Genomic DNA, 288,358 nt, shown 5'->3' with positions numbered 1-288,358 from the left:
TTATAGGTCTGATTTAAATAATTTATCTGATTTATCTGGTTTGTCTCATTTGCCTTATTTGTCTAATTTGTCCGATTTGGTTGATTTGTCGGATATGTCTAATTTTTCTGATTTATTCAAATTCGATCAATTTTTCTCATCTATCGATTGGTCTTATTGATCTAATTTAATTGAATTATCTGATTAGTCTGATGTGTCCAATGTGTCTGAATTGTCTGATTTATTCAAATTCAATCGATTTGTCTCATCTATCGATTGGTCTTATTGATCTAATTTAATTGATTTATCTGATTTGTCTGATGTGTTCAATATGTCTGATTTGTCTGATTTATTCAAATTCAATCGATTTGTCTCATCTATCGAAATTGTTTGATTTAATTGCTTTGCCTCATTTGTCTGATTTGTCTAATTTATCTGATTTGTCTGATTTATCTGATTTCTCGGAGTAGCTGATTGGTCTTATTGATCTGATTAAATTGATTTATCTGATTTGTCTGATGTATCCAATATGTCTAATTTGTCTGTTTTATTTTAAATTTAATTGATTTGTCTCATCTACCGATTGGTCTCATTGATCCAATTTGATTGATTTATCTGAATAGTCTGATGTGTCCAATATGTCTGATTTGTCTGATTTATTCAAATTCAATCGATCGATCGAAATTGTGTGATTTAATTGTTTTGCCTCATTTGTCTGATTTGTCTGATTTCTCTGATTTCTCTGAGTGTCCGATTGGTCTTATTAATCTGATTTAATTGATTTATCTGATTTGTCTGATGTGTCCAATAGTCTGATTTGTCTGATTGATTCAAATTCAATCGATTTGTCGCATCTATCGAAATTGTTTGATTTAATTGTTTTGCCTCATTTGTCTGATTTGTCTGATTTATCTAATTTGTCTGATTTATCTGATTTATCTGATTTGTCTGATTTGTCTGATACATCTGATTTCTCTGATTTCTCGGAGTGTCTCATTAGTCTTATGGATCTGATTTAACTGATTTATCCAATTTGCCTGATGTGTCCAATATGTCTGATGTGTCCAATAGTCTGATTTGTCTGATTTGTCTGATTTGTCTGATTTGTCTGATTTGTCTGATTTGTCCGATTTGTCTGATTTGTCTGATTTGTCTGATTTGTCTGATTTGTCTGATTTGTCTGATTTGTCTGATTTGTCTGATTTGTCTGATTTGTCTGATTTGTCTGATTTGTCTGATTTGTCTGATTTGTCTGATTTGTCTGATTTGTCTGATTTGTCTGATTTGTCTGATTTTGTCTGACTTGTCTGATTTCTCTGATTTCTCTGATTTCTCTGAGTGTCCGATTGGTCTTATTGATCTGATTTAATAGATTTATCTGATTTATCCGATCTGTTCAATAGTCTGATTTGCCTGATTTATTCAAATTCAATCGATTTGTCTCATCATTCGAAATTGTTTGATTTAATTGTTTTGCCTCATTTGTCTGATTTGTCTGATTTCTCTGAGTGTCCGATTGGTCTTATTAATGTGATTTAATTGATTTATCTGATTTGTCTGATGTGTCTAATAGTCTGATTTGTCTGATTAATTCCAATTCAATCGATTTGTCTCATCTATCGAAATTGTTGTTTTAAATGTTTTGCCTCATTTGTCTGATTTGTCTGATTTATCTAATTTGCCTGATGTGTCCAATATGTCTGATTTGTCTGATTTGTCTGATTTGTCTGATTTGTCTGATTTGTCTGATTTGTCTGATTTGTCTGATTTGTCTGATTTGTCTGATTTGTCTGATTTGTCTGATTTGTCGGATTTGTCTGATTTGCCTGATTTGTCTGATTTGTCTGATTTGTCTGATTTGTCTGATTTGTCTGATTTGTCTGATTTGTCTGATTTGTCTGATTTGTCTGATTTGTCTGATTTGTCTGATTTGTCTGATTTGTCTGATTTGTCTGATTTGTCTGATTTGTCTGATTTGTCTGATTTGTCTGATTTGTCTGATTTGTCTGATTTGTCTGATTTGTCTGATTTGTCTGATTTGTCTGATTTGTCTGATTCGTCTGATTTGCCTGATTTGTCTGATTTGTCTGATTTGTCTGATTTGTCTGATTTGTCTGATTTGTCTGATTTGTCTGATTTGTCTGATTTGTCTGATTTGTCTGATTTGTCTGATTTGTCTGATTTGTCTGATTTGTCTGATTTGTCTGATTTGTCTGATTTGTCTGATTTGTCTGATTTGTCTGATTTGTCTGATTTGTCTGATTTGTCTGATTTGTCTGATTTGTCTGATTTGTCTGATTTGTCGGATTTGTCTGATTTGTCTGATATGTCTGTTTTCTCTTATTTGTCGGAGTGTCTCCTTGGTCTTATTGATCTGATTTAATAGTCCAATATGTTCGATTTGTCTGATTTATTCAAATTCGATCGATTGGTCTGATGTGTCAAATTTACCTGTTTTCTAAGCTCTGCCCTATTTGCCTGATTTTTCTGAATCGTTTGAATTTCTGCATGGTCTAATTCAAATTATTTGCCTGATAGGTATGAATTATCTTTTTGTCTGATTTATTTGATTTTGCTGTTTAATCTGATTTGTCAGATTTATCTGGTTTGTCTCTTTTGTCTGATTTGTTTGATTTGTCTGATATGTCTGATTTATTCAAATTCTATCGATTTATCTGATTCGTCCAATTTGTCTGATTTTCTGCTTGGAATTAATGGGCTGATTTGAATGATTTGTCTAATTGATTTGATATGTCTAATTTGTCTGATTTGTCTAATTTGTCTGATTTGCTGATGTGCCTGATTTTTCTGATTTATTCAAATTCAATCGGTTGGGCTGATTTTTCTGATTTCTTTGCTTTGCCTAATTCGTCTGATTTGTCTGATTGGTCTGAATTTCTGCTTGGTCTTAATGGTCTGATATAAATGGTTTATCTGATATGTCTAATTTATTTGATTTGCCTGATTTGTAAAATTTGTCTGATTGATCTGGTTTGTCTCGTTTGTCTGATTTGCCTCATTCGTCTAATTTGCCTGATTTATCTGATTTGTATGATTTGTCCAATATGTGTGATTTGTCTGATTTATTCAATTTCGATACATCGGACTGATTTGTCAAATTTGTCTGATTTGTTAAATTTGTCTGATTTGTCAAATTTGTCTGATTGCTATGCTTTGCCTCATTTGTCTGATTTTTCTGAATGATCTTAAATTATACATGGTCTTAATGGTCTGATTTAAATTATTTACCTGATACGTCTGAATTATCTGATTCAACAGATTTATCTGATTGGCCCAATTTATCTGATTGGCCCAATTTATCTGATTTGGCGGATTTATCTGGTTTGTCTCGTTTGTCTGGTTTGTCTCATTAGTCTGATTTGATTGATCGGTCTGATATGTCTGATTTATTCATATTGGATCGATTTGTCTGATTTGTCTCAGTTGCCTGATTTTTCTGATTTGTCGTAAGTTCTGCTTGGTATTATTGGACTGATTTATCTGATTTGTCTTCATTGTCTTATTTGTCTGATTTGTCTGATTTGCCTGATTTGTCTGATTTGTCTGATTTGTCTGATTAGTCATATTTCTTTGAATGTCTGCTCAGTCTTATTGTCTGATTTATCTGATTTGTCTGATTTGTCCAATAGGTCTGATTTTTCTGATTTATTCAAATTTGATCGATTTGTCTGATTTGTCTCAGTTGCCTGATTTGTCTGATTTGTCTTCATTGTCTTATTTGTCTGATTTGTCTGATTTGTCTGATTTGTCTGATTTGTCTGATTTGTCTGATTAGTCATATTTCTTTGAATGTCTGCTCAGTCTTATTAGTCTGCTTTATCTGATTTGTCTGATTTGTCCAATAGGTCTGATTTTTCTGATTTATTCAAATGCGATCGATTGGTCTGATTTTTCAAATTTGTCTGATATCTCTGATTTGCGTCACTTGTCTGATTTTTCAGACTTGTCTGAATTTCCTCATAGTCTTATTGGTCTGATTTTAATTATTTATCTGATTTATCGGATTGGTTTGATTTATTTGAATGGTCTAATTTATCTGGTTAGTCTCGTTTATCTGGTATGTCTCATTTGTCTGATTTTTTCGTATTTGTCCGATTTGGTTGATTGGTCTGACATGTCTGATGTTTCTAATTTATTCAAATTCGTTCCATTTGTCGAGTTTATCGAAGTAGTTTGATTTCATTGCTTTGCCTCATTTGTTTAGGTTGACTGATGTGTCTGATTTCTCTGAATATATGCTTGGTATTATTGGTCTGACTTAACGGATTTATCTGATGTATTTGATTTGTCTGATTTGTCATATATGTCTGATTTTACTGATTTATTCATATTCGGTCAATTTGTCTGATTTGTCAAATTTGTCTGATTTCTATACTTTGCCTCATTTTTCTGATTTTCCAGATTTGTCTGAATTCCTGCTTGGTTTTATAAATCTGATTCAAATGATTTGTTTGATATGTCCGATTCATCTGGCTTGTCTAGTTTTTCTGGTTTGTCTCATCTAGACAAATGACCAGACAATTTGTGGCAATGTTTCATTTGTCTGATTTATTTGATTTGTCAAATTTGCGTCATTTTTCTGATTTATTCAAATTGATTGCATTACTTTGCCTCATTTATCTGATTTTTCTGATCTATTCAAATTCAATCGATTTGTCTGATTTCTATGCTTTACCTCATTTATCAGATTGTTCAGATTTGTCTGCATTTCTGCTTGGGCTTAATGGTCTGATTTTAATGATTTATTTGATATATCTGATTTATCTGATTTGTCTGATTTGTCTTATTCATCCGGTGTGTCTCGTTTGTCTGATTTTTCTGATGTGCCTGATGTGTCTGATTTGTCTGATTTTTTCAGATTTATCTTATTTGTCTGATTTATCCTTTTTAGTAGCGTGTCTGATTTGTCTGATTTGCTTTGTTTGATTTGTTTTATTCGTCTTAGTTCGCTTATTTGTCTTATGTCTAATTTACCTTGATTGTCTTATTTTTATCTTTCTCATATAAGACAATTCTTATTTGTCAGTTTTGTCCCATTTTTCCCTTTTGTCTGAATGAGCGATTTGTTTGATTTGATTAATATTATAATTCGTCATTAGAAAAAAAAAAAAAACATACCCAATGATTCCTTTATGATGTCACATTTTGTAACGCATACCTGAAAATAAAATAAAAGAGCAAGATTAAAATCTTTCCTAGCACAAATTCAACTTAACAAATTCCGTGATCGACCATAGGAAAACCAAACAATTCGGAAACCTCGCTCCACACAGACTTAGCTCAAACTCCAGATCCATCAGTACCATGTGAATTTTCCAGCGCGAACCGCGAACGATCCTAGCTGGAAATTTCTACACTGCTACCAAGCAGTAAACTTCCCAGAAGTGGCCACCGAACCGTGATGATAAACGAGTGTTGCCGGTGAACTTTTTACATCGACTGTTACACTTCCATCCCATCAATAGGATCGAAATCAATTTTGGTTTATCCCGCGCTGCCTTGAAGAATCACACCTCCTTTAAGCTCAAAGTTTCGAAAAGATCTCCGAATTGATTGATTGCACAGCCTTGATAACCTTAAACAACCAAACGAAGCGTGAATTCTTTTACCACGTCCCTCGAAGAGGGCTGACTGGCGCTGACGCTCTCAACTGGCTTATTTATAACCTCAATTTAATCCGGCTCCGGCACTCGAGTGTGACTGGCTAATTAAAACTATTTCATTACCACTTCACTCCTAGCGCACAGCTTCGTCAATAACGAAATTTTCCACTACCAAGCGGTTCCGGGAAAATCGCTTACAGCAATATGCTCTCTAATATCACTAGGGAAAGAGGAAACGACGGAGGTACCCCCCCCCCCCCAGCCACTAATAATCACAAAGTTTTTCTACCTCCCAGCATTAAATTGATGCTTACTGAACTGCAGTGGAGCAAATCCAGGCCAAATAGCACGAACAGGATTAAATTTCAGACTCGACCTTCTCCGATTTCCATGACACTTTGAATAAATGTTAGTTATGATCAATAACTCACATTTAATCTGAAATTTTAAATATTGCAATTAAATTCAAAATGGCGTATTACATATTTTTAAGATAATAACAGAAAACGACCCTCTTCAATATAGTTTGAATGTATTTCATTAGAAGGTTTATGAAAAAGCCAACTTCTGTGAAATTTACAAGTAGAACTCTTAAAAATTAAAAAATAAATCATAAAACAACAACTTTTGGTCAAATTTTTAAACTTTGAATTAAACTTTGCTCAGAAAACTATTTTTTAAACTTTCATAATAGTGTGTGCTAGTGATTTTACAAAAAAATGTAAAGCAAAAAGGTCAAACATTTGAACAAAACTTGTTGTTCTATGACTTTTTTAAAAGCTAAATGTTCAATGTGGAATAAGTTAAGATTTTTAATAAAAAATATGAAAAAGGGAATTTTTTCGTTATTTAATTTTTAGGCACAAAATTTTTACCGTGTCCATCTTTCTACAAAAGGAAATATTTGCTCCTCCATCTTCATCTCAGGCGTTATTTGATTGGAAATAACGTTTAAGTTTTGCTGAAAAATATGGAATACGCCATTTTAAATTTTTTTTGGCTAAATTCAAAAGGGCCAAATTTTAGCTCAAATGTGAATGATTGACCATTATGCAAAGTTTCTCGCAAATCGATAAAGGTCGCGTCAGATCGATTCCTTATTTGGCGTGGAACCAACCAGCAACGTCCCAGCCAGGCAATTTAGATGAGCGAAAATTTCAACGACTGATCCCAACCCGAAATCGTGCCATGACAGCGGGAAGTGGAACGCTTGCTTAATTATCCTCTTTAGTAGCGTGACGTTAAGTGTGAACATTAAGGCGACAGAAGTGGATTGAAGTACTCTCTAGCGGTAATGGTTCAAATCGTGCTAAAAAAATGAATTTTTCGGCGAAAAGGCTCAACCGAAGAAAAGTTCTTGTCAATCAAACAGTGCTTTTGTTCGATACAGATGCGGTAATTCAATCATCGGTCAAACAATAAGCGAAACATTATTTATAAACGACACACAACTGTTCACTCAATGATATTTTATGTTTCGGTGAAATGTCGATTCGGTGAAAAAAAACTCCTACTGGAGTCCGACAAATACTAAAACTTTGAAAGAGCAATTTACAAACTCTATTGGATTTTTTTTTTTTTAATTAGACAACCGCAATCGGTATGATACCAACGAATAAGATGTTTCGGTGAAATGACCCATTTGTCAAATACGGTACTGGAGTAACCATAAAGAAGTTCGAGGAAACATTTTAAGTGAAAATAACATGTCACCATAATTTATAAAAATATAAAACAGCAGGTACAGTAGCAGTTCTACAGAAAATTTATGTTCGATGCCGATGCCGTTTGCCAATGAAACGTCCTAATAATTTTAAAGATAGATTAAATTCTAAAGACGGCCATAGCTAGGGTAGCTTTGTATCTGCTAGCTAATACAAGAGGATAATAAATTATCCATTATGCAGTGAATTCCTATCCATAATGCATTTCCAGCTCAAAACGCAAAACTAAAATCAGTTTTGAACCGATTCTTTCCGATTTGAATTTGATATCACATGTGTTAACGCAAAATTTTTGATTCTACAAATCATCCCAGAGATATGATCTTGAAGTTCTACAGACTCAAAAAGGTATTCTACTATGATTCGAATATATGTATGTTAGAAACAGTAAACGTTCGTGGAGCCTCTCAATATCACGTGGGATTTATAATTGAAATGACAAAGTAGTTCAAGCTCTCCAAATTATCCTGGAATTGAGATCTTGATAGCATACAGACTGAACAAGATATTCTACGATGTCCGGACAAAACATTGAACCCGTAGAGCTTCTTGATGCTCCATAATATCATGTGGAATATATAATTATAATGAACATTTGTTTTGGACTCTCCAAAATACCCTTAAGTTCTGATCATGAAACTGAACAGGGTCAACAAAAACTTGCACAATTTCCTGATTTAGAATTCATGACATCATGTGAGATACAAAGTTGTGTTAAACAAATATGCTTCATTCTCTAAATCATCCGAAAGGTCAGATCTTGATGATCTACAAACATAACAAGATATTGAAAATTGCTCCGAATAATTATTTGAGTCCGCAGAGCTCCGTGATATCATGTGGAATATACAATTTTAATGGTAGCGTATTTCGGATTCTCTAAATTCTCCTGAAATTTAGATTGCATTAGATAGCTCAACAAAATCTTGTGCAATGCCTAGACTTATTGTAAGAATCCGTAGAGCTTCGTGAGACCTCATCACATCATTAGGATCATCAATTGTATCGGCAAAATATCGTTTCTCAATCTAAGTGTCACGTCCCACCGGTAGATCGTGGTCTGCCCTCAGTTGAGTCGCAGTAATTCAGTCAGCTTGAATAACAAATTATTTTGAATAAAATCGTAAAATAACAGAATGTTTCTTCTACTAATTTAAACTTTTAATGAAACCAGCCTCTCTTAGCTCAGTCGGTAAAGGCGCAGCTAGAAAGCAAGACCATGCTGGAGGTGGCTGGGTTCCATTCCCAGTCCGATCTAGGCATCGAAAGCTCTCAGTTAATAACTGTGGAAGTGCATCTATAACACTAAGTTGAGAGCACGCAATAAGCTTGAAATGCGAAGAGTGAAAAGAAGAAGAAGAAGAAATTATAATTTCTTAAATATGTTGGTCTTTCAAAATCATGTAGGAAGCAGAAATTCAATCTCATTTTGGCGTTTATAAAAATCATTTGGCGATTTCAGGGCTCTTCTATCATTTGATATCAAGACTGTTTTGGCGGCTTAAGGCCATTTATGTGATTTCAAGGCAATTTTGTCATTTTGGAAGCTCTTGACCTTTTTCACATTGCTTTGAAAATTTTAGGCGTTTTAAGGACTATTTGGACGTTTCAAAATTCTAGGGAGAATTGTCGTTTTCAGGATTATTATAGAAATTTCAGTGTCTTCAAAAATAATAGGCTGTGAGGCCATTTTTGGTGGGTTGATATGCCAAAGGTTATTTCGGCTATCTTTGGGAATTTTCAGACCGAAAATGAACGTGAGGTGACCACGCTTTTAAAAACTAATTCAGCGTTTGATTTAAGGTATTCTTTTTTTCTTTTCTAAGAAACCAAAGCCCAATTTGCAAATTGACCAATTTCAAATTGACCAATTCAAAATTGTCCAATTTAAAATTGAACAATTCACAATTGACCCATTCACAATTGACCTATTCAAAATTGACCAATTCAAAATTGAACAATTTAAAATTGACCAATTCACAATTGACCAATTCAAAATTGATCAATTCAAAATTGACCAATTCAAAATGGGCCAATTCAAAATTGACCAATTCAAAAATGACCAATTTAAAATTGACCAATTCAAAATTGACAAGTTCAAAATTGACCAATCCCAAATTGAACAAATCAAAATTCACCAATTCACAATTGACCTATTCAAATAGACCAATTCAAAATTGACCAATTCAAAATTGACCAAACGAAAATTGGCCTATTGAAAATTGACCAATTTAAAACTGAAGAGTTGAAAATGGACCAATAATAAATTGATCAATTTAAAATATTTCAACTAAAAACTGACCCATTTACTAATTGAACAATTGACCAATTGAACAATCGAACAATCGATCAAATGACCAACTGTCATTTACCAATTGAAGATGTACAGGAAGGCAGCTTCCACACGTGCGTAGGATATTGCATCCATTCAACACACATGGGCTGGAACCAACGGCTTTACTTCCCTTCCAAAGGAAGACGTAACCTCAGAAAAATCCCACCGACCTCGGCTGGGATTGCACTCAACCCATTGTGGTGAGAAAGTAGGCACGAAAATTTACCAATTGACAACTGATCAGTTTAAAAATTTACCTATTCAAAATTGACCAATTGAAAATTGATCCCTTAAATATTGACGAATTTAAAATTGCTCAATTGAAAAGTGACCAATCGAAAATTTACCAATCGAAAATTTACCAATTGAAAATTAACCAATGGAAAATTGACCAATCGAAAATTGACCAATTGAAAAGTGACCAATCGAAAATTAACCAATTGAAAATTAACCAATCGAAAATAGACCAATTGAAAATTGACCAATTGAAAATCAACCAAATGTAAATTCACCATTTGCAAATTGCCCAATTGCATATTGACGAATTCAAAATTGACCAATCAAAAAGTTACTATTTGAAAATTGACCAATGGATCAATGAAAATGCTGTGGTTTTGACAGAACTATGCTGTGGCTACCACAGTATTTTACATTTGATCGTCCATATATAGTAGCGCCAAAAGCATGCTGTCGTGGATCCAAAACTTGACCATCTAAAGTGACCAATTGAAAATTTAAAAATTGCAAAACAACCAATTTAAAAGTGACCAATTGACAATAAACCAATTCGAAATAAACCAATTGATAATTGACCAATTGAAAATATACCAATTGAAAAGTGATCAATTGAAAATTGACAAATTGAAAATTGACCAATTGAAAAATGACAAATGTAAAATCACCAATTACAAAATTACCTATAAATGACTAATCGAAAATTGACCAATTGTAAAATTTAAAAATTTAAAATTTACCAATTGAAAAGTGGCAAATTGAAAATAAAAAACTTGAAAATTGATCAACTATAAATTGATTAGTTCGAAAAAATTCAACCGAAAGTTGACAAGTTGACCAATTGCACAATAAATGAATCGACAAATTGACCAATTTTGCCTATCCTCGTTTATCGATTCTCTTCATCGACTTTCTCTTTGGTTTACCACAGCTAAATAAACGAATGTCTCGCTAAGCTCGCAGCACAGTTCGATAGAAGACTATAGTAGCTTCCACCTGAAACAACACACTCAATGGAAAGAAATTTTGCAGCCAGGTTATTCGCGAAAGAGAAAATCGATGAAGAGAATCGATCGACATTGATAGGCCTTTTTCTTGTGTAGTGCGAGAATTGACCAATTGTTGTCCATTTGATAAAATTGACCAACTGATGAATGTCCATTTTATAAAATGACCAAGTAAAAAATGAACATCAAAAATTTACCGATTGAAAACAGATCAATTCAATATTGACTGTTTAAAAAAAATCAATTTACGACGAATTTAAAGTGTAATAATTGCAAAAGGACCACATGAAAAGTGAACAATTAAAAATAAACCATTTGAGAAATGACCAATTGATAATTGCGCAATGGAGAATTTACCAATTGAAAAGTGATCAATTGATAATTGACTAATTGAAAATAGACAAATTGGAAATTTACTAATTGAAAATTCACCAATTTAAAATTAAGCAATTGAAAATCGACCAAATGTAAATTCACCATTTGCATATTGGCGAATTCAAAATTGACCAATCAAAAAGTAACAATTTGAAAATTGACCAATTGAAGAGTGACCAATTGAAAACTTAATACTTGCAAAACAACCAATTTAAAAGTGACCAATTAACAATAAACCAATTCGAAATAAACCAATTGATAATTGACCAATTGAAAAAAGATCAATTGAAAATAGACCAATTGAAAAGTGATTAATTAAAAATTGACCAATTGAAAACTGACACATGTAATATCAAAAATTACAAAATTACCAATCGAAAATTGACCAAAAACAATCGAAAATTGACCAATTAAAAAATTGAAAAATTTAAAATTTACCCATTGAAAAATGGCCAATTGAAAAAAAAAATGAAAATTGATCAATTATAAATTGGTTAATTCGAAAAAATTCAACCGCAAATTGACCAGTTGATCAATTGAACAATCAATTTGTCGACAAATTGACCAAATAATAAAACCAAATAATAAACTGTCATTCAACAATTGGACATTTAAAAATCGAAATTTAACCAATTGTTGTCCATTTGATAAAATTTAAACTGAAAACTGACCAAGCAAAATTGAACATCGTAAATTTACCGATTTAAAACATCAATTTAAAAGTGACCAATTGACAAATTAATAATTGCAAAATGACCACTTGAAAAGTGAACAATTGAAAATCAACCAATTGAAAATCGACCAATTGATAATTGACCAATGAAAAATTTACCAATTGAAAATTGACTATATGAAAAATTACCAATTGGAAATTGACTTATTGGAAATAGACTTATTGGAAAAAGACCAATGAAAATTGACCAATGGAAAATTTACCAATTAAAAATTGGCCATATGTAAAATTACCAACTGAAAAGTGATCAATTGGAAACTGACCAATTGGAAATTGACCAATTGGAAATTGACCAATTGGAAATTGACAAATGGAAAATTTACCAATTAAAAATTGACGATATTACAAATGACCAATGAGAGTGAGCAAGTGGAAATTGACTTATTTAAAATTCACCAATTTAAAATTAACCAATGGAAAATTTACCATATGAATATTGACCAATTGAAAATCGCCCGATTGACCAATGGAAAATTGATCAAATGAATATATACCAATATGAAAATGACCAATAAGAAATATGACCAATTGACCCACTGACATTGATTTACCAATAGAACGCAAAAAAAAATTGACCAATTAATGATTAACCAATTGTTGTCCGTTTGACACAATTAACCAATTGAAATCTAAACAATTCAAAAATAGCAATTGAAAATAAACCTATGGAAAACTGACTAATTGAAAATTAACCAACTGAAATTTGAACATTTGAAATTTGAGCCATTGAGAATTGACCAATTTGAATAGACAAATTTAAAAATGTTAAACTTAAATTAACCAACTGAAAATTGACCAATAAAAATTAGCCATTTAAAAATTGACCATTTAAATATTAACAATATCAAGACGAATTGAAATCGGCCAATAATAAATTGACCAATTGAGAATTAATCAAATGAAAATTAATCAATGGAAAACTTACCAATTGAAAATTTGCCAATTGACCAATCTACCAATCGACAAATCGACCAATCTACCAATCGACAAATTGACCAATTGAAAAATTTAAAAAAAAAGACCAGTCAATAACTGGCCAATTGTTGTTCATTTGACAAAACTGAGTTATTGAAAATTTGCCAATCAAAAATAGAACATTTGAAAATTAACAACTAAGAATTTACCAAATCAAAGTAGACCAATTAACCAACTGTTATTTCCCAATTGAAAAAAAAATGAAAATTAACCAATTAATAATTGGTTGACCATTCTAACATTGTCCAATTAACCAAGTGTCATGTAATCAAACGAAAATGAATCATTTGAAAAATGCCAAATTTGATCCAAAATTGACCACCCAAAAATCAATCAATCAATATTTGACCAAATAAAAAATGACCAATTAGGATGTTAACAACAAGTTGACCTCTGAAAGTGAATCAATTACATCAGTTTTTTTGAATTCACTTCTTTCGATAACGATAATCTTCAAACCTGAAAATATGAAGATCAAAACAGCAGAATAATGTTGACGTATTCGATTAACTTAAAAAAGCTTTCCGTAAATTTCTACAATTTCGAACTTTTGTTGCCAAATTCTAACAAAAAGAGTTCAAAGTTTGTTAAAGTTCGCCTAAGATTTTTTTTTACTTTATCATTGAGATTTTTAGCCAGTTGACTAGTTTATCTCATATTAATAAACATAAGAAAAAAAATGGGACTGAATCAGCTATCTAGTATCTAGTTCAAAGGCTTCGTTTTTTCCAAAATTTATAGAAACTTGCGCATATACAGTCTAAATCTGTTATCATTATATCAATTCTGCTACCTTAATGCGAATTCTTGAGCAAATTGGAAATATGCCTCCTTAATGTTCATTTTTCCACCGAGTGGCCATTTCAGACATCCAAATTGCCATTTCCTGAAAGTAGTCCTGAAAAAGTTCCAAAATGTTGAGAATCACTGTAGTATATATAAAATCCATCAAAACTTAAAACTGAAAACTGATTGTTCAAAATATAAGAGATGAACTAGCCAAAGAGCTGACAATCTCACTAAGAAAGTCTTTAAAACCAAAATTGCTCAAATTTTCAGTTGAACAATGGACACTTGAATTCCGGTAATGTAAAATTCAGCATTGGTAATGATAGAAACCGGCCGATAAGCTTGTGAATGAAACCCAAAACCGACAACAATGATGGACTCAAAAATCCAATAACAAAACCCCTCCCCCACGTCACGCAGTCTCAACCACATACAATCCCTGGCAGAAATCTCAGCACCCAGTAACTTGAGACGTCTACCTGTGGCAAGGCACATCACTGCAAAGTGAAATGTATACAATCCACTCCAAAGAGCACCAGGAGCAGTACGGGAAAACCTCTTTATTTGCCTTTTACTTTCGCACGTTGATTGAATCTAGGCTGCTTGTTTCAATGTTTTCCTAAGTATAGACCTTACCGGCTGTGGCAGTGACGACTCCGACAACGACAAGGATCCGCCTTCGTGAGAAGACGGCTAAAAGCAGAGCCTTCCCCCCCGTGAGTGTCTCCCTCAGCTCAGGTTCGTGACATCCATCGCACGCAAATATCTATTCCTTTGCTGGGAAGCCGTTTCTCGCCCCCGAAGGAGTTGCTGTTGATGGCGCATGCATTGAAGCTACGACCCCAGCTCACTCTGCCCTCCAGTCTCTAATGGATATTATTTGAAATTAGATTTATTGTTGCGATGCCGAGGAGCACTACCATCCCACATTCTGCTCCCTGGATCTATAAATACGCACGATCGAATCATTTCTGCTCTTCGTGTTGTTCAGGTGACAAGCGGTGGAAGTCGGACAAATCTTTGATCACAGTGTATAAGAGGACTATAATCAATTTGATTCAACAATTTATCGAACGTTCCCGAGGCTTGGAGTGGGGGAGAAGGTGGCACAAAGGTACCTCATTCGTTTGCTGACATTGCTACTGGGATTTGGATTCGGAGGAGATGCTTCCAGCAAAGAAGTATTTGAAACGTTCAAGAAACGGATACATTTTGAATGACAAGGCTTAATTGAGAGCGTCGTGATCCGCTCTGCTGGTACGTGACACATTTAATTTAACGTACGTTTCGGGCGACCTGAAGCCCAAGAAATCGCAAGCTCCGTAACATTCGCTAATGAGCCTTTGAATTTCGTTCGTGAAGGTGAACTGGAGATGTCAGAATTGGGACTTACTTGAATTGGTTTCCCGGGGAAAAGAGAAGATAAATTTGGAAATCTCTGGCTAAGTAAAAAGTAGAAGACGGAAATTGGCAATCGAAACATTAAAATTGGTCATTTGAAAAAAAACCAAAGGACAATTGCAAATCAATCAATTGAAAATTGACCAACTGAAAAATTACCAATTGAAAATTGACCAATTGAAAATTGACCAATTGAAAATTGACCAATTGAAAATTGACCAATTGAAAATTGACCAATTGAAAATTGACCAATTGAAAATTGACCAATTGAAAATTGACCAATTGAAAATTGACCAATTGAAAATTGACCAATTGAAAATTGACCAATTGAAAATTGACCAATTGAAAATTGACCAATTGAAAATTGACCAATTGAAAATTGACCACCTGAAAATTGACCAATTGAAAATTGACCAATTGAAAATTGACCAATTCAAAATTGACCAATTGAAAATTGACCAATTGAAAATTGACCAATTGAAAATTGACCAATTGACAATTGACCAATTGAAAATTGACCAATTGAAAATTGACCAATTGAAAATTGACCAATTGAAAATTTGAACAATTGAAAATTGACCAATTGAAAATTGACCAATTGAAAATTGACCAATTGAAAATTGACCAATTGAAAATTGACCAATTGAAAATTGACCAATCAAAAATTGACCATTTGAAAATTGACCAATTGTAGACCATTTGACAAAAATGACCAATTTTCAAAATTAGCCTATTGAACATTCCTCATTTTAAATTTAGCTTACCATGCTCGGCTGCTGCGTCAGTTCTCCGATTCCGGTTGACTGATATCGACGAGATGTACTTCGATTTCATTTGCTACCTACTCCTACCCCACATTTGGACGAGGGTGTGCTGCAGCGACATCCATTTTTGATTCCCTCTACCTATCTGTCGTGACAGATAGGAGTTGCACAGCGTAGTCACATGGAAAAGCAGCTTTTCCCATTCTGTACTGATGGTGGGATGGTACTTACGCTGGTAAAAAGGATTACATCGTTCGAAATTGGATGGTTAGAATAAAACTGTGACGGCAAAAGTCTGAGCCTGAGCCCGGGAAGTGCATGGTGGGATGGGTTGATAGTGCGGCAGAAACTCTTTCGAAAGCTCCATCCAGCGCGTTCGGGTGCAAAGAGGCTTTGTGTGTGCCATCACACGATGAAGCACACACAGACGCACACACACACATGCTCATACTGATAGAAATGGGAGGAGAGTTGCCATTGTTGTTGTTGTTGTTATCGTTGATGTTGCGATTTTTCTACGGAGTTGAAAAAAGTGTGTACGTGTTCCGGGCTTGAGTAGTTGGATTTATTTGTCACGCCCGAGTTCAGCCGTTCGTCCTGGGGCGCTCGGAAAGTGTGTAAACAATTGAGGTTTGACATTTTCCGTGCGTATGATGGGCTTAGAGATGTTATTCAATGGCTCAGCTGATACGATCGAAGGGTTGTTAGGAGGGAAAAAAGGTTATCCCATGCTGTTGGAACATGTATCGGATGAGGGATTAGTTAGATGACTTTTACATTGATCATTCAAATAGGATTGTGATGTTTTAGGTTTTGCTGTTTGGGAATTGGGATTTGATGAGCCTAGTGTTACTAATGTATTGATAAAAAAATTTGGTCACCGATCTGAGCTGGACGGCTTAGGTGAACTTAGAAAGCTGATTTGAGCTGATTAAAACAAAATTTAGGCTATAGTGTCCAAAACTTAAATTTAACAAACAAAGATTTGGTCATTCAAAGTGTTTTTTATGTTACTTCATACGCGAAGTTAACGATTTTCAGAGTTGGTTGGAAATGCTAACATGAAGCTTTAGTGCGGCTTTAGGTAGTGATGAAAACGTCGCTAGAACTATTCCACAGCCGCAGTCAGTTTATGAGCAACAAGAGGGACGCACATTTTTGCCTGTGGACTTGGAGACATACTTCAAGTCCCCGCGTACATCGTACGGGCTAGGCAAAAATGTGCGTCTATCTTGTAAACTGTCGCTTTAATGGCCCTTCGCTCATTTTCAACTTCTATTCAATTTTCATACTGCCGTACTCTAACGGAACTATCCACCTACACTCTTCTAAAAGATCATTCTCTGGCTAATAAATCATCGCACTAAAGCTTCATGTTAGCATTTCCAACCAACTCCGAAAGATTTGGTCCTTGTAACCAATGATTTTGGTTAAAGTTCTCGGAAGCATTGGCACATCAAACCAAAATTGATGGTAATACTCAGGGACGCCAGATTTAAAGACATGTCTTCATTTTGAAGACATTTGAAATTCTAACCTATTTTTCCGCAGTCATTTTGAAGACATTTCATGTTTTGTGAAGATTATTGAAGACATGTTGAGATTGAAGAAGACTTCCGTTTGAATTTTAAGCAGACATGTGAAGAGTTTTGCAATAGAAATGAATAATGTTGACTTCATATTTTAAGCTCCATCTTGAAGCTGTTGATTATGAATATCAGTTTTTTTAGAATAGTGCATGAGTGACCTTAAAGAACATTAATGATATCATTGACAAGCTGGAGATCTTTTGAAAACATACTGACCAACCTGCCATCTTCGGAGAATAAATATTTGAGAGACGCCATTTGAATTTTTAAACAGTTGAAGAAGCACAGATCTTCATCTTGATCAACGTAACGTTTGTAAAAATGATCCCGAGAGCCTTTTTGAAATTTATGATCAGGTTTTTCAGATAATTCACATGTTAATATCTATTCGACCAGCTATTTTTGGAGACTATCTGATGACATCAATTAACTGTTTTGAACAGTCATAGATCTGCAGAGCAATAATTGATCAACCTGAAGTATTGAAAACAAAATCAGAAGGTTTGATTGATATCATGAAAATCCATGTGAATATCAACGAAGATTCCTAAAATTCTACGAAGTTTTCTGACCTTCAACGAAGGTTCCTCTACTTCCAGAAAATCTTTTAACATAAACTCTTTTCTACTAACTCAAAAGAAGCTCTCTGAGCCTGAACTTCTTTAAAATTCATTGAGCATATCCGAAGTTTCCTCAGCCTTTTTAAACTTCCCTGAACTTCTAGGAAGTTCTGTCAACATCTGCGAAGTTACCTGAACTGAAGATTTTTCCATAGCTTAATCAAACTACAACTGAATTTCTAGCAAGTTTTCAGAAGCTGCACAAATTTCCTAAAACTCATACAATGTTCACTGAACAGATACAAAATTTCATTAACTAAAAAAAACTGTCCAAACTTCCTGGAACACCATAAAACAATTCATCGATCATTTGGGCGAAACGCAGCTCACAAAACTTCCATTTCATTTTTGAAATAAGTTCTCTGACGAACTGCTATGAAAATACCTAAGCTGATACGAAGATCCCTAAAATTCTAAGAAGTTTGCTGATCTTCTACGATCTACGATATTCCCTAAGCTTCTACTAAATTCGCTAAGTTTCTACGAAATTTGCTGAAATTCAACAAAGGTTGCTTTTACGAAGATCTCTTAACTTTTACAAAATTTCCTGTACTTCCTTCAGAAGTTTTACGAAGTTACCTGAATTTCTACATAAATTATTAGACTTCTACAAAGTTTGCTAAGCTATCATAAAGTTCACTGAACTTCTACGAAGTTCCCTGAATTTCTACATAAATTATTAGACTTCTACAAAGTTTGCTAAGCTATCATAAAGTTCGCTGAACTTCTACGAAGTTCCCTGAACTATTAAGAATTTCGATGCTTCTCTGAGAAGTTCCTTGAAGCTGTACCAAGTTTCCTGAACTTTTACGGAATTTCCTGAACCATCAAAAATACGTAAAACTTTAACGAAGTTCTAAAAACAAGCTTAAGAAAAGGTCCTTGATTTTTTTTTTTAAGATTCTTTAAATTAAACAAAGTTTCCTTAACTTCAACGAAGTTCCCCAAACAGAAAAAAAATCCCACTTCTACAAAGTTTTCCCGAATTTTCACAACGATCTCTCAACTTTGACGAAGTTCTCCGAATCGCTATTAAATTTCCTGAATTTCAACAATGTCCCGTGAACATCTACAGTAACCCTGAAATTTTACAAAGATATTCCGAATTTTTCGAAGTTCACTCAAATTCTACAAAGTACTTCGAATTTCTATGAAATTTCCTGAATTTCAACGATGTCCCATGAACATCTGACCCTGAAGTTTTAAGAAGCTATTTGAAGTTAAATAAAAATCCCTGAACTTAATCAAAATTCCCCAAAATTCTCTAAAGTTTGCTAAATTTGATGAAGATCTGCAAAGTTCTTTGGACTTCCACAAAATTTTCTGAAGTTCTATAAAATTCTCTGCACTTTTACGAAGTTCACTAACGTTCTATCAAGTCCGTTGAGCTGTTACAAATTGGCTTCACTTCTAGAAAAAATTCAGAACGTCTTCTAACTCCCTGAAGATCTATGAAGTTCCTTCAAGTTCTCTAACGCATCCTAACTTTTACGAAGTTCTCTGAAATTAAATGATGTTTATTTAATTTCTATGAATTGCCTTTAACAAAGTTCTCTTCAGTTCCCTGAGCTTCTGGGACTAAGTTTTATAAAACTGAAATAACACCTTCCCACACCCGCAAATTTTAATAGTTGCGACCCAAGTAACATTGCAAGTATTATTGAGGTTTTAAAGCATACTAAAAGTTTAAATCATGGTTCACAGAACCCTCATAAAACCAAATTGTTACTTGCGATGAAGGCATCTGAGGACATTTCATCGATGTCGCCTTAATATTGAAAATATAAGACTTTGTTCGGTGGGATAAAAAATTGGTCATGGCGGCCGTACATTGGTGGACCATTAGGGTAGGTCAACTTCATGTGATGGCGGGTCTCAACTCCCAGCTCCACATAGCTCTATCGATTCGTATTGAAGTCCCCAGCAACTGTGTAAAATTTGAAATTTTTTACCAAATCTGGATCTAAGACTGAAAAAACTATACAAAACAACTTCGACGAAGGTTGCAAATCGATTCGACTTCTTTGCAAAAAGTAATTATTTGTTTACTGCTGTCCTAGTGTTCTGCACATACCTACAAGCTTATATGCACGCCAGTAGGTATGCGCGGATCACATGGCCATAACAATAATGACTTTTTGCACAGGTCTTGGACGAAGTTTTTCTGTATTATTTTCTCAATCCTAGTCCCAGGTCTGGCACAAATTGAGGGATTTTTTGACGTAGAACTACGTCTGTGATTTCTATACGGAGGTACACTTTCTGAAAACCGAAAATGGAACATGTAACAACATTATGAAAGATATTGAACGTTAATAACTCAGCTGCCCCTGGACCAATTTTAATGTTTTTTCACCATTCGATTGGAAATATTTCTACGCATCTGTTAAACATAGGACTTTAACATTTTTCAAAATGTCAAAATTGAAAATAGCACGAATGTGGAACTGTTGCTATGATAATTAAAATTATCACCGATTGTATGCGAAAAGCGAATTCCCTAACACAGATTTCAAAGTTGAATTCCATCCGGTGTCACGGTTAATTCAATCACCGCGTGGAGAGTGGTAGTGTTCTCCAGTTAACACTAACAGGCTCCCCGCAAGCAGCTAGCGATCAAGGCTGGTCTCAACCACGGCCATGTCATGCGCGTCATACTAAAGAGTATAAACAGAGAGAAAGCCGCTTGAATTCCTATTCCTACACAAAACACAAGCTCCTGCTGCAGTTAACAATAAGATTTATTATATAAGACCACGTAGTCCTACGTCACCATTACGTACAACCCCATAGGGCGGTCCCATGTAGTTTTTTTTTTAATTTTTGACAAGCAATTGCACAATTTTCGTGAATTTCCCATACAAATTTTAAAGCTCTCCCGCAAATACAGCTCGTAACCGGAATCGATCAAATGGGCTTCAATACGAATCGAAAGAGCTATGAGAAGCAGGGAGTTGTTAAATTGACCCACCGTACAGTTCATCGAAGCGAACAATTATTTCAAGTACCAATTATATGCTCGAACAATTATTTCAACATTCATAATCGACAGTGTTCCCACAATGGCCAATTGGTTCATAACACGACATCGTCGCAGTTGGCAACATACCCTCTCGGTGAACAGCGGTAGTGCTTATTTGGCAACCCGATCCAATTCAATCCAACGCCATTTGAAGAAATCTGTTCAACTTTAAATTTGGTTTCGAGTTGTTCCGTGTGTAATTCGGCTAGAGCTAACTCGTCTGCAAAATGGCTTGATGTGTCTCAAGTGCTTTAAAATTTACTTAAAAATACAGATCTTCACTCGAATTTTGAAACTTCACAGAAGTTCTCGAAGCACACCTTAAGCAATTCACATTTCACTGAATCTTCGCTAAATTTTATTTAAACATCGCTTGAGGAACTTCTCTGGAATTTTTCAGAAATTTTTGAAACTTCTTTGAAGCTTTTCAAAATTTGCTGAAATTTTTGGAACTTTGCTGGTGTTCTTGAAATTTCGCTTAATTTCTTGGAGCATAAATCAAGTATTTGAACTTCTCATAAGCTCTCAAAATTTCTTCGATTTTATCTGAATTTCTCATAAGTTGTCAGAATTTCTCTTAATTCAACCGAAGGTCTCCCAATTTCTCCAAAGTTCTCATTCGCTTCTTAGTACTTCGTTGAAGTTATTGGACCTTCACTAAATTTCCTCGGAGCTCTGCACAAAATATTAGAACTTCGCTGAAGTTTTTGGAAATTGGAAGACATTTTTGGAACTTTACAGGTGCTCTTGAAACTTCGCTCAATTTCTTGGAGCTTATTTCAAGCACTCGAACGTCTCATAAGCTTTCAAAATGTCTTCGAAGTTTTTGGAATTTCTCATAAGTTCTCAAAGTTTCTCAGAACTTTTCGGAACTTCTCCGCTACATTTAAGTTTTTGAAACTTCATTAAAGTTTCTTGGAGCTTTGTACGAAATATTGGAACGTCGCTCAATGGTGCTCTTAAAACTTCGCCTTATTTCTTGAAGCTTATTTCAAGTACTTGAACTTCTCATTAGCTCTAAAAATTGCCTCGAAGTTCTAGGAATTTGTCAGAGGTCATCGGAATTTCTCGGAAATTCACGGAATTTCTCCGAATAGCTCTGAATTTCTCCAAAGTTCTCGGAGGCTTATCTCAAGTTCTTAGATCTTCACTTCTTAGAGCTTCGTTGAAGTTTTTGGAACTTCACTAAATATTCTTCGATTTTTTTTCCGTCGATCTTGTTTTCCGTGCTAAGCACCAATGCTTCCAACACCAGGGAGGCAGCTCTCACACCTGGACCTTACCTATCGACCCATCAACTCATGAACCGGGGACCAACGGCTTTACTTCCCTTGCGAAGGAAGGCGTGATCAGAGATGTTATGCCTCAGAACATCCCGGCAGCACCGACTGGGATTGAACCCAGGCCTGTTGGGGTAAGAGGTAATCACGCTTACCACTAGACCACCGGCGCCGCTGAGCTTTGAAGTTGCAAAACCTTCGGAAAAGAACTTGTAAGAACTTCTGAGAAGTTTCGAGAAGCTCATGAAAGTCGCAAGAATATCAGAAAAGTTCCAAGAACTGTAGAGAGTTTCGGGAAGTTCAAAAAATGGCCAAGAAGCTCGAAGTAGTACCGAGAAGTTCCAAGAAGATCCGAGAAATACGAAGAAGCACCGAGAACTACTGAGATGTGCCGAGAACTACTGAAAAGTGCAGGGAACTCGGCAGGAGTCCCAAAAATTTAAGTTAATCTCCAATATTGTCAGCAAAGTTCCGATATCTTCAGTAAAGCTCCAAAAAGTTCAGCTCCTCCAAGACCTTCAGCAAAGTTCCAAAAACATCAGCAAAGTTCCAAGAGCTTTAGCAAAGTTCCAAGAACTTTAGCAAAGTTCCAAGAGCTTCAGCAAAGCTCTAAGAGCTTCAGCGAAGTTTCAAAAATTAATTTCCAAAAACATTAACGAAATTTCAAAAACTTCACCAATGGTCACATATTTCTCAGCAAATTTAGAGAAGGTCCAAGAGCTTCAGCAAAGCTTGAATAACATGTGATGAACACCGAAAACTTCAGCAAAGCTTCAAGAATTTCAACATTTCAGCAAAGTTCAAAACACGTCAGCGAAGCTCAAAATAAATTCAGCGATGTTCCAAAAACTAAAGATAAGCACTGAGAACTCCGGAAAAATCGTTCGACAACTTTGGAGAGAAGTTCCAAGAACTTCTGAGAAGTTCGAAGAAGTTCCGAGCTGTTCGAAGAAGTTCTGAGAAGTTCGAAAAAGTTTCGAGAAGTTCGAAGAATTTCCCAGAAGTTCGAAGAAGTTCCGAGAAGTTTGAAAATGTTCCAAGAACTTTGGAGAAGTTCCGAGAAGATTGAAGATGTTCCGAGAAGTTCGAAGAAATTCCAATAAATTCGAAGAAGTTTTTATTTTTTGTATTATTAGAGAGACTTTGGTCTGGTTCGTCACTTAACAATTCAAATAAGTTCTTACTTCGGAAAAGAGCCACGAACTTCGGAGAATTGCCGAGAACTTCGGTGAAGTGCCTAGAACTTCAGAAAAGTGCCGAGAACTTCGGAGAACTGCCGAAAACTTCGGAGAAGTGCCGAGAACTTCGGAGAAGGGCCGAAATGTTAAAGTAGTGCCGAAAAAGTTTCGAGAAGTTCGAAGAATTTCCCAGAAGTTCGAAGAAGTTCCGAGAAGTTTGAAAATGTTCCGAGAACTTTGGAGAAGTTCAGAGAAGATCGAAGATGTTCCGAGAAGTTCGAAGAAGTTCCAATAAATTCGAAGAAGTTTTTTTTTTCTTTATTAGAGAGACTTTGGGCTGGTTCGTCTATTATCAATTCAAAGAAGTTCTGTCTTCGGAAAAGTGCCAAGAGCTTCGGAGAAGTGCCGAGAGCTTCGGAGAAGTGCCGAGAACTTGGGAGAAGTGTTGAGAACTTCGGAAAAGTGCCGAGAACTTCGAAGAAGTGCCAAGAACTTCGGAGAAGTGCCGAGAACTTTAGAGAAGTTCCGAGAACCTCGGAGAAGTGCCGAGAAATTTGGAGAACTGCCTAAAACTTCGAAGAACTGCTGAGAACTTCGGAGAAGTGCCGATAACTTTGGAGAAGTGCCAAGAACCTCGGAGAAGTGCCGAGAGCTTCGGAGAAGTGCCGAGAACTTCGGAGAAGTGCGAGAACTTCGGAGAAGTGCGAGACTTCAGAGAAGGGTCGATAACTTCGGAGAAGTGCCGAGAACTTCATAGAAGTGCCGAGAACTTCGAAGAAGTGCTGAGAACTTCTGAGAAGTGCCAATAACTTTGGAGAAGGGCCGATAACTTCGGAGAAGTGCCGAGAACTTTAGAGAAGTGCTGATAACTTCGGAGAAGTGCGAGAACTTCGGAGAAGTGCGAGAACTTCGGAGAAGTGCGAGAACTTTGGAGAAGTGCGAGAACTTTGGAGAAGTGCCAAGAACTTTGGAGAAGTACCGAGAACTTCGAAGAAGTGCCGAAAACTTTAGAAAAGTTCCAAGAACTTCGGAGATGTGCCGAGAACTTGGGAGAAGTGTTGAGAACTTCGGAAAAGTGCTGAGAACTTCGTAAAAGTGCCGAGAACTTCAGAGAAGTGCCAAGAACTTTGGAGAAGTTCCGAAAACTTCGAAGAAGTGCCGAGAACTTTAGAGAAGTTCCGAGAACTTCGATGAAGTGCCGAGAACTTCGGAGAAGTGCCGAGAACTTCGGAGAAGTGCCGAGAACTTCGGAGAAGTGCCAAGAACTTTGGAGAAGTGCCGAGAACTTCGAAGAAGTGCCGAAAACTTTAGAAAAGTTCCAAGAACTTCGGAGAAGTGCCGAGAACTTTGGAGAAGTGCCGAGAACTTTGGTGAAGTGCTGAGAACAGCTGGGAGCTTCGAAGGAGTTCCAAAAATGACAGGGGAGCTCCAAAATTGTAAGCGAAGTTAAAATAGCTTCAGCAAAATTCAACCATCTTCAGCAAAGTTAAAAAAAAAATCGCAAAATATATATATATCTTTAGCACAGCACGAAAAAGTTCAGCGATGTTCCAAGAACTTGGAAAAATATTCGTTTCAAAATCTACAGCAAAATTCCAAGATCTTCAGCAAAGTTCAAAGAGCTTCATCCAAGTTTCAAGAGCATAAGCGAAGTTTTAAAAATGTCAGGGAATTTCCGAAAACCTTCGTAAAGTTCAAATAGCAAATATGCTTTAGCTCCGAGAACTTTAACAAACTTCTGACAACTTAAGTGATGTTCCACCAAATTTCAGAAATGTTCCAAATACAAAATCAAATTTCCAGTGAACTCAGATACACAAACTTACGCTATTTCAGCAGCAGTTTTTACTACGATACGAAGAACCTATAATGACAACCGCTAGTGAGGAAACGAAGTCATATTTTGGCAGCCTTTGTATCAACAATCGGTGCGAAAGAGAGTGACTAAATTAACTGGGTAATTGTCCCAGTTATCCATACTCCATGATAGGAACGTATAACCATAACTGGTACATCTACCCTAGTAACATCTTAATAGACACTCATTTAGCAACAGTGAAAATAACCTAGCGAAAAGCTTATTGAGATATCAGCCAATCGGAATGTTAGTAAACGATAATCCAAATTTTGACCAAAGTGTCCAAAATTTGGTCAATTCATACAAAAATTTGGTCATACAGACACATCATGGTAACAATTTTTTTTTTAGAATGTATGTCAAAAGATCGAAGGACAAAAACTCGAAGGACAAAAAGTCGAAGGACAAAAAGTCGAAGGACAAAAAGTCGAAGGACAAAAAGTCGAAGGACAAAAAAGTCGAATTTCAAACATGACCTTCTCAAAATTCCATGAAAGAATCATTTACATAAGGGAAATGTTGACTTCGGCAATACCTTAACCTATTATCATCAGGGGGGGTAAACAACGTCCTTGAGAGCCAACATTGTAAAAAATTTAAAAACGAATTTTTGAGAATTTGAACTTGTTTTTATCAACAATTGCGCGTACTCCAAAAAATCGCATCGATTCAGCTAGGTTAATTCTACAAAATTGAATCATAATTGCAAGAGCAAATGTTGAGTCAAAAATTTTTTTTTTACTTTATGAAACGATACTAAAATGCAAGAACATGTATTTGAGTGGTGCGCTATGTGGCGAAAATGGTGAAAAAATCCGTTGCCTGCAGGTGGGAATCAAACCCACACCTCCCAGTACGCTAGACGGGTGCTCTACCACTATGCCACCGTAGATTTGATGCTATGGTATACCCTCATCAATCTTACGAAGCAGTAATGTGATACAGACGGGGTCTAACTCCTCTAGTAAGAGGGATGTGATTCATCATTCTTACATCACACTCAAGGTCGAAGGACAAAAAGTCGAAGGACAAAAAAGTCGAAGGACAAAAAGTCGAAGCACAGAAAGTCGAAGGACAAAATTCGAAGGACAAAAGGTAGAGGGACAAAAGGTCGAAGGACAAAAGGTCGAAGGACAAAAGGTCGAAGGACAAAAGGTCTGAGGACAAAAGATCGAAGAACAAAAGGTCGAAGGACAAATGTCAAAGGATAAAAGGTCAAAGGACAAAAATTCGAAGGTCAAAAAGTCGAAGGACAAAAAGTCGAAAGACAAAAAGTCGAAGGATAAAAAGTCGAAGGACAAAAAGGCGAAGGACAAAAAGGCGAAGGACAAAAAGGCGAAGGACAAAAAGTCGAAGAACAAAAAGGTCGAAGGACAAAAATTCGAAGGACAAAAAGTCGAAGGACAAAAAGTCGAAGGACAAAAATTCGAAGGACAAAAAGTCGAAGGACAAATATTCGAAGGACAAAAAGTCGAAGGATAAAAGGTCAAAGGACAAAAAGTCGAAGGATAAAAGGTCGAAGGACAAAAGGTCGAAGGATACATGTCAAAGGACAAAATGTCGAAGGACAAAAATTCGAAGGACAAAAATTCAAAGGACAAAAAGTCGAAGGACAAAAATTCGAAGGACAAAAAGTCGAAGGACAAAAAGTCGAAGGACAAAAAGTCGAAGGACAAAAAGTCGAAGGACAAAAAGTCGAAGGACAAAAAGTCGAAGGACAAAAAGTCAAAGGACAAAAAGTCGAAGGACAAAAAGTTGAAGGACAAAAAGTCGAAGGACAGAAGTCGAAGGACAAAAAGTCGAAGGACAAAAAGTCGAAGGACAAAAAGTCGAAGGACAAAAAGTCGAAGGACAAAAAGTCGAAGGACAAAAAGTCGAAGGACAAAAAGTCGAAGGACAAAAAGTCGAAGGACAAAAAGTCGAAGGACAAAAGGTTGAAGGACAAAGTCGAAGACAAAAAGTCAAAGTAAAAAACCCGAAGGACAAAGTCAAAGACAAAAAGTCGAAGGACAAAAGGTCTGAGGACAAAAGGTTGAAGGACAAAAGGTCTGAGGACAAAAGGTCTGAGGACAAATGGTCTGAGGACAAAAGGTTGAAGGACAAAAGGTCGAATGACAAAAGGTTGAAGGCCAAATGTAAAAGGACAAAAGGTTGAATCATGATAATATCAATAGGACAATACTTCGAAAGAACAAAAGAGCAAACCATGAATATACCAATAGGAAAAAACGCCTAAACGACAAAAGTTCGAAGGGACAAATGGTCGAAGGAATAAAAGGTCGAAAGGACAAAAGTTCGAATAATGGAAAACCGTTAGGATCGTTATCGATCATAGAACTGCTTGAAAGAAGGAGTCTACTCCTTAAAGGCTCACCGGATTTTGAGCATTATCAGTTGGATTGTTCATTTGATTTTATTTATCAAAGAATTGCTCATGTTTGACAGAAGGAGTCAACTCCAAGTGAGAAAAACATGTTTCAATGGATCAGAATGATTGCTCAGTGGCGTCGCCCTAACCGCAATGAACCACAACTCTCAAAACGTAAACAAATAAAACATTTAATACAAATCTGTGAAATTAACCATTAACCATTAACCAATTTGAGTTAATCTACAGCTTAATAAGCTTGTTTCTGCCTGAATAAGCTCTTATTCAACAATTAATATTTATTGGGCACTGAGCCTTTTGAAATTGATTTGAACGTAACCGAAAATAACGTTTTCCAAGTTGTTGACGCCAAGAATTGTTTTCCTTTTAATGATTAACAGTTTCAGTCTTTTTTTCCCTTTGACATTTTGTCAATTCGACCTTTTTTGCTTTCGACCTTTTGATCCTTCGACCTTTTGTCTTTTCGACCTTCTATCCCTTCGACTTTTCGTCCTACTGGTTTTTGATGGTGCGACCTTTTCTCCCTTCAACCTTTTGTCTTATTACTTTTTTGATGATTTGACCATTTTTCGTTTAGAACTTTTGTCCTTTCGACCTTTTGTCCTTTCGAGCTTTTGTCCCTTCGACCTTCTTTCCCTTTGACTTTTTGTCCCTTTGACCTTTTGTCCTGGTAGTTTTTTGATGATTTGACCTTTTTTCCCTTCGACCTGTTGTCATTTTGACCTTTTGTGCCTTCAAGCAATTTGTTCTATTTTTTTAAAGATTCGTCCTTTAGTCCCTTCGACCTTTTTTTCCCCATCAACCTTTTGTCCTACAATCTATTTTAGACACCAAAAATGTAAGCAAATTTGAAAAAATAATATATTTTCTGTATGTATTTCCTCTGACCAGAACCTATGGCCCAAGTGACCAGAACATATGGTCCATTTTTTTAAAAACCAAAAGTGTTGGCTCAGGTGGCCTATAATTGGCCATATTATCCAAAACTGACTTTTGCAGCGTCACCATTGAACGAGCTTCATTGCTTTAAAACAGGCTAAACATTTTAGAAACAACAGTGTTCAAATCTGTCCAAAATTAAATTTGATTATACACACTAAAGATAAGATTGTGAAACCACCTGAAAAAAAGCGTATGAACGATACAATCAGCTGTGAATAGTTTTATCATGTGATTGACAATTGTGTTTGGATAACTCACTCTCACACGCATATGATTGCATGCAATAATTGTTCTAAATATTTTAATTAGCCATTATTATACCAGAAGCAAAACTGTTATTCAATATCCCAGGGAAAAATTAAAACTTTGCACACAATCCTCTCAGCCGCACCGGGGTCTTCCCCATACCTGACAACCAACGTATGCATCAATTGTATTCGCTCTTTCCATTTTTACCCTCAACCCACCGCATCAGGTTAAACTATAATAGAAACCATGTGTTCCTTGCACACGTCCGTGAGTGGTTGTTGGCTCTTTCCTTTCCAGCAGCACAGGTAGAAAATTAATTAGAAAACTCCTGTCCACATCCTGTGTTGAATATTCCTGGATTTTCCCCCTCTCTCTCTCTCTCTCTAGGTTTTTTTTTTCTTTCTCCTCCCACTCGTTGCGTTGACTACACGCCAAGGCAAGCATGACGTGCAACATTTTCATTTGCAATCTGCTGTCATTTCCCATCAGAAAACCTTTTCAGTGTTGTGTGACCGTGGTCAGCTATGGGAATGGGATTAGGAATCGGTTGGGGTAGGGAAGTAAAGCTGTCTGTACGAGCTTGCTCAGAATGGCTGATGGTTTATGCAATTCATGAATGAACGTCTTCCGTTTGTTGATTTTCAATCGGGTTTTTTTCAAAATTGGTAAGTTTTAAATAGTTTGATTTTTAATTTTCAATTTGTTCTTCACTGATTATACTATTAACTGTTTTCGTTCTCGTCTCCAAAGCTTTTAATACTGGGCTCAGAACCCGGTAATCTTGTAAAATAGCTCTTAAAACTTTTCCCATCACCCCTAGGAGAAACACCCATCTAACTAAACCTTTCAGCACTACCATCTTCCCATCCAGTAGTGGGAAGCAGACCAGATCTTTGCAAACTGCTACCACCCTTAAAATCTCCAATCGATACTGTGAAACAGATAAGTTCCTCAACCCACTCACCCACCCCTCGTCCGCAGAGCTTTTCCCGACCTTTTCCCAAGAACCCAACGAGAAAGCAAAACAAATCTGGTTCGCTGTCTCTGATCATGATCCTAGACCGGTATAACGTTTGCCTTTCACTGAGATTAACATTCCCACCGCCCACCGACCCCCGGTAGAAAGAAGAAGTAGGAGACACTGCAAAGATTGAAACGTGATAGCGCTACACCGGGGGAAGCCATTTTCTTAATTGAGCCTTAATCCAGGTTCTGTGCCCAAAGATGCCGCATCGCATCGAACAACTATACCGACCACACCGCCCGAGGAGAGTGGGTTGGGTAGAGAGATTAGACTCGCAGCTTGATATGAACGGCCAATCGGCGCACCGGTTGCCAGGTTCATAGCACCGGAGAGGAGTGAGCTTCTCTTCGCAGAATTCAGGATCGCTCGTTTTCCTCCCATCGATTATGAAGTGACGAGGATTTCGAAGAATTAGCTTTTCTGGGGTTTACATATTTATTTGATTGGGACAATTTTTTATTGCTGTTGTTATACTCGAGCACGGTTCCGTCGTCGGTGCGGCTTAGATTTCGGGAAGTTTAATTATGTTTGTTTGAAGTTTTTAACGAGATCAGGCTGAAGCAAGTGAGCGAAAACCAAACTTTGGAAGTGGATTTTTGGGGAACGAAGCAATCATTTCCAAGCGGTTGATCGCCAAATTTTAGCCAATGGGAAACAGGGCGTCTATCGGTAAATAACTCGTAAGGTTGATGGAGACGACTACTTGGAAAAGATTTTTAATTGGGATGACCGTCCAATTTCAGTTCAATAACAGGATAATAACAACAACAGTATTAGACTCCCGAGGAGAATTGGAGGAACCACTTTAGGTTGGACTAGCAGATGGAATAAGACTTTCACTGGTGGCTCTGTTCTAATAATGGCTTGAGACAGCCGTCAAACATGTGTTCAAAAATAGAGATTCGGGAGCCCCCCCCCCCTTCCTATTTCCCCTATGTGCCAAATATCGGCCATTTAGAACATCGCAAAAATTTCAAAATGGCGTATTCGAAATTTTTAAATAAATCATAGCACAAAAATGTTATCTCTAATCGAAATGACGTCTGCGACAAAGTTGTAGAAGAACATAAAATATTTCTAGAAAAAATATACACGGTGACAAAACAGTGATATTACAAACAAACAAAAAACTACCAAGGACAGCCCTATGGGGTTGTACGCAATGGTGTCGTAAGACTACGTGGTCTTATATAATAAATCTGATTTGTTAACTGCAGCAGGAGCTTGTGTTTTGCGTACGAATAGGAATTTGAGCAGGGTTCTCTCTGTTTATACTCTTTAGTATGACGCGCTTGACATAGACGGCCCACAGCGACTCACCCAAAGCTACTGATTCCGATCAATAGCGGTGCGGCTTCTTCCTCCTTCTATGGATGCTCATGTGGACTGCAGCTCGCTACGTTGTGTTCTGGAGAACACCACCACTCACCACGCGGTGATTGAATAAACACCGTTTGGTGAGACCGGATGGAAATCAACTTTGATATCTGTGTTAGGGAAATCGCTTTTCACAGGCAATCGGTAATAATTTGAATTATCTTAGCAACAGCTGCACATTCGTGCAATTTTCAATAGTGACATTTTGAAAAATGATGAAGTCTTAAATTAAATAGATGTGTACGAATATTTCTGATCGATTGGTGATGAAATTATTGAAATTGGTCCAGGGGCAGCTGAGTTATTAACGTTCAAAATCTTTCATAATTTTGTTACATGTTCCATTTTTGGTTTTCACAAAGTGTATCCCCATATAGAAATCACAGACGTAGTCCTACGTCAAAATTAAAAATTCATGTTAAAAATTTTAATTTGAATAAATGGCTCGACTTTATGTTTTTCAAATTTTTCATTAAAAAGCTTATTGAAAATACTAATTTTTGAGCAATTATCAAACTGGGCACTTCGAAATTTAAATCACAATGCAGCAACTATTGGTAATTTTTTTAAAACGTTATTTAAGTCGCAAAATGTTTTACAGATTTATATTATTTTCTGAGCAAATGTATCAAGCATACTGAAAATAGTGAATTAGCAACCAAAAAGGGATCATTATGAGACATGAAATTATCATAAAAACTTCAGAAATTAAATCATGAAAACTGATTTGGTTTAATCATGATAGAGACTATAAGATTAAAAGGGTAGAACACCAACTTAGTACAGCAGCCGAATAAAAATGTCCATGGAAATACGAACTTTTGTGACTTTAAACTCGTTGTTCTCAACAATTCGCGTACCTAAAAAAATCTATTTTCACGCATCGAATCAGTCAGATTTATTCTACAAAACTGAATCATAATTGCAAGGGTAAATGACTAATGTTTAGTCAAACCATTTTTTTTTTAATTTTATGAAACGATACTAGAAGGCAAGAACATGTAATTGGGTGGTGAGATATGTGGCGAAAATGGTTAAAATAATATGGGCGCTCTACCACTATGCCACTTGATGCTACCCTCATCAATCTTACGAAGCTGTGATGTGATAAAGACGAGGTTCAACTCCCCTAGTAAGCGGGATGTAATTCATCATTCTCACATCACACTCAACCACCACATGCTCTATTGGGTGCCTATGAATTACATTTAAACCTCTACATCTTGACAACGGTGTCACTTAGTAACATTTTATGGAAGTGGTCAATTTTCAATTGGTCAATATTCAAGGTCGATTTTAAATTGGTCATCAATTTTGGTCTATTTTCAATTGGTCAATTTTCAATTGGTCAATTTTCAATTGGTCAATTTTCAATTGGTCAATTTTCAATTGGTCAATTTTCAATTGGTCAGTTTTCAATTGGTCAATTTCCAATTGGTCAATTTTCAATTGGTCTTTTTTCAATTGGTCAATTTTCAATTGGTCAATTTTTGACTGATCAATTTTCAATTGGTCAATTTTCAATTGATCAATTTTCAATTTGTCAATTTCCAATTGGTCAATTTTCAATTAGTCAATATTCAATTGGTCAATTTTAAATTGGTCAATTTTCAGTTGGTCAATTTTCAATTGGTCAATTTGCAATTGGTCAATTTTCAATTGGTCAATTTTCAATTGGTCAATTTTCAATTGGTCAATTTTCAACTGATCAATTTTCAATTGGTCAATTTTCAATTGGTGAATTTTCAATTGGTCAATTTTCAGTTGGTCAATTTTCAATTGGTCAATTTTCAATTGGTCAATTTTCAATTGGTCAATTTTCAATTGGTCAATTTTCAATTGGTCGATTTTCAATTGGTCAATTTTCAATTGGTCAATTTTCAATTGATTAATTTACATGTGGTCAATTTTCAATTGGTCAATTTTCAATTCATCAAATGTTCATTTAGTCAATTTACAAATGATCAGTTAGCCCATTAGTCAATATTCAATTAGTCAGTTTTCAATTGGTCAATTTTAAATCGGTCGCATTTTCAATTGGTCAATTATCATTTGGTCCATTTTCAACTAGTCAATTTTTAATTGATCAATTTTCATATGGTCAACTTTCAATTGACCACTTTGTCAAGCAGTTTTGGGGTGACTTTCTACCAGCGATTCCACAAAACTGGACCAACTAATTTCTATTTTTTTGTAAAACGCACAAATGTTGGCTACTTTTCTCGAGGTTCTGGAAGAAAAAATCTCTAAATAATGTTTCATTTCAGAGTTCGAGTGGTAGTAAACGTCATTTTATCTGCTCGAATGAAGTAGTTAATTGGTCAAATTTCAATTGGTCAATTTTCAATTGGTCAATTTTCAATTGGTCAATTTTCAATTGGTCAATTTTCAATTGGTCAATTTTCAATTGGTCCATTTTCAATTGGTGAATTTTCAAATGGTCAATTTTAAATTGGTCAATTTTCAAGCGGTCAATTTTCAATTGGTCTATTTTCAATTGGTCAATTTTCAACTCATCAAATTTTCAATTGGTCAATAATTAACAATTGCTCATAGTTCAGTTGTGAAATGGTCAATTTGTAGTTGGTCAATTTTCAGTTGGTCAATTTTTAATTGGTCAATTTTTAATTGGTAAATTTTCAATTCGATAGTTTGCAAACGATCCATTTTGAATTTGGAAATTTTAAATTTTTCAAATTTTATGCTGTCAATTTTCTATTGTTCAATTTTTAATAGGTCAATTTTCGTTTGGACAATTTTCAATTGGTCATTTTTAAATTGGTCCAATCGGATCCCTTGAACATGTGAGATATATAGTTGTTATAACAACATATTTCGAGTTCTCAGAAGTACTCTGACCTTAAAATCTTAATGTTCTAGGTTGAAAACTTAATCTTATATAATATACGAATTTGAATTATCTATATATCTTAGATTCATAAAGGTGTCTGAAGTTCAGATCTTGAAGATTTATCAAATCAACAAGTTATTGTTCGATGTCCAGGTGAATTGTGGAGCCGGTAGAGCTTCGTGTGGGATGTTAACTTGCAATGACAAAGTATGTCAGGATTATCCAAAGTGCTTTTAATTCAGATTTTGAAGAACTACAGTTTCAATTAAATCTTCCAGCTTCACATAATTAAGGACATTTGTATTAACAACATATCTTAGGATCTCCCAAAGATCCAGGATGTTCTACAAGCTCAACACAATCGTCTATGATGATCCGTAGATTGCACGAATCTGCAGAACTATAGAGCTTTTTTTTTAAGTTGAAATTGAATCTCGGATTTTGCATAGCTTTTTTTTAAACCATTCACATTTGAGCTACACTACGGCCATTTTGAATCTCGCAAGAAACTTTAAAATGACGTATTCGATATTTTTTAAACAAATCATAACTCGAAAACGTCACTTCCACTCGAAATTACGTCTGAGACAAAGTTGTAAGGCACAGGCACATTTTTTAAATATTTCACTCAAAATAACTACCTTTTTGCCTTGTCTATTTTTCCTAGAAAGGTTTTATATTTTCCTAAAACTTTGTCTCATTTCGATTAGACGTGACGGGTTCGTGCTATGGTTTATTGAAAAATATCGACTACTCCATTTTGAAAAATATTACTTCAAAGTGGTCGAAAAATCGGGGACGATCAATCGGTGTGGAACTGCTCTAGTGTGTTAAAGATCTTCAAACTTTAAGCAGTAGAATATTAAACCGTCCCTAAACACGGTTAATGGAGATATTAATTATCCATCGTACCCAAAAATCAACACTGGAATAATCCTCAAAGCCTTTATCCAGCCGGAAATCGGCTGCAGATAGTTTCAGGGCCTGCAGCTGAAAATCTAGAAACCGTTTCCTTGGAAAAGTTAGTTTCGTCACGTCATTGTCATTCCATTCATTGATTATAGACTTCGCCTACGTTGCTCCTGTCGTTGCCTTATACGTCGCTGTGGAAGATCGGGTTTCCCTTGGCGTAGTATTACGATGATTCGATGAGTTTGTAGCTTAAAGGCAAGAAACAGGCAAAAGAGAGAGAGAGACTGCTTGTTGGTTTTTGCCACTTCAAATTTATGTCAAAGAAGCGCTTAACTGGCAACTGAATGCAGATAATGGCAGTTCCACACCAACTGTCGAATCGATTTTAAGTTTACCTCTCCCAATTCCATGAAATTTCGCATGATTTTTCACGGGGGGGGGGGGGGGCAATGACGCCTTATTTTTACAAACTGAATCGCCTTTTCAGAAAAAGAAAAATAAACTTAAAAAACATCCTTGATTTTCCTCAAAAATTAAAACAGAAGCTGTTAATAATTTCAATAACAAATAAAGTACATTTATAAGATAACGTATGTTTATTTGAAAGCTTGTAAAATTACAAAATTTCTGAAAGGCGCACAACGGATTATTCTAAGATTTCTATGGTTTTGAAAACTTAGGACAAATTTCAAAATCCCGAACTAAAAAGATTTTTGGTCAAGACAATGTTAAGATCCAGAAGTTAGAATGCATTGTTAGTCCGGACTTTAAAAAAATCGTAGCTAGAAAAAATCTGCGAGTTAAGAAAACATGCAAATCGAGATCTAGAATCTTAAAAAAAAAGCTTTCTCAACTGCTGCTCTTTCTACAAGCGAGCGTTTCCCCCTGAAAATAAATTCTACCGAGACAACAAATCCCATTATCCGTTAACCCTCCGTCGATCATCCAACCTGAGACTCATCATACAAACTTTGTGTCCATTCAGAATGTAATTCGGAAAGCCCCCACCGTTGCCCCAGGGAAATAATCGCACCGCAAACACCAACGAACAAATCAAACAACAGAAGCATAAAAAACGGAAACTTTTCGTGTTTCCATGTAGATCTGGGTCACGCAACCTAGGGGACCGAGAGGCATTCAAATCACGCACCACAGGATAAATAACTCCTGTCGGAATCCTGTTGAATCAGTAACGCGAGACCGGGTGTCGTAAAAGAAATCATCAAGAACGAAGCCAGCGCCTCCCTCCCTGTGCAGTAACAACAGAAGATCGTGATTGTCCCAACCCCGGGTGCCACATTTTCGGCCACATCATCCAGACGGCGGCGCCCACCAGTCGAGCGCTTCAACATCAGGCTCAAATTAACAGCTCTCGTTTCCGCTCCAAATGGCCCCCGTTAAGATCGAACGGAAAGAGGGTTTTGCGTGTAATAAATTCATCGATGTTGGATTTGCAGCGGGCTGTAATTCAGTGACGAGCCTAACCCAATTTGAGCCAGTGGTTTCGGACTCAATCAGAGAAAAGTTCGGAACTGAATTCAACCCTGCTGGGCCGCAGGGAAAAATTGACAAAAGCGTAGCAGCCAAACCCACAGAAAGTAGCTCACATATCGTATCGTAAATAACCACGTTTCACTTCTATGTATTCTTCAACTGCCATCGGTTATCCTTTGCTTAACGCATGGTCATCAAAATGTATGACCCCTTTATTGCTACCACCGTTTCCACGGACACCATAGTCATCGTCTATTCTACTTTCCCTTAAACCTAACCAGGCGCCTCCTCCATTGCTGAAAAGACTTGCGAGAATTCCAGCAGTCACACGCACGCATGTGGCCGTAATCTCTTCATCCGTAAAAGGAGCGAAATCTCTCTATAGGGTGGCTGTCGAAAAACCCCTCTGGGAGACCTTCAAGCATCGAATGTTAAACATTGGTACACAGATTCCTCCCGATCTGGATGTATTTACATACGGGATACCATTTTCTCTATTAGACCCACCCCCTCCCACCACTTTTCTCGTCGATCAAACCGGCAAACGAATGATGAATACAGATGGGCTGTGGGACCACTAAACATGGGGAAATCTCGTCATTATCGGTCTGGTCGGTTGTTCATGTTGATTTTTCGGATCCGACCGTCACACGGACGATTTGGCATCGATTTCCTTCGGTGTGCTAGAAGGACATGGCAACAAACAAACAGCTCCAGCGTGACGATGACGAACGCTTTGTCACTCTTGGAATGGTCGGTCAAGTAGGGATTAGATGCGGAGGATTTTTTTTTCTTCTATTTGCTTCCTGTCTCGTTGAGACTGTCGTGTGACAGATGGGGCAAATTACGCTTCTTTTTTTACAGTGATTATGGGTGACGTTCCACTGAGAATTGGCTGTTTTTTATCAACCTCAATGACGCCCGGGTTGATGATGATAATAGTGTTAGTTTGTGGAAGTATAACGGAAAAACGTATTGGAGTGTATTTAAGCTTGCCTGGAAAGGGATTTGAAGGGTTTATTTTCGGATGATAACCTTTTTTCAAAGTTCAACGGACCGACTCGGTCGGAGATCCGGCTTCATCCATGCCATGAACAAGAACAGCCCGGATGGGATCAGTATTTGTTTTTTAGAAGGTAGCTCGTATTGATGTTGACGATAGTTTTCGATGTTGAATTATGTAGGGAAAACAGATGAATTTTTGACGTAGATTACGTCTTACGGAAAGGTACTGGGGGTAAATTGAAAATCTAAAATTGCGACCGTCACGAAAAAGTGTAAGGTTTTGAACGCTTATAACTTTGTCATTTATAGATGAAATTAAAATCCAAATAAACCAAACGATAGAAAATAACTCTCAAAATCTGCTACAATGAATGCTTTTCCATTTTTCCATAAAACTGTTGAAAAAATTTCTAATAAAAAGTTATAATGTTATCACTGTTTTCATGAACTAAACGTTCTCCCCAAACCCAGTGGTCATAATCGAGTACCATTTGATTGCACATCGTGCTGCTTGAACCTGAAAAGTTATAAAACAGCGCTGCTTTTGTGCCTCGACTCATCAGTGCTTGACCGTCAAGCAGTAAAGTTCGGCTTTGACTCGCTCTGTCGAGCTGTTCGATAAACCCATAGTTTGTTACGAACGTTTGCAGATATACTGCACGTCGCGTCGTCAAACGCCAGCGACATCGGTGATTTCGGCGACACCGTCGAAACCGAGAATTCTGCCGGCCCGAGTGCTACGATAGTCAAGCTTCCTCCACTGGTGGTGAAGGTAGTGCCACTCAAGACGCTCATTGGCGATTTCGGTGATGCTCCGGATGAAAGCGGAATACGAAATCGCCGTCAAATTCCTGAAGGATTCCAATGCGAAATACTTCACGCACGACATCCCCGATGAGTAGCCCTTCAAGGTAGTCATCAGGAGGGGTCTACCGACTACCCAAGGCGATCGAAGAAGAACTCAAGGACCGGTACAAGCTGGCCTCAATCGCTGTCTTTCAGATGACGAGGAGAGACGAAAACGTGAAGACGTACCCGGATTGTCTTTTCCAGGTGCACTTCCAGAAGGGAACGGTGACGCTGAATGCGCTGCTGGCTATCCGCTCAATCTACTCCATCATTCTACGATGGGAGCCATACCGTGGAGGCGATCACGATATGACCCAGTGCCAACGATGTCTGAACTTTGGACACGGCACTCGCAACTGCAACATTAAGCCACGCTGTAGCAACTGCGCTCAAGAACACGCCACTTCCAACTGCCCTGCGGATGGAGCCGTGGTGTTAAAATGCGCCAACTGTGGTGATGCTCATCTAGGTTCCGACAGACAGTGCTCAAAACGCGAGGACTTCAAATACATCCGAAAACGCATTTCGGACGGAGGATTTCCCGCTTCTTCATGCTCCTCAGCAAAGGCAAGCGAAATCGCGGGTGCATTCCACTCAAGCAACTTCTGGTGATTCTGCTGGCCAAAGCTCTACACCCCCCCCCCCCCTGAATTCTGGAGATTCTCTTTGATCTCGCAGACTAATCGTAAGTGTCTCTGCTTACAGGTTCGCCCTCCGTTTTTGGCCCTTCATACAATCAGGTGTTGTACTTAATCAAGTCGTACGAGGTGAACAGTCCACTGTCTAATGGTTGTGCCTGCAACAATGAGTGGTTTAATTTACATACATACATACATACATACATACATACATACATACATACATACATTAGGAAACTGAAGCCAAATAACAGACGGCGTCCAGTTTACTGGTGGAACGAGGCACTTAGCACCCTACGCGTTAGTTTTCTCAGAGCCAGAAGACGCGTTCAGAGAGCAAGAACGGAAGCAGACAGAGAGGAACGAAGAGGAGTGTTTCGAGCGGCCAGGGAGAGATAAAGCAGAGCAAGTCGAACTGTTTTAAGGAGCTGTGTCGAGACGCGGATGCCAACTCCTGGGGCGACGCATACCGAGTCGTGATGGCGAAGATCAGAGGTCCAACGATGCCCGCTGAAATGTGACCAGAGAAGCTGAAAGTCATCGTGGAAGGACTTTTCCCGAAACACGACCCAACGACCTGGTCACCTATACCGTACGGAGAAGGAGAGGGAGATAACATCGAAGTCACCAACGAGGAACTCGTAGCAGTGGTGAAAGGATTGAAGGTGAAGAAAGCTCCCGGTCCGGATGGAATCCCCAACGTAGCGTTGAAAGTGGCGATCCAGGCGTCCCCGGACCAGGGCTGGCAAATATCATTTTCAATGAAAGATCTCACGCGATATTTACAGAGATACTTCTGTCACTATCTTTGGATGAGAAAACGATGATATAGATTTTCTTCAAAATCTCATCGAATTTTTCCTCATGAAACAGAACGTGATCGTAATTACTAGCTCATTTAATGCTATTAAAGTTACTTGTACCGAGGAAATCTTAATAACATATTCACTCTACCGATTACATACAGTTGTTTGCTTTAATTCATCTAAATCAGTTAGAAATGTTGATACTTACCTGGCATAGGGGTTACCGTGATCAAGTTAGAAATGTTGATGTCAAAACCGCATAAGAATTATTCTCATAAGTGCTTGATCATTGAAAAACGACAAGAAAGCTAATGATAGGTAGTTTCGTCTCGTGATAGTGAGAGGACCTGTTTTCTCATCGTCACATGACGGCCGTGGTATTAACCAGCTCTGCCCGGACATGTTCAGGATGATGCTGCAGAAATGCCTGGACTAGGGTCACTTCCCTGACAGATGGAAGATAAAGAAGCTAGTGTTGCTGCCGAAATCAGGAAAACCACCGGGGGATCCAGCATCGTGTAGGCCTATATACCTGCTGGATACACTCGGAAAACTCTTGGAGAGGATCATCCTAAACAGGCTGACGAAATGCACGGAAAGTGAGCACGGATTGTCGGAGAGGCAGTTCAGATTTCGGAAGGGGAGATCGACGGTGGATGCAATTCGGACAGTGGTCGAGAGAGCCGAGAAAGCGTCCAAACAGAAACGGAGAGGAGATCGATAACGGTCGACGTGATAACGGTCGACGTGATAACGGTCGACGTGATAACGGTCGACGTCAAGAATGCGTTCAACAGCGCCAGCTGGGAGGCCATCACCGAAGCGCTGCATAGAATGAGGGTACCTGATTACCTGTGCAGGATCGTGAGGAGTTATTTCCAGAACCGGGTTCTGGTTTACGACAGAGATCGATTAAGATCACAGCGGGAGTTCCACAAGGCTCCATCCTTGGTCCAACGCTCTGGCACGGGATGTACAACAGCGTGCTAACGCTGAAGCTGCCCAAAGGAGTTGAGATCGTTGGCTTTACGGACGACGTCGTCTTGACGGTAACAGGCGAGACGCTGGCAGAGGTGAAAGTGTTGTCAACCGAGGCGATCGAAACGATTGGTAACTGGATGCAAGGAGCGAAGCTGCAGATAGCCCACCACAAAACGGAAGTGTTATTGGTAAAGCTGTAAAGCGGTACAGCGTTCAGAAAACACCGTCGGGGAGCACGCCATAGCCTCTAAGCGTGTGTTGAAATACCTGGGAGTGATGATCGATGTCCGGCTAAACTTCAACAGCCACGTCGAATATGCCTGCGAGAAGGCTTCGAAGGCCATCAACGCGATAGCTGGAATAATGCCGTACAACGCTGGTCCCAGCAGTAGCAAGAGGCGTCTTCTGGCCAGTGTGTCATCGTCGATACTGAGGTATGGAGGTCCAGCCTGGGTTGCAGCGCTGGAAACGAAGCAGAACCAAAGGAAACTGAGCAGTACGTTCCGGCTCATGGCCATGCGAGTCGTGAGTGCGGACCCTGGCGGAGGACAACGAGTGCTACAAGTGGAGAGAAGCCGGAAGAGAACGGAAAGTTGTGAGAGCGGAATCATTGGCTAAGTGGCAACAGGAGTGGAACACGGCGGAGAACGGTAGATGGACACATCGACTAATACCGATTCTTTCGACCTGGGTGAACAGAAAACACGGAGAAGTCAACTTCCACCTAACGCAGTTGCTGTCTGGCCACGGCTGCTTCAGGAAATACCTGCATCGGTTCGGACACGCAGCGTCACTCCTTTGTCCGGAGTGTGGCAACGTCGATGAAACGCCGGAGCATGTGGTCTTTGACTGTCCAAGGTTCGAGACAGTGCGAAGGGAGATCCCGTCCTTAACGTGGAGAATGTCGTCGATGAAATGTGTCGAGAGGAGGATACTTGGAATGCCGTCAACAGAGCAGTCACGCAGATTATTTCGGAGCTGCAGCGTAAACGGACAGAAGATCTGCGATCCAGCAACCCCCGCTAACGCTGAGAGTATCAGAAGTGCATGAGCACATCCCCCTCCCGAAGTAGTCGCTTCACAGTGGTCCCGGGGGGGGGGGGGTGATCCAGGCAAAGGAGAGAGTAAGTAATGGGTTTTAGAGGAGCTGCACTAGGCAACTAGTGGATACCACACCGTGCCAACTACACTATAGGCCAGGCTTCTTGAAGCTTTCCTAAACCTTACTATAAAAAAAAAACATACATACATACATACATGACATAAGCATGCACCAGTATGGCCATGGGACCGTTCTCCGACAGATCCGGAATATCCGTAAAGGTGGCCACTCAATGAAACTGCATCGAGCATTTTTTTTTTTCGAAGGCATTAGGAACTGTCATATAAACATGGACCTAGATGGCCAAGAGATCGTCCAATGGAAGATCTTGAACATCCGTAAAAATCGTCAATTCATGAAACTGATCCTAGAGCTACGCGTTTTTTTTTTTAAACACTAAAAACGGTGATATAAGAATGAATCGGAGGTGGACCTGGATGGCCATGGCATCGTCCTCCGAAAGATCCTATCTTTTAATTTTGTCGAACCTCTTAACGGAATCCCTTTATGAGGAGCTTTGATTGTATTAACACGCGTATTTCGTCTACTTCTTGTAGATTTCATTAGTGCCAAGTACTCAGTGGTGTTGAATACTTGGCACTGATGAAGTCTGCAAGTAGTAGACGAAATACGCGTATCTGTCAAAAGATAAGCAATTATCTTCTTCTTTCCTTTATTTAACGTTGGTCTCTGTTCCGCCATCTAGTGCCAATCACCGACGGACATCGATTGCAATTCATTGACGGCAATCAAATGTGCAGGAAGGTAGCTTCCACACCTGCGTACGATATTGCACCCAGTCAAACAGGCATGGGCCGGGACCAACAACTTCCCTTCCGAAGGAAGACGTAACCAGAAATTTTTATGCCTCAGAAAAATCCCACCAACCTCGGCTGGGATTGAACGCAGACCCATTGGGGTGAGAAAGAATTCACGCTTACCAATACACCACCGGTACCGGCTTTGAATAAGATAAGCAATTATAACGGAATAAAAAGGAAATAAATCAACACACTCAATGTTCTTCATAAAAATGACGATTTTTACACCTACACAGATATAAATTCTGAATTTTAATTGTGATGTAAACATTCATTCACTTAGACTTGCATTTCATTTCACGCAACCGAGCAACTTGCAAACAATTTTGTTTACGAAGATGGGCTTTTGTATACAATATTTGCTACATTGCATGAAATGAGTCAGAACTTTACATGCTATATAATGTAAACGTATACGATATGTGACGCTCCATTTATGTGCATCATACTGAACAGAAATTTACACTACTTTTTCGAACTGTGTAGTGTAAGAAAAATTTGGTAAATTTCTAGGCCAGAAACCAGTTCAAAGATGTTAACAAGTTAGAGACTTAGGTGTTGTTCTCGATTCTAAGTTGTCATGATGATCACTACAATGGCATTATCTATAAAGCAAAAAACATGCATCAAACGATTTAGTATGCACTTAAATTTTGCTTACATAATCAAAGCACTGTACGTAGCATATGTGAGGCCTCTTCTTGAGTACTGCAACGTAGTTTAGGACGTAGTTTAGGCTCCATATCATGAATCAGATGTGTTTTGGGTCTCGAGTTTTGCAGCAGATGGTTTTTGTCTTATCTATTCTATAGATATCAAGTAGCTCTACTACAAGTCCTTCCTTTACTGTTCTTAATACTTAAAAAATCATGAAACATTAAGATATATTAGAAGGCTTTATGTTCATTTGGAGAAAAGGAAGAGTGTTGTCAAGGACGGGATCTCATTGTATAACGATATTTTTGTAGGCGTTATGCTTTTGATTATCTGATTATTATTCTTCTTCTTCTTTTGCATTATTGTAGAGACTTTCAGTCCTTAGCTGGTTTGTCTCTTTATCTGATTGTTATATTACATATTACTAAATATAAAAAAATGGGATGATAAGGGACCATCCGGACACCCAATTGAAGCGATTTGGATAGGGAGAGTGAAAATGTCAACTCCCTGTTGCTAACATTTCGTGGATAAAGGGCGGGCTCTTCTCCTTATTCATTGGTACATCTTCCTGTTGGTCGGCTCGTTTTCTGACCAATTGGCTGATCAAATTGTTGGAAGGAGATTCTTAACTATTGGACTAGTTTTCGTGCTACAATGAGTGGTAGGCCACTATCATCATCATATCATATGTAAACCGTTTTGAGTCACAACGAAACGGTTCTTTTCTGCTATTTGCAGAAGATTCATTATAGAATATTCGCAGAATGTCGATCCTTGACGTGGTTCATAATTAATTGCTATTTATTGAAGTGTAATCGTAGTTTTATCCGAATGGATTTAATATTTTCTGCTGGGTTTTCGGATGGTTTGAGTGAGATCTCAACCATGCTGAACTCGCATGATTGTCCGGCATGATACCGCCTTTGTTTGAAAGCCTCCAGAGATGATCCACTCGATGTCATTCAATGTGAACAAATTCATCCGGAATCTGGTTTCTCTGTCCACGATGATCTGTTGCTGGAAATGTCCTTTGAACCGTCAGTGAACGATTCTTCGTCACCTCAGGGATCCATTTGTCAGGCTTGCTACTGCGAGCTTCAGAACGTCTATCGATTTCGCAGCCAATCCACGGATATGTACAAATTTGATAAGGTACTAGTTGAGGCCAAAATAGCCGGCAGTGAAGAACCATTAGTGGAGTTGATTGAGCGAAAAACTAGCGATAAATTAAGGTTCCATCTAGGTACCATCAGTACCGACAACCTTTTCATGAAATCTTATCCAGCTGAAACAGGATTTGTCGCAAGTGTAACCGAGCCAATAGGAGACATTTTTGAACCGTAGATAAGCTAGGTAAAACTAGAGAACGAAACTGAAACCGATGACTCGAATTCCCAGGACAATATTAAACCGCCTGCGAAGGTCAGTAGAAAACAAACAAGATAGGAACCAAAAGATCTTGATCGTTCAAGCGCATTCAGTCCAACCCTAGCAGCAAACTTGTCACTGAACAATTGTGGTTACTTGTGGGCAACTTTTTCAAGTCTCAATCAAGTTGCCACAACTTATTTCGATGGGAGTGTGCTACTCGGGAAAGGCAAAGCGTCCGGAAAATTTTACAGTTTATCCTAAACCAGACTGGACCAGCACTAGACTGATGCAAAATTTGAAATTTTCGCTCCACGGTTTTCAAACGGTTTCAAATCAGGTCCTGATTAGCCTCCAAAAGTTTAAACTGTTCTGTGGGCAACACTGTATTCTGCAGTGTGACATAGTAGCCATGATTTTTGTCCTCTATTCCTAAACAGTCCTAATAGTCCTAAACACCAATGTTGCCTGCTGAACAGTTGATTGAGCATAATCATAAGACATCAGTGAGTTGAATCATTAATAACTTTTGTTCCTTACATTTGATCGAAAAGTGGTCTTGAACAAAGTTGTAGCTGAGAAAATTTTCAACAAGTTCAGCTATCATTTTCTAAAGTAAAGTGATGAATTTTGAGATAGATATGCACCGAAATTATGGTTTCTCCATAGTAATTGCCACATAAACTTCAAATGGTTTGTGCCAAGTCAGTTTCTCACTAAATGTGTTCAAATTTTGCGAGGCTAATCAGGGCCCAATTTGAAACCATTTGAGCACTGTGGAGCGAAAATTTCAAATTTTGCATCAGTCTACCCAGCACGTTGTTGTTGTGCCCTGGACCGCCACATGGAGCAGAGTTCCGGTAATCCGAATCATAGGTAAAGGGCGAACACGAAATTATTGCGACACATTCAACAGGGCATAACTTTTTTACCATTGGGTAAAAATCAACCAAATTTTGCACACTTTCTCATTGATGTGTATTGTGTACATGCTGTCAAACTCGAAGTCGTGTTTTTCGATTCAACGAAAATGGAGGTGAACCAACGCGAGTTGAGAGAACAAATTCTTTCCAAACACCTGGAATTTCCTGACCTGTCGCACCGGCAGTTGGGAAAAATGTTGAACATTCACCATTCAACCGTCTCCACAGTGTTGAAGCGGTTCTAGGAACGGTTGACGTTGGACCACGGCAAAGGAGCTGGAAGAAAACCGGGACCGGAGAACAAAAAGACGGAAGGAAAGGTGAAGCGGATGATTAAAGCAAATCCCAACGTCTCAAGCCGTGATTTGGCTAAAAAGATCGGCATGTCGCAGAGCTACGTCCAGAATGCAAAGAAGAGAGCTGGACTACATACATACAAGGTACAGAACTTCCCAAACCGCGATGAGCGGCAACAATCGACGGCTAAAACTCGGGCACGGAAGCTCTACGAGAAGATGCTGACAAAATATGGCTGCTCTGTGATGGACGACGAAACGTATATAAAAGCCGATTTTAAGCAAATTCCGGGATTGGAGTTTTCACCGGCAAGAGCAAGTTCGATGTGGACGACAAATTTAAGAAGAAGAAAATGTCGAAGTTCGCCTCCAAATATCTCATTTGGCAGGCCATCTGTTCTTGCGGACTGAGGAGTGAGCCTTTCGTGACAAAGGGCACAGTAAATGACGAGATCTACAAATCTGAGTGCCTCGAGAAGCGCCTTTTGCCTTTCTTGCAGCAGCACGACGAAGCTCCGCTATTTTGGCCAGATTTGGCATCATGCCACTATTCTAAAAGTGTCCTGGAGTGGTATGAGGCCAATTCTGTCCATTTTGTTCCAAAGGACAGGAATCCGCCAAACTGTCCGGAGCTGCGCCCGGTGGAGCAGTACTGGGCAATAATGAAGCGGGAACTTCGGAAGAGCAAGAAGACAGTCAAAGACGAGAAGGACATGTTAAGAAAATGGAAAAAAACTGAGAAACTGGTACCGGATGACACTGTAAAGACTTTGATGGAGGGCATCAAGGGAAAATGCGTTCAATTTACACTCATGGATCCATCGATTATCTTTTCTTTTGATTTTTGAAGTAAATATATGTATAAAACTACCCTAAAATTTTGGTTTGATTCTAAACATTATAAGAAAATTTGCATGACATTTTCGGTGTCGCAATAATTTCGTGTTCGCCCTTTATATCAGACGAATCCTATGAAGTGTTGACGCTCAAGTCAATGATGATGTTCAGTTGTTTCGAGTGTGACAAACAGTTCACGTCAGAAGCGCACCGTTGACGCATATGGACAGTCACGTCTTCAAGATGCGACATATACCGGTCAGAACAAGGAGGAGCTAGATAAACTAGAATACAAATTTCAGTGCGACCAATGCACAGTGGTCCAGAATGCAGATTTAGGTGGAATGATATGTTTTGAGACTGAAATTGAAATTTTAGACTAAAAGTCTCTTCTACAAAGTTGTTCCTTATAGTTAGGCCCTCATTTTCATGACAATAAATTCGTGGGTGGTTCTTATTATCATTAAAATCAAAAATCTAACTTTTTTGTTTGAACAAATTTAGGTATACATTTGTGGGCAAAGTTATAGCTGAGCTAATTTCAAGCAACTTTGTTGGAAACAACTTTATTGCCCGATTTAGAGCTATTTTCTTGAATTGAGTTAGGGTGGCTCTAAAAAAAAGCAGTTATTTTGCTCTAGTTTTCTTATTTCAAATTTCTCAGCAAAGATGTCTTCAAATGACTTTTAGATCTTTAGAAGGCGCAAATTTTTGCTTCACAAAGTTTGTCAATATCTTTCGCCGATCAAGAGTTATTGACGTAAAACTCGTATAAAATCAATTCGAATTTATTCATATTTTTTTACATTATTTGGGTATATCTTTTTTATTAGAAGATATACAGCCAACAAATTTCGCTATAAAACCATCGTCTTAAAGAGTTTTAAAAGTTTCTAGGGGATGACTATCATGAGAAATGTGAAATAAAAATGTTAGTGGTAAAAAACTATTTTTTTCCAGGAAATCCCTAAGTCAACTCCGAAAAATTACTCTAAAATGAGAACGTTAAGAGATAGAAAAAAAATTCGGACAAAGTTGCTTGCAATCAACTTAAATTCAACTTTTTCAAACAACACATGTTTTTATTTTGTAAAACAAAACAGTTAGTTTTACAAATTCCCTAATTTGAGGACCACCCTGCCGTTTGCAAACACCAAAAGAAGGGAATTTTTAAGAACAACCACTTTTTAGAAGACACTAAATGTTCAAATATTGAAACATATGTTCCTATCAGAGACGTGTTGGCAACCCGTGATCTCTGCTATATGCAGTCCGTTTATGTTTTTCTTCAAATGTCTAGTATAAGAATTTAATTCCTTTTGTCTTTTGTCTCTCTTTATTAGTTTTTGTTTGTCTTGTCCCCCCGTCTCGATGAGTCTCATCGTCGCCCACTGGTCACCCACCATAGCCGGTCGAACTCCGGACGAAGCTAGAACAGCACTACCGTTCATACTGGCGACAACGCTCTGATGAGACAACGAAACCCTACCCCAAGCTCCTCCCCTGATCCTATCCTTCGAAAATGTACCCTTCTAACCTCGAGTAAGCCGCGAGTAATCGGCCCAACTCCTACTAGACATAGAATTAAGTGAATTTTGTTACACACAGTGAACAATGAATTATCGGCTCCGTAAAGCTAACGCGATTGAGCCTCCCAAATAAACGAACTAGATAAAAAAAAAAAACAAATATTGAAACAAATGTACTCGCACATTTTATTTAAATTTGTCATTAGAGTGGTCCTATGAAATCCATCTTCTGCCAATAACTTTTTTATTTGAAATTTCTCATGAAAGTCGTCTTGTGGAGACTTTTAAAACTCTTTAAAGCGAATTTTTTATAGCAAAATTTGTTGCCTGTATCACTTCTAATAAAAACTATATACTCAAATATAGTAAAATATATGAATAAATTCATCTTGATTGTATACGAGTTTAAAAATAACATACCTCCAATGTTTTTCATATTATTGAGAATAACATACGTCCTTTCAAATTCCGTAAAAAAAACTTTTTTGTTTTTGTTTGCCCCAACCAGAGATATTAACATTTGAAAAGTGCATATTTTAAGTATAAAAACGTCAATAACTCTTGATCGGCGAAAGATATTGACAAGCTTTCTTCAGCAAAAAGTTGTGCCTTCTAAAGATCTAAAAGTCATTTGAAGACACCTTTGCTGAGAAATTTTAAATAAGAAAACTAGACCAAAATAACTGTTTTTTTAGCGCCACCCTAACTCAATTCAAGAAAATAGCTCTAAATCGGCCAATTTAAGAAATACAAAAAAGTTGTTCCCAAAAAAGTTGCTTGAAATTAGCTCAGCTATAACTTTGCCCAAAAATGTATACCTAAATTTGTTCAAACAAAAAAGTTAGATTTTTTTATTTTAATGATAATAAGAACCACCCTAGAATTAATTGTCATAAAAGTGAGAGCCTAACGATAAGGAACAACTTTGTAGAAGAGACTTTTAGTCTTAAGTTTCAATTTCAGTCTCAAAACATATCATTCCATCTAAATCTGCATTCTGGACCACTGTGCAATGTGACGCCAAATATCGACTGCAAAGATCGCTGGACTCGAATCGAAGAAAGCACAAAGTGCCACCGGTGTTGGTTAACGATTCCTGTACAGCAGTATTTAAGAACAAAACTTACCTCAAGCATCATATTATTTACTAGCACACGAAAGATTTTCGTCATATTTGCGATTTCTGCAGAAAAGTTTTCGCCACCAGCTCGGATTTGCTGAGGCATCGGAGAATTCACAAGAAGCAGTGCCCGTATCAATGTAGCCAATGTGGGGACCGGTTCATAACAAATAATGCCTACAATAGGTATGTGTGGATCAACGCAGGTCTGGAAGTACACCGAAGTACCTATCCCCGAAGTACGATCAATCCACCAAGGGGTGAGGGCAGAGTTGCTAATGTCGAAATTGAACAGCTTGATACCTGATTTAAATAGGCATATCATGGAGGGATCTGATTCTGGTAGATTAATTCCAACGATTGACGGAAGAAGATCCATGCTATTTTCAGATAAGAATTTTAAACTGCCAAAATGACCAACAAACACCAAAAATACTGCACAAATGCTCCTCCTAGAAAATGCAAAACAAATCATGAAACCACATTAAAACAAACTAATTCAAAAGACTTCAAACATTCAGATTGCCTTGGCTCGACAGGCAATAAATAGTTTACGAACTCTCCCCCAGAAAACTTCATTTCATTTCACCGCACAACGAAAAGCCACATTCAAGGCCAGTGACGACCGCAAACCAATTCATCCTGGGGAATCGTGCCTCCCAAGAGCGCACCGAAGTTAACAGCATAAAGTACGTGCATTTCTCTGCGCCTTCTCCATCGCATCGGCAAATCGCGACCAAAATGCTAAATTCTACAATCCAACCCGACTCCCATCCTGTTAACTCAGCTCTAACCTCTAACCGTGACGCAAAACTGCAGCTTACCTACCCCCGGTTGTGCCACTCTTTCTCCGGGCTCTGCTGGCCTGGGGGATTCTCCCCGCACTTCTAAGTCAACTATTTTCCCACATTTGCTCAAAGGGTGGGAAAAAAGGCAACATGGTGTTAGGATGAACACTTTTCCATTTGCGTTCTTTGTTTTTGATTTTGTGTTCGTGTTCTTTTCTTTCATTGTATTTTTTTTATTCAGTGGGGCAGCAGGACCGTCACACCAAAGCGTTCTACAACAGTGTCTAGTGTGCTTCATTCTTCGTTTTTCACGCTTCCGGATGACGGTTCGACGCATCCAGAGTGGCTGCCCCGACAGAAATTGGCCTTCTGTTTGGACGTTCGGATTTAAGGTCAGTGTCGGTATAACGATGTGCACAATCGGTGGAAAATATTCATATGGTACAGCTTTTGCAATGCAGTCGTCGGAAGGCTTTGCAATTAGGCTGTGCATATTTTCCATCAAATGTGCCGGACAAGACAGGACTGGACAGTGCAGTCAACAAACCTAGCAATCCCTTTCACAGACTTCAAAATCGAGTACCTAACACTGCAAAACATACCCCGTGATGCTTCATATACAGATTTTTCTCAATATTTTGATACAGATATCTGTATATACAGATTGAAGATTTTTCATATAGGGGAAATTGATGTAATGTCGGCCTAAATGCCCCTAATTTGGGCCCATACATAAATTCAGCAATCGACTACATTTTCAATTGCGACCAAAAATATCCATTAGTACCGTCTCTATGCCGCGTTCATCTAGATAAAATTGATAAATAGCAAATTTTTAGCAATGGGCCCAATCTTAGATACATAGGCCAACTTTAGAGCCATTTCCCCTATTTCAAATAAACAGCCAAAAAGGCGAAATAACGTGCCTATGGCTACTTACACCCAATCGAAAATTATTGGGCAGTTATCAAGCGGAAGTTAAAGAAAACTGGAAAGACGACTCAGGACGCTGCACAGATGACTCGATGTTGGAAAAAAATGACCGCTGAGGCCCAGTGTGCGGCAGATGATGGCAGGAATTCCAAAGAAAGTCCGCGAGTTCATCCGAACGCCGTCAGAGTAATTTTGAAGTTTGTGACGTAGGATTACGTCTTTGGGCAACATATTGGGGGTACAATTTCAAAAATCCAAAATCGACAGCGTTACGAAAAGTGGTCAGGTTTTGACCACTTATAACTCTGACAATAGCGGATGGATTTTAATTCTTAACAAACCAATCGATTGGAAATTTTTCTACGAGTCTGCTGAAATGAACATCTTATCAATTTTCAATTAAACAAATTTTCAGCTGTTGCATTGGTGATCAAAATTATCACCGATTTCATGCAAAAAGGGTTTTCCCTAACAGAGATATAAAAATCGAATTCCATCCAGTCTCGCGTGGCTTTGAACATTGTTCTCCAGTACATAACGAAAGGCTGTGCGCCAGCAGCGAGCTGCAACCCACATGAGCGTCCATTCACCGAAGAAGGAGGAAGAAGCCGCACCGCTACTGATTGGATTCAGTAGCTCTTCGTGAGTCCCAGTGGGCCATCTATGCCAAGCTCGTCACTCTCGTTCCAAACAACAAACCAGTTGAACATTGTTCTCCAGTACACAGGGAAAGCTGGCCGCAAGCAGCGAGCTGCAGCTCACATGTGCGTCCATTCACCGAATAAGGAGGAAGAAGCCGCACCGCTACTAATCGGATTCAGTAGCTCTTCGTGACTCGCTGTGGGCAATCTATGCCAAGCTCGCCAACCTTGTTCCAAACAACATACAGCTCGCCAGCCTCATCTGTGTTGAACACCCTAATAGCTCAGCATTACTCAACCATCACGACAAAACGGTTCTTTTCACCATAAATTATTGTTTTTTAAGCGTTAATTTTCATTGAACGTTCGCTCACCTTGCCACCAGCCACATCACTCTTAAAGCTCTTTGATAATGTGCCAAGCAACCAAACGTTTGTGGTCAAATGGTCAGTATTGAAGTACGACTATCGAAACACAATCTTTTCAACTGTTTCGAAATAAGCCAAAAAAAACTTCCCGCGACATCTAATTCTTTTCATATGAACACTTTCCATTCGGGTTCGGTCTGTTCACTCCCCTAGCTCGTTTGCCCCAGCTTCTAGCGGCCTTACCAAGTAGTGAGGCATGTGATGGGAAAAAGGAAATGTGCATAATTTGCATTTCCTCAACTGGTAGAGTAGGCAGCTAGGCACAAGACTGACTGGCTAGCTTCGGCCGGGAAATGGCTCCCCCCCCCACCAACAGTCGACGTCGTCTTGGCACTCGGCAAAAATGAATAACACCAAGCAGTGAACTGTAACTAAGCTATAAATACACGTTCCTGATGGCTGGAGGAGCGACTTGATAAATGCGATTTGCTGACACTCGGTGTGCTGGTGGGGGAGAAGGGACAGTCGCCAGAATGGAAAACTACAAGAAACTCGGCGCTGGGATGGATGGACAGGAATAATTTAATATGGCAGGAGAAAATGCTTCGCATGACAGGATATGCAGTTTTATTATTCCGATGATCAGCGGTGGATTGTGCTCGGAAAGTTGGAATAAATTGGAAAGTCATGTTCCACTATGATGGAAGAAGTGAATACCTACGGTCTGAGCTTTGCAGAAGGGAAACTTTTCCTGTAAGTGGATTTCGAGCTTTTGGAAAAACTGGTTGCCCAGTCATGGGTTCAAATTTCGTAAGCACAATTTTGTTTTCGCCAGAAAATCAATTCTTCTTTTTAGAAAAAAAAAAACTCTATTAAACCCAACAAGAAGCAAACAAATCCTGCTGCTGGTGTCTTGTTGCTAACAAGCCAGGAAAAAAGCGAATAGCAGCACGGGTGGCAACCCACCAACGTGACAAATTACCGGAAATTTGCTTGAATTGAAAGCGAGAGGTTCACACCCGGACCCGACCGACGGACACGGTTTTTGTGGTCATCCCATCAGCGCTTCTGGGAAGGTACGCAAAAAGGAAGAAAGGTGGGTCTCAATCCGTGGTAGGGAAGCAACCTACCAACGACGACGGTGACAGCCAACTTGACAAATGAGCGAGGGGAGCAGAAGGAAGCGAATTGAAAATATAGAAACTAAAGTCGCTGTAAGGTTTGATTTGTTCATCGCATTAAAATTCGAATTTTCTATTTCACCGAAAAATTTGTTCTGCGAATCGAGATACAAGGTATCAGTGGAGAACACTCAAAAGTTGCGTAAATCGATATTTTGAGTAAATAATTCGTGCTTGGTGGTCTCACAACCAGCTTTCAAATGATGAGCTCAAAAACTTCGATGATTTTGTTTTCTCACGTAACGAAGAAGGTTTTTTAATTATTTTTTTCTCTATCTTGATCTTCTTAACACACTAACGTACGGCCCTCTAAGTAAAAAATCTCGTATTTTACACTTGTCAGATCACTTAAGAGGGGACACCTGTTAAGATCTCTATAAAAGGGTATTTTTATTTATTTAGTAAATCATCAGAATAAACGCAATCACCAAATTCAAAATAAATTACATTTCATTTAAACCTAGGTGCTCCAGTTACTACAGTAACTGACCAGCCTTAAATGTAATGATATATGTCTAAGTGTTTTTACATTGTTCCTGCCTTAAAAATTCAGTATTTTAAACAGGTTGTCTATACCTGCATGTTAGTAAAACAATTTAAATCTTAAAACTAAAAACTAAAACTAAATCTTATCTAAGTATAAAGGGAATTAATCATTGCAATTGAGGATTGCACCGATTTTTGCCTGAAATTATGAATTATTTTGTGGGACATTTGTTCTAAAGTCACAACATTTGAAATTCTATGTACCTCGGTAGTACTGTACCAGGGAGGCAACTTCAAAATCATCTTCAGAACTTTATTCTGAATCCTTTCATCCAAAGATCCTAATCCAAGATATTTTACTTGGTTTGACGAGGAAATTGGAACTCCCATCATAGTGACTATATGACTATTTACTACTAGGTTTCAAAAAGGAAGCTCTAGGCTTATGTGGAAATATTATAAGTTGAGTTTTGGAAGCGTTGGGAGAAATCTTCCATTTTTGTAAATAAGAAGAGAAAATATCTAAACTTTTCTGCAGTCTGCTGCAAATAACACGAAGACTTCTTCCTTTAGCGGAAATGCCTGTGTCATCAGCGAACAAAGATTTGTGGCAACCCTGAGGCAAATCAGGGAGGTCCGAAGTGAAAATGTTATACAATATAGGCCCAAGAATGCTACCCTGAGGAACTCCTGCTCTAACAGGTAGTCGATTAGATTTGGAATTTTGATAATTTACCTGCAGAGTTCTGTCAGTTAAATAATTTTGAACTAATTTCTTAATATTAAACTTTTTCAATTTAGCAATCAAACCTTCATGCCAAACACTGTCGAATGCTTTTTCTATGTCTAGAAGAGCAACTCCAGTTGAGTGGCCTTCAGATTTGTTTGAACGAATTAAATTGGTAACTCTCAAGAGTTGATGAGTAGTTGAATGCCCATGGCGAAATCCAAACTGCTCATCTGCAAAAATTGAGTTCGTATTGATGTGAAGCATCATTCTATTCAAAATTATTTTTTCAAAAAGTTTACTTATTGAAGTAAGCAAACTTATTGGACGGTAGCTAGAAGCTTCCGCTGGATTTTTATCCGGCTTCAAAATTGGAACAACTTTTGCATTTTTCCATTTATCAGGAAAGTTTGCCAAATGGAAACATCTGTTAAATAATTTTACCAAGACAAGGTACTCTCTGGGAGTTTTTTGATCAGGATATAGAAAATTCCATAATCACCTGCAGCTTTCATATTTTGAAACTTTTTAGTTATAGACCTTACTTCGCCCAAATCAGTCCCCCAGGAATCATCAAAAATATTTTCCCGAAAGAAAATATTCAGAAAATCCCGAACAACCTGATTCTCAATAGGACTAGTAAGACCCAAACTGAAATTATGGGAACTCTCGAATTGCTTAGCAAGTTTCTGAGCTTTTTTCCAAATTTGTGATCAAAATTTTACCACCTTCTTTATGCGCTGAAATAGGCTTTTGAGGTTTTTTTCAAAAAATTTGTGAGCTTCCAGAAGCGTTTGGAACTTGGTTCTAATTAAGAAACACTATTTTCAAAAGTTTTGTTCCTCAGGGCAGAGAATCGCTTTTTAATTTGTTTTTGCAAATCCCGCCAGATAACTTTCATGGCAGGATCGCGTGTTCTTTGATATTGTCTCCTACGGACATTTTTAAGACGGATCAAGAGCTGAAGATCGTCGTCTATTATAATTGAATCGAATTTAACCTCGCATTTTGGTACTGAGGCAGCTCTTGCTTCAACTATAGAAGTAGTAAGAGATTCAAGAGCATAATTAATTTCATCTTTGGTTAGCAAAGGAATGTTTGGATCAAAGCTATATTCCATAAATCTTCGATATTGCTCCCAATCAGCTCTATGATAATTGAAAGTAGGGCTGTTGGGACTACAAATTATTTCTTGGGATATTTCAAAAGTTACTGGGTAACCAATTGGCTACAAAGTTGACATGAATCAGTTAAGACCAAATCAATAGTTGAGTGAGTTTCAAAAACTTTGGTTTCGAATGAATTTATGTTTGATTCGTCTATGAACAATGATGGCAACGCCACCACAGGGTCCATCAAGACGATCATTTCTATAAATTAAATAATTTGAGTCCTTCTTAACCTTATGGCCAGGTTTAAGGAACGTTTCAGATATAACGGCAATATGCACCTTATGAACTCTCAAAAAGTTAAATAGCTCATCTTCATTATCTTTAAGGGATCGAGCATTCCAATTTATAATATTTAATGCTTTAAAATCCATTACTGAATTTCAGAGTCATGACAATATTGTTTGCAAATTTTACTCCAGTTTGAATAGCATCAAACATATAGTTAGATTTAAGCATACCAGTAATCATGTCAATTAATGATTTCTGTAAAAAATCCACTTTAGGAGCAGTAATGCTTCCTCAAAATTTTCATAATCTCCGTAAGAATTACGTTGGTTAGTATTTTGATTGCTACCCGCTGCAATAGCAGCATAGGTAGCTCCATTAACTCGCTGAACATTGTTAGCAGTGAGGGGAGTAGGTATAGATGAAAAATTTGAAACAGGGGTGATATTTGTACCTACGGGTACGAATGTAGAATTTATCCCTCGCTGACCGTTGTTAACTGCAGAGGAATTTCTAACTGGTTGAAAACGTACAGCGTTTCCTACCTGTCGCTTAGAACGAGACTGTAGGATCGCTTTGCGAGTGTTTCCTTTTACAAAAATTGGATTTTTGGTTTTCACCACAATTTGAACATTCAAATTTCTTAGGATCTTCCTTCACAGGACAGTTGCCTGAGAGGAATCATCACAATTCATGCATTTAGCTGGCATGTAGCAGTTTTTAGTTCATGACTCCATCCCTGGCACTTACGGCACTGGGTGAGGTTGTAACGATCAGGAATTTTGTATATAATATAATAGGTTTAAATTATTTGAATTAAATTCCTTAGGGTAGGCAGTTTGAATACACAAGCATTTTTTTGCTGAAATCTTTCCAAAGACGGTTCCATTTAATTTATGGATAAGGTAGGAAAGGGACAACGGCACTTCTATCGGCCAAGCTATCTTTCGTGTCTTTGGACTCACGAAAGTACACGATGGGTTTCAGGAAAAAATGGACTTCCGGTCCGTCCGAGTCTTACATTTCCTTAATCTGAGGATTCACAGGCTCGATCATTTCGTCTGTGACTTTCCACCAATTTGGAAGTGTGCGCGTTTGTTCGTGTCAGTTAGAATAGCGCGATACTTCTCCCCGTCGGACGGAATTTCCCGGCAATTGTCAACCGGCCGGAAGCGGACAGATCCGTAATCACATCGGTCCGAGGAGGCTCGAGGGACCTCCACGTGGACAGGATCCACACGCCGGCTCGTCATCAAAGCCGGCACAGCATAGTAACGCCGAACCGCCATTTGCCACCGTCATCAAAGGGGTGACGCTTTCTACGCGGTCATCGAACGCGACACCGAGTACGTTGAACCCGCCGACCGGTCATCGACTGTGACCGTTGGCAGAAACCCACGTAAGCTACTACAAGCCATCATCTGGTGAGTCAACCAAGCTTTTATCTTTTTTGTGGAGTGTGGCGTCCGGTGAGGGCACAACGGAGTAGTTATTTGCCAGTCCTAAGGCTGATGTAATTTGAGTCGAGTTTCGTGACGACCTGCCGAAACTCGTGCCTCGTCGATTCCGCTAAAAGCATGAGCGCGTAATTCGAAGCTGCAAATCATTGTCACCAGGAGCACATGCCTGAGCTACCGATTTGTGACGACACCCAACAACACATAACATCGAGCACATGAGCCCATGAGAAACAAAACGAGAATAAGAGTATGTTAGGGAGAGAGAGAGAAACCGCACACAGTAGGAGAGCGAATAAGAACAAACACATAGAAACAGAAATACACTGGAGTCGCTTTTTACGCGGGGAATACGTGCCGCGTAAAAAAATTGCCGAGATTTTGATTTTTCACATGCTTAAATATTTTTTATAAATTGGATTTTGATGCCATTCGTAATTATAGCATGCTAGGGTCCATATAGACATATTTTAAAAATTTCTGTATTTACACCAAGAATTGTGATTTTTTTAAAGTATGCCATTCGATTACCAATAGCTTGAAACGGATAATGTGATTGGAATGAAGTCGATAGGTTGTATCGTTGTCGAGAAATCGTTAAAAAGGTACCGCGTAAATTGCGACTCTGCGGCACTAACCGTGTAAAAAAAACCGCGTAAAAAATAAACCGCGTAAAAAAAGACTTTAGTGTAAAACGAATTTTGTACGAATGTAAATAAATAGTAAGAGGCACTCATTGTATCGTCGTTCATGTTATAAATAAATGTTGTTTTCCCGTTCCAAATCTCTCTAGCTTTAATTATTTGAATGTGTTTGACATCACTCCACGTTCGTGTTAGTTTTCGTTGCCCGTCCTCTTGTTGAGTTTGAATGGTGGGAAGTACATTCCACAACCAGGGCTACTTCCACTCACTTGCTATAAAAAAATGTTTTTCGGAATTATGTAATCATTAAATATTATAATGCTAATTAGTACTTGTAAGTTACAAGAAGAGGTCATGAAGTATATGTTTGACACATACAATCTGTCAATATTGCTTTCAGTGCGTCACAATCAGCGATTTTACGACTCGTGAGCACTCACTCTGAGTGAACGCTCACGAATCATAAAATTGCTGATTGTGACGCGCTCAAAGCGAAATTGGCAGGTTTTATGAGTCAAACACATACTTTACACCCTCTTCCTGTTACTTACAAGTGCAACACAGCATTATAACATCTAATGATTGCATAATTCCGAAAAATATTTTTTTATAGCAAGTGAGTGGAAGCAACCCTGTCCACAACCAGATTAGGGAGACGTCTAGCGGCAGGTGACGGGACTGGCCGATGATGAGAAGTTCTCTCTCGTAGAGTTTTAGGGTATGCGTGAGCTCTACCGTTTCTCTGAGTGACTTTCTTGAGTTTGAATTCATGGGGATAATAGGGAATTCCCATTTGGTCGTTTAGTTGGAACCTGTCTGAAACGATCTGTAAATCCTTTCTAGGAATTAATGGACTCATCCTTAGGAGAGTCTCATCCGGACAAATTAACCTTGGACGTGTGGTCTCCCTTGTGGAGTGGCGCTTAAGGCACGCGTATTTAAGCTGGATCGTCCGGGCTAGCTACACATTGTGAGATAGCCCTATCGTCTGTACCTTTTGCCAACTTCCTTTTTAATTCTCCAATTCTAGCTTTTTCTATGGCCTTAAGGTTGTTTAGTTCACTAGACTTGAAGTGAACTAAATAAAAATCATTAGAAATCCCGTTGCGCGAATCGCCAGGACGGGATATCATTTTCATTTTGATAACTTGGAGTGGCACAACTCCAAGTAATTTTGACAGTTCATCTTCGATCTGATCCAGGGATTCACCACTGGGCAGTCCTTTCATGACAAGCTTGAACACACGTTCAGTTTTAGTGTCGTAAGAAAAAAACTTGTGCTGCTTCTCAGTAAGATACTTGAGAAGACATTTAAATCCGTCCAAGGTTCCACCCCGATGTCCAATTTGTAGTGAAAACTTATTTCTCGTTGATTTTCAGCGAAGTTCCACGTATAGAACTTCTCGAACTTGTACGTAATTAAATTATGAGAAAAAGTATCCTGAAATTATATGAAGATCCATACATATTATATTAACTTTTCCAAAGCACCCTAAGTTTCTACGAATTTTTCTGAAGCTCTATCAAGTTCATAGTTTTCTTAGTTTCCACAATGTTCCCTGAACTTCTTCGAAGTCCTTGTAGTTTTACGAAGTTCCCTGAAGTTAAAGGAAATTCCCTTAACTCTTGGCCAATTGAGGCCAACAGACGTTTCAATATGCTAACGATTAAATGTCGATATAATATAAATTCTCGACATTGTTTCTTCTAGTCTTAAACATTTAGAAAAGAAGACATTCATAAAAATCAATAAAAATAAATAGTAACCTCGAAACTGCTTGACAAATAACGGTGTATAAAAAACTACAAGGGACAGCCCTGTGGGGTTGTACGCAATGGTGACGTAGGACTCATATAATAAATCTTATTTGTAAACAGTATGGAGGCGAACCAGCCTAAGGCTGAAAGCCTCCTAAATAAAGCTAAATTAATTAATTAATTATTTGTAAACTGCAGAAGGAGCTTGTGTTTTGTGTAGGAATAGGAATTTGAGCGGGGATCTCTCTATTTATACTCTTTAGTATGACGCGTTTGACAGAGATGACCCACAGAAACTCACGAAGAGCTACTGATTCCAATCAATAACGGTGTGGCTTCTTCCTTCGTCTATGGATACTCAAGTGGGCCTCAGCTCGCTACTTGCAGGCAGCCTTTCGTTGTGTACTGGAGAACAATGTTCAATACCACGTGCCGAAAACACTGCTGCTGATGCCGACGACCGGACACCACCACACACGGTGATCGGAAATGAATCCGATCAGTGGTTGAGGCCAGCCTTGCCTACTAGCTGATTGAATAAACACAGTTTGGTGAGACCGGATGGAATTCAACTTTGAAATCTGTGTTAGGGAAATCTCGCAGGCAATCGGTGATAATTTTATCTATTATCAGTTTTCAATAGTGACATTTTGAAAAATAATAATGTCTCAAGTTAAACAGATGCGTAGAAATATTTCTGATCGATTGGTGATACAATTATTGAAATTGGTCCAGGAGCAGCGGAGTTATTAACGTTCAAACTCTTTCATAATTTTGTTACATGTTCCATTTTCGGTTTTCACAAAGTGTTCCTCCATATATAAATCACAGACGTAGTCCTACGTCAAAAAAACAGCAAAAATTCCTAGGGGGGCATGGATAATTCTGGAGGGGGCCTGGCCCCCTTGGCACCTCAATTAACTACGCCAATGATGTTCTTGCTGATTATTCAGCTGATTTTGTGTGACACTTTTTGGAGTGATCTGAGGAGGTGAAGCGGTATTTTTCAAGAGTTCTGCTATTGTTCGCTTGGAGCGAGCTTGCAGAGACCGTTTAATGTTGTGTCCCTGCTGTTTATACCTCGGGCAGTCAGTCAGGGTATGCAGGCTCTCCTTGCAGTACACACATTTTGGAGGAGCACTGCAAGGACTCTCTTGATGATCGCAGCGTGGTTTGTTCGAGCCGTAGTCCGATGTTTGACCAAGTTGTTTACATTTCGAGCAGTTCATTACCCGAGGTACAAACAGACGTACAGGCAGCCGAACCTTGCCAATAGCTACGTAGTGAGGTGCCGCTGAACCCGTAAAGGTTAAACGAAACGAGTTTAACAAGGAATAAGATTTTTTGGAGCCTACAATGGTTACCGACTGCATTTGAAGGCAGTCCAATTTCTTCACCTTTGGGAGAGCACGGTTTTTAAAGATTCCGAAGGAATCGGGACCCAAGAAATCATCACTAGTCAAACTTGCTTTGGTGACCACTCCTTCTATTTCTACCTCACTACTGGGTATGTAAACTCGGTATTCCAATGAAAAAAAAGCTCGCACGCAACAATTTAATTAGCCTGCTTCCGGTTAGCAACGGTAACGGGCAGTTTTATTGGTGTCACCTTAAAATATCGGTAACGGGATTGTTAAATCTATATCCTTATCACTCGCTATTCATTATCGCTTAAGCATCCTTTCATTATATTAAAGTCCATGTCAATCTGATATTGCTACGATCAGATGCATTGTTCAACTGATCTTTTTCCAAATAAAACTAATTAATTACTTTCCCGAACCGAAACGTACCACTTCAACGGAAAATAAAACACAACCACCTTTCAAAAGGATATTGAACCGTCATCGAAATCGGACACAACCTGCCAAAACCAGCCACTCGTCGAGCACCTCACGGTTAACCAACAACGTTCCCTTTTGTCACCGCAACCGAGAGCCTCGTGCCAAGCAATTTGAAGCGCTCTGGATGGAGCAACTTTGCAAACCCCCATTGAAAACTTTTCCAAAGAAAAGCGGGTGAATCTTACCTTCTTTTGTTTCCTTTTCCAGCACCGCAAATGACACTCCTCTAGCTATAATTTTCCATAATATAGTCTGTAATGATGGCGGCACCAGTGCACATACCCACACACACACACTCACAAACAACCAAACTGACTGCCAAACTGCTGCTGTTTCTCTTCCTTACTTCACTGCGCACTTCTTCTTCTTCTTACTTCTCCTTTATCACTTCCTTTCTCCTACGCGGGCAGAAGCTTTTCGCCAACCATAAATAAACATTTTTTTCCTTTCTTCGTTATCCTCACAATCGCTCACTGTTATTATCTTCTTCACTGTCCCCGTCCGTTCACCGGATCAAACAATCTTCGTTTCCCGTTCCCCAGAATCCCTCTAACGAGCACTAGAGTAACTGCTTCTCCTTCTCCTCCTCCTTGCCACTGTCCTCTCTAGCAAATCTCAATATCGACGAAAATTGTTATGAATCAACTTTATTCGCCTCTACTTCTTCTTTGGCTTCTTCAAAGATAGTCGAACTATCGGACGCTTCTTTTGGTGGAGTCTTCTTCACACCAAAACACAAAATCCAATGCGAGCTCCGGAGTCTCGTTATAGGTTCCCCTGTAATTTGGTCAAACCACTCACTCACTGCCACTGGCTTTTTTCGCCGAACGAGTCAAGCTATCCGACATGAATCGACCACCTTTCTTGTTGTATTTTTATGTATGCTATATCTTCTTCTTCTTTTTCGTCTTTTTATTCTTCTTCCACGGTTCCTTATTCTCCTAGATACACACTAACAAACACTGCCAAGCAAACGACAAACACTTACAACATACGGAACATGTACAGATACGAACGACGAGGCTCAAGTGGGCGGGGGGGGGGGGGGGGGGTTTGCTCCTATGTAGGTTGGTGGGTGGTTGATTGGGTGGTTGAGATGAGCTTTTGCGGTAGGAAAATTTTCGCTTTTCACACTCTGGTGCTGATGCCCGCTTCTGATGGCACGTAGCTCCTCGGCCGATATGGTTGGTTGTGGGTCTTACAGTTCTGAAATGAACGGAAAAGAAGACTCATTTTAATGACTTTTATTCAGAATGGATCGCACTCAATGGCCAATAGTAGTACACGGTGAGGGGGGAGGGGGAAAGGGAGGGATTCGGGGTGGTAGAGAAAAGAAAAGTAAGCTCGTCACTGATTACGCATCGCTCACAACAAGGGGGCCGGTTTCACACGTGAGTGGCAGTTTTTAGACAGGGTTGCCAATAGTCCTTCAAAAACTCGGGACAAATGTGACCTTCGGCCTGGTAGCCCTTGTTTTATTACAACCATATCTTCAATATTTTCAAATAGTCCCTGTCTACTTCAAATACAAATCATGATATTTTGCAGCGAATTAATATAAAACAATAATTTTAGTACTTCAGGAAATAATCATTTTAGCACTTCAGGAAATAATGATTGAACTTCAGGAAAAAATGATTTTAGAACTTCAGGAAAGTTCCGGAGGAACTGCAGGAGAGTTCCAGAGGAACTGCAGGAAAGTTCCGGATGAACTGCAGGAAAGTTCCGGAGGAACTGCAGGAAAGTTCCAGAGGAACTGCAGGAAAGTTCCGGATGAACTGCAGGAAAGTTCCGGAGGAACTGCAGGAAAGTTCCGGAGGAACTGCAGGAAAGTTCCAGAGGAACTGCAGGAAAGTTCCGGAGGAACTGCAGGAAAGTTCCGGTGGAACTGCAGGAAAGTTCAAGAGGAACTTCAGGAATGTTTTGCAGGACCTTCAGGAAAGTTCCGGAGGAGCTTCAGGAAAGTTCCAGAGGAGCTTCAGAAAAGTTCCAGATGAACTTCAGGAAAGTTCCAAAAGAACTTCAGGAAATTTCCGGAGGAACTTCAGGAAAGTTCCGGAGGAACTTCAGGAAAGTTCCGGAGGAACTTCAGGAAAGTTCCAGAGGAACTTCAGAAAAGTTCCGGAGGAACTGCAGGAGAGTTCCAGAGGAACTGCAGGAAAGTTCCGGATGAACTGCAGGAAAGTTCCGGAGGAACTTCAGGAAAGTTCCGGAGGAACTTCAGGAAAGTTCCGGAGGAACTTCAGGAAAGTTCCGGAGGAACTTCAGGAAAGTTCCGGAGGAACTTCAGGAAAGTTCCGGAGGAACTTCAGGAAAGTTCCAGAGGAACTTCAGGAAAGTTCCAGAGGAATTTCAGGAAAGTTCCGGAGGAGCTTCAGGAAAATTCCAGAGGAACTTCAGGAAAGTTCCAGAGGAACTTCAGGAAACTTCCAGAGGAACTTCAGGAAACTTCCAGAGAAACTTCAGGAAACTTCCAGAGGAACTTCAGAAAGTTCAGGAGGAACTTCAGAAAGTTCTGGAGGAACTTCAGGAAAGTTCCGGAAAAACTTCAGAAAATTCCGGAGGAACTTCAGGAAAGTTCCGGAGAAACTTCAGAAAATTCCGGAAGAATTTCAGAAAAGTTTCGGAGGATTTTCAGGAAAGTTACCGAAACTACCAGATATCAAAAAAGTGGAATTAAATGGACGATAACCTTTTTTTTTTTTGCTGTTTTATTTAGGCATTCTGATAACAACCCAATTTCATTACTCCACTATTCTTCTATTCCTGAAAACTTTCCTGAATGTCTCTTTATACTTTTCTGAAGATTCGTCGAAATTTTCCTGTAGCTCGCTTGGAACTTTCCTGCAGATCCTTTAAAACATTTCTAAAGCTCGCTTGGAACTTCCCTGAAGTTCTGCCAAAATTTACTTATGGATCGTTCAGAACTTGCATGTAGCTTCCATAAAAGATTTTGTTTCCTAAAAACTGTTAAGAACTCATGTTAAATTTTTCGCGGAACTTTATTGTTTTTTATGCAGAAAATATTGTTTTTCGTCCAGAAAATCGTTTCCAATGCACAAATTACATAACTATCCCGATAAAAAAAAGTTCAAATATTTTAGTAAATGTTGATGTTCCACGATTTTGGTTTATTTTGAAGTGTTAAAAAGCTTCTGTTGTTCAGACATGCCAGATTTACAGACATGACTGTGAATTTACAGACATTTACAATACTTTAAATTTGTCGAACCTCTTAACGGAATCCCTTTATGAAGAGCTTTGAGTGGGTTGGTTTATTTCCTTTAAATTCCGTCATTATTGGTTATCTTTTGACAGATACGCGTATTTTGTCTACTGCTTGCAGGCTTCATCAGTGCCAAGTACTCAACACCACTTATGCAAGTAGTAGACGAAATACGCTTATCTGTCAATAGATAAGCAATTATAACGGAATTTAAAGGAGACATTTACAGACTTTTTTGATATTTTCACAGATATTTACAGACTTTTGTAATCAAGGGAAAATTTAAAAAAATTATTTGGTTACACTGTTTTTAAAAAAAAATGCGTGCGATGCATTTTGCAACACGCATTAGAAATTCACGCATTTTCAAATCCACCACACGCACGAGCTGTCACTGTTATAGACGGTTATAGTACACGCTATTTCAAAACTTCCCAAATTTGGGTAGAATCCACCCAGATCGGTCAAAACTGAAACTTCCCAAAAATGGGTAAACTAGATTGAGTTGCAAATTCACGATTTGACTGTTTTCAAATACATTCAAAGCTAGACACTTGTTCGTCTTTAATCGATTTATTAGAAATAAAATAAAATAATAAGCGTTATCTGTCTGGCTGATCACGTCAAAAACAAACATCCGCAGAATCCCGCAAAAGCTAGTATATTAGCAACCCTGAGTGATGTTTCTATAATTGATGGTTTCGATGGAGTGCAGCTACGTAGGTTTTCGACGTGATTTGTATTTCTTGTTTGCCTTCGGTGACGCAGCCGACGTATAGAAGACGAGATATGGTTGCCAAATGCGACGCGGTCTGAACAGCGTGGAACGAGAAATGATTAATTGTTGTTCCCGAACGGAAGTTGGGAAGCGTGAAATTTGGATGGCACCGGGAGTTGGTTGAATGCAAATTGCTTTTTCGATAGACACGAACCCAAATTATTAAATATGAGAATCGTAAAATAATGTTCGTTCATCGATGAACGCTATCATCATCCACCATTATGTATGGTTATCACAAATACAATAACATGATACTGCGCTAGGAAAGAGCGTTATCAACAATCATTTTGGAATTTAATTTACAATCTACGATAGATATCAGCTGAGCAGAATATCCAGACAAAATCATTGCCCCAACCAGAACTCTACGTCTGCTCTCAACTTTGTGGTTTTTCCGAGTACACCGTTCCCGGAACTGGAAAATCGATTCCGAAGCTATTTAACATATTTCACATCAGAGACATTAACCAACAATCCAAATATGTACTACCAATTTCTTTAAAGCAAATAAACATTCCAACGCCCAGCCCCGTCGTAATAATCAAACAACAAAGCATTGCACACACTCTGTCCAAACACAATCACCTATACATGCAACGGTCCATTTAAAAACCAACCCAGCGGGATAGTATCACATTCAACGGGAGCCACATTCCTTTGAACTGTGTGTACTCCAACCCTGTCAAGGAGCAACCATAACCGCAGGACGACGCACAACAATGACGACAAATTCAACGAGAGCGCCAAACAGCTCCCCTGAGGGATTGACACGTGAATGAACCTTGAATCCACATTTCCTTCACCAGCGATGGTTCCGATGCGTACATGACCTTCAACTGAATAATGTTCTCGCAGTACAATTGTTTTCCAGGAAGGAGAAGTTGGTTTTTGCCAACCAGAAGTACCAGTGTACAAATACGAGCCAGCGCTAATCGCACCTTTATCAGCAAATAATTTACTACTGCGTGTGCAAGGAAAGCAGGAAACGTTGACGGCTGACAAGTAACCACTTCAAAAACAGTGATATTCTCTTTGGCCGGTTTGATCGATCGTTGAGAAACTAATAATGGTGTTAGTCTGTGAGCGTGGTTGTTTAGTTGAAATCAAAGGTAGCCCAGGAACAGTTGAAAATGGTTAAAAGTCGAATTTTCATTGGTGGCTTAAATCAATCAAAACCGATCACTGCAAACTAGGCACGTTCCACAGTTTCCCATACCAAAAGTAACTAAGACAATTGAAATCGAAGGGTTTTGTCCCATGAACAAGTTTCACAAATTAGAGTTAATGTTAGTGCTTGCTGTGAAAAGTCAGCTATTGCAGTAATTAAATATCGTAGCTTTTTGTTGATACCTATTTAAACAATCGGGAAAATCAACCAGATCGTTATTGAAAAACCTGCACTGATCTTGATATATTCTCAATGATAAGAAAACATCGAGCGTCGAAATACGATTGTTATTACGAATGGAATGTTGGGTACTGCGCACAAGTAGTTTTTGAAAGCTCAATAGGTCGTGTTCTATAATAATTCTAGTTCACCTTTTCGCTGTTTTAAAAACCTTTTACAGTCTGGCGGGAGGTCAAAAACTGTCTTGTTTTAAAATTAAATTTAAAGTAGTTCTCAATCCCACCTTAAAATTGTTCTATAAATCAATCATAAACTTCATTAGCATTTTTTTTATTAATGTCTTGATAAAATACTCTATAAACATGTTCTATCAGTATACAAGCAATCATAAAACCATTAGGTTTTAAATGAGAGCAAAAGGCATATAATGTTGTCTTTTAGGCTTTTAAAAGTGTATCATAAAATCTCCTCTGTTTACAAATTGAATTTTAAGGACCAAATTTATGAAAAGGATATCTCGAAGGATAAACGAAGTTGGAGGAAAAATTCAAGCGTTGCTAACGACCGAAGGGAGGTCGATTTCAGTAAAATTTAGTTCTTTAGAATGACCAGCACGTCCGGCGAAACGGGTACCATCAACGACTGAGCATCTGGTGGAAAAGAGTGAAGTGAGCGTGGTCCTCAAATTCATAAAACATTGTCAAAACAGTCTGAAAACAGACCAGCCTACTCCAGACCTTGCGAATAGATGAAGATCGGAATAACTTGTGTCAGTACCGACAGCAAACCACTGAAACTGTCAGCTAGCGGACACTAGTTGGTTTCCGATCCATAGCTGCGATTTTATTCGGCGAAAGGGTCATCACTTGGAAAAAAATTCATTCAATAAAGGGTGATACGGTCAAAATTTGGTCAATATCAACTTGACGTATTTCTTTCAATTTTGCATTTAAAAAACCTGAACACCCCTCATTTTGAAGGTGTGTGTGTGTAGAATGTTGCTCCTATTTTGATTTTGGAATTCACTCTTCAGTTGTCAAAATGCCGTCCAAGCAAGAAGAGCAGCGTATCAAAATTTTGCTCGCGCATCGTGAAAATCCGAGCTACTCGCACGCAAAGTTGGCAAAATCGCTAAAAGTTGCCAAATCAACCGTTACAAATGTAATTAAAGTGTTTGGGGAACGTTTGTCGACAGCCAGGAAGTCTGGATCGGGGGAAAATCGAAAACCGGAAGCCGCTGAGACGACAAAGAGAGTTGCCGGTAGTTTCAAGCGAAACCCTAACCTCTCTCTCCGAGATGCCGCAAATAAGCTGGGTGTATCGTCTACAACCGTGCATCGAGCCAAAAAACGAGCCGGACTATCGACTTACAAGAAGGTAGTGACTCCAAATCGCGATGATAAACAAAATACGACGGCCAAAGCGCGATCCCGGAGGCTGTACACGACGATGCTGACGAAGTTTGACTGCGTGGTAATGGACGACGAAACCTACGTCAAAGCCGACTACAAGCAGCTTCCGGGACAGGAGTTTTATACGGCAAAAGGAAGGGGAAAGGTAGCAGATGTTTTCAAGCACATGAAACTGTCAAAGTTCGCAAAGAAATATCTGGTTTGGCAAGCCATCTGTACCTGTGGCTTGAAAAGCAGCATTTTCATAGCTTCCGGGACTGTCAACCAAGAAATTTACGTGAAAGAGTGTTTGAATAAACGTCTGCTGCCTTTCCTGAAGAAACACGGTTGTTCCGTACTGTTTTGGCCGGATTTGGCATCTTGCCATTACGGTAAAAAGGCCATGGAGTGGTACGCCGCCAACAACGTGCAGGTGGTTCCCAAGGACAAGAACCCTCCCAACACGCCAGAGCTCCGCCCAATTGAGAAATACTGGGCTATTGTCAAGCGGAACCTAAAGAAGACCAAAAAAACTGCTAAGGGCGAGCAGCAGTTCAAGGCAAACTGGCTTTCTGCGGCGAAGAAGGTGGACAAAGTGGCTGTACAAAATCTGATGGCAGGGGTCAAGCGTAAGGCCCGGCAATTCGGATTTGGAAAAGCGGAAGCCTAACTGAATATTTTTCCTGAATTTTATACTAATTGAACTTGAAAAAGAAATTTAATTTGATTTTTTAAATAAACGATTTCACCGATTTACACGCGTTTTCCCTTGACCAAATTTTGACCGTATCACCCTTTACTACATTCCTGCATCGTTTGATGGTGCACTTCCAGAACCATCCGGAAGAAGGGTATCTTTTCGGGAATGATCGAGGTAACAGCTGTGCAAAATGCGAAATGTTTTGAACACTTTTTGAGTAACTGCTTCCAAGCCATCGCACAGTGGGAAAAAATCGACATAAAAGGAGCAAAATTCATTATCTCTGATCAGCGCTGATTTAACCTTTGCAAATATAATCATTCTTATGGGAAAAATTCTCAGGAATCCAGTGGGAATAGTTTCGTCCTGTGCAGAATAGGGTAAGTTGTGGTTTTTGGAGCATTTCACTCGAACTTCTTAAAATTTTGTAAAAATGACTTAAAAATACCTTATTGTGGTTAAAATACGTAATGAAATATTGTCATTCTTGTAGAAAAACATCTGGGGAATCCATTAACAATGATTTTAAACATCACCAGTCTGTGCAGACTATGCATTTTAGTCAATTTTACCCCTAATGCCTTATTTTCGATATTTTTTAAAAGACAGTAGTCAGTGATAAGAAAATCTGTCCAATGATAGTCCTTCTTGAAGGAAAACACCTTAGGGATCAAAAAAATTACGTTTTAGATTACATCGAAAGCTGATGTATGGAGCCATTTTTTTCCTAATACTCCCCTAATTATGAAGTTAATCAGTAGTGTTACACGGTTATACGCGTTAGTGCCTGGCATACTATACCCCCGTGTACTGTATTTTTGTAAAAATGACTGAGGAATCGAATGGTGATGGTTCCATCTTGAGAAAATTTCAGTAAATTACCGATTTGGCCCAATTTCCCCCTTTTACTGAAGAAAACAAGTCAAGATATACTTGTATACGAATTAAGGCCTGTTATTTTGATCGTTCGGGCACTTTCCCTCTGTAAAAATGTGTGAGAAATTTAATGGTGATGGTCTCAATTTGTGATCATATCAGCTTCTTACCTATTTTTCCTGATATTTGCTTTCCTTTATTTAACGTCGGTCTCTGTTCCGCAATCTAGTGCCAATCACCGACGGACATCGATTGCCATCCATTGACGACAATCGAATGTGCAGGAAGGCAGCTTCCACACCTGCGTAGGATATCGCACCCATTCACAACACACATGGGCCGGGACCAACGGCTTTACTTCCCTTCCGAAGGAAGACGTGACCAGAGATTTTTATGCCTCAGAAAAATCCCACCGACCTCGGCTGGGATTGAACCCAGACCCATTGGGGTGTTAGAAAGCAGTCACGCTTACCACTACGCCACCGGCGCCGGCTATTTTTCCTGATTATCTCCTTTAATTTAATAAATCAAGTAGCATTCGAATTCACGCATGTAATATCGAATACTCGTTTATTATATCATTGTAAATATGTTTAATGCATAAAAAAATGCTTGTCTTATCTTGCGCAATACTTAGATCAGTAAACATTTTGCCCGATTCTCCCCTTTTATTGGAAAAAAAAGTAAAATCATACGATTATACGCAACATTCATATTAAACCCTCAATCACTGTCCTACTGAAAACATCTAATGGTGATAATCCCATCTTAAGCCGGCGCCAGTGGTGTAGTGGTAAGCGTGACTGCTTTCCAACACCCTAATGGGTCTGGGTTCAATCCCAGTCGAGGTCGGTGGGATTTTTCTGAGGCATAAAAATCTCTGGTCACGTCTTCCTTCGGAAGGGAAGTAAAGCCGTTAGTCCCGGCCCATGTGTGTTGAATGGGTGCGATATCCTACGCAGGTGTGGAAGCTGCCTTCCTGCTCATTCGATTGTCGTCAATGGATGGCAATCGATATGTCCGTCGGTGATTGGCACTAGATTGCGGAACAGAGACCGACGTTAAATAAAGGAAAGAAGAATCCCATCTTAAGTGAACCTCACATACCGTAACCGTAGAAATATCATTCAATAACTTTATGTATCACATAAAATAAATTATTCCAGAAGTTTCACAATCCGTGTTTCGTGTGTAAGGAAACAAACGACAATCAACAAACTTTCTAAATATCAGCTTCTTTCCAATTCAGTAATTCCTTACAGAGTATGTTTCTTACCGCTTATCTTTTCACCTATATCCCTCCAAACGATCATTTCTATGAACCATTAAATAGAAAATACAAAGATCTGTGCAGATAAAAATCATTTATTCTACACTCAAAATAGCTGAAATTGAAGACAACTTTAAAAAAAAGACCAACTACTTGCATGAATCTGAATTTTGAAACACTCAGAGGGAGAGATGGGCGGAGAAAACAAAATACAATTCGGCAGCAGGGATTTGTATCTAAATTATCTTGCAACCCTTGCTAAAACTTAGCATTTCACATGACTTTTACTTTTGATTCGATTTACGTGTAAATTAATAATTGATTGCATCGCAATATTTTGCACATTTTTTTGGTGCCAATAATTAACCAACTAAGATCAATTAATCAATAGGGCTAGAATATTGCTTTTGATTTCAAAAGCTAGTTGAATTTGAGAAGCACACGAAACATAAGGGTGATTGAATTTCTGTTCGATTGGAATACTCTCAAATTTAATCTAGTAAGAATTAGAAATTCTCGGAAAAAAATCTAATGGGAATGTTCGTTTGGCTCAGATTTTGACAGTTCATTTGGCTCAAAACATTTTCTCCGCTCATCTCTCTTTCTAGTATTTCTACTTCAGAGTATCGTAATCAACATTTGTTTTTCTTGGCTGGATGTTCATTATCGCCTCCGTTGATGTCAATATTATTATTCGTCTTCATCTTGGCCGGGATGATTTTGAGGATCAAATACATAATGATTATTTTCATTTTAAACAAATATAGCGCTGAAGGACGTGTCGTGCAAGTTTTTACACACAAACCGATGGCAAATTATAGCCTCATGCTGTATTGTTGTTAAAATCCTGGTTTTAGGCTCTGGAGTCAACAATATTCAAAATAATCACTTTGCCCAAAATGAATTTAATTAGTTTGCTTTTGAGGATCATTTCTGATTTTGACAATTTTGGGTTGGATAATCAAGCACTGGTGAATATCAACAAACGCGTATTCGTTGATGTATAATTAACTCATTTGTTCATTACGCTCGTACGTAACAGCGAAGATTTTTAAAACAAACGCATTTAATCTACACTGGGTTGAAGCGCTATTCCTTGCGTGTGATGTTAAACGATAAAAACAGACACTGACAAAATTTTTGGATTTGATGAAAAATAATGGAAAATATTAACCCTGCTGATCAAATCGATTCTGTTTACGATGCGTGTAACGACTTACTCAAGGTTAAGACGTGACGGTTTATCTTTTTTACAATGACAGGGCTAGGATGCAGGAAGTTGATATAAAACTCGATCTTGGGGTCTGAACGAGCCAATGCAGACTTTATCAAATCTGACAAATTGGCCTCTGGAGAAGTGTTGCGAGCAAGATGGGGACGAATATATTTATAATTTTTGTGGCAAGATTCACCATCTTATTTATCAACAAAATGCAATGGAAGTGGTTAAATAAAATAAACAAAATTAATTTGTTTATAATGCGTAGATTAGTAACCAATGATCTTACCAACTTATCTACGTATTCTGCTAAATGTTTGTATATAGGTAGATTTCTTATAAACAGAAACTCAGTGTATACCTGCTCTTCTAAAATGTGGTACAACTCTGCTAACTTGTCCATGTTCAAAAATTGGTTTGACTAGGCCAAACAGCTTATCAAACGCAGCATCCGCATTAAGAACTTTTGCAAACTTTTCTGGCTCAGAGAGTAGCCTTCTGGTCATGTTTCCATTATTGGAACTTCCACTACCTCCAATTTTCGGGCGGTTTACGTGCATCTTGAAACGCCCTTCGAATTTGTTCGCCATCTGTCTGGCTTTAGATTTCACGTCCGGATGTGTAAGAGCCGGGTGTCTTGGGACCGATTTTTTTTTTTTTTGCTGCTGTCCGAATCATCCACTCCACACAATTTAAGCGGGAGTTAAAATACGATGGTTCTAATTGTTCGTCCGCACGTAATAGGGGTAAAATTGTCTAAAATGCATAGTCTGGACAGACTGGTGATGTATAAAACCATTTTGAATGGATTCTCCAGATGTTTTTCTACAAGAGTGACAATATTTCAGAACGTATATCAACCACAATGAGGTATTTTTAAGTCATTTTTACAAAATTTTAAGAAGTTTGAGTGAAATGCTCCAAAAACCCCAACTTGCCCTATTCTGCACAGGACGAAACTATTCCCACTAGTTTTCTGAGAATTTTTCCCATAAGAATGATTATGTTTGCAAAGGTTAAATCAGCGCTGATCAGAGATAATGAATTTTGCTCCTTTTATGTCGATTTTTTCCCACTGTGCATCGGGAGAGAATCGCCTGCAAGAACGCTGAATCGCACAGCGCAACTATCGAAAGATAAACAAACTTTGACGTTTAACATTTTGTAGTCAACATTCCCTTATAAATGCTGCCATAAATCTGAACGGGTTAGGATCAAGCAAAATGGCTTAAGATAAATACAATTCAGTCTACAAGTTTTCTTCCTAAAAGCCATTTCAAAACCTTATGAATTTGTTTAGGATTTCTTGAAAGCAAAATAACTTTTTCACAAATTTTACAACTTTTATGACTCCACCATATTACAATTATTTTGTTTGTTTTTTACAATCTTTGATTTTCAATCTATATTTCCTTGCATATAACTTTATTTTTAAAAAAAATAGCAATGAGAAAATATTTAAAATGCAAAAATCATGAAGAACAAAAATCTCGGCTAGCTTAATGATCGAGCTGAAGAATATATTTTGTTTTCTTAAAATAAAATTATTAGTAAAATCGATGTTTTCCGTGGACTCAAGTTTTTCGATGTTTTCACGTACATTTCACATCAAATTTTATATGGCACATAAAACTAGGCCACTTCGTGAGAACTATTTTGTAATTTTGGAAATTCAGCAGGATTTTTATACGATCAGTTTTTATTTTAATTATTTTGATTATTTATGAATCCTTTTTTATCTTGATTGTTGTTTTTCTAGTGAACTTAGTAAGCAGCTAGGGTAAATGGCTCGGATAATGGTTTTAATTGTTGCCAAATAGCTTTTATGGTAGCTTAAATACGGTTTTAAAATGGACCTCAATGCGTATCGTACAACCATTTTGCAGTAAATCAATCTTGAAGAGCTTCGAAAATATACCCTTCAGAACCTTGTCCAGGGTGGGCCAACTAGACAGATTCTAGCATCAAAGAGGTTTTGCTGGATGCATCAATGGCAAAGCAGTCTTGACCAGGGTTTTATAGTACCTTTGTAGTATTTCATAAAACTTAAAATGTTACTTGGGCTCTTCCATCATATGAAGCACACTGCATGCTTATAAACATACAAATTTCAATGGTTTCATTTGTAAACGATATCGTTTCGCCGCACATTGAATCAACAGAACTTTAATCAACATTAAACTTCTATGCACCAACTCGGCAACTTCCAAATAGAAATTCGATTGCCATAAACCATCGCACTATGGGCAAAAATGGGTCCAAAATTACCCAAAATTCAATATCTCAACAGCACGCTGAATTCCAGCCATGACAAACAACTTTTCCGAAGGGAAATCGTCCGGGGAATCGATTGCACGTGGTCTCATAGACCGGAGAGCCTTGTAGGTATGTGTTTTGGACCATTTTACCCCATTTTCCCCTACTTTTTGGAGGAAATGTTTTTTCGCAGCTCTGTTTTTCGTAAAACATAAGAACTTTATGCATGGTTTTAGAATACTATGTCTTTAAACAACAGTTCATGAGATATTAGGGGAATACGGGGTACACTTTATAGGGTAGTAAGAGGTAAAAGTGAAAATACAATCAATGTTTTTTTTTAAACAAAATCCGTTTTTTTTTTAATATCCTATTTTTTTCTTAAAAATACTTTTAATTAACTTTCATTTGGTATTTTGAGTTCCATCATCGACCAAAAGTTCCATCATCGACAGTTCAAAAGTTATAAGTTTTTGAAAAAAATCGAAAAAAAAAATTTTTTTTACCGCTCTAATATATAAATAGTCACCCTCAAAATAAAAAATACGGGTCTAAAATGTTGCGATAAGGAACAAAACTACAAATTTTTACAAAATTCTGAGAACCACTATATCGTTTTGCTGTATGCAGACAAAAAAAGTGAAAACTCATTTTTTAAACAGATAGCAGTAAATTAAAACTTATTTATCCCCAATTAACCTTAAAATTTCGAAAAAAATCTCATTATTGCAGGCAACCTTTGGGGTCATTCAAACAATCGCAACATTCAACATTTTTATGAATTAAAATAAATTTAGCGAGGGTTCACTTTTACCCCTTACTCCCCTATAAAGTGTACCCCGTATTCCCCTAATATCTCATGAGCTGTTGTTTAAAGACATAGTATTCTAAAACCATGCATAAAGTGCTTATGTTTTACGAAAAATAGAGCTGTGAAAAAACATTTCCTCCAAAAAGTAGGGGAAAATGGGGTAAAATGGTCCAAAACACATACCTACAAGGTTCTCCGGTCTATGGAAACACGTGCAATCGATTTCCCGGACGATTTCCCTTCGGAACAGTCGCTTTTCATGGCCGGAATTCAGCGTGCTGTTGAGATATTGAATTTTGGGTAATTTTGGACCCATTTTTGCCCATAGTGCATCATAGTGCAATTGTTTAAATTTTTTTTAAAAATGCTACGAGCACGAGAAAGGAGTGATCTATGGCCCCGGTATCGCCGATTAACCGTAAGTTTCAGGAATAATGTTTTTACACAACCCAAAACTTTAAACGCGTTTTTCTCGAAATGGTGTTTTCCAAATTGGCGGGAAAGATAACTCAAAAAGTTCTCATCCAAATGATTAAATAACGACTAAATTTTTAAATCGTTTTTTTTTTTTTTGGTTTTAGAGGTTTACATAGAACAAAAATCTTTTCTGAATAAGGTCCAATTGATAAAAGTAAGTTTTGCCCATTTTTCAGGTCTCTAGAACGCCCGCCAATTAACAATCCCCACCGGAGGCGACCTCCTTCCGATGTGACCCCAAGGAGCCACAGAGGTCACACACCAATGAAAAAAATCTCAAATGCAGAGGAAGAGCAATTTAATGCAAAAAACCCCAAACGTTTGCATTGTTTCATTTACTCACAAAAAAAATCCGAAAATCGTCGAGTTTTCGACATGTTACTACTTGTATTTCCCCCCTTAAATCACATGATGGCCTCTTACAATCAATACTGTTAAACCATTGACTTTACACTCTATACGGAATTTAACTCATGAGAAGACATGATTGCAGACAAATTGCAGACACTACTTCATTTTTATTTAAGGCAAAATTGTACTTTTTACTTTTCCTTTCGAAGATTTTTTTTTATATTTAAGAAAAAAAATATATATATATTTGTACTAGTCTACGTTGGTTGACGAAACAAATAAATAAATAAATATAAACGAGGTACCGTAAAACGGGGTATCTTTGATAATGCGGGTAACTTTGATAGTACAATATAAGGAATAAATTTACTCGATGTGCTTTTTCCAAATATGAAACATTGGTTCTATATTGTAGCTTAGGGTATTTCCGTTGATATCGTAAATAGTTTTTATTTATTATGTGTTACATATTTTACAAAAATATCACAAAACCATTTTCGTGTTTTTTGCCTTTTTGAAAAAGAACTCAAACCATCACTTATGAAATGTTTTTCCGATACAGCCATCACAAATTTAATGTTATATTCTTATTGCTTATGAAGTTTTCTGATTATATACCCATTCAATGTTTCATATTTAAAGAACTAAATTGTTTGAGTTTCACTCATTTTTTTCTACATTCATCGAGCCTTATCAAAGTAACCCCAAATAAAAATACTGAAGTTCGGTCACAAAACTAAAAAAATAATGCAAATGCTTTAATTTTCGTTCAACATATTACTAACGAATTAACTCTTGGATCCTCAGTATTTGTTTTAAAAATATAAAATTTGAATAAACATTCATTTATGTAAAAAATAATTAGAATAAACTTTCGAAAACTATCAATGTTACCCCGTTTTACGGTACCTTAAAACGGGGTAACATTGATAGTTTTTAAAAGTATATTCAAAATATTATTTTACAGCAATGATGATGATTTTCAAATTTTATTTTATTTTTAAACAAGTACTGAGGATCGTAGAGTCAATTCGTTAGTAATATGTTTAATGGAAATTAAAGCATTTGCATTATTATTTTTTAGTTTTGTGACCGAACATCCGTTTTTTTTTTTTTTTTGGGGTTACTTTGATAATGCTCGATGAATGTAGAAAAAAAATGCGTGAAACTCAAACAATTTAGTTCAATAAATATAAAACTTTGATTCAGTATATAATCGGAAAACATTATAAGCAATAAGAATACAACATTAAATTTGCGATTAAAGCGATTGAGCCTTTCAAATAAACGAACTGGATAGAAAAATGTGATGGCTATATCGTAAAAACATTTCAAACAGACGAAAAACAAGAAAATTGTGTTTTAATATGTTTGTAAAATATGTAACACATGCTATGTAAAAACTATATACGATATTAACGGAAATACCCTAAGCTACAATATGAAACCAATTTTGATAAAGCGCAGAGAGTAAATTTAATCATTATATTCTACCATCAAAGTTACCAGCATTATCAATGATACCCCGTTTTACGGTACATAGAATTTTGAAAGATGCAACGATCAATTTACTTTTTTATTTGACAATATGTAGGGTGAATGACGGTCTCAGCATAACCTTTACCTATTATCGTACGGAGGGTCTTAAGTCTTCGAGCTCTCATTTTTTTTTTTTTGCATGACCATACTTCATGTTTCAAAGCATATTGGGGCCAGAATTGAGCTATCTAGAACTTTGACTATAATAGGTAAAGATATTCCCGAAGCCGTCAGTTACCCTTGGTAACATTCTTAGATTTAAATAAAAGTTTTTATTCTGGCACACCTATTTAAAAAAAAAACCGGATTGATTAAACACCACAAATGTCAACACTCTTAGTAGCAGGAGCACCTATAAATGTGAATGAATTTGGATTTGGAACAAATAAAGAGTTTTAAAAGAATGCTGACAATCAAAAGATAACGAGCACTGCCAATACACGTTCCAGAGATATTGCATCAACCACCAACCCATCGCGCATCCACTTACATGCGATCGAACGACGATGTTCCGCAAATTTCCGTCAAGAGTTCTGAAGAGTGCACTTCTGTCCAGCTCCTACCGTCGACGCACTCTCAAGCCTCCTATAATGGTATTGATCATCCACTCGAAGCAATCGGGATCAATCATTGTTGTTGTTCCATCTCCTCCTTTTGCCATTCGCCTATCGAACCTTTGTGTACGAACACCATTCGCACTCAATTCAATCAATTACGACACTGCTGCTGCTAGTTTTGGGCCACAAACCGCGCAATCCACTTTCATTCAAATCGTTCTTCTTTCTCCTTGGCTTTTCAGGGACAACACTCCCACGGTACCACTGGCACGCCACCGTCGACGGTCATCATTTTATCGAATCCGGACTATTTCCGGAAATGCTCAATTATCACTTTTCTGCCCGTCGCTCGTGGCTCACATGTGGGCGGCTGGGTTTATTTATTTATCGTTGGCTCCAAAAATAAATAGAGCACAACGACTTCCAGTGGCACGAACCAGCTAGAATTTTTTTTTTTTTCGTTTGTCCTCTCCTGCTCTTTGCAGCACCTATTCCAAACTAGGCCACCGACGCACGATGGCAACATCCTTGTGCCCAGCAGGATCCATTGCCTTGACCCACCGCCGGGTCGCAGGTGCAATCTTTCAGTCCCCCACCCGAAATATAGAAAAAACCAAAAACAACACGCTTTCGCACGCCACTTGTTGTACCTCAGCACAGAATGTTCAACTCTCGCTTCCTTTCCCGCTCTAGCACGCGAAGATTTTTGGATAGAACAAGTTCTGCACCCAGTTCCTGCAGCTTCCTTGCACTGTACCCACACACACTCACACTAACACAGTCCTCACTGCAGCATGGACCGGGACATGGGGGGGCTACGGGTTGTTCCTCCTCCCGTCGTCGTGACACACTGGCAGTCCAACATGTTTACTCTGCTAACGCTCGGCGGCTACTGAATTCTCGAGACGCTGCCCGATAGTACCTACTAGCGCACACGAGCACCGAAAGGTAAGTGTGCTACACTCCACAGTTGTAGGAGCATTATGCAATTAAGGGCCACAGGCACGCATGCGTTCGACCTTCGTTCGGAGGCCGGTGATGTTCGCGGGCGCGAGAGAATCTCCCGTTCCGATTTCCAGATTGGTCCCTAGCTCCAACCATGACCTCGGTCTTCCACCAAGCGGTCCCCATCGTACATCGCTCGCCCATGGAGACGCGTGGTACTTCAATCATCATCAACCGAGAGCGATCAACCCCATACGAACTGGACGAAACTGGACCGACACGAATGGAGACGTGCGATGTTCATTTGCCATTTGTACGACTTCGTTGGATGGTTCGCTCGGTTCGGGGTTCGCGTGATGTGCATGGCAAGGGTTTCGTTTCGTTTCCCCGGGTTAGTCTGGCGCGTAATTAAATGGACAATTATGTTTCGGTATCGATGGATACGGTGACGACGGCGACGGCGACGATGAAGACATGTCCAAGGATGATGTTATGGATGCGTGACGAGGAAGGAAATGGAGCTAAATCAGTAATCGTTTTGGGGAATGCCAAAAAAGTTGACTGTTAAGCAGCGGTTTCGAGCATTTTAAAACAGCGTAACTCTCGACATCGGTGTATGGAAACAATGGTGAGGAATTGAAATTTCTGGCGCAAGAGAAGAAAAAGAGTTAAGAATTGAGTCCAAACCACAACGGCGCCGGTGGTGTAGTGGTAAGCGTGATTACCTCTCACCCCAGCAGGCCTGGATTCAATCCCAGTCGGCGCCGCCGGGATGTTCTGAGGCATAACATCTCTGATCACGCCTTCCTTCGGATGGGAAGTAAAGCCGTTGGTCCCCGGTTCATGAGTTGATGGGTCGATAGGTAGGGTCCAGGTGTGGGAGCTGCCTTCCTGGCACGTCGGTAGCATTGGTGCTCAGCACGGAAAACAAGATCGACGGAAAAAAAAAACCGAAGGAAAAAAAAAGAGGCCAAACCATGACTGCATTGTTGACGTAGGACTAAGACGTTATTGTTGCTGCTCTATTCAATAATATATCAACACTCCGTACACGATGCCTCCGGTAAAATGTTTTTAAATCTATTGATAATGAATGATATAGATCTTTAAAGTATGCAGTTTCAAATGGTGCCAATAGATTTGAAATTTGTCAATAAATTGCTGAGCTATGATTTTTCAAACATTGCAAGATTGCCGTTATACATTTTACTGGAGGCATCGCGTTTGGAATTTTAATAACAAAATATTTTTTTTAGAAATTCAACTCCAAAATTAAAAATTGATCATTATTATTTTATCATTATTTATTTGAATAAAATTATGATACAGTTTTTGACGTAGGACTACGTCTGCGATTTCGATATGGGGGTCCACTTTGTGAAAACCAAAAATGTAACATGTAACAAAATTATGAAAGATTTTGAACGTTAATAACTCAGCTGCCCCAAGACCAATTTGAATAATTTTATCATCAATCGATCAGAAATATTTCTACGCATCTGCAAATTTAAGACTTTATCATTTTTCAAAATTTCACTGTTGAAAATTGCACGAATGTGCAATTGTTGCAATGTAATTAAAATTATCACCGATTGCCTGCGAAAACCGGTTTCCCTAACACAGATTTCAAAGTTGAATTTCATCCGGTCTCACCAAACGGTGTTTATTCGATCACCTCGTGGTGAGTGGTGGTGTTCTCCAGTACACAACGAAAGGCTGCCTGCAAGCAGTGAGCTGCAGCCCACATGGGCATCCATAGAAGGAGGAAGAAGCCACACCGCTATTGATCGGAATCAGTAGCTATTCGTGAGTCACTGTGGGCCATCTATGCCAAGCGCGTCACACTAAAGAGTACAAACAGAGAGAACTCCGCTCAAATTCCTATTCCTACACAAAACACAAGCTCCTGCTGCAGTTAATAAATAAGATTTATTATATAAGACCACGTAGTTCTACGTCACAATTTTGTACAACTCCAAAGGGCTGTTCCATGTAGTTTAAAATTTAGAAAATCAGTTCCTTTGTTATTCATATTTAGGTTCACTCAACTTTGGGAAACTTACCAATCTATGTCATGGCAAACAGCTTAAGAAATCAAAATGCACCGACATCACAAATCTTTATGTTGCAGAACTATGATCGACTACATATATACAACATATCCTTAAAGCTACAACCCTCCATTCCATCCTGAATGAGCTCAAAAAATCTGAAATCATCCTCGGGTATCTTCGATTTCGATAACACTTGGCACATATTTTCAGTATGTAGGCACACTAAGGCCGGAACAAATATCAAGTTTTTATTTTGCACCCCAACCCCTCTCAAAATTTAGGAATAACACAAAGGGGGAAATTAAAAAAAAAACTTTCAGTGTATATTTATTTTTTGAGTATCGCAAATTCATTTGGGTATGGATGCTTTTTTTAAACCATTTTCATTGGGTCGTTATCTGACAATGTTACGATGTGCCCAGCCCACCGTAGTCGCCAGATTTTTGCATTCGATCTAAATTTCTTAACTTGCAAACCTGCTGCAATGATACTTAATGATTCAATTCTTTTCTATAGTGATTCAACAATTTCCGAGCTGAATCCAATATTTTCAAAATTGGTTTAAAATTTTTAGAAGTGAGACCAAATCAGAAACGATTCAGGAAATTCATAATTGAGGTGACACTTTTTTCAAAGCAGATTCAAAACTGAGCCTGAACTTATTTGAAGTGAGTTAAAACTTTCGAATAAGTCATCAACATTTTTCTAACTGAGTCTAAACTTTTCTGTTATGTAAAAGGAAGGATTGATTTAAAGTTGTCAAAGCTTTCCTGAAGTGCTCCAACATATCCTGAATCCAAGCTTTAAAGAATTGGTTTCACATTTTCTGAAGTGATGCAACATTAGCTGATGTAATCCCTTTCCTAAATGAATCCAAGGTTTTCTGAATTGATTCAACTTTTCCGAACTGAAACCAAACTTGTCAGAGCGGATTTGACATTTTCCTAAGTGAGCCCAGATTTTTGTTAACTGCTTTGGCATTTGGCTGTTGTGATTTAACTAGCTTCTAACGTAGATTCCGCTCCCCTAGACCATTCCTCGTTTTTGTGAGAGTCACATCCTTTGAAAATTAGGCTGGGATTTTAAAGAATGCACCTTCGTGTGTTATATCTGATGATAGATGTTTTAAGCAAGCACAATTGTTGAGAAAACTGGGTTTAAATTCACAAAAGTACGTATTTTTATAGAAATTATGGTTTCTTGATGGTTTCAACTGCTGCAAGTTCGCCCCTGAACTGCAGCCAGCGATGTTGCAGTTCTTCTTCTAACGGTTCGTCCCAGGTCTTCTTACTTTCCCAGAGCTCTTGCATAAAGCATTTAGCGAGTACGATGACAGGGCCTACGAGTCCTAGGGGATCGTAGAGGCACGCAGAATCAGAGAGTGCGATACGTTTGGTGATGGCACCTTCTTCATTCCACTTCAGTACGTGGAAATCGAGTTTGTCGGAGGCTAGTGTCCACTTGAGTCCAAGAGTTTTAGCCGCTGAAGTGGAATCTAAGTCAAGAACGGAACGTTCGTCGCGGAGCTCAGCTGGGATGCTTTCCAGAATTTCTGGGGAATTTGACGACCATTTACGGAGACTAAAACCGGCGGATTGCAACAACTCAAGGAGCTGAGTGCATAGAGTTTTTCCTTCGTCCACGGCGTCAACTCCGCTAATCATATCATCCATGTAGAAATCGTTGGCGAGAACCCTTGCGGCAAGTGGATGAGACGACTGGCCTTGTTTGGCAAGCTCTTGAAGCCACTTAGTCGCTAGGTAGGGTGCAGTGAATGTTCCGTACGTGACAGTCTTGAGTATGAAGACCCGGATTGATCCACCAGATTTGTCTTGCCACAGAATTTGCTGGAGAAGTCGGTCTATGAAGTTCATCCAGATTTGACGATACATTTTCTTAACGTCAGAGATAATGGCATATTATGGAAATCGGAAACGTAAGGTAATGCAGACTAGGTCTTCCTGCACTACCGGACCCACCATCAATACATCATTCAGGGATATTCCTGAGTCCGTGGCGCACGAAGCATCAAAAACAACCCGTAGTTTGGTGGTAAGACTATCTGGACAAACCACGCAGTGGTGTGGAAGAAAGTATGTAAACGACGGACTTCCTCCATATGCCCAAGCTCGAGGTATTCTTCAATGAAAGCCGAATAAGCTGATTTGAGTGAAGAATTTGCTTCGAGACGACGACTCAGCAACAAAAACCGACGTTTGGCTACATCGTAAGATTTACCAAGTTGATGCAAAACCTCCAACTTCTTCGGCAATGTAACAACAAACCGACCATCCTCGTCCCTAGTGGTTGTTGCAGTGAAGTGAGCCTCACAGGTTGATTCTTTGACGGACAACGTGCTGGAAGACTCACACGATTGGATCTCCCAAAACTTCGCTAGCTGATTCTCCAAGGATTGTATGCTGCAAACGTGTGCTGCGACGCCTACTGAATTAGATGGTTGACGCAGACCAACTCTGCCGGAGACTACCCAGCCCAGCATTGTTTTCTGCAACACCGGCTTCCCTGGTCCAAGTTTCACGAAACCGTCTAGCTGCAGATCATAGTATACTTCCATTCCAATGATCATATCTACGGATGCCGGTTCGTGGAATTTTGGATCTGCAAGAACGATGCCGGACTAGATAGAAGGTTTCCGTCGTCAGCAAAGTTGTTCAGACGGAAAAGACCTATACTAAGTAAAAAAAAGTTCAGAATTCACTCACCAGGCAGCGCTAGTGTTACATTCATTTTAAATTGTTTGCCCTATCTTAACATCTTGACTAGATAGAAGGTTCCCGTCTTCGGCAAAGATGTTCAGATGAGCAAATCCTATTTTATGGTAAAGAATTCAGCTGTTAATTATCTCACCAGGCTGCACTAGCGTGACATTAGTTTTTCATTGTTTGCCCTAGCTTAACATATGGACTAGATAGAAGATTTTTGTCTTCGGTAAAGTTGTTCAGATGAGCACGGTAAAGAGTTCAGTTCAGAATTCACTCACAAGGTTGCACTAGTGTGAAATTCATTTTGAACTGATGTCCTAACTTAACATATGGACTAGATAAACAGTGATAATTTTAAATAGTGCAGGGTAGTAATACAAAATGACTGCGGTAATGCAAACTGCGGACTGCCGCATATGCGCTAAGACCGATGCGGACAGCATGGAATCTCTATACGAGTCTATGCTAGATGGGAAGACGCCTGCCCAAATTATTGAGGAGTGTTTTAATATAATGGTAAGACATACCTACTAAGGCTTGAAGAATTGTTTTCATAAACATAAAACTTTGATTTTTTAACCAATTTTAGATGATTTCTAGTGATGGACTGCCGAGCAAACTGTGTCAGAATTGTAGGGAAGATTTGAAATCTGTGTTTCGATTTCACTCCACATTACTAGCATCTGAACAAAAATTTAAAGCTATGGTTACTTTGAAATCACGTAAAGTATTTTTGTTGTTACTAATAGTACATTTTAGTATAAGCTTTTTTTTACAGTGAACCAGGTGATGGTAACACTTCGTCAGTATTCATCTCTGAAGTGTATATCAAATCAGAGGCAAACTCCGAATGTGAAGAGGTACCTCATGATAACTTTGATACTGATGAAGATGATGAGCCTATAGCGCGACGAAAAAGTCGCAATAAAAGGCGAAAGAAGGAAAAAGACACTCGACTCGACTCAGAATCGCATAATGAAGATCAGGAGTCGGACATAGCAGATGAATCAATAGATCAGAAACCAATTGTTGAGCAGGACGCCAAACCGGATTCGTCGAAGCCAGCAAAGAAAAGATGGATAGACATTACACTAGATATGAACTCCTCCGATGACGGTTCATCCAGCCACTATTTGACCGACTACGATAGTGTCAATATTTCTAGTGGCGATGCTGAAGATCGGAAGCCGAAGAAGAAACGCCTGTGCAAAGGATGAATTCAAATGCGAATACTGTGGTCGTGGATTCCGAACATAAAGTCTGCTCAAAGGACACCTTACGGTTCACTCGGAAGATCGTCCCTTCAAATGCCATCTGTGTCCGATCACGTTCACCCAGCAGCGTCTACTGGATTCCCATATCGAGTTCCACTAGGGAAACAAACCGATGAAATGCCAACAGTGTCCGGCATTGTACCGTTACTAGCGAGATTTGCGGGGCCATGTCCGTGAGAAGCACGAAGGAATTCTCAACTTCCAGTGTACGTTCTGTCCGAAGGCGTTCAACCGGAAGAAGCCACTGATGGTGCATCTTAAGACGCATGAAGCAATCTAATGTAGGTTCGTATCCCTGTGGATTGTCAATAAAGTAATATTAATATTAGTGATACGGAACATTTTGTGTTTGTTTTTTTTTTGTCACTAAACTTGAATTCAGTAGCTATGATGGTATTAGCATACGTTTCTCTTGGTAAGACCAATGCAATAATTATAGGAGAAGGTAGAGCGCTCAGTTTTACCCAAAACTATTCGAGTCTGAAGTTTTGGATGACAATCTTGGAAATAATTCTAGGTACCGTGTGGTGCCCGTTCACCGCTTCACCTCCATTTACAGCTCATTATTTCAAGAAAATGTTCACAAGCTTTAAACATACATTTTACCAACTAATTAACTCATTTTAGATGCCTGTTAATGTTTTGTAACGTTCTACACATTATTGATCTGATTATTGCCAAAAAAAAGATTGTTTACAAAATAAACATAAAATAGTAATTAAGCCTCAACAACTTACACACCAGTGATAAATTCTGCGAATTTTACATTTTAGGGGCCCCCACAAATTTTAGATTGTTTTTATCAAAACTTAGAGCAATGTTTCATTTGCATATCAGCATTTTATGTTTCTCAATCAACTGTAAACAATTCTTATTTGTAGTAAAACAAGCGTCCTCAGCATGAAATAGGGTCGGATGGGGAAAGAGTGTCACCTTAAAAATTGTACGTTCTATATCAGGCATAACATTTGATAACGGCCCAAAAGCATTTGTAAACAAATTTTCTAAGGTCCTTTACAAGCGAACCAAAGTACGCCCACGCAAACCAATGCCACTTTCGGAAAGGTGATAGTTGCTCCTATCCGATGATGTTGTTGGTTCGCGTGTATAGGGCCTTAGAAAGTTAGTTAGCAAATGCTTTTGTGCCGTTATCAAATGTTATGCCTGATATATGCTAAATAGTGGATCATACATCAACAATGTAATGTGAATTATATCTCGTCATAAGTTGTTTGCGTTTTTTTCAAAATGTCATCTCTAATCTTTTTTTTTAACTGCAACGGGGCAAGAGTGTCAACCTCTATGGGACAAAAGGGCCATGCGACTTAAATTGACTAAAATCGATTAATGCTTGTTTATAAACGTAGCCTTTTGATTATCAATCATGCTAGTAACAGCTGTTATTGTTTACTTAATTTAACTATTGAATTGTACAATATTATTCAATACATAACAAATGACAATGTCTACCAATGAAATCAAATGAAAACTATTGTTGTTGATATTTTATGTAGCTGGTTTTGTCAAATTTGGTGAAAACAATATTACCGAAGACATAAATGGGCAATGAACAAATTAATTTAACACTAGCAGAGTGCATAGGCGTAGCCAGGGGGGCAGGGGGGGCAACTGCCCCCCCCCTTATCGGTGGCATTTTTTTGGAATATATTTTTTCCCTTTTATTTATTTTTTAGGTTACCCTTGATCTCTGCTTCGATGAAAAATCTAAAGGACACTCATAAATGTGTTTATGTTTATGTTTATTTTTTAAATAGTTTAATGGTCAGCCTGAATTGGAATAATAGACCATGTATCAACTGCTCTTTTCTTACAGTCTTATTCTCTAAAGATTGAAATCAACCCTGATTTTCGTAAATGTTTTACTCAATTAGATCTGTAATTAACTATTTTCGTTCAAAAACAAAGCTTCGAAGCAATTCTTTTTTCCTGTTAGTTTCACATTCACGAATATGGGCACTGTTTTATGTTTCATAGCATTGATCCTGAATTGAAGGGTATTTGATGTTACTCATGCTGAGAAACAATAAAACCTAATAACATACTATTTATAAGTGTATTTTGAACTGTATGGCATGGTAATGGAATTTCGTGAGCATTTCGTTTCCATTTACGTCATAGAAAACTGTGCATTTATTTAATCTAATTTTCTGAAAATACATTCATTCATATTTTCCTATATTACCGTTTATACGAACCGGGTCACCAGATAGAAAGCACCTTGGATCACTCGCTGTATGAAAAGACGGTTCATTGACAGAAAATTCACCGATGAACTTTGCACCACTACATTGTCGGTATCATTCGGTTCCATTTAATTGACGAGCATGTTAGTGCTGGTAGTGAAAGAAGTGCTTGTTGTTTGGTCGAATTGACCAGTTTTAATCTGGATTAAAATAGTTGTGCAGTGTTGTGAAAGAAACCGTAAATGGATATTCGGAAGTTTTTCAGCCGTCAGTATCTGACTGTTATTTTCAGCGTAATAAGAAATTAAAAAAATATTTAATTTTATGCTACAGCTAGCTCGAAGCGAAAAAATGAAAGTATTCCCGAAATAGGAAATGAGTTCCATTCAGCAGTATCTTCTACATCGTCCACTGATAAGGTGCTTGATATAGTACCAGGATTGGTGGGAAGCTCGCATATGGCATCTGGATCCGACGATGTTGGTAAGCATTTTCTTTTGCTTGTTTTTTAATTCGTAAATGATCACAACGGACCTCGCATCTTTGATTAGAACCAAGATTTATAAGGTGTTTCTCTGAAAAAACCTCTTTCAAAAAATATATTTATTCAGTAATTTTTTGAGGTTGTTTTTGTAGTTTTTACATTTGCATATCCTAATTAAAATGTACAAACAGTGACCCTTTAAAGTGTAGTTGTATTTGTTTATTTTTTTATATACACATCGGCTTTCCATGTTCAAAACAATGCATTAATTAAACATATGCTATATCCTCTCTATCGATAATTCAATCCACATACCTTTCAAATCATCTTGCCTTAGGAGCGTATCTGCATTTAAATAGAGTTTTTTTTTATATATCGACATAATATATTCAACAGGACTGATTAACCAAATCCTACCTTCAGCGTATGACCCAAACTTAGCGCGCGAAATGCTATTCCTATTGGAGATGATTATGAAAAACTAACGCCTTGCTTAACAAGGCATGACATAGAACAACAACAAATCCATAGAGCGAAAATAAGCGTTAAACGCTTCTTGATAGAGCAAAGAGAATATGAAATAAAATCGGAGAGGCGGGAAACGCATTGTAATGAATAAAATTCATTCAGTATTTTAACTAACGGTTTGCTTTGATTTTCTGTTTGCAATGCAGTAAACCGGTTGCTTACGCTCCTGCGAACAAGAGCGGAAACTGTGTCAGTGTGAGAGAACTGAGAAGCAACCTTTTCCAGCACCTACCACCGAGTCATTTTGTTCATTCTCGTAGACTGATTATGTTTGTTATTTATTTTATTCGAAGTGGTTCTCGTTCATTAGTTAGGTTCATTTTTTTCTGAAAGATACGTACCCAAAGAACTGCCATTCGTTCGATAAGGATGACCATTCATGCGTTCACCTCGATTCTCAACTTGGAGGGTACGTGAACGAAAAGTACGTTAAAAAAGCGACTGATTGGTGAATTTGAAGAGCTAAGAATCTTAAATCAGGGGCCAATCGACCACCATCAAGTTTTTTTTTGTTAACATTTATAATTGCACGATTATTTGAAGGCTCGTTTTACAAAAATTACTAATAAAATCATTGATAAATCTACATTTTGAATTAATTTTTTGTTTGTTCCTGTGTAATTAACCGATAAATAAATAAATATTTCGCACACATATTAATGATATTGTTGTGTTATAATTAACAGGCTTTTAGCATATTTTCTCCACGCTTAAGCGAGATAACAATAATTTATTAGACATTGCCATGAAAATCAACAAAACGATAATTTAAACAGCTATATTTAGCGGTCATGTGCACCAGTTTGGATAAAACAGATTTTTTTTGAAGAATAGAAATTACTTCATGAGAAGTGATCATCCTGTTAAAATATGGCCAACATAAATCATTAGGACGTCATGCGACTATTTTGGAAGCTGTTCTTATATTATAATAAAATTTCAAAGTTTTCCCAGCTCTACATTAGAAAATTTTAAACTTTATCTTCATATGAAAACGTGATTATCCCGAACACAATTTCATTCCGAATTTAACATTTTTTTTAAGTTTGGGAACTTTTCAACAAACTTGTGCATAGTGTTGCACAATCAAGTTTAGATTCATGAGAGTAATGGAGTCGTAGTCCGCAATCGGGGACCCAAAATTTAGTAATTTTGTGTAGTCCGTGATAACCAATTTCCAAAGTTCGTGATCCAGAACATGGCCTCAAGCATAGCTTCAACATAATCCTATTGGCTTTGATTTTTTAGTTGAATAGTTATAATGAAATGCGGAACCAAATTGGATTGAAGGGTTTTTTTTTCGATACAAATGTTCGCCTTGATTTTGAAATTCTCCAATGAAACACCATCGAGATCTAATTTTCTGAAGATGCGTGGTTCGACCTTTACGGATTAAATGACTTAATCAAAATGTTTACTATGCAGTTGCCTCGAAACGAAAACGTGATAAAATTTCCGCAATCGAAGATGAGCCTCAATCGACATCGTCTTCGATGTCTTTCGAAGTTGGTAAGGAGCTTGATGTGATACCCGTGTCAGTGGGGAGTTCCCAACACCAATCAGCACCACGTGATGTGGGCATGTGGATGGGAAATGCTGCTACGATGACGATGACTGAAAAAATTGAGTTATTGAAACGCCATTGGGTACCTCCAGCAAGTTATAACTTCTCTGGGGATTCAATTGATCCCCAACGGAAGTTTTTGATTAGTTGGCTTAAAACGTTCGCTCCATGGCTGGTCTATTCAAAGGAAGTTAAAGGAGCTCTGTGTCTTTTCTGCGTGGTCTTCCCACCAACTGTGATCCAGGGTGTTTTGGGAGCCTTCATTGTTCGTCCATTCACAAAATACAAACATATGCATGAATCTTGCAAGAACCATATGCAGTCTCAATGGCACAAGTCAGCATCTATGGCTGCCAAAAATTTGATGGAAAATATTCCTGTTAACGTTCAACTGATCTCGGCTCACCAGAAATCCGTGGAGGAAAACAGGAAAATTATAAAATCTATTATTTCAACCGTTATATTTTGTGGGACTCACGATTTGCCATTCCGTGGTAAAGAAACCCATACCGGAATTTTTGAAGACCTGATTCAGTTCAGAGCAGAATCAGGAGACGCGGATCTGGATGATCATCTTTCTCATGCAAAGAAAAACGTTACTTATCTCTCGCCACACATCCAAAACCAGCTCATTTCCATCTGTGGTGACGTAGTCCGTGATGAGCTAATCGGAGATGTACAACAGGCTGCGGCATACAGCATTCTGGCTGACGAATCTTGCGATATTTCTGGGAAAGAGCAGTTGTCGGTTGGTGTTCGTTTTTTTGATATGAAAAAAAAATGAAATCCGTGAAGAATTTTTGGGATTCGTTGAGCTAGATGCAATGGACGCTCATACGATTGCTACCAGTATTGCCAAATTCCTCGAAAGCACTGGTCTGGACCCTGAGAAATGTGTGGGCCAGGGTTATGACGGGTGTTCAACGATGGCTGGGAAAGACAATGGCGTACAAAAACGTTTGAGAGAACAAGTTCCGAAAGCTATATTCGTGCACTGTGCCAGTCATAAGCTTAATCTTGTGGTCAATGACTTGAACCAAGTGTCGCAAGTTCGGAACACAGTAGGCACGGTGAAGGATATCATCAATTTTTTTAAGGAATCCACGATTCGCAGGAAATACATTCCGAACATTCCCAGCCTCTGTGAGACTCGCTGGTCTCAGAAATACAAAAGCATTTCAGCTTTTAACCTGCATATCGATGCCATAATTGAAGCTCTTGAAAAACTTTCACAGGAAGGCAACAGCGCTACTCGCAAAACCGCTTATCAGCTTTATAGCGCTGTTGCAAGACCAGAATTCGTGTTTTGTTTGAAGGTGATTGCAAAATACTCTGCATTGATTGAGCCAGTAGTAAAAAATATGCAGTCAAAATCAGTGGATATGCTGAAATGCAAAAGACACGTACAGAATATTATCTGCATTATTAGAAGCCATCGTGAAAAATCCGATAATGTGACCGAAAAACTTTTGGCAGAAGCGTGTCTTACAGCTGAGAAAGCAAATATTCAAATGACTCAACCAAGAACCACGCAGCGACAAAAACACAGGGCAAACCCACCTGCATCCTCAGATAAGGAATATTGGAACCGAGCATTGATGATTCCTTACCTCGATTCCCTTATTATGTCGTTGGAAACACGGTTCGGTGAAGATAATACTCCTGCTTATTCATTATCGCTGTTGCATCCTGCAAACATGTTGAAACTGACATTTGAGGACTTCGAGCGCGAAACCAAGTCTTTCGTAAATTTTTATGATATTGAACATTTTTCTGGAGAGGCGGAGTTGTGGTACCAGCATTACATCAGCATGAACTCAGAAGGCAAAAACATCGAAGAGCTTGATCTTATAGATCTTCTTGCTGAAGCCCATCCATTCTTCCCTGCCACTGCGAAAGCAATCAAAATTGCACTCGCCCAACCATGCACAACATGCACCATCGAACGTTCGTTCAGCACATTGCGTCGGGTGAAAACCTGGCTGAGGTCCACAATGGCTGAACAGCGTTTGAATGCTCTTTGCTTGCTGAGTGTTCATCGTCAGATGATAAAAAAAGATCGTCCAAATTTGAGGAACTAGCGCTGCAGAGATTCTCTGAAGATAAGAGAAGAATGATTCTGAAATAAGTATATTTTACGAAGCGTTATATTGTACTAATAATATAATATTTTATCACTATCAAATATACCAACAATTCCCTAAAATAGTAAAATGTTTCTTTTCAAGACCGCCAAAACTCGGAAATAAAAATATTTTTTTAGTTATTTCTAGTTTTAATTGTTCATTGTGGTGACAAATCTTATGAAATCCAAATTAAGGTAAATCAAGGTAAAAATAAGTGATGGTCATTTAAGTTGTTTCCAATATTTTAACTTCAGAAATTGCAATGTGAATTATGAATTTTCAACCTTCAAACTGGTCATTGGTTCAGTTCTGCAACAAAAAAGGTAGGTTTAATTCATAGTTGAGATGCTAATTTCAAATAACAGACTAAAGTGGTCATTTTTATACGATAGATGAGGAGATGAAAGTCTAGAATTGATAGTTCCGTTAGAGTACGGCAGTATGAAAATTGTATATAGAAAGAGAAAGCGAGCAAGGAACATTGAGAAGGTACGAATCGGTCGTCATCTATTTTTGCTAAGCTCCTACATTGAAGAGGGATGGTGATGGGTTATCGGCCCCACTACCACCGCTGGCAAAAATAGAACGAAACTGATTTGCTCATATACCTACGCCGTGGTGAAACAGTTCTATCGATTTGTACCCGCACTTAAGCTGCAAAAATAGAACGAATTTGTAAACCATGTTCTTCCAAATTCGAGATTTTTTTTTTAATTTTCCCACGATCCCCAATTAAAAAACGGAAAGAGTTACGGATTATCAATCAATTAAAAGAACTAAATGATCAACATATTTGTTCCGTCCACTAGCGGTCCTACGTCAAGCTTCCGTTCGTGCCCCTAGCAATAGACCCTTGTACTTTTTTAAAATAATTTTCACTTTCTGCTTGGGAAAATTCAGCTTCGATTAAATGATGATTGACTTAGTAGTCCGTCCGGTATAATAGTATTTGATATAATGGCGTTCAGCTAATCGGGGTCTGACATAATTCTCCAAATATAGTATTTTTTTTTGCCCCCCCCCCCTAATTTGAATCCTGGCTACGCCCATGGCTGAGTGTGCCCGGCCTAGCTCGGGATTCAATATTAGCTTGAGTTTATGCGCCAATTAAAAAAAAAAGCATGCTATATTGTACGTAGCCCCCGCCCCTCTTATCTAAGGGGCTACCCCCTATGAAATTTAGTTCCATTTGCTTGATTAGTTCTCGAGTTATGCAGAAATTTCTGTTTCATTTGTATGGGAGCCAACAGTATTTTTTTTTATAACTTTTTGTTAAACTTTCTTTTATGTAAATCATACTCAAAAAACAGAGACATTTTAAATAATTTTCTGTAAAAAAAAAAACTACAAGGGACAGCCCTATGGGGTTGTACCCAATGGACTAAAGGGTGATACGGTCAAAATTTGGTCAATATCAACTTGACGTATTTCTTTCAATTTTGCATTTAAAAAACCTGAACACCCCTCATTTTGAAGGTGTGTGTGTGTAGAATGTTGCTCCTATTTTGATTTTGGAATTCACTCTTCAGTTGTCAAAATGCCGTCCAAGCAAGAAGAGCAGCGTATCAAAATTTTGCTCGCGCATCGCGAAAATCCGAGCTACTCGCACGGAAAGTTGGCAAAATCGCTAAAAGTTGCCAAATCAACCGTTACAAATGTAATTAAAGTGTTTGGGGAACGTTTGTCGACAGCCAGGAAGTCTGGATCGGGGGGAAATCGAAAACCGGAAGCCGCTGAGACGACAAAGAGAGTTGCCGGTAGTTTCAAGCGAAACCCTAACCTCTCTCTCCGAAATGCCGCAAATAAGCTGGGTGTATCGTCTACAACCGTGCATCGAGCCAAAAAGCGAGCCGGACTATCGACTTACAAGAAGGTAGTGACTCCAAATCGCGATGATAAACAAAATACGACGGCCAAAGCGCGATCCCGGAGGCTGTACACGACGATGCTGACGAAGTTTGACTGCGTGGTAATGGACGACGAAACCTACGTCAAAGCCGACTACAAGCAGCTTCCGGGACAGGAGTTTTATACGGCAAAAGGAAGGGGAAAGGTAGCAGATGTTTTCAAGCACATGAAACTGTCAAAGTTCGCAAAGAAATATCTGGTTTGGCAAGCCATCTGTACCTGTGGCTTGAAAAGCAGCATTTTCATAGCTTCCGGGACTGTCAACCAAGAAATTTACGTGAAAGAGTGTTTGAATAAACGTCTGCTGCCTTTCCTGAAGAAACACGGTTGTTCCGTACTGTTTTGGCCGGATTTGGCATCTTGCCATTACGGTAAAAAGGCCATGGAGTGGTACGCCGCCAACAACGTGCAGGTGGTTCCCAAGGACAAGAACCCTCTCAACACGCCAGAGCTCCGCCCAATTGAGAAATACTGGGCTATTGTCAAGCGGAACCTAAAGAAGACCAAAAAAACTGCTAAGGGCGAGCAGCAGTTCAAGGCAAACTGGCTTTCTACGGCGAAGAAGGTGGACAAGGTGGCTGTACAAAATCTGATGGCAGGGGTCAAGCGTAAGGCCCGGCAATTCGGATTTGGAAAAGCGGAAGCCTAACTGAATATTTTTCCTGAATTTTATACTAATTGAACTTGAAAAAGAAATTTAATTTGATTTTTTAAATAAACGATTTCACCGATTTACACGCGTTTTCCCTTGACCAAATTTTGACCGTATCACCCTTTACGTGGTCTTATATAATATATCTTTTTTGTTAACTGCAGCAGGAGCTTGTGTTTTGTGTAGGAATAGAAATTTGAGCGGGGTTCTTTCTGTTTATGACGCGCTTGACATAGATGGCCCAATGCGACTCACGAAGAGCTACTGATTCCGATCAATAGCGGTGCGGCATCTTCCTCCTTCTATAGATGCTCATGTGGGCTGCAGCTCGCTGCTTGCAAGCAGCTTTTTGTTGTGTACCAGAGAACAATGTCCAACGCCACGTGCCGAAAGCACTGCTACTGCCGACGATCGCACACCACCACACACGGTAATTGGAACTGAATCCGATCAGCGGTTGAGGCCAGCCTTGATAGCCAGCTGCTTGCGGGGAGCCTTTTTTTGTGTACTGGAGAACACACTTCACCACGTGGTGATTGAAGAAACAACGTTTGGTGAGACTGGATGGAATTCAACTTTGAAATCTGTGTTAGGGAAATCGCTTTTCACAGGCAATCGGTGATAATTTTAATTATCATAGCAACAGTTGCACATTCGTGTTATTTTCAATAGTGGCATTTTGAAAAATGATAAAGTCTTTATTTTAACAGCTGCGTAGAAATATATCTGATCGATTGGTGATAAAATTATTGAAATTGGTCCAGGGGCAGCTGAGTTATTAACGTTCAAAATCTTTCATAATTTTGATACATGTTCCATTTTCATTTTTTTTACAAAATGTACCCCCATATAGAAATCACAGACGTAGTCCCACGTCAAAAAATTAACAGAAAAACCTACTAACAAAAAGATCAAAAATGTTACCAAAAGTTCTTGTTTTACGAATTATTGTCAGTTTTAAAGTGTCCATTGGTTTTGAGCATTCCCAAAGTTTGAATTTTTCATAGGCTTGTTTTTAAATTATTATTTTCTAAAAACGAGGCAAGGATATTTTGAGATATTCGAATTTTTCTCTCTGCAACTTGCTTAACTTGGAAATGCCGTTTCCGTGCTACAATTTATTGAAAATGGAAGAAGATCGATTCGAAACTTCATTTTATACCGCTATTGGGATGCTTGAAATATTTATTTTTTCCTTGGAAAATTGGAAATCAACTAGAGTTTCTTAAAAATAATTCTGAAATGGTCAGAAACATATTCATCCCAACCAGAAAGTTTCACTTCTGGCCATTCACTTATTTTTCGTGGCACTGCGATTTAGTAAGCACATTTCTGAAGCATTTGAAAACTTTTAATGGTTCCCTTTTGAACAAACCTGTTATTGCAAATGCTGTTTTACCAATGCCTTTTCTTATTTTTGTGGAGCATTTTCTAGATTTTTGAAGATGAAACAAATTACAATTAATTAGGATCTATCTTCAATTCCGTAAAAAAACGTCAACAGCTGATCAAACAAATTAAACAAATTAAAACATATATTAGTAATTGTATTTGGGTGCACATTAAAAAAGCGGTTTCGCTTTTCCAGAATAACCATAAATAGAGCTTCTGGTTGTTTTTGCTTTTCACGTGATGGAATTGGACGCATTTGACGACTAGGAGCTCTACGTTGTGAATGTTTGCATGATGCTTTGCTGTGAATGTTTGCCGTTGTTATTTCTGGTGTCGGATCAAACCTCCAGAGTCGCTGGGTAGGACGCGTCGCCAGCCGGTATGGAACATCAGATTATGTCATGCTGGATGTCGAATGGTGCACTCCTGGTTGTTTCGCTTGTTTGGGTTTGCTTAGCTGCAAGTTGCCCATCCATGCCCGCGGTTGAAAGTCCTGCATGGAGCAACAGGCATTTCGCCGTTTGTGTTTGTTGGGGTTTGCTGCGATGGAAAATAGAGGGGCAATTTTGTGCTGAGTGGTTTTAGTTTGGTTCTGCACTTGATTGATACGTAGAAGTCTAGTATGTGTTTTATCGTTGTTAGCATTGCTTGATGAAAATTTACAAATGTACTGCGGGCTTGACAATTTCATGCACTTGACATTTTTTATTAAAGTAATAACTCGATTTTGTGAGCCCCTCCATGCATCAGACTTTTTATCTTTCAATAATTTCACATTACCTTTGCTGCAATTTTTTCTCATTTTATCTTCAAGGTACACATTAGAAAAGAGATAAAAGAAAGGAGGCTGACAAATTCGGGTCATCACTGTATGATGACAAATCCTTGTTGTCGTACGACTTAGTTAATCTTCGTAAATTTTTGCATTGCGAAATTTGCAAAAGATCCAAATAAATGGCACGTGGGTTTGGCAATCTATTCTCAGTAAGCACATTCCTGGGGATCAATGTTAGCTACGACAGCCACACCCTTACGATCATCGGAAAAGGAAAGGATTACTACACGCAAAGTAAAAATATATGACATTGAATGCTAGTTGCATTTCCTATCACGGTCCGCAGTGAATATCGCAGCTAATTATATGAGTTTAACTCGTAGACGATGCAATGGTTTTTTGACTTTTTTATGTCGTATACGCTTTCGACTAAAGGGTGTCCCGCATCAAATTGCATCACGGAAAAAAAAACGCTGTACAAAATTACTAGTTGAGCGATCATTTTCAAACTTTCAGACAATAAAATATAACCCATTAGTTTATATTTTTGCTTATTTGGCATATTTATTTCATTCCACTTCAATACCATAACCATACCGTCGCACCTTACGCTTAACTCCACTCATTAGGTTCTGTACAACATCTGGCTGCAGCTTCTTCTGTACGGAATCCCATTTTTTCTTCATGTCTTCCTCAGATTTGCATTTGACCTCCTTGGGATGCTCCCGTAGTGCCTACTTCATAATAGTCCAGTATTTTTCGATGGGCCTTAGTTCCGATGCGTTGGGGGTTCATGTCCTTGGGTACGAAAGTGACACCGTTGGCTTCGTACCACTCCAGGACAACATTTGAATAGTGGCACGAAGCTAGATCCGTCCAGAAGATCGTAGGGCCCTCGTGTGGCTTCAACAGAGGAAGCAGACGCTTCTGTAGACACTCCTTGAGGTAGATCTCTCAGTTTACAGTCCCGGTAGTCACGAACGGCGCACTCCGTTTGCCACATGAGCAGATCGCTTGCCAAATCAGATCGCTTGGCAAACTTTGAAAGTTTCTGCTTCCTTACCTCCTCCGGAACATCAAACTTGTGCTGAGTGGTGAAGAACAGTAGCCCCGGAAGCTGCCCGAAGTCCGCCTTGACGTAAGTCTAATCATCCATGATGAGACAATGAGGCTTCGTTAGCATCTGGGTGTACAGTTTCCGGGCCCGTGACTCCCACCGTATAACACTAATAGAACATCCATTCTGACTGCATTCCTCCTTGCGTTCGATGCTCAGAGTACAAGCGTTTAATCACACGAATCACCGTTGACTGCACGATTCCGAGTTGTTTTCCGATGTCCCGATGAGAGAGTTGAGGGTTTTCCAGGTGCTTACCGCCATTTTTCCAACTTTCGAAAAACTGATAGGGATACAAATACATTGTAAACAATACACTCTAAACTACTTTTACCCAAATTTTTCAAGAAGAAATACCCAATGGGTAATTTTCTACAGCGTTTTTTCCGTGATGCAGTTTGATGTGGGACACTCTTTATAGCGGTAAGCTTTTAATTCATAACATTGCAGATCGACGAACACACTTGCCACGACTCTCTCCAATTCCCAGTCGGCAAACTTTTTCAATTTTTTTGGCATGATTTATTTCACTCACTAATACCAACCGTTGGAAACTAACGATTTTAAATTGACTCACTACTTGACTAGCCTATTGGGCCCAAGTAAATCGATTAACGTACCCCATTATAGTCAAAAATCTAGTACTACATAATGTTTGTTTTGATTCGCTATGAAAGTTTGACAGATACAATGAGGGATTCGTGGATTTTTCTATGTTTCGAGGGTTGCATCGATTCGCTTGGGACCGAAGATAGTACCAGAGCTGAGCCAAAAAGTTGAGCACGTTTCTTCGGAACCTACTAGTCTTAGAGTTATCTCTTTGCTGATACACTCCACATTTTTCTTTCACCATTTTCTTGCATTGGACCGCAGATCGGTATATCACATCCTCCGTTCATGCGATCTCTACTCAAATCCGGCGATGATGAATCCCTCACCATTGTAAGCAAATCCTACATCCTTCGGTTGGGTGTAGTATGACAGACGTTGCTACTGAGAGACAGAGAACATCTCTGCATATTCACATCCATCATGGGCATTAGACTGGTCCAAAAATATAATATTTGATATTTTCAACGGACCAATCCCCATATTTGAGCCTTTCGGACAGAAAACCACTGTCTGAAAGTTGCAGCTCATTTGGTTATAACAAGTGCTGGTTCGGCAGATGAGGGTTTGTAGTCCGTTCGGTGGTTAGTTGTTGTTCTGCAAGGTAAGTGATCGGTTGTTTGAGTCCTCCCGAGGTCGGTGGTCGACCCTGAGAAATTTGTAAATTATAAGGTGACATAGTGACAAAAGAGACATGTGTTGCCCACCCCAGAAGACCAGAGGTTAGGGAACCTTAGACGTGGTTCTTTTGGACCGTAACTTTCAATGTATACATTTAGACCAGTCTAATGGGCATGGAATTGATGTTATCAGAATGGTCAGAACTCAGCATGGTAAGTCAACCTTCTATTTTTTTTTTTTTTTCCTTTGGTTTTGTTTTTTCCGTCGATCTTGTTTTCCGTGCTGAGCACCAATGCTACCGACGTGCCAGGAAGGCAGCTCCCACACCTGGACCCTACCTATCGACCCATCAACTCATGAACCGGGGACCAACGGCTTTACTTCCCATCCGAAGGAAGGCGTGATCAGAGATGTTATGCCTCAGAACATACCGGCGGCGCCGACTGGGATTGAACCCAGGCCTGCTGGGGTGAGAGGTAATCACACTTACCACTACACCACCGGCGCCGTTAAGTCAACCTTCTAATCATTCGAACTTCTGTCCCGTTTTGAATCATTCGACCTCGACCTTTTGTACTTTAGACCTTTTGTACCTTAGACCGTTTGTCATTCGACGATTTGTCCATTAGACCTTTTCATGTTGTGCCGCTTTAAATCATTCAACCTTGTGTCCCTCTTTGAATCATTCGACCTTTCGTCCATTCAATCTTTCGTCCATTCTACTTTTTGTCACCCTTATCAACATTTGATCTTTTGTCCTTTCTACTTTTTGTTCCCCTTCTCTTAATTCAACCTTTTGTCCTTTCGACTTGTGTCCATGGTTTTAAATATTCCAAAAGATTTCATTTTTTAAGAGCTTCTTTTTATAAAAAAATTAAAAATTGAAGATATAGGGGAAATGGCTGTAATGTTGATCTAAGATTGGGCCCATCGCTAAAAATCTGCTATTTATCAATTTTATCCAAATTAGGGGCATTTAGACCGACATTACATCCATTTTCCCTACCTACTATTTGAGATATTTAGGCTTATCAACACTGTTTTTAAATTTATGCTAAAAATTACTAAAAATCATACCAATATTTTCCTAGAAAGACTTAGTTTTTCTATACAACTTTGTCTCATACGTCATTTCAATCAGAAGTGACGTTTTCGTGCTACAATTAATTGAAAAATGACAAAGATGCCATTTTGAAAAAAAATACAAGGCCGATTTTTTGTAAAAATGTAAATAATTGTCCATAGCACACAATGGTGTAAAATTTTATACAAATCGGTGAAGGTCGAGTGTGGGGCCTCCCTTAGCTCAGTCGTTAAATGCGCAGCTACAAAGCAAGACCATGCTGGAGGTGGCTGGGTTCGATTCCCGGTCCCGTCTAGGAATTTTTCGGGTTGGGAAATTGAAGTATGACTGAACTTGCCACACAATTATATCAATGCAAAAATGGTACAGGCATCGAAAGCTCTCAATTAATAACTGTGGAAGTGCATCTAGAACACTAAGTTGAGAGCACGCAATAAGCTAATATGCGATATGTAATAAGCTTGAAATGCGAAGAAGAAGAAGGAGAAGGTCGAGTTTTTCCGGTTCGTCATTTGGTGTGGAACTGCTCAGCTGTGACTTCGAATGCCTGACCTTTTCTCGGTTTTTCCCGATTTCTCACCCTGATTAAACCGGAAAGGTTCACATCAGGTTTCAGCTTTTTTAAGAAGATGCCCCGTGGAAGTGCTCTAAACTAAAATTTGATCCATATTTCTTTAAAGTTGAACCATAAATGTCATCAAATAGCCAATTTAAACTTAGCGATAAAACAATGCAAGATTTTTTTCAAATGATGTTACGTCTTTCGGCAACATATTGGGGGTCAATTTAAAAACAAACCAAAATCGACCGCGTTACGAAAAGTGGTCAGGAATATCGGATGGATTTAATACTAAACAAGCCAATCGATTGGAAATGTTTCTAAAAATCTTCTAAAATTAGCACTTTATCAATTTTCAATAGGTCACTATTAATAATTACACAAATTTGCAACTGTTGCAATGGTGATCAAAATTATCACCGATTGCCTGCAAAAAGCGCTTTCCCTAACACAGATTTCAAAATCGAATTCTATCCGGTCTCGCCGAACGTTGCTTGTTCCGGTTTGGTGTCCGGTCGGTCTTCATCATCAGCAGCAGCAGTAGCAGCAGTGCTTTCGGTGTGTGGCGTTGAACATTGGTCTACAGTAGGCTGCCCGCAAGCAGCGAGCTGCTGCTCCCATGAGCGTCTATTCACCGAAGAAGGAGGAAGAAGCCGCACCGCTACTGATCGGATTCAGTAGCTCTTCGTGAGTCGCTGTAGGTCATCTATGCCAAGCGCATCACCCTCGTTACAAACAACATACAGCTCGACAGCTTCATATGTGTTGAATACTCTAATACCTCAGAATTAATCAACCATCACGACAAAACGGTTCTTTTCTTAATGCTAGAAAAAGCAAAACAAAAATCTCGATTTTATATGATTGATCGCGAATATCTCGCGATTAGAGAATTTTAGAATTTTAGCGAGGCGTTTTCGTGATGGAAAAAAGTGGTTTCCCCAACACAGTCGCCGAATATTGATACCGATCACATAATCCTATGTTAAATCTATGGCTGTGTCTTAGATACAACCTCATACTTTTTTAGAATATCATCTGAGTTATAATTATTCATTGAAAGTGACTGTTTTTGTAGCAAAACGCAACAGATAACTTAAAGTTAGAATAGATGCCGAACATCTTTGAGCACGAGGAAATCCTGTTCCAAACATGGGGGGTAGTAAATACTTCAACATTCGTCTGCTAAGAGTAACTTTCGGCAAAAATCTCAATAAATACACCTGAGAAAAAAAAAACCCGTGCTTGGAATATTGTCTCCCTCCAGACGTTCGTCATCCTCTATTTAAACAACACAAAATTAAAAAATCTCATTCCCACCCGCCATGGAATGCTGGGAATTTTCTAATTGGCATATATTAGTCGTGTCAGGCGCCTAGCTTACCACCTACTGCACTCTTGTCTAGCTTGTTATCACGTGCAACAAATCGCTCGTTAAAGTTACCGGTTTTTCGATGACTATTAAACAATTGGAACGTGACTGAATTCGGTAAATGCCCTATGGGTAATGGATTTTTTTCCTACGACATTTTTTTTTATATATTAGCTATCGTTAGCTCGAGGTCAAACTGACACGTGCTGGAGAGAGCATACTGCAGCTGAACTTGGATTTTTCAGTAATCAAACGAACACATCTTAGTCCTCTTTACTATTTATTCCTCGGCTTGCCCACCGAGGATGATCTTCGAAAAAAATGAGCTAGTCTTCATCTATGTGATTCCAAATCTTCTATTCGCTGTTCCCTAGTATTTCGTCTACAATGTGCAGACTTCTTCAGTGTCTTGTAATAATACTCAACTGGAGGTCCGTCGAAAAAGAGCGTAAAGGGAAAGAAATATCGGGTGTATGATTGGAAACGATGAGTCCCGCTTCTCAATTTGTGTTCAATCATACACCCGATCTTTCTTTTCCTTTACGCTCTTTTTCGACGGACTTCGTCTTTTTCGTGAACCGAAAAGCAATCGTCCAGTTTTCAATTCGCTACCAGTGAAATACAGGGTGTAGCTGAATGTTATACACTGAGAAATTTACATGTTTCAATAATTTTAAGTTATTTATTTAACATGAGACGTATATCTACTACAAATATATAAACACAGCACAAATTCAAAAAAAAAATCAAAATATGTTACCAACACGTTTTCAAAAACATAATTTGATATCATTTTGCTAACATTTTGATATCCGACTTTGCCCTGGTAGACAAAGCTCAAACCCTAATCGTAAAACAGCCACAATCATTCCCACAAACAACGCATTGCCTGGATGGTGACGCTTTGTATATAACTTAGAAATCGATTTCCTTCCATTTCCTGGCACCATCAGAATCCCGGATATCAAGTGCATAAATCACACAGGGCTCATGCTAACGCTTCCGGCGAGTTTGCTGCATTCAACCTAACCTACGAGTCGATTTAAACCCATTCACTCTCGACCTCACCCCTCCCACCAACCGAACGAAACGGTCACTAATTTTAAACTCCAACTGCGTGGAATAATTCCAACTAATCCCTTGCCGACATTCACCTCACTGCACCTCCCAATTTGTAAATACTATAAAAAGATAAATGGCACCACCCTCGTCTTTCCAGGGGGGGAACATTTCCATTCACTTCCTACGAAAATATTCATACACCATAAAATGCTCCATAAGTTGGTGCGGTTTTTTTCCCCCGAAGCTTCACCACCGCAGAACCGCACTCCGATCCCGAGGCTATCGGGTTGCAGTAAATTTGACTTTTCATATTTTTCCCCGAGGAAAAACCGAGACCTAATTCCAACGGGCAAGGTTGCATATAGCGATGCATCCCATTCCTACTGACGACGAGTTTCGTTCTTTTGTTTGGTTTTTACTCAGCACAATAAGATCATTTCGAGAAGGAAAAAAGTTCTTCAGTCAAACTTTCCTATCTGCTACTGGCAATAGGTAGGTATTTTTGCTGTGGTCGCCGTCGATGGGAGTTGGTAGAACTTTCTGGTATGAATTCGTTTCCGGAGAATTGATTTTCCCAATGTTGGAAATGTCATCAAATATTTAAACCCGACCGTGGAGGGTCGTGAAGAAACACTGCAAACTAGCCCTAAACGGGTAGATATCATTGATCACGCAAATAAATGCGTTGCGTTTGAGAATTCGCTTTTGCATCGCTTTAAAAAAGAACAGGATTCGATGAACCGAAACATTACAAAAGACCAAGCGTATTTGCATTTTTATTTATTGATTTCGTGAAAAGTTATAAAATTGGTTTAGTTAGTTAAATGGTGACCAGCAAATACGATTAGAAATTTCCCGATTTTTTCCAAAATTTGGTCAATTTTCCCGATTTTGTGATAGAGAGGAAATGGATGTAATGTCGGTTTAAGCGCCTCTAATTTGGGCCCATACATAAATTCAGCAATCGACTAAATTTACAATAGCGACCAAAAATATCCATTAGTCCCGTTCCAATGACGCGTTCATCTAGATGAAATTGATAAATAGCAGATTTTTAGTGATGGGCCGAATCTTAGATCAATAGGCCAACATTAGAGCCATTTTCCCTACTTATAAATTAAGCATAAAATCAAATGTAAGTCAGCCATAAGGGCCAGGTTAAATGGATCATTACTACAACAGCATAGCGGACCTTAAATTTGTGTCGGGGTCCGAAATCTTAAAAAAAAAATCTTTTTTCGTTTTTTTTTTTTTTATGATTCTCTCAAAACTATTAGAAGGGATTTTTTTCCTTGTCGGGTATTTTCATAACTGCGACCATTTTTCTGATCTATTGTGATATATTCCCCATTTTTTTCTTTAGCTACATCAAGATGCCGTATCACTATTATTAGGAGTGATCTCCATCGTTTGACTAATAGCATTATCCCAGCACGGCATTATACTTCGAATAAAGTGCACTGCCGTACTGGGAGTTGTTCTCCAAATGTCAAAGGGTTCTATCAGCCCCTTGTCGAAGAACTTACGCCTTTTATTGAAAATTGCCGGACAGTGGCATAGCAAATGTTCCGAGTCTTCTTTTTCTATGCCACAGAAGCGACATACATCATCTTGAAGTTTTCCAATCAGCTGTTATAAGACCTGCATATATACTAAGATCTTTTGGGTCACAGAAATGTTTGGATTAATGAATCGCTTCGACTGCCTAGCAATAGAAGCGTTCTTCCAGCTTTCCTCCACTTTTGAAAATTCCCACGCTTTTAGCTCCATTCTAAGAGATGCAGCCGATAAGCCACAAAAGGGCTCTGGCCCGATGAATTTATGAGAAGATTCGAGTCTTGCTAGTGCATCAGCTCTTTCATTTCCCTCAATCCTGCAATGACCAGGAACCCAATATAAGTTGACTTGATTATGACAAGACAATTTTTGAAGTGATTGAACACACTCCCAGACAAGTTTTGATGTACATGTCGCCGACTTTAAAGCATTTAGAGCAGCTTGACTGTCGGACATGACGCATATATTTGAACTCTTATAGTTTCTACGCAAACATATAATGGAACACTCTAAAATTGCTTGGATTTCAGCTTGGAACGCAGTTGGCCATCTGCCCACAGGAACCGTTATTTCTATCCCTGGACCAGTTACTCCTGCTCCCACTTGATTGTTCAATCTTGAACCATCTGTATAAAAAACAATCGATCATGGACGAAGAACCGGGCCATCAAATTGCCATGAATTACGCCCAGGGTCAACTACTTTAAAAAGTCGACTGAAATTGTATCTTTTCTCCATCCAGTCTTCGTTGTTCCTTACTAGAGAGTTGTTACTAACAGTTTTTAGAATCCTAAGATGATGAGAGTTGATACTAACAGTTTTTAGAATCCTAAGATGTCCTCTAAGGTCTCCTTCAAAGAGTTTCACTGACCTTGTAATCCTTAGAGCACACTTTTCGGCTTCTAATTGTACAAACTCATGCAATGGTAGCATATAAAGCAAAGCATCCAATGCCTTCGATGGTGTACTTCTCATTGCACCTGTTATTGAGAGAGTTGCTAACCGTTGGAGTTTTTTTTAACTTTCTCTGAGCAACACTCTCTTTTGTTTTTGGCCACCAGACCAATGCACCATAAGTAATCCTGGGTTTCACAATTGCCGAGTAAATCCAATGCATCATTTTCGGTTTCAGTCCCCACTGTTTACCGAATGTTCTTTTGCATATCCATAGAGCATTAGTAGCTTTGTTTATTGCCTGCTCTAGGTGCATATTCCAATTAAGTTTACTATCGAGGATTACTCCAAGATATTTGACAGCATTAGAAAGTTCCAAAAGTGTGCCTTTCAATCTTATGTTGTCTAATGAAAATTTCTTCCTTCGGGTAGATAGTAGTTTTAGAAGGATTTATGTTTAATCCTTCCCTATCACACCACGATGAGACAAAATTTAAACCAATTTGCATTCTGTTAGCGATAATACAATCAAATTTTCCACGTATAATTATGACTATATCATCTGCGAAGCCAATTATTTCGAAGCCTTGGGCTATTAAATTTTTGAGAAGATCATCAACTATTAAAGACCACAATAGAGGTGATAACACGCCTCCTTCCGGGCATCCTTTGGTTGCTCTTACACTAATTAGAAGGGATTCTTTGATATATTTTCAAGAATTTTCATAGAATTAATCCCGACATGAAATAAAAATAGGTACAGGTCTGCTTTTATTTTAATACACATTTAAACTGAATAAACTAACACTCTATACGACTCCTCCAACCTGTTAATTTGTTAATAGAAGTGAGGATTTCCACATTTGGAAAAAACAATTTTTCACAAAGAAATTATGGTTTTATCACAGCCTTGTTGCGCATGATTCAGACTTATAGAATGCTTTAAAACCTTGATAAAACTACTACTTGGGTTTAGTCTATATGTCAAAAACTATTTTGAAAAACTCATCTTCTTCTGGTTTCAGTCATAGTGCTTAGGGAAAAAAAACACCGAGCGTGAACATTATAGGAAACAGTTATAGAGTGGTTCGTAATTCAAGAGCTGCAAGCAACGGATTACTAATGTAGTGTTGCAAAATGCTCCGCAGGTTTCTTTCCACCTGGTTATTCCATCTTACCCAACCTCAAAGTATCGCAAAAATTGTGGAAACGCATTAAAGGTATTTTTTAAATTAAGCCTGATTTTTGTAAATCATAGGTCTTCGATGTCTTGGGCAGCCTTTATGAATTCCACAAACTTACGCAAGAAACCCTCTCCCTAGGACGCTCTACTTAAAAAATTAAGTGCATTCAAGAGTCTAGAGTGATGCTCAGCACATGGCGGGCCACATTGCAAGTTTCTACGACCACACTCAGCACCGTAGTAAGGGGAGAGCGAAAACGCAGTCAAGGGAAAAAAAGCTTAAGCAATTCAAAGATTTTATATTTGGCGACTTTTCTCATAATTCATCAATAACAAGTATTTTTTTAGACCTTGAAAAAACATTTAGATCACGAATCTCTAAAAATATTTTTTCTATGAAACTGTAACAGATTTTATGAGCTCTAAAATTAAGTTCATATGTTGAAGCAGGATATCTCGAAAGATTTTCCAGGCTTCATTAAGACTTCATACAGTGACGTGTTGAGGACAATCAGAGGTTATTAAGCTTGATCAAATCAAACAGTGAGGAGCGCCCACTGCTATCGGACTTAGTTTCCGTGCTACAATGAGCGGTAGACAATTATCATACATATATACAATCCAAACGCTATTCTGAAGAGAACTCCTAGAGGATTATGGAAAGTATTCTTAAGGTATTCCGAGGAGACTAGAAATTAGTTCTGAACCGAAATTGTAAGGCTTTGTGAGGAAAGCTTCAGGAAAATTCCTGTGCAAATGTAGTTCTTCTAGCAAATGGCAATTTTGAAGTAAATTTCAAGGGCATTGTGAGGAAATGTGTAGAAGAATTTCAAAGAATATCTGTTCGCTAATTCAAAGAGAATTCAGATAATGATTTAAAAAAATATCCAAAAATCAATAACTTCAAATGAATTTCTACAAGAGTTCCAAAGCAATGCTGACAAGAAATTCTTAGCATATCTGACATTAATTTCAGCAGAATTTTGATAAGAATTTGAAAGGAATCTGTATCTGATGTTGATTCGGTTCCTAAAGAATCTTAAGGAAAATTTAATATTTTCGGCTGCGTCGAGGAGAGCTTATATAGCAGTAGTTTTGAGATAAATTCCAAGGAAGTTCAAACTCACAACAGCTGAGGATAGTGTTTAGATGTTTTGAACAGAATTAAAAATATATCTGTAACGTAATTTTAGGTAAGTTTTTGTTCATTCGGCCTTTCGAACTTTTATCAGATCAGAAATTAAAGAAATTTTAAGTCCGAGAGTCCGAGAATCAGATAAATCAGAAATCAGCGATCAGAGATCAAAAATAGCAGATATCAGAAATCAGAGGAATCAAGAATCGGAGAAAGCACAATATGTGAAATCAGACAAAGCTCAGGCACAAACATATACCTCAAATATGAAAAAAAGAGAAACCATAAACCCGAAAATGGAGAAATCAGAATTTAGAGAAACGAGAAACAGAGAAAACTGAAACCAGAATTCTTTGAAATCAGTTATCAATCAGCCAAATCATAGGAATTAGATAAATTTGAAATCCGTTAAATCAAATATTAGACAAATCATATTTATCATATTTAGTAGAGATTTGCAATCCGCTCCCGAGCTGTTCTAAAGAGTCGATTCACTAAAGTGAGCTGATAACCCCCGGTTTAACTTTTGGGAACCGCAGCTCATCAGCTCACTGATACAACAAGTCTAATCCATTCAATCCGTCACTTATAGAGGAACTTTTCAATGAGGGACTCCACACTCCTCTTACGCATTGAACAGCCACCACGTAAACCAAGATGCGCGCGTAATACAACATGTACACAGCAAAAAATAAATTTTAATCTAACATCGAAGAGGATGCACTTCAATCATGTCGAAAATCTCATGTAATTTTTATGGCCACAACAATAAACAAATGCAGTAAAAGCAGCCCCAGACAACCAGAATGCACGTATATTCAAAGTTGTTTTCGTGCTATACAAACATATATACAAACAAACAACTCGTATAGAATGCAAAGAAATGGCTTATACGTACAAAATTGGAGGCCATATAAGTGCATATTTTAATTTAATTTTGAACGAGTTGATTTAACATCATACGCGATTTAATCTGTAATAACAAATTCATTTTGATAAGTCTTACGATGTAATTCGATTTAATTTGTGATACAAAACGACGGAAAAATGAGTAATCCCATATAAGTCGGAAATCTGCATTCTATACGACTTAACTTGAACATAATGCGAGGTATGCCATTCTTATATGCGATTTTGACTTAAACTGTAGCAATTTACGATACTGTCTGTACATTGTTATACGACTTCTGGTTGTCTGGGGCGTAATGTCAGTTCATGCATTGTATTAATGATAATTTTGTCCTTTTTGGCAAGTAATATTACACCATATTTTTGACTTGATTGAAGTGCATCCATTTCGATGTGATATTAAAATTATTTTTTTGCTGTGTATTTACGTTCCCGGCTCTTATTGCTGATGCTATTGTTGCTCTCATGTGCTCTCATCTCTCTTCCCATCATTCTCTGCGGGAGCGGAAGATCCGCACAAAATCAGATAACCAAACAGCGAAATGCAGCTCTACACCTCACAGCTCAGCGAATGATTCACTGGGAGCTGTTCAGGATGACAGCTGTCGGATCCGTCCAGCTCTTTGGATCTTTTTTTTTCTCTCGATTCGTCACGATTTTGCTCCGGAACCGGATCTGAGACGAGAATGGTGAGAGCAATTTTGCTGGAGAAATAACTTCAGCATTAAGAAAAGGCGTCAATACTATCATCGCGTGTGATATAGGTATAGGGTATAGCTTTCTCACATACATTTTTTTTTGTTTTTACTGATATGGTGGTTGTTCAGTTGATGCGTTAGTGGTGTTTTAAATTGAAAAGTAGAGCAATATTGTAAGCTACGGATTTATTGGTTTAGATTACTTTTACCATTTAATGTAGTTTTAAGATATAACTCTATTGGTTTAGGGTCACCAAAACCATTTATTTATTTTACGATTTTGAATTTGTGTCAAAATATCTATAATTTCAATGTGAGCTGAAGAGCTGTTCAACAGAATCAGCTCCCCTTATTGAGCTGGACGGGTCTGATCCGCTCAGTCAGATGAGCTTTTTTGCCCACCTCTAATATTTAGGTCGATGAAATACGAAGATACCAAAACTTCAGTTGAGTTTAAGCGAAAACATCATTTCAAGAAGACTGGTAACTTTGCCAGAATCCAAGCGACAGATACGCATAGAAAAATGAGCAAATACACAAACCTTTCTTCTGAGGATGTAATCTTTGCCATCAAATTCTTTCGAAGCATTTACCTTTGAGCGGCAGATGACGCGATTGTACCTGTCTCATAGCGTTCGTATGGGAAAATGGAAGAGTAGCCAGTCTTCTTGATTTGTTGTCTTCGGTTTAAGGTGAAATTAACTTTGGTGCTTTTTAAAAACTTATCAAACCTGATTTTCGCCGTATCAAATCAGATTAAAAAAAAACCAGACGTTATTCCATTTCTCCAGCCATTTTACCTACGATAACGACAGCTGTATGCAAACTGAATTTAAAATATTCGAAAATGCACCAAAGTAAATTGCACTTTAAGATCTTAGGGAAAGTTTTTGAGATCATTCGGGAAATTCCAATAAATGCAGGATAACAGCTACTGAGCTACCTGACTTATATCGAATATACGTTCATATAATTTTACATAGCAAATGCTAAGCAAAATTAGACGAGTCAAACGTTGTATTCGGGGCACTCGTATACAACGTATATTTGTTATAAGTCAGGTAACACAGTAGAACCTTCGTGAAGTTCCGGAACTTAGAGATAGTCTAGAGAATATCAGGGGAGATTAGAGAAGCAGCAGTCCAGAGAACTTCACGAGGGTGGCAGTTCCATCAGCTCCAGGGAAACTACAGAAACTTTTAAGAAGTTCTAAAAACTTCAGGGAAATCCAGAGAACTTCATGGAGACTCATGATGAAGTTCACCGAACTTGAGGAAAATTTATTGAAGATCCATGAACCTCAAGGAAGCTAGTTCTAGAGATCTTTAGGGAAGCTCAGAGATCTTAACGGCAGCTCTAATAACTTACGGAAAGTTCAGACTTTCGGGGAAGTTTGAAGATCTGAAAGATTAGTTTCGATAAATTCAGAACAGTTCCATGAACTTTAGGAAAATGTTAAGAAACTTCCGGATGTTCCATAAATTTTAGGGATTGATTTCCTGAGCAATCCAGAGAAGTTTAAAGATTTTCAGGACAGTTCCATTTATTTCAGGGCAGTACCATGAACTTGCGAAAACTTAAAGGTAGCTTCAAGAACTTCACAAAAGATCAAAACACCTCAGGTTAGCTCAATTAACTTCTAAGAAATTACAGGAACTTTTCGGAGGGAATGTTTTGTAATGCTCAGGGAATTTTTGAACACTTTATCACAGTTCCTAGATCCTGGGGCCTCCCTTAACTCAGTCGGTAAAGGCACGGCTGCAAAGCAAGACCATGCTGAAGGTGGCTGGTTTCAATTCCCGGTCCGGTCTAGGAATTTTTCGGGTTGGAAAATTTCTCGACTTCCCTGGGCATAGAATTATGATTGGACTTGCCACACACTTATACCAATGCAAAAATGGCACAAGCATCGAAAGCTCTCAATTAATAACTGTGGAAGTGCATCTAGAACACTAAGTTGAGAGCACGCAAAAAGCTAATATGCGATATGCAATAAGCTTGAAATGCGAAGAAGAAGAAGATCCTATGGGAAGTCCAGAGTACTTTGGAGAAATTTGGAGATTTTCGGGCAGTTTCATTATTTTTAGGGATATTCCAAGTACTTAGAGGAAGATTAGAGAAATTCAGAGCAGTTCCATTAGTCAGTTACAGGAACTTTCAAGAACATTCGAGGTATTATGGAAAATTCCAAGAATATAAGGAATGTTCTAAAAATTTCAGGATATTAACAGGTTGATCAAGGAAATTCCATTGATATCAGTAAAATTTATGGAATGTTAGGGAAGTTCTGAAAACTTAATGAAAAATTAATGAACTTCATGCAGGGACGGAAATTTTTATAAGTTCAGGATTGTTCAGGGAAGTTTACTTATTTTAAGGTAAATTCCATGAGCTTCAAGAAAATTTCGAAAACTTCTGGAGAATGGCGGACAAGATCAAAGAACTTTACGACAGTTCAATCAACTTCTGGAAAATTGCGAGAGTTCTGATAAATTCAGGAATGTAGAAGTCTAGACTATGTTGCTGTACCTTTAACCATGAGATCAATTTTTATTCTTTATCAGTCGAAAGCACAGTTTGAGGACCGGTTTTCAGTTTTTGTGAATACTTTTCACACAACCGATATCGAATCGTAGATTCCGGAATACCGTACAATATGGATGCCTTGTAAACAGATTTTCTCCCAACTTTCACTGATTTGAAGCCTGGTTTCTTCACTCTCATTGTTTTTTTTTTTTCGAGGTAATTTAACTGTTTTATCAGAATCCATCCTGATTTTTTATGAATATGTGCCAGTTCAGGTTCAGCTATGTAAATATACAAGATTGTCTTAATTGAATGGGTGGTTAAATTGCTTATCAGTGTTCACTCGGCATCGACAGAAGCAGGCCACTCTCGATGTGTGTCACACGATTGTCTGTTTACTCGGCAACATCCATTGTGTGGTCCTCCTCATTGTTCTTCATCAGCAGTACTTTCGGTCGATGCGTTGTCGACTTTGGAAAGCAACCGTTTCGGGATGAGTGTGTGAGTGCTGACCACTTTTGCGTCCATTGCTGCAATAGAAGCGCTCTGCCCCCCATTGGCGATACTGCCATACAATGAAACCACTGAAAGCGGCTCCCGTTCTGATAAACGAGGCTTTTTGGATAGCGGAAGATAAAGTGTTTATTGTGTTGTATCTTTTGACTATAGTTTTAAGATGTATTTATTAGTCAACAAGAAACCTTGGCAGCGGCGCCGGTGGTGTAGTGATAAGTGTGATTACCTCTCACCCCCGCAGGGCTGGGTTCAATCCAAGTCGGCGCCGCCGGGATGTTCTGAGGCATAACATCACTGATCACGCGGGAAGTAAAGCCGTTGGTCCCCGATTCATGAGTTGATGGGTCGATAGGTAGAGTCCAGGTGTGCTGCCTCCCTGGCGTTGGTAGCATTGGTGCTCAGCACGGAAAACAAGATCGACGGAAAACAAATCAAGGATGAAAAAAAGAAACATTGACTCTGTAAAGATAATTCGATTGAGCCTAATCAAATGAATTAATGAACAAAAAAAAGTTTTTTTCTTATAATTAGGAAGTTATGGATTTTTCGAATAAGATAAGGACATACCGCAAAAATAGGCTAAATGTTATTTATATGAGCCTATTAGTGCGGTACAGAGTTTACTGCCCAAATTAATAATTTTACAAAAAATTAATATCCATCATAAAAGTAGATGCATTTGGGAATATCAAAGCATTTAATTATATTGTTTAACCCTTATACGCCAAAACTTACGATTCGCAATCTTCATTCTCAGATCTACGAAGCAGTTAAAAATTGAAACACACTATGATGCTTTTTGGAAAAAAAAGTGTTCGTAGGGTGACTAAATTCATCAAATTGAAAAGTTATTCATCGAGCTATGCTTTCAATTGAAATGAACTTTCTATCCGATCAATATTCACCTGCAAGAATTTTCGGTAAAAATCAATATTTAAACACATACCGCAATAATGGGGACTACTACAACAATATGTTGTTTTCCCCTAGGGATAAATTTAAAGAAAGAGAGAAGGATTAGTAATTTTCATTTAATTTCTCTACCTTATTTGCTAAAAGGGTGGAATGAGCAAAAAGTAGTTACACAAAATTAAGTGTAGAAAATTAATCATCTGTTTTATGTCATTCTGGCAGCTTACTCTTACATGAAGCTCTGATATTTTTGAGTTCACTCTATGCTTTTCCAAATACAAATTCACCGACTTTGCGATTGACCTCTTCCGAAAAGTTTTGTTAAATTAAGTAATTTGCAATGATTATTTTTCGTATTATCAATTTATTCTGAACTCTTCTTGCGAATTTCTCTTGGCGGGTTCTAGTTGTTGGCTACAATGACAAGACACGAGATCAGGCCAATACAACTTAGGGAATCAGTGGTTTCTAGTAAAAGGCAATACACATTTGTTCAAACACTCGCTCACGTAAATTTTCTGGATGATGATGCCAGTTGTCCCAAAGATAATTGCTCTTCAGCTTCTCTTCCAGTTGTTGTTTGGCCAGAAAGCTGTTTAAAATCAGCCATCACAAAGAAAGATTTGAATTTAACAAATGCGCGTGCAGAATTTTAAAAGGCTGGTTCTCTTGTTTGCTAGCCATCATAAAAACTGAATGTAAAATTCCAAAATCAAAAATGGCAAGAGGTTTCGTAGACTCACATCTTTACAAATCAACGTTTGTTATTTTTTAAAGTGCACGCTAAACAGAAATGCATTAATTTTGAGTTAACTACTTGTTGTACGTTCCACCCTTTATCCTTGACAGAAACGCGTATTTCGTCTAAATGCTATTACAGAATGCTATAAAATACATTTTGAAAGTTGAAGTCAGACTTAAGGGTGAAAATTTATGCTAGGTTACGGCAGTGTGAAAATCGTGTAAAGCAGTCCCGACAGTAGAGTCACTTATTTGCTATTTTAGAATTGAATTTTGGACCGGCCTCTTGGAAAGTACCCCGCAGCCATCGAAGCATCCAAGCTTCTACCCTGACCAACCGAAGGAAACGAAAAACCGCTGACGTTGGTCACCCCGTGCGCACAAAACAACCACCGCGGCCGCTCCGAGATTAGTTCTGCACAAATGAAAGTACAGCAGCTCTGACTGCCGGTGCTGCCCTGTTGGAATGAATAAGTTGGTTCCAAGGTCAATGAGGTGGACAATGCTCAAGTGCTTCTTCAATCTGCACCGTTGGAATCTGTGTCTCATGAACGTGGGCGGTTGGGTATTTCCTCGCTGCATACAAAGACACGCCGCAGTGAGTAGTAAGAATGGGGGGGAGAGTATCCTTCCGAATGAAAAACTCATGAATGGTGTTGCAAATCGACAGCTAGCAGTGCAAAACAAAGTTTCAATTGCCCGGGTGCAAACCCAGAGCCCCCAGTCAGTGCGAGAAAAGTTCGGTTTGAAGGTGCAAAAACTTCCGTAATTCCCTCCGTAGAGTTTGAAGTTTTTCGTCGCCCCCCTCACTTTCTTGGGTTGAGCGATGGCTGGGGCGGAGGGGAGGGAGCAGGCTAATAAAGTTAGTTTTGCAGTTCATCGCAGTCATACTTTAAAGTTTAAAACAACTCTAGGCAGCAATGGAAATGTGCTCAATGCGACCATAAATACCTCGCAGAATGACGACAAGTGCGCACTTCGCTGGCTTTCCAGTCACGAATTAGGGGATCACAGTGCTATTTATTTATTTGTTTATAATCAGTGGCAAGCAGTAGGTGAGTCGACCCGACGTGAGACGACCCGGCAGAGGAAGCGATTGAATAATTACGGTGTCTATTCAGCCGGACGGGGTGATAAAATGCCATGAAGCTACTGTTTGTCCGGACTGCCCAGAGGGGTGTCGAACCGTTAGGTCGAACGCTGACTGGTCGAATGAAGAAGCATTTAGAAGTTCAACGAAGCGACGTTTCAGAGTTTGCGCGCTGTGGGAATGAGTGTACCCCATTAGGCATAAATACGTTAGGCATACGGACGTTGGGCATAATGGACGTTAGGCATAAAGTCATTAGGCGTAATGGACGTTAGGCATAATATACGTTAGGCATAATGGACGTTAGGCATAAAATACCTTACTGTTGTGCAATTCTAGAAACCTGTTTCGAGCATGGTAAATAATGCTTAAATTAGGCTAAGCGTTGAATAAAAAATGATACAAATCAGGTAATGTTAGTGAAGCGTTTCAAATGAGTCCATACATCATAAGAAAACTTCTGGGAAGAAAATAATCAAACAAATATGAGAGAAACTAGGAGAATTTTTGAGAACTTCAGCAAATTTAAAACTTGATCAGAGAACTTTATAAGAATCAAATTTTAATGAAATGCAGCAAATTTAAGGTAAATTCAGATATTCAATAAAGCTCGAGGTACTTCTTCGTAAATCAGGGAGCTACAGAGATACCCAGCTTGTACTATAGTCACGTTAACACTCCGAACTCGATGCCACCAGTAAAAAATTGGCAATGTTTGGAAAATCATTGCTCAGCAACTAATCAATAGATTTTAAATCTATTGATACTGAATAAATTTTTAAATTATGTAGTTTTAAATAGGGGAATTTACGTATTCTCGGCAACCTAAGCAGCAACCTTCTTTCAATAGCCTTTTTCTCTATGGAACGCACACATATGCAGTATTGGTTTGTTTACAATCTTTTGCTGCCAGCTGCTCTAACAATTTCAGTCGAAAGAATTGTCAAAAATTGTTTTGAAACGCTTTTACAAAGCTCCAATCTTCTCTAGTGAGAGCGAGTATTGTCGGCAACCAGTTTTTCTTCGGCAACCGTTCCATTTGAACTGCATGTAAATCTGCTGTTCTATTATCGGCAACTCGAAATCAGCTACAATTTGTAGTGCGTGTGTTTCATTTCAAGAAAACCCTGCTAGATTGCTTTTTCTCAGTGGTAAAAATATAGTCAAATTGAAGCTGAAAGCATAAAGAATCAGCGAAGTGTTATCGTAAGAAAATCCAGTGAAAATAGTGTTTCAATTTGGGTTGCCGAAAATAGTCTGTCATGCCGAAGCCGTCATTTCCCCTAGTGCCAAAAGAAATTAAATTCTTCAATAAATGGCTGAACTAAAAAATTTCAAACGTTTCAAGTTTACCGTTACACATTTTATCGGAGGCATCGTGTAAAATTTTTGGTTAATCCTGGGCTTTTGAATTTTCTTGGAAACCATGAATGACTCAGATAAGCGAGAAGTTTATATTATTCAGTTAATAGTTAAGAGATGTTTTAATATAGTTTAATGAATCCCAGATAAGTTTTGAAAAGTTACGGAAAGTATGGTAAACCATAGAGACGGAAGGAAAATCTAAATGAAGTTTAAAGTACTTTGTAGATGGGCTCTTCAAGTCGGAATGTTTAGGAAACTTGCATCGTTTTGAAATTTGAAAACCAATAATCTTCTCAAAATACCCTTATAAAGGCCACTTAGCCAAAATAATCCAGATAAATTATTAGAATAATGACAGTGTCGCCACTTTTTTAGTATACCGTCTATTGCATATAAGAAAACTAGCCATACGACTATTCGGATTTGCATGAAACTTTGCATAATTATTTGCTATGAACTACTGTCCATCAACGAAAAGATCTTGACTTGTTGAAGAAGTTTGCCCAAGACATCTTCTTTCTATCTGGTCAGGATTTAAAGATGTTTTATATGCGAGAATTTCACGTGTATACTAGCGCCGCGAAGTGAGAAAACTCTCAACTACTTCCCACCAGCCAAAAGACCTTGACCTCTGCAACAACTTTACCGAAGACAGTAACTTTCTATCTGGTCAGGATCTCGAGATATTCCATGTTGTAAACAATTAGTTACGGTCCCTCGGAGGATGGACACCGGTTACGCGGTTTCTATTTCCCTATTATCTCTATATCCCGTTACAACGCGCGAGTACTCGTGTTGCAAAAGTTGGTGCGAGTAACGAAAAGTTCTTCTTCTTCTTTTTCAAGGTTATTGCTAATCGCATTATACGTGCTCTCAATTTAGTGTTCAACTGCACTTCCACAATTATTAATTGAGAGCTTTCGATGCCTGTACCATTATTGCATTAGTATAATTGCGTGGTATGTACAATCATACTCTATGCCCAGGGAAGTCGAGAATTTTTCCAACCCGATAAATTCCTAGACTGGACCAGGAATCGAACCCAGTCACCTCCAGCATGCTCTTGCTTTGTAGCTGCGCCTTCACTGCCTGAGCTAAGGGAGACCCCGAAAGGATTTATTTGCATCGAGTGTTCACTCGGCTGTCGAGAGAAGCAGGCCACTCTCGATGTGTGTCACGCGATCGTCTGTTTGCTCAGCAGCAACCATTGTGTGGCCTCTCTCATTGTTCTTCATCAGCAGTTCTTTCGGTCGATGCGTCGACGACTTTGGAAAGCAACCGTTTAGTGATAAGTGTGTGAGTGATGATCATGTTTTGGGTCCATTGCTGCAATCGAAGCGCTCTGCTCCCGTTGGCGATACTGCCATATAATGAAACAACTGGAAGCGGATCACGTTCTGATGGAGAAGGCTAATTGGATAGCGGAAGATAAAGTGTTTGTTGTGTTGTACCTATTTGACTATAGTTTTAAGATGGTTTTATATTGAACAAGAATCCTCGGCTCTGATAAATTAATAAACAAACAAAAATTACATATTTTGCCAAAAAAATATTATTTTTCTCTAAAACTCTGTATTAGACGTCGTTTCGAGCAGAAGTGCTTCTATTCTCATGTTTCCAAGCAATAATTTATTGGAAAATTTCAAGGACGCTATTTTGAAAAAGAGATCGAAAATGGCCAAAATTTAGAAAAAAAAATGTGAATGATTGCCCATAACAAACAATTATGCAAAGTTTCATGCAAATCAGGTTAGGTCGAGTTTTTCCGATTCGTTATTTGCAGTGCTGCGTGCTGTCAACAATGTAAATTGACGTAAGGTATTGGTCTAGCACTGAATTTCACTTCCGACATTGATATTCGTAGAAGGCATGATATCAGGCGGTACGGCCATAGAGGTAACTCTAAGACCACTGGGTCCCGAAGAAAATCATTATTATTTTTGGCTCACTCAGTACCAGAACAACGGTCCCAAGCAGTCCCAAGCTATTTCACTCACCCCTGCATGTTCTGCATGAATCCACACACCCCTGATGTTATCTGTCAAACTTTCATAGCGAATCAAAACAAACATAGTGTAGTAATAGAATTTCAACTAGAATAGGGTACGTTAATCGTTTGCTTGGGACCAATAGGCTACTAAAGTGGTGAGCCAATTTAAAATTGTTAGTTTCGTATTGATTGTTGGTACGGCTTTGATATTACTATCCATATGAATATCACTAGGGAAAAGTTGAAAATATTACTTTTATCTCAATAAATCAACTTTTTTGTACAACCGTTGCATTGTTTTGATATTACTGAAGAGTTTTCTTAATATCGGTACTCGATTAGCTGGCGTATATAAGGTCTCTTTACGATGTCAATGTCATTTGCACACTGACATTGAGGCGAATGATATTGATATTCTAACTGTGTGAACTGATATTGACATCAGGTGGCTAGTGAAATTCAGCATTTTTTAGGTATTGATATTAATATTTTGCAGCACTTTTCTGGGCCACTTTTTCGAACTTAACATTCATTGTTAACCGTTATGTGCGTGACGGTGGCCCAGTTCCCATTTGAAGCAAACGGTGTAAATAGCAAAAAATTCCTCACGCATAAATCTATTCTCTGACAAAGAGGTAATGCGTACTGAACAGCTGATCAAACCAGTTCGACCTATCATCATTCAACCTAAATCCACAACCCCCTCGTCGGATTGTGATCGGCCAGCAAGAGAGACGTGCTATCAAAACGGGAAGCGGGAAAGAAGATGAAATCAAGCCGAATAGAAAAAAAAATCGAACCAATGTCAACTCGAGCTTCGCCACCGAAGCGCCGAAATGTTTGAATTCGAACACACGCGGGTGTGAATGGAATAATCAAACAATGATGAGCTCTTTCGGCGTGCGAACGTGCCCCGACCCGGCACACATGTTTGCGTTCGGAGACGTACATGAGATTAGCGCCAACCCGACTCCCGGCCTCATCCTTCTGTTGCTTCTGCCGATCGGCCGACCACTGAACCACTGGACAAGTGAGAACCGTTCAATTTATGCGCTATTCTAATATGTGAAGTAGGCTCTGCTGCGTAGACAGCCTTGACTTAGAAACAATCAAAACAAAAAAAAACGTGAAGAGAATGTTTTGGTTCGCTTTGAATAATGGTCAAAATAGTGGCGAGAATTTTAATAATTGTTATTTTTTTTTCGGAAGATTTATCAGCGCATAAAATTTCAATAACAACTCCCTAGCGTACCTTGAACTTGAAATCCACCGTGTTAAGCTCCTTTCATGATAATTGAAAGCTCCGACAAACAACCTGCAAAGATAGACAGAGACAGAAAATATTATGGAAGCAAACAGAACAATCCAATTATAGAGCAATTAAATAACTAATTTTAGCGTTTCTACTTGAACAGTAGCAACAAAAACGGAAACTAAGGTAGGGAAAACAGACCCATGACAACAACTCGCAGTTCCACAGCAGTCGTCCTGGTCCTGCGTGATGACGATATGATGGTGGTAAATAACAAGGTGGAAAAATGAACGAATTTTCCCACATCTCATTTCCATGCTCATTTCCCACACAAACGACGACGGCTCACTAAAAATACCTGTTTTTCCATTCGTTTTAAATATCCTTCTAAGAGGTCCCGGGCCAGCTGACGACCGATGAAGGGATGCGAATCCAAAGTCAACAGGTAAACAAGTTTGCGAAATCGCGATCAAGGACCACGTCGCGACGACAACGATGACGACGACGACCACGACCACGAAAGAGAGAAAGGCATTAGCGATAATTGCACGACCCGAACGAATGGGATTTTCTGCCAGTGGAAACCTGCTGGGCACGTGACGAACAGTCAATGAACCGTGGAAAATCGAGTGCATGGTTTACATCAAGACTAATGCCATCTGGGATGGGATTTTGGAGCTTTGGCAGAAGATGGAACGGGAAAGTTTAACGCCAGATGCACACAGCCAAATCAAGCTGATAGAGCTACTTTAAATGAATTCTAGGGTGGTTCATTTCGATTTGCATGCGAACGAGATACGTTGAGCTTTGACACTCATTTCAAGCTGAACATTGCCTTAGGTCCTAAGTAACATTGAGTGATTCTCTGCGTCGACTTTCTGTTTGCATCCTCACGGCCATGTTAAGACTAAAGAGCCTAAATTTATAAAGAGGCGACATGTCAAAATTGGAACAATCGATTGTCTGTCAAAGTCATAGGAAAAGTCATTCCAATCGAGCAGAAGATCTGTCAAATGGATAAGATGTCGTCTCTTTATAAATTCAGGCTCTTTAGTTAAGACATTCCCAGCTATTTTCAGCAAACAGATTGACAATTGACAGATACGACAAACACAACAAGAAACGGTTATGTACTCAAGTTATTAACGATTTTTTGTCTTTATCCAAGAGATTTTTAGCCGTTGGCTAGTTCATCTCTATAAAATAGGAGGCCCAAGAGGGTTACGGAGTTGGCTTACAATTCACATGTACTCAACTAAAAGCAATTAAAACAGATTCCAGGCAACGAAAAAAAGCCATCTGGTACATCAAAGTTTCGTAGGGTTCTAAAAGAGATCGGAGCTCCACCGTAGGAGGGGTAAACTCCCGTCCGGCAGAGATGTAACGTCCGCCAAAAGAAAGTCAAAAGGACCTAAATGTTGTTGTATAGCCCAGCGTCCTCGAGGACATAAATAACTGTCGCTAAAGTGGAAGGCTCGTAGCCCAATATGTCCCTAATGCTGTTGGGAAGTGCGTACTGCTCCCGTAGATATTGGTATTGCGGACACAGGCACAGGATGTGTTCCACCGAAGCAGTGGTTCCGCAAACGTAGCACATTCTGTGAAACTGCGTCCCACCAAAACTATGTGAGATCCTTGTATGGCCTGTCCTAAGACGAGAAACCACCTTCTGGACCCGTAGTTTCGACATATCCGTCCACTTGCTCGTCGTTCCTTTGATTCTTCGGATGAAGAGGGATTGGGATTGGCACCAATCTGCTTCCCAGACTTCCCATATTTTGCTGACTATCCATCGCTTTATGTCCTGTAGTGGCGCTTCGTCGGTGTAACGGGGGCCAGCTGGTCCAAACCCTGAGAGGCTGTCGGCTTCGCTATTTCCTGGGATACCGCAGTGCCCAGGGATCCAGAAAAACACCGTGTTCGGAGGTGTGGCCTTCACGATACGCTATATCCAGTCGGGGTCTCAGATGTAAGGACTTGTATCACGCTGTACGAATCGGATAGCACCAGTATGGGCCGGTCCGAGGGTGTTGTAACGGCAACAAAGATGACCGCAGCTTTGGCGGAGAAAACCGAGCATTGTGGCGGTAGGCTGCTACTCATCGGTGTTGAAATTCCGGGTACTCCAATTCCGACCTCAGCTCGGGATAGCGATCCGGCCGTGTATATAAGGACATGGGTCGGGTAGTTCGAACCTAGCAGTTTGGCTACTGTTCTCCTCAGCGCTGCAGAGTTATCTCCAGCCTTGAACCTGCTCTTTATCCGACTCTCTCCGTACCAGTGGACCTTGGCCACTGGGGGAGCTCCAAATTGGCAGTCATGTGGAGGAGTCTGTTTCCCTCATCGAGAAGAAAGATTCTGTCATTTCCGGAGATCATTGCTGTAAAGGCAGCGGCTTTCGTTACAGTTGCTGCGGTTATACGATGGCGGAAGGGCAGAATACCCGCTTCGATGCATGCGACATCGGCGGGCGTTGACGGAAGAAGACCGGAGACAATCCGAACGTAGGTGTTGAAAGTTGGTGCTAGTATCTGCACGAGCTTTTCGGTGGCGATGCACGTCATCTCAAAACCGTACGGTAGGCGACTATCGATGACGGCACTTGCAACCCGGAAACGAGTGTCGCGATTGTTAGACCGGTGGGGGCGAGAGGTGGTGTGGATCAAGTTGATCCTACTGCGGCAGTCGTTCTTGATCGCCTTAAAGTGCTGCTCGAAGTTGAGGGCCCGGTAAACAAGTACCCCCAGAGTACGGACCGTCTTCTTCAGTGCCGGAATGGACACACGTGGCACCTGACCAAGCTGGAAACCTACCGCGCTGGCCCACCTTTCTACAGCGCAGACTGCTGCCTGGGCCTTGATCCATGCTGCTGTTGGGCCGGTAGTTACGATAAGTATATCATCAGCATACACGAAAATGTGGACATTTTTCGGCAGTCCTCCGAAAACTCCTTTCATGGCCACAAGGAAGAAAGTAAAGGTGATAACTGAACCTTGTGGGACGCCCATCTCTTTTCTGAAAAGCTGGGACCTCGTGTTGCCAACTGCGGCTCTGAAAGAACGATCGGTCAGGAAATTTTTGATGAAGCACAGCCCCCAGTTGACAAGCTGCTCTAAAACGAAGGGCGTCCACGTCCTGTTGAAGGCCTTCGAAATATCCAGCGAGACGATCTCGGTGTGGAGACCGCTATCGTTGGCACTCTTGAGGACCTCCCCTAATGCTGCGAAATAAGTTGACGTTCCGTACCGTTGACGGAAGGCGTGCTGTCGATGGTCTAACAGGTTTTCGGCTTTAAGGAAATGCTTTAGCCTCCTGTTGACCATTCGCTCCAGGACCTTGGCCATACAGCATGTCAAGGCTATTGGCCGGAACTTGCTAACTTCACGGGATGTTTCATTGGTTTTTGGGATGGGAATGACTAAGCTCTCCTTCCAGCACGCTGGATACGAGTTGGTGAGCCATAGCTTGTTGAAAAGCTCCAGCATCCGTAGCTGGCCTGGCGTTGGTAACCTCTTGAGTAGAGGTTCTTGCCAGGAGAATGCCTGGCTGACGTCCGAGTTCCCAGTGTCAGAAGAAACAGTGAAACTTGCGATGGATGACTCGAAGGCTTAGCTTTCCACTTGAATCCGTCTTCGTAATTCTCGATGGCTGCGGGATCGGCAAAGTACGAGCCGAGCTCGTCCGCTACAATTGCAGGGTCAGATACCGCTTCACCGTTAATCTGTACGTGTAGCGGTGTCATGCGCCGTTTCCCACTGAGGGTGTTGACTTGCCTCGATAAGTCGGCCGAAGACTGTGACGAATCCATTCCTTCCAGAAAGTCCATCCAGCTGGTTCGTTTGGCGACACGGATTTCTTGCCGGCATTGATTGTGCGACTCACGGTAGTGACGGAGAGCGTCCTCGCGGTCGGGATGTCCGCTTTACACGGTGAAGTGCTTTACGCCGGGCTTAAACGGCTTTCCTCGTATCTTCATTCCACCAGCGTAGGTGATGGTCTTTGGGATGGTTGCTGTTGCCGCTTCGTATAACACTTCTGGAAAGTCTTCAATGCTGTTCGGATTACGCTGTAGGAACAAGTGTTACAGTTCCCCGGTAGCGGTAGAGCAAAACTACCATAGGGCGGACCAATCAAAACACTTAGGGCAATGTGCACCAACTAATAAAACAAAACTTGAGAATATATGCCATCAACAAATGTGTATTCTGACTTCCCACATACTCCCCCTTTCTATCCACTGCTCCTTTTCTCTCTCTCTCTTTCTCCTGTTCTTAATCCTCTTTCTGGTCCTAACTAGGGCTCGCTAAACTACATGGCTTTTCCTTATTTTCTTCGGCGTCGCAAAGCTTCCGCCCACTACGTACATTGGAACGTACTCACATTTTCTCCTGCTCGCCGTCGTTGCTGCCACTAAGGGACTTGCTTCATGGCCTCACTGCACCCATGCGCCTCGTCGACGTACCGGCTTATCGGCTTCCCTCCGTCGTCAGACCGGAGACTTGCCGAACGTTCGCGCCAACTCGTTCCAGATATCTTCGGAGCTAGCTGTCGACGCGCACCTCCGCCTACGACCGTCGAGACAATCGTCGCTCTATCGCCCTTTCCGTGTGGTAGTGAAATTGCTGTTCGTCACAGAGTTCACTGTTGCGGGTCGACGTCGTGCACTTCCGCCTTCGAGCACTACCCAGTCCGTCGTTCGCCGTTGTGGCGCAAGGAGTGCCACTCGCCGTGCGGTCCAACCAGTGGCCGTCACCCGGGTATCCGTTGCTTGTCGTCACCTAGTCCGTCGCTCGCCGAACGATCGCAACTGTCACTCGCACAGAGAGTTTGAAGATCAAACTAAAGAGAAAAGCGCCCCTCGTATGGGACGCTTCTTTCTCCTTCCACTTCGGTTGCCTTCCGTGTCCGAGCGATGCCCACGCTGTGACGACAACGTGCTTCCTTCGCTGGATCTCTCGACCGAACAAGTTTGGCCTATGATCAGTCCGTGTGCGATTCCGTTGGTTCACGAGCTGTTGGTGTGACGGTCAGACCGAACCGGATCCGAAACGTGCTGCCTTTTCCCGCTGTTTCACTGGATTGAACCAGTACGTGCTGCGACCAAATCGTGTGGTTGGTGTCAGCCAAAATCGAACGGAAAGCCCAATGCTTTACCGGGTGTGGAACACACTGTTTTTCGGCAACTTCCTAACACTGCTGAATCGCGTGATGCCACAATGGCGGTTATACGTGCAATGAACTTTGCTGTGAAACGGCAGCGCCGGTGTCTTGTGCGTGTGTGTGTTTTTTTCCGTCGCGCTGCTGCGCTGCGATCGAGAAGCACCGCTTTCATCTCGCTGCTTTGCGAAGAGGCCTTTTATCGATGATCGATTATTTGGTTCGACAGTTGAGAGGTGCAATTTGAATTGCCCGTTGGTGGAGCTAGTGCAGTTGCTTTTCTTGCTTCTATACTAGTATGTACATATTTCGGTCAACTTCAAACGACACAATACCAAGTAAACAAACTACATCGTAACACAAGGCTTCACCATAACTATCCCAGTCCGCTTGTTCATAGCGCCATCGGGGCCTCCGTGTTGCCATCGGGAAGGTGGCGGTCGAAAGTTGAACTTTGATGGGGGTAGTGGTCACTGCCATAGAGATCCGTGTTCGCGCTCCGCAGAGACGTCGATGACAGACAATAGTCGCTCTATTCATAGTCTGGCGGATAGAATCTCGGGAACCAACTGAGCTGTCAAATAGCGGAACCAATCGAGCAAATCACGACCAACAACAGAAAAGAGCACATCAGCTATGGCGAACAAAACTTCGGAAACCATTTTCTCGTGATTCAAGGCTCGCCTACACAAACTAACGCCATTTTTGGGTTGTGGAAAGTTCCCCTATCCGATGATGCTGGTAAATTCGATTGGCGTTGGAAAGAATAATCAACGTTTTGTTTATAAAAGTTGATAGTACCTTTTCAATTGTTGGTCTACAAGGTATAGAATTGGTTCCGCTTTTTGATAGATCGAAATTCTATCCGCCAGACTATGAATATAGCGACTATATGGCAGACGTGTGTTATTAACGATAGAGAAAGTCGACGAAGAGAATCGATCAATGCTACGTAGGACCTAATGCAATGTTCAGCTTGCATTCGTGTTATCTTGTGATCTCGAATTGCAACCAAATTTAGTTCCATAGAGAATTTCCAGCCCAAAATGCTGAAAAAAATATGTTTTGTCTTGACCCCTTCCGATTTGAATGAAACATTCCTCACGTGTTCGCTGCTTCCAATGGTTGCATTTTTCATGTAAATATAATTTAGTTCTCAAGAGTAACTTTTGAAAAGGGCGTATTCAAAAAAGAGATTATATGTTTTCAAAAAATCATAATATGAAAATGATTGTTCTGATCAAAATGACATCTGAGAATAAGTTAAAGGTAATTCAATGTTCAAAAAATGTTTTTTTTTTTTTTTGCTTTATTAGAGAGATTTTCGTTCAAATTCAAAAAATGTAATAAACTATATTGCAAGAAAAAACTTTTTAAATTCATAGCAAACAAACATAAAACGTTGATTTTGACAAAACAACCCCCTTCTATTTTTATATATTTTTATTGTAAAGAGAGCTGAAGTTAGTAACGTTCAATAATTTTCTAAATTTTTTTTTGATTTTCACAATTTACTTAAATTGCGTATTTCTTAGTAAAATAACTATTTATAAGGAATCTACACTAACCAACTTGTTTCTCTGGAAAGTCTGAGAGCCACCATATCTGAGAATGGATTTTTTTTAAAATAAACAATCGGAAACGGAAAACATATTTTGTTGCTGAACATCGCGACTAACACTTGAAAATGGTCTAAAGTGTTGAAAATCAATAATTAGCATTTTTTTAATTCGCATTAAATTGAGAACGGCTGCACTTAAGAAACAAGTTTTAATGTAAAAATTTATGCAAAATTGCCCGTAAAATCCAATTAAATTATTGTTTTACTAACAAGTATGCAATTTCGTTATATTTTGAAAATCAACAAAATTTACCATTACAATTAGTTACCAGCGTACATTAGTCACCAAATTTTAGGGCATCAATACAGCTTTCTTTACAAAAAAATATAAAAATTTAAGGTCTGAAGTTTTGAGAAAATCGATGACTTATGTTTTTTTTTTGTATAAATTTGCGCAGTTTTTATTTCAGTGTAGCTTTTCTCAAAGATCTTTTTCTCAGATGTAATATTGATCAAATCAATTATGATTTTTTAGTATAATCCATTTTTTGAATACGCCATTTTCTAATAATTACTTGGAATAGACCATCATAATGTTCGATAAAGTTGAAGCACAGTTCATTTGAAGCAACTTTGCTCAAAAAACCTATTTTCTATCTCTGATAATTCATGCTTTATCAAGTTTAATCAAGTAATCTTGATATAATTTTGATTCAGGGTCCGGGTCAAAATTATAACACATTTTGTTGAAATTAAAGTTGATAACAAATTATGTTAGATTCGGAATAGAATGAAAAATCATACATAATTTTTTTTTTTTATCAGTGGCTTCTTAGCAGACGAGAGACACTTCCGACCATTCGAAACACGAAGCGAAGTATTGTACATAATGCATAGTAATGCGGTTTTTCCCTCTAGATCGTCGAGATAGGAGGGTTTTGTTTATGTTAGGCATCATAAGTCTGAAATTTATAGCGGCCTCAGAAATCTGATAATTCCTGGGATCCAACATTTCCCCCTTAAAGTATCATCATCCAATAGGGTTGAACAGGGCCGGAAGTAGTCCAGTCCATCTTCGGATTCCTCATTATTGGTACCTTCATTTTCCGACAAGTCATCCGTCAGGTTGGAATCATTTGGATTGTTCGGAAATGGTTCTACAAACTGCAGTGCTTCTTCATGCGGAACCGCAGTGTATCGTAAGTTGGAACCACTATAGGAGTTGTTAGCCCGAAACCATCGAAGAATATCGAAAGCGGTGTCGGATGATCTGTTGGACTGCTTTCTATAACACGAGTCTTCAGCTGGTTGGCGTGCGAACGTATCAGACGATGTTGATCTTTAAGGAACACATTGTAGTTGACGGTTCCTATCTTCTCGATTACGGTTGCTGGTTCCTTGACATACATGAAGTCACCGTGCTGAAAACCTGCGCCTGGACTGCGCCGTGCTTTTGGTTGAAAGCGTCATTCTGTTTCCTTTTGTCTTTGGATATGGTGAAAATTTGGGTCGGTTTGAATGATTTGGTACGAAGTTACCTTCCAAACATCATCTCTGCTGAAGATTTGCCATCCAGATCGCCATTTGGTGTAGAGCGATATACTTGCAGGAAAGTGTTTAGTGCTTCCTCAAGCGTTTCTCCTCCCGAAAGAATTTTCCGGAGGTTTGGCTGCCGTTGTCAGACACGATTGCCTCTGGAAAGCCGAACGTTGCGAAGGATTTATTCAGCAGCTTGATTGTTGTTTTCGATGTCGTAGATTTGGTTGCGTGCACCTCAGGCCATTTGGAGTAGGGGTCTACCATTAACAGGAAGTAGATTCCATCTACTGGACCTGCGTAGCCAATGTGAATCCTGAACCATGATTTAGAAGGAATCAGCCACGATTCCAACGTCGTCTTGTTTGGTGTCTCGCCAGCAGTTGAACACGGTGTGCAGCGTTTGACGTAATCCTCTATTTCGTTATCGATACCAGGCCAGTAAAAAAAAAATTCGTGCATTCCCCGATGACCTCGATGGAATTGTTGCAAAATCCGTCGTCGAAACATGTCGGGAGCCACGACTCTGTCGCCGAAAATCACGCATCCGTCAACTAGGCTCAGTGACTCACGTCTGTGGTAGTAGGGTTGGACTACAGCGTAGAGATTCTTGCCAAACGTCACCGCGTGAGTGGTGTGAGTTTGGCATCGACCAATGGAATTGTAATGAAGGGAACTGGCCGTTTTGGACAGAAAACAGGTTTGGAATTGGGTTTCAGAAATTGCTTTACTTTCATGTTCTTGCAGTGCCCCAATGAATCGAACTTGTATCGATGGAAGCTAACCACAGCTCAAACAGTTCGATCCAGTTGATGCCTAGTAGGTTGAGGTTGGCTGCCGTTGTGACGAAACATCTCTCTTGAGCAATTTTGCCGTTGATGCTCACTTCGCACTGGGACTCACCCATCAAATGGTGCGGCTAGGCCGACGCATTCATTGCTTCAATAGTCAGTTTCTTGATCGTAGGTTTACCCAGGCAGTCCCAGGTTTGCTTTGAAATTACCGTGATGTCACTTGTCGTTTCCAGTTGCAGCTTAGTTGCCTCGCCGTTGATGAACGTGTTGGAGTGTTGAGCGATGAGATTCACGATCTATACAGCTCGGGACTGTGCCTTCCAAGATTTGCTTGATTTAATTGATGACTTCTTCTCCTCCCCAGCTTGAACTGATTTTGGTTTGGAGTAGCAACCACAGTAGCCTTCCTTGTTGCCGATACGGTTACACTGCTTGCACTGATGATTAGAGAATGAACAATCCCGAACATAGTGCATCTGACCGCACCAACAAGGTGCTCGGGGTGATTTACCTTCCGTCTTCGAAGACTGCTGTTGTCGAGAATTTTCCTACTTCTCCTGTACTGCGTACACCGTTGGTTTTGAGCTTGACGTTCGATCATGGATGTGTCCGCCTTGAGATTAACGAGCCGTTGATAGTCGTCGATCAGATTTTGGAGAGTAACGGGAGCTTCTGGTGTTTCAGCCTCGATCCGGGAGAGAAGCCTGGCTCGTATGACCGAGAAGCAATGGTTTTTGAAACCGAAGACGAACAACAAGCATTTGAATTGGTTAATATTCACGGTCTTGAAATCGAACTCCTCGCAAGCACCTCCGTAGCTGATAATGTCTTTTGCTTCAGATTTCATCAGCTGCAGGCACTGATATTGCTTGTTGAAGATCGCGGTTTGTGATCCGAATATCTTCTTGAGGGTTTCGACTGTGTCAGCGAATTCGATGTGTTTTGGAAGCTTTGGCAGAATGTAATTGGTGTAATGGGTGTGTGACTTCCTCAGGAGCAGTCGTACTTTGGCCGCATCTTCCAGGTTCTTGGCGTCAAAGAGATCTACGTACCGGCTATACCACTGCTCGAAGGTGATTTCATTTTCCGGGTCGAACGAAAACTCACTGATATTCGTTGCCAAGACCTCAAGTGTTTGCTCCGGGTTACTAACGGTTTGAGCTGGTTCCGCTAGCTTCTGTTGGAGCGCCGCCATCTGGAGAATTGCTTCCTGAAGATCTGCCTTCGCTTCTGGCTCTTGAATCCTCTTCACGAATTGTAGTATCTGGTACTTCCGGAATAAAATGATCTTGAGTGGTTGTGGCAAGTCTATTTTTATTGAAAGTCTAATTCAGGATGAATAGTCAGGTGACAAATATTTAATTCAGACGTTACTCTTACCGGCTTGCATGTCCAATGATTGTTGGGATCCAACACTCATTATCTCAAAAACTCTAGTAGAAGGATGCTTCAAATCTGCTCCACTATGTGATTATTTAAAATCAACTCTTCTGACATTTCCTGGTCTACATGCTACATTGAATTGAAGTTGATATAGTTAATATCCGAATGAACCAGTTGAGATAGAGTAGATGGCAAAGGCGTGAGTATCATCTCTAACCAAGATGTTCAAATTCTGGGTTTAAATCACGGTGGCAGCACATTTGGCTTTTATAATCTAGTAATCAACTTGAACAAGATTGCTGGGTTCACACCAGGGGTTACATTTTTTTACGTAGGACTACGTCTTTGTGGACTATACTGGGGTGCAAATCAAAAAAATTGTGTGACGAAATAGTGTCAGGTTTTAAACGCTTATAACTTGGCCGTTTATCGATGGATTTCATTTCTTTTCATACCATTTCATGCAGATTTGACTTAAAATTTGTTTGGTGTACAGATTATAGTAATTTATCAGTAGAAAAATATTGAAAATTGATCAAATTTTATAGACGCAATCAACCAATCACGTGCATCGAGAGAACATAAGTAGACGAGCCGATTGTGAGGTTATAAAAGAGCTTACCTGTACGTTTTGTTTCAGTTCATCTATGGATGTGCGGTCACATAGTTAGACGATGAGACTAACTCTAAATTGAGTAAGATTTCTCTCAAAATAGAAGAAAGTGGGGGCTAGTCAAATTTTCCTCGGTTTTCCATAAAAATCTGCTTCAATAGGCATAAGGAAAAGTTTAAGTCTTTTTAGTCTATGAGTACACTAGTACACAGTCAATGATAGTAACTCAAAATTGAGTCGAGTTTGACTCAAAATTGCAAAAAATTGTGTTACGCAGTGGATGAGTAATTTTTCCCCCGGTTTTCCAGGATAAAAGTCTTGAATACCGTAGAACCCCGTTTAGTTTGAATAGCGCTCACTTTTAATTTGTATAATGGGTACAGTGCCCAATGGCACTACGCAATGCAATGGAATTTTGAGTTATTTTTATCGGCCGTGTAGATAATTTGTTTTCTCGATTTTCATCACACGGCAAATTAGCCTGACCCATATTTGAGAACCGTTCACTCAAATTCGCAAAAACGCACATGTCACTCATAGAATGAGTAAATGTTTTGATTGACATTTACTGATATTTGAGTATGTTTCTGTGAATTTGAGTGAACGGTATTTATATATGAGTCAGATTAATTTGAAAATTTTACTAACTCAGTGAGTAACCCCACTTTCTAGTATTTTATGTGAATTATCAGTGATCCATGGTGGTTAGAACTGGTGATCTTCCAGAGTAACCAGTCATTGAAAATAAACATTATTTACATTTCTTTCGTACAAAAGCGCAAAGGATAATCCTAAATGAGCAACCAGTTTCAAATTTACCATGGCATCACTGGGTTGTTGTGGTCTTCATGAAAGCTGTTCAGATGGATAAGGCCTATTGGAAAGTGAACAGTTGAGTTCAGAATTTGTCTTCCAGGTGGCCATTTGTTTTCAATTTATTTGCTTAACTTGACATCCCTCCCCTTGGCTAGCTTTGCACCTTGCTGTTGGTGGGCGGGCTTAATTTCATGCTTTATAGTGGAGTGTTGGAGACGGTAGGTTTATGGCCGGCGTTGCTGGCTCATGCCGCGATAGAATGGCGTCATGGGCAGGCAATGGGGATTACTAAGCTTCCCCTCTCTGATGAACCACTGCATGAGAAAACCAAAGATCTAGTCCAGCAGTGATAGTATCACACTTGTTACTCCTTTATTTGAGAGCCGCGTCGTAGTACGCTTACGTATAGGCACTGACGTTGGGTGCGATACTGGCGTGTTTTGCCGCAAATCACTCCTATTCTATTTATTTTTACGCAGATAGATTTATTTGGATTTGCAAGGGAATTATACTATTGAAATATTTCAGAAAGTGCCCAACAGTGCTCCTTCTATTTGCGTGACAAGCTTTTATTGATATTTTCATTGAGGTATTACTCAGGGAACACTGTTAAACACCAGTTTTGTACATGGTATTGTAACTAATCTTATATGTGCTTCATTTTGATTTGGGATAAGTGTTTTAACTATGGCTCGGGATTTCCACTGTGGCGTGCTTCTATTGTGACATAACCATACGTATTTTTGTGGTGCGACATAGTGGAAGCGTGTGAGCATAGTTGGAGCATATACCCTATATAATTTAAAAATCAGCTAGGGAACTAACTTCAAAATGAAGTATTTTAGTCACATCAAGGTGTTACCTGGGTCGAACTAAGATATAATAAATAGGTATAGGTCAAAATCAAAAGTACTTGAAACACGTTTAATTTAAGATAACATTAGAAAATTTTCCAATCGATCTGCTTTTTTAGAATTAAAATCCATCCGCTATTGACAGAGTTATAAGTGGTCAAAATCTGACCACTTTTCGTAACGCGGTCGATTCTGGTTTTTTTGAAATTGCACCCCCGATATGTTGCCAAAAGACGTAATCCTACGTCAAAATCAAAATATTGTTCCACGACAAAGTTCGAGTGGTAGAAAACGTCATTTTGAACTGTTCGAATGATGTAATCCATTGCAACAATTTGTATAAAACGTAGACACTCACTAGCCCCCAAACCCCCTAAACTGCCTACGATGGTTATGAACATCCCTCAACTAAGCTTGAAGGGAGTGAAATGATGTGTTTATTTTACCCCCAGTCCCCCCTAGGTAAGTTCTTTATTGAACAAAACATGATTCACAGCCAAAGATTATGACAAGCACGTCAATAATTACTCATCTTCACTATAGAAAAACACTTGAACCTACCAACAAGTACTACAACCGATGCATATTTCTGCTACTGACCACCGCGCCGCCGCTGCAGTAAAAAAGCTTTCCTCTATCTCAATGTCAACTCAAGTGCCCTTGCGACAGTCTTCGCAAACAAACTGCGTTGCACTATTACTAACTCTCTGATTTGACAAATGCAGCCTGTTCAAATAGGACAGGCGCGCGTGCAACATTTGTAGCACAAACTGATCACAAAGAGTGCACCCATCGGAGTCCACAAAATCAATCCTTTGACAGGACCCATCTGGTTTAACTAACTTTACCACTGCAGTGCAGTGGTAGTTACGCAATCATAAGATGAAAAATGATTCCGCCGTCGCCGTGGACGAAGTTCGACTTTGACAGCGCAGCATGGCGAATCACGTCATTCGCGGCGGTTGGGAATCTATTTCGGGGATGGAACTGTTTACCTTGGATCGGATGCAGCACTAAATGGCCCAGTCGGGAAGGTCGTAAATCTTGAGCCCTGCCCTTAGCGTGCTACCGGTTGGTTGTTTATTTTACCTGCGCTGCATGATGTCCGCTCGGCTGAAGAGACGGAATTAAGCGGTAGGAATTTCCTGGCAACACTGCCCCGTGCCAATCTGCGTTTGTTGTTTTGGGTGGTTTATAAAACCAGCGAGGCTTGACGCAGCCGAGTTGAGAAAATCGGCTGCCACTATTGCTTAGTTGGAAAAAGTTAGATTGGATATGGCGGGATCAGAATATTCCACCAGGTTTGTTTTTGTTCAGTGTATAAAAATCAAACTTTGATTAAAGAGCAAACCGTTTCGCGGTGCCAATTTTCCCACCATTAAACACTGGAGCGAACCGGACTCGAATCTGATAAAGTTGTTGTTGGTAGCCGGTATGTAACCGAGTTTAAAATCGATTTTTAAGCGATGCTCCACGTGCATCTATATGGATCCCACCTAAAAGGACCGGTTCGAATGGAACAAAACCGCAAATTGATAACAATATAAGCTGGCATTGCGATTGCAGGATCGATCTGCCCCAGAGTGCCACGGCCCTGTTGAAGCTGGTTTGCTGACTTTCTGTCCGACACACATGTTGATGCGTAATCGATTTTGAACTCGATTCTGTATGAATGATTGGATGGTTGCTTCATTAGTGGTGCACTGGGTAGCAATTTTATACGGATATCGAAAAAGCAGTTAGTCAACCAATCGGTGTGCGGTTGGTGGCTGGGCCGGTGGTTTTGTGGTCGTTTAGGGATACTGGAATTAGCTGCGGTATGCCCTGGGTGTGCTAATTGGTGTATGGCTTGCGGTATCCGGGACGAGCTGCTGCTACCCGTAATTATGTTCGGAATTCAAGCAATCGGCCCCATTGATTGGAACCTATTAATTGGTGCTGTTTTAGCGATGTCATTTACATGAATATCAGACTTCGATGGTTGTGGACTCGATGGTAGGCTGGGTTTCCGCAAGTGGTTATAGGTCCATTGGTCTACCGATCTTGCAGCCAAGTTGCGAAATGTTAAACTAATATACAAATTGTATTAATCGGGTTAAAGAATACATAGGGGAAATGGATGTAATATTGGCCCAAATGCCCCCAATTTGGACCCATACATAAATTCAGCAATCAATAAAATTTTCAATAGCGACCAAAAATATCCATTAGTACCGTCCCAATGAGGCGTTCATCTACAGTCACCCCCGTATTATGGGCCAGCTAGTCAATATCATGGGTCAGTCAGTTCTGTGGGTTAATCAAATGGAAGTGGCCCTTAATTGTGGGTGACCCATAATACTGGGATGACTGTAGATAAAATTGATAAATAGAAGATTTTTAGCGATGGGCTCAATCTTAGATCAAACCATTCAACGAAATCTTGAACGACCTTAGTTACGGGCAGGGCCCCACAAAGTCACTTTCAATCGAAAATCGTCAAGCGACGATGAAGCTGTCAACCATCACTTTCAATTGAAAGTCATTCTGTCTTCTCTTCGAGCAGATCCCCGTCAACATCAACAGAACCACTTTCGATCAGTTTTCATGCTGTTTGTTTTGGCTTGACTAGCCGTAATTTCTTCTTTCATTGTCAAATGAACTTACTATACATTGAAGCGAAGCTGTTCGATCCAAATTCGTGCAGTTTTTATGACTTTTGTTGATTGTTCACTCGGTTCATTTAAGCGTATGCGCATAGATCTGTGCACGTGGATGTCAAATTTATCATTGTCGCGTGGTTTGTTTACCCATGAATATGGGTATTTTTTTAATCGGGGTGACGTCTAGAGATCGAAAATTGATATGCGACGCCATTTTTAAATCCAAGATGGCGGCTTCAAGTTTAAGAAAAAGTGGGAAATGCTGTCATATACTTTTCAATATTGATATTTTTGTAATCGGTATGAAGTCTACAGATCGATGGTGGCTTCAGATTTTAGATTAAGTGGGAAATACTGTCAAATACCCATCAGGTATTTTTGGAATCGGGATGGCATGTAGTAGAGAAGGGCGATCCGCTCCCGAGCTGTTCTAAAGACCCGATTCACTAAAGTGAGCTGGTGACCCGCGGTTCATTTTTTTAGGAACCGCAGCTCATCAGCACACTGTCATCACAAATCTAAACCATTCAATTCGTCACTTATTGCGGAATTTTTCAAAAAAAACACGCATTGCTCCTTTGCGCATTGAACAGCCACCGCGTAAACCAAGATGCGCGCGTAATTCAACATGTACCTACGATTAGACGATCTTAAATTTCTACTGGTATTATCCAATGCATTAACGTACACGGCTCTTATTGCTGCAGTTATTCCTCCAGTATATGTGCTCTTACCTCTCCTCCCATCATTCTCTTCAGCTTACCAGCTCAGCTCCGGATCCGAATCATCGGCTCGAATGATTCACTGACAGTACAGCTCTCGGACCCATCCAGCTCTGCGGATCTTTTTCTTCTCGATTCTTCACGATTCAGTTCCAGATCCGGATCTGAGCTGATGATCTGGAGCTGAAGCCGTGAATAGTGGGAGCAATTGTGCTGGAGAATTAAGATTAATTCCGTCCTGAGCGATATTTCACGCGCGGGGCGAGATTTTTCGAATTTACGAGAGGCAGAGAAGTACTAGTTGTCCCTCTCATTTTTACGCAAATTCTGCTCCGCTCCGCTAATGTACGCTCAAATCTGAATACACCATTAGACTTATGATATCAGTGAGCTGATGAGCTGCGGTTCCTAAAAATGAACCACGGGTCATCAGCTGATTTTAGTGACTCGAGTCTATAGAACAACTCGAAAGCCCATCTCTAGATCTGAGCTGATGATCGGGAGCTGAAACCGAGAATAGTGAGAGCAAATCTGCTGAAGAATTTACATCAGAAATAAAATCTGTATGTAGACTGGATTGCATAGCTTGAGAAAAGGCGTAACATCATGTAACACGATGTCGATCATATCATCGCGTGTGACATTTGTGTCAAAATTTCTATAATTTCAAGGTGAGCTAAAGAGCTGTCCCAAAGAATCGACTCCCTTTAATGAGCTGGACGGGTCTGATCCGCTCAGCGAGATGAGCTAATATACCCACCTCTAGCGTCTAGAGGCCAGAAATCAATATCCGACGCCATTTTTAAACACAATATGACGGCTTCCTATTTCTGAAAAAAAAATTGGAAATGCTGGTGCCGTCCCATCAATATGGGTATTTTTGGAATCGGGGTGACGTCTGGAGATTGGAAATCAATATCCGACGCCATTTTGAAATCCATGATGGCGGCTGCCAGTTTGAGAAAAAGTTTTAAATTCTATCAAATTTGGTTTTTGTTTTTTTTTTAGAATCAGGGTAACGTCTAGAAGCCGGAAATCGATATCCGATGCCATTTTTAATCCGATTTGCGGAAAAGTGTCAAATATCCTAAAATATGATTATTTTCAGAATGGGGATGAGAAGTAGATACCGAAAATTGATGTCACGCCGTCTATAAATCCAAGATGGCGGCTTTGGTTTAACAAAACTGTGAAATACTGTCAAATACCGATCAATGTGGGTTTTTTGGAATCGGGCTGACATCTAGAAGAAAGAAATAGATGTCCGACGCCATCTTGAAATTCAAGATGGTGGCTTCCGATTTCAAAAGAAATGTCAAATAGCCTACAAATGGCATCGAATGTTGATTTTCAGCATCTACGCGTCGTCCTCGTTCCGAAAATACTCATATTGTAGGGTATTTGACACTTTTTCTGAAACCCTATGGAGTCCAACATTTGAAATGAAAATGATATTTCTCGAAATGAAGCGATTCTGCGGAGAGTTCATTTTCTTTTCTTTGTTTCGAAAATGCAGAACCCTGCACTCTACACACTTATTTTGCGCCAATGTTGTGCCTCAGTGTACCACAGCTGTGCTGGCAGTGCCGAGAAGTCATTGAACTGAATTTTGTTTGTTTGAATAATTCCTTGTATGGCAACCCGGTATTTTGACAGCTCTTGTTTTCGTATTGTTTTTGGAAACCTGAGATGACCTTAGATGGATTAGCTACAACATTTCCGTTCCGAGATACGGACCTTGCGGGTAGATTTTGCCACGATGGTCCTAGTTGGTGTAGCACCAGCAGTAGTAGCAGCCGCCGCCATGAATGTCTTAAAGCAGTTCCAAGAGGCGAGGTCAGACGGTATAGTTTTTTTTTTGGTTGCTGTCTTTCCGACTGCCTGTCGTGAGCGGACCGAGATCTCCAGCCTCGGCCACGGGTTCACAAATTAGCTATGCAGCTCCCACGGCTGCTTTCAAAGCTGCAGATGTTCTTGCGGCTGCTGCTTTTGTTGCTGCTGGTACGTCAAAATAATGTTGTATGAGACGGACCAGGAGCAACAAAAGCAGCAGCAGCCGCAAGATCAGCAGCATTATTGGAAGCAGCGGTGGGAGCTGCATCGCTAATTCGTGTAGGCGTGGCCGAGGCTGGAAACCTCGATCCGGTCACGACACCGCTGTCAGCTGTTCTTTGTCTTGCGTTCATCTAATGAACGGATAGAGTTAAGATATGAGGAAATGAAGATGGGGCCGAGGACGGGACTGCCATCACGGGAGTCTGTGTAATGATTTTGATAACGGAACTGGAGGATATCATCAACCCGGGGGGATGAGAACTTTGGGTGATAAAGCTCCCAAGTAACATTGCAAGTTTTAACAAGGTTTTAGAGCATTCTATAAGTCTAAATCATGGTCTACAGAGCCCGCATAAAACCCAAATTGATGTAATGATGTACCTACTTCTTGGATAGGCATCAGGATGCTGACAATTCGATTCAGGAAAATCCATGGAGAAACTTGGCATTGTCTTGTGACAACATCAATAACACATTTTGACACATGCACACTGCGCAGGCGCAGAAAAAAGTTCAGTGTTGCCAGTAACTTTAATGATCAGAAAAATTGTAACCATGGGTGCCAAACAGTGCCCAGGTGTGCCCAAGCTTGTAATCAACATCCAAGACATGTTTCGAGAATAATCTCGGGCTAGAAGCAATTCCAAATGCTCTTAAAAACAAAAATGCTGAAGATCTTGGGTTTCAAGATGTTGATATGAATCTAAACATAAAAAGTTATAAAAATCTCAGATTTAGAAAAAAACAGGTGAATCTCAAGCAAGGAGCAATCTCTAAGATGTCAGGATTTCAAATTTAGATTCTTTATTGGAGCTTGGTATTTTTTTTAGATTTCCAAAAATAAGTTTTCCAACTCCCTGAATATCGAAAAGACCAATTCCAGGCCAAATAGGAAAATAAAATAAAAATAATGACTCGACCTTCCCCGATTTCTATGAAACTTTGCAAAATTGTGTGTTATGGGCAATTATTCACAATTTTGCATAAATTCAGCTTTTTTTCAAAGTTGTCCAGAATAGTAAAGTGTATATTACACGGTAGGGTTTTTTTTTGTAATTTAGAGTAAAAGTTAAAAAAAAAGTTTTAAAAACTAATACACCTCAAAAAGTATATCGCCGAAATATTTGTATTAATTTTAAATAAATCTCATCGAAAATACAAACGTTAGGAGAATTTAAAACCATGGACACTCTAAATTAAAAAAAAATCTGGAATATTTTTCCCAGAAAGACTTTACTTTTCTCTGGATCTTTGTCTCAGACGTCATTTCAATCAGAAGTGACAATTTATTGAAAAATGAAAAGATGTCATATTGAAAAAATACAGGATCCAAAATCTCCAAATTTTTGTAAAAAAATTGAATGATTGCCCATAACACACAATTATGTAACATTTCATGCAAATCGGAGTTACTCGAGTTTTTCAGTCATTTAGCGTGGAACTATTCAAAACATATGATATAATTTTTCAAAATTTTCATGCAGAATTTTCCCATATTTCTCCAGCATCAACAACACTATATTACGGTGGAAAATCCACTTCCATGTGACATGCGTACCTGTGCACTGTCTTTCCATTCACATAATAGAAATTTAAAACTTCCAAACTGTACCTCAATCGCTTACTCTGATTTGAACATAACACAATAAGTCTTTTCCTCCGCAATCCGGTAAACTGCTTCCACCTGAACGAGATCTGCAACCAGTGCTTTCACGAAAAATGAAAATTCGTCAATGGTGAGTTTAGCACTTCCATTGGCGAAGCTGAATTTGATCAAATTATTTTTATTTTAATCCATTTATTTGTCAAGGCTCAATTACGTTAGCTTTTCGGAGCCATCAATCGATTTTTTTTATTTCATACGTTGTTGTTTCCAACGGCATCGACAGTATCGACCGAGCTGCTGGTAATGTACAAAACGCACCAGTGCGTGAAGCATTGCATAATTGTTTGTTATGGACAATGATTCATATTTTTACAAATTTCGGCCATTTTGGATCATGTTTAAAAACGGAATCTTTGGAAAAAATTTTCCTTGATTTGTTTTCCGTCGATCTTGTTTTCCGTGGTAAGCACCAATGCCATAGAGGTAACTCTAAGACTAGAAGGTCCCGAAATAACGTGCTCAACTTTTTGGCTCAGCTCTGGTACTCTCTTCGGTCCCAAGCTAATCGATTCACCCCTCGAAACATAGGAAAAACCAATAACCCCTCATTTTATCTGTCAAACTTTCATAGCGAATCAAAACAAACATTGCGTAGTACTAGAATTTCGACTAGAATAGGGTACGTTAATCGTTTGCTTGGGACCAATAGGCTACTAAAGTGGTGAGCCAATTTAAAATCGTTAGTTCGTATTGATTGTTGCCAATGCTACCGACGCACTATGGGCAAAAATGGGTCCAAAATTACCCAAAATTCAATATCTCAACAGCACGCTGAGTTCTGGCCATGAAAAACGACTTTTCCGAAGGGAAATCGTCCGGGGAATTGATTGCACTTGGTCCCATAGACCGGAGAGCCTTTAAGGTATGTGTTTTGGACCATTTTACACCATTTTTCCCTACTTTTTGGAGGAAATGTTTTTTCACAGCTCTATTTTTCGTAAAACATAAGCACTTTATGCATGGTTTTAGAATACTATATCTTTAAACAACAGTTCATGAGATATTAGGGGAATACGGGGTACACTTTATAGGGGAGATTCCCCGATTTCTCTTCGGAAGAGTCGTTTTTCATGGCCGGAATTCATCGTGCTGTTGAGATATTGAATTTTGGGTAATTTTGGACCCATTTTTGCCCATAGAGCGACGCCAGGGAGGCAGCTCCCACTCCGACCCATCAACTCATGAACCGGGGACCAATGGCTTTACTTCCCTTCCGAAGGAAGGCGTGATCAGAGATGTTATGCCGCAGAACATCCCGGCGGCACCGACTGGGATTAAACCCAGGCCTACTGGGGTGATAAGCAATCGCGCTTACCACTACACCACCGGTGCCGCTAGAAATTTTTCTAAAAACTGTAACACGGAAACGGCTCTTCTGATCGAAATGACGTCTGAGACAAATTTTTAAAGAAACATAATGTTATTTTGAGGAAAATATACAAAGAAAAGTATTTGTTGTAATTTTAATTAAAAAATCATAAAAGATGCTTAAAACCTAAATATCTCAAAATTTCTATGCCCTATTTCTGTTTTTTTTTTAAATCTCATAGAAAATTCAAGGTTTTCAAATGTTTGAAATCGTAGAACAAGAACTGTTGGTTATTTTTTGAACTTTCAGTTAAAACATTTTAAACAAAATTCTGTACAAAAAAAAAAAACAAAAAGTTTAAAAATTTGACCAAAAACTCTTGATCTATGAATGTTGCCAGTTTTCAAGTTTTCATGGTATTGAGTGTTCCAAAAATATGCATTTTTTATAAACATTTATTTGATTACTAAGCTTTTTCAAAAATCAGTCAAACAAATTTTGATATGTTTGAATTTTTAACATTTTTTTTTTATTTAAATTAAAAAAAATATTAGATTTAAAACAGTTTTTGTTTGTTTCTCCCACAAAAACATTAATTTTCTCTACAAATTTGTCACAGACTTCATTTCAATCAGCTACAACTTTTTAAAAACGCAATTTTGAAAATTGTACAGCCTTCAATGGCCAAATGTTGAAAAATGTAATTAAGTGCCCTTAACAAACAATTATGCAAAGTTTCATTCAAATCGGAGAAGGTCGACTCAGACAAATTTTCTTTTTGGCGCTGTTCAATCTGATTAGAAAAGACGTTGTAAAACACCCAGGTTACAATTTGATGCTTAACAAGTGTTGTTCAATCGATTTTAGTTCAGCCTTAGTTTGAATAATTGTTGTACATAGACCACGTTAATCTTTGTTCAGCTTTTAAACATTTAAATCTGGTGATTTTAATCAGCCAAAAGCTTAACAGTAATATAAATTATAAGCTTTTTAAGGCATTAAATAACAGTCTTTTCCAACCCTTGTTCAGCCCTCTAGTTTTATTGAGAATAAAATAATTTAAGACCGCTTCATACCTTATATATTTTTATGGGACTGCAACAAGGTGCTGACTAGCTAATTGGATTCACATCCCAAGTAACAATTTTGGTTTTATGAGGGTTCTGTAGACCATGATTAAGACTTGTAGCATGCTTTAAAACCACTATAAAACTTTAAATGTTACTTGAGATATTCATATTGTTATTATAAGTCTAAAAATTACCTTTGCATTTCGGGATTCGAACCGGCAGTCACTGATTCACAGGCATCAATCATACCTACTGGACCACTTAAGCATATGTGTGGAAAGAGGTATGATCATTAACTTGAAACACGTCAAATTTAAGTTGAATAACAGCAACCGGAAGAGTATTATACAGCAAGGCAGAATTGTAAACACAGAAATATAAATGTTAATGCTTCTAACGTCGTCGCAGCCCACTTCTACCTGGGGCGATTCCTAAAAGGCTCCTCTACCTTATCTCTACTGCTGCCGCTGCTTGGGATTAGAAAGGTAGGCAGTGAATGTAGAAGAACTAAAATGCCGGAAATGCAACGAGTTACACTGACTATATTTAACAAATCAGGCTATCAAAATATTTGTAGTGCATTGCTGATTTGTGGAGTAGTGTTAAGCTTAAATAAGGCTTGTTCAATCCTTAGATCAGCTAACTTATTGAGGTTGAATTATGGGGATACAATTAGCTTCATCAACTACTAATCAACTATATATTCAGCCTGCTGTTAATCAGCTTTGTACACCTTAAATCAACCAATAATCAGCTTCGGTTCTTTTTTTTCCTCTGTTCGGGACCTAACACTACTGCGACCAGTAAATTGATCTATTGTAGTATATCCCGTGTCCTTAGTTTAGTGCATGTCGTATTACTCCATCACTATTGAGAAATGATGAAGTATTATTCGATTTTTTTACAGTTGTCTCTCTTGCATTTATCGCAAGGATCCGACTCTAATTGAACAGTCAGTAAACATTGGATTCCTTAGCAACAAAATTAAGGAATGACACCGATAATGACCATGGATCAGAACCCTAGTCTTAACCACTTCAAACTAGGGAACAACGAATAGAAGATTAGGAATCACATAGATGAAGACAACTAACTCATTTTTTTTTCCTTGTTTCAAGATCATCCTCGGTAGACAAAGCCGAGTCTTGTCACTATCAACAAGGCATAAAAAGTAACAAGGACTAAGATGTGTTCTTTGGATTACTGAAAAATCCTGTTCCCCTAGTTTGAAGTAGCACGGACTAGGAATCGGTGGTAGATCTTACATCCCGTAACGTACCACGAAAAGGTGATCTACCCACGTTACGGGGCTTCTGTTCTTACTGTTCAGCTTGAATTGTTACTTGGGTGTCTTGTTCAAATGGTCAAGACCCGTTGAGTAGTAACTGTTTAGTTTAGAATCGACTCACTAGGTTACGCCAGAGTACAGATAAAGCTCTTTTTTTCCTTGATTATTTTTCCATGCTGAGCACCAATGCTACCGATGCCAGGGAGCCAGCTCCCACACCTGGACCCTACCTATCGACCCATCAACTCATAAAATGGGGACCAACCGAAGGAAGGCGTGATCATAGATGGTATACCTCAGAACATCCCGGCGGCGCCGACTGGGATTGAACCCAGGCCTGCTGGGGTGAGAGGTATTCACGCTTACCACTACACCACCAGCCTCCCTTAGCTCAGTCGGTAAAGGCACAGCTACAAAGCAAGACGGGTTGGAAAATTTCTCGACTTCCCTGGGCATAGAAGTATGATTAGACTTGCCACACAATTATACCAATGTAAAAAATGGTACAGACATCGAAAGCTCTCAATTAATAACTGTGGAAGTGCATATAGAACACTAAGTTGAGAGCACGCAATAAGCTAAGATGCGATATGCAATAAGCTTGAAATGCGAAGAAGAAGAAGAAGAAGAAGAAGAAGAAGAAGAAGAAGAACTACACCACCGATGCCGCTAGGCATCTCTTCTTGTAAGATACCAGGTTGCGAAGAATATTCTGTGAGTTTCGCTTCAATTTTCACTCACTCAGTGATCATAAAATCATTAAAAAAAATTTAAAAAAATAAAAAAAATAATAAAAACAAACTTTAAAAATTTGCAACAGTTTGCAACCTCTTCTTGTCTTTTGTCTATCTTTATTAGTTTTTGATTGTTTCGTACCTCCGTCCATCATCACCGACTGGTCACCATAGTCGGTCGAACTCCAGACGAATCTAGAACCGCACTACCGCTCATACTAGCTTCAACGCTCTGATGAGACAACAAAACCCCACCCCAAGCTCTTCCTCTGATCCTATCCTACGACAATGTACCCTTTTACCCTCAGGTAAGCCGCGAGTATTCGTATTTTTACGTAAACGTATTTTTATTCCAAACGTGCATTTGCAACCTTGAGTTCAAGAAACGACTCGCGTAGACATGCTAAACTTTAATGTTTCTAATGTATTGCTAAGCAAATTTCGTACATAAATTGAGCAATGCTATCTTCCAACAGCCACTACCACTAGCACAACACTAGTTTTTTTTCTCTAGCTTAAAAAAGGAACCAATTTCCAGTTGAAAAAATACCATCCCAGCGCTTCCTTTACCACTGCCACCAGATGCACAAACTCTGAAACCGGAACACAATTCTGCATCCCCATTCAATTGAGCGTCCTGTTCAGTGGGAACGGCCCCGGCGGAGTGGTTAACATCCATACCTCGCACGTCAAAGTCACGAGTTCAAATCTAATCCCCCCTGCACAAGTCTCGAATGACCCGGGAGTGTTAAAGTGACTCTATAATATTAAAAAAAAAAACTCTGATCGGTATAGAGTCGAAGGCAAACAAAAAAAAGCAAAAAATCCGAAACACTGAATCGATGGTATTTAATTACGTGTAATTAAATAGCGTATATTGTTTTCTGCACCGAGTTTCTACTCTTTCTCGCACGATATTCTCTTCTCCTTCCATCGTGATGGGGAAAATGTAATGTGATAGCAAGTTGCATGAAGTTGGAGCAAAATTTCCGCCTGAAATGATTTAAATTCCAGATTTAAAAAAAAATATCCAATTAACTTTGCATTTACCATGAAATATACTAAAAAAAATTTCCAGTGCATCTGCCAGAGAATCAACGCGCGTTTTGTTTTCGCCTCTAAAATAATTTAAAAAAAATCAAAGAAATCAGGTGGTATTAAAAAATGCTCTACCCATTCTGCATGATCGCGAAAAAAAAACGCGAATTGAGTGTAAGCACGTCATGGAAAAGAGGAACACCAACTGCCAGTGGCAACACTTGTTGCAGCCCGCATTGTTTGCATTGTGGAGCGCGTGTTGATTTAATTACTGACCATCGAGAATTCTTGATTATTTGTTATCTCTCTACGGCATGCCCTTTCCAATCAAACGGTGTCGCGTGGTGAAGCAGCAGCAGCAGCTGCTGCTATCTTGTTATTGATGTGACAATTTTTTTTGTTTTGCTCTCTGAGGCTCGCGTGAGCGACGAGATTCCCTCCCTACTATTATCCAGAAGCAGGGATGCCAGATTTGAGGACATGTCTGCATTTTGAACATATTTTAAATTCTGTGCAGACTTCTATTTTTCGCGGACATTTTTTGAAGACATTTCATGTTTTGTGAAGACTTTTGAAGATATATGAAGATGTTTGGAAAATGAAGTACACTGAGCGAATAAATCGAAAGATAGGGTAGAGAACTACTTCGGCCTAATCGCCCATTTTGGGCCTAACGAGCAGAAAACTTCAAATAAAGCCATGATTTCAGAGTTAACAAGTCAATTATGCGTTTGGTACGATACTTTAGTTAATAAGCTACGGAACGAAGTCAATGAGAACGCGTGATATGAAGGTTTGCACCCATTATTCCCAAAAACAAAAGAAGCGCTCCGACTGAATCAATTTTTATCTTCATCCGATAGACCAAAGTGAATTCATTGGCGTTTCAATGGCGTTTCAATGCGTTAGGCTGAGTTTAAAATCCATAGGCCGAGTTTGGCGTCAAGAAGCAGTGTTCGACTTTTGACAATATCTCAACGATTGGTTTCTCTTTATCAAATCTTACGGTACATACGGAAAGGTAAATAAGTTTGAAAGCCATCAGTAATAATAACATTCCGTTTGGTGGTTAAGAGATGAACTAGCCTATGGCTAAAAATCTCTTTAATAAAGAAAAAAAAATCCGTTTGGTGCTAAACTGCTCTAGATTAAGTAAGACTAAGTGCGGGTTGTGCTTAAAAGGCCGGAAATGGGGTAGTTAACCCTATTGGCTTTTTGTATGAAAATTAGTAATCGCATCTCATCTCATGAAAATCTTCATGATTGAAAAAAAAGGCGCTACCGGGATTCGGACCAAGGATTTTGGTATCCGAAAATGCGCACACTGCCACGAGCCTCCATTATTCAAAACATTTTTTTTTATTGTAGCTCAGAAACACAAAAACTTACATGGCTAAATTTTTTATATGTTGTGTCAAAGGTGAAAGGTCAAATTTTTAGAAAACAAAAATATAACATGTGATTGTGCCCTTGGTCCCGAGACCATAAAAATCATGAAAATCGATTATAATCAATGTTTTTCAATGTAAAACCACGATTGAAGTCCATATGTCTCGTAACTAGATTTAATATTCTTTCATTTGACCTCTAGATCCAGCTGTTCAAAAGTTATGATATGTAAAAATGCGAAAAATACTGATTTTTCAGACCGCCCTAACACGGAAGGAGCCACCCTAATGGCGAAATAAAAAAACACGGGGCTATTTTTTCGTTAAGGAACAAAATTACCAATTGTTACGAAATTATAAGATTCACTCTAACTGTAATTCCCAAACTACGGGACATGGTCTCAAGCAGGTGTAGGGATCAGCGTCTCCGGCCCAGGTGAAGCGATCAGTAGCAGCCTAGCCCCGCAAAGCTCGGTATGTTCGGCTGCAGCCATCCAAATTGCGGCAACCACTCCGCCGCCCAGCACATCCATGGGTACAAAGTATGATCCGGTTTGCACCTACCAGCACTGTTATCGCCTGGATCCCTGGCCATTGGTGGCCAGGTCCCCGCCACTCTAGCAAAGTCCTACTACAAGACATCAAACGCTGGATAGCCAATTCAATTAGTGAGACCTGGAAGATTGCATGGTCGCAGTCTCGGTCGCTGGTCTTTTGTAAATCAAGGGGATCACTGACAAATGGGAAGATTTATCCAATCATCGTGACCAGAAGGTAGCATCACAGCTGAGGACGGCGCACACCAAGGTGTCCCACAACTACGGAGGAACCCATGGAACACTACCTTTGCGTGTGTCCTCAGTTCGACAAGCTTCAGCAATTATATGGGATTCCGGCCTGAAACCGCGATACTCTTGGTGACCAACCCTCCACCATGGCAGCAGTGATGGTTTTCCTCAGAGACGCCGGGCTCTACAACCACTTTACTACTCTAATACTAGTGTATTTTATTCATTCGGCTGTCGGGACATCTCTGCTGGGTGGAGCTTCCCTTTTCCTTCCCCAGTGGGGCTCTGTCTTGTTCAGTTTGTGTTAATTGTTTGTTCTTATTAGTCTACGTTTCCATTTGGTATGTTTTAACTTGGTGGTGTAATAATGTATTTAATGATATGAGCATGAGCATGATTGACCGCCCACGGTTGCTACTCTGTAATTGCCAGATCTGCTGTAATTACACAGAGAACCAATAGACGATGCTTGGAACTAGCAATCATCCTCAATGTGTAAAAACTGGTGATCTCAAACTAGGCAATACCAGCGCCGGTCGCACCCGAACACAGGTCAAGAGAGGAAGGGGAAGGAATGTGTTGACGTGACACTCGCTTTAATGGAAGCCGAGAACACCTCTGCATTTCCACGAGGAATCACTGAGATACTGGATAAGAGGGTAGGGTTTGTAACAGGGTTCGTTGTGATAAACGATAAGCTGAATGATGTCCTAACGATCATATAACTCGCAGGAGCTTGGGATTGAACCCACGGTCTTCTGCTCAGTAAGCAAAAACGTTTACCACTAGGCAAACGAGCTCCTTTTTAATCATCGAATTGCTGTTATTACAATGTAGTCATATAATCAAATAAAAACGATTCGCGAGCCTTGACTGTGGATGGGCCTGAGATTAGACTCATGATGTTCTGCTCAGTAAGCAAAAGTGGTCGCTCTAAGGCCACCAAGCCCCTCGTATCACATCATACCGTTACTCGAGTTGTTGTGATCATTCAAACCTGGCACCGACGACGACGACAAGTTTCGCAAAATACACGATAAACAATACGATCTTTAATATGAAAGGACCTGGGACCACAGTTTTCTGCTCAGTAAGCAAGCCACTACAACCGACGATCTTTCAAATTCGAAAACTAAAAGTTACGAAAAAGTGATTAGGCCTTCATTAAGCTCCACTTTCACACGACATTCAATGTTTCTGCGATGTAATAAGGTGTTTATTGATGTGTCCTCTAAACTTTGTTTTCACAACACTCCGTCGAGGGTCCTTCTTCTGAGGCATTTTTTTTTCTTTTAAACGAGATGAACTAGCTTTTTAAACGAGAAAATCTCGCTAATAAAGTTTAAAAACAAAAACCTAACTTTAATAGCATTAACAAATGCAAAGTAATCATTTCGTAAGTATTAATAGCAGGGGTAATGGATGCCTTTAATTTGGGCCCATACATAAATTCAGCAATCGACTAAATTTTCAATAGCTACCAAAAATATCCATTACTACCGTCCCAATGAAGTGTTCATCTAGATAAAATTGATAAATAGCAGATTTTTAGCGATGGGCCCAATCTTAGATCCATAGTCCAACATTAAAGCCATTTCCCTTATATGTCTAATTTTCTAAGTGTAGATGTTGGAGCACACAAGTTATGAACAAGGGCGTAACGAGGTTTCAAAAAAGATGAAAAAGATCATCTCATAGCCTTGGATTCTTGAAAAAAAATATTCTAGTGTGCACATTTAAAAGTTGACTAAGTATGAAATATTGCTAATTATTTCAATCTCAGATCTAAAAAAAAATTTTTGTCCTAGAGTTTCAAAGTTTCAAAAATTTGATGGATTTCAAAAATTTTAAAATTTTTAACGTTCCAGAATCCTAGAATGCTAAGAATCCTCAGACATTGCATTTATGTTTAGTAAGCAATGTTAAAAAGTCCAGCATTTTGAATATTTCATCTTCGGACGTACATTTTTTTTTAAGTCAAAACTTACCCGAAGTCTCAGAATCTTAACCTAATTTAGGTACCAACCAAACTGGTTAGGTAAATGTGGCATGGCAGTTGGATAACTTGCTGATTTATTGTACCCAATGATTTGTATATTAATTAATTATTAAGAGGATAGTTGAAGATGCTAATTTCAAATAACAGACTAGTGGTAATTTTTATACGATAGATGGAGTAGATGAAAGTATAGAGTTGATAGTTCCGTTAGAGTACGGCAGTGTGAAAATTGCATATAGATAGTAGAATAGCGAGCTAGGACAACTTTTAAGGAAGGTACAAATCGGTTTTTTCATCTCTCTTTACCAAACTCTCCCTTTGGAGAGGGATGGTGAGGGGTGTCCCCCCCCCCCCCGCCACCACTGGCAAAAAGAGATGAAAACCACGCAGAAGTAATACTAAACATATAGTCAAAGTATTAAGAGGAATTAAGAGGAAATAATTCAACACACTCAAAACGCTGACTTTAGTGACTTAAATTTAATAAATAGTGACTTTAGTGACTTTTTGCGATAAAAAAAGACTTTTTAGTGACTGACTTGAAAATAATGACCTAACCACTAAAAAGTGACCTGTTGCCGCCCTGAACTTCCGAGGTAAATTATTATGATTGTCTTCATTAAAAACACATCTTTCATTGAACTTCCGAGCGGTTCATGGAACTTTCGAGTAGTTAATAGAACTTTTGAGATGTTCATAGGACCTCCGAAATGTCCCTCGAACTTTCGACCACACCGTTCGAAAAATTCATGTAAATTTCTGCGAAATATAGCGCACATAAAATTAACGCTAGATTTGGCATAAATTTACGCGATATTTCGTGTAAATTCAAGCGCAATATCGCATAAATTAGCAATATTGTGTACAAGCTTTTAAACGATTTCGCTGTTCATGCCAAGTATAGCACAAAATTAAACGAATCGAGGTTTTACGCGATAGTTAACATTCAGAACTTTTTTCTGTGCAGTTCATAAAACGTCCATGCAGTTCACATGACTTTCGAGAAATTCATACAGGGATTACTCAATATAAATAGGATAGGCAAATTTTTGTCAACGATCCACTTTAAGTCTATAGAAAGCATAGTCATGAAAATCCATGAAGAAAGAGGTGTCACACGGCATGTTTTTGAGTAAAAACGCAATTGCCCCCTACTACAGGTTCCCCCCGGGGGTATCCCGTGATTTTGAGAGCTGTCAATGTGGTCACTGATCCATTTGAAGTTTAATGAATGCCTATTCATGAAAAACCATGAAAAATGAGCTGTCGCACGGCATGTTTTGGTCTAAAAATGCAATTGTCTTCTACTCCAGGTTCCCCCAGGGGCATACCGGAGGTCGCGAGAGCGGCCAATGTGGTAAATGATTCACTTTAAGTCTATAGAAAGAATATTCATGAAAATCCATGAAGAAAGAGCTGTCGCACGGCACGTTTTTGAGTTAAAACGAAATTGTCCCCTGCTACAGGTTCTCTCGGGGCATCCCAGTGATTCCAAGAGCGGCCAATGTGGTAAATGATTCACTTTAAGTCTATATAAAGCATAGTCATGAAAATCTATGAAGAAAGAGCTGTCGCACGGCATGTTTTTGAGTAAAAATGCAATTGCCCCCTACTACAGGTTCCCCCGGGGGTATCTTGTGATTCCGAGAGCTGCAAATGTGGTCACTGATCCATTTGAAGTTTAATGAATGCCTACTCATGAAAAACCATGAAAAATGAGCTGTCGCACGACATGTTTTGGTGTAAAAATGCAATTGTCCTCTGCTCCAGGTTCCCCCGGGGGCATACCGGAGGTCCCGAGAGCTGCCAATGTGGTCAATAATCCATTTAAAGTCTATGAAAAGCTTATTCATGAAAAAGCTTGCAGAAAAAGCTGTCGCACGGCATGTATTGGTGTAAAAACGCAATTGACCCCTGCTACAGGTTCCCCCGGGGGTATCCCGTAATTCCGAGAGCTGCCAATGTGGTCACTGATCCATTTGAAGTTTAATGAATGCCTATTCATGAAAAACCATGAAGAATGAGCTGTCGCACGGCATGTTTTGGTTTAAAAATGCAATTGTCCCCTGCTCCAGGTTCCCCCGGGGGCATACTGGATGTTCCGAAAGTGGCCAATGTGGTCAATGATGCATTTAAAGTTTATCGAAAGTCTATTGACGAGAAACCATGACGAAAGAGCTGTCGCACGGCATGTTTTGAGTGATTAAATGATCTGCCCACATTCAGAATCCTCCACCAGAACCGATTCCAGGGAAATGGCCATATCTCGGTTGATTATAAGCCGATTTTAGTTTTTGGCATATGATTCGCTTTAGAAATGGTTCTTCTTTTGTTGTATTTACTAAAAATATATATATTTTACTAGCATCATATATAAAGATTTACCAAAAATTTAGCAAGTTAGACAAGCCCTCCGGAAACCAGGAATATTTCCGGTATCCGGTGACCAGGTTTATTTTCGTGGCTACACCGTAGAACAATATTAGTTTTCCAGTCAAATGCTCTTAGAAGATTTAAAATCGGATCATATTTGATGAAGTTACAACACTCCGAAGTTGACCAAAAATTTGCCTATCCTAGTTATTTTGAGTAGCCACTTTATAATTTTCTATATGATTGAACAACTCCATAGAACTTCCGAAATGTTCACAGAACTTACCAGGTGTTCATAGAACTTCTAAGATGATTAGACCTATGCGCCACCGCGCCACGCCGCCGCCGCCGACACTTTTACGCGCACCGCTACCGCCGTCGTTTTTGAGTCGGTGCGCCGCCGTGATGATTTTTGATACGCCGCCGTTAAAATGTTTGGCACGCCGACAATGTAAATATGTGTTTTGTACTTTAAATTTTTTGTTTTGTTTATTAATTTATTTGATAAAGCTCAACTGAATTAACTTTACAATAAATATTTTATCTTCCGCTATCCAATAAGCCTCCTCCACCAAAACGGGAGCCGCTTCCAGTGGTTTCATTCTATGGCAGATTCGCCAACGGGGGTCAGAGCGCTTCCATTGCAGCAATGGCCGCAAAAGGTGGTCGCACTCACACATTCATCATGAAACGGTTGCTTTTCAAAGTCGACGATGCATCGACTGAAAGAACTGCTGATGACGAACAATGAGGAGGACCACACAATGGTTGCTGCCGAGTAAACAGACGATCGCGTGACACGCATTGAGAGTGGTCTGCTTCTGTTGACAGTCGAGTGAACACTGACTTTTAAATTTTAGAAGACGTGTTTCTTGGCAACCACTGCACAGAATTGTGCAAAAAGGCCTAAATTAATGGTATTTTTAGGAATCGGTCAACTGGTTCCGGAGATACGGACAGAACATGTTCAGGTTAGTATGTATTAGGATGGGTCATCATTTTTTCAGAACAATGTTTTTTTGGTTTCATTTGGGGTCTCAAACAACTGTGCAAAATTTGGGGACGATTGGTTGTAGCCCGGCTTTCCGCATTGCATTTGAAATTTGTATGGAAATTAGTATGGGAAAACCTACTTTTTTGCATCTTTATTACTAGGGACCACAATTTCGCACAAACCACACATCTAAATACGTTTAAGTATAGCCCAGGAAGTGCCTAACAACTTTGCTGAAAAATGTATTGTGCTTGAATATTTTCTGCCAACACTGCCGGTGTACCAATGAAAGTCAGACTCCAAATTCGAAGTTAATTATTTTATCGTTTGGTATGTTCAGATGAAATATTCAAAAACAATAGATCTATCTCATATGCGTAGTCAGAGGGGGGATGGGGGGGGGGGTCACTCATATCAATAGAAGTAAAGTTTCAAACTGAAATAACTTCGGAGTTTCTTATCTTATTGATTTGGTATGTTCAGATGAATTATTCAAAAACAATTTTTCAATTTCATAGGAATATTAAGAGATGAGGGAGGGGGCTAACTTTACCCCGCCCCCTCATCCATATAAATGAAAGTAAGGCTTCAAACTGCAATAGCTTCGGTGTTTCTGATCTTGTCAAGTTGGTATGTTCAAATGTATTCAAAAACATGTGCTCCATTTAATATGCGTAGTTAGATAGGGGGGGGGGGGGGGGCTTACTGTATGCTTTCCGACCCTCACTTATATCAATAAAAGTAAATATAAAGACTAAAATAACTTCGGAGTTTCCCATCTCTCGAGTTGTTTGGATGGATTTTTCAAAAACATTTGCTTAGTCTCATAAGAGCAGTTGTAAAGCGAGTACTACCATTTTCTTCCCTACTCTTTTGGTGCCTTATACAATGTCAGATATATTCACACAAATCTCATGGGTTGTAATGATTATATTTCATAATATATTCTACGATTTCTCAGGGTACTCTTTTCGATGCTGTTCTATCCCTTGAAGCAAATATTGCTGTTGAAATTAGCTTCACCCCTCATTCAGCCATATCGTTGACAACCATCAAAGAAGCAACTCGTTGTATCGCATTGAAATATTCTGTATCGTTATTCCACTCGTTTGCCGGTTTTTGCATGAAGTCGGTCGAAATTTCGAAAACGAATCAGTACTGTTAGAAATGATGTTTGGCTTGGGAGCCCAACTGAAACTTAGCCCACTTAAAGTTAACCCAACAAGCGAAATCCGACTATACCTGTGTCTGAGACGAAACTGATGAAGACAGTTTTCTTTCTCTTGCTTTTGGTTCTTGACATACGACTACTTCTGTGTTTTCTATATGCGGGTGGCCCGAATGGCAGTTTAATATTTCAAATAAAAGCTTTGTATAGAAATTTAAAATTTCCCAGCTGCTAATAATTCAACAACATCTCCTCATTAACAAGTGAACCGACAAGTGGATATTAAATATTTACACTACAACAATTTTTGTTTTAAAAATTGCATACAGTAAGCCCTTCCAACCTCCCTCCACCCCGCTGTTCAAGAACGCTTATGAGATTGAGCAAATGTTTTTGAATAATTCATCCTGAACATACAAAATCGATAAAATAAGAAACTCCGAAGTTATTTCAAACTGAAACTATTGATATGAGTGAGGAGGATGGGGTATATTATTAACCCCCTCCCTCTCCAACTACACATATGAGATAGAGGAATTGTTTTTGAATAATTCATCTGAACATACCAAATCGGTAAGACAAGAAACTCCGATATTATTTCAGTTTTGAATCTGACTTCCATTGGTACACCGGCAGTGTTGGCAGAAAAAGGGATTTTCGGTGTTTAATTCAAACCATATATATTTGAATAGCTATAACTTTTTTTAAATACAATTTAGCACCGTACTTTTTTTGGCAAAGTTGTGTTCATGCAAAATTGTGGTCTCTCGGGATGAAAATGCAAACAAGTTGGTTTTCCCATACAAATTTCAAACGCAATGCGGAAAGCCGAGTTACAACCAATCGTCCCCAAATTTTTCACAGTTGTTTGGGACTCCAAATGGAACCAAAAAAGTGTTGTTTTCGATTGGTGCGGTAAAGTTTGCGTTTTTCCATATAACGATGACCCACTCTAGTATGTATCCAAATACTAAAATTCCTAAACTACTTTGTTGATATTCAGACATATTGCAGGTACTTCTAAGCAAGTGGTCAGACTCCCTAAAGAATGTTGTAGTAAATCCACCGTCTTCGGTTTGATGATTCCATGCTATTTCATTCAAGCTAATTATAATTACTGTAAAAACCACCGGTTACTATAGATAGAAAACGTTACAACATAGCCATCATAGTAAAGGCTCCTTAACACTGGTGCAATTTATTCACTGTGTCAGCGGTAGCGAATAGATCGAGATTGCCTTAGCAGCGAAATTCGCGCAGTTACACACACCTGGCCCGGCACATGACCAAATGTAGCCAATGTGGATTGATGTGTCGCATGATAGATTTTTAATAGTACCCGGAACACTGAACCAACAATTCAAATCACGTCTTTCAAATATTTTCTCATGATACCAGTTTACTCAGAAAGTATTTTAAAGATGCAGGTGATCAGAGTTCTCCATAGATTCCTCTAGATATTTTTGTAAGACATCAAAATGATCAGGTATTTTACTTGAAGTATTCAACTATCCGACAATTCAAATCTCTTCTCTCGGGCGGCTCAGAAATTATTCCAAAGACCTTGTAATTCAGATATTATTTTGAAGATTTACAACAGTTCAATAACTCAAATCACACTTCATATGTTCTCATATGATACTGATCTATTATAGAAAGGTATTGGAGATATCTTGCTTTCATGCAAATCGCATCTCTGATATTTTCTCATTCCAGCTAACTCAGATATTATTCCAAAGACTTTCAATTGATCGAGAATATTGATGATCCAGCGATCCGGATATTTTTCAAGACTTCAGGATGATCAGGTATTATTCTGAAGATTGTCAACTGTCCAACATTTCAATTCACGCCTCTTAGATATTCTCTCGTGATTCGTTATTAATTAAAATGTTGGACATGAGCATTAATATATGAGGTAATATGATTTTGAATAAAGTCATAATTTTGGAAAGTAAATATTAATAGCCTTCCCTCTCCCCGTCACTATTAAACTTGAAAAAAACGGTGAAAATATGTGCCGACAATTTTTCGATCTCGTTGAAAGACGATTTTTTTCGCAAACCACCTGGCACCCCTGTCCAGCAGCCCTTTAGCAGATAGTCCATCAGATTGAATGTGACACAATGCGCCATCAGGCGCCTCTCTCCGTGTGCAAAAAGTCTGTTGCTGCTGCTGGTGCTGGAACACCCCCGTCGTCGTCGTCGTCGTTCGTAATGATCGACCATCAGCTGCCAACCACCCACCTAGTCAGTCGGCCAAGTGCGGCGACAACTCGGAGTACAATCGGTTACAATAACAGAAACAAAGCCGCTGAACCGCGCTCCGGAGTCTAATATGCATAAAGACACTCGTAATTATGATAATGACTGCACGACTGACTGACCTGCGATAGAGCGACGCCATAAAAAAATGGGGTGAAAGTGAATAAAAATGGTGAGTTGTTTCTTTTTTTTTTTTCGTTTGCAGTCTGCGTTGTTGCTTTTTATGTCGTGCATTCAGGATTCCCCCGACCAAAGGCTTATCCTTCCAGCTGTTGCTAGTCCTGGAGGTTGGGATTGTCTAATGGGATGTAAAAAATGAGTTCACTGACTATTGCTGTTTTTTTTTGTGTGGCCTGGTCAGTCCTGTTGATGTTCGTCGTTTTTTTTTTCTGCGATTTCGATGGGGGTTTGACTTTTGCTCTTTCGTTGAACTGTGACGACACTCATTGAAAAATGATGGCTCTTGGCATTCATGAAATGAGACTAAGTTAATGGAAAGCGTGTTTATACATTTTAACCTAGTGCTTTCCTTAGCAAACTGCCATCGTTTATTAGGAGAGTTTTAGTATTCAGTTTATGAGCTTGACAAATCGACGGCTAGATGGCGAGTGAAGAGATGCAATAATTCGTGAAACTTTCAAAGTTCAATATTAAATTTTCAATTAGGTAAGTCGGTTTTCAAATGACGAATCGATCAGACACGACCTTCTCTGATTTGCATGAAACTTTGCATAATGGTTTATTATGGGAAATCTGCATATATTCGTGCTGAAATTCGACCAAAAATCATAATGGAATATTTGATATTTACAAGCTGAACAATGTCGTAAATAAAATTGGATGTTGCCTGGAATTGAGGTCAAGAACACCGTTTTTTTTTACTTCGAAAATTAAAAAGAGCATAACCGACCTTGGGCACCTCAAATCACATGTGAATTCCAAAACTAGTTCCATGGTAGTCATCACGTTGAGCACATCTGGGAATGATTTGAATAGCGGGGAATCCTAATGGCTTCAACCTCCGGCAATAAACTTGCACACCGCTTCTAGAACCCCCAAGAATTGGAGTCGATTTCCTGATCCCAGTCGCAATTGGAACGCCTCAGGTATTGGATTATTATTGTCCCGTGGATGGTGAACGGCTAGGCCTATTCTATTCGGCGTGTGAGGTGAAGTGACAGTGAAGTGATGGTGAAGTGACAATTGTCACCTCGGGTGAGGTGAGTCTCCGTGCAAATCAAATGGAGAGTCACCTAGCGTGTCACCTCACCTCACACGCCGCGCCGAATAGGCCTAGGCGATAGTAGCAACTATAGATACTATAGATTCCATAGATAAGCGGAGGAAAAGTATAATGTAGCCAAATGAACTGTCAGTTAGTGTAGCCAAACGAGCATGACGTCATCATGGTGTTGTTTGAGGGAGAAGTATTGTAATATTATGAGCACAAAACGCTTTCCACACTCCACATTCCGATTTATTTCGCGGACAACGGAAGAAGGAAAGATAAAGCAAACCATTCCTCGATACATTGTTGCAAAGATTTACTTTGCACTTGATTTTAAACTTTTACGCATGAAACAAAACAAAACTGCACAACGAAGATGGTATGAATTTTTTTCACGGATGCCAGTAAGACCATTTATTTTTCATGGTTGCCAAAACAACTTTTTGTGCCTCCGCTTATCTATGGAATCTATTGTGTCTATAGTAGCAACTGGTGGAAACTAACGAATTTAAATTGCCTCACTACTTGACTAGCCTATTGGTCCCAAGCAAATTGATTAACGTACCCCATTCTAGTCAAAATTCTAGTACTACACTATGTTTGTTTTGATTCGTAATGAAAGTTTGACAGATAAAATGAGGGGTTCGTGGATTTTTCTGTGTTTCGAGGGGTGCATCGATTAGCTTGGGACCGAAAATAGTACCAGAGCTGAGCCAAAAAGTTGAGTACATTTCTTTCGGACCTTCTGGTCTTAGAGTTACCTCTATGGTAGTATCATAGAGGTAACTCTAAGACGAGAAGGTCCCGAAGAAAAGAGCTCAACTTTTTGGCTCAGCTCTGGTACTATCTTCGGTCCCAAGCTAATCGATGCATCCCTCGAAACATTGGAAAATCCACGAACCCCTCATGTTATCTGTCAAACTTTCATAGCGAACCAAAACAAACATAGTGTAGTACTAGAATTTCAACTAGAATGGGGTACGCTAATCGATTTGCCAATTTAAAATCGTTAGTTTCCACCGGTTGGTAGTATCCAGTAGAGTTCGGAAGAGAAAGCACTTTTCATTCAGTTTAAGTCAGCGGAGTCTGCGTTTTGTGCATTAAGTGAAAACAGTGATGAATTAATATTCCATTATGCGGGAGGCAACATTCAATAGGTGCGAGTGATACGGAAAGTGAATAGCATCGTCCAAGAGAAATTCTCATCGGAGCTGGGCGTCAACATGCACATTGGTGTATGATGTATATTGGTGTGAAAAAGGATATTCCCTCAACGATTAATTTCCTCAATAGGAAGGGAAATATATTTTATTAGGGTTACCACTGGCGCAGTGGAGAAGGTATGGTTTATGGTTCAAACCCCTCGCTCCCCCTTCTTTCCAACTATAAAGCAAATACAAAATCTTAATCTACTGTTACACTTTTCATGTGAACAGAAGCATCTTTTAGAAGCTGCTTCTGGATTCTTCTTTTGGAAGCTGCTTCTGGAAGCTTCTTTTAGAAGCTGCTGCTGGATGCTTCTTTTAGAAGCTGCTTCTGGATACTCCTTTTAGAAGCTGCTTCTAGAAGCTTTTTTTAGAAGCTTCTTCTGGAAGCTTCTTTTAGAAGCTGCTTCTGGAAGCTTTTTTTAAATGTTGCTTCTGGAAGCTTTTTTTAGAAGCTTCTTCTGGAAGCTTCTTTTAGAAGCTGCTTCTGGAAGCTTTTTTTAAAAGTTGCTTCAGGAAGCTTTTTTAGAAGCTACTTCTGGAAGCTTCTTCTAGAAGCTGCTTCTGGAAGCTTTTTTTAAAAGTTGCTTCTGGAAGCTTTTTTTAGAAGTTGCTTCTGGAAGCTTCGTTTAGAAGCTGCTTTTGGATGTTTCTTTTGGAAGCTACTTCTGGAAGCTTCTTTTAGAAGCTGCTTCCGGAAGCTTTTTTTAAAAGTTGCTTCTGGAAGCTTCTTTTAGAAGCTATTTCTGGATACTTCTTTTGGAAGCTGCTTCTGGAAGCTTTTTTTAGAACTGCTTTTGGAAGCTTTTTTAAGAAGCTGCTTCTGGAAGCAACTTTTAGAAGCTGCTTCTGGAAGCAACTTTTAGAAGCTGCTACTAGATACTTCTTTTAGAAGCTGCTTCTGGAAGCTTTTTGAAGAAGCTGCTTCTGGAAGTTTCTTTTAGAAGCTGCTGCTGGATACTTCTTTAAGAAGCTACTTCTGGGAATTTTTTTAGAAGCCGCTTCTGGAAGCTTCTCTTAGAAGCTGCTTCTGGAAGCTTTTTTTAACAGTTGCTTCTGGAAGCTTCGTTAAGAAGCTGCTTCTGGGAGTTTTTTCGGAAACTGCTTCTGGAAGCTTCTTTTAGAAGCTGCTTCTGGAAGCTTCTTTTAGACGCTGTTTCTGGAAGCTTCTTTTAGAAGCTGCTTCTGGAAACTTCTTTTAAAAGTTGCTTCTGGAAGCTTCTTCAAGAAGCGCTTCTGGGAGCCTTTTCAAGAAGCTGATTTTGGAAGCTTCTTTAAGAAGCTGCTGCTGGATGCAACTTTTAGAAGCTGCTTCTGGAAGCTTTTTTTAGAAGCTGCTCTGGAAGCTTTTTAAGAAGCGCTTCAGGAAGTTTTTTCAAGGAGCTACTTTATGAAGCTGCTTCTAGAAGCTTCTGTTTGAAGCTGCTTTTGGAAGCTCCTTTTAAAAGCTGCTTCTGGAAGCTCCTTTTAAAAGCCGCTTCTGGAAGCTTCTTTTAGAAGCTGCTTCTGGAAGCTTCTTTTGGAAGCTTCTTTTAGAAGCTGCTTCTGAAAGTTTCTATTATAAGCTATTTCTGTAAGCTTTGGTTAAACGCTACTTTTGGAAGCTTCTTTTAGAATTTGTATAGAAGCATCTTACAGGACGATCGATAAATGACATAGCATTTTAGGGTGACCAGCCATGTAGAAAAATACGCTACAAAGAGGAGGAGGACCAAAGTTGGTGCTTAATGAAACGAGAACAAACATAAAACGAAATAAGTGAAGTGAAGTACGAAAATCGACGCTGCAAGGAATCACCTTTAAACACTTTGAAGCTCTCCGTTTAATTTACTGCGGAATACTCCTCTGCATTCGTATGGAATACTCATAAGAATTTGTTTAGGATTATCGAGTTCTCCTGAGAATTATCCTGGAATTCTTCTCAGAACTTTATTAGAATTCTCCTTAGAAAATACTTCAAATTCCTTCAATTTATTTGAATTAGAATTCTCCTCATTATTTTCTTGGAATTGTAATTACAAGTCCCTTACAGTTCATGTTCAGAATTCTTTTGAAATTCTACTTAAAATTCATAAAATTCTCCGCATACCCTAAGCAATTTTTATATAAAATACCCGTAAAATAATACTTTGAACTCCCACAGAATTGCTTTGTTGAATTCCTTTGAATTCATTCTACACAAAACTTTCTATTGATTCTCCTTAGAAAATACTTTTAATCCTTTCAATTCAATTGAATTACACTTCACCTCATTGTTTTCTTGAAATTTTAATCAGAAATCCCTTACATTTCTTGTTCAGAATTTATTTAAAATTCACCCAAAATTCTTCGCATTTCCTAAGCAATTTTCACCAAAAAATACCGTAAAATCATGTTTTGAACTCCCGAATTATTTCTTTTTCGAATTCCCTTGAAATACTGTAAGAATTTCTTCAGGATTCTTTTGGGATTCTCATCAGAAATACATTGGAATTCATTTGATGCGCTCATAGCAATTTTCATTGAATTATCCTTAGACTTCACCCCGAATCAGAAGGTTCTCAGAGCTACATTTGAAGCAATCCTTATTTTATTTTTCTTGAAGCTCTTCTCACAACTCAATTTTAATACTCTTCAGAATTCCTTGAGATGTGTCCCTAGAATTCCCTTTCTGTGCGTCTGAAAATTCTGTAGAAATTCTCATCGAAATAATTTGTGTAAAAGGCAAAAATTAAAGTTCCTTCACCAAGGTTTCGAGAATGTTGCAATCATTATTTTGTTTTCAAATCAATGATCGTGAAAACTTCTCAAAATCCGACACCTGAATCTCCGTTTCAGAATCTTTAAATTTTCTACAAGCTTGGATTCTTTTTATCCTGGATCTCGAAAATTTTGCTCACTTTCAGGGTTTTGACATTTAATTGAATTAAACCTCAGAATTTGTTGTAGAACCACATTCTTGAAGATTCATCCGAAGTCCGAAATCTCTTCATATTCTGAATTATTTTATGTTAAAATTTGGTATTGCAATCCCAAATTCGGCTAAATCACCCATTGCGGTTAATGCCACTCCACAGACAAACAGACATAACACATTGAATATTTCTCACTGTAAAACATCGTCGCAAAAACATTACCGCCATCTGTTGAGTACACAGTGGTGGGCAGTACGCTGAACAGATGGCGATAGTTTGTAAACGTCAAACGCAAGGAAATTGACTATGCGCGCCACAGGTGGCAGTACTGCCAACTACGATACTTTTAAATTTACCGTTAAATGCTTGGTCGATGACGACTTGCGAGTGTTTATGTCTGTTTGTCTGTGGCCACTCATTAGCTTAAAAAAAACTTTGATTCTACAAAATTAAAATATTTCAATACTTTGAAAAGCGATCTCCTAAGACATAAAAAACTTGCCTAGGACTCAGATAATTTGCTGCTATCTTAAGGGGATTCGTTGAAGAGTCCAAAAAAGGCGGTCTTGATAGCTGATATGCCCTATCACTTCAAGTTTTCTAGAGCAAAAATCTCGGACACTGTTACGACATTGCTGATAAAATTGGAACTACCTGTTTACGAAGCCAACAAATCAAGAAGACTGGCAACTCTTCCATTTTCTCATACGAACGCTATGAGACGGGTACAATCGCGTCATCGCGAATTGGAGTTTACTTTAGAATTCCTTTGGGTTCATAAAGTCGCTTGCTTAAGTTGACATCTCGACTAGATAGGAGGTTGCTATCAACACGACCTATTGTATAGTAGACAGCTAAGTTCTAAATTCTCACAGCAGGCCTAGCTATTTGATTTATAACTATTTGCTTTAACTTGAAAGGTCAACTAGATAGATAGATGGTTGCTGTTTCTGACAAAGTTGACCAGATTTATAAGACCTATAGTATGAGGGTCATTTCAGTTGAAAATTTCTTCATCATTGTACGAACTGACTTGCTAAATTTGGCCGAGGTGTTCAGATGCACAAGATTTAGTGGATGGTGAAAAGTTTAGTTCAGAATTCTGTCACTAGGGAAGTAAAGGTGCCAGCCCTATGGCTTGTGTAAACGAGGATAGATCAGTTCAAACTCCCAAAAATATAACAATTGAATAGACGTTTATTGAATTGAATTTATTGAATTACAGCGTTCGCTTTTTGATAGATAAAGTACAAACCCAAATAAGATTCAGTTTATCTGCCGCTCAAAGGTTAATCCTTCGAACGAATATGATAGCAAAGATTACATCCTCAGAAGAAAGGTTTGTGTATTTGCTTATTTTTCTATGCGTTGCTTCCACCTTCACTCAAGCGCAGCGCTATTGTATCTGTCGCTTGGATTCTGGCAAAGTTGCCAGTCTTCTTGATATGATATGTCTTCGCCCTTAATCAAGATTCAGAATCTGGTGAAATTTTCAAAATCCCGAATATTAGGGGAGGGATAATTTCATCGACTTTCTCTTTGTATCCCCACGGACATCTAAAGACCTTTTATCTAGCATCCAATACATCAAACACAACAAGAAACGGCTATGTGCTCAAGTTATTAACGAAATAGAAAGTCGACCAAGAGAGTCGATCAATGTTACTTAGGACCTAAGCTTGATATGTTTTAAATCGTGTTGTTGACATTTTCTAAAACCATCCCTGGTGGAGATTTAGACATTGGAAGTCGCAACTCGTAACTGGCGAACTTCAGTTTAATGGTGGCGTGACAATACTCACGGCTGCTGAGACTATCTTAGTGAAATTTCTAAAACCACAAGGCTGAGTAACGGCAATTTATAGAAATTTTTCAGTTGGATGATAAATTTCTATAAACTGTAGTTACTCAGCGCTGAGTAACAGTAGTTTTCAGAAATTTCTCTTATAAATGAGTAAAAGTAACTCTCTCACTATGTTAGTATCACCAGATGTGAGTTTTGTCGCGCCTCCATTAAACTGAAGTTCGTCTGTTGCGAGTTGTGACTTCCTACGTCAAAATCTCCAATGGTTTTAGAAAATGTTTTGAAAACGATGGAAAACATAATAACATTAATAAACATTTCAAAAGGTCCTATCTGCAGAGAATCATCATCGAATTACTCTTCCGTTAATAACTCAACTGCAAAACCTTTTCCTATTGTATTTGACGTTTTGGATGCTAGATAAGAATCTCCTTTATCAAACATAGCAGTGGTTTTCAAAAGATAAATTCGATGAAGAGAATCGATCAAAGCAGATAGGACCATTTGAAATGTTCATCGAGATATCTTCAAATGTATGTTGTTCACGGCCGATCAGTTTAACTCAGAAAGAGAGAGAGTCACTTTTACTCAGATGTATGAGAAAATTTTAAAAAACCACGGCCACTAAGCTCTAAGGAACAGTGGTTTTAAAAAATGTCTCATACAACTGAGAAAAAGTTACTGTCTCTCTTTCTCTGAGTTAGTCTGATCGACCGTGTTCCAGTGCACAAGGAAATCACCCACTAGGTAGCGCTGACATGAACGATGACAAATTACACTAACCTAGATGTGAAGATCCTGCCAAATTGGAAGGTTCCTGGTTCATGAGCTTCAGATCTATTTGATGTTCAAATTTTGGAAAGCTGACCCATTGTAGAATTTTGAAGATTTCCAGAGTCTGTGAGAAAATTGCTGTGTTTGTATTATGAACGAATTTACAGCATGACGTTCTCAAAATTATATATTTCGATGATTTTACAATGAACTATAAAAAACTACTAATTTCCCTTAGTCAAACACCTTCCTGCCAATTAACAACAAGTCTAATCTTCGTTCAGCTGAAAGTGCCCATTTGAGAAATGCCAACCCACTTCTGTCTGCAAATAAATTCCAACTAACCAACAAACCAACCATCCATTTTCAACGATACTATACACTACGCAGCCTATCCATCCTAGCAAATGCCTGCACAAATCAACCGACCAACCCATTTCCCCCTGCCATTCCCCTTAATTCGACGAAAACAGAATAAATGTATCCCCCATGCAAACTCTCTCCGCACCAGTCGCACCAATTTCCGCCCGGAAAATTGCAAAACGCAAGATGCAATTTCTTCCATTGATTGCTGCAACGCGTCCCAAAAATAGCAAACCGAAAAGCGAAGAGAAGCAACAGTCCCACCACCGCACCCGTTTGTGGGGCTTTATTCTATGAAACGGACGCTCGGCACATTCATTTTCCACCCCGAGGAAGATAATAAAATAAACTAATTCGGAACATTTTCTTCACCAAACGCCCCGCCCCCCACCGAGCAGTCGGTACTACAGTGCTACTAACCTATAGTTGTTACCTATCGTTAGTTTCCATCGGCCGAATGGAAGACGGAAGCACCAGCGCAGAAATATAGCAGAATGTCTCGGAGGGGATCTTCCGAGCCGAAATGGGGTAAGACAACGAAGGGGGGGGGGGGGAGATGCCAAATGGTATTGCTCAAGGAAAATTATTTCTTTAACTTTTGCCAATGGCTGGAATTCGTTATTAGGGTAGGTTGGGAGATATTCGGAAGGTGGGTTTGTGTCTCATCTTAACGGTATGGACATCTGTTTACTGTTTTTTCTTATGTTTGGACAGGCTGAAGGATAGATTTCTGGCCCCATTCGTGATAAGATAATTGGAACAATTTGATAAGATAATTGAAAAATCTGCTATTAAATATCACCAAGTTCAGCATCCGGTATCTTGAAATAATACACAAATACTTTTCTGAACCCAGGATTTTTAAAATGTGGCAAGGTCATTAGCAATCAACAAGTCAAGTAACCAGAAAATTAGGAAAAAAAATTGAATCCCGTTTGATATTGCTGATTTTTTTTCAAAATCTGAAGCCTTAGATTATTTTCAATTTCAAGGTCAAGAAAAATGTTTCAAGTCCGACATCATTGAGATGATGTAGGCCACATTTGTTTCGTACGGCAATACGTTTATATTTGAAGTTCGTGAGTCGTGAACTGCTTTTTCTTAGTCAAAGATATCGAATAAAAAAAATTAAGGGTTGTGTCCCAAGCACGACCGCATTATTGACATAGAACTATGGGATTGTTTTTTGACGTAAGATTACGTCTTTTGGCAACATTTAAAAAACATTGAAATTAAAAAAAAAAAACAAGATCGACCACGTTACGAAAAGTGGTCAGGTTTTGACCACTTATAACTCTGCCAATTGCGGATGGATTTTTATTTTAAACAAGCCAATCAATTGGAAATTTTTCTACAAATCTGCTGAAATTAAAATTTTATCAATTTTCAATAGTTCACACTGTTGCAATGGGGATCAAAATTATCATCGATTGCCTGCAAAAAAAAAAGTGGATTTCCAACACAGCCACCGAGCACGTAAGCTTACGTCAAATTTACGGTCGTGTCTTGAATACAATCTCTTTTTTGCCTAATAATTTAATAAATAATTTCAAAATTATTGCTTTATAAACTTTATTCCACAATAAACAAAAATTCAATTCAAAGTTTTGGATATCCTCAATTGAAGTCAATTTTCGTATTTCAAAATTTAGTTCCTATCCCATTCAAAATTATGCTTGTTTACAGTAACCGGTGTGAAAATTCGCTATTTAAAATGCATTTCATATAACAAACCGGTTTAAAATACATATAAGTACGTCACACCATTTTACTCAATTTAAGTGTTGCAAAATTATGGCAGATAAACTGAATCTTATTTAGATTTGTCCTTAATCTGTGTTCAAACAAAAATCTATCAAAAAGCGAACGCTGTAATTCAATAAATTCAATTCAATAGACGTCAATTAAATTGTTGTATTTTGGGAGTTTAAACTGATCTATTCTCGCTTACACAAGCCATAGGGCTGGCACCTTTACTTCCCTAGTGACAGAATTCTAAACCAAACTTTTCACCATCCAATAAATCTTGTGCATCTGAACAACTCGGCCAAAGGTAGCAAGTCAGTTCGTACACTGATGAAGAAATTTTCAACTGAAATGACCCTCCTACTATAGGTCTTATAAATCTGGTCAATTTTGTCAGAAACAGCAATCATCTATCTATCTAGTTGACCTTTCAAGTTAAAGCAAGTAATTATAAGTTAAATCTAGGTCAGATCACTTGAGGTGCATTTATTATAACAAAAAAAAATTAAATGCATTTTCTGAGTGCATTTTTTGCTGTGTGTAGCTTTAAGTGACACCTCCTATCAATACATGCATTTTACAAGAAGGGTTTTGTCCTGTTTTGTTGTTCGCTTCGGATTCGCTCAAACCCACACTCCTAGCTTGAGAAAATTATTCCAGAAGCTCCTCGACCAAGAACGCGGAAAAAAATCCGTCGAAATTTCCGCTGGCAGCATTAGAAATCTTCCCTAAAATCGTGCAGAGTCTCCTCCACCGAAAGCGCGAGAAAACTCCGTCGAAGCTCACTGGAACCTCCTTTGGTAGCACCGAAATCACTCGGAACCCTCTTCGCCGTGAACATATGAAAATTCCTTCGAAACTCCTTTCGAAAACTCAGATGCTGCCAACGGAGGTTCCCAGAGACTTTCGACGAAGTTTCCACGCATTATCGGTGAAAGAAGTTTTGGGCGATACCAGTGAAGAGATTGGATGGTGCAGACGGAAGTTCCAGGGAATATCGATGGCGTTTTCTCACGATGGACGAGGTTCTGCGTGATTTCGCTGATTTTGAAAGCTGCCAGCGGGAGTTTCTAGAAGTTCAAACGGATTTTTCTAGCCTTCTAGGTGGAGGAGATTCTGCATAATTTCGAAGACTGCCAACGAAGGTACTAAATAGGAGCTCTATCTTGTCCTGATAAAGGGTTCATCCACCAGGATTACGTTTGACTACATACATTACATTGGGGCTACATTGAGTCTGTTGATGTTGACAAATAAATAAATTACATAAAGTATGGCCCATATAAAAGATGCGAAATTTCGATGGCGTTTTCTTGCGATCTTGGTAGATGAGGTCCCATTTATGATGCTGCCAGCGGAAGTTTAGGCAAATTTTAACGGAGTTTTCATGCGTTCTTAGTGGAGGAGGTTTTGCACAATTTTTGTGGAGGTTTCTGGTTCTGCCAGTGGATGATCCAGATTCGTCGGAGTTTTCTCGCATTCACGGTGGTGATTTTCGGTGCTGCCAAGGAAACCTGTATGGTATTTTCTCAGGTTTTTTTAAGTGGAGGAACTTCCGCATGATTCCGCTGGAGATCTCCGATGCTGCTCTACGGAATTTTGACGGAGTTGTCTCGCATTTGCGGCGTATTCAATAGGTCGTGTTGATAGCAACCTTCTATCTAGTCGTGATGTCGACTTAAGCAAGCCATTAGTAGCAAATGCCCTTGGTGTTATCATTCAGAACTGAAACCAGCAAACTTCTATCTAGTCGTACTGTCAAGGTAAAGCAAACAATAAGATATCAAATTGCACACTAGCGTCACATGGTGAGTGAATTCTGAACTGAGCTGTCCATCATGAATTACTATAATCTTTATACCAAACAAATCTTACATCAATTCTGAATCCAAGGGTGTGAAAATAATTTAAATCCATCAATAAATGGCCAAGTTATAAGCACTGAAAACCTAACACTATTTCGCTACACAAATTTTTGATTTGCACTCCCAGTATAGTTCATTCTAAATTTGAGGTAAAAAGTTATTCTGGTTGATCTAGCCAATCTTCGATGCGATTGATAATATTGTCACAGTGGCGTAGTGAAGGTTTCCTACGCCATCCTTGTCAAACCATGAAAGTTGCACCCCTATTCAAATTTATCAAATCCAGTGCCCGGTTTCTAAACAAAGGAGGGATTTTTTTTAGGATTCTTAATATTTCTTCTCATTTGTGATTATAAGCTTTTAGTTTGGATCGTGATAACCATTTTTTTTTTCATATACTGATTTCAGAATTGGAGTTCACTTTAGAATTCCTTTGGGATCATAAAATTCCTAAGCCCTTAAAATTGATATCATAAATCATTTAGATGCTTTTTAAGAATTTCCACGGAATACTTCTTTGGAACTATAATATGAATTATTTTCAAAAATTTCGTTTTTCAGTTGTAATTATCCATGGAATTCTATTCATAACTAAAGCTACTACCACTTTAATTCACTTCAGGATTCCAAAGTAATGAAAGTAAGTATGCTGTCCGAAAATGAATATTCTCATTAGAATTTCTTTGGAATCATCATCTGATTCAAAAGTCGTGAAATTCTCATCACCATTAATTCATGTGAGATTTTTTTTGGAGTTCATGTCTGAATTGTGGTCAGATTTTCCATTGAATTATCATTACAATTTCAATGGTATTATCCTCAGAATTAAATTAAAATTCTGTTTAAAGTCCTTCGGAAACTCTCCTCAGAATTTTCGTTGGAGTTCTCCTGGACTCCAATTTACAATCTCTATGGACTTCAGAATTGCTATGCAATTCTACTCATAACTCCCTTGGAATTTTCCATAGAATTTTCATTTCAATTTTTCCATAGAAGTTTTCCTTGCATCCTTTTCACAACAACCATGAAGTTCTCCGCGAAATTCCTAACTAATGCTTTCTAGAATTCCAAAAGAAGTTCTCTGAAGAATACCCTTGGACTCAACCCAACAATTATTAATTTTCGCTGAAAAGTTCTTCATGTAAGATCAACCAAGAGGCATGACAATTTCTGACGGCCCAAAATCTTGATTTATTTATTTTTTTTATAAAATAAAATCGTAGGCATTTTTTGAGTCTGTAAACTTCAGCATTTCTATAAGTTCTAATTATAATTTTTCGTAATAGTGAGGCGGTGGAGTAAGGCGGGACAAAAAGTTCGAGTGGGGTAAAAGTTCGTTTTGAGTTAAAAACATTGAGGAGAACATTCCATAACAATCCTTAACAGAGTTCTAAGCTGGCAGCAGTTAAAATTTAGACAAATTTTGCTGTCTTCGTGATTACTCATTTAACTTAGTGATGCCTTCGGCATTCGGTTTCGTGCTTAATTTTTATATATACAGGGTGCGTGACGAATTTTTGCAGTAAATTTCAAATAGTAATTTCTCATGCTTGTGCATCATAATTTAGATATATTTGGCAGCACTGGATAGCTTATACTGTTAGGTGTAAGATTTAAACAAACAATGTTGAGTAAACGTAAAGATTTCGAAACAAGAGAGCAATCTGTCAGCCGTTGTCGCTTTGTTGCGCGCCGGAGTATGCATGAAAGAAATAATTCGGTCGGTAAATGTGTCTGAAAGAACAGTGTATAATATTAAAAAAGGCTTGGGAAAGTGATGAGACGGAGCACCTGCTCATACTGCTAATAAAGCACAGAAATGGCTTACGGAAAATATTTCGTAAATTTGGGAGAAAGAAATTTGGCCAACGGCGCCGGTGGTGTAGTAGTAAGCGTGATTACCTCTCACCCCAGTAGGTCTGGGTTCAATCCCAGTCGGCGCCGCCGGGATGTTCTGAGGCATAACATCTCTGATCACGCCTTCCTTCGGATGGGAAGTAAAGCCGTTGGTCCCCGGTTCATGAGTTGATGGGTCGATAGGTAGGGTCCAGGTGTGGGAGCTGCCTTCCTGGCACGTCGGTAGCATTGGTGCTCAGCACGGAAAACAAGATCGACGGAAAAAACAAACCAAAGGAAAAAAAAAAAAAAAAAAGAAATTTGGCCCCCAAGCAGTCCCGATATCAATCCGTTGGATTATTTTGTATAGGGCGTCGTCCAACGGGATACCAATAGAACCCCTCACACCACACTTAAGTCGCTAAAAGCTAAAATCAAGGCAGTGATGACATCTATGGATCGAAACATTTTAAAACGTGCATACTGCAGTTTCCGGAAGCATCTGACTACAGTCGTCGAAAGGGAAGGCAATTTTTTTGAATAAATTTACTTACAACTTCCATATGTTGCGAAAGAAAATAAATCGCACAAAATTCAACTGGTGGTGTATTTTTTCTCAAATATGCCATTTACTGCAAAAATTCGTCACGCACCCTGTATATCGTTATTACAACCGGGAATTCTAGGGTTAATGAGAAAAAAACGGGAAAAAGCAAATCGGAATATAGTGGCGCCGGTGGCGTAGTGGTAAGCGTGATTGCCTCTCACCCCAGCAGGCCTGGGTTCAATCCCAGTCGGCACCGCTGGGATTTTCTGAGGCATAAAATCTCTGATCACGCCTTTCTTCGGAAGGGAAGTAATAAGGCCGTTGGTTCCCGGTCCATGAGCTGATGGGTCGATAAGTAGGGTTCAGGTGTGGGAGCTGCCTCCCTGGCCTAGCGTCGGTAGCATTGGTAATCAGTACGGAAAACAAGATCGACGTAAAACAAACCAAAAGAAAAAAAGCGAATCGGAATATGCTAGTCGCCATGAGAAAATTTCAAATTCGGTTAAATTATTTATTTTACCTAGTGACACCTTCGACTCCATGCCATTCGGAATCTCATAGAACTCTATTGAATAGTTTTGGAATCGGTCAACTGAAGCTGAACTAGAAGCGCTTTGAACCAGGCTGAACCCATCATGCGACCCACATGAGAATTAAAAAACCAGTTCAATGATGGTCAAATCAAGTGACCAAAGCCGGATATATTTCGGGTACCTCTGGAGAAGTGGCCAATTTCTGACACATCATGCGGCACCTCAAATCACATAAGAATTCAAAAACTAGTTCCATGATAGTCATCAGGCTACCTACATCTGGAAATGATTTGAATAGCGGGGAATCCTAATGGCTTCAACCTCTGGCAATAAACTCGTCCACCGATTCCCTAACCCCCAAGAATTGGAGTCGATTTCCTGATCCCAGTCGCAGTTGGAGCACCACAGGTATTGGATTATCTTTGTCCCGATTTTAAATTGGCTCACTACTTGACTAGCCTATTGGTCCCAAGCAAATCGATTAACGTATCCCATTCTAATCGAAATTCTAGTACTACTCTATGTTTGTTTTGATTCGTTATGAGAGTTTGACAGACAAAATGAGGGGTTCGTGGATTTTCCCATGTTTCGAGGGGTGCATCGATTATCTTGATACCGAAGATAGTACCAGAGCTGAGCCAAAAAGTTGAGCACGTTTCTTCGGGACCTTCTGATCTTAGAGTTACGTCTATGATAATAGCATAGAGGTAACTCTAAGACCACTGGGTCGCGAAGAAAATCATTATTATTTTTGGCTCACTCAGTACCAGAACAACGGTCCCAAGCAGTCCCAAGCTATTTCACTCACCCCTGCATGTTCTGCATGAATCCACACACCCCTGATGTTATCTATCAAACTTTCATAGCGAATCAAAACAAACATAGTGTAGTAATAGAATTTCAACTAGAATAGGGTACGTTAATCGTTTGCTTGGGACCAATAGGCTACTAAAGTGGTGAGCCAATTTAAAATCGTTAGTTTCGTATTGCTTGTTGATAATAGTCCGAGCGGATCGAAGAATCCCATGACGCCTTTTCGTCGGTCATTTTCCCTCGAACAAGTACGGCATGATCTCTTCGTGGTGCATCGTTGTGAATGCGAACTCATCCATGTCCGGATACCAAATTGACTCCCAGAACTCTTTCCTTAGATGTCTCCTTGTTGCGCCCGAAGTGTACTGGAACTGCCGGCTTTGGCACTCCCAGAGCCGGGAGATCTTCTCGTGCATTGGAAACCCAGTTTCGGATCTCGAAGTCTGCTTTCTGGTAGACCAAGCGCACCTTCTGCGCCAACTTCACACCCTTTTCCACCGAGTCGATGCTGTCGTAGTGATCATCGACGTAGTGGCGATGTATGATGCTAGCAGCTACTTGGGGTACTGAGCGGGGAATTGTTCAGCGTTTGTGGTTCTTGACAAACTGAGCCGAGCAAACGGAGCTTGTCGATCCGAATGTCGCCACGTCCATGACGAATCGTCCAGAAATTTCCTGCTTTTGTTTGTCCGAACGCAATTCGCCATTCGTGAAAACCGAAGAGAACCTTGATCAACGGAACCAGCATGTCGGGCCCTTTCAGCAGCTGCAAATTCAGAGAAACCCCTTGCACAGTCGCTGCCGCATCCCACACAAGACGTATCTTACCTGTTATTTTGGTATTTTGCACTACGCTGAGTGGGAGATACCAGACCTCGTCGGGGGACGTGTTCCGAGTATCTCCGGAGAAGTGACCAGTTTTGACGTAGGATTACGTATTTCGGCAACATATTGGGGGTGCAATTTAAAACAAAAAATAAAATCTACCGCATTACGAAAAGAGGTCAGGTTTTGACCACCTATAACTCTGTCAATAGCAGATGGATTTTAATTCTAAATAAGCCAATCGATTGGAAATTTATCTATCAAACTGCTAAAATTAACACTTTATTAATTTTAATTAGGTGACTATTGAAAAATACACAAATGTCCAACTGTTACAATGGTGATCAAAATTATCACCGATTGCCTGCAAGCAGCACATTCCCTAACACAGATTTAAAAATCGAATTTGATCCTGTCTCACTGAACGGTGCTCATTCAATCACCGTGTGTGGTGGTGTCAGCAGCAGCAGCAGCAGCAGTACACAACGAAAGGCAGCATGCAAGCAGTGAGCTGCAGGCCCACATGAGTATCCATAGAAGGAGGAAGAAGCCGCACCGCTATGGATCGAAATCAGTTTCTTTGTGAGTCGCTGTGGGTCACTCTTGCTCCAAACAACATACAGCTCACCAGCCTCATCCGTATCAAAAACCCAAATAGCTCAGCATTACTCAACCATTACGGCAAAACGGTCCTTTTCAGGATCACCATAAATTATTGAGTTAATTTTCATTGAACGTTCGCTCGCCTTTCTGCCAGCCACATCACTCCCAAAGCTCTTTGATAATGTACCCAGCAACCAAACGTTTGTGGTCAAATGCGTCAAGTATTGAAGTGGTACCTACATACAAATTCTCGCAATGACCGAATATCACATCACCATGTCAAATAACCAGAAACACTTCGTAAGGTTTTCTCCAGGACACTAGAAAAAGCAAAAAAAAAAATCTCGAATTTAAATTATTGTTCGCGATTGGAAAAATTTGAGCAAGAAATTCCTCCAATCAATATTTGCTTTTTTTATTATCTATTGAATAAAACAAAAATTCCGTGCGTTTTGTGCACGTAAATGCGTAATTTTGTCATCAGAAAACGAGGCGTTTTCGTGATAGGAAAAGTGGTTTCCCTAACACAGTCGCCGAATATTGATACCAAGCACTGAGTATGCCAGACGGTACCGATCTTTATGTCTTTTGGTTCAAATGTTAAGCCCCTCCTATTAAGAGAACTATGCCTAAAAATAACCTTGCCGAATTTTCTTAATAGAAGGGGCTTAACATATGCATCAAAAGGTATAAACGTAGGTACCGTCCGGTAGGCTCATATCCTGTGATGTGTTTTCCCTAATAGGGGAAATGGCTCTAATGTTGGCCTATGGATCTAAGATTGGGCCCATCGCAAAAAATCTGCTATTTTCAATTTTATCTAAATGAACGCGTCATTGGGATACTAATGGATATTTTTGGTCACCATTGAAATTTTAGTCGATTGCTGAATTTAGGCAAACATACTTTGATCCATAAAACATCGGAGAAAATCCCTAAAAAAGTGTGGATGATCCATAAAAAATATCAGTATTATCAATATTTTATGTGAAATTTAGCAACACAATTGTAAAAATGTACCGCTAAATTTCTAAAGAATGAGTGTTGAAATTGTACGAATTACCCATAAACATATTGCAATTGATCCATAACACATTCAGCAGTGAATCTTAAACTAAAGAAAGTGATCCATAGAAAATCAAGTTTGCGCACCTAAAAATATAGCCATGTTCGGATTAATGAAAGCAACTTCCTCAGAGTAGTCTCGTTTTGGACAGCTTGAAACTGAAATCGGTTTTATTAAACTAATATAAAGTCTAAACCAATAGTAATGCTTATAATAAAACCTATTTCAGCTTCAAGCTGTCCAAAACGAGACTGCTCTGAGGAAGTTGCTTTCGTTAATCCGAACATTCTTGAAGAACAACATCGGATAAAACCTCAAAATGTCAGAGAAATCAACAGCACCGTTGAGTGAAGAATAGAACAGCGATCGAAACTGTACGCTTTGTGAAGGCCATGACCACGTAGATGATATGGTCCAGTGTGATGTCTGCGATTTCTGGACCCATTATAGTTGTGCTGGTAAGACAGCAGCTGTAAAGGAAGTTCCGTAGACGTGCTCAAAGTGCACACATATGCTGAAGGTGCCGAAAGGAACCAAGAAGTCTGCTGAAAGTCTCCTTAATAAAGATATAAAAAAAAAAAAAAAAACAAGAAGTCTGTCCCACCTAGCATAAAGAATAGTGCGAGGAGTGATGCTGGATCCACATTTGGAAAAGGAAGTACCATTGAGGTCAGCCTGGAGGAATCCCTAGACCAGTTGCAGCAGGAGGAAAGTGCAAAGGAGAAAGCACTGGAGGAAGAGAAATTCCTCCATGTTAAGCGATAGGAGGCTGAGCGGGAGATTTTTCAAACCTAGAGTTATCTTCCGTCACTCTTTCAACAAAGATTTGGCTAGATTCAGGATTTGGCGATTCAATTATTATTTTAGTTATGCACGCAAAAGATGTAGAATGAGCTACTTACTAGTTACTTAGGGTAAATCGCCACTAACCTAAGTAGCTAGTTCACTACAAATCACTAAAATTTAATTAAACGATAGGTATAGTAACAAATTTAGGCAATTAACTTAATTTAGCTGTAAAACGTGTTCTAGATGGTTTGGAATTGTACCTTCTTTTCCTTTTTTTACGTAGGTCTACGTCTTTGATTTCTATATGGGGGTACACTTTGTGAAAACCGAAAATGGAACATGTAACAAATTAAGAAAGATTTTGAACGCTAATAACTCAGCTGCCCCTGGTTCAATTTCAATAATTTTATCACCAATCGATCAGAAATATGGCTACGCAATGCTTCCGAAAGTTGATTTTCAACAAGAAACTATTGAAAAACTGGTAAACGTCCAGCATTGTCCAAAATCGTCAATTACCTACATGCATATGCTGCTTCCCCAGCACAGTCGTCAGAGAGTAGTAAGTAGACGAAACAAGTCGAAGTGGCATGCGCCTTCGATCCTCGGGTGCGTGCGAATAGGGAGGATGAATTGCGTAATATTTTGCACACTCATCGCCATATTCAGAACCAAACGCAAATTCTTCAAGATTACCACCATCCATCGTCTGGCTCGCCGTGGCGGTGTCTGACGTATCTCCGGTCTGATTTACGAAGTGTGCTGAAGGTGTTCCTGAAAAATAAAATCCATGATGCTGTCACCTACACTAAACACGCTAAGCGTAAGCGGCCATGGATGTCATCTACGTTTTGAAGTGACAGAGACGCACTCTGTTTGGTTTCGGAGGTTAAATCATCACCAACTTTGGCAACAAAACGGCTCTTTTCAGGGCCACCAAGCTTATTACAATAAAGGGTAGGAATAGAATTCATCTGCCTGTTTGTCCATATTCAGAACCAACGACCACACAAAATGATCATGTAATCAAACTGGAAGCAGGGGTACAAATTATTATGATCAACCATGATCAACTTTGAATCGCCACGGCCAGATATTTTCGATGGAAGAAGCAACAATCTAGCATCTAATTCGACGAAGACGGCAGGAAACATTTGTGAAGCCGAGTTATTTACGAAAGAGAGTGTCGATGAAGAGAATAGATCAATGTAGATAGAACCTATTGAAAAGTGACGCGAGATTTGTTTTTCGTACTGAGCACCAATGCTACCGACGTGCCAGGAAGGCAGCTCCCACACCTGGACTCTACCTATCGACCCATCAACTCATGAACCGGGGACCAACGGCTTTACTTCCCATCCGAAGGAAGGCGTGATCAGAGATGTTATGCCTTAGAACATGCCGGTGGCACCAACTGAGATTGGACCCAGGCCTGCTGGGATGAGAAGTAATCACGCTAACCACCGGCGCCGATATATTTCAAGGTGATATCACCGCGAATGAGAACAACCCAAATTTGAGTTGAGTTTTCTCAGAAATAAGAAATAAAGTGCAGGAACTCAGCGATGAGTAAATTTTCCTCATGTTTTCCTAGGTTTTTCCAAGATTTTCCAGGGAAAAATTCCCGAATTTGAGAAAAGTAAAAATTGGATTCACTCAGTCAATTGGTACTACTCCGAGGCTGAATAAAATTTTCGTCAATTTTCTCATTTTCTAGCAGATTTTTTAAGTTTTCCACAGGAAACCATGAGACAAATTTACTCATCGGTGAGTTCCTGCACTTTTGGCGATTATGAGTGAACTAAACTCAAATTTGGGTCGTTCTCATTCACCGTGTAAGCAAAAGGAAAAGAGCCATCGGCGCTACTTGATAGCAAACTACTCATAATGGGAGGAGTCTTTGTAGCTTTTATACCACTTGGTTGCACATCATTCTGCTTTAACCTGAAAAGATAGAAAAGAGCGCTGCTGTATGGTATTAGCTCATTTTCGCTTCGGACGGCGTGGTGAACAGTAATAGCAGCAATAGGAAGGTGGTGGCTAGTCCACTCCTTCACACCTAACAAACAACAATTGATTGGTCGTGGCAAAGGAGAAAGAGGTCTGGTAAAGGAGGCGCCAAGCGTCATCGGTCATCTGGTTCACCGTGGTGGTGTCAAACGTATCTCCGGTCTGATCTACGAGGTGTGCTGAAGGTGTTCCTGGAAAATGAGGTCCGTGATGCTGTCACCTACACTAAACACTCCAAGCATAAGTGGCCATGGATGTCCTCTTCAATAAAACGGCCCTTTTCAGGGCCATCAAGCTTACATCAGTTAAGAGTTGGAATAGAATTAATCTGTGCTTGTTTGTCCATATTCAGAACCACAAGCCCCCAACGGCCACACAAAATGCTCTCCAGAGTTGTAATCTTGTAACCAAACTTGGAAGCAGGGGTGCAAGTTATTTTGATTGATTCTCTTAATCAACATTCTCTTTGAAAAAGATTACTACAAATTTGGTACGCCTACAATTCAAAAGCGGAAAGAGTTGAGATAATAGACAATTGATCAATTAAAAGAACTAAATGCTCTTCACATTTATTCCGTCCACTAGCGGTCCTACGTCAAGCTTCCGTTCGTGCCCCTAGGCACAGACCCTTCTACTTTTTCTCGTTCTTACTCCGACCTATCTAAACTCACAGTTCCGTTGAACCAAACCTGACGTCTGCAGGGTGTCTACTACCTGAAAAAAAACCTGGAAAACCGGGAATTTACAGGGAATTTTAATTTTTTCTGGGAAAACCTGGAATATTCAGGGAATTTTGGTTCCACTCAGGGAATTTTCCAATTATCACTTCATTCGTAATTCAAAAGAAGTTTTTCGTTCAGTTTCTCGAAACGTTTCTTAAGGACACTGAACTTGACAAGCATCTGACAGCTAAGACAACGTGTGTGAACGAGACAAGTTCATTCAGAGAGTCTTGTCACGCTCGCTCTTCGCTGATTTGTATGTGGATTATCAAAATCGTCGTAAAAAGTAAACAACCGAAAAAGAGAGACTGGCAACCGTCAAAAGGAAGCATACGAAGCATGTTTTGTATAAGAATAAGCATGCCAGACAGCAGGCCTACATAGAATTTTTTTGAGCTTCAGAGAGGGTCGGAGATCTACTGAGAAATTTTTTGAGCTTCAGGGTAGTTCGTAGATCTTGAGAACAGAACTACAAACAAATTAGAAGTAATTAGCAGAAATTCATAAAAACAAAATCACAAGAGAGGTCGTAGATCTTCAGATAAATGTTCAAAGAAATTTTCAATTTTGCAAATCTTCAGGGAAATTCGCATAACTTCAGACAAGTCCAAGAATCTACAGTGAAATATAAAGTATTTCACAGAAGTTTGGAGATCCTCGAAACATTATTCAACATCAGAAAAGTTCGTAGATCTTCAGAACAAAGCTACAGAACTTTGAAAAAAATTACAGGACTTCTGAAAAAATCACAAGAATCTCAGAAATGTTAATGGATCTTCAGTAAAAATTGCAGAACTTTAGGGAAGCTCAGCGAATTAAAAAAAATATTTACACGATTTCAGGAAAACTTGTAGATCTTGAGAGAGACATTTAAAACTTCTAAGAAGCTCAAATATTTTCAGATAAATTTTGACAACATTAGGTAATCTTCAATTTTCAAATCTTCAGGGTAACCCGAGAGGAATTTACAAAACATCAGAGAAGTTTGCAGATCTGCTGAGAAATTTATTGAGCCTCAAGTTTTTTTTGTAGATCTTGGGAATAGAGCTACGGAGCTTAAGACAACTTTACAGAACTTTAAAGATATTTGCAGGAATTTGACAGATAGTTTCACAGTTTCACACAAATGTGAGATCTTCAGAAAAATTCGTTAAATGTCAGAAAAGCACCTTGATTCCAAAAACAAATCGCAGCGAAGTACAAAAGTACAACATTTTGCAGAACTCCATGGAAGTCGGAAATAGATAGATCTAAAGAACTTCAGAGAAGTCCGTAGACCTTAAGAGAAGTCTGTAGAACGTCAGAAAGTTCGTACGTTTTTAGAAAAATTTGCAAAACTTCAGCAAAACTCACAGATCTTCGGGAAAGTTCGCCGATCTTTAGATAAATAATCCACAAAGAAATTTAAAGAACTTTATTAAAGTTCGGAGATTTACTGTGAAATTTATTGAACTTCAGGGCAGTTCGTAGATCTTTAAAGCAGAAATACAGTACTTCAGAAAACTTTACAGAATTTGAAATAAATTTTAGGAACTTCAGAAAAGATCAGAGGGTGGATCGTAAATCTACTAAAAAAAATAGCAGATGTTTAAATAAATTTTCAGAATTTTACTGCGGTTCTTGGATTTTGAAAGACATTTACAGAACTTCAGTTAAGTTCACTGATCTTTAGAGATATTTGCACAGCTTCAGAAAAATTAGAAAAACTTCAGAATACTTCCTAAAACATCCGGAAAGCTCAAAAATTTCTAGATAATCTTTTAATTCTTTAGAAAATTGTATAGATGTTCAGAGATATTTGCAGATATTCATTGAATCATGAAAATCTGCAGAGAAAATTACAGAACATTCGAGAAGTTTTTAGATTATTAGAAATTTTGTGAACATCAGAGATAATTGTTGATCTTTAAGGATCTTAAATCTTCAGGGATTCAGGAACTTTGTAGATTTTTAGGAAAATTTGCAGAACTTCTGAAGAACACACAGAACTTCAAAGAAATCTGTAGAACTACCTAGACATTTGCAGATTGTCAGGAAAGATTGTTGATCTTTAAAGAATTTTTACCGGAGAACAGAAACAAAACTTCAGGGACGTCAGAAGGTTTGAAGACCCTGCAGAATTGAGTGGTTAACAGAAATTTTCAGAACTCAAGGAATCATGTATTTCTAGTGAGAACTTTTCCCACTAGCTTGTTTAAAGTTGGTATCGACATCCTGGCGAAGTTTTGAAATCCATTTTCATCTTCTTAATCGCAGCTCTTGATGGACAAGATGAGCCAGATCCCTGCCGGTGTTCCTCCTGAGCAACCATTTCCTACTCCACAAAGTTCACCTTCTTTTTCTCATTTTATTTAAAATAATAAAAGCAAATACGTCTGCCGAAACTAGAGCAATTTTCCGGTAATTCATGATGGAAGTATTTACTTTTGATTCCTGATACAGTTTTGTTTTGAAATCTAAATTGACAGTTCTTTCGACATGTGCAAGCAGTGTGAACACCAGCAAACAAAGTGTGTCGAAAGTAAATTCGAGCAGATTTTTCATTATGGCAGTGGTCAAAATCAGACCAAGAAATCAGATAGTCTCAACGGACCTTAAGAGATTTTAGACATGTGAAACCATGATTTATTCTGTCTTGGTCTTCCAAGCAGAGTAGGACTCAAACATATTATCAAAATAATATTTTGTTTTTGAAAACATATTGTTATCAAATTTTGATATATCGTTTTATCGAAATAGTATAGACAGGTTTCTTACTTGTATTTATATTCTTGAATAAACACAAATACCAAAAAATAATGTAATATTGATTGACGTAATGCATGTTACTGTATGAATAACTAATGTGATTGCAAAAACCAAATACAGTATTGCACCCATGGATATAATTTCTTTTCGCAAATTATGTGTAGGATAAATGCACCAATAGTGGAGGTACTTTAGTGCAATGTGTTCGTATGGTGGCTTATAGAGTCTCCCTAAGTCGCTATAGAAGCACATTGTACTAACGTACCTCCACTATTGGTGCAATTACTAAACATAAATTGTACAAATTAATATTAAACAACCTATGTGCATCTGTTCTGCTGTAATATTCAATAACTTTTTTGCTGTGCCGACTTATAAGTACCAACGCCCAAGTTTGAACAATCGAAAATAACATAAATCAATAAGTACATAAAAGGGATTCCAGATGGATAAATAGATAAAATAATAATGTGTATAATTTGTATGCACCTGGAATTTTTTTCATCCGTCCTGGAAAAACCTGGAAAACTCAGGGAATTTGATTGCTTGGATTGAGTAGACACCCTGCATCTGTCATTTCTGACAGCGACCGTTACCGTAGCTCTCCGAATCTCCCACAGGGTTGCCACTGGGCTTGGCGGTACATGGTTATCCCGATATTCCGAACAGCCATGATCCATAAATTAGACGTATATTATTCACGTTTTGGACACTATATTATTAATTATGATCCATACACCATGAAAAATTGCTCCATTACTGCGTAACTACTTAGATGTACTGTCCTGCCGTTTTTTTTTTAGTTAGAGGTGCCATGGTCAAGCGTTTTTAATGGAACGTTTTTCAATATTTTATGGATCGTTTTATCAATTCTAAAGATGCATACTTAGGGCTGCCTGAATTTATGTATGGGCCCAAATTAGGGACATTTAGGCCGACATTACACCCCCTACATATTTCATTTCCGCACTGCTATCATTTCCAAAAACATCGAGGAAAAATTTCCACAGTATTGTTCTTAACTAGCTTCCATGCTTCCAACCCATCGGTACTTTTCAGGACCACAAATGACTAAAAAAAAAGTAAATTAAAGACTAAGAGTTTGAATCCAACACATATCGTCCAGGATTGGCTTGTACTACATGGACATCGACAGAGCACCATAAAAACAGAACTCTCAAATTGCTTCTGAATTTCATACAATCGAAATTTTTCACTAATAACGAGTTAAGAAATCAATTTAATATTTACTATACTTTTGCTGCGACATCAAATCTACGGTCGTGTCTTGAATACAACCTCTTACTTTTTTACATGGACGAAAACCCATCATACGACACCTTGAATCACACGAGAATTCGAAAGCTAGTTTAAAAGTAGCCCTATCAGATGCCCAGGACCACATGGCCAAATTAGGACATGTTCGGGTTCCCAACAGAAATGAAAATTCTGATCAATTTTTCATCATCGTCTGACCGAGATTCACTGATTGAGATTTTGTAACATTTTATCGATGTTCAACAGTAGTTATGTTCCAAATTTGCAAATCCCACTCCGAACGAGTCTACCCTGACCCGAAGGAAAACTTCTTCCCAAAGTATTTACCAACCTCTTACTGCTGGAAGCCTCTAGTTCTGCCTACCCGCCTGTTCCTAACGATATGAAGCTTCTAACAAACATCTTACTGCTCGTCGTCGTCTTCGTCGTCGTAAATGAATGCACCAGAACAAACGGTGCATTTAAGACGAATACCATTTATGCAACCATACATATCTCTCTCTCTCTCTCTGCTGTTGTTCGTTTTGCAGTTTAGCTTTCTCTTCTTGCCACTCGTACCCACACTAACGTGCATACACACACGATGGTGCTAAGGGGGAAAAAACGGAAACTAACTAACTATGGCAACTATAACTGGGTGCTCGTTTATCATGCATATATTGCACTTTAATTAATTGGAATTTAGCATTTATTTAAATTTATACATGCATGCTGCTTTTCCGAGAGCGTACTGATAGAAAATTGGTTTTGTACCATTTCAGTACTTTTTCAGAGAAGAATTACTTCCGACTGGTAATTCGTATTAGCTTGAGATCAGCACCAATAAAATGCGAAATGCTCAAAATTCCAAACAAACGCCTACACACATCTCAGGACAACTTTCGCAAAATCCTAACCACCCGTCTCCAACGGGAAACGAGAAATCCAATATCATCAAACCCCCCCCCCCCCGTCCCTGCCCTCTACCACCGTGGCTTGCACAAACAACATTCGCTATAACAGTGTGAAGGCCGTGTAAACGACCTTGTTGCCTGTTGTGGCCTTAAATCGAACAGGCCTGCTGTTCGCGGAGACCTTCGCGGGCTGAGATAGCTGCCACAGGCCGAGGCCTGTTGCATCTTCCTCTGCTGGACCCGTTTCTCAGACTCATTTTTCTTTTCTTCTACACTCTTCGCCTTCTTCGGCCTGCCTGCCTGCCTGCCTTCGGGATTGGAGGCATTCCTGCGAACGGCGAATCAGGTTCCTCGCACCTGGAGGACGCCGCTGGAGACGGTAAGAGAGAGAGCGCGCGCCCGAAACCTGGGCAGATGGGATGCCTTCGATTTTTTGCACTCCAATCATGGCGCAAACACGCGACTCTTGTGCTCTTGCCAGTCAGCGACGGCGATGACGACGGCGACGGAGAAGACCAGGACCAGAAAGACCGGATTTTTTTTTTGCCCCGCACACACGCATGTTTGTTTGTGTATGTGTGTGTATGTAGGTGTGCTGTCTCGGATGCCTATCTCTTTCCACCTTGACCCTGGCCCTGCTGGGCTGGGACCACAACAACACACCAAGAAGGATGGACCCCAATGAAGTAACGATGGCAGCAAAGGGAATCGAGGCAAAATAACTTCCAATGCCAACCCGAATAAAGATTTACATGGCGAAACAGTTTGTTAAGTACCATAATTGTGACCTTGTTAAGCAGAATGATATCTGAATTTGAACTATTGCGATTCACTATAGAACATCTTGGTTAATTAATTAATTAATCATTGGTTAATTTTAAAGTTTGAGATCAATTAATGTTTGCAGCCAGTTGTCCTATTTTTTCTTAGAGAACATCCAACGTAGAACAACTAAGATGTAACAAGCTCAGTGGATGATTTTTGTTCAAAAATTTATAATCGACCGAATACAAATAAATTGCATTGTTTTCCAACATCATGATGAATGCAAATGTATTATATTAACAACATGATCCACTCTTTCGCTCAGCTGGCGAACAGAATTTTTAGCGATGAAAGCGCCTGGGTGGCCAAAAAATCTACCAATGTATTTGTTTACCTTCACGAGGGGTAAACCAACAGAAAATTTGTTGAATATTTAAAATGTATATATTTCAGCATTATTTGATAACAACAGTGACACGTCAGACAAATTTTCATATAGCTTGAGCTTGAGCTTGATTGACCGCCCACGGTTGCTACTCTGTTACTGCCAGATCAGCTGTAATTACACAGAGAATCAATAGACGATGCTTGGGACTAGCAATCATCCTCAATGTGTAAAAACTGGTGATCTTAAATTAGGCAATACCAGCGCCGGCCGCGCCCGAACACAGGTCAAGAAAGGAATGGGAAGGATTGTGTTGACATGACACTCGCTTTGATGGAAGCCGAGAAAACCTCTGCACTTCCACGAGGAATCACTGGGATTTTGAATAAGAGGGTTGGGTTTGCAGCGGGGTTCGTTTTGGTAAACGATAAACTGAATTGATGTCCTAACGATCATATAACGCGAAGGAGCTTGGGACTAAACCCACGGTCTTCTGCTCAGTAAGCAAAAACGTTTGCCACTAGGCAGACGAGCACCTTTTTAATCACCGAGTTGCTGTTATTACCATGTAGTCATATTAACAAATAAAACGATTGACGAATCTTGAATGTGGATGGGCCTGAGATTAGACTCATGATGTTCTGCTCAGTAAGCAAAAACGGTTGCTCTAAGGCCACCGAGCCCCTCATATCACATAATACCGTTGCTCAAATTTGTGTATCCATTCAAACCCGGAACCAACGACAACAACGAATTTCGCCAAATATCACGATACACAAGCGATTTTACCATAAACCTCTTTGATATGTAAGGACCTGGGACAGCGTTTTTCTGCTCAGTAAGACCACTGTAACCGACGATCTTTCAAATCCGAAAACTAAAAACTACGAAAAAGTACTTAGGCCTTCATTAAGTTCCACTTTCACGCGACGTTCAATGACAGGGTCCTATCCAGGATTACATCTGATTAATCCAAATCTGGAAAACGCCCACCTAAACCTGTTCTAATCCACCTGAAATGACTAACGAATGGAAGACTTTGACTACCCAGCCATGCAATAGTCTCATTCCGTGCCTTATGGCAACTTGATGATTCTATTGCGCTCATCTTTTGGCACCACCCAGGGGAGACTTGGTCCTGTACCCAATGCTTAACTTATCTCCATTCCACTCAGCTACTCGCAATTTCTTGTGATATAGTGGGCGGATTATTATTATATGAGACAATTCAGTGCAGACGTCTTTCCAAATTTGGCAGATCGACAGGTAATCGGTGAGTTACCACGATAGTTGCTATTCAACAACTCGACAATGTCCCATCGTCAACGCCTGCTATGAGAATTTCCCATTGCAGACGTCAACGAAATGACGTCATCGAGCTATCGATCAACTACCCTGGTTATCGCCTGGTACCTTATAGCACGATGCTAGGAGGCGAACCGGAAGAATCGATGAGCTACCTCTCCCCCACGTCAGACAAATTTTCATATAATATACAAAATGTAGTTAATAAAAATAATCCGACTTGTAACTGTGTAATAAGTGCTATGTTTGCACTCATCGATTGGATGATTTTTGCTGAGCGTTTTCAACGCTAGATGGTGCTGAGGCAATATTTTCGGGTCTGCAATGTATGGAACAGGCATGAATTGATCATATTGTTAATATGACATAGGAGAATTCTCGCGTAACATTTAAAAAAAGGCCTATCCTCGTTGATCGATTCTCTTTATCGACTTTCTCTTTGGTTTACCACGGCAACAAAAAACGAATTTCTCGCTAAGCTCGCAGCATACTTCGACAGAAGATGATGTTAGCTTGCGCCTGAAACAACACACTCAATGGGAAATTCATTTGCAGTCGGGTTATTCGCGAAAGAGAAAATCGATGAAGAGAATCGATCATCAATGATGGGCCCTTTTCTCGTGTTGCGTGTGAATTCACGTATTCCCGTTCATTTTCTCAGCATTAGATCCTAAGTAACATTGATAGATTCTCTTCGTCGACTTTCTCTTTGAATCCCCACGGCCATGTAAAGACATTCCCACTTATTTTCAGCTCACAGATCCATAAAAGAAGCTGTTGAGTAGCATCTAATACGTCAACCAGATCAAGAAACGGTTATGTGCTCAAGTTATAAACGAAAGAGAAAGTCGGCGAAGAGAATCAATCAATGTTACTTAGGACCTAATGCAATGTTCAGCTTGATATGACGTGTTTGTTTGTTGAATTTATCTGCTGCTTGCTATTCTATCCATTTCAATCGAAAAATTTCGGCAGTGAGCATGCATAAGTGCGTAAACGCGATGATCGATTCTCTTCGTCGATTTTCTCTTTTGTTAATAATTAGCTAGAATTAACGTTTCTCGGTGCGTTTGCTGTTGCTTTTGATAGCCAATACAACCTGTTACAACTCTGCACCGAACAAATTCTAGAAAAATGTTTCGCTTAGCTGTAGCAATGCAAAGAGAAAATCGATGAAGAGAATCGATCATCGCGTATACGCCCTCATGCATGCTCACTGTCGAATTGTTCAAAACTGTTTGAAAGCGTTTTTACAACGCTCCAAATGACTCAGGTGAGTGTGACTATTGTCGGCAGCCTCTTTTTCTTCGGCAATCTTTCCATTTGAACTGCGTGTGAATCAGTTTTATTTCACCTAAAGCGAAGTGTTTTGATGGGAAACTACAGTGAAATTAACGTTTAAATATTGGTTGCCGAAAACAGTCAATGGGTGCCGAAACCGACATTTACCCTATTTGATGAATGTTAAAGTTGATGAAAACCGAGAAAAACTACAAGGCAAACAAACGTTGATTTTTACTCGGGAGTATCCGACGACGACGACGACGATCGGGATGATGATCGGGCAACGTAATGATCCCGATGATGATTATGATTGTAAAGGTAATAAAGATGATGGAACTGCTGCACATTCTTTGTCATTTGTATTCACCTGGAGGGCTGAGCTTTCGGGTCATAGAATACAATGATCTAGTTTTTAAAATCACAAGAAATGTAATCCATCTTCCACGTAAATTATGGAACTCAAACAAACATGTCATGCAAAATAAAGTGTTCCGAAACCGACACACGCAACTCGACGAAAAATGCGTTTGATTGAGTTGAATTTCTCATTTCTCAACTGTTTCTTATGCCAATAGGACCGCTTACATTTGTCGGTCTCAGGCACCGAAATGTACAAGCCTTTTTGACGTAGGACTACGTCTGTGATTGCTATATGGGGGTACACTTTGTGAAAACCAAAAATGGAAAATGTAACGAAATTATGAAAGATTTTGAACGTTAATAACTCAGCTGCCTCTGGACCAATTTCAATAATTTTATCCCCAATCGATCATAAATTTATCCACAGATCGATAGCAATGCTTTTAACTGTTGATTTTTAACCAAAAACTTTTAAAAAGTGGTAAATATCAAGCATTTGCCAAAAGTGTCGAAGGAACTAACAAATCCACCAATTAATTACATGCAAATACTGCTTCCCCAACAGAGTCATCAGAGAATCGTTTCTAGACGAGACATGTCGATGTAGCATTGCTGCTTCCCCAACACAGTCATCAGAGAGTCGTTAGTAGACGAAACAAGTCGAAGTGGCATTCGCCTCCGATCTTCGGGAGTGTGCGAATAGGGAGGATGCAATTTCGTAACATTTTGCACACTCATCGCCATATTCAGAACCAAACGCCCCAAACGACCACACAAAATGCTCTCCACAGTTGTAATCTTGTAACCAAACTTGGCAGCAGGGGTTCAAGTGATTTTGGTCGATTCTCTTCATCGGCTTTCTGTTTCGTTAATAATTCGACGGCAAACACATTCATTGATACGTGTTGTTCTTGATGATTGAGCGCGAAATAAGTTAGTGAAGGCATGGTCATCAAATGAGGAAATCGATGAAAAGAATTGACTTTCACCCCTCTGCTTCTAAGCCCCTTAATTCTCGTGTAACATTTGAAAAGGGCCTATCATTGTTGATTGATTCTCTTCATCGACTTTCTCTTTGGTTTACCACGGCTACATAAACGAATTTCTCGCTAAGCTCGCAGCACAGTTCGACAGAAGATGATATTAGCTTGCGCCTAAATCAACACACTCAATGGAAAATTCATTTGCAGTCGGGTTATTCGCGAAAGAGAAAATCGATGAAGAGAATCGATCAACAATGATAGGCCCTTTTCTCGTGTTGTGCGAGAATTCAGTCGTCGTCATAGCAATGAAAACTAGCATCGCACCGCTTTTAGTTCTTGGATTACACTTGCTGGTTGCAATTCTGCTGTTCGATATTTTCGAAGGACCACCAAAAAACATGAAATTACTCTTCATTCTAGGGATGCCTAAAAGTCCAATTATTCGATGAACGATTAATGGCAACGATTTTTCCAGCTATTCGATTAAATTTTCATCGAATTTTCAATTATTCGATCGCGTAACCGACATCTCGTTTGATTTAGCGAAGTAGAGAAAATAAATAAAAGTACTTCTTTATGTGAACCTGCATTGAGAAGAACCATGACGTGAAACAGGATCATAAATTCGCCGAAAAAAGTGTTAAGCGTCTTTCTGCTAAAGGCTAAGATTTACCAACTTGTTGAGAGAAGGAGTTTAACGAAAAAAACTAAAAAAGGGAGGAGCTTTAACTGGTTGCATACTGATATTCTGCGGCCTTCCAACCTGTCGCAGACACCAGTTCAACCCCTGACCAGCAGCAGACGGACCGAGACTCTTGCAAGTGCCCAATCATTGATTCGAAGAATATGGGATTGTCCGGTGCGATTTGCTGATCATTTTCCGAAGGCTTTAAGTCTGTACTACCATCGGCCCTTTTCAGGGCCACCAAGATTTTCCACAAGAGTTAAATTTCTGAACATGTCCCAACTTAAATTCAAATCAAAAGGTTCTTTTCAGGGCATTCATAGTCATACTAAAGAGTATAAACATAGAGAACCCCGCTCAAATTTCTATTTCTACACAAAACACAAGCTCCTGCTGCAGTTAACAAATAACATTTATTATATAAGACCATGTAGTCCTACGTCACCATTGCGTACAACCCCATAGGGCTGTTCCTTGTAGTTTTCATTGAAAATTTCAAATCTACAAGTCTTTGCAGACGTTCATAGAACTTTGAAGAAGTCAAGGCTAACTTGTAGACGTTAGGACAACATCATTTGATTTTAAAGAGCTACGTAACAGTTCAGACAACTTCTTATAAATTCAGGGAACGTTGTAGAATTTCAAAAAACTTAGTCATCTTCATGAAACTTTGAAGAACTTTAGGGACTGGTCGTTCCGGTAATCGTACAGGCCAAAGACTTGTAGCGGTGCCAGAGGAAATGGGATGAACCTCTCGACGATGAACTTCAGCAACGATGGCTTGAATTCCGGGAAAACCTCGAAGCTCTCCGGAATATTTCTGTTCCTCGATGGGTTGTACCAGTTATCAAACCAGTGTTGATTGAAATGCATGGATTCTGCGATGCATCAGAAAAGACCTATGGCGCATGCATTTACCTGATCAGTCAAAGTAAACCTCCTCGTCGCAAAATCAAAAGTAGCACCCCTACATCGGCTGGAACTTTCGGCAGCACTTCTCCTCGTACACTTGTTCCAGAAGGTGCAAAACGCCATCACTCTCGATACTAATTCATTTTTCTGGTCAGACTCCACCATTGTCCTCCAGTGGCTAGCCTCTACTCCCTCCCGGTGGAAGACGTTTATTGCAAACCGGGTCTCGGAGATACAATATGCAACGGCTAGTGGATTATGGGCTCATGTCTCGGGCACAGAGAACCCTGCAAATATAATCTCTCGGGGAATGGATCCCGAGCAACTCTCATCGACCAAGGCTTGGTGGCACGGACCCGACTCGTTAGCGCATCCCTCTCGCTTTTGGCCTGCTTTTGTGCATACATCGGATGAAGATTTCGTCGTTGAAGATCTCGAGCAATCCAGACTGTGCCACCAAATCCAATATTCGCTCTACGGTCATCGTATACAGCACTCCTGCGCGTTTAGTTGCGTAGGTTCGAAGATTTCCCTTCAATTCGAATCCTGCTAACCGAACACAACGTCGTATGGGTTTTCTGACCGCAATAGAACTCGTAGAAGCCAACAGATGTCTCGTTCGAATAACTCAACATGAAACCTTTCGAGAAGACTTCGCTTCGTTGACCAACACTGGAGAGGTCAAACCGTCCTCCAAGTTGAAGGCACTAACGCCGTTCGTCGAACAAGGCATCCTGCGAGTTGGTGGCCGGCTGCACCACGCTACAATTTCTTCAGATCGGAAACACCCGATGATTCTGCCTTCCAACCACCCGTTTTCCGAACTGGTCGCTCGATACTAGCACCAGAAAATGCTACATGCAGGACCGCAATTGCTCATCGCAAACATCAGGGGAAATTCTGGCCTTTCCGCGTTCGGAACCTTGTCTTCCAAGAATCCAACAGCAAATCATGGGCGATCTTCCAACAGAACGTTTCTCTACAACGTTACCGTTCTTGTGTACAGGCGCTGATCTGTGTGGTCCGATCAACTTTCGCTATCCTCAACGTAAGTCGCAGCCGATCAAGGGTTACGTTGCAGTATTCGTCTGCCTTTCAATAAAGGCAGTTCATATAGAGCTCGTGGGAGATCTCTCAACGGGATCGTTTCTTGCTGCCTTCAGGCGCTTCATCGTCCGTCGAGGCAAACCAAAGCTCATCGAGTGCGACAACGCTCAGAATTTTCGTGGTGCTTCTCGGGAAGTAGCAGAACTTGCCAAGCAGCTTAAAGACCAGCAGTTGCAAAACGCCGTCACTCGTTCATGTGGCGAAGACGGCATAGAATTTAAATTTATTCCTCCTCGTTCCCCGAACTTTGGTGGTTTGTGGGAAGCAGCCATCAAATCGTTCCAGACCCATCCTAAATCCGCTCTTGGAAACTCGATCTTAACGGTCGAACAACTAACGACACTTCTAACCCAATTATCGACTGACCCTGAAGACCTCGATGTCCTGACCCCAGGGCACTTCCTAATCCATCGCTCGCTCACAGCCATTGCGGAACCTTCGCTAGGAGAGCTACCTCCCAACCGATTAGATCGTTGGCAGGAAGCTCAAGAATTCCTTCATCGGCTCTGCAAGCGCTGGGTCACGGAATACCTGTCCGGGCTGCAGTTAAGAACGAACTGGACCCGCGAAAAGGACAACATCGCTATCGGAACTTTAGTTCTGGTGAAAGACGATGGATTACCACCTCTTAAATGGCGCTATGGCAGAGTGATTCACATCTTCACGGGAGACGACGGAAACATCCAAAATATGCGTGCTGCCCTCGACCAGTCATTGCCACTCGCCCCAAGCGAAGCCGCTGGTAACCTTTGATGGACTTCGTCTCTTCCATCGCAATGTTAACATTGCTCACCGACCGGGGGCCCGCGGGCCTCCGGACCTTGTAAGTACGTTTGGAAAATGAATTTTCAAAAAACTTAAGGAATTTTTGTCTCCCACCATGGCCGGCTGACGGACCCGTGCTCGGACATAGGAGCACAAGTGCTACGACCCACAACCCCAGCGCAGATGGAGATATTAAAGGAAGGATGAACGAACGAGGCAGAAGATAGACGAACGAGAAGATCGAAGAACAGCAGACGACCGTTGACCCGATGCAAGCAGCTGATCGATCAGGGTCGCTAACCGCAACTACAGCTGATCGCAAGTTCGGCATTCTCGAACCTAAACAGTAAACCGAAGAGTCACATGGTAGGAGACGAAGATACCCGAATTGTTTTTTTAGCCAATTAGAATTAAATAGGGTAGATAGGTTAAAAACTAGGGTTTTTAACGGTGGCCGGTGTATGTTGAAGAATTAGTTGGATAGTGAACCCTATTGAAATTATACAACTAGAATAGATTTCTCTCTTTTTCTCCAATACAACACTTTCGTTGCTTATCAACCTTATCAGCTAGAGTAGGTATCGCAGATTGAGATTAGCCAAAAGGCCTATTGAAATCATATTCCTTCGGTTCTCTACACACTCTCTTTGATACTGATCGTATACAACTTTGGAACAAACTGAAATTTAGACTGTTTTGATAATATTTATACGTATTCACGTCAATCTAAGCAGCGACTTCTAACAGCAAATGGAGTCGACGCTCCCACCGGCCCTCATCTGTCCTTCGATCGGTTTGAATATCAGCTCTCCGTCAGCAACATTGATAGCATGGCATCCTACGCCCCGACATGTAATTAAGTCGACGCTCCAAGCAGCCATCATCTTCGATCTGGTTGATCACCATGTCTCTGTCAGGTAACTTAGACCTGTATATGTTTGGCTGACGCCACCAGTGATACTATGCCCCTAATGGTTCGTACAACAAATGGTTCCAGATCCGCAATATCTGCTTCCAGGCATGGAAAATCATTTACATTCATTTCATGCATTCATTTACATTCATTTGCCTCTAACTTTTTTCATCAACAGAATTTTGCAAAATGATCTTTTGAGCTTTAGTAGGTTTTGTTATTAGCTACAAATTTTGCTCATAACTCCAATCTGTATCTCTTATACATCACGAATTAGAGCGGGCAGAACTTGATACTGTTTTTCAGTGAATGTAAAATACATTCACTGAAAAACAGTAGTGGTTTCTATTCGAACTGGTTCATAATACATAATTGATATGGATTTAAGTTGTTAGCAAAAGTTGGAGTTAATAACAAAACCTACAAAAGCTTTATACATCATTTTGCGGAGTTCTGTTGATGAAAAAAGTTAGGGGCAAATGAATGTAAATGAATGCACGAAATGAATGAAATTGTTTTCCATGCCTGTCTGCTTCTCGGTGACATCGATAACTTGGCATCCATGGCATCTTACGATTTCGACGTCTAGTGGAGTCGACGCTCCCACCGGCCCTCATCTGTCCTTCAATCGGTTTGAAAATCAGCTCTCCGTCAGCAACATTGATAGCATGGCATACTACGCTCCGACTGATTCAACGCTCCTAGCGGCCATCATATTCGGTCTGGTTGAACACCAGTTCTCTGTAAGTAGAGTCGACGCTCCCACCGGCCCTCATCTGTCCTTCGATCGGTTTGAATATCAGCTCTCCGTCAGCAACATTGATGGAAGCTCATCCTACGCCCCGACATGTAGCTGAAACGACGCTCCAAGCAGCCATCATCTTCGGTCTGGTTGATCACCAGGTCTCTGTCAGGTAACTTAGACTGGTATATGTCTAGCTGAAGCCGCCAGTGATACTGCGACCCTAATTGTTTGTACAACAAATGGTTCCAGATCCTGACTTTTAGCTGTTCCAACGCTCCCAGCGGCCATCATCTGCCCTTCGGTCTGATTGATCACCAACTCTCTGTCAGCATGGTATCCTAAGCTTCCAATGTCTAGCTGAGTCGACGCTACCACCGGTCCTGCTTCACTACGACATCCTTAGCTTGGCATCATATACCTTCGACGTCTGGCCGATTCATAGCAGTCCACGTTCCGTTCACTAGCAACTGTCCCCGTCATCTGTTGAACTGTGCACCGACAATCGTTCTTAGATACTACCGTATGCGTGATAATGTTTGCACCATCATACAAATAAGGTTCCCGTTTCACCTGTGCCAGCGTTGCCAGTATTCCAGATTTATCTGCATTTTCCAGATTTTCGGTCATCCGGCCAGATACACAGACAGATCACGTAAATTTCCAGATTTTTAAAATATGTTCCAGATTTTCCCAGATTGTTCAAACATGTTGCTTTAAAAATATCATTGCAATTGATCTACACTCTAATCAAAAAATAAAAAAAAAACTGCTTCTTTAATTATTAAAGGCCATCAACATTAGAAATTATTACAACATCGTACATGGAATTGTTACAACATGTTTGTATGTTAATGGGTTGCAGAATCATGAAAATGGAGCCATTTTCTAAAGATTATACGCTGAAAAAAATCTTCAAACTTTTAGAAATAGTGGGCCTAAATGTTTGTTTCATTGGAATTTTTATTTATTTTCAATATTTAAAAAAATCAAAATTTTAATATGGAGGAATTTTAATAATTTTTCAATTTAGGGAAATCGAAAACTGTTCCGGATTGAAAACAATAAATTCTGCCTTGGAAAATTAGCAAGACTTTTGAATCTAGACAACCACCAGGACTTTGAAGTATGTTTTTGAGATTTTTGAGGATAATTCAAAAGGAAAATTTGAAAGGCATCAGATATTTTTTTAGCATTTTTAAGTACCTGTGAATATTGAATAACAGCAGTCTGAATTTCTTTTGAATTCTGAATTGTCCTAGAATCTCAGATTTTTAACTTATTGTTGAAAATAGTTTACAGTGAAAGTGAGGCAAATGTTTTGCGAAACCAAAGGAGAATTTCAAGTTAATTCTGAGTAGAGTTCCATCCATCTTTGTAAGTGTCGTGGTCGTGCGGTGTCACCCGTACTTCAGGCGTATTGTGAGCTCGATTGTGAGTGCCACAAAGTGAGGGTTCGATTCCCGTTCCAGCCAGTGGAACTATTCGCAACCTGAAAATTTCCCTACTGGTCTACTGGGTGTGGTGTGTGGTCAGTTTTCTAGTGTAAAGTTTTCAGTCTGTGCAATCTCTGGTTGAAGACAGTGTCAGTTGTCTTTTAAAAACTCTGATGACAATCGCATAGCGATTTTGTGAAGAATGGAAATATAATTCGGAAGAGAAATCAAAGAATGTTCTTATGATGAAACTTGAGGAGTATGCTGATACGAATCGTAAGAATAATTTCAATGGATTTCTGTTCAATGTTTCTATAGAGATTCATTTTTATTAAATTTTAAGAAATTCAGAATTATGCAAAAGAACATCTGGCAATTTCTGGGAGACTTTCAATGCCATTTTGGCAAAGTATTTGAGTTCTTAGCAAATACTGATAAGGATTTCATAAACAATTCTGACCTTACCTACAAAGCAGCTCAAAGGGAATTATAGTATAAGTCTGAGAATAGTGTGACGGTCATTCTGAAGAGTGTGCCAAGGAAATTATTAAGAATATTCTAATGGAATTTCATAGAGAAAGATGAAAACAATATTATGCCAACTCTTGGAAATTATTGCTAGTTTGAGGGAGTTGTGGAATCGGAGAGTGATTTATAAAAGATAAAAAGAGAACTCTTAAAATGTTACTGAAAACGTTTGGATATTATCAAGATTATATTAGGGGAATCCAGAAAAGAAGTATGACAGAATTCTAGGATGATTCAAATAGAACTCTGAAAAAGGACGAAGATATCCTGTTAAGAGTTCCATGTAAATTCAGACTAACAAAAAGTATCATGATCTGGGACCCAGGAAAACATACAAATTCCGCTTTCAGACTTTCATTTTAGTTATATAATTAAATTATTCGTAATGGTAATGCAAACAGTTGAGTTACCTGTAGTTTAGGTAAACTGTGTGTGAATACCACGATGTTAGGCTTTGATTTCCACTTCAGCCTGGTGAATTTGACTTTAAAATAAAATTGCCTACTGCCTACTATGATGTAAAGAATTACATTGTAAGACTGATCAACCTCATTGTAATATAAGAATTATTTAGAACTATTAAAATCTTTAAGACATATGATGGTACTGCATCAAAAAGTAAAGACTACATCGACTATTAGTTTAAAAAATCCATCCCATCCCAAAAGTAACAGTTTAAAAAGCAATTCTAAAAATATTTTTCCAACGATTTAACTCAATTTTTTTTAAATACTGCGTAATAGACATTCAAACTTTTTGGGCACACTGTGTCAATACTTTTCTTAACTTTTGGACGATTTAAGCAGCTAACAAGTTATTTGTTTTATATAAATATGTAATTCATAAACATTCTAGTACTTTGAATAAATTCCCGATTATTATACTGACTGATTTTTACGGGTAGATTGGCACATCACTTTGATTTCAATAGCATTATGTTAAAAAACAGGATTTTTTTAATCTTTCCAGATTTTTCAAGATTTTATATTTTAACTGGTTCAGATTTTAATGAAAATGACCTGGCAACGCTGCCTGTGCATACAATGCCTTCGTTTTCTTTGCATGCACGTAACTTATAGCTCATACCGTAGTAGGCTGTGTATAAAAGAAAATGATTTACTTAGTTTGACAGTTGCACCATGACGAAGTGGCAGCTTTTTCGTGATTTGTGCCACGCACAAATGTCGCAAAAAGACATTTCAATCGCCATGGGAGTGTCCCGGTGGACCGTCAAAAAGGTTTTAGACCGAGAAAAGAAAGGACAACTATCCGCGAAGGTGGCCACAGGTCGTCTGAGGTCAGCTCGGGTTCCGAGGGTTATCGCTGCTATCAAAAGGAAGATTCGGGTGAATCCAGTGCGTTCAATAAGGAAAATGGAAATTTTACGGCACGGAAAATCGTAAAGGAAGATTGCGGGGCGAAGTCGATGGCATGGAAAAAACTCACATGATTACCAACCGCATCCGGGAGCTACGAGTCGAACGATGCAAGAAAATCTTGAACTTCCTGGGGCGAAAATATCCGGTAATCCTGTTCACCCACGAGGGCATGTTTACCGTCGATCCCGTATCAAATTCCACAACCGACCGGTATATTAGTTCTCTTCCGGTAAAAGACGTGGCCGACGAGCACAAGAACGTGTATCTGACCATGCGTTATGGTGTTTGGATTGGTGGCTTCCGGAAAAATGGACCCGGTGCTCATTCCAGAAGGCGACAAGGTCAACACGGAGGTCTACATCGGGATTTTAAGTAAGTATGTTCTTCCGTGGATCAAAGAACAGTACGGTCCGAAGCCAAATGTTGTATTTCAACAAGATGGGGCTCCGTTCTACACCTCGAATCGCACTCAGAAGTGATTGCAGGAACATCTTCCGTTCTGGGCGAAGGATATGTGACCGCCATCCAGCCCCGATCTTAATCCGCTGGATTACTCAATATGGCGCGTCATGAAAACCAAGGCCTGTTCTAAACGCCACCCGAGTACAGCAGGGCTCAGACAAACATTGACCCGTACCTGGAGAGAAATGGATCCAGACTACATTATTAGAACCTGCCGTGCATTCCGGAAGCGTGTTGAGGCCGTAATTGCAGCAAGTGGAAACTCAGTCGATGATTAACATAGTTTAAGACTCTGAGACTCTTTGTATAAATAGAAAAAAAAAATTGGGGTTTTTTTTTTAATTTTGATTTTGCTCAATGGTGCAAACATTATCACGCATACGGTACCTTACTGCCTATCTGTATAAATATTAGAAAAGCTTTCATAGCCTCATCTCATAGCTGCGTGTTAAACAGCTGTTCTATTATCGTGGGTATGTTTCATTTCAGGAAAAACCTGGCAGAACAGGTTTGCTCAGTCGTGCAAAATTTGCACTGAAAATGTAATCAGATTAAAGTTGAAAGACTAAGGAATCGTTTGAATACATTCAGCGATGTGCTTTGGTGAGACAATACAGCGAAAAAACGTTTAAATTTTGGTTGCCGAAAACCGTCAATGGGTGCCGAAGCCATCATTTACCCTATACTAAACCAGTCATATTTCAGAAGGTTCCAAAGTTGCCCGTCTGTTAAAATTTATGGCTAAGTTTTGATGGTTATATGGTGAACATATCTTTGGTCATCGATATTCCCCTCATAACTCATAATAAGGGTATACCCCTATACAATGTTGGTGTTTGAGTTCTGTCGGTTTAAATAGCTCCTGCCATATTGTAAAGTGAACAATTTTCAAAAATATCCGTGTGGTTTGTGGGTAGTCATGCTTCCCAAAAAATACCTAATACTACTTTAATATGTGCTGCTTAATTCATGCTCCTTGGGAAGGATTATCTTACGAGGGTGACCTAAACAGTCCATAACCCCAAAATAAAAGATTAGATACGTTCATAAGAAAGGTGTGAAACACACCGAAATAGTGAGCCATTACAAGATGTGTTGTTGAGTTATCAATTCACATTGTCGTTTGTTGGATGTTTTCATTCACATGTAGGCAGTTGTGAATTAAAACGTTGTTCAAGCGAGTGGAACAAATGGGAGAGACCTGTCCAAATAAATGTTACAATGGAGACGCGTGGTCGGTGACCGTCACTGACTGCCGTTGGCCGACTGTTGTTTCGGAGATTCCACGTTCCATGGCATTCCTTCCAAACTAACAAACAACAATACAATGACATTGGGACTCACCTTCCAAACAATCCGCAGCCACTTGCAACTCGTCAATCCAATTTAAGACGCTGCTGCCGCTGTTCCTCCAAACTGAAACACATCTCCAATCACATCACATATCCCGCACCAATAATTCACCTCTTCACCACTATCGACTCGGCGGGCCGACCCGGCTCGTCTCAGAACGCACTTAGCACTCAGCCACTCACACACAGCCAACAACAACGCGAGAGAGAGAAAGAGAGATATGGCACCAAAACTGTATGTAGAACCGGTCACCTCCGTCGACGTCCTCCTCCGACGCCACCGCCGTCACACATTCTCGGTTTCTTCCCCTAGTCACTTATTCGCAGCAGCCAGCAGCAAACAACACACCGAAATCAGTAAACAGCGCAATAAATAAAACCGATAGATCAATGATCTTGCATGCATGTGCCACACTTCTTCTTCGACGGGCGCAGATGCATCGGAAAACCGCTATTAGAGAGGTTCAAACTATCGACGTCGAAGCCACTGCAACGCATCTGATGTGTCTCCTGACTGGTGGGTACCTATTACTTCTTCTCTTTTCTCCCGATGCTTCGTTGTTTCGCTTGCCTGCTTCGTCGTTGACTTTTTCTTCTATCCCTTATTAAGGCGATACTAACGCATATTAACTATACTCTGCCTCTATACTACCACTCTTCTGCTGAACGATGATAACAGCACACTAACTATATACGGCGGCGACGGCGACGACCGCACTGCTGTACTCCGACTAAAATGAGTACTATTTTGCATCTGCACGGCATGCAGCAGAGGAGGATGCAGTTTCTTGAAGGAAGCCGAAAGGGCTTCGCTAATCAATCATGGATGACTATGCAGGTCAAAATGAAAGCTGGCGATCGGTGGTCACTTTCATTCAACTAACGAGGCTGGCTGGCTGGATGGACACTCTTCTTCGCTTTCTTCGTCGTCGGTTTCGGACTAAGCGGACCGCTCGTGTACTTAGTATTTGTTTATGATCTCAGAGTGCGTGTATTTGCACTCAGTCGCTTACACATGTGCGATAGTAGCCGTAGTAGTAGTAGTAGTCGTCGTAGTGGTGCTTGGTAATCACGTTTTTCGTGTGCCAGCTGCGGCTTGCATGCAGCTAGATTGCCGCTGTTTGATTATTTGCAAATTAGGAAAATGTTTGCATTGCTGCAGCTATTGTTTACACCAAATATAAGCGCCAGTTATTCCAAATATAAATCGTCTGAAAGTTTCCACCGGCAGTCTCTTTCACACGCCGGATCAAGGCCTGAGCTCTGGAAGTTGGAATAAGAGAAGAAAAAAATGTTCAAAGAATTATACTTATAGGGTGGGGGTCGGCTCAATCAGTAATGTAAATACCAGCTTAGGTATGAATTAAAACCATGCCAGGTAGCTACTAATGTCATCAAACAGCGCACTTCATATTATTGATGCTAGCTATAGTTTAAAACTATTATGACTTTTTTATTGCAAAAAAAACACAAACCTTTTTTTAAAGTTGGTTCTGAAATAACAACAACATATTTCACTTAGCAACAACAACAACATATTTCACTTAGCAATCGATGAAAATTGTTATGCGCCTGAGCCTGCTTGATCGATTTGAAATCACCCATGATGACCGAAAATTTTCAAAACGCTATATTTTTCAATCGGGCAAGTTGAGGCACGTACTTCCTTCAGTACATGTTAGGGCACACTCCAGAGCTAAACAATTAGCCTGGGAATGTACGGGAATCGAAAGGTTATGACCAACAAAGTTAAAATTTCGTTATTTAACCCTCCGTTACTCGCGCTGTTGTACTTTGTACAACACACATGAGTTTTCCATTGCCATTTTTTGCTAAGTTACCAATCGATCTGAAACCAACAGGTATTCCTTAAAAAACTTGTGTTTAACTAAACAAGCTAAACTTTTATCACAGTTAACCCCCAAAAATTGCGGATAATAGAGAAAATGTGAATGGAAACCGCGTGAACGATGTCCGTACTACGTGTGAGTTGACTTAATTGGTTACAACATGGAACATCTCGAGATCCTGACCAGATAGAAAGTTACTGTCTTCGGCAAAGTTGTTCTAGAGATTATAAGCTTTATGCTGGTGGATAGTAGTTCAGAATTTTCTCACTACGTAGCGCTAGAATACATGTGAAATTCTCGTATGTGATATATCTCGAGATCCTGACCAGATAGAATGTTACTGTCTTTCACAAAGTTTTTCAGGAGGTCAAAACCTCTTTCTTGGTGTTCAATAGTTCCGAATTCGCTCACTACGCGACGCTAGTATACATGTGAAATTCTCTTATAAAATATCTCGAGTTCCCAACCAGATAGAAAGTTACTGTCTTCGGCATAGTTGTTCAGAAGATCAAGGCTTTTTCGCAGGTAGACAGTAGTTCAGAGTTTTCTCACTTTGCGGCGCTACTATACATGTGAAACTCTTGCATATAAAATATCTCTAGATCCTGACCAGATAGAAAGTAAATGTATTGGACAAAGTTTTCCAGGAAGTCAAGATCTTTTTGTTGGGTGACAATAGGTCAGAATTTTCTCACTACGCGGCGCTGAAATATGTGCCTTTCTCGCTTATTTAATAGCTCGAGATCTTGATCAGCTAGAAAGTTACTGTCTTCGGCAAAGTTGTTAAGGGGGTCAAGACTTTTTGGCTGGTAAGCATTATTTAAGAATTTTCTCACAACGTGGCGTTAGTATACATGTACACTTCTCGCATATGCTATAGATCCTCGAGATCCTGACCAAATAGAAAGTTACTGTCTTCGGAAAATTGGTTCAGGAGGTCAAGGTCTTTTGGCTGGTGAACAGTAGTTCAGAATTTTCTCACTGCGCTGCGCTAGTATACACGTGCAATCCTCATATACGTTACACTTCGAGATCCCGAACAGCAAGAAAATTACTGTCTTCGGCAAAGTTGTTTAGGAGATCAAAGCATTTTTGCTAGTGAATAGTAAATAGTTCAGAATATTTTCGGTATGCGGCGCTAGTGTGCATGTAAAATATTTGTATATGCTATAGCTTAAAGTCAGGAAGTAACTGTCATCGTCAAAGTTGTATATGCGGCAAAGTTCTTCCGGATGGTGAAAATGCTAATTTTAATTTCATTTTTTTTTTTGATTCAATTCTGAGAAAATCAATCATGATTATTCAGAGTAAGTTCTTCAAATTTTTAAAAATAGTGTAACTTTGGGTGTTTTTAGGGGGTGTCCTTAAACTTATGATCGGGAGTGTACGGTATTATAAATTTCTCCATTCAACTGAGCAACAGTGCCTCAGTCTCTGAGTTAGTCTCGTTGTCCGTGCACACGTAAATACAGGGATTTTTTTTATTCTAGACCCCTCGATAAGACATTTTGAAATTAGCCTAAAATGAATGAGAGACTCTAAGCATTCATTTGGTGGAAGTTTCAGCGATATTGATCTTTTAAGATAATGTTTTCCATCTGAGATACGTGAAACCACTAATTTATAAGAAATATACGAGTGGAATACTTACACCAATTTAAGTATCCTATAAATCTGCATGAAAATTTTCATCAGTAAAAGAAATCCAGAATACATCTGTCTTATCCCGCTTAGGCTGATGTAAATTTTATTTTTATTTTATGATATTTGATATGCGAGAATTGCCCGCCAAGTTTTGAACAAGTTTCTGAACTACTGTTCATGAGCCAAAATATCTTTATCTCCTTAACAGCTTTGCCAAATACAGTAAACTTCTAGCTGTTCAGGATCTCGAGATATTATATATGCGAAGATTTAACGTATATCCTAGTGCCGCATAGTGAGAAAATTCTGTACTGTTGACCAACGAAAAAGTTTTGATCTCCTGAAAAAAATTGCCGATGACAGTTTAGCAGGTCTTGAAATACATCTAATGCGAGAATTGCACGTGTATACAAGCGCAATGATGTGAAAAAAAATTCTGTCCACCATCCAAAAGGCCTTGGCTCCCTGAACAACTTTGCCCAAGACAGTAACATTCAGTAACACAGTAACAGTAAGTTTCTATCTGATCAGGATCTCGAAACAAACCACATGCGAGAATTTCACGTGTATTCTAGGGCTACGTAGTGAGGAAATTGTGAACTACTGTCCACTAGCGAAATCTAACTGATCAGAATCTCGAGATATTTTACATGCGAGAATTTCGCGTGTATACTAAAGCCACGTAGTGTGAAAATTCTGAACTATTGTGCACCAAGCAATGGGCATTGACCTCATGAACAACTTTTTCAAAGACAATAATTTTCTACCTGTTCATAATCTCGAGCTACTGTCCACCAGCCAAAAATTCTAGACCCCCTGAACAAGTTTGCCGAAAACAGTAACTTTTTATCTGCTCAAGATCTCGAGCTATTGTATATGCAAGAATTGCATGTGTTACTAGCACCGAGTAGTGAGAAAATTCTGAACAACTGTCCACCAACGAAAAGATCTTGACTTTCTGAACAACTTTGCCAAAGACATTTACTCTCTATCTGGTCAGAATCTAGTGATGTATCACATGCGAGAACTTAACATGTATACGAGCACTACCTAGTGAGAAGTTTCTGGACTACTGTTCACCAGCAAAAAGGCTATGATCTCCTGAACAGCTTTACCTAAGACAGTAACTTTCTATCTGGTCAGGATCTCGAGCTATTGAATATGCGAGAAAGGCACATATTTCAGCGCCGCATAGTGAGAAAATTCTGAACTATTGTTACCCAACAAAAAGATCTTGACTTCCTGAAAAACTTTGTCGAACACATTTACTTTCAATCTGGTCAGGATCTAGAGATATTTTATACGCAAGAGTTTCACATGTATAGTAGCGCCACAAAGTGACAAACTCTAAACTACTGTCCACCTGCGAAAAAGCCTTGACCTCCTGAACAACTATGCCGAAGACAGTACCTTTCTATCTGGTTGGGAACTCGAGATATTTTATATGAGAATTTCACATGTATACTAGCGTCGCGTAGTGAGCAAATTCTGAACTATTGAACACCAAGCAATAGGCTTTGACCTCCTGAAAAACTTTGTGAAAGACAGTAACTTTCTATCTGGTCAGGATCTCGAGATATATCACATACGAGAATTTCACATGTATTCTAGCGCTACGTAGTGAGAAAATTCTGAACTACTATCCACTAGCAAAAAGGTTATAATCTCTAAAACAACTTTGCCGAAGACAGTAACTTTCTATCTGGTCAGGATCTCGAGATTTTCCATGTTGTAACCAATTAAGTCAAATCCCACGTAGTACGGACATCGTTTACGCGGTTTCCATTTTCTCTATTATCCGCAATTTTTGCGGGTTAGCTGTGATTTAGTTAAAAACAAGTTTTTTAAGAAATACCCGTTGGTTTCAGATCGATTGGTAGCTCGGCTGCAAAATGGCAATGGATAACTCACACTGTTGTACAAAGTACAACGCGCGAGTACTCGTGTTACAAAAATTGGCGCGAGTAACGGAGGGTTAAAAAAATTATGTTCATTGATATAATTTTTCAATATTTATTTTTAAATCAAATTTCCCAATTGTTTTCATTTTCGGATAGCTTACAAGATAACCTTTTCTATGATGTATAATAATCTGGTAGTTGTTTTGCAAATATTGGTTACAAATTTAACTCAACGGTAGCGTGATTTAGCGGCAAAATATGCACTGTTCTTACCTTATTTTTGACTTTGACATCTATCTTTGATATCTCAGGAACTACAACTGCTAGAGGCTAGAGACTGACCAACTCTGAAGCCAACGAACAAGGTTTAGCAGTTGAGACATATTCTATCTTCAATATATATACACTCGGATGGATCCCGGGGAAAGGAACCCCCACTTTGATGCACATCACAAAATACGACTAAATAGCTGAAGCCATTGTCGGCACATGTTGGTCACGATATTCAGAGATCCTCAAAATGTGTTGTGTTGAACTAAAATTAGTAGCTGATAAACCTGTTTAATATCAGGTTTAAAGAATTAGAAATTCTCTTAATCTTACAATTATGTAAAACTATGACATGGGAAACCTAATCTAACCTAATATATTAGATTTGTATTATTTTGTTATTGTATTTAAATACTGATGCTTATGATAATATTTTCATGTTTTCCTTTCTCGTACGTTTTTTGCTTAAATCATTTAATTTATGTAAAACAGGCACGCAGAATTCGAACCAATTATTTCTTCAAAATTATTGTATAGGTATACAAAGCCATCCATTCCAACTGGCCAGAAGAGGAAGATATAGCATTATAACACGTTACAAGGCCACATTGATGACATTCTGCTCATAACCTCGTATCATAACTTACCTCATCTATTTCGATCACTCCCATACCATTGCCCAAAAATTTACCTCAAGAATTGTTCGCCAGAACCCATCAGCCTAATGCCTCGATGCCCTAAATAATTACAAAACCTGTCATCCGTTGTGTAATCAACACCTCTCGATATCGGTATCGTCGTTCCGGATGAAATATTTCAAAATTCCATCCAAGGTCACCCAAAATTAACACATCACAGCATCGAGGATGGTAAACGGTGAACTGAACGCAGATTGAACGACTGAAGCACAGATGAAGATAAAAATCCCTCCTCGCACACTTTCAATCGCAAAATGTCAACTGCTGTTAGGCCTCGCTTGCTGTGATGCCCAGCCTTGAATGTCCCAATATTTTGCTCTGATTTTTCATCTTTGATCTGGCGCGCACGGCACACAGTTCACAGAGGGCACACACTGGCACAGAAAAGCAGAGAAAAACGCACTCGCCTCCTCCCAGGCCCCAATACACAACAGCATTAGTGTGCCGCGAGCGAACACGTCCCATTAATGTCTCCCACACACACGTGGCCTAGCCGTTCGAGATTTGAGCGATTGCTGCTACGTCAAAAAAGACCTCCCTCGCTCATTTGAATACATAAATGCACAAAGAAAGTGGCAGATTTGAAATAAAAACAGTCCACGACGCGGATACGGCACTACTAGCCCCCGAAAAAAAAAGTTACGGCAATAAAATTTAACGATCGACAAATGACTAAATAACCGACAAAGAATCAAATGAATTCGCACCAAGCCAAACGACGAAAACGACTCACATCAACGAAGCAGAAATCCAACAACAACAACAACAACAGCAGCGCCTCCTACGGTCGAGCGCGTAAGCTGTGGCGCGGCAGAGCACGCCGAAGATCGCAGGAGGCATTCATGCAAAAAGCGAGCGAAATGCAACTACCGTATAAACCCTGCAACTGTCATCCTCTTTGGGTTGTTGCACTACTAATCTATCCATCCGTCTAGTTGGCTGCGTGTGCCAGGCCAGGCCAGTATGCGACGACTATCTACCTACAATGCACCTTGTCCCCCTACTAACAGCATCAGTAGCAGCAGCAAGCGTGCACATCGCCGAGCCATGCAAATATTATTCATCAACAACAGCCAGCGATAGAGAAAGAGCGAGAAAGAGCAGAAGTCTAATCAAATTGAATTGACTGCCAATGAGTTTGCAAGCGCTTTTTGATCTAGTAACTACCAAGGCCCCTAGACTTGTGCGGGCTGTGTAAGGTCGGCTGGCAAAGGCCCGTGAGAACTCTGTGCTTCGAGCTATCGAGGGTTTATTGGGGATCTGCTATTATGAACAATTTAATAGTACAGGAATGATACATGGTTTTCGCAGTCTGGTGGGAATTGAAACGGTTCATTTCTCGTGGCCCAACGTTTCGGCCTGTTTTTCGTGGCAACCCGAAGTAACGCAAAACGGTGGACTTTTGATTCCCTTGGAAAGGGCAAATAAATAGTTTCATTTTGAGACAGTTTTTTGCAATCAGGGCAGTCAATGGTTGATGCAGGTTTAATAGGTGTTTAAAAAAGGCTTGATGCAAATTTGAAAAATTTTCCCGGTGAGGCATGGCATTGTAATTTTAAGTTGCTTCTATTTCTTAAATTAAGCTTTTATTTTTTACGGAGGATAAAAGCTCAACTGCTACTCAATAGATGTATTATATTGAATATTCGAAATTCAAAAAATATTTGTTGAAAGTGATTTAGCAGAGTTTGACTTTTTATCTCTCACAGTAAAGGCCCAAGTGCAATGACAGCGGAAGCGGAAAAGTCCGATCTAAGTAAGCCAAGGGGAAGGTCGCTCAGTACAGTGTGCCACAGTAAGGCACACCATAGCACACTCATTGGCACTGTTTCTCATACATATTTTTTATGATCTCTAAAGTACTTTTCATACTTACTTACCAATCAGGCTAAGGCCTTGTTGTCCTCTGCTGTCCGAAGCAGTCGTCTCCACTCTACTCGATCCATGGCCACAGTTCGCCAGCCTCGTAGTCTGCGGAGGGTCCGCAGGTCACCTTCTACTTGGTCGATCCACCTTGCCCGCTGCGCGCCTCTTCTTCTTGTTCCTGTTGGGTCGCTTTCTAGAACCATTTTCACTGGGTCGTCGTGCGGCATTCTTACGACGTGCCCAGCCCACCGTAGTCGCCCAATTTTTGCAATGTGGACGATGGATGGTTCTCCCAGCAGCTGGTGCAATTCGTGGTTCATTCACCTCCTCCACGGTCCGTCATCCATCTGCACTCCACCGTAGATGGTACGCAACACCTTCCGTTCGAAAACACCAAGGGCGCGTTGGTCCTCCACGAGCATATTTAGTCCAGGTCTCGTGGCCGTAAAGGACCACCGGTCTAATCAGCGTCTTGTAGACAGTCAACTTCATGCGGAGGCGAATTTTATTCGACCGGAGCGTCCTCCGGAGTCCAAAGTAGGCACGATTCCCTGCCATAATGCGTCTTTGAATTTCACTGCTGGTATCATTTTCGGCGGTCACCAGTGAGCCCAAATACACGAACTCATCGACCACCTCGATTTCGTCACCGTCAATCTGAACTCGGGGTGGGAGGCTAACATTGTCTTCCCTAGAACCTCTTGCTTTCATGTATTTTGTCTTTGATGCGTTGATGGCAAGTCCAATCCGTCTAGCTTCAGCCTTCAGTCTGATGTACGTTTCCGCCATCATCTCAAAGTTCCGTGCCATAATGTCAATGTCATCGGCGAAACCAAGGAGCTGGATGGACTTCCTGAATATCGTGCCACTCGTGTCTATCCCAGCTCTTCTGATCACACCTTCTAACGCGATGTTGAACAGCAGACACGAAAGTCCATCACCCTGCCGTAACCCCCTTCGAGATGCAAAGGGACTCGAGAGTGTCCCCGATACTCGAACAACGCACATCACTCGATCCATCGTCGCCTTGACCAATCGCGTCAGTTTATCCGGAAATCTGTACTCGTGCATAATCTGCCATAGCTGATCTCGATCGATTGTGTCGTATGCGGATTTGAAATCGATGAACAAATGATGTGTGGGCACGTTGTATTCGCGGCATTTCTGCAGAACCTGCCGAATCGCGAAAATTTGGTCCGTGGTAGCATCTTGGCATCCGTGGCATCACTGCACTATTTCTGCGCCTGCACAGTGCAGACGTGCCAAAATGTGATTATTACACAATCATCCTTATTCTAGTAGTGATAAGTTGGCCAATCCGATCGCCATCAATCAGACTGATGCACGTTCCGTCCTGTTCGCTCAGAGACAGACTGGTGAGACCGATGGAAAGAATATTCATCTCTCTGCCGGACCGGAAATATTGTCAGACCAATCTCATCATCGTGCGACAGAGGACAAGTCTTGATAGAGCTGGAATTAGGGCGTAACAGCTTTTGTAAATAATGACTTCTCTCGATGATTTCTCGAAACTCAAGGCACGCCCACGCCAACGAACATAACCAACGGGAAGGGGAAGTCTTCCCCTGCCCGATGGTGACGTTGATTTGAGTGGGCGAGCCTTGGCTTTCTAGAAATCATCGAGAGAAGTCATTGTTTACAAAAGCTGTCTAGAATTAAAGGGTGATACGGTCAAAATTTGGTCAAGGGGAAACGCGTGTAAATCGGTGAAATCGTTTATTTAAAAAATCAAATTAAATTTCTTTTTCAAGTTCAATTAGTATAAAATTCAGGAAAAATATTCAGTTAGGCTTCCGCTTTTCCAAATCCGAATTGCCGGGCCTTACCCTTGACCCCTGCCATCAGATTTTGTACAGCCACCTTGTCCACCTTCTTCGCCGCAGAAAGCCAGTTTGCCTTGAACTGCTGCTCGCCCTTAGCAGTTTTTTTGGTCTTCTTTAGGTTCCACTTGACAATAGCCCAGTATTTCTCAATTGGGCGGAGCTCTGGCGTGTTGGGAGGGTTCTTGTCCTTGGGAACCACCTGCACGTTGTTGGCGGCGTACCACTCCATGGCCTTTTTACCGTAATGGCAAGATGCCAAATCCGGCCAAAACAGTACGGAACAACCGTGTTTCTTCAGGAAAGGCAGCAGACGTTTATTCAAACACTCTTTCACGTAAATTTCTTGGATGACAGTCCCGGAAGCTATGAAAATGCTGCTTTTCAAGCCACATGTACAGATGGCTTGCCAAACCAGATATTTCTTTGCGAACTTTGACAGTTTCATGTGCTTGAAAACATCTGCTACCTTTCCCCTTCCTTTTGCCGTATAAAACTCCTGTCCCGGAAGCTGCTTGTAGTCGGCTTTGACGTAGGTTTCGTCGTCCATTACCACGCAGTCGTATTTTGTTTATCATCGCGATTTGGAGTCACTACCTTCTTGTAAGTCGATAGTTCGGCTCGTTTTTTGGCTCGATGCACGGTTGTAGACGATACACCCAGCTTATTTGCGGCATCTCGGAGAGAGAGGTTAGGGTTTCGCTTGAAACTACCGGCAACTCTCTTTGTCGTCTCAGCGGCTTCCGGTTTTCGATTTCCCCCCGATCCAGACTTCCTGGCTGACGACAAACGTTCCCCAAACACTTTAATTACATTTGTAACGGTTGATTTGGCAACTTTTAGCGATTTTGCCAACTTTGCGTGCGAGTAGCTCGGATTTTCGCGATGCGCGAGCAAAATTTTGATACGCTGCTCTTCTTGCTTGGACGGCATTTTGACAACTGAAGAGTGAATTCCAAAATCAAAATAGGAGCAACATTCTACACACACACACCTTCAAAATGAGGGGTGTTCAGGTTTTTTAAATGCAAAATTGAAAGAAATACGTCAAGTTCATATTGACCAATTTTTGACCGTATCACCCTTTATCATTGTCCAGCTTCTCGTCGGGATCCATGAACGAATCATCCATGTGTACATGCTCATCATCATATTCACCATCGAAAGGCTGTGCGGCGACGTGGACAGTCCCGTCTGGCTGGAGCAGATATTCGCATCGAAGTAGCACTTTCAAGGATTGCTTTCGTAGGGTTAGCAGGGGACGATTTTGGCAAAATTGAACTGTGACGAATTGATTTCCTGCGTCATACTTCCGTATCCAGTAGCTCCTGGATGGTGTCCAACAGCGAAAGCAACAGGTACTCCAAATCTTCACAGGATTTCTTCAGGATTGCAAGATTTCCTCAACGTCCACGAATGAGTTCTCGAAGAACATCAACACAAACAGTGTTACACCGAGAGCCCACATTTCTAGTTCCGGGTGGAAATAGCGGTTGACTGCCAATACTTCCAGACTGCAGCACTCGGTCGTACCATAGAAGGTAGAAAAAAGCTGCCCTTTCTTGTACGAACGTCGCCAATCCGGTGCAGAATGTTCAACGAGTGTACGAAAGCAACCGCATTAGCAATCTGTCAAAAAATCCAACAACCCAGCTTCTCCGTCATCACGGATCTTCGATCGAGAAAATCGAACAGATCCATTCCGGTTCCGTGGATTTCCATTGTCGTTCTCGTTCCAATCCTTTATGTACGTCCAAACGAAGCAAAGGGCAAGTTAGGCGGACTGCGGAACCAAAATAAAAGTCATCGTTTTCGTTGTACTTCCAGAGTAAACTGAGCTCAGCTCTATGTATACAATGTGTTTTTATGCCGCTGGCCGTGCTGCCAGTTTAAGGTTTATAATCATAGTTTCGTCAATTGACGTTTCGTATCTCGTGAAATGTGCACGTATACAACACAATCAAACATCTTGACAATGCTCGAATGCTTCACGTGTGTCAACAGGTACACTTCCATCGGAATTTCCCGTTTCTCCTCGGTCTTAACCATAAACTGCGGCACGAGCTTCTCCTTCAGTATGAACTTCGATCTATTCGAGTTCCGGTAGCTCAGCTTTACATACCCATACGCGCCCTTCCCGATGTTCCTGTACTCTCCGTGGATCAAATCTTCATCTGATGCTTATCCTCATCCTCCAGGTTGATGTACGATGAATCCGGATCCCGGCTTACCCAGCTACCAAGCTGGCGAATGCTTGTCCAGCTTCATATGGTGGAAAAACTCGATGTACCTGGCCAAATACTCGAAATCCGCCAAATTACGTACCCCACACGTACTACAGTACTCGTCGAAGCAATCCCGTTCCCATGGCTTGGCAAACTGCCGCTGGATGAAACTGCGAACCGAGCTCTGAATTATCACTGTGCCGTTCCATCCTTCCTCTTTTGGAGCTTCTGCGATACACCACCGTGATTTTGAAACGGCCATCGACGGCAGTCTCCTATAAAGTAGAACAACACTACATACGTGTGTTCTTCGGTTTCTCGTTGGCTAAGTCCATAGCGGCCCAGGTGTGCAATTTGTTGTTCGTCTCCCACTGTTTTATGAACAGCGCTGACGATATCGAGTGATTGGTAGCGATCTTGTGAACTTGATCACGTCTCATGACGATCCTGTACTTGGTCTTAACATGGCTGTGAGAATGCAAAGAGAAAGTCGACGAAGGTAATCTATCAGCTTGTTTTGTTCTTCGTCTTCCTGACCGGTTTTCACTTCGATTTCGTCCGGTTGATCGTTGATTGGTTTGAAGTCCGGACGAGAATCGCACTCACCGGAACATTGGTAGCGGTTACTTCAACGTCCTTCTCCTCTTCGGCTTCGGCTGAACATTCAGCGGAGGTAGCGTTGCCGTCGGAGCTGGAATTGGGTGTTAATCGGTTATTGTCCCACCGTGAAGATGTTTACTAAATCGGAAACTGTAGTGGCGACCACCACGCTAAGTTTGATGTGCTGTGATGGAATCTTCACACTGTAGCTAACTTGCGTGGTGCTAACGAGAAGGGGATCGGAGTTAGTAATTACCATTTTCAATGGGACTGCTGTTACGACTACTGGATCAATCGATGCTGATGGGATCGTTGCATTATAGGTGAAATTCCAGATGTTTAGAAGTATAGCTTGTTTGATCAGCGATGATTCTTTTGAAGTGACAACTGGGATTGGTTGCTGAGGAAGAAGAACAACTGCTGAAATCTGGCTGGAACTGTAAGTTCTTGCTGGTAGTAAGCAGGCACCGGCCCAGGTTCTTCTATAATATTCAAGCTATTCGAAAGCGTCAGGATACACTTGAGCTTACTTTGTTTACAAACAAAACTGACGTCTAATATGAGAAGCATATTCTTAAAGGGAGTAACCGGAGTAAGCAGAGAGTTATTCGCTGCAAAAAAGCAGCTCAGAGTAAACCTGTCTCACCCCTTGCAGTAGACATTCCTCCTAGAGGAAAGCGACTGATTCGAAAAGGTGTACAGTATGTTGATCACGTTGCCATCGTAGTGAATCACTTCCCCGAAGTACTTCCCGAGGAAAGTCCAGCGTCAAAATGACAGCAAATTGATATCAACATCAAACTGAAATCCTACCACAACAAAACATTGGAACTGTCAAAATACAGGGTTGCCAAACATATAATTATTGACAAACAAAGCCAATCCGATGACTGGGACTTTCGGTACAGCGCGGCAAACTTGAGGCACACTGAGAAAAATGTTGGTGAAGTGTGTAGAGTGACCATCCCCGAGGAGGACGTCACATCTAATTCTCAATTCTAGAGCTTGAGATTGACCGCCCACGGTTGCTACTCTGTTACTGCCAGATCAGCTGTAATTACACAGAGAACCAATAGACGATGCTTGGGACTAGCAATCATCCTCAATGTGTAAAAACTGGTGATCTTAAATTAGGCAATACCAGCGCCGGCCGCGCCCGAACACAGGTCAAGAAAGGAAGGGGTAGGAATGTGTTGACGTGACACTCGCTTTGATGGAAGCCGAGAACACCTCTGCACTTCCACGAGGAATCACTGGGATGTTGGGTAAAAGGGTTGGGTTGGGTTTGCAGCAGGGTTCGTTTTGGTAAACGATAAGCTTAATTGATGTCCTAACGATCATATAACGCGAAGGAGCTTGGGACTCAACCCACGGTCTTCTGCTCAGTAAGCAAAAACGTTTGCCACTAGGCAGACGAGCACCTTTTTATTCACCGAGTTGCTGTTATTACCATGTAGTCATATTAACAAATAAAACGATTGACGAATCTTGAATGTGGATGAGCCTGAGATTAGACTCATGATGTTCTGCTCAGTAAGCAAAAACGGTTGCTCTAAGGCCACCGAGCCCCTCATATCACATAAAATCCGTTGCTCAAATTTGTGTATCCATTCAAACCCGGAACCAACGACAACAACGAGTTTCGCAAAATACACGATACACAAACGATTTTACCATAAATCTCTTTGATATGTAAGGACCTGGGACCGCGTTTTTCTGCTCAGTAAGCAGGCCACTGTAACCGACGATCTTTCAAATCCGAAAACTAAAAACTACGAAAAAGTACTTAGGCCTTCATTAAGTTCCACTTTCACGCGACGTTCCAAGACAGGGTCCTATCCAGGATAACATCTGAAAAATCCAAATCTGGCCAACGCCCACCTAAACCTGTTCTAATCCACCTGAAATGACTAACGAATGGAAGACTTTGACTACCCAGCCATGCAATAATCTCATTCCGTGCCTTATGGCTACTTGATGATTCTATTGCGCTCATCTTCTGGCACCACCCAGGGGAGACTTGGTCCTGTACCCAATGCTTAACTTATCTCCATTCCACTCAGCTACTCGCAATTTCTTGTGACATAGTGGGCGGAATATTATTATATGAGACAATTCAATGCAGACGTCTTTCCAAATTCAGCAGATCTACAGGTAATCGGTGAGTTACCATGATAGTTGCTATTCAACAACTCGACAACGTCCCATCGTCAACGCCTGCTATGAGAATTTCCCATTGCAGACGCCAACGAAATGACGTCATCGAGCTATCGATCAACTACCCTGGTTATCGCCTGGTACCTTATAGCACGATGCTAGGAGGCGAACCGGAAGAATCGATGAGCTACCTCTCCCCCCATCTAATTCTCAATTCTAGATGCTCGAAAGATCTCACACTAGCAAATCAATCTGCGAAAAATCTTCTTTCAATTCTCGCATCTACTTGCATCGCGCATAGATTTGCAGGAAATCTTCAGAATCTTCAGCAATCTTCTTTCTATCTACTTAGCGTGTGACTATAGTTATAGATCTATAGTCTATAGACACCAAAACAAAATCTTTCCTGCATCGTAGATAGAGTCGTCCCCCTCGACCAGCCCTTGGAGTAAGCCTACTTGTCGGATTGAAAACTAGCTAGAACCAAATCGACTTCGGTTAGGCATCTTGATGTAATTTGTGACAACTGTCAAACTTTCCGTTTCCGTTCCGCTTCCGCCAACATTGCGTTTGGGCCTTAACAATCAAATTAATTTAAAGACCTAATTCAAAAAATATACACGTTTTAAAACATCTCTCTCATACCTCCCGGTGCAAAACTTTGAAATCTGCATCATCAAGCCTCCCAACAAACATTGGCGCGTTCTGATTGAAATCTCACTTTTCTTGCGGAATAATTATCCGACCAATTATTCCGTTAAGTCATTTTGACGTTTGTTGCAAATCAGGTGTTTTGGATGCATTTTAGCAACATAAAAACAAACTATTATTGATTTTAAAATTTGACAACACCTCGCTATGATCTCAAAAGTATTCAAAAGATACATCCCTATAGGTGTCAAATTTACTTTTAGGAATATTCGTTTCCGGTTTCAAAAATTGACAAAACCGCGACTAAATTGAATATAGAATATCTAAGCCAAACAGTTTCAGTCAACATGTTATATATATTCTCAAAGGAAAAACTCTGTTGAATCTATTGGTGTTGGTCTCATTGGCCACTTTTGCGTACCGAGATAGAGGGCCGGGATGAACCCAAGTTCCCCGTAAAGTAGGAAATGCCACTATCTATCGACACAATTTTACACTTTACTTAACGTATATTACTGTAAATTTATAGTACTCAGTATATATGGTGTTTATATATATACATTATATACGCCCTCAGGAAAACTCTACGGGCCTAAAGGAGGATCCGTAACGAACTATAAAGAGGGCACATTATAAAAATTGCTCTAGAACCTTGCGATTTTTTTCTGTTTGTGCAGAATCATGAGATCAAAGCGAATTTAATAAAGAATTTATATTTTGGTGTAATGTGGCCATATCCTGGTTTTCCAGATAATCTGGATTGACCGATAAAGTAGCCACATTATAAAAACTAGAACTGTTGTTTGTTCAGAATCACGAGATGAATGCGTATAGAATATGGAATTTATAGTTCACACATCCTGGTTCTCCGAATAATCCGGGTAGACCGCTAAAGTAGGTCGTACAATCTAAACTGTTCAGCATTCAGCAAATCTTTATCATGTTGACTGAAACCATTTGGCAGCCGAGATATTCAATTTAGTCGCGGTTTTGTAAATGTTTGCAACCCACAGATTAAGACATGCTGGCATAAGTTGGCGACTGAAATGCAAAGACGCTGTGATGCCTTGCTACACTGTACACAAACACCATCCTCAGATCAAATGAAACCTCAGACCATTCAAAACAAAACATCGAAATCGCTTTTTCTCTCGACTACAGTCATATGAATGTTCATCATCTGACGACAAATTCAACCATAAGAAAATCATCCGTAATTCGAATGCATATTGTTAAAGGGCTCGAGCAACGTGATAATCATTCGAAGTATTGCAGATGTTTTGGTTCAGTGGCATTCGCAAAACTAGTTTAAAATGCGTGCACGACGACTGAGGATAATAATGTCCGGCTGCTTTGATGTCGACATCAGAGCTATCAACACGACTCTAAGCAATCGTTTTGCAGATCATCCTTACCGCCATTAAGGTGTTTCCTTGTACAGTCCATTTTTCCATCACACCTCGCAATTTCAAGAGCACACAACTCAAGAGCTACGAGGTTTATACATCTGCAAATTTCAGACATTGCTTGCTTCTCCGCAGCAAACAACAAGTAGTAATTTCAGCTACGTGCATTCACAGAAGTCTTATTACTTTTACATGGGAAATTGCGAAGTGTAACACGAAAAAGGACGTTACAGGGAATCACCTTAAAGCACAAAAACTTCACTGATATCACCAAACGTTCTTATATTTAAAAAAAAAATCTAGGACTGCTTTACTGCTAAATTCCCATCCTGGACCGCCGTGCAATTACAGACAAACAGAGTAATTACTTGAATATTTTTTTCTAAACAATATTGTAAAGGAACACACTAACTACATCTCACGAATTATTTGCGGAAAATAGCTTGCTTGTTATTTGTCAAACAGTGTTGCATAAAAGTTAGATATAACGTAAAGAAACGTCAAAGTTATCTGATGCCCTAAGCAACCAAGTGTACTGTACCAAAACATCATCCTCCATTCGAATGAAACCTCAGACCATTCAAATCGAAACATCGAAATCGTTGTTTTTTTCGAATGATAGCTGCAACCGGATGACGGTTGTTTTGATATCAGATGATGCTTCTCTCGAATACAGGATAAACCTTGATACGAGAAGTGAACGGACCTCAGTTGAAACTCGTAATGCTCTCTGTAGTATGATTGTCATCTCAAATTGAAATGCATATGGTATTGGTTCAGTCCCATAACGCAAATCATTCAAAACTATGATGTAAATAATTCTATCTAAGCTGACAAACGAGATGGAAACATAGTCATCGCTATCAGAGGTGGTACGAACATTAGTAAAGCGTGCAAACCGAAGATTGTCTATTTCGTGGTGGAGGAAGTTTCCTCTATCAACAAACTATGTTTGTATCCATGATGGCTGTTCATGGCTATTCAATATAGAAATGTAAACAATCGAATTACAAATCTAATTTAAAGCAGTTGCAAGTCATCCTATTCTTAAATTGTTGTCCCCTGAGCGCTGTATGTTTCACAGCCAATTTTCAAATAAATATCATCCTTTATTTGGATGGCATTCATACACTGAGAAAAAGTCAATGATTGTTTCTATTAAAATTTGACAGATGGAAAGTTATCGTTTAACCCTGCTTTTCGAGCGTGGTTACTTCTGACAGACAAGAAGTTAAATTTTGACAACTGTTGTGATAATTCAAAGTTACCAAAGTGTCACGCCCCTCTGCATTTACTTAAATATGATGAGTTTCTGATGAGAGTGTAGAAATCAGTTGAACCGACGACGCGTACTTGAGCGGACTAAATAAAGAACTCGTTGATTAAGTAAGATTTATTAATTGCCGTTATCCGAGAGTTCTCTTGTCTGCACCCTTCTAGAACATGGTGTCAGAAGTGGTCGCGAATTGTTGGAGGTTGGAGTGCTGATAACCATCCGGAATCGCGAAAATCGGATCGAATTGTTTTTTCAACCACGCGACTTTTTGGATCGGCGAAGCAATGGCGTCCTTCCTTTGTTCTGATACCTGGAAAATTCACCGTATCGAAGCAAGCCGCATAGTGGAAAAATATGCTGAAGTGTTTCGTGGCTACGGAAAATGGAAGGAACAGTGTCATTGGAGATCGACTCTACTGTACAGCCGCAAATCCAACAACCTCGGCGCATACCCATCGCGCTCCGTGAACAACTTAAAGAAGAGCTGCTGAAACTGGAAAAAGACGGTATCATCATGAAGGAATCCCGTCACACGGACTGGGTGAGCAATATACTTTTGGTAAATCGCTCATCATCAGGTGAGTCCTTTAGAATCTGTCTAGATCCTATACCTTTGAATAAAGCTATTCGGCGACCAAATCTTCAATTCAATACACTCGATGAGATCATGCCGGAATTGGGTAAAGCAAAAGTATTTTCAACGGTGGATGCAAGAAAAGGGTTCTGGCAAGTTGTTCTTGATGATGCCAGCAGCCTCCTAACCACCTTCTGGACTTCCTTTGGCAGATACCGCTGGATAAGGCTGCCATTCGGAATATCATCGGCTCCGGAGATCTTCCAGTTAAAGTTGCGCGAGGCGATCAGAGATTTGGATGGAGTAGAATGTCTTGCGGACGATTTGCTGATTTTTGGATGCGGTGAAACCTTGGAAGAGGCGATGCAGGATCACAACCGTTGTCTGGAAGAACTCTTTGAACGTCTTAAGCAGTGCAATATAAAGCTTAATCGTTCGAAACTCGTGTTATGTAGACCGTCAGTTAGGTTCTTTAGACATGTCCTTACCGATAGGGGCCTTCAGGCCGATAAGTCGAAGATATCAGTTATTAAAAACTATCCAGCTCCAGTAAACCGGAAGAACCTTATGCGGTTCGTAGGAATGGTGAATTATCTTAGCAGATTTCTTCCTAACCTTAGCGCAAATCTCCACACACTACGCAAGCTGATATCCGAAAAAGTTCAGTGGATATGGAGTTCCGTTGAACAAAAGGAATTCGACAAGATCAAGGCAATGGTGTCCGACGTCAAAACCCTTCAGTATTACGATGTGAAGGAACCCCTTTGGATTGAGTGTGATGCTAGTTCTTTCGGACTCGGAGTAGCAGTATACCAGGACAACAGGATCATCGGTTATGCATCGCGAACACTGACACAAACGATAAAAAAAAACTACGCTCAGATAGAGAAAGAACTTCTAGTGGTTCTATTCGCTTGTATCCGGTTTGATCAAATAATCATCGGAAACCCGAGGGTAGTTGTGAATACAGATCATAAACCACTAATAAACGTCTTCCAGAAACCGCTTCTCAAGGCTCCGAAGCGGTTGCAGCACATGCTACTAAATCTGCAAAGGTACAACGTCCAGCTCCAGTTTGTATCCGGTAAAGATAACGTTCTAGCTGATGCCATCTCGCGAGCACCCGATACACAGAATGATTTGAAAGACTACAGGAAAATGAACATATACAGAGTCTTCGGCGAAGTAGAAAACATCGATCTAAGCAGTTATCTAAGTATTTCGGACGATCGCATGAATGAGATTATTGATCACACTGCAAGCGACAGTGCCTTACAAACGATACTGCTGTACAACAATCATGGGTGGCCGGAAAAAGTGGATCAAGTTCCAGCTCCTGTAAAACCCTCCTACAAACATCGTCATGAGCTCGCTACTCAAAGTGGATTGGTTTTTCGAGGTGATCGAATCGTTATCCCGTCAAAGCTTCATCGTTCGTTGATTGAAAAGTTGCACACCAGTCACACCGGCATTGAGTCCACATTGCGATTGGCTAGAACCAACGTGTTCTGGCCGGGAATGAGTCGACACTATTCAGATTATTTCGAGTTGGATCTGATAAAGGACTTGACACCGGCTTCTGTTATAGATGCGTGTAAGTGAAACTTTGCTTGTCACGGGACGCCTCAGTTGGTTGTTACCGATAATGCAACTAACTTTGTAAACGAGGAGATGACTCAGTTTGCAAAACTATGGGGATTTCAACATTCTACGTCTGCGCCACACCACCAACAGGCCAACGGTAAGGCGGAAGCCGCTGTAAAAATCGCCAAACAGCTTATCCGTAAAGCGAGTGAGTCAGGACAGGATCTTTGGTTCGTAATACAACTTTGGAGAAACACACCCAACAATATTGGAACTAGTCCTGCATCCAGGCTTGCTTCCACTCACTTGCTATAAAAATTTGATTTTCTGAATTTTGAAATCATTATATGTTATAATCATATTTTGCACTAGTTAGATACAAGAAGAGGTTGAAAGGCAAGAGTTTGACACATGAAACCTGTCAAATTCGCCTTCAAATAGTCACAATCAACGATTTTACTACTCGCGAGCGCTCACTCTGAGTGAACGCTCACGAATCATAAGATCGCTGATTGTAACACTCTGGTAGCAAAATTGACAGGTTTTATGAGTCAAACACTTGACTTTCATCCTCTTCTTGTATCTAACAAGTACAAAATTTCATTATAACATCTAATGATTTCAAAGTTCAGGAAATCATTATTTTTTAGCAAGTGAGTGGAAGCAACCCTGCCTGCATCCAGATTGTTCTCACGCAGTACCCGTTGTGGAATACCAATTCCGGCAACAAATCTATTGCAGAAAGTCGTGGAAGGCGTTCCAGAAGCAATCAGGAAGAATCGTCAAAAGATCAAGTACAATTACGATAAGCACTCACGTCAACTGCCAGCTTTAGAAATTGGATCGCCAGTGTACGTTCAAGCACGGCCACAATCATCTAAGGTCTGGTCTCCGGGATTCGTCAGTAATCAACTTAGTGATCGATCATACTTAGTTAATGTGGACGGAACCAATTATCGTCGCGATGCTGTAAACGTTAAGCCTCGCAAAGAACCTGCAGTTTCTTTTGCATCGATTGGATCTCCAATGGTGGAAACAAGCAAATCATCAACAGTGCCTGTAGATCTTCCACAAACATCAAGAGCGGAGACAGCCGTTCTGACCGATGAACCATTTCACACCAGCAACGTAGATGAGGATGAACCGTGCACCGATAAGACGTCCGATGTTGTGAATGTCAGTTCTATTCCAGGAGAGATGTTATCTTCACCCATGAGTCGGGGCCGTCCGAAGAGAGAAATCAGAATACCAGCTAAGTATAGAGATTTCATTGTTTCTTAAATCTGTTGCGTTTGTTTTGCAAAAGTGGGAAGATGTTGTGATAATTCAAAGTTATCAAAGTGTCACGCCCCTCTGCATTTACTTAAATATGATGAGTTTCTGATGAGAGTGTAGAAATCAGTTGAACCGACGACGCGTACTTGAGCGGACTAAATAAAGAACTCGTTGATTAAGTAAGATTTATTAATTGCCGTTATCCGAGAGTTCCCTTGTCTGCACCCTACTAGAACAACAACCTTGGCTAAGTTCTTCTCGAAAACCGATCGATCGACAGCACAGGGATTTTCGAACATAGAAAATAACTTTCGAAATGACACTTTTAACTCGGCAAATGGTTCACAGCCATAATACACTTTGGACTATATATTAGTGATGAATTGGTGTATTGCGTTTTAGCGTGCTATTGTTATTGTCATTAGTTGAGTGCAGTGAATCAAGAGTAAACAGTATTGTGGAAGTCCGTGAAATATATTCCGGTATCTCTATTAGTGAGGGTACCACGGACACCATGGAATTTACATAGGTAAACTTCCGTTCGATATCTGATCTCGATTTATCATTATAAAATAATACAGAAAAATAAAACGTGAACATTTTCCAGCAGGTTCCTATTCGATATGGTCCCTAAAATTGTTAACCAATCCATGGAAATCTGCAGTTAAATTTCGCATTTGGTGAATGCCCTAGCTTCGCTAGTTCATGCTGTCGAACTTCGGTTTTGGACTTTGACAACAGTATGAATCCATCCCGATCCATTCATTCACCCCAAATTATTTCTGATCACGACGTTACTTAATATTTTAGCGATCACATGCTAATTCGCCAGTTATATATGTACTGCTAACAACACAATACATATTGACTTGAACAAAGTTGTCATGAAATGAAATGTACATACAATAATACATACATACAAATAAAACTGCCAAGTTGAGCTATAACGGTTTCAGTGGCCGATTTCTTTTTGAAGACGTATGAAGATATTTGAAAATTAAAGTATATTTCAAACCATTTCTCGATGAACATTTCAAATGGTCCTATCTGATTTGATCGATTCTCTTTATCGACTTTCTCTTTTCATAACCACTGCTATGCAAATAGATTTCGCGCTAATTCTACCTCATAGTTTGATAAAGGAGGATCTTATCTAGCGTCCAAAACGTCAAATACAACAGAGAAAGGTTTTGAGCTGATTTATAGACGAAAGAGAAAGTCGATGAAGAGAATCGATCAATGCAGATAGGACCTTTTGAAATGTTTATCTAGATTTTTGTTTAATGGTAATTTTTGAAAAAGTGATCCAACTTCAAAAAAAAGAGTAAATTTGAAGTTCACATTTCTTAATTTTTGCTCAGCTAAAAAAATCGTTGTTTGAGTTTAAGATTTTGAAAATTTGTGAAGTGCCAATATATTTTCGCAAAGTTACCTACAAATTAAAAGATCAGGTATTTCGAGTTTGGATTACATGAAATGTTAAAATCTCTTCTTAGCGGGTCAATTTTTTTTTTGAAATCTTGAAATCTTAAAGACTTTTTCTAATCCTATTTATGTTTTTTTTTTCTACTTGTAGGACCACGAAAATTTGTTTTGATCTGGATTATATAGGATGTCCCAGAAAGTATACGCACAGTTCATTATTGGAATAACACTACGTTGTGTTAATGAACTCAAATGTTCTCTATATTATTCTCTTTCAATTGGATGAAAATAATCCGAGCCGCACAAAAGCGTCGTAAGGGGATCGTTTGATTCCGTAACGCTTCACCACTTCGTTGATCAGCCAACCGACATTCAGTTCCATGATTCGTTCCTCATCCTAACTGACATCGAAAAATTCGCCTTCGATGATCACTCGGACCATGTTCTGAGGTAGTATCTTCATCGGTGATTGCTTTCCAACCATTGACAGCGCCCCAGCGTTTACGCCCCAGAGACATCATACTTCTCTCCATTTGTCCGATCGTTGGACTGTCTGACCGTGTGGCCATATTAAACACCACCTCCACCAGGGAAGTCTGATTTTGGTTGAAACTCCTACTAGGCGACGTATCTTTGACTGTGTCGATGGCTTTCGGGAGAAACTCCTCCAGGAAGCGTTCATCAGAATCTGAAGAGCATCTAGACCAGTTTCCTCTGATGATGCAGGTTCGCTTCGTCTACTTACCACCGTCACCTGTGGTTCATCCGAGTCCTCATCATACTCCAATCCAGTAGAAGTTATTGTCCTGTCGGAAATTGGAAGGAGAACGTTCTCGCTCGAAGCTTCGATTCGGTGGCCGAAGCCGTTGCTTATTAAGTTCAGTGTAGTCCTTTTCCGAGAGAATTTGGTAGCAACGAACCGAGAGTAACGGCAGGTAGGATCTGTTTCTTTAAAACAAAACATGTGAACTGTCAAATTAACCGGGTTGCCAAACATACCATTATACAAACAAAAAAATCAGTCTGATGACACTCTCGGCACTGCCGGAAAAACTGCGGCACACATGAGGCACACTGAGGCAATAAGTGTGTAGAGTGACCCCCCCTTGGCTTTGTACCAAGCTACCGTGTCTTTCGAGTAGTGCATTGACACCAAATTGAACCAAAATAGTACTGGGCCATCATGTTGACGGATCATGGACCGCAGACGCCGATTCAAACCCTCCCGACTGTACATTTCAGTGTTCATCGTCTCCTTTGTCACAAATGGCTTTGACAACATGCCACGATCACATTTCACTTGCGTCTTTTAGACAAATTTGAGGTATGTTTCATCGTCCATGATAACAAACGCCAATTTATAATAAATTATATAGCTTCCGAGCCCTCGGTTTGACCGATGCGGACTCCGTTTCGGCTTCTTCTGCTTCACAATTCCCGGATTTTTTCCGGAATTTTGTAAATTTTCTCGGTTGTTCGATTTACATTAAAAATAAGCATAAAACCGAAAGTCAAAGGCATCACTAGGTAAAATTGGTTATTACTAAAGCAGCAGAATGTTCCCTGGGTCGAATTTGGTTCTGCGTTCTTCAAGATTTGTCTATGTTTTAACTGCTCAAAACTCTTTACAGCATTTTATTGGAACATTCTCAAGCATTTTCTTTAGAACCATTTCCTTTCACAGAGTTTTAGAATTCATCTAAAATAACTTTGAGACTCTCTCTCGGAGTCCCTTGAAAATTAAATTATAATACTCCTGAAATTCTCTACAGATTAAGAAAAGAAAAACTTGAAATTCATCCTTAGATTTTCATCGAATATAATGTATTTTTCTAAGAATTCACTGAAGCTTACTGCCACAATTACATTTAAAATTAATTTGAATTCTGTTCAGAATTCCCAAGCAATTAACCTCAGAATTGTGTTGAAATTTTGTTCAGAATTATCTTGCTCAAAAATCTTCTGAATATTTGATGGGAAATTCACATAAAATGCTATAGAATTTTTGTTCGTAATGCCCTTGGCATTATCCTCGGAAATCTCTTAAAATTAGAATTCTCCTAAACTTTACCCTCAAAATTCGACAACCTTGGTATTTTTCTCGGATCCTGGAGTCCTCTTCACAATCGTCTTGGAATTTTCCTTAGAAGCTTCTTAAAAGTTGTACTCTGAACTCGCACGATTGACGTGGAATTAAAGTCTAAACTCTCTTAGGGTTCTTGCTAAATCTTCCTTGAATTGTATCTGGAATACATTGGTGTTAGCACTGAAATTCATTCGGAAATCTCCTCAAAATTCCATTGAAAAAAAATCATAATTCTCGTAAAACAAGAGTGAATTGTCAAATACCCGTATCTGCATTTGTAAACAAAGGCTCAGACGTCAATTTTTTGAAACTCTTGGTTCGCCCATGCAAGCTAGCACAACTATAATCTTGGGGATACTTTACCCTAAGGTCTGTAACCACATTAATCCAGACACCTTCAAATCACTGTAACTTTTGAAATATTTCACGTAGGAATGAAAAATTTCACTGAGGTATAGCTGGGAGTCATTGATGAAAAAGACTATGATAGGTGTTTACATTCCATGTTTAGTGTTTAAGATGGCGACGAATGAAAAACACGTGAACGATTAGATTTTGTACGGACGTAAGGAAAACCCGAATCGGTGGCTCGCAAAATAGGAATGTCACCTGGTTTTGTCAAAAAATCAATCCAGCGTTTAGCGGCTGAAGTCCTATAAAATAACAGTTCCAAATCGCAACGTGAAACAGTATTTGACAGCAAAATCACGAGCTCGACGTTGGTACTGCGAATATTTGACGAAGTTTTCATGAGTTGTTATGGACGATGAAATTTATGTCCTGAAGGATTTCAAGCAGCTTCCAGGGCTGGCTTACTTCTGTTATAGCCAAAAATGCTACAGTATTTCAGGACGACGAAAACATCGAAATTCCTAAAAAAAATACCTTATTTGGCAAGCAATTTGCACGTGTGGCCGAAATAGTAAATCTTTCGTAACTGCAGGCACAATCCAAAAGGAGATTTACCAGGAAGAGAGCCTGCAGAAGCGATTGCTACCCTGAGCTTGAGCTTGAGCTTGATTTACCGCCCACGGTTGCTACTCTGATACTGCCAGATCAGCTGTAATTACACAGAGAACCAATAGACGATGCTTGGGACTAGCAATCATCCACAATGTGTAAAAACTAGTGATCTTAAATTAGGCAATACCAGCGCCGGCCGCGCCTGAACACAGGTCAAGAAAGGAATGGGAAGGATTGTGTTGACATGACACTCGCTTTGATGGAAGCCGAGAACACCTCTGCACTTCCACGAGGAATCACTGGGATGTTGGATAAGAGGGTTGGGTTTGCAGCAGGGTTCGTTTTGGTAAACGATAAGTTGAATTGATGTCCTAACGATCATATAACGCGAAGGAGCTTGGGACTAAACCCACGGTCTTCTGCTCAGTAAGCAAAAACGTTTGCCACTAGGCAGACGAGCACCTTTTTAATCACCGAGTTGCTGTTATTACCATGTAGTCATATTAACAAATAAAACGATTGACGAATCTTGAATGTGGATGGGCCTGAGATTAGACTCATGATGTTCTGCTCAGTAAGCAAAAACGGTTGGTCTAAGGCCACCGAGCCCCTCATATCACATAACCGTTGCTCAAATTTGTGTATCCATTCAAACCCGGAACCAACGACAACAACGAGTTTCGCCAAATAAACGATACACAAGCGATTTTACCATAAATCTCTTTGATATGTAAGGACCTGGGACCGCGTTTTTCTGCTCAGTAAGCAGGCCACTGTAACCGACGATCTTTCAAATCCGAAAACTAAAAACTACGAAAAAGTACTTAGGCCTTCATTAAGTTCCACTTTCACGCGACGTTTGGATTCTGAAAAATCCAAATCTGGCCAACGCCCACCCTAAACCTAAACTTGTTCTAATCCACCTGAAATGACTAACGAATGGAAGACTTTGACTACCCAGCCATGCAATAGTCTCATTCCGTGCCTTATGGCAACTTGATGGTTCTATTGCGCTCATCTTTTGGCACCACCCAGGGGAGACTTGGTCCTGTACCCAATGCTTAACTTATCTCCATTCCACTCAGCTACTCGCAATTTCTTGTGATATAGTGGGCGGAATATTATTATATGAGACAATTCAATGCAGACGTCTTTCCAAATTTGGCAGATCGACAGGTAATCGGTAAGTTACCATGATAGTTGCTATTCAACAACTCGACAACGTCCCATCGTCAACGCCTGCTATGAGAACTTCCCATTGCAGACGCCAACGAAATGACGTCATCGAGCTATCGATCAACTACCCTGGTTATCGCCTGGTACCTTATAGCACGATTCTAGGAGGCGAACCGGAAGAATCGATGAGCTACCTCTCCCCCCCTGCAGAAGCGATTGCTACCCTTCATCAAAAGTCACAAAGAAAACTGTTTGTTTTGGGCCGATTTGGCATAATGCCATTGTATTAAATTGTACGAAGCAAATCAAAAAACCGCAAATCCGCCAAATTGTACAGAGTTACGTCCAATCGAGAGATATTGGGCTCTGATGAAGCGGAAGCTTTCTGCAAAGCAACAAGGAATCTTTGATCAGTGTCAAATTTGGACAAAGACAGCCACCACGACATCTGAGGAGTCTGTACAAACCCTAATGGATGAAGTTAAGCGCAAAGGTCGAAAATGTTATTCAAATACCGAATAACTATGTTTTGACTTCTTGAATTTGTAAATCATATCCCATGAATCTGAAATAAACAAATACAATTGAAATATAATGCGAAATTTGTGTTTACTTCAGTTTTGATGTATACGAATAATAGTGGATACAGACCTTACCTGAAGGGGGAGTTAGTACATAGAGGTAGCTCTAAGACCAGAAGGTCCCGAAGAAATGTGTTCAACTTTTTGGCTCAGCTCTGGTAACAGTAGGCTGTGGAGTTTTGACTTCTTCAGAAGAGTTGTTTATTTTATCAAGATAAACAACTTTGCCTTAGTCGTCAAGTCTTCAGAACGCCATTTCAATTCATTAAAAAAAGTTATAGAAAAAAATACATGCTCCACTAAAATGATGAAATCTCAAAAACACCAAAATATACCTCTCTCAAATTTTGATGTTTGGTTTACCGAGCATTGCTTAATTTTTGCTGAAAATGTCAGGTTGCGATTTATTAAAGTTCAAAAATTGTTGTTTTTTTCGTTTTTTCAACAATATCTTTAAATTTTGAAGCTTAAACCAGTATGTTTCTTCACAAAAATTAGTTATTTAATGCATTTGCATAAGAGACAAATTTAACATTATATGGTTGTCAGCAAAAAAACCGACATCGAAACAGAAAGAAAAAACCATATCTTCGACATTTTTTTTCTTTAACTCCATATAACTCGGAACCAGTAGGCTGTGGAAATTTTACGTTTTCAAAAGAGTTGTTTATTTTGTCAAGGCAAACAACTTTTTCCAAGACATCAAGTCTCTAAAACGTCATAGAAAGAAGTTAGATTGTGGCGCCATCTTTGCGGAAGAGTTTTGAACTATTTGTTAATGTCAATACATGGGACCATTTGTGATGAGAAACTTTACCCAAGACACCAAGTCGCGGAAATGCTTCGTTTTGGAGTTATTAATCCGCTAGATTGCATTGCTGGCCCAGTGTGCTTTGTGTTGCCAGATCCAAGCTATCCACATTCCTCAGGGCCCGAGGAAAACAACCTTTGCAGCCCGTTAGAGACATCTTGGCGAGCCGAAATCTCGACTGACTATTTAAATTTAATTTATGTGTTTTAAAACGGATCGATCTAAGGATTTAGTAGTTAGTGTCATCTTGTGTTCTCCCAAGTTGTTAGCTGCCCATCGGTGTACCCGCATGTTTGTCTTTTTCATCAGTATGTCGCTTAGTTCGAGATCAAGAGCACATTGCTCTCCAAACCCTATGTTCTCAATCCCTTCCCTGACATCCAATTGTTACAATTGTTACCCCTAACCTCGAGATAGCCGCGAGTAATTGGCTACCGCTTTACTAACGTTAGTTTTAAGTAAGTTTGCAATCCAAACACTGAATATCGGCTCCGCATAGCTACAGCAAATGAGCCTGTACCTCCTGAACAACATTGCAGAAAATAGCATCTTTGTATCTAGCAACAATCTCGAGACATCGTCCTAGCATTTACACGAAATTTATGAGAACACATTGCCATCTAGCGGGATAATTCTGAACTAAACTTTTCAAAATTCAAAAGTCCTAGCCTCAAGAACAACAATGCAGAAAACAGCAACTTTGTATCTACCAAAGATCTCGAGATGTCAACCCAGCATTTACACAAAATTCATAAGAACACTAGTGTCACCTAGCGAATGGATTCAGAACTAAACTTTCTACAGTTCAAAAGGTCTTAGTCTCATGAACAGCATTGCAGATAACAGCATCTTTGTATACAGCAAAGACCTTGAGATGTTGATCCAGCATTAACGTGAAATTTTTAACAACACTAGTGTCCCCTAGCAAGAGAATTCAAAACTAAACCGTCCACAATTCAAAAGGTTCTTTGCTCCCTGATCAACATTGCAGTAAACAGCAACTTTGTATCTAGCAGGGATCTCAATATGTCGAAGGTTATAAGAATACTAGTGCTACCTAGTGAGAGAATTCCGTGCTAAGCTGTACAGAATTCAAAAAGTTTTAGCCTCCTAAACAACAATGCAGAAAACAGAAATTTGGAATCTAGCAAAGATCTCGAGGTGTCCACCCAGCAATTACATGAAATTTAGTCTAGCTTTGAAAAGATTCCTGATGTTGGAGAAGCGATTAATCCGCAATTCCGAGCTGCAGGCTCAGTACGTGAACTTCATCCGGGAGTACGAAGCTCTCGGCAACTGCACCGAGATCAACGAGTCTGAAGATCCACCCAACAAGCAAACCTACTATTTGCCGCATCATGCAGTGTTACGTCCGTCCAGCTCGAGCACGAAATGTCGAGTCGTGTTCGACGCAAGTGCAAAGTTGTCGCCATCGGAACTCTCCCTGAACGATGTACTGCAAGTTGGTCCAGGAGTACAGAACGATCTGCACCATATCGCGCTAAGGTTCCGAAAATTCAAGGTTGCCATCATCGGAGACATCTCTAAAATGTACCGTCAAATACTCAAAGCCCTGTTGGATCGTAGTTTCCTTCGAATCTTTTGGAGAGAGCACCCATCGTTACCCCTGCGAGTCCTGGAACTCTGTACCGTTACGTACGGTACGGCATCGGCACCATATCAAGCAACCAGGTGTTTACTGAAGCTCGTCGAAGAGGATGATGAGGACTTTCCTGTCGTCGCTCGTATTGTGAAAGAAGAAACGTACATGGACGATGTACTCTCCGGTGCAGACTCGGTGGAGGACGCTATCGAGGCTCAATAACAGCTGAAGCAGCTCCTTGGACAAGGAGGTTTCCCCATACACAAGTGGTGCTCAAATTCACCGGAATTCCTAGAGCATATTCCCGTGGAGGATCAAGAAAAAAGGATCACGTGGGAAGAGCATGGAGTTAATGAAGCCATCAAGGTACTTGGTTTACTCTGGGATCCCTCTGCAGACTCGATACTCATAGCCTATCGTCCAAATCCAACATTGCATCCGCAACGGCCCACGAAAAGAACGATGTACTCCGAGATCGCCAAGTTTTTTTACCCCCTGGGACTGGTTTTACCGGTCATTGTTTTGGCGAAGCTTCTAGCGCAGAAATTGTGGCAGCTTAATTCCGGGTGGGACGACCCGGTTGGCGAAGAAATCGCACAGCAGTGTCGACAACTCCAAGATGCCTTGTCGCATCTTCACGAGATCGAGATCCCAAGGCGCGTGACAATGGACAACGTGGTCGCCTACGAGCTGCACGGCTTCTCTGATGGAGCCTGCATCTTTGTGCGAAGTATTTTTGGCGATGGCTCGGCTCCCACGAAAGGAATTGTGCGCCGCTCTCCTACTAACCCGGTTGGTACAGAAGGTGTTACCAGCCCTGGATATGACTTTCCGTGAAATAGTCCTGTGGTGCGACAGTACGGTAGTCCTCGCTTGGATTAAGAAACCTCTCAACCAGCTACAGTTGTTTGTACGGAATCGAATCGCAATTATACAAGAGCATACCAGTAAGTACCGGTGGGAGTATGTCCGGTCCCAACAGAACCCAGCAGACATCGTATCCTGAGGTCAACTAGTTGAATCCCTGAAGCACAACAGCCTTTGGTGGAATGGGCCCGAATTCCTGCAAAGAGTTGAGTACTACGTAGATGCCCCTGAAGACGTTTCAGACGAGAAGCTACCGGAACTTAAGGCCTTGGTAGCAGGGCCAGATGTGAGTATGGACTTCCTATCTTTTCTTCCAAAGCTCAGTAACTTCCGCAAAATCCAACGAGTTGTGGGCTATGTCCTGCAATTCACTGCCAATTGTCGGAAAAAGGACCCGACCAATGAAGTCGTACGTGGCCGTTTATGTTTGCATGGCAACCAAAGCCGTCCATTTGGAGGGCGTCTCCGATTTGAGTACCGATGCCTTCATGGCGTCCCTTCGACGATTTATTGCTCGCCGTGGAATGGTCCAAGAAATCCATTCGGACAACGCAACCAATTTTCGTGGTGCTCACCACGAATAGAACAACCTTTACCAGCAGTTTTGTGACCAACACGCCGTGGACACCATCGAATCTTTCTGCCGCAATCATGAAATTGAGTGGAATTTCATTCCACCCGACGCACCCGAGTTCGGTGGTTTGTGGGAGGCAGCCGTGAAGTCGGCCAAAACCCATTTGAAGCGGGTAGTCGGCAATACGAATCTAACGTTCGAGGAATTGTGTACGATCCTGTCAGAAATCGAGGCCGTCTTGAACTCCCGACCATTGTTCGCAATTTCCAGCGCATTATTTGATTGGACTACCGCTGATCGCCCCAGCTGAACCTTCCCGAGAACGTCAAAGCTTGACACGGTGACAACATCTCCAACTTATGCGCGAAAGCCTCGGAAGAAAAATCGACAAGAGAAGCCGAACATTCGGGAAGACATGATCATGTTGCTTCACGACCGTAACCAACCAGCACTCAAATGGAAGTTAGGTCGCATCGTAGCCGTCTATCCTGGAACCGACGGCCTGGTCCGAGCAGTTGATGTCTTCGTGAATGGAACCACGTATCGACGTCCCATCAATAAGGTGTCCATTCTGCCCATCGAGGATAATGATGCCCGTCAAAGCCCTCCGACTTCCAAAAGGTGTTGAGATCTCTCAACCGGGGGGAGGATGTTCCGCCTACCGCCGAAAGAGAGGAGAAAAACGTCGACCAATCAGCAACGAGCAAACAGTCGGTGCCGCTCTATAAAAATCCCCGCAGTAGCGTGCTTTAGTTTAAGTTTGAATCCAACCGAGCATCCGTTCGCAGCAGCAGCAGCTGTAAAACGTTGTATTAAGAAGCAAAGAGAAATAAAACAGTAGTGTCTAGTGTAGTCGGCAGCATTCGTCATTTCTACTGCATGTCCACCGTGTCCCGGAGAGCAGCGTCAAACCCCCCAGCTCTTTTCAGAGCTTCTGAGTTTAGAACTTCGATTGACGCTAGCCAACTCCGTTCGCTCCAGCCCAGTACAGTCCACTTCGCCTTGACAAAACCCGTTCAGAAGGAACATTAACTGCGGCACGAGCTTGTGTTTTGTGTAGGAATAGGAATTTGAGTGGGATTATCTCTGTTTATACTCTTTGGTATGACACGCTTGACATAGATGGCCCACAGCGAATCACGAAGATCTACTGATTCCGATCAATAGCGGTGTGGCGGCTTCCTCCTTCTATGGATGCTCATCTGGGCTGCAGTTCTCTGCTTGCAGGCAGCCTTTCGTTGTGTACTGGAGCACACCACAACTCACCACGCGGTTATTGAATAAACACCGTTTGGAGAGAGTGGATGGAATTCATCTTTGAAATCTGTGTTAGGGAAATCGCTTTTCGCAGGCAATCGGTGATAATTTTAATAATCATAGCAACAGTTGCACATTTGTGCAATTTTCAATAGAAAATTTTTGAAAAATGGTAAGCATTTACAGATTTGTAGAAATATTTCTGATCGATTGGTGATAAAATTATTGAAATTGGTCCAGGAGTAGCTGAGTTATTACTGCTGCTGCTGCTGATGCCGACGAACGGACACCACCACGCACGGTGATTGGAACTGAATCCGATCAGCGGTTGAGGTCAGTCTTGATAGCTAGCTGCTTGCGGGGAGCCTTTCGTTGTGTACTAAAGAACACCACCGCTCACCACGCGGTGATTGAATATACACCGTTTGGTGAGACCGGCTGTAATTTAACTTTGAAATCTGTGTTAGGGAAATCGCTTTTCGCAGGCAATCGGTGATAATTTTAATAATCATAGCAACAGTTGCACATTCGTGCAATTTTCAATAAAAAAAATTTGAAAAATGGTAAGCATTTACAGATTTGTAGAAATATTTCTGATCGATTGGTGATAAAATTATTGAAATTGGTCCAGGGGCAGCTGAGTTATTAACGTTCAAAATCTTTCATAATTTTGTTACATGTTCCATTTTCGGTTTTCACAAAGTGTACCCCCATATAGAAATCACAGACGTAGTCCTACGTCAAAATACACTGTAGCGTTGGCCTTCGTTATCTAAACAACATTGCAAAAGACCGCAAACTTCTATCTAACACATATCACAAGAACTTTTTTCTATAAAAGTTGATAAAACGAAGTTTTCTGCAAACACTAACACCACCTAGTGAGTCAATTCTGAATTAAATTATTTGCCATTTTCAATAGATTGGTCCTTAGAACAATCTTTTAAACTCTAGTTTTTCAACAGTCATCAAAAATGTTACAGATCTATAAATAGATCACTGGGCGTAGATTAGTGATGCACCGAATTTTCGGTCGCCATAGTATTCGGTCGAATACTTAGGCCGAACATCAGTCTCAAAGTTTCACTCAAACACTTAGTCGGCCACTTTTTAGTTGTAAAATGGCCGAATATTGGTTAACATTTTGGTGTAAACGCCGAAAACCAGGCCGAATATCACTATTCGGTGCATCACTAAAATAGATAATGGAACAAACTGACTTGATGTTGTTTGCACATTTTTGATGATCAATGATTTATCACGTAATACTTGCATGCCAATTTATAGTGGATAACGTTGTTCTCTTAAAATTGACGAAAATTCATATGGGACTGATAGGCAGTGCAATACATAGTTGCTTATGGAATCTCCGTACGCATCTATTTATAGGAACCTAAGGTTTCTAACGTACCGCAACTCTGAAAGAGCAAACAGTCGAATATTCCCCCACAGCAGATCGCGGTACAGCTCAATATCTCGCATAGCCCAAAACCCATCGCAAACGCGTGCTAAAGGTCCGCACACGAAGAGTGCCTTCCGTCGATAACCTCGCCGCCACCGTGCACGAAGAAAACCGTACTCGCTAATCTTGCACGAGTCTCACCACCAATCGACCAACCAGCAGCCTCTCGCGGCCCGGCCCTATCGTTTATTACTTTATGTGTCGTGTGCGAGAACCGATCTTACCCTCCTACAGTATCCGTTCCCAATCCTCTACGACGGCGATGAAGAACAATAACAACAACACTACAAAATCACATTCATACACTCTTCGTCGTCTTATTATTTTTTTCCCTCTCTTGACCGGCCTGCTATCAAACAGACGAATGAGGTGCAGTTTTGGATTGATCACGTTTCTAAGGATACACTCATTGGGGTTCTTGGCCTCCGTTGCTTTGATGTGCGATGATAGAGAGAGAGAGAGAGAAAAAATCACGCCGATTTCTGGGTCGCACTGTGGCAAAATATTTTGATTTAAAACGAGCTCACCTTCACTTCACACCAAGCACCAGGTACCTCCGCTGAATCTAGAGTGTGGGATGCGTTTGCGCGAATGGTTCAGCTAGAACCCGACTCGGACACACGTTCTGCACTCACTTCACTGACTGTCACTACTGACCGACTGCTAGGATGCCTTTCTTCGTCACACTGACCGCGCCGACGACGACGACGACGCGATTCTGTCCCGCGCACCAAAACACGGCCCACTTGGATCACGTACAAATTTTGCCGTTTTTCTGCCGCGCACCCGAGCTGACTGATCTTGCTTCTTCTAGCCTTTTCGTCACACTCGTTCTTGTTGATTGAATTAATATTAATTTATAAACATTCCTCCTCCGCCGTCGGCACCCCCATCGGCGTGTTGTCCACCCTTCGGATCACGAAGCTATATGCTCTTCGTACCTCCTTCTATCGCTGCTACACTTAGCTGTGTGCACTGCTCGGCTTCTGATTCTACTGTATCAAAAACAATTTTGTTTCATGCTTCATTTATTCGATTTAACGGAAACCATTCCTCGCGAACCTCCAAACCGCAGCGAGATATGTTTAAGAACGAGGAAAGGGAAACTGGAAGAACCAACCGCGGGATGTCCCTAACTACATGGAGACCCCGTGCGATAGAATGTCGGAACCGTTCCGTTACTACGGCACGACGCGTGCAATGGGACCCACCGGCAGAACCGACAACAACCCGGGAATATTTAGAAGAAAAGCCAAACACGACCATCCGCGTCAGTGACTCCACTGCTACTCATCATCATCGTCATTAGCTCCGCGGACTCCTTCGATTACGGCTTCTGCTCTACAGTGCTGGGGCCCCCTGGTATCGTTGTCACACACTCACTCGACCCCAACCCGACACGCTTGCTGCGCTCTCTCGCTGCACAGTGGGCCAGAAATGCAATTTGGACGACCAAGCCAATATCTCCTCAACGAAGCATTTCCAAGGTTTGGTACCTCTGCGAAGCTATAACAAGATAGTTCGCAACTCATCCGCATAGATGGTGCCTAAATATAACTTTTTACTCTGACATTGTGGAAAGTGCATGTCTTCAGAAAAGTTGTTTGTCTTGAAAGCTCAATATCCTGCTGTTTCCAAGTTATTTGGAAAACAAAAACAAATTGGTGAAAAAATTATGAAATTTTATGAAAGAACTATTGCTAAGGAGAAAATATTCTTCTCATTTCAGCCGCAGATATCTGCAGAAACTATTGAAGATACACCAATTTGAAGGTTGAAATGCAGCCATGGATTGGTTTCAGGTTGAATACTTGGGAATGCCATTAATATTAAGTGGAACAATAGTAATTTTTACAAGGGAATAATGAAATCGCTAAAGTACTAACAATTTTTCAAACCATGTTAAAACCCAATATTTATTTACAAAATTGATATACAACACTTTTTGATTCGAAAACTAGTGAATCAGTTTGGGCTACCTGGGAGGAAAATGATAAAAAATTCTTCTTTGCAAGCGAAAAAAAAAACAAGCACACTTAAATCCAAAGTGACCCCGGAGTTGATATTGGGTAGTAGAAAAATTCCGATTGGTTTAAAAAAATCGAAATTTCAATTTCCGTCCCATAGTGCACTCTGCTGATGGTGCGCGCTCAACTTTTATGGGCGCACAGAGAGAGACGAATTTGGGATGGATCTTTCCTGAATAGGTGTGCATGGCAGAGAGGTACATACCTACATATGTGGGTACCTCTACACTGTGCATAATGTGAGAAAACCGGTTCGGTGGACGTATGGTCGTCGTCCGTCACCGGCAGCTCCTCCGCCCGATGCCATCCTAATCACAGCACAGCCACCCCTCCAATGCCTTTGACGTCAGACTCGTTGCTTGCTGTCGCAGATCCCCCTGAATGTCGGCTTTCCTTGTGCTAAGTGCAAAGCCTACTACGCAACCGAAACCAATAGCAAGCGAAATGAGGCAATGTATCGAATCGATGCAACAGGAGTGGGGTGAAAGGAAGTGTGCCCTGAAGTGTGCACGGAGAAAAAGGAAACGGCTGCGCTGCTGTTTCCACAGCGAGGCGAAAAAGAGTTTCGGGAGAGAGCAAGAGAAATGGCTCTCCGCAGTTAACAGCGATGCCAGCCAGGCAGACTGAATGTGGCTCAAACTTCAAACTGCCTTAAATCGTAACTCAGCCTTAAATCTCAATTTTTGATATTTCAATTGAGCAGGTAACACGATTGACAATTTGGTTTGAAAAACGCATGTTTTGATAATTTTTTAAAGCTATATGTAAAGTAAAGGGTGTCCACCGTTAAATTGCATCACATAGTAGTACTCGCCAAAAATAATTCTCTCAACCGATTCCCGAATAGAAATTTACATTAGCCCAACGTTTGATTCTGATGTCTACATCAGCATCGTAATCAAATGTATGCCTGATGTCAAACATTAGAAAACATTATGATTTAGTTGTATTTAAGCAACGTAACATGGTGTATACATCAGAAATTTTGGAACAAAATTTTGCCATTATAATGTCGGTCTGACGTCAAAAATTTCAATCTATTGACATTAGAACCAAACGTTTTAAGGATGTTTTCTGATGTACATTACGTTAGAACTAAACGTTGTTCGGATGTTTTTAAAACGCTGTACAGACTGGAGAGTTATAACATGTTATAACGGTTGTCAAATAATTGCAACACAGAAACCACCATCAAGATAGCACTATAACATGTTATAACTCTGTAGTCTGAACGTACTATAAATGTAAACGTTTTCTGATGTTTTCTAATGTAGATGTTTCCTGATGTTAGAAACAAACGTTTTTGGATGTTTTCAGATGTAAAAAACGTTAGAACTAAACGTTTTTCGGATGTTTTTATATGTAAACGTTTTCTGATGTTTTCTAATGTACAGGTTTCCTGATGTTAGAATCAAACGTTTTTCGGTTGTTTTCGGATGTAAAAAACGTTAGAACTAAACGTTGTTCGGATGTTTTTATATGTAAATGTATTCTGATGTTTTCTAACGTAGATGTCTCCCGATGCTAGAACCAAACGTTTTTTGGATGTTTTCGGATGTACACAACGTTAGAACTAAACGTTGCTAGGATGTTTTCAATTGTACTTCGTGTTTGTTGTTCTCTGATGTTTTTAGATGTACAAAACGTTTAAAGTAAACGTTGTTTAAATGTTTTCAAATGTAGATGTTTACTAATGTTTTTAGATATACAAAACACTAGAATCTTACTTTTCAAATGCTTTCAATTATATTTACAACACATTAGAATTAGAAACATGATCGTGTAAACACTACACACGATTGTTGTTAGATTACATCCTAAAAATGCGTACATAACAGTCAATGCTGAAGCTCCCGTTTCCCACCAGTCAGTTAACTGACCTTAGCTAACCTAATATCATTGCGGCAACTCTCTATGCGGCAGGGGAACTATGCCATTAGCGCGCTAAGAGTTGTTAGACCACTGACATAAGCGCCAATTTGTAGGTGACGAGGCACTTGGTGACATTACAGCGAGCTTGGCGATTGTTATAGCATTTTTGAGTGAACTACCAGACAATCATGACAATGTGATCGCTGCGCCTCCAGACCTCCCTTTAAATCGACACACTGTGCCAATTTGTCAATAATGCATGACACTTTGGACGGGGTTGCTGGCTTGTTTGGTCCACTGTTCGGATATACAAGTGGCAAGCCTTCCCCTTCACGGATCACTCCAAAAATTGCTGCAAACGGACTGCAAATATATAATAAACAAAATTATTGTGCATGAAAAATATGACAATGGACAATGCTCGAGGAGCACTGGGAGTTTTCGAACGACGCGTGCTTAGGACCATCTTTGGCAGGGTATATAAAAATGGTGTATGGAGTAGAAGAATCTAGATAAAGCTGGAATTAGGGCGTAACAGCCTTTGTAAACAATGACTTCTCTTGTTGATTTCTCGAAATTCAAGGCACGCCTACACAAACCAACATATCCATCGGGTAGTAGAAGTCTTCCTCTAATCGATGGTGATGACGATTCGCCTGGGAGAGCCATGACATCCGAGAAATCATCGAGAGAAGTCATTGATTACAAAAGCTGTTACGCCCTAGTTCCAGCTCTATTTAGGAATGAACCACGAACTGGCGTAACTTTATGGCGAACCCAATATCCAGAAAGTCGCTAAAGGTGGAAGGGTACAATGGGCGGAACACGTTGTAAGAATGCCGGACAACAATCTCGCAAAAATGGTGTTTTCCTCAAATCCGGCCGATACAAGACGCAGAAAAGCACAGCGTGCTAGGTGGTTAGACCAAGTGGAGCAAGATGTAGGAAGTGTGGGACGCTCGAGAAACAGGAGACAAGCAGCCAGGGACCACGTTAGTTGGCGCAACTTGTTATACAGGTCAAATCTTGAGGGACGTCGGACCAGCAAAAGTTAAGTAAGCATATGTTGGCCAAATTGTTATCCAAACTGCTTAAAAGTTCGAAGTAATAGCACAAACGAAGTGACAGACGGAGCGGCTCGAAAACTTTGGTGACTAACCTGCTATTTCAATTTTTCAGTGTACCACATGGCAACACTACTACTACTGGATTGTACCACATGGCAACACTACTACTAAATTGAACTAGCATTTTCACCAAATGTACTGGAATGTTTTGGTTCTATCTCTTTCACTCTACTCAAAACTGAAATGCATAAAAAAATGACAAAATGATACGCACTCTTTGCACACTGTCAAAGAATCATTGTAGCCCAAGGCGAACCAGCCAATGGCTGAAAGCCTTGTAAATAAAGGAAAAAAAAAAAAAAAAAAATCATTGTACACAAAATCAACTTTGTTCAAATCAAAACAAAAAAACTAACCCATCTGGTGGATGATGGCACAAGCTTCCAATAAAATTCTATTACAGTGAACCACATTATTTTAATGGATTTCTTCGCCAGTTAGTCGTCTGTCACTTCGTTTGTGGTAATAGTAATTAGATAATGCAGAATTTACATTAGAATTGTACTTTCTTAAATCTCAGTCTTTCCCTGATTGCGAACCACACTTGTTTTTTCGGAATTGTGAAGTCATTATACGTTATTTTGACATTTTGTATTTTTAAGTTACAAGAGGACGTTGCAAAGGATGAGTTTGACGTTAAAAACCTGTGCATTTAATTTTCAAAGAGTTACAATCAGCGAATTAATTAAATCACTTATGGCTGTACACAGAAAAAAAATGTAATATCGATCAATGTAATTCAAGCTGATGTATAAAATAATGATGTAATAGCAAAAAGCAGATACAATATTACATCAATGGATGTAATTTTATTCGCAAAATCTGGCTGGCTGTCTTTCAAGAATTGATCATACACGGGGTTTTCCGAGAATCTTCAGACCATAAGACTCTAACTATTTTTCTCGGTCCAACTGGCCAACTACAAGTCCAATAGATTCCCTATCTGTTTCGCTGAAATATTTTTCAATATTTTCAGACTGGCTGATTCTTTGTTGTTTACGAATGGTACTTTATAACAGCTTAACTGGATTGCCATGTTCACCATCTGTCACTGTCTGCAAAAACATTTAATAGCAATTACCTGTGTTGTGATACTTCCTTCAATGAAAACAAATTTTCTTGCATTGCTGATCATTCGGAATGAGCTCTCCGCACATCATTGAATTAATGTAGGATCAATGTAGATATGTAGATATCAATGTGTCAGATGGTGTCATATGTAAAGTGCGAAAAGAGAATGAAGGAAATACGAAAAAGATTAGCTTCAAGAAGTGACAGTTTCATCGGATTAGTCACCAAGTCCCCCCACCACTGCTATCTGCAGCCCTATCACTCCCATCCCCACGATTGCTGAAGATAATAATAAAATTCTTGATTTTATTTAAAGAAATTTATATTTAGAACATTTGAGTTATCGGGATTCGTATTCGGTTTCCCCATCGGGAGGATCCGTATTCGGAATCCCCATCGGGATCCTTTTACGGAATCCCAATCGGGACCCGTATTCAGTTTCCCCATCAGGATACGTATTCGGTTTCCCCATCGGGATCAGCCTACGTAATCCCCATTAAGACCCGTATTCGGTTTCCCCATCGGGATTCGTATTCAGTTTTCCCATCAGGATACGTATTCGGTTTCCCCATCGGGATCCGCATCCGGTTTCCCCATCGGGATTCGTATTCGGTTTCCCCATCGGGATCCGTGTACGGAATTCCTATCAAGACCCGTATTCGGTTTCCCCATCGGGATCCGTCTACGGAATCCGTATTCGGTTTCCCCATCGGGATCCGTATTCGGTTTCCCCATCGGGATTCGTATTTGGTTTCCCCATCGGGATCCTTTTAGGGAATTCCAATCGGGATCCTTTTACGGAATCCCAATCGGGATCCGTCTACGGAATCCCCATCGGGATCCGTATTCGGTTTCCTCATCGGGATCCGTATTCGGGTTCCCCGTCGGGATCCGTATTCGGTTTCCCCATCGGGATCCGTATTCGGTTTCCCCATCAGGATACGTATTCGGTTTCCCCATCAGGATCCGTATTCGGTTTCCCCATTGGGATCCGTATTCGGTTTCCCCATCGGGATCCGTCTACGGAATCCCCATCAAGACTCGTATTCGGTTTCCCCATCGGAATCCATATTCGGTTTCCCCATCGGGATCCGTATTCGGTTTCCCCGTCGGGATCCGTATTCGGTTTCCCCATCGGGATTCGTATTTGGTTTCCCCATCGGGATCCTTTTAGGGAATTCCAATCGGGATCCTTTTACGGAATCTCAATCGGGATCCGTCTACGGAATCCCCATCGGGATCCGTATTCGGTTTCCTCATCGGGATCCGTATTCGGGTTCCCCGTCGGGATCCGTATTCGGTTTCCCCATCGGGATCCGTATTCGGTTTCCCCATCAGGATACGTATTCGGTTTCCCCATCAGGATCCGTATTCGGTTTCCCCATTGGGATCCGTATTCGGTTTCCCCATCGGGATCCGTCTACGGAATCCCCATCAAGACTCGTATTCGGTTTCCCCATCGGAATCCATATTCGGTTTCCCCATCGGGATCCGTATTCGGTTTCCCCGTCGGGATCCGTATTCGGTTTCCCCGGTTTCCCCATCAGGATACGTATTAAGTTTCCCCATCGGGATCCGTATTCGGTTTCTCAATCGGGATCCGTATTCGGTTTCCCCATCGGGATCCTTTTATCGAGCCTTTTACGGTTAAACCGTCATCGGGATCCGTCTACGGAACCCGTCATCGGGCTCCGTCTATGGAATCCGTCATCGGATTTCTATCGGGGTCCACTCAGGCATAACATTTGATAACGGCACAAAAGCATTTGTAGATAAACTTTCTAAGGCACTTTACACGCGAACCAAAGTACGCCCACGCAAACCAATACCATTTTCGGAAAGGTGATAGTTGCCCCTATCCGATGATATTGTTGGTTTGCGTGAGCGTACTTTGGTTCGCGTGTAAAGGGCATTAGAAAGTTTGTTTACAAATGCTTTTGTGCCGTTATCAAATGTTATGCCTGCACTTCCACTTTATTTTTGCTATTAGTAAACACATTCACTCACCTGCAGAGATCCGGCTTCAAACTCCCCGCCGGGATCCAGCTTATAACTCCCTACCGGGATTTGGCTTCGGGCAGGTGCACTGTCCTAAAAAACATAATTACATTACATTATATTAATTCGAATTAACTTACCTGGAAAACATCGAATCACTACCAAAACTCGCGACGGACACATTAGCGGCACTTTCCCGGTCTAATTCGTCAAAAAACTCAAAAAACCAAACTTTTCCCACTGCGAAAAAAACTGTACACGGAAAATAAGATCAACGCAAATTTGAGTACAGTGTACTCAATATCGAAAAAGTGCAGGATGAGTAAATTTGCCGCATGTTTTCCTATGGAAAACCTCAAAAATCTGCCCTAAAATTAGGAAAATTGATCCAGAGAATCCAATCTTTATTTTTCTCAAATTCGGAAAAAAATTCCTGGAAAAACCTGGAAAACATGAGGAAAATTAACTCAAAACTGAGTTCCTGCACTTTTTGCGAATTATGAGTGAAATTTGGGTCGTTCTCATTTGCCGTGTAGTGCTGACTCAGGACAAAGCAAACTTTGCATGCGGCGAGGGACCGAGGGACAACAATTTACATCGTGATGAAATTTGACTCTAATGTAACATTAGGTTCTGTTGTCATTGGATGTATTCTGATATTTTATGCGTGCAACAAATTACATCGTGATGAAGTTTGATTCTAATGTAACGTTAGGTTCTGTTGTCATTGCATGTATTCTGATGTTTTATGGGTGCAATAAATTACATCGTGATGAAGTTCGATTCTAATGTAACGTTAGGTTCTGTTGTCATTGGATGTATTCTGATGTTTTATGCGTGCAACAAATTACATCGTGATGAAGTTTGATTCTAATGTAACGTTAGGTTCTGTTGTCATTGGATGTATTCTGATGTCAAATTTTACATCGTCAAGACGTTTGATTCTGATGTAACGTTTGAGGCTAATGTATTTTTATGTACTTGGACGTCACACTGAAGTCTAAATACATTAAGGGTACAGCAATACACGTTAAAATTTAATGTATTGAAGATGTCTGCTGATGTTTCCTACATTACAATTTCTATTCGGGTTGTCATGAAATTTTCAGGGAATGTAACACCAATGGGTGGAAACTAACGATTCAAAATTGGCTCACTACTTGACTAGCCTATTGGTCCCAAGCAAATCGATTAATGTACCCCATTCTAGTCGAAATTCTAGTACTGCACTATGTTTGTTTTGATTCGCTATGAAAGTTTGACAGATAAAATGAGGGGTTCGTGGATTTTCCTATGTTTCGAGGGGTGAATCGATTAGCTTGGGACCGAATATAGTACTAGAGCTGAGCCAAAAAGTTGAGCTCGTTTTCTGCTGGTCTTAGCTATATAAAAGCTTGATTTACGTATCTTTATTTCAGTATATTTCTTCATCAACCCCAAATTGTCGGACTTTCTTATTCTTAATTCCTCCCAAAAACCTTATTTGTACAACGGTTGAATCGACATTGTTTTTTCCTTTCATGGTTGAATGATTTCAAAATTTCCTGCTCCATAGTGACAACTTTAGGATGCATACGGAGTTCGTGCTTCATTATAGCACATTTGTGTGTACAGCTTACGTACCCGAGTTCTACGCGTCCTATTCTGTCCTTCATTGCGGTTTGGTGCTTTCTGAAGCTTGAAAGAACATAGTCTTGTTCGTTTCTTGGTTTTCTACACGAAACTTTTTGTCAAATGCAGTTTTTTCGCGTAATTCTGAATGGAATAGTTGGGTTTGCGTTGAAAGGCAGCAACCACTCGCTTGTGATCTTCAACACAGTACGGAACATTTTTTTTTGCACTCACTTGCTTCCGATCGTCAGTTGAACCGAGGGGAGCGACACATCTAAATCTCAATTATAGATGCTCAACAAATCTCACACTAGCGAACCAATCTTCGAACAAATCTTCTTTCATTTCTCGCATCTACTTGCATCGCGCATCATCTTTTTGCAGGAAATTTTCAGAATCATCATCAATCTTCTTTATATCTACTCAGCGTGCGCGCAGCTAACCACAGCAAAACACAATTTTTCCTGCATCGTAGATAGAGTCGCCCCCCCCCCTCGAGTTGAACGTTCTCCGAAACGTTTTATGACCCGAGATACAGTAGATTGTTGGATTCCCTACATCTTTCCGATGGCTCGGTGCGAAAAATGTGGGTTGTTGAGGTTAGAGTGCAACATTTTCTCAAAACTACTAAAAATTTCACAATGAAATTCACGCAGTGTAAACAATACACGCTAAGATCATCTCACACAAAGTTTCTTTAAAACTAACTCAAAGCTTAAAATGTTACAGCTTTTTTAAAGTGATGCAATTTATCTATGGACACCCTTTACACATTTCATAGCAGAAATAAATAAATAATAGAACTATATCAAACACCGGATTGAATGATGAAGGAGCCCACATTGACTGTTTCTTTATCGATCAATGTGGTGGAAGTATTGCGATCGAACAAAAATTTAATCATTTTAAGGCTTGTACTCGAAAAAAATGCACCATTTTTATCCGTGTGTAACTTTTTTATCCGTGGGTAAAAATTGATGAAAATCTGAGTATAACTAGTATGGAGTGAATTGTTTACATGTGTAAAATTTCATAACAATCGGTTCAGTGGTTATTGAGATGTCATCGAAACAAGAAGAAAATCGCCGGAGAATTTTGCACGCCGTCATGGAAAATCCGACTGCGACCATGAGATGGATCGGAAGACAACTGGGAATCACCCATACAACTGTGTCTCGGGTAATAAAATCGTTTAAGGAGTCGAAGGAAGAAAATCGAAGACAGCTGACCCTGTGAAGGCCCGGAAGGTGTTGGATTATTTCAAGCGTTATCCGATTTCGATTCGCGACGCGGCTCTGAAGGCAAAGTGTTCCGCCTGGTTCGTTCAGCAAACCATGAAACGAGCTGGGCTTCGTGTATTCAAGGTTCGGAAGACACCGAACCGGCGTGATCAACAAAATACGGCGGCCAAATCCCACGCAAGGAAGCTGTATCGAGAGTGGTTAACGAAACCGATGTGTGTGGTTATGGATAACAAAACCTACATCAAGGCAGACGCACAGCAGATACCGGGGCTGGAGTTCTACGTTGCCAAATCACGGTTTGATGTTCCGGAAGACATAAGGAAGAAGAAAGTGGACAAATTCGCCGAAAAATACTTGCTCTGGCAGACCATATGCCAATGTGGTATACTGAGTAAACCGTACATCACAATGGGTACCATCAACAGCGAAATTTACCGCACCGAGTGCCTCCAGAAGCGTCTGTTGCCCTTCCTGCGGTCCCACGGAGGCGAGACATTATTTTGGCCGGACCTGGCAATATGCCATTACGCGCGATCGACGTTGGATTGGTACAGAGACAATAACGTTGTTTTTGTACCAAAAACCGCCAACCCCCCAAATTCACCAGAGATTTGTCCGGTGGAAAGATTTTGGGCCATAATGAAGGCCAAAGTTCGAAAATCGTCCAAGGTGTTTAAGAACGAGCTGGAGTTGAAGAAAGAATGGATGAAAGTGACCCCTAAAGGTCGGCTCCGCCATTGCACAAAATGTAATGAGGGGTCTTAAGAGAAAGGTGCGGGCTTTCAGCGATGGAAAGGAAGTTGAATAAAGTAATTATGCCGAAACATAATCCATATGTATTAGTTCATTCCCTTAAAGTTTCAAGAAAATCCGACTTAAAATAAATTTTTGGCGAACACTTTTGTCTGGTGCATTTTTTTTTCGAGTACCGGCCTTAGGTGGTAATTCCACCGACAATCCGACATGAATGACCATAGCAAAAACAAAAAAATATCTGACCAAAGCACACTCCTGACATCTGACTCCGTATTCGTGGGAAATATTTAGCAAAGCCATGAACCAAAAAAGTTATTAATTGGATCGTGTCTGACCTATTCTGGAAAGATTGTTTTTATCTAGATAAAAAAAATCCTATGGTTTTGACAGTTCGGATCACTGCACTTTTAAATCGGCCGTTTACAATTTTCGGGCATAAGTCAGAATTAAGTGTCATGTCGGTTTGTCGGTGGTAATTCATCAATTTTGTTCTGAATGCAATCTTTTTGAGAGGAACGTCGACACGGCTAATGAGTTAAAGACAGAGAATATACTTTTCAAAAGATTGCTTTCAGCTTTCGCCATCTACATTTCGAAATGAGAACTGTATTATTATTATTTAACTTTATTAAGGAGGCTTTCAGCCTTGGGCTGGTTCGCCTCCAGGAGAACTGTTATATGGATGATGGTAGCTGAATTATCCAAGGGAAACAGGTGATTTTTGGGGAAAATCGATCCATAAAGCAAAACCAATCTGTACCCGGGGAAACTTTACCTTGAATCGCATAGGAATACGTTTTAGATAAATAACTGTTTTTCTTCCGGTGTGATTCTGTGATGTTTACATGGTAAATTATTCATTTCAATTTTGCACTTACGCAGCTGCACAGTGGCGACATCTGCGTAGAGCTTTTACGGCAATTTTTTACTAGTAATGTATCACTTTCGCTTTCACTAGTCTAGCCTGGCCTAGTAGACACTGAAAAAGTTTGCAAGTAGTAAACGAAATACTTCTTCCTTTATTTAACGTCGGTCTCTGTTCCGCAATCTAGTGCCAATCACCGACGGACAGCGATTGCCATCCATTGATGGCAATCGAATGTGCAGGAAGGCAGCTTCCACACCTGCGTAGGATATCGCACCCATTCAGCACACATGGGCCGGGACCAACGGCTTTACTTCCCTTCCGAAGGAAGACGTGACCAGAGATTTTTATGTCTCAGAAAAATCCCACCGACCTCGGCTGGGATTGAACCCAGACCCATTGGTGTGAGAAAGCAGTCACGTTAGCAGTTAAGACAAACCGTCGATTGAAGTGATTGTTTACAAAAGCATATACGTCGATTTGAATAGTTACGCTTGATTTGTTCATGAAATTCATTAACAATGTTTCACCAAAATATGGTAGCAACTTGGTTGCTTGAGCATCAGTATTTCTTAAAGTGTCTCAAAGAAATCATATGCGTGAAATCAAAGTATAAAAAGTTAATGGAAAAAAATCTTATGTGTTAGGGGTCACCCTATGTTACTTATAAAAACCAGTATAAAACGGGAATCGTTGGAGATGGAAAATTTATTTCTTCAGCAAAGATGCTCAAAATAAAGAGATTCACAACTTTGTCAAAATTGTGATGGTCTATCTCAAATAATTAATAAGTTGAAATTTTGAGCTTGATAACCATTGGACCCACCCTATTTGTCAACCATATCAACCATTTGAGGATCACCCTTATTATCAAAATGGCCAAAAGAAGAAACTTGTTAAGCTGAAAAAGTTCACAGGAGACACAAATCCTCTGAAACATAACTTTTGTTTTGCTTAATTTCCATATTGTACTTCAGTGAACGAGTATAGTTATTGTAAATTATATGAGATATCCATTTAATTTTTTCGACTAAAATGTGTATTTCAACAAGCCATAAAAATCTTCTGACGATGACTTTCACGGAAAAATACAAATGAAAAAGTTAGAGCTAATAAACTGAATTTATCAGGACCACCCTAAGTCAATTCTAAAAATTGCTGTAAAATGAAAACAGTAAGAGATAGAAAAAAATATTCTTCATCAAAGTAGCTGGAAATCATCTGCATGTGGGCTCTCTTCTCTGTTTGTCTTGATCAAGCTAAATAACCTCTGATTGTTCTCAACATGTGGCTGTATGAAGGACCAAAAACGGATTGGGTGGGCCGATAGGCAAAGCCACCTGTTTGCATCTACGTGACAGTAAAGAATCTCCTTCTAGCAACATGATCGCATCAGACAAACTCCTAAATACTTAATATAGGGGAAATGGATGTAATGTCGGCCTAAATGCCCCTAATTTGAGCCCATACATAAATTCAGCAATCGACTAAATTTTCAATAGCGACCAAAAGTATCCATTGGTACCGTCATCTAGATAAAATTGATAATTTGCAGATTTTTAGCGATGGACCCAATCTTAGATCCATAGGTCAACATTAGAGCCATTTCCCCTATTCACTAGATTTAAAAGCAGTTCCATTAAGCACCGATTCCTTTGGCTGTACTGCTTTGTCATTTGGGTATCTAACAAAAAATTTACTCTTATCCCTATTGATTTTAAGACCTACTTTGGATAGGTCCTCTTCTTGGAGTTTAAAAATATTCTCTAAATCATTTAAATGCTTCTTGCTACCTTTGGCAAATACTGAAATTATCAGTAGTTTTAAGCAATCTATATCTATCAACTCTAATGCAGGAATATCTCTTGCCACGTTTTAAAGAAAATCTTGTATTAAATAATTGAAATGTTGAGGTGACAGGGGGCATCCTTGTGTAATTCCCTTACCTCGTCTGAACTCTTTAGAGTATCGCTTTTACTATAGAACTCTAGTGAGTAAAACAATTAGATCTTTACCTGTATTCCAACATACTTCCATGACTCGCTTAGCTATGAATATATGATCATCTGTTGATCTACTTCTTGTAAATGTTGCTTGATGGAACCATGGAGCTAGAGTATGATCTATTTGACTTTGTTTATCTTTTCATTTTCAAGTTACTTTCATATCCTTCCCTATAAAAGCAGCTTGAAATCATCTCAGCTACAACTTTGCTCAAGAACATGTGTTTTTATTCTCAAAAATAAAAAAGTTGGATTTTCTATAACAACTACATTACTTCGCTAAAACTGTACATTGGCGTACATATTGATCGTCCAAAGTCACATTAGCCAAACCTGGATATCAGACAACTGATCAAAATCTAACACAGGAATGCCAAAACGCATTGTAGACTGACTAAAGGTAAATTTATACACACAAAACGACTTGTAATTCGTGATTCAACAAGTTTAAAAAGTCCATTAATAGTTGCTCTACAGTACTTTTATAAAAAAAACTTCAAAGTTACAGCATTAGATGGTTACATTTCTCCAGTTCGAACGAAATCCCGAACCTTTCTCTTGATGGAGCCCACCAGCGCCCCCACAGTGGAAACGGACACGGAATCCGAGGGGGCGACTCTATCTACGATGCAGGAAAAAATTCGCTTTGCTGTTATGAAATGCGTGCACACTTAGTAGATAAAGAGAAGATTGATGAAGATTTTGAAGATTTCCTGCAAAAAGTTGGAGGGCGATGCAAGTAGATGGATATAGATGCAAGAGATGAAAAAAGATTTTTTCGTAGATTGATTTGCTAACGTGAGATATTCCGACCATCTAAAAATGAGATTTAGATGTGTCGCACCCCCTGACGGAATCAGCGCATTTCTTCCATTTTGCCCGCATTTGCTGGATGTCCTTGACTGCCCCGCCGCTTCGTCAAAGTCGTTGCTTTGAAATTGTCCAGTATTTTTTCGATTGATCGAAATTCCGGACAATTCGGAGGATTCATTAACTTGGGGACAAAATCGATCTTGTTGGCAGCATACCACTCCAGAACCACCTTGGTGTAGTGGCAGCTGTGGCAATATACGCTTTTTCGGGCATTCTTCGATGGCAATACAGGCAACAACTGCAAATCGCTTGCCAAATCATAGCCTTCTTCGCGAACTTGTCAGCAAACACGAACTTGAATCTTCCCAAAACATCCCCACGTCCAGTCGCGATGTAAAACTTTTGAAAACTTTCGTCAAAACACGGTCGAACAAGAGCCTTGCACGCTTTTTGGCCACGGAATTCTGCTTCATGTGCCGGTTCGGATGTTTACTGGTTTTGTACGACTTGTATCCTTCCCTGACAAGGATGTTCCGCGCCGTTTGAAAGCTGGCTTTGTACCTTCTGGCCACATCTCGGATCGACCTCAACACCTTGCTGCGCAGCTGACGATCCCTGGTTCCAGTTTTTTCGTAGGTCCGCTGATTCCTTTCCACACTCAGGGTTTCCTTGTAGGTTTTGAGCACTCGACAAACTGTTGTTTTCGGCATCTTCAGCACTTTAGCCAGCTTGGAACCGGACCACTCCGGATTTTCCAGGTGTTTGAGCACAATATTTTTTCTTCTTTCGAGTTCCATTTGACGTTATTTCTGAACGCGACCGACTACTTTGATCAAACTTGCACCAGTTGTTCTCTATAGTAGTGTAAACAAACCACTGTCAAAGATTTTTGATTCCCAACACTAGAGGTGTGCCGGCGGCGCCCGAGGAACGAACAAATTAACTTTTAGTTGGCCTTTACTCGTGACATTCACCGGAACTACACTCGATGTTCTTCTGAGAGTCTATTCTGTAGTCCATCAAATTTGCTCTGGAGATCTAACTGAAGTTACCAATGAGGCCCCGTAACGTGGGTAGATCACCTTTTCGTGGTACGTTACGGGATGTAAGATCTACCACCGATTCCTAGTCCTGACCACTTCAAACTAGGGGAACAGGATTTTTCAGTAATCCAAGGAACACATCTTAGTCCCTGTTACTTTGATGCCTTGTTGATAGTGACAAAACTCGGCTTTGCCCGCCGAGGATGATCTTGAAATAAGGAAAAAAAATGAGTTAGTTTGTCTTGATCTATGGGATTCCTAATCTTCTATTCGTTGTTCTCTAGTTTGAAGTGATTAAGACTAGGGTTCTGATCCATGGTCATAATCGGTGTCCAGGCATGGAAAATCATTTGCATTCATTTCGTGCATTCATTTACATTCATTTGCCTCTAACTTTTTTTTTCAACAGCATTCCTCAAAATGATGTAAAGAGCTTTTATAGGTTTTGTTATTAACTACAACTTTTGGTAATAACTCAAAGCTGTATCTTTTATGCATCACGAACTAGAGCGGGAAGAACTTGTTACTGTTTTTCAGTGAATATAAAATACATTCACTGAAAAACAGTAGTGGCTTCTGTTTGCTCTGGTTCGTCATGCATAACAGATACAGATTTGACTTGTTAACAAAATTTGTAGTTAATAACAAAACCTTCAAAAGCTCTATACAGCATTTTGCGAAATGCTGTTGAAAAAAAAAGTTAGAGGCAAATGAATTTAAATGAATGCGCGAAATGAATACAAATGATTTTCCGTGCCTGTCGGCGTCATTCCTTAATTTTTTTGCTAAGGAATCCAATTTTGATATAGGGGCGCGCCTTTGGAGGGTGTTTCAACACTCCGAAGGGTAGAAATAGCGGAACCTTTCAATTAGAGTCGGATTCTTGCGATAAATGCAAGAATGACAACTGTAAGAAATCGAATACTTTATCATTTCTCAATAGTGATGGAGTAATACGACATGCACTAAACTAAGGACACGCGATATACTACAATAGATCAAATTACTGGTCGCAGTGGTGTTAGGTCCCGAACAGAGGAAAAAAAAACCAATAAGGTCCTCTAGAGTAAGATTGAAGTTCCTTGGAGTGGATGCATATTGGAATCCACAATGTCCTCTCCACTGGCCTTTAAAGTCTCCATCTGACTTGTCTCCAGCTTCTTATGGACTTGATCTTAAGGTCTTCAGGTTCACTAAGCTAGTCTAGAGTGACACCAATACTTACAATGGAGCAATACATCAATTCTATTCAAGGAGTAATCAACTCTGCACACTGTGCCGAGTCACAGCATGGCACACTATTCGGCAAACGTTGGCAAGCAGGATCCAATCAACATAATATAAACGGCATCACTGTCGAGAGTTGACGTTTTGCTAATCGTTGCTAAGGCTGACTTTTTTGTTTACTCCATTGGGCTTCACATTGGGTTCGGATTCCAAGGAAAAATGCTGTGAGTATTGCCTGCACCTGTCTGCACCATGAAACTAAGTTTATCTCATCCGATACGTAGCGAAAATCCCAGCGGCTCGTGGTATCGTCCAGAAGGTCGATACGACAGTCAAGATGGCCAAAATGGGTTCCCTCCAGCAACTGTTTGGTCAAATGCCTGTAAGATCGTCCAATACGACGGTACGGTGTGGAATGCGATCGGCGAACTGAATGAGTAACAATCCTCTGAACGACGACAGTATTATCATAGAGGTAACTCTAAGACTAGTAGGTCCCGAAGAAACGTGCTCAACTTTTTGGCTCAGCTCTGGTACTATCTTCGGTCCCAAGCTAATCGATTCACCCCTCGAAACATAGGAAAATCCCCTAACCCTTCATTTTATCTGTCAAACTTTCATAGCGAATCAAAACAAACATTGTGCAAAACTAGAATTTCGACTAAGTCTAATCGAAATCTAATCGAAGTTAATCGATTTGCTTGGGACCAATAGGCTAGTCAAGTAGTGAGCCAATTTTAAATTGTTAGTTTCCACCGGTTGGTATTATCAGTCGCATTTTAGTACTACCAACAATCAATACGAAAGTAACGATTTTAAATTGGCTCACCACTTTAGTAGCCTATTGGTCCCAAGCAAACGATTAACGTACCCTATTCTAGTCGAAATTCTAGTACTACGCAATGTTTGTTTTGATTCTCTATGAAATTTTGACAGATAAAATGAGGGGTTAGTGGATTTTCCTATGTTTCGAGGGGTGAATCGATTAGTTTGGGACCGAAGATAGTACCAGAGGTGAGCCAAAAAGTTGAGCACGTTTCTTCGGGACCTACTTGTCTTAGAGTTACCTCTATGGTATTATGCCAGCTGCGGTAGATTTTTGTTTTGTTTTACAAGGTTGTTATGCAGAACGTGTGGGTGATGGGTTTTGTATATCGGCAAGATTTGAATCCCGGTCTTGCCAAGGGTCTTCCGGGATGAAAATGTTATCGTTTTCTTCTACGTTTTCCCTTAGGTATCCTTGCCAGTCATTGGTTTCAATAGGGAAGTCCTAACAAGTCCCAGTACTTATTGGGGGATGTCGATACGTATTAACCCCAAATATTCCATCAGGTCTGGACGATTGTCTTAGCGAAACAGTATAGGATTTGAATTGAACAGATCAATGCAATCAAAAATGCAATTGCATTCTATTCCGTGAGTACACCCCATCATCAACGATCAAATCTGCACTCTTCTGTTGCACTAGTTCGTCTCAAAAGGATCCGGTGCGATGGGTGGCCTACCAATCAATCAATGATAAGGCCTTGCTCAATCTCGAACGTGCATGACGCATGACGACACTAAGTAATTTGCTGTTCGACAAGATCCCTTGGGCGTGCAGATGAACAACAACAACCACAGGGTACAGTTGAAGCATACACGCAGGCAAAAGAACTTAAGAATTCCATAAGAAACACTTATGCATTTTAGCCACAAGAAATCAGAATGAATTTCATTAATTTTCCTTATGAAAAATATTGTTGACTGACAAAAAAATAATAAATCGGAGCAGACTGGAACCGAACCATGGACGTTGAGATTACGGAGTTCATGTGTTGACCACTCGTCTTTCAACGCTTAAGAAAATGGAATGGCCAAAGACGTATAAGAGCTACGTTATTTTAGAAGAAAATCTTTCATATGTCGCGCTTATGAAATTCATATTTGTCGTTCATAAGTCGAGTCTTATGAAATTCTTAAGTCTATTTGCCTCAGTGTAGAGGTAACTCTAAGACCAGAAGGTCCCGAAGAAACGAGCTCAAGTTTTTGGCTCAGCTCTGGTACTATCTTCTGTCCCAAGCTAATCGATGCACCCCTCTAAACATAGGAAAATCCACGAACCCCTCGTTTTACCTGTCAAACTTTCATAGCGAATCAAAACAAACATAGTGTAGTACTAGAATTTTGGTGATTGGTGGTACCATAGAGGTAACTCTAAGACCACTGGGTCCCGAAGAAAATCATTATTACTTTTGGCTCACTCAGTACCAGAACAACGGTCCCAAGCAGTCCCAAGCTATTTCACTCACTCCTGCATGTTCTGCATGAATCCACACACCCCTGATGTTATCTGTCAAACTTTCATAGCGAATCAAAACAAACATAGTGTAGTAATAGAATTTCAACTAGAATAGGGTACGTTAATCGTTTGCTTGGGACCAATAGGCTACTAAAGTGGTGAGCCAATTTAAAATCGTTAGTTTCGTATTGATTGTTGGTGGTACCTTGTGGAAGGTACCACATCTGCAAATGATCGTGAACTTGATATGCTTGAACGTAGGTAATTGGTTGATGGTAGGAGATATCATAATCAGCGATACGATAGGCTTGGTAATGTCTTCGAGGTTGCGTAGTTCTGAGTCGATCAGAACTGTTTCTAGGGTGGGAGTGATCTTTCGTCCGTTCAAGTTCTGGGTTTGATTTTGTCGGGGAGCATTTTACCAACAATCAATACGAAACTAACGATTTTAAATTGGCTCACCACTTTAGTAGCCTATTAGTCCCAAGCAAACGATTAACGTACCCTATTCTAGTCGAAATTCTAGTACTACGCAATGTTCGTTTTGATTAGCTATGAAAGTTTGACAGATAAAATGAGGGGTTATTCGTTTTTCCTATGTTTCGAGGGGTGAATCGATTAGCTTGGGACCGAAGAGAGTACCAGAGCTGAGCCAAAAAGTTGAGCACATTTCTTCGGGACCTTCTGGTCTTAGAGTTACCTCTATGATTTTACTGGCAGCTGGTGAAAATGTCGTCCACCGTCCGTTTCTTGCGGATGGGTCGTATAGGTCGTATTGCGTCCAGTTCCTCTTCCACTGCCAAATCCGCTCTCATTCTAATGAGAATGAAGCTTAATATTTGCGATGAACCATGGTCACGAATTAGAGAAATTTAAAATGTAAACACAATCACAAAAGTCTAACTTCAGGGTTGCCAAACTCATGGGATATTGACAGCTTGATTTATACACTTCGGCCTACTTCAGAATGATCGGCATAACGCTTGGCACAGCTTTCGGCACTGCCAAAACTCTTGGCACAGATTAAGGTGTGCAGAGTTGAATACCCCTTGATTCTATTCGTTAATTACGAACATGCAAAACTAATACAATCGAAACCAGATACTGTTCAATCTAGTCTTTTAGCATATTATATTGTTTTAGAATATAATTCCAATGGAACGGTCCACTCTTGATTGACGAGAAATGAATAAATAAACATCTGTGCATGTGGCCAGGAATATTCCATGAAAACAAAATAAAACGCAACATTGTCTCAGCGTCAGTCAAACACGCAAGGCGCGTAATCTCCGAAAGTCTATCTTATCACTGCGGTTGGTCACGTTTGTAATATTTAATTACACCCAACTGAATTATCAAAACAAAATAAGAGTCCAACATTGGATTGGTTGATGAGCCCAACTTTCGCTCCTCACCTCGCCTCCATCATCCAACGTCATCAGTGTAAAATTCCATCGGCCAGCGAATGTACCTATACTAAGTTCCCATGCACAATATCCGAAATCTTGTGGCGGAGATTGTAAACTGTGTTTGTTGTATAAATTAACGCTTTTGTGTTTTATTTATTTGCCGTCGTTTCGCGTAAAATGCTCATTTTTCTTCTCACTTTATTTCACACGGTTCAATCGCAGCTCTGGGATGCTCTTCCACGATTTATTACCCGACACCTGCCTACTATGATACACCTTCCCCGCTGCAGCAGCAGCAGCAGCAGCACGTGTACCAGTGTGAATCGTTAATCATTCGATTTGAAATGAGTATTCAATTTCGATTAGACAAATTGCCCGTACCTACGATAGAAATGTCATCGATGCAGTAGTGAGGAAGAATGCGCTCAAACCACACTGCGCTAAGCCGACTAAGCCGCGAGCTTCACTTGCATCGCTGATAAGCAGACCAAGAAAGCCCATCGCCACACAGTGCAGCTAGAACCTGTTATCGCTGGTTGAGATCCTAGTGATCGTCGTCGGTCGTCGGTCGTCGTCGTCGGTCGTCGTCGTCGGTCGTCGGTCGTCGTGGGAGAATGCACGCCAGTTAAGCGGCACTTCCGGTCCGCTTTAGCGTTTTGATGTATTCTTTTGTCATGCTATGAAGCATTTGAATGAATGGAACCATTTGAATGCGGTTTAGAGCAGTTGGTTGGAAATAGGGAAGCAGAAGTAGGCTATAGATGTGTGTGCTGCACGTTATCACTTGAGTCTTATCGCTTTGAAAGTCTATTGCTTTTGGTTGGTGTTCGATTCGACGGAGGAATGGCGCGGAGATGCGGTGCTGCACTGGAACGAAGAAAAAGGAATTTTATAAGCCGGTTTTAACGCGAGAGAAATTGGAAGAGAATTTCTCTCTATATCTCACTCTCTTCGGGTACATTTTCGATGCATTCGTTATCACTGGCAGCGGTGCCAGCATTCCAGAATCAGGGCTGGTAACGATCAATGCTGTCAAAAATAGTGATTTTAGTGACCTATGCAGATGAATTAAGTGACCAAATAGCCAAGTTCCACGCCAAATAATGAATCGGAAAAACACGACCTTCTCCGATTTGCATGAAACTTCCTTGAGAAAGGGACTGTTCTCCACCCAGGTGGCTACCGTTAAGCTCCCGGCAGTTGATGCCAGGAAGGCGGCAGTCACAGGGAGGGTACGAGTGGGCTGGTCGGTTTGCCCGGTGAGCATCCCCAGACCGGTTACGGCTTGCTTTAGGTGCTTTGGTCAGGGCCATGTGGCCCGTGACTGTAAGAACACCGACAGGAGCAAGCTTTGCAGATGGTGCGGCTTGGAGGGCCATAAGGCGCGAGGTTGCCAAAAGCCGCCGAGGTGCACTATATGCGCGGAGAAGGGGAAATCCCCTACCAACCACATGGCAGATGGCCAACGCTGCCCGGGGGCCAAAAGCAATGCTGCCCCGGCAAAGAGCTCAGCCATGTTCGAGGTAGCGCAGTTGAACCTGAACCACTGCTCGGCTGCCCAGCAACTGCTATGGCAATCGGCAGCGGAATGGGGAGCGGATGTCGCAATCATCTCCGACCCGTACCGCGTCCCAAGGGGGCAACGGGAATTGGGTCACGGACGCGTTGGGGATGGCGGCGATATGCACGATGGGGAGCTTCCCCATTCAGGAGGTATTCGTGTCCAACTCGAGCGAGGCATTCGTGATCGCCAGGGTTAATGGAGTATATCTAAGTAGCTGTTCGGCTCCGCCCAGGTGGTCTATCGAGCAGTTCTCGCAGATGGTGGACAGACTCACTGCGGTACTTGTCGGCCTAAGACCGGTGGTCGTTGCGGGCGACTTTAACACATGGGCGGTGGAGTGGGGCAGCCACCACACCAACCAGAGAGGATGCATCCTACTGGAGGCAATGGCCAAACTGGACGTTATACTTGCCAACACCGGTTCGGTCAGTACCTACAGAAGGAATGGTGCAGAATTCGTCATCGACGTGACGTACTGCAGCCCGTGCTTGGAGGGCAACCTACACTGGAGGGTCGATGAGGGTTACACCCATAGTGACCATCAGGCGATTCGGTACAGTGTGGGGCCAGGTGAGAGGCGAGTGGCAGGAGGGAATCCTTCCTGCGCTCGAGACTGGCAGACGTCGTTCTTCGAGGAAGAGGTCTTCGGTGAAGCACTGAGGCGGGAGCGAATAACCTCGGATCTGACGGGGGAAGAACTGGTAGCAGCGCTGACAAGGGCGTGCGATACAACCATGCCTAGAAGAGCCTATCCCAGGCATGGCCATAGACCCGTGTACTGGTGGAGCGAGTCGATTGCTATCCTCAGGGCGTCTTGCATCCAGGCGAGAATGAGGATGCAACGAGCTCGTACGTCTGAATCTCGTGAGGAACGCCGTGTCGCTCTTCGAGCGACTAAGGCGGCCCTCAATAAAGAGATCGCCAGACGCAAGCATGCGTGCTTTGACAGCTTATGCCAAAGCGCCAACACGAATCCATGGGGGGATGCCTACAAAGTGGTCATGGCAAAGACCCGAGGCGTGACGGCACCCCCGCAGAGATCGCCAGCGGTACTGGCTCCGATCGTTGGGTTCTTGTTTCCACGTAGGGACGTAGACTCCTGGCCGCGGATCCCAGGTGCGGATCAGGGAGAACTGTCTAGAGTGACGAACAGTGAACTTAGCGATATTGCCAAGTCGCTGGTGGTGGGCAAGTCCCCGGTCCCAGATGGGATCCCGGTTGTGGCTCTGAGGGCGGCCGTTGCGGAAAATCCAGACATGTTGCGTTCTGTTTTTCAGACCTGTCTGGACGTAGGCATCTTCCCAGATGCGTGGAAGCGGCAGAGGCTGGTGCTGCTCTCGAAGCCAGGAAAACCCCCTGGGGACCCGTCAGCATACAGGCCCATTTGTTTGCTGGACACCACTGGTAAACTGCTTGAAAGGGTCATCCTCAACAGGCTGTCGGCTTACACCGAAGGTGTAGAGGCCTGTCAAGCAGCCAGTACGGGTTCCGTAAGGGCAGATCCACGGTGGAAGCCATCCGCGACGTCATCCAGACGGCAGAGGTGGTCCACCGGAAACGAAGGGGTATTCGCTACTGCGCGGTGGTAATCCTAGACGTGAAGAACGCGATCAACAGCGCGTGCTGGGGCCCGCTCGCTACACCAGCTCCAAATTCCCGGAGGGCTGTACAAGATTGTGGAAAGCTACTTCCAGAATCGTGTGTTGACGTACGACACAGAAGATGGCGAAAAAAGCGTAAGAGTCAACGCAGGAGTGCCACAAGGCTCGATGATGGGCCCGGTGTTATGGAACGTCATGTACGATGGATTGTTGAGGATAAGATTCCCGGTAGGCGTGAAAATTGTAGGTTTTGCCGACGATGTCACGCTGGCAGTCTACGGGGAATCCCTCGAGGAGGCAGAGCTGACAGCGGCTCACTGCGTCAAGCTTGTGGAGGAATGGATGAGATCCAGGAAACTGGAGCTTGCCCATCACAAGACGGAAGTGGTCGTAGTCAACAATCGCAAAAATGTTGTAAACATTGCTGAACATCTGCGAACAGATAGATATACGTCACTGCCAACATACTGAGAATAGATAGAAATACGTCACTGCCAACAGCTGTTTCGTGTAAAAAGATAAACATTGCAATATAATACGAACACCACTAACCATTTGCACATTTTACTAACACCAATAAGCCCTTTGGCCCAGACCTTATATAAACGTCATTGTGTCAGTACAGCATGCGACGTTGACAGTCGGCGGAAGCACAATTAGGGCCGTGCGCTCTCTGAAACTCTTGGGGGTTATGATAAGCTCAGCTTCGGCTGCCACGTCGAGTACGCCTGCAAGAGAGCGTCTATGGCTGTGGGGGCATTATCCCGCATGATGTCAAACAGCTCGGCAGTGAATGCCAGTAAGCGCAGGCTCCTCGCTGGGGTCGTAGTATCTATCCTCAGATGCCAATCAGCCTTATCATTAAGGAGGATGTTGTGTGCTATGACGCGAGGACCGTTCGAGGGGTGAGCAACAACGCGCGAGCTGTGTCGACCGCGAGATGGCAATCGGAGTGGGAAAACTCCACAAAGGGGAGGTGGACTTACCGCTTGATACCTTCCGTATCAAGCTGGGTCAACAGGCACCACGGGGAAGTATACTTCCACCTGACACAGTTCCTGTCAGGCCATGGCTGCTTTAGGAGCTACTTGTATAGGCTAGGACATGCAAGTACTCCCATCTGCCCCACGTGTGCTGGAATCGAAGAGACCGCCGAACACGTTGTGTTCGCCTGTCCACGCTTCGAGCCAGTATCGAGCGCTATGGTAGCGATATGCGGAGCGGATACCAGTCCGGATAACATCGTTCCTAGGATGTGTGGTACCACCGAGAACTGAAGCGCGGTGGTGACTGCGGTCACCCACATAGTGCCGAACAGCAGTTACCTACTGCCCGACTAGATGGACAGAGTATTGCTAGAGAGGCGCCATAGCGCTACAGCGGCCCCTCCCACGAAGTAATGCCTTCGGGTGGTTCCGGGGAGGTCAAGGGCCAAGCGCACAGGGTAAGGTTTAGTGGGTTGGGAGTGAAATTCTCCCATCCCCACACCCTGAGTTCCTTTCTCAGGTGTCTGTGAGCAGATTCCCACCTGTATAAAAAAAAAAGCGGGGGCGGACCCGCCAGACCTCACTAGACCCTCACCTCCAAGGCTTCGGCTACCACTCACCCGACGCGTGTGGTACGGCAATAGTACGACGCTCGTCCACCACCAGCACGGGACTCGCCGATAACTTCTTCTTCTCGTTCTGCTTCGACAGCGGATCGGCTACGAGGTTACGGGCTGACTCGATTTCAAGTGGTGCGTATCTTCGGTCCGACGTCCCTCGTGCTCGCTAACGGGGCGGTCACGTATCGGATATTGGATCCAACCAGCGGGGGCGAAACCCACACGGAACTGGGAAAATCCTCACCTCCACAACGTCCGTTACCACTCACCCGTGCCACAGGTGGCGGTACTACCAACTATGATACTTTTACATTGACCATTAAATGCTTGTTCGATGGACAACTTGCGAGTGTTATGTCTGTTTGTCTGTGCTTTGCCGGTTGTAAAGTTCTGCCTGATTGTTTTGTTGCAGCAGGGTGAATCAGCTTCATTGAAGACCTTTGCAAGACAAAACGACCCGATGGCCATCTGTAACCACGTGACAAGGGACTGGCATATCCACGAACCCTTGTCCAGTCAACAAATCCTTTGATTCCCTTAAAACGCTGGCCAGACTGGAGAGTTATAACATGTTATAACGGTTTTCAAATAATTGCAACACAGGGACCACCATCAAGATAGCGCTATAACATGTTATAACTCTGTAGTCTGAACGCAATGAGCTGGATTACCGAGGTGAAGCAATCGGTTAAGTTGTGTGAGTAAAACCCCTGTACGAAACAAACAATTAGCGACGTCACTACTTGCGTTTACGTTGATTTTTTGGATTACTAATACAACCATTTTTCACAATCTGCTTCACCTCTTTTTGTATCTCATTGGTCTGAACGTACTATAAAGCGCAGTCCAGACTGAGCAGTTATAACATGTTATAACGGTTGCCAAATAATTGCAACACAGAAACCACCATCAAGATAGCGCTATAACATGTTATAACTCTGTAGTCTGAACGTACTATAAGGTACAATAGTCTATCTGATTTGTTGGTCTGATTCGAGCGGACTGCTCGATAATTTTGTCGGATGCAATGTTCGGATGCGTTCACACTTTTTCGACAGGATGATTAGATTTGACGTTTGATTTGTTGAACGAAATAAGTTTGCGTTTAGTTTTCATTCGACTCATCCAGTAAAATAGCCGCAAACTAGGTGAAAATATTGATTTTTTTTTTCTAAAATTTCACGGATTTGAACCGCTAAAGAACACTTGATTTGTGTTTTGATGGCATCCAGCAGCAACCCTAATAGTACGTTCAGACTACAGAGTTATAACATAGTCTCCAGTCTGTACAGCGTTTAATAAAATGTTTATGGTTATTTTGCATAATGACGTGACCAGGGTATCATCCAAACCATTTGTGGAATATTTCAATCATTTGGGTTATCGTTCGGGTATGGTATTTTTTTATTAGTGAAGGTAAACCGATTTCACTATTCAATAATGTCCTGTGTATGGTTTGACTGATTTTATTTTCCAGTGTGTTTGACTGAAAGATAATAGGAGGACTATTTCGGATCGACAAATAACACGTAAAACACCGAGATTTAGCACATAATCAGACCGCATGTATTAATAACTTTTTACATGGAACAAGAACATAAACGAATGGAAAACTGTTGACAGCTTTAGAGTCATACATAAACATAAACAAAGAAAAAGCTGTGCGATATATTTCAGTATACACGCACAGACAAACAGACATAACACATTGAATATTTCTCACTGTAAAACATCGTCGCTAAAACATTACCGCCTTCTGTTGAGTACACTGTTGTAGGTAGTACGCTGAACAGATGGCGGTAGTGTGTAAACGTCAAACGCAAGGGAATTGACTATGCGCGCCACAGGTGGCGGTACTACCAACTACGATACTTTTAAATTTACCGTTAAATGCTTGTTCGATGAACAACTAGCGAGGGTTATGTCTGTTTGTCTGTGATACACGCTTATCAGAAATTGTCCACTTCATCACCCCTGCTCAATTTCAGACGACGGAGAGGTTAAGTTCCTCGCGCAGACGACGAAACGGCCTACATGGCAATGATTTCGTCATGATGTCAGCTAGCTACCTGTCGTTCTGATGGAACGTACTCTAACCGGATACGCCCCTGCTGAACTAGACTTCTGATGAATCGTAGTTTGACGTCAATGTGCTTCAGTCTGCCGCGATCCTTTGGATCATTCACCACCGTTATTGTTGACTGGTTATCTTCATGATACGTCACAGGAACTGTTAGCTGGTAACCCAGCTCCTCCAGCAACCGTATCAGCCACACTCCTTCACAAACCGCTGTACTAAGTGCGACCAATTCAGCCTCTGTCGACGACAACGATGCAGTTTGCTGTTTTCGTGTCAGCCAGGTTGTCACACAGCCAAAAACTCGGAAAACGTATCCCGTCACTGAACGTCGATCGATAATACTGTTCGCCCAATCTGCATCGCAATATGCCGAAATAATATCCGCCTTGTCGTCACCTCTGTACTCCAGCCCAATATCTACTGTACCTTTGATGTACCGGAGAAGACGCTTGAGGTGTGTCCAATGTTCTTCTGTTGGCAAACTTTGAAACTGGCTGTAGAAGTTTACCGCCGCACACAGTTCCGGACGTGTTGTCAAGCTAAAATGCATCAAACAACCTATTAGCTCTCTGTATGGTCTCGAAGTTCGGTTCGATTCTTCCCCTTTCTCAAGCCTGAGGCGACACTCTATAGGCACGGAACTTGGCTTGCAGTCCGCCATGCCAAAGCGATTGAGCAAACTTTCCAGGTATCGACGCTGACTAATTCGCCAAATTCGGTTTTCCATGTCTCGTTCGATTCGCATACCAAGAAAATTGGTAACTTCCTCAGCGTCAGTCATGTCAAACTCCTTCGAAAGGCAGGATTTGATGATTCGAATTTCCTGCAAACTGTGTCCGATTACGAGGATATCGTCCACGTATAAGATCTGATAGATCTTCGCATCTTTCTCGCCTCGCCAATACAGACACTGGTCATGAGTACTTCTTTTGAATCCCAATCTAACGATGAACCGATGGAATCGGTCATTCCAGGCTTTAGAGGCTTGTGTAATCGGCAGACCAAGTTTTTTCCTTCTTCGAAACCTTCAGGCTGTGACATAAAGATTTCTTCACTCAAGTCTCCGTTGAGGAAAGCCGTGCGAACGTCCATCTGGTGCACCAACATTCGCTCTTGATTAGCAACAGCCAGCATAGTCCTCAACGTATCTAGCTTCACGACCGGCGAGTAGGTTTCAGTGTAATCAAAACCAAAACATTGACTACAACCCCTCGCGACAAGGCGAGCTTTATAACGATCCGGATTTCCACATTCTCCAGTTTTCACCCGAAACACCCACTTACACGAGATCGGCACACGATCCTTGTTGAGCTTCTCCAGTGTCCAGGTCTTGTTCCGTTGCAGGGAATCCATCTCGTCCTGTATAGCTGCTTGCCATTTGGGCCAATCAGCTCTCTGCTTCAAGCCCGCGATTGTAGTAGGAAGACTCTCGACGTATTCCATAGCACTCAACGCCATACCAGCAAACATCATGTCGTAGTCTTTGGCCCAAACTGGTGGCTTCGTGACTCGACCAGATGATGTTGTCTCAGGCGTTTCACCAGGTTCTTCAGCACGTTCGGTATCACTGCACGTACTAAACCCATCGGATTCCTCTTCACTTTCGCTCACTTCATCTTCTTCTTGCCCATTATCGTTTTCTTCGTCAGATTCTTTGACATCTTCATCGTCTTCATCACAAGAATCAACCACACTTTCAATCCACTCTTCTTTCTTCTTCTTCTTCTTCCTTTTCTTATGGTTCTTCTCATTATTGGTCACCTTTGCCGCTTCATCGATGATGACATCCCGTACCGTCACGATGTTTTGCTCTTCTGACTTCCATACTCGGTAACCGTTCGTTCCATATCCAACAAGAACTCCTCTCCAGCTTTTCTCGTCGAGTTTACGCCGTTTTTCCTTCGGAATATGACAGTAGGCCACGGATCCAAACACCCGTAGCTTTGAGACATCAGGTTTCCTACCCTCGAACAACTCAAACGGCGTAAGCTTCTCACCACATATATGACACTAGCAGGACTTCTATTCGCAAGAAACGCAGTGGTTTGTACCGCCTCTCCCCAGAACTCACGGCTCATTCCGGAATCGAACAACATCGAACGGGCCTTCTCTACTAACGTTCGATTCATTCTCTCGCTAGTGCCGTTCTGCTCAGGACAATAAGGTACGGTAAATTCCATTTTAATGCCTTTACGCTTGCAAAACGACCGGAACTCCTTGGACGTATACTCGCCACCATTGTCCGAACGAAGACGTGAAATATTCACACCAAACTTCGCAGTCATTTGGGCTTCATACTCCCTGAAGCAATGAATCACCTCGTCTTTCGACCGAATCAGGTAAACCACCGTGAACCTGGACCAATCATCGATGTACGTGACAAAGTACTTATAGCCATCCCATCCAGATGGCGTAACTGGCCCGCAGACGTCTGAATACACGAGCTCCAGTACCCTACTTGACCGTCGCTCCTCCTGCAGTGTGAACGGATTTCTTGTTTGTTTTGCTGCTACACACGCTTCGCAAACAATCACAGCTTTCTCACCACCTACATCTTTTAGGCCCTTCACCATTCCGCTCTTAACAAGGCACGACAAATTCCTTTTTCCAAGGTGGCCAAAGCGACGATGCCATAACTCGGTTGCTTTGTCGATTTGTCCCGAAAAATAAAGAGAAGTGCACTCACCTTTGGCTGCGAAAAAGTTGAGTTCATAGAGCTTATTATTCCGCTGACCTGTAGCAACTACCGTAGATCCACGCTGAATTTCCACTCGGCCACCATCGAACACAACCTTCATGCTAGCAGATTCAATCTTGCTGATGGAAAACAAATTACATCGAGCCTCTGGGATGAAAACTACTCCCGCCACCGTCGCTTTAATGGGTTTTCCATCAACTACCGAAAGCACTGGAACATCACCAATAAACTCTGCAATCACCCACTTGCCACATTTTGCAACAGCGATACGCATGGGCTGCTTCAACGGGACCAGCCTTGTAAACAACCGCTTGTCGTTGCAAATGTGCTCCGTGGCACCCGAATCGATGTACCACTGGATCTGGCTCTGCTTGCTTGGCAACTGGACACTTGTCAGGAACATCACACCATCTTCATCCTTTTGCGCTACCTGTGCCTTTCCAAAACTTCTGGCCTTCTTCTTTTCAGGACAGTCAGCTAATTTATGGCCCTTCTTTTGGCAACCAAAACACTTGAACAGCTTCTTCTTCTTCGGCAGCTTCCGAGCCACACCGCCCGTGAAAGCTGCTGCTTCGTTCTTCGTACTGCCATCCATCGTTGCTCCCTTCCGGTTTATTTCCTCGTCGAGGAGCCGGCACTTAACGAAATCCATAGTAAGCTGCTCCTCCGGCTGCGACTCGATCGAGGTAACTACTCCGTCGTACTCGGACCCTAGTGACAAGAGTAATCGGCAAACCACGTCAACATCGTCCATTTGACCACCAGCATTACGATACAAACGGATTATGCGGTCAAACTTGACAAAATGTTCCTGCAGGGAACCCTCCGTGTACCGCAGCTCATGCATTTGTCGATTCAAGTGCAGCCGTTTTGCCACGCTCTTCCTCTCGTAGATTTTCACCAGCGCATCCCACATCTGTTTGGGAGTTCCACAACCTTGCAGGTGTTCCAGCTGATCGTCGTGTATTCGTGATACCAGCATCGACTTACACTTCCTGTCTCTCTTCTGGCGCTTCTCCAAAGCCTTTTGCTTTATGTTTTTCCTCTCTTCCGAGTCACCTGGTTCAACCTTTAGCTTTGCCACATCTCCGAGTTCCGTCTGGATGCACTCCACCAACTGAGCATCCGAAACTTCCACGCAACAAAGTTCGTACTGTCGAAAACCGCAACACGGTGAGTGTCATCTCGCTCGTTTTCACCCATTTTTCTCACTTTCACGACAGAAAACAACTTTATACGACCGTCACGTGACCATGAATCGTTCCTGGGCCCATAACCTAATAGGAGGACTATTTCGGATCGAGAAATAACACGTAAAACACCGAGATTTAGCACATAATCAGACCGCGTGTATTAATAACTTTTTACATGGAACAAGAACATTAAAGAATGGAAAGCTGTTGACAGTTTTAGAGTCATACATAAACATAAACAAAGAAAAAGCTGTGCGATATATTTCAGTATACACGCTTATCAGAAATTGTCCACTTCATCAAAAGATGCCGTAATGGCTTGGATCATGGCATGGTCAACAAAACAGTGGTTATATAATACGAAGCATGTATTGTATAAGAATAAGCATGCCAGACAGCAGGTCTGACAGCCTACATAGATTTTTTTTAGAGCTGCAGAGAGTTTCGGAGATCGACTAAGAAATATTTTGAGCTTCAGTGATCGAGTGCAGAGATCTGGACGCGATCACTACAGAAGAGGAGATGAGAAGTGCGTTGAGAGTGCACTACGATCTGGGGGATATCCCGATGTCATTCCGGCTGAGGAAGGCGTACGGCGGCATGCAAACGGCGGTGATACCGAGGGGGACGACTCTATCTACGCTGCAGGAAAGATTGTGTTCTGCTGTAGCTAGCTGCTCACACGCAGAGTAGATAGAAAGAAGATTGATGACGATTCTGAAGATTACCTGCAAAAAGATGATGCTCGATGCAAGAAGATGCGAGAAATCCAGGAAGATTTTTCGAAGATTGATTCGCTAGTGTGAGATGTTTTGAGCATCTCAAATTGAGATTTAGATGTGTCGCCCCCCTCGGGTGATACCAACAATCAATACGGAACTAACGATTTTAAATTGGTTCACTACTTGACTAGCCTATTGGTCCCAAGCAAACGATTAACGTACCCCATTCTAGTCGAAATTCTAGTACTACACAATGTTTGTTTTGATTCGCTATAAAAGTTTGACAGATAAAATGAGGGGTTATTGGTTTTTCCTATGTTTCGAGGGGTGAATCGATTAGCTTGGGACCGAAGAGAGTACCAGAGCTGTGCCAAAAAGTTGAGCACGAAATTTCTGGACCTTCTAGTCTTAAGGCCGGCGCACAATAGATACGTTTTCAGGTTTTTTGACAGTTAGTCCATGCATTATCTGTCAAAAACCCGAAAACGTATCTATTGTGTGCCGCCCTTTAGAGTTACCTCTATGGTGATACGGCTTTCGACAGTTGCAGCGAACAATCTGTTGGAGACGGGCAAGGTCAAGGTTGGGTGGTCAGTGTGCTCGCTGAAAGCCACTCGAGAAACTGCAAGGGCCCTGACAGATCTGATCTTTGCAGGAAATACGGAGAGAAGGGTGCAGAAGCAACCGAGGTGCATGCTCTGCAATAAAGAGGACAGAAATGATCGTACGACGGGAGGCATACAAAAAGGTGATATGCGCGGATAGAGCTGGGATGGATGCTATACAAGTGATGGGCAGATACCCTATTCAAAAAGTGGTTGCGAGCTCATACGGAGATGTCATGATCGCCAAATTTAACGGAATCTTCATATGCAGTTGTTACGTACCCCCGAGATGGACGATAGAGCAGTTCCTCGAGATGATGGATGGACCTACCGAAGAACTGATCGGACGAAGCCCGGTAAGCATCGGAGGAGACTTCAATTCTTGGACAGTGGAATGGGGAAGCAGATGTTCCAACGCAAGATGGCACAGTCTGCTGGAAGTCAGGCTGTCCAACGAAGGCAGCTGCAGCACTTTTCGCAGAGATGGCCGGGAATCCATTATCGACGCCAATTGGAGAGTGTGCGAAGGATATACCCGTAGCAACCATCAGGCGATCCGATATGGCATCGGCCAACGGAATACTGTGGCAGTACTTCCATCCACGTGTATCTAAAATATCCGGAAATTTCATCGAAATCTGCATTCAGTCAAACTCAACGTTACACGAAGGAGATTTTACGGGACAATTAAAATTTCTATTTTTGTGCTGTGCTTGCACAAAGCCTACCACTCGTGTATTATGTTAATGTTATGCAAAGACACTACAATTGTGCCAAAAACTATCAATCAAAGCTCACCCTGAAGGGACAAACAACTCCAAAAACATTGAAAGTTGAACACGCGCCTATTCATACGTAATTCTAGTAGTTTTCAAACAACAATCAGATCGATAGCTCCTAACTTCGCATTACTGATCCGTCTTTTTACGACAACATCTACGGAACTTTCCCCGAATAAAACGAGCTACACGTCCGGCATTGGCAACGCGGTGGAACCACAGCAGCTCCATCAGGAAAATGAGACCGCCAACAGCCCACCCTACCGACGAAACGTACCAAATCCCAACCAGATCCTCCAGGAACAGGATATCGTCTTCTTCCCGCAGCTTGTGCCGCATATGTCGTTCGACCTTCTTCTGGGCATCGTTCTTCCATTTGTCCCAAAGACCTACTTCGTACAAATTATTCACTGCACGCTCGAATCGGGCGTAGTACATAAACTGATACTGAAGCGAATATTGCATGAATTCCCAGGAGATCAATTCCTCGACCAGGTAGAACATCCGTTTTCCCTCTCTACCGTGCCTCATATAGTTCGATTCGGCATTCTGCTCAATCAGGTCCCGACCATGGCTGCAGAGTACAAAGTATGCATACTGGTCGCTATCCAAGTGGAAGTAGAAGTTGGGATCCACGATCGTCTTGGCCACTAGTTTAACGAGATGATCGTACTTTTTGAAGTAAGAGACAATTCCGGGACCGATAAGTATCGGAATGTCGGACGCAAGAAACTCCGCCAGCGTCTTCATATTCGGTGCATAGCGGGTAATAGTCATGTAGATGATCGCTTTGGCTAGGTAGGCTTCGGAGAGCAGGAACAGAAACACGGTACAAGCGAAGCAGTAGAACCGCGTCCAGCGGGTTTGCTGATGGTCGGATAGGGAATCTCCGAAGAGAAGGATCATGATCAGGTTATGTGGAAAGGCGATCGGCAAGAACAGACTGAGAATGACGTCCAGAAGCATGATAAAGCCGACGACCATCCAGGTGTCGAACTCGAATGGGTGGACGAGATGATAAATGAAGTTCCGCTGAAGGTTTCTGGGAACCATCAGGCAACATCCGTCGGTATCGCGAAGATAGAGGAGTTCACCGACGTCACTTTTGAAACCTAAACGACTAATAACCAGTTCGATGGACCTGGTTTTGAACTGCTCCTCGACGGAGCGCCGAAACTTCCAATAGTCGAGGGTGAGAGTGTTTACCAGAAACCGGTAACTCATATTGGCATACGAGAAGACTGACTTACAGGCTTCGATGTCTATACCGATGAGTTCACCGTCATATTCTACGCTGTAGGGAGGCCGATGCGCGATCGTCCAAATGCGTACTTCGAAGCCGTACCAGTCGGGCCTATCGTCGAGGATGCGCTCGACGGGTGTGTTTTCGTGAAAGGTGCGGACCCGTTGATTGGCCGCAGAAATCCGGTGGATTCGGAGACCACTGGAGCATGGCTGGATGAAGATCATGTGGCAGGACAGTGGAGTCTTAAAAAGCGAACTGTACTCGGATGTGAAGTTGTTCGATGACAAGATGAAATAGTATTGGTGAAATTTATCAGCTAGGGTGAAACGTTTCGATTGCGTGATTTGACGAAGTGAAGTCTGGAAAAGGTGAACCTTCCGTTGTAGGTTTCTGTTTGGTATTGAATTTGAACCGATTTACCTGGAGTTTCCTGTAATTAGTTCCGTCAAGCACATAAGCAATTGTCATTCTAGTTTGAGCTGGGATCGTTGTAGATTCGATTTTAGGCACATGTTCGCGGGCTAAGAACATCCGTAGGCGTGTAAAAATGGTTCCAGTACTGTCATCTGATGACAGATCATCCAGTAGAATTACGTCCAGTGAGTCTTCCGTTATGGGGCGAATGTATTGGATTGCATTCTGAAGCAATTGGATAGGTTTCTCCGTCAAATCATCCGAACGATTCGCACTTTGGGTGAAAGCGGCCAAACTCAATGTCACCGCAGAAAGTATCAGTAAAGCTTTCCGCATTTTGTCCGAGTTCTACTCCTGTGACAATGAATTCTGAATCGCTCGATTCCATACAGAAACGCTATTTATAACATTTCCATAATTGTTCAATAAATGTAGCGGACAGCTGCCACTGATCGCACAATCCCACATTTAATTCGAATCATAAAATATTCAACTTTATGATGTTTTTGTACACCATTCGATGTGTGGTTGAAACTAGATCACAGCAGGCGTTGTTTTCGGTCGTCGGGGTGACCTACTAGTTTGGTCGCGTGTTTCAGCTTACCGATATTAAAAAAAAAAACCAACGAATAGTCATTTTTCTAGGTTCGTTAAATTACCCACTTTTTTCCCATCATTGTTGTCCGCTTATCAGTTATCTACAACTATGCCGGAAGGAGGTTTTTATTGTTTCTGTGTTGTCATTTTGCGGTGGAGCGCTGTTAATGCAACGGTGCACTAGTTTAGTTTTTATCAACGTCAATTTACGGTTTGTAACGCTACGTTACAGTGAAATCTCTGTGGGCCGATATCGAGTTGCAGTTTTTTCACAATAAGCTATATTTTCTTCGATTGGGTTGTAGCTTTTTTGTACCACAAATCGGTACTTCAACCTCGAATTCAACACTTTGTGGATGCCTTCAACATCCATTAACGGGAGGTTGGACTGTATACGCATTATTTAGATCGGAAATACATTCTGGTTGATGGTGACATGACATGATGTTGGTGCTGATAAAAATTTGAACTTTATTGTTTTGCTTCTTCCTCGGTTTGCGGTTGCCCTGAAAAACAAGCGACTTATAAGTTGGATCGTGCGTCGTGAATATGCAATAGCACGAACGAAGTGACAGACGACTAACTGGCGAAGAAATCAATTAAAATAATGTGGTTCGCTGTAATAGAATTTTCTTAGAAGATTGTTCCATCAGACACCAGATGAGCTAGTATTTTTGTTTTGATTTGAACAAAGCTGATTTTGTGTGCAATGATCTTTGACAATGTGCAAAGAGTGTATCATTTTGTCATTTTTTTATGCATTTCAGTTTTGAGTAGAGTGAAAGAGATAGAATCAAAACATTCTAGTACATTTGGTGAAAATGCTAGTACAGTCCAGTAGTAGCGTAGTAGCATAGAAGTAACTCTAAGACTAGTAGCGTAAAAGCGTTAGGCGCAACACTGCTTTTTAACTGGGTTACGGCCAAGTTAACGAACGCCCAGTTAAAAAGCAGCCCAGTTAGCGAACAAGTACTGTATATGGTTAAGCATTCGATAGGCCATGTTAATGCACGACCAACATAGAGGGGACCACGCGAGTTTGAGAGGAAACATCAACCAAACCGTTTGTTTACATCAGAAGAAGGATTTTTCAACGGAAATTAAAGCATTCTTCATTGGACATCTTGCCAATTTCCATCAGTAATTGTCTTATTTTACGATTTTCCTCACATCTGAACTGATTTGCACCTAAATTATTCACTATTGGTATTTTGCATTTTTCTCAACAAAACTATTCCTGAACACTAGCAGAATTCTTGCAAAAATTATACAGAATTAAATTTTTCAACTATTGATCAAGTTTTCGAGCATCTCAGATGACTCAATTTATCAGGAAAAGTGAAAAAGTGTTCCGCTTCCAATGTCTCACGGCAAAAAATTCTGCTCACAACACTCTTTTTGACGTTCTCATATTCACCACCAGAGGTTGAATCGATCGCTTAGTTTCTATTAAAAAGGTGTAGGGTAGAGCACTACTTCGTCGTAATCGCCCATTTCCGTTCTATAAATCAGAAAAGATCAATAATATCAATGATTTCACCGTGCAGAAATCAATGATAGGTTTGTTCCGATGTGTTAGTTCATTAGCTACAACATAAACCCTGTTAGAGCGCATTGTATGAACATTTACGCTCATTGTTCTCAAAACAAAAGAAGTGCTCCTAGCCAATCCCCTTTTTCTATGTTTATTCTTAGGACGAAGAAAATCTATTGGCGTTTCAATGCGTTAGGACGGAATTGAAACTCGTAGAACGAATTTAGAATCAAGAAGCAGTGTTAGATTTTAAACAATATCTCAACAATTGGTGACTCTTTTTCAAATCCAACGGTACATATGGAAAGGTGAATAAATTTACAAGTCATCTTTGACAGAAATATTCAATTTTTTGTTTAAACTCGTTCAGAAAAGAAAGGTTAAGCGCGGGTTGTGCTTAGGAGGACGGAAATTAGATCAAAAACCCTATTTGGGGATTGCAATGTTGAATTCCATTTCGAAAACACATTATTAACTAGGTGTTGCGAACTCTGTCGGTTTAATTTTTAAAGTGAACAAGAAAACGTCTTGAAAATCTTTCGAAGCTTCAAATTGTTTTGCTGAAACTGCTCACGAAATCGTATATACATGCTGTCAAATGAACTCCTAGCTCCTATAGTCGCTATATTCATAGTCTGGCGGATAGAATTTCGATCTACCAAAATGCGGAACCAATTCAATATATTGTAGACCAACAATTGAAAAGGTACTATCAACTTTTATAAACAAAACGTTGATTATTCTTTCCTCGCCAATCGAACGCAAAATACCAGCATCGTCGGATAGGGGAAACTTTCCTCAACCCAAAGATGGTGTTAGTTTGCGTAGACAACTTTGAGTCACGAGAAAATGGTTTCCGAAGTTTTGTTCGCAATAGCTGATGTGCTCTTTTCTGTTGTTGGTCGTGATTTCCCTTATAAACAAATACCATAGACGAGTGCACGGATGGATTTGAGTTCACTCACTCGACAAAAAGTGACACAACAGCGGGGCCTTGTTTACTAAAAATGAACACATATGTGTTCATTTTTAGTAAACGGGGCCCCGCTGTTGTGTCACTTTTTATCGAGTGAGTGAACTCAAATCCATCCGTGCACTCGTCTATGAGCGAACTGTATCGTGGATGGGTAAACTATCACACAAATGGTTTGGATGATACCCAGAAAACGTCGTTAGGCTCTCTTTTATGGTTATTTTTACCCATTTGCTCGATTGGTTCCGCTATTTGACAGCTCAATTGGTTCCCGAGATTCTATCCGCCAGACTATGAATATAGCGACTATACTAGCTCCTCCTTCTCTGCTCCCAAATAACGTACGTAAATTTCTGAGCTTTTTCCAAATTTGTGATCAAAATTTAACAACCTTCTTTAAACGCTGGAATAGGCTTTTGAGGTTTTTTCAAAATTTTTGTGAGTTTCCAAAAGGGTTTGGAATTCGGGTCTAATTAAGAAACATTATTTTCAAATGTTTTGTTCCTCAGGGCAGAGAATCGCTTTTTAATTTGTTTTTGCAAATACCACCAGATAACTTTCATGGCAGGATCGCGTGTTCTTTGATATTGTCTCCTACGGACATTTTTTAAGACGGATCAAGAGCTGAAGATCGTCGTCTATTATAATTGAATCGAATTAAACCTCGCATTTTGGTACTGAGGCAGCTCTTGCTTCAACTATAGAAGTAGTCAGAGATTCAAGAGCATAATTAATTTCATCTTTGGTTTGCAAAGGAATGTTTGGATCAAAGCTATATTCTATAAATCTTCGATATTGCTCCCAATCAGCTCTATGATAATTGAAAGTAGGGCTGTTGGGATTACAAATTATTTCTTGGGATATTTCAAAAGTTACTGGGTAACCAATTGGCTAGAAAGTTGACATGAATCAGTTAAGACCAAATCAATAGTTGAGGGATTTCTCGCTGAAGAAAATCATTTTGGGCTGTTTGGATATTGAATAGTGTAATAACCTGCAGAACAATAATCAAACAGAATATTACCATTGGAATTGCTTTGAGCATTATTCCATGAGCGGTGTTTTGCATTAAAATCACCAATAATGAAGAATTTAGACCTACGACGGATAAGTTTCTGGAGGTCACCCTTGAGAAAATTCTTTTGCTGGCCTACGCATTGGAATGGCAAATAGGCAGCTATAAACGTAAGCTGTCCAAATTTTGTTTCTACAGAAACTCCCAAAGTTTCAAAAACTTTGGTTTCAAATGAAGAAAGAATTTTATGTTTGATTCGTCTATGAACAATGATGGCAACGCCACCACAGGGTCCGTCAAGACGATCATTTCTATAAATGAAATAATTTGCGTCCTTCTTAACCTTATGGTCAGGTGTAAGGAACGTTTCAGTTATAACGGCAATATGCACGTTATGAACTCTCAAAAAGTAAAATAGCTCGTCTTCATTATCTTTAAGAGATCGAGCATTCAAATTTAAAATATTTAATGCTTTAAAATACATTACTGAATTTTAAAGTCATGACAATATTGTTTGCAAATTTAACTCCAGTTTGAATAGCATCAAACATGGAGTTAGATTTAAGCATATCAGAAATCATGTCAATTAATGATTTCTGCGAAAATTCCATTTTAGGGGCAGTAATGCTTCCTAAGTCAAAATTGTCAAAATTTCCGTTAGAACGTTGGTTAGTATTTTGATTTCTACCCGCTGCAATAGCAGCATAGTTAGCTCCATTATCTCGCTGAACATTGTTAGCAGCGAGGGGAGTAGGTATAGATGAAAAATTTGAAGCAGGGGTGATATTTGTGCCTACGGGTACGAATGTAGAATTGGTTCCTCGCTGACCGTTGTTAACAGCAGAGTAATTTGTACCTGGTCGGGAACGTGGAGCGTTTTCTACCTGTAGCTTTGCGAGTCTTACATTCCCAAAAATTGGATTTGTGGTTTTCACCACAATAAGATAAATGTTTTTTTTTTCAATCCCGACCAACCATTTCGTTAATTTTGCTTAATTTTTTTATATATCGATCTTCAAATCCATTCATAAGAAAAATCTATAGCGATCGTTACCATTTCATGAATAATTAACCACTTCATTCGAGCAGTTAAAATGACGTTTACTACCACTCGAACTTTGAAATAAAACATTATTTTGAGATTTTTTTCTTCTAGAACCACGAGAAAAGTAGCTAACATTTGTGCGTTTCATAAAAAAAATAGAAATTAGTTTGTCCAGTTTTGTGGAATCGCTGGTAGAAAGTCACGCCAAAACTGCTTGACAAAGTGGTCAATTGTAAAGATGCTAAAAGTCTAATCGTTCTCAAAATATTGCTACCAATCGTTACCAATGTTAAAATATCGATTGTGTTGCTAGATCAAAATATCGATTTCTGTTGTAAAATCAAAATATCGATAGGAGACGAACCAGCTCAGGGCTGAAAGTCTCCTTAATAGAGATATAAAAAAAGGATACACAACTGCTGATTTTATTTTTTTTGATTTTATTTCTAATTAGGTTCTGCAGCGTGACGTTACGAATGAACTCAGTGTTAATAGGCTGAACCTTTTTGACAGTTCAGTGGTACTGTTTACAAGCACTTAGTCGTTTTTTCGAAAAAACAAATTCTAAAATTTCCTAATTTTAACTTGAAAATTGTCGAGGAACAGCGCGGTGAAAGGATGTTGCTCGTGGACAATGCAGAAGTGTGGTTTTCATCTCACTGCAATCTGAAAAAAATATCCAGAGAATCTACCCAAGAAAAATCGACTAAGTCCACGTAAACAGTACCACTGAACTGTCATCAGATTGAGGTTAACTCAATACGAAACTAACGATTTTAAATTGGCTCACCACTTTAGTAGCCTATTGGTCCCAAGAAAACGATTAACGTACCCTATTCTAGTCGAAATTCTAGTATTACACAATGTTTGTTTAGATTCGCTATGAAAGTTTAACAGATAAAATGAGTGGTTATTGGTTTTTCCTATGTTTTGAGGGGTGAATCGATTAGCTTGGGACCGAAGAGAGTACCAGAGCTGTGCCAAAAAGTTGAGCACGTTTCTGCGGGACCTTCTAGTCTTAGAGTTACCTCTATGGGTTAACCCCTGGGGGGGGGGGGGACGTGCTGTCAAATCAGCCTACTGATCATCTTGTATGAAACTGGTTCCAAACGTAAACAATTGCTGTAGGTTTCTTATGGCTTGTTTACGTTTGGAACCAGTTATGCGAGGTAGGCGACGATTGTTCGTATTTGACAGCCACCTCCCCCCCTTGGTTAACCCCGACGGTGCAAAACCTAATTAATTATATGATTCGAGTAGAAGCTATACTGAAGATCCGAGAGATGTCGCCCCTTCAGTGGTAGGAAAATCATTTTTGCAGTATGGAGAATATCAGAAAATCCACGATTTGTGACTAAACATGCTTTCACAGAAGGAAACAAATAAACGAGTGTTTACCTTATCACCATAGTAATGTACTCGTGCAATTTTTGAGCATCTAAAACTGCCCATAAAGACGGTAATAAATAAAAACTGAAAATTTTCATGCATTTCCAAATGGTTTCCTACCATTCCCATGCATTCGAAAGTGACTGGCCCTCTGGATGTGGATGATGTCAAAAACAACAAAACATGATTAATTAGGTACTGCAGCGTGACGTCACTAATGAACTCAGTGTTAATCGGCTGAACCTTTTTGACAGTTCAGTGGTACTGTTTACAAGCACTTAGGCTGTGAACCATTTGCCGAGATAAATTTAACTCGTGGTTAAAAGTGACATTTCGAAAGTTATTTTCTATGTTCGAAAATCCCCGTGCTGTCGATCGACCGGTTTTCGAGCCACGGTTGTCAAAATTTAACTTCTTGTCTGTCAGAAATAACCATGCTCGGATAGCAGGGTTAATCGATAACTTTTCATCTGTCAAATTTTAACCAAAAGTTAAAATAATCCACCAAATGGTTCAGAGCCTTAGTCGTTTTTTCGAAAAAAATATATTTTAAAATTTCCGAATTTTAACTTGAAAATTGTCGAGGAAATGCGTGGTCACAGGATGTGACTCGTGGACATTGCAAAAGTGTGGTTTACATCTCACTGCAATCTGAAAAATTATCCAGAAAATCTACCCAAGAAAAAAATGACTAAGTCCACGTAAACAGTACCAGTGAGCTGTTATCAGATTGAGGTTAACCCCGACGGTGCAAAACCTAATTGACGAGTGCATGGATGGATTTGAGTTCACTCACTCGACAAAAAGTGACACAACAGCGGGGCCCTGTTTACTAAAAATGAACACATGAATAATACTCACGTAATATTTGAAACGGGTCTATCAACTTATGAACACAAAACTTGTTAAGCCTTTTTCGCTCGAACCGAATACGCTCACGCAAACTACCAACACCATCGGGCAAAGGAAATTCTTCCCTTCCCCATAGTGCTCTTGGTTTGCGTGGGCGTACTTCGGTTCTCGTGAAAAGGACCTAGCAAATTATTTACAAAAGTTGATAGGCCCTTTTGAAATGTTACGCGAGCATTATTCATGTGTTCATTTTTATGTCGTTTTCGGTTTTGCGGTGTAGCTACACCGGTGCTACACTGCCGAACACCGAAAAAATTTAGGGTGTACCTATTGACGAGTGCACGGATGGATTTGAGTTCACTCACTCGACAAAAAGTGACACAACAGCGGGGCCCTGTTTACTAAAAATGAACATATATGTGTTCATTTTTAGTAAACAGGGCCCCGCTGTTGTGTCACTTTTTGTCGAGTGAGTGAACTCAAATCCATCCGTGCACTCGTCAATGCGTCCCGGCGACGACGACTACGATCTAGCCGATTTACAAGAGTACTAGAATAGATCAGAATAAAACTACAGTTTTTCGACGTTCCCATGTACTCCTTGTTTACCTTCAATCCTACTTCCTTCTCTTGTTGTATTGTGTTTCTGGATATGCCACTTTTATCATCCCTCTGACACAAGATAATTAATCCTCGCTCCGGAATGTCTTCAAAACTGGGGAGATTAAAATCGCTCCTCGTGCACAACCCTTCCAGATGACAGTCCGCTCAGCATCCGAAAGAGCGCCTGGTCCGTAATACATTTGATATGGTTTGTAATGTGACATAGAAAACAACTAAAAGAGAAAACCCTAATATTTGCAATAAAACAAAGAAAATAATACAAGCGGAATACTGCATAAGGTCCCAAGCGACACCGACAGACTCTCTTCATCGATCCCCTCCCTGCATCCCCACGGCCATGAAAAGACATTTTCAGCCATTTCTCTCGATATGTGCAGATATTATCTAGCGCATTAAACGGAAAACACGAAAAGAAACGGTTTTTTAGCTAAGTTATTAACAAAGGAGCAAATCGATAAAGAGACTCGATCAATGTGACCTAGGACCCCACGCGCTGCTCAGCTTATATAAACAATATCACATCACTAACCCATTTCTGTATCATTTCAGCTATCATAGTCATCGAAATGAAGCGTTAGTCGAGGCGTTAGTACAACAATTTGCGAAAACTTAATGATGTGATATTGTCACTGTAGGAACCCTCACTGAGTCCTTGCGGCACGTCAAGCCGGCCAGCTCAGTGTAAGGGAACACAGACAAAATATTATATTGTTTTGCTTATTTTGCCACTCGGTATGTTTTCAAGAAGTTTTGCCGTACGCACCATGAGAACCTGTGGCTACGAAAAATTGTTGTTGCTCGTCTTGCCCCATACGACCATCTTACCCCACTTTCCCTAACCTTCAATTCCATCACTTTTCTCCTCTTGTTATACCAACAACTATAATCACCTCTCACATTCCACAATTACATTGTGTAACTTGATGTTTCTGACAATCCAAAGGTTCATTTTGCGCTATTTAGTTATAACGCCAAATTTAGTCAAATGAAGATAAAACTAACTCATAACTTTGCATAGGTATCTTTCCGAGAAAACCTATACGAGATTAAAGTTGGTCCTAGTAGTGAAAGAGAGAAATTTTAACATGATGATGGTTTCTCAATTCTATCACGGTGAGGTATTTTTATTAAATTTGGTTTTCACTACGGGGCTAAAATGTTCATAAAATAATATTTCATTTTTTCTCAATGCTCGCATAAATTGATAGATTTTAACGTTTTTAACCCTTAAGTGCAAACCTAATTTAATTAAAATGCCTAAATAATTAATTACAAGCATTTAAAAAATTCCAGAGCTGTTACAAGATTTTTTAAATTTGTACTAATCCGCGCCAAAAAAAAAATCATTGCCTAAAAATATGTATACTACAACATGGCATTTCAAGCTTATAGCATATTAGATGTTTGCCTGCTCTCAACTGCACATTGTAGTCGAAATACGTATCTGTCATGGATACCAAAATTAATTAAGTGGAATTAAATGGAAAATAACCTTTTTTACTGTTTTATTTAGCATTCCGCTAACAACCCAATTTCATTACACTGGAGTCGCTTTTTACGCGGTTTTTTTTTACACGGTTTTTTTTTTACGCGGATTTCGGAATTTACGCGGTTTTTTTTTACGCGGATTTTGGTTTTTTTTTACGCGGATTTCAGAATTTACGCGGTATATCGCTTTTTACGCGTTTTTTTCTTACACGGTCTTTTTTTACTCGGTTTTTTTTACGCGGATTTCGGAATTTACGCGGTTTTTTTTTACGCGGATTCCGGAATTTACGCGGTTTTTTTTTACGCGGTTTTTTTTTACGCGGGACGTATCACCCGCGTAAAAAGCGACTCCAGTGTACTTCATTACTTCAAGAAGTTAAATTTTAACAACCTTGGGTCGAAAACCGGTCGATCGACAGCACGGGGATTCTCGAACATAGAAAATAACTTTCGAAATGTCACTTTTAACCACGAGTTAAATTTAACTCGGCAAATGGTTCACAGCCTTAGTGTAACTTGAGGTTTCTGACAATCCAAAGGTTCATTTTGCGCTATTTAGGCTGTGAACCATTTGCCGAGTTAAATTTAACTCGTGGTTAAAAGTGACATTTCGAAAGTTATTTCTTATGTTCGAAAATCCCCGTGCTGTCGATCGACCGGTTTTCGAGGCACGGTGGTCAAAATTTAACTTCTTGTCTGTCAGAAATAACCATGCTCGGATAGCAGGGTTAACCGATACACGGCGAATGAGAACGACTCAAATTTGAGTTTAGTACACTCATAATCGCCAAAAGTGCAGGAACTCAGCGATGAGTTAATTTACCTCATGTTTTCCCAGGGTTTTCCAGGCTTTTCCAGGGAAAAATTCCCGAATTTGAGAAAAGTAAAGATTGGATTCACTCAGTCTATTGGTACTACTCCGAGGCTGAATAAAATTTTCGTTAATTTCCTCATTTTCCGGCTGATTTTTTAGGTTTTCCACAGGAAACCATGAGACAAATTTTACTCATCGCTGAGTTCCTGCACTTTTGGCGATTATGAGTGAACTAAACTCAAATTTGAGTCGTTCTCATTCGCCGTGTAACTTTCCATCTGTCAAATTTTAACCAAAAGTTAAAAAATTCGCCAAATGGTTCAGGCTCTGAACCATTTCAAGAACAATATGTGAAAAGGGCATACAAGCTTTTTGTAAACAAACATTCTTATGCCGTTTTCTCGCCACCCATATGACACCAACGCAAACCATCAACATCGCCGGATAGGGGAAAGTTTCCCCTTCCCGATGATGTTGATAGTTTGTGTGGGCGACCCTTGGTTGGCGAGAAGAGGGCCTACAAAGGTTTGTTTACAAAAAGCTTGTATGCCCTTTTCACATGTGGCTCTTGATTTGGTGGATTATTTTAACTTTTGGTTAAAATTTGACAGATGAAAAGTTATCGATTAACCCTGCTATCCGAGCATGGTTATTTCTGACAGACAAGAAGTTAAATTTTGACAACCGTGGCTCGAAAACCGGTCGATCGACAGCACGGGGATTTTCGAACATATAAAATAACTTTCGAAATGTCACTTTTAACCACGCGTTAAATTTAACTCGGCAACAGGGTGGCCAGACCTACCGATTTATCGGTAGTCCTACCGATTTTCGGGATACCTACCGATTCACAGACGAAAGGTTCAAAATTACCGATTTTTCACTTTTCCTACCGATAATCACAGATTTTAAGGCTGTGTTCCATTTGGTAAATTTTCACTTACATTTGACACTTCGAAAATAAATTATAATGTTCGAAAATCCCTCTGTTGTTGATCATCCGATTTTCGAGATGGTGTTTGTCAAAAATGATTCCTGGTCTGTCAAAAATAAGTCTGGTACAATAGCAGGTTTATTTGAAAATTTTCCAATTGTCAAATGTAGGGTAAATAGGGGCAATATGGTCCCCCTAAGAAAAACACATCATAACACATGAAAAACATTCTTAAATGTATGATAGCTGTAATCATGCTCGTGGTTTGGAATATGTTTGATAATATACAATGTTCAAAATATGGATAAAATGTGATAGGCTCAATAAATTATTATGTTTGAAAAATTTCAGTTTTTGCTCCGATCAACAACCATACGGGGCAATATGAGCGCCCTAGTAAAAGTTAACATTTTGACAGGTTTTCACTAGAAAATAACATTCAGGAATCATGTGAAACAGAAACATAAGTTCTTTTAGCAACAGTTACGTGTATTGCTCGCTGTAGAACCAGCGGATCAGCAAAATGTAATAAAGTGGATGCAATGATTGTTTTCTTGACTGCATATCTTATAATATTCTAGAGATTTTGAGCAAATGTTACATTTCCATTATTATCTTAGACATGTAATTGTTTTTTTTTTTTAATTCTTTATTTAAGAGATTTTTAGCCTTAGGCTAGTTCATCTCTAGAGGAGACATGTAATTGAATTTTGATACGGTTTTCATGGAGATGCATATTAGAAGCATTTTAGATTGATTGAGTTAATAGGTATTATGCCCAAACGAACGGTGGCCCATCTCGCCCCGTATGGTCTTCTTGCCCCCATCCCCCCTAAGTGAAAATTCACCAAATGGAACACAGCCTTGGTAATCTTGAAAATGTTCAATACCTGTGTTTTGTTTTCCATGTAGTCAGAATTCGCATTAGAATTAGAAATATTCATTTCGACACGTTTAAAGCAGAAGAACTGAAGGACAGTGTATTATTCTGGAGCAGAGTGCCCCCCCCCCCCCCCCGCTCACAAAGGTTTCAAGTATCGGGAAATGCTTCTAAAGACGACCTACCGATAACTACCGATAAAAGTTTTGAGAAGCTACCGATAATGAAAAAAATAATCTGGCCACTCTGCTCGGCAAATGGTTCACAGCCTCAACATTCATTTGCCTCTAACTTTTTCACCAACAAAATTCTGCACAATAATGTATAGAGCTTTTGTAGGTTATGTTATTAGCTACAACTTTTGCCCATAACTCAAATCTGTATCTATTATGCATCACGAACTATAGCGGGCAGAACTTGTTAAGGCCCAAGCGCAATGACAGCGGAAGCGGAACGGCAGCGGCAGCGGAAAAACCCGATCTGAGTAAGCCTACTTGTCGGATTGAAAACTAGTTAGAATCAAATTGACTTCGGTTAGGCATCTTGATGCCATTTGAGACAACTGTCAAACTTTCCGTTTCCGTTCCGCTTCCGCCCACATTGTGCTTGGGCCTTTAGTTATAACGCCAAATTTAGTCAAATCAGTGTCAACATTTCAAAGGGGCGTAATTGCATTTGTAAACAATGGCTTTAGCCGTCGATTTCTCGCGAGTAAAAGCTCATCCATGAAAAATAATTACACCAATAGGTAGAGGAATGTTTCTTCTACCATCTAGCATTGTTATTTTGAAGGAGTGAGCTTTAAGGCTGTGTTCCATTTGGCGAATTTTCACTTAAACTTGACAGGTGGAAAATTTCCAAATTAACCTGCTATTCCAGCAGACTTATATCTGACAGACAAGGAATCAATTTTGACACACACCTTCTCGAAAATTGGCCGATCAACAACAGAGGGATTTTCGAACATTATAATTTAGTTTCGAAGTGTCAAATTTAAGTGAAAATTCACCAAATGGACCACAGCCTAAGATGCGAGAAATCGACAGCTAAAGCCATTGTTTACAAAAGCAATTACGCCCCTTTGAAATGTTGGTACTGAAATGAAGATAAAACAAACTCATAGTATTGTATAGGTATCTTTCCGAGAAAACCTATAGGAGATTAAAAGCTGATCCTAGCTGATCCTAGTAGAGAAAGAGAGAAATTTTGACATGATGATGGTTTCACAATTCTATCACGGTGAGGTATTTTTATTAAATTTGGTTTTCACTACGGGGTTAAAATGTTCATAAAATATTTTTTTTTTTCGTCTCAATGTTCGCATAGATTTTAACATTTTTAACCGCTTAGTGCAAACTAGAAATACTCAGAGGGAGAGATGGGCGGAGAGATTGTTTTGAGCCAAATGAACTGTCAAAATCTGAGCCAATCGAACATTCCAATTAGAATTTTTCAGAGGATTTCTTATTCTTACTAGAATACATACAGAATACAGAATACTCTCATTGCAATCGAACAGAAATTCAATCACCTTTATGTTTTGTGTGCTTCTCATATTCAACTAGTTTTTGGAACCAAAAACAATATTCTAACTCTATTGATTAATTGATCTTCGTTGGTTAATGAATGGCACCAAGAAATGTGCAAAATCGATGCAATCAATTATTATTATTTTGCACGTAAATCGAACCAAAAATACAAGTCATTTGAAATGCTAGCTTCTAGCAAGGGTTGCAAGATAATTTAGGAACAAATCCCTGCTGCCGAATTGTATTTTGTTTTCTCCGCCTATCTCTCCCTCTGAGTATTTTTAGTGCAAACCTAATTCAATTAAAATGCTTAAATAGTTAATTACAAGCATTTAAAAACTTCTCTCCCACAACCTCTCCGTGAAGGAATTTTGAAACCATCATCATGTTTTTCGTTCTTATGTTCACCGCGGGGTCAACTTTAGTTCGCGAATACCAGCCTATACCCTTAGGGAGGTCATCGTCCTCGCCAAACAGTTTATGTTCTGCCGTTTGAGTTCTGCATTTTTTTTTTTCAGTTATGCTCCATTTATTCGCAACTACTACTGCAACATAAGTTCTCCTTAAAATAGATTTAAAAAAAAAGTATGTAATCATTACAAAACTTGTTATATTGAACTGCGAAAAATGTTAAGATTGATAAATGATTCGTTTCATAAGAATCCGTAGTCCATAGATAAATCGGGTTCAGTTTTCATCAAATGCAAAATTACGCCACCGTTCAAACGCCGTAGGTGGTTGGTGATAGTAGCACGTCAGCATCGATTAAAAAAGTCCAGTAGATTACGTTGGCTACGATCCTATGTTCACGAAAAGAAGACGTTATTAATCTGGTTTCTCTCTCTCTCACACACACACAGCAGTTGCTACACTTACCAACTTCACAAGCTTTTTCCGGATGGTTTTCGGTGTTTTCGAAACGATAGGCTTCTTCGCACTCTTTGGAGGCTTAGTAGTACGAGCGGCTATTGCACTGCCGCTGCTGCCGGGTCCTCCACCATCAGCAGGAGCATTCGTAGCGGAGCCTTCCTCTTCCGGAGGAGTCTTCCTGAAGAAACTGTTCAGCGTCTTCTGCTGCTGGTGACCTTCACTGCTGGTCGAAGGCTTACAGCTACTGTCGCTGAACAATGGCGGCGGCGTTGGCGGGAATACGGGCTGCCGCTGAAGCAGTTTCGGTTCGATTAGCGAAGATGGAATCGGGGAGGCGGATAGGTCGATGACGTCGATTGGTTCGACGGAGGACTTCATTGGACTGTTTGGGCATGTGTTTTCCGCGTCGTTGGATGGGAAAAGGGCAACGCGACTTTTGCTGCTGGGCGATGGACATGCTGGAAAATTCACCGTCTAAGGAAGGTCGTCATTAAAATTAAACCAACTTACCTTTCTTCGCTGTAACGTACTCCGGATCAGACTCGCTGGTGGACCGTTTTCGTGGCACGGTTTTCGACCCGAGAAGCTTCAGTTTGAACTGCTTTGCAAAAGATTTCTGGGCAGGCGTCTTGGGACGCACGATCTCCTGTCCCACCGAGGCATCCGTTAGCGTGTCCGTGTCGGAACGGATGACTTCTTTGATCGACTGCAATTCTACCATCGATTTTCGGCGCTGCTTTTTATTTAACTTCACACGATAGTTGAAATCGAACACGGTCGACGATCCGGCGGAGGATGCTTCGTCTTCATTCTCCGAGGAAGTCAACGATTTGATCTTTTCCGAGCTGAGCTTCTCGAGCCTTACGACCGGTTTGGTTCGAAGCAATTTTTCGACGGAAGCTCCTCGTGGCAGTGGAATCTTCTTGACCAGTTCCTCCAGACTGATTTCTTCGCCATTCGAAGAAACCAACGAGGAAGAACTAGACGAAGACGTGGACAGCCGTCGCTTCGACGCTGGTTTCTTTCGTTTAGAAACCAGATCGGAATCGCTGTCGTCACTGTCTATTGTGGTTCGTCTTTTCTGAGATTTGCGTTTGCTCGTCGATGCAACTGACTCTTCAGAATCTGAATCAGCCGATTCCATCTGACGTCTGCCACGTGATCGGCCCCTAGAACTCCCCTCTATGCTATCGTTACCGGCTTCCGCCCGTCTTGCTGCTTCCGCTCTTCGGGAAGCCTCGGCTAGCTTCAAAACCGCTTCCGGCGGCTCATCACCAACAATCGGACGACAAAAGGTGCAAACATAGTTCTTCGAGGGAACCTCCATGCACTGATCATGGCGACAAGTCGAACCGCACGTTGCACACAGGATCAGATCCCAACGCTTGCAATCGTCGTAATCTCGCCCATTCCGACAGCGGCACTCTTCAGCGTCACACTCCGAAGGACGTTCCAACTGATCGTTGAATGCATTCGGTTCCAGCTCCCACGAGGCATCCCTGGAACAAATAAAAAAATATTCAGTATTCAAATACCAATTCACCCACCTCCGCCGCTTCACTTACTTTTCCGGAATATAAATGCCACGCTGCTGCATCTGCTGGCTAAAGTCGTCCTTATTGTTGCACAAAGGGCACTTGAAAAAGTACCCCGCCGATTGGGCAAACTGTGCCACGCAGCTCCGATGGAACCAGCCATTCTGACAGCACGGGGCACGAATCGATTCCAGCTTCCTGTACGGTCCCATCTCATCGTAGCAAATCCCACAAGCTTCGGTCTCGGAGTGTTTCACCTTATCCACCAGCGCTACGTGCTTATCGCACCACGACTGGAACGTATCCACGTAATGCGACAGGCACTCATTCTGGATCCCACAAAGCGTATGGAATGAACGGAAGCACTTCTTCGCGCAACACGAAATGTTTGCATACCGTTCCTTGCAGATGTAACACTTTTGTCCTCGGATACGAGCTTCCTCATTTCTGATGTCCTCCTCCATGAATCCAAAGATTCCCTCCTCGTCTTCCCCATGCTGGACCAAATTCGACGTCAGCAGCTGAAATTGATTTCCCATTAGTTTAATCATTCACAACCAACCAAAAAGCCCAAATTGGAAGCAAACCTACCAGACAGTGGTAGTGCACTCGAATGCGCCACTTTTTGTGAAACTTCCCCAATAGAAGCTCATTATCCTCGGGACTCTTGCAAATGAAGCAGCAAGACGATGACGTCGCCGGCGGAGTGGCCATCAATTGTCGCATCTTTCTCGTGAATTATCCACCATAAAACTCAACCAACGGGTGCCACGCAATTGTCAGAACATTTTCCACCAACTTCCAGCCTAATCGACACAATTTTCCTAATTAATATGCACTAATGACCGCCAGCTTGGATCACAGCAGAGAAACGAAAATGCACCCCCCTACCGCTTGCAGCACGACTTGATTCTGGCGGTTTCCTCAGCGATGGCGGCAAAATTTTGTTTTGACTTTTTGACGGCTTGCTGTCTCTCTCTCCACTCTTCGCGCTCGTCGCTCACAGCAATGAATAATACCGAGGTTAGGCAATCGGTTAAGTGTGTGAGTGTATGATACAAACAATTTGTGACGTCACTAATTGCGTTTACGTTGATTTTTTGCTAAGAGGACGAGGAGACAACTGGCTTCTTATTATTTTATCTACATCTCTATCTCTATTAGCGAATTCGTTTATTATCGGGGTTAACACCAGTTCCAACCCAGTACGAAACCGAACTTTTTGTCAGTGTGAACCTCAACCTGAGCTATTTAAAAACAAACGAGCCAACTGACGTTTGTCAGAAAACAAGCAGACCCAATCTTGATCCCCGATCCAGGTTGGAACTGAATAATAAACGAATTCGCTATATGTATATCTATCTCTACCTCTATCTTACGCACTTCAAATCGGCCAATCACGAGCTGGTTCGCGTTTGACAGAAAAGTGGTTCGTATTGTCTCCCTTAATAAAAAATTACCAGAAACGAACGATAACCCAAATGTTGGACTATTCCACAAATGGTTTGGATGATAACCCGAACACGTCGTTAAGCAAAATAGGCATAAAGTTTTTATTATGGTCCTCTTCCTCTCAAACTTTCTTGAGGTGATAGTTGTCTCTATCCGATGATGTTGTTGGTTTGCGTGAGCGTACTCAGGATCGCGTGTAAAGGGCCTTAGGCCGCGGCCAGGGTAGACGCGATTCGCGACGCGACGCGACAAATTCAAAAGAATCTTATTATTTATTATTATTCCTTGCGTCAATCGCATCGCGTCGTGTCGCGTGTCGCGTTTACCCTGGCCGCGGCCTTAGAAAGTTTGTTTAAAAATGCTTTTGTGCCGTTATCAAAAATGTTATCCCTGAATATTTTGGATTACTAATCCAACCATATTTCACGATCTGCTTCACCTCTCTCTGTACTCATTGCGTCGCGCTCTCGAACTTAAAAAAAGTGTTTTGTATGGTTCGAACGAAAACAAATATATGGGTGTAAATTCCCAAGTACTCAGTTTGAGGACAAAAGCAACCTTTTTGCATATCAGAAAACATTGCGTGAGCGCATCTTGCTGCTAATATCTCGACGAGCTCCGTTGCCTTCATGAAACGAAAATAAATAATTTTATTCATGTGTTTCACTTATACATTTTTGCCATATCATCAACCTTTGACATTCCATAAGACAAACTACATAGTTCCTCTAAGAATACTTGAGAATACGCAATATTAATACATCATTAATACATTTCATTTGACACATGATCTTTATTAACTCTTTGTAAGGCGTCTGCTTATTAGCTGACTTATACATATTATCAACAATCAGCAATAGAAATTTGTTGGCAAATTTCTATTGCTGATTGTTTCTATCCGTGTTCCACTTCCCCGCGGTGCTTTCATCGAATACTGAATACTTGAGATCACCTTCAAAGCTGAACTCATCTTGGCATCCGCATCAACAAAATCAAAACAAAAGAAGTGCTGCCGGCCGAGCGGATTATGGTGGCATTGATTCGTGCAGTACTAGAAGAGAAAAGTGATGCCGTAATTATTTACTTCACGGCCAATAAGAGTCACTCAAAATTGACTCGAATTTTGCTCAAAATTGAATAAAGTGCGATTGACAAATCTAAATAGATGCCCGCCCTAATAAAAATAACGATAAAACGCTGTCCAGACTGGAGAGTTATAACATGTTATAACGGTTGTCAACTAATTGCAACACAGAAACCACCATCAAGATAGCGCTATAACATGTTATAACTCTGTAGTCTGAACGTACTATAAGAAGAGTTTAACGACGTGTTCGGGGTATCATCCAAACCATTTGTAGGATAGTTCAACAACCATCCGGATTACTGTTCGTTTATGGTATTTATTAGTGCGATGCTTAGATTCTTTTTTTCCTCGATTTGTTTTCTGTCGATCTTGTTTTCCGTGCTGAGCACCATAATGCTACAGACGCCAGGGAGGCAGCTCCCACACCTGGACCCTACCTATCGACCCATCAACTCATGACCCGTGGATCAACGGCTTTACTTTCCTTCCGAAGGAAGGCGTGATCAGAGATGTTATGTCTCAGAACATCCCGGCGGCGCCGACTGGGATGAAACCCACACTCAAAAATATTACTATACACAGATAGATTAAAATTTAATCATTTTATGCTTAATCAATATTTATACATTGAATCTAAT

The 288,358-nt window shown here is 40.2% G+C and overlaps 1 protein-coding gene and 1 long non-coding RNA gene across 2 annotated transcripts; both read right to left on the bottom strand.

The window, feature by feature from the left end:
- Positions 1-61,826: 61,826 nt before the first annotated feature.
- On the bottom strand, positions 61,827-234,518 carry LOC135717117 (uncharacterized). The gene is made up of 4 exons (XR_010520301.1): positions 233,775-234,518; positions 198,617-199,887; positions 120,508-120,570; positions 61,827-63,090 (listed from the first exon to the last, which is right to left on the bottom strand). It is a non-coding gene; the product is annotated as an uncharacterized LOC135717117 (long non-coding RNA).
- Positions 234,519-283,366: 48,848 nt separating this feature from the next.
- On the bottom strand, positions 283,367-286,178 carry LOC135715865 (pineapple eye protein-like). Its single transcript, XM_065238858.1, has 5 exons — positions 285,773-286,178; positions 285,212-285,702; positions 284,157-285,145; positions 283,653-284,104; positions 283,367-283,576 (listed from the first exon to the last, which is right to left on the bottom strand). The coding sequence occupies exons 1-5, from the start codon at positions 285,905-285,907 to the stop codon at positions 283,532-283,534; spliced, it is 2,112 nt and encodes a 703-aa protein (XP_065094930.1). The 5' UTR covers positions 285,908-286,178; the 3' UTR covers positions 283,367-283,531.
- Between the last annotated feature and the right edge of the window lie 2,180 nt (positions 286,179-288,358).

This window comes from Ochlerotatus camptorhynchus, unplaced genomic scaffold (genome assembly GCF_037179485.1).
Source record: "Ochlerotatus camptorhynchus isolate MF236.1 unplaced genomic scaffold, CSIRO-AGI_Acam_v1.1 ptg000046l, whole genome shotgun sequence".
Classification (NCBI taxonomy): Eukaryota; Metazoa; Arthropoda; class Insecta; order Diptera; family Culicidae; genus Ochlerotatus; species Ochlerotatus camptorhynchus.
Note: the sequence above shows the minus strand (reverse complement) of the source record. Positions and strands in the feature narration are given on the sequence as shown.

Excerpts from the sequence above, each read along its gene's own strand:
- LOC135715865 (XM_065238858.1), bottom strand. The coding sequence starts at position 285,907 with ATGCGACAATTGATGGCCACTCCGCCGGCGACGTCATCGTCTTGCTGC. Across the intron at positions 285,703-285,772 it reads GAGTGCACTACCACTGTCTG|CTGCTGACGTCGAATTTGGT; the intron begins GTAGGTTTGCTT and ends AATCAATTTCAG. Across the intron at positions 283,577-283,652 it reads GGAAAAAGCTTGTGAAGTTG|GATCGTAGCCAACGTAATCT; the intron begins GTAAGTGTAGCA and ends TCGTGAACATAG.